This window comes from Mustelus asterias, chromosome 6, assembly GCF_964213995.1.
Source record: "Mustelus asterias chromosome 6, sMusAst1.hap1.1, whole genome shotgun sequence".
NCBI lineage: Eukaryota > Metazoa > Chordata > Chondrichthyes > Carcharhiniformes > Triakidae > Mustelus > Mustelus asterias.
Window position 1 is genome coordinate 68442877 of NC_135806.1, and position 288358 is coordinate 68731234.

At 42.0% G+C, this 288358-nt stretch overlaps 1 protein-coding gene across 7 annotated transcripts; it reads right to left on the bottom strand.

Annotated features, from left to right (window-relative positions):
* Positions 1–40084: 40084 nt before the first annotated feature.
* LOC144494916 (transducin-like enhancer protein 4) lies at positions 40085–209800 on the bottom strand. Of its 7 annotated transcripts, none has more exons than XM_078214508.1 (21): positions 209334–209800; positions 208984–209081; positions 207566–207629; positions 207370–207414; positions 151441–151503; positions 149526–149630; positions 121027–121062; positions 106899–107079; positions 102733–102749; positions 69321–69440; positions 68153–68206; positions 61480–61632; positions 60018–60150; positions 59532–59716; positions 57629–57702; positions 55848–56097; positions 51570–51817; positions 47323–47470; positions 45258–45408; positions 43352–43428; positions 40085–42093 (listed from the first exon to the last, which is right to left on the bottom strand). In XM_078214508.1, exons 1-21 carry the CDS (start codon positions 209355–209357, stop codon positions 41986–41988), a joined length of 2334 nt encoding a protein of 777 aa, XP_078070634.1. In that variant the 5' UTR covers positions 209358–209800; the 3' UTR covers positions 40085–41985. The 7 variants fall into 7 exon arrangements, with proteins under 7 accessions (XP_078070634.1, XP_078070633.1, XP_078070637.1 ...); XM_078214507.1 differs by having other exon boundaries at positions 106899–107082; XM_078214511.1 differs by lacking the exon at positions 121027–121062 and having other exon boundaries at positions 149556–149630.
* Between the last annotated feature and the right edge of the window lie 78558 nt (positions 209801–288358).

Here is a 288358-nt window from a genome sequence, read left to right on the forward strand (position 1 = left end):
CCATTCTTTTACTCTTTGCCACATCTGTAAAATAATGCATTTTTCCTATATTTATGCAATTTGCTTTTAAAACTGATTCAGAATTTTTGCTTCCACCATTATAACTGGCCAAGCGCTCATGTCCTCTGTGTAAAAAGGAATTCATTCTAATCTATTCTTTTGGTGATGAGTTAAAATGAACCCCATCCAGCTAATGATTCACTGACCACAGAAAATTCCCTACTCCCTATATACCAGGGAGAAAGGGCATATGGTGGGAGGACAGCTCAGAGAAACTAGATCTAAGAGGTGGAGAAGATATATGATAGGCATGTTCAAAATTTTAAGGTAGGTTTTAGACGGTAAGTAGGGAACTTCCTGCAGTCACAACACCCTCCACTGACCAAAGCATGCACAGAGCGACTGAGCAACAGTTGACCTGGTAGTAGAGGTCACAGGCTTGGAAGGTACTGTCAACAGAATGTTGGCAAGTTGATGAATTCAGTGCATCTTGTAGATGGTCCACACAGCAACTGTGGCAGTAAGATGGTGGATAGGATGATTTAACTAAAAAGTAAAAATGATTTAATTAATGAAATTATGTGAGTAGGATTGTGCAGTTTTGACAAGTGTAATGTTAATGAGTCATTAATATTAAGGATTAGACTTGTGCCATTTTCTGTTGCCCATTAAGTTCAACCCAAAATACAAGATTAGCCAAAGCTAAACAAGATGACCACTGACTCACTATCACCAAATTGTTTGCAAAAGGGGTCATTACACAAAGTACAGAAAAGGGCCCTATTCAATCTAATTAAAATTAAATCTCCAATCCAGTTGGGAATTTTACGCAGACATTTTTTTCTTTTCTTATAATTGAATATTTTGTGTAAATTTCAGATCAGAAAAGATTTGCACTTAACCAGCTTGGAAATCTCACACAGTTCAAACAAATACACATCATAACACCTGGACATCTAGCTTTGTGATGTATCGAAACTCATTCTGTATATGCTGAATCTTACTTCCAGCCTTCAACTGCACTTTGTTACTGCAGACACTAAAATAAACAGACATTCATTTTTCTAATGCATATGGAAACCATTTTGACAGTTGGTGTAAATGGGATTGGTAGAGAGTGAAATGTGGCAGCCCAGTCGGTAATCCAGCTTCACATTAAATGTTTGCATAATAGTTCCTGTGAAACTTTTGTTTGCTAGTCTAAATCCCTGTGTAAATCCAGCCAGTTGTAAAAGAACCTCAAATTACACCATAACAATAATGTCTTCAATTCATACACTGCTCTGGAGTAACTGTGAACAATGTCATGTAAGTGTTCATGTACGCTTCCCTTCTGACAGATGAAAGAAATAATAACATTTACATGTGTCTGCAGAAGAGATGTTAACATTTACATTCTTTAACAGAATCTGAATTTTAATGGAACTGAAATGTCATAAGATCAGTAGCTTCCCAAGATCCACAAAACTTGGTCTTGTACAAAAGGCCACCTCTGAAGGGTAAGTCATACCTTGCACCCTTGCTTGTTTAATGATTAGTGCTTTGCTCTTCAAATATTGCTGTATTTCAGCTCATTGTGCTTCAGATTTTTTAAAATTATAATTACCCAAGTGCATCACCAGTATTATTTACATACTCTGAAATAAGAAAGATATCAGTTAAATGACATATTTGAAATTGCTTGCACTGAACAATATTTATATTATATATTGGATGGAGTTTGTTCCTACATTTTGCTTTTGATCATTTTGAGTTGTGGTATCACTAAATTAATAGCCTTGGCGATATTATAAATGTGGCACTCCAAATGTTAATAAATAATGGCAAGTTGCAATTTTTCATTTTAAAACATTTCCAATCCCAAGACTCAAAGTCAAGACTGGATTACGCTTAATCAACTGTTCATTCAACATTTATTTTAGTCTCGGTCATCAATGGCCCGCCATTTATCAATCCTACTGACTCATTCCTTAGGTTATCTGATCCCACTGTTGTCAGCAGAAGCTGGATTCAACATTTGGATCATAACCACTGCTCACACTTTTTCAGAGAGCAGCTATTGGTAATGATTCTGCTGGTACCAATTTGCAGCTAGAGCCACCTTTTATTTTTGTACATTTCACATTACTATCCCTTTTTCATCTCATGCCTTCATCCATTCAGCTGTAGAACATAGGAATGGAAGCGGGAATAGACCACTCAGCCCTTTGGGCCTGCTCTACCATTCAAAAAGATCACTGACTGATCTGGTTGTGGACACAATTCCACATTCCTATCTGCTCCCTGTAACTGTTGACGTCCTTATCTATCAAAAATCTATTTAACTCTGCCTTGAAAAAATTCAATGATCCAGTCAACACTGCTTACGAGGCAAGAAAATTCCATATTCTATTGACCCTCTAAGAGAAAACAATTGTCTCATCTCATCTTATTCTTAAACTGTGTCCCTCATTCTAGTCTCTCCCACAAGTGAAAACATCCTTCCTGTATCCACCCTTTCAAGCTCCTCAGAATCATAAATGTTTCAGTAAGATTACCTCTTCTTCTAAACTCCAATGTGTAAAGACCCAACCTGTTCAAACTTTTTTCATAAGGTATAAGTTGAGTGAACCTTCTCCGCTGCAAATATATCCGTTTTTGAGTAAGGAGACCAAATTTACACAGTATTCTGGATGTGGTCTCGCCAAGGTCCTATGCAGCTGTAGTAAAACTTTGACTTTTACATTCCATTCCCCTTGCATAAAATGCCAACATGGCATTTTCCTTCAAAATCATAGGTGTATCTGCAAACAAACATTTTGGAGGGAATTTTCCTGTCCTGCCCGCCACAGAAATCGTAGCAGGCAGAGGGCGGCCGATGCAAAGATCCATTGACCTTAGGCGGGATTTTCCAGTTTTGGGGCGTGTGTGGCCAGAAAATCCCATCCTATGTGATGCATGTATCAGGACACCCAGATCCCTCTGTACCACAGAGTTCTGCAATCTGTCTCCATTTAAATAATATACTGCTTTTCTATTCTTCCTGTCACACTTTCCCACATTATTCTCTATCTGAAAACCCTGTGCCCACACAATACCTATCTACATAACTAGGCAGGCTCTTTTCCTCCTCTTGATGACTTACTTTCCTATCTATTTTGATGTCATCAGCAAATTTAGCCACTATCCATTCATTCCCTTCATTCAAGTCATTGATATAAATTGTAAATAGTGGAAGAACCGGCACTAATCTCTGTGGTACTCCACTTGTTAGTTTCCCAGTCCGAATCCCCAGCCTCTTCATCCTCTTATTTAACTGTAAGGGCATGATATTTCGTTACATAGAACATTACAGTGCAGTTCAGGCCCTTCAGCCCTCGATGTTGCGCCAACCAGTGAAACCAATCTAAAGCCCATCTAACCTACACTATTCCAATATCATCCATATGTTTATCCAATAACCATTTAAATGCCCTTAATGTTGGCGAGTCCACTACTGCTGCAGGCAGGACATTCCACGCCCTTACTACTCTCTGAGTGAAGAACCTACCTCTGACATCTGTCCTATATCTATCACCCCTCAATTTAAAGGTATGTCCCGTCGTGCTAGCTATCACCATCCGAGGAAAAAGGCTCTCACTATCCACCCTATCTAATCCTCTGATCATCTTGTATGCCTCTATTAAGTCACCTCTTAACCTTCTTCTCTCTAACGAAAACAACCTCAAGTCCCTCAGCCTTTCCTCATAAGACCTTCCCACCATACCAGGCAACATCCGAGTAAATCTCCTCTGCACCCTTTCCAATGCTTCCACATCCTTCCTATAATGCAGTTACCAGAACTGTACACAATACTCCAAGTGTGGCCGCACCAGAGTTTTGTACAGCTGCAACATGACCTCCTGGCTCCGAAACTCAATCTCTCTACCAGTAAAAGCTAACACTCCGTACACCTTCTTAACAACGCTATCAACCTGGGTGCCAACTTTCAGGGATCTATGCACATGGACACCGAGATCTCTCTGTTCATCCACACTACCAAGTATTTACCATTAGCCCAGTACTCTGTAATCCTGTTACTCCTTCCAAAGTGTATCACCTCACACTTTTCCGCATTGAACTCCATTTGCGAACTCTCAGCCCAGCTCTGCAGCTTATCTATGTCCCTCTGTAATTTGCAACAACCTTCCGCACTGTCCACAACTCCACCGACCTTAGTGTCATCCGCAAATTTACTAACCCATCCTTCTACGCCCTCATCCAGGTCATTTATAAAAATGACAAAGAGCAGTGGCCCCAAAACAGATCCTTGCGGTACACCACGAGTAACTGGACTCCAGGATGAATGTTTCCCATCAACCACCACCCTCTGTCTTCTTACAGCTAGCCAATTCCTGATCCAAACCGCTAAATCACCCTCAATCCCATGCCTCCGTATCTTCTGCAACAGCTTACCGTGGGGAACCTTATCAAACGCTTTACTAAAATCCATATACACCACATCAACTGCTTTACCCTCATCCACCTCTTTGGTCACCTTCTCAAAGAACTCAATAAGGTTTGTGAGGCATGACCTATCCTTCACAAAACCATGTTGACTATCCCTCATTATTCCTTTCTAGATGATTATAAATCCTATCTCTTATAATCCTTTTCAAAACTTTGCCCAGAACAGAAGTAACGCTCACTGGTCTATAATTACCAGGGTTGTCTCTACTCCCCTTCTTGAACAAGGGGACAACATTTGCTATCCTCCAGTCTTCTGGCACTATTCCTGTAGAAAATTGCAACATAAAGATCAAAGCCAAAGGCTCTGTAATCTCCTCCCTAGCCTCCCAGAGAATCCTGGGATAAATCGCATCCAGCCCAGGGGACTTATCTATTTTCACACTTTCCAGAATTGCTAACACCTCCTCCTTATTAACCTCAATCCCGTCTAGTGCAATAGCCTGTATCTCAGTATTCTCCTCAACAACATTGTCTTTTTCCTGCGTGAATACTGACGAAAAATATTCATTTAGCGCCTCGCCTATCTCTTCAGGCTCCACGCCCAACTTCCCACTACTGTCCTTGACTGGCCCTAATCTTACCCTAGTCATTCTTTTATTCCTGACATACCTATAGAAGGTTTTAGGGTTTTTCTTGATCCTACCTGCCAAAGACTTCTCATGTCCCCTCCTGGCTCTTCTTAATTCTCTCTTTAGGTCCTTCCTGGCTAACTTGTAAAAGTTAGCTGTGACCCCCAAACCATGTGCTCTTTTATTGTGTTGTAACTTTTGACATGACACTGTTTCAAGTACACCCACAGCCGCGATTCTCTGAGCCCACTAGCTCCAGGCGAGAACCACAATTACCCGGAGAATCGGATGTCAGCTGAAAAATAGGTTTTGCGCAGTCGCCAAACCCATTCTGATGCTCCTGGTCGGCCAGGCAGCCCTGATTGGATTTCTGGCCAGAGCATGTGGGAACCTGATAGATATTCAAATGCACTATTATGCATCTGATTAGCAGGCTTGAATTTCGATTTAATTCCTTCCCGCTATTCACCCGTCTCCCCAGCGGGATCTGCACCAAATGGGCTTTGGTGCAGGACCTCAAATCATCGACCTGTTGTGTTGGACCCATGAGGGTCCAAGGGAACACCACCAGCCCCTCAGCAAAGAGAGGCATTCTCCTCCCCAGTGCTCAAATAATGGGTAAACCCCCACTCACACCAAGTCAGTGTGTCCTGACTTCCCCCCTGACTTCCCCCCTCAGCTACCCTCCTCCTCAAACACCCAATCTGCCCCTCTCTCCCCTCAGACTCACACTCAGCCCCTCTCAGACACCCACTCAGAGTCCCCTTCAGGCCATGTGCCTTGCCAGTGCCAATGGTGCATTGCTCCCGGACACGCTGGCATTGATACCCTGGCCTGGCACCTTGAGCCCCAAGGGGTATCAGCCAGGCTGTAGATGGAGGATCCCCCAAGAGTCCCGGGGATTACCACATACTGTCCCCCCGGTTCAGCTGATGAATCAGTACTCTTTCATGTTGAACACCACTTGAAGGAAGCACTGAAGGTGGCAAGAGTGCAGAGGGGGGTGGCCGAGGTCGGCGGGGGGGGGGGGGTTCTGGGTAGCACCATTACTGACTGATCTGGCCAAGTCCAAAAGTCATGATATGGAGATGCCAGCGTTGGACTGGGGTGAACACAGCAAGAGTTTTAACAACACCGGGTTAAAGTCCAACAGGTTTATTTGGTATTTGTTAAAACTCTTACCAAGTCCAAAAGGACATAGCTGCTAAACTGCATCTGTGGCAGGTGGTGAGACAACCAATAAGAAACTGATAATGTTTCATATACTTGACCTCATCCTCACCAACCTGCCTATAGCAGATGCACAGATGCATCTGTCCATGATACCGCCAATTTGATTTACTCCGTGTGAAATCATGGAACAGCTGAAGGCACTGGATACTGCAAAGGCTGAGTCCAACAGTATTCCAGCAATAGTACTGAAGACTTGTGCTCCAGAACTTGCCCCCACCCAAGCTGTTCCCCACTGGCATCTATCCTGAAATATGGAACGTTACCCAGGTATGTCCTGTACACAAGAAACAGGACAAATTCAACTCAACTAATTACTGCCCCATCAGTCTACTCTCAATCATTAGTAAAATGATGGAAGGGGTCATCAACAGTGCTGTCAAGCGACACTTTCTCAGAAATAACCTGCTTCTGAACACTCAGTTTGAGTTCCACCAACTCCTGACCTCATTACAGCCTTGGTTCAAACATGGACAAAAGAGCTGAACTCCAGAGGTGAGGGGAGAGTGACTGCCTTTGACTTTGAGGCAGCATTTGACTGAGTGCGATATTAAGGAGCCCTATGAAACTGGGGTCAATGGGAATCAAGGGGAAAGCTCTCCACTGGCTGGAGTCATACCTGATGCAAAGGAAGATGACTGTCATTGTTGGAGGTCAATCAGCTCAATTCCAGGGCACCACTGCTGGAGTTCCTCAGGGTAGAGTCTTTGGCCCAACCTCTTAAATTCCTTCATCAATGACCTTCCTTTCACCATATGGTCAGAATTTACTGATGATTGCACAGTGTTTAGCAGCATTCACCATTCCTCAGATACTGAAGTAGTCCATTATGCAGCAAGACCTGGACAACAGACTGGCAAGTGACAAGTAACATTCGCACCACACAAGTGCCAGGCAATGATCATCTCCAACAAAAGAGAATCTAACCATCACCCCTTGACATTCAATTACGTTACCATTGCTTAATCTGCCATTATCAACATCCTGGGTGTTACCATTGACTAGAAACTGAACTGGACCAGCCCTATCAATACTCTGGCTACAAGAGCAGGTCAGAGTCTAAAAGTCCTGCAGCTCACTTCCTGATTCCCAAAGCCTGTTCACCATCTACAAGGCACAAGTCAGGAATGTGATGGAACACTGTCCACTTGCCCGGATGAGTGCAGCTCCAACAACACTCAAGAAGGCTAACACCATTGAGGACGAAACAGCCCAGCTGATTGGCACCCCATCCAGAAATATCCATTTCCTCCATTACCAATGCACAGTGGCTGCAGTATGCACCATCTACTAGATGCACTACATGAACTTACCAAGGCTCCTTTAGCAGCACCTTCCAAACTCAAATCCACTACCATCTATAAGGACAAAGGCAGCAGACATGTGAAAATAACACCACCTGGAAGTTCCCTTCCAAGTCACTTATCATCCTGACTTGGAAATATATCACCATTCTTTCACTGTCACAGGGTTAAGATTTTGGAACTCCCTTCCTAATGCACAGTGGGTGTATCCACACCACATGGACGGCAACGGTTCAAGAAGGCAACTCACCACCACCTCTTCAAGAGCAATTAGGGATGGGCAATAAATACTGGCCTTGCCAGTGATGCCCACATCCCGGTGAAGGTTTGGGCCTAAGACATTATCCTGAGGAACTCCTGCAGTTGTGATGATTGGCCTCTACCAATCACAGCCTTTGTGCTAGGTTTGACTCCAACCAGTAGACAATTACCCCTCGATTCCCATTGACTCCAGTTTTGTTCGGGCTCCTCGACACCACACTCAGTCAAATGCTCAAATTGTCAAGGTCAGGTACTCTCATCTCACCTCTGGAATTCAACCCGTTTGTCCATGTTTGGCGCAGGCTGAAACTGAATGTCTCTGGTGGAACACAAACTGAGCATCAGGGAGGTCATTGCTATGTCAATTCTGCTTCATAGCACTGTTGCTGACACCTTCCATCCATCCATCCATCACTTTGCTAATGATTGAGAGGAGACTGATGGGGTAGTAATTAGCCAGATTTCATTTGCCTTGTTTTTTGTGAACATATATACATCAGATTAGGATTCAATTTAATTTCATATCAAAGGTTTTAGTTTCTTTTACTTGTATCTAGTTTGCCAAATTGAACTATAATTGTAAATACCTAGAGAATGAGTTAAAAGTTGTTAATTCCCAGGATTCTTCCTGGTTTGATGGCATAACTATAGGGTTCATGGTGGGAGATATAGGAAGGATATCAGAGGTAGGTTCTTTACGCAGAGAGTGGTTGGGGTGTGGAATGGGCTGCCTGCAGTGATAGTGGAGTCAGACACTTTAGGAACATTAAAGCGGTTATTGGATAGGCACATGGAGCACACCAGGATGATAGGGAGTGGGATAGCTTGATCTTGGTTTCAGATAAAGCTCGGCACAACATCGTGAGCCGAAGGGCCTGTTCTGTGCTGTACTGTTCTATGTTCTATGATGAGTCAGGGTGCAGTTTTAGCTGACACTGAGGGTTCAAGTGTTGATTGAAGCACAGGATGTCAGATTAGCGTTTTGTGAAGCAGTTACCCAGGCAGTTTTGAGATAACGAATGAAACAAATGTTCAGCAGGATTAAAACAAGTAGCATCTGTTGATTTATTTTGTAGGAAATGCATCCTTTGTAAGAGGATTGATCACAATGCCATATTCAATTATCAATGAGTGTTTTGTAAGGAGCACACTATAAGATCTTAAGTTTCAGAGAAGATCAGATCTGGCAAGAATTAAAAGTTTCTACCCAGGAGAAAAAAGATCACGGTAGCATTTTTTTCTTTCTCTGTTTTCCTACTGTCTAAAGATAGTGTGTGCATTTTATTAAAATTAGTGGAGGATGTTGTAAGCTATAAGCTGCAGCCAGGAATATAAGCTGGTTAAAGTGGCAGGACTCTGATTGGCAAATGTCTCAGATGGGTTTCATTTAGGTAGGAAACCATATAAGAAACTGAATGCATCTGTTTCTCCAATAGTTTGAGCAACTGTGGGAACTATCAGGAAATCTCTTCAAAAGAAACCTATAGATACAACTGATAAAGGGGCTTTGGTCACCATAAAACAAGTGAACCATGTGCTACAGTGATGACCCACTTGGTGGGTAAGAAAAAGATTAAATTAAAAGTAACAGTGCATTTGTTCAGATTCACGGCTCACTTTTACACACCGAGACATGAAAATAGAGTAATTAATTTATTAAAAGGGAAGTACAGTGAGGCACCACATCAACAATGATTCGAGGATGTATTGGTTACACTGGCTCAGTTACAACTGATGGTTACCACTGCTATAGCCCAAGGGTGAGGCAATACAGGAACACGATATTTTACAGAGGCCATCCAAGTGAAACAGGGGATAAAAGAAGCTACAGGAACTTTGCATGTGTTTATGACCCAGCCAATGAAATTGGTGGATTGCATGCAATATGATTAAACAACTTAAGAACTACAGGGCATGCTCAATAGGTAGGAAGAGCTGGCCGCTAGTGAGCCTTGAGCGAGAAATGATAGATATGATAATAATTATGTCAATTGGGATCATTTGAACTGAAAAGCTACAAGCTGCCAAAATCCTAGGTGTGATGAGTTAGGGCTTGGGAAAACGCAACCAGTATCCTCTTTTGTTATCGCGACTCGTGAGCAGAGCAGTCACTATAATTACTCGGGTAATGAACTCTTGCGGGTGCAAGCCATTGATGCACTGGTACTTTGCTTATTATTCTCTCATGAAATATGTGCATCATTGGACAGGCCTACATACATTAATAGAATCGAACTGTATTGTCAACGTAAAGATGGAAATTTGTCTTTGGCTTCACCACCAATATAACATACAGTCATCAATTTAAAAAGTGAATATTTCATGTATACCTACATTGAAATATTTGTGCATATATAACATACATCCTAACCATACAAACATAATACATTGCACTCTGCCATTAAATCACTTACTGCAATTTAATAAATAAAATCAGCAGATTGTGTTTATTTTGTTATTTAATAAGTTTATGGCACTTGGAACAAAGGTCCTCTTGAACAGATTTTTCTTGGCAATAGAGATTCTAAAGCGTTGACCAAAAGGGAACCTTTCAAACTGATGATTATAAAGAGTGAGAGGGATCACCAATGATGGCCTGAACTTTCCTCTTAACTGCATTGTTAAATAGGTTATCAAGCTCTATCTGATTTTACCTGCAGTGTTGATAATTCTGGCCAGCTTACTTATGTATTTCATACTCGGGTTACTATGTCACTCTGTCATATTACATGTCAGAATGCTCTGTACCAGACCTCTGTATTCCCTTGCTAAAACATCTTTACTTCAAATCTTTTCAGTTATCTGATTAAAAACAGACACTGACTAGCCTTTTTAAAAATACAGTCTGTGTTCTCAGTGAAGCTTATCTTCTGGTCTCTATATGTTCCCAGATATTTGAAACACTCTACAACCTCTACCAGTTAGTCATTAATTACAGTATAGGTGTGCATATCATTGAACATGGCAGGACAGGTTGAGAGAGTGGTCAATTTCTTCCTTTAAGGCCCTCTTTAAATCCTAGCTCTTTGGCGAAGCTTTTCATCACCTGACTTTACACCTCCTTAAGAATCCCATTATCAAAACTTCCTTGATTACATATCTGTAAGCCCTTGAGATGTTTTATTACATGTATGTATTACATTTTGGAAAATTAAAACCAATGGATCAACCATCTCACAAGATATTTCTTTTAAAATCCTAGGATGAAGTCCATCACGACCCGAACTCTTATCATCCCACAGCTCCAACAATTTACTCAGTACCACTTCTCTGGTGACTGTAATTTTGCTGAGTTCCTCATACCCTTCCATTTCTTGTTTTATAGCTGCTTCTGGGATGTTACTTGTATCTTCTTTAGTAAAGACTAATGCAAAATACCTGTTCAATTCATCTGCCAGCTCTTTGTATTATATTTACATGTATTACCTTTTATTACAAAGATGCTATAGAAACACAATTTATTGTCGTTGTGCTGAATGACTATACATTCCACTCCATGTGTTACTACAGGTGTGTCACCTTACCAAGAAATGACTGGACAACTAATGCTTACTTCCTGAATATCCTTTGCTACCAGCAACAATGCCATTACTGCAGGGAGCAACTGGGACCACATGCTCAATATGGCCCTGTATGAGTCACTCATCTGTATGTAACCCAAAAGATTAGGAAATCAAAAAATCAGGTTAAGAAGTACTTCAATGGTAAATGTTTAACTTTTTGAATATAATGTCAGGGACACCATCATGACATCAGACTTTAGGAAAAGGGATAATGTGGTTTGCACCCAAATAGTGAGGTATTTCAATTTCTGGCTAAGGCAAGTCCAACTATGTAGCTCCCACTATAGTCCATGAAGAAAATGAAACTATAAAGTATCAGGTGGCATCACATTAATCAATTAAAGAATTGCATGATTTACAAATTTGAAGGTAACATGATTATAGCACTACAACTGCTAATTATACGTGCAACATTTGGACTGCATTGTGAAAATTATAATGATGACCAAATCTGAACAAGGTTGAAGGAGTTATTAACCAAACTGTGATTGTACAAGATGGCTCACCATTGTTTCTGGAATGTAGAGTACAACGGTCAGGCAACTTGACATTGATGGACTATGGTTAAACATAATGGCCACTTGCCATCGAAAGCTTCAATAAACACTATTACTTTAGGTATTAAGAAGGATGAAAAAATGATGTACAGGCATGCTCCCCATTATTATCAAGCCAGGTACCGTTGAACCACTGTGCCAATTACATTCTCCTTCTGTTCACAAGAGACATGAGGGCAAGTACAAGTGTTTCGCAGCAAAGTGTGGAATCAGACTATGTATACTCATGATGCTTGACACCCAAGCTGGGAAAGTGAGACAATATCTGTTCAGGTTTGACAAGCTTCTCAAATATAAGACACCTACTCCCAGGAAATAGCTGTGTTGGAGCCTACTTTACAGAGGAACCCAATTATGGACTTATGGCTCAGGTCACATATCAAGTGGTGTACTCAAATGTGCAATATGAGATTTTACTGGTTGTAATTGATTTAATAAGCATAATTTTACCTCAGGGACTCTGTAATAATCATTATGAAGATTGGGCTCAAGTAGTGCTTAAACAAGGATGTGATTAGTTTCATAAATGTACTGCTGCAAGAAATTGGGAGGCAGAGAGAACATGTTCTCAATATCCGGTATAAACTGGATGGCAGGCGGAGCTGCTGCTGAGGCTGGGTGGAACAGGCTAAATATAGAAAAAAAAATTATAATCAAAGCAAATTAATGGGTCCGTTGAAAGGATGACTCTTTGGACTAAACAATTAAAAAGAATGGGACTGTTGGATTGAAAGTGAGGAATCAGAACAATTTCTTCACCCTAAAGGTCAGCAGTACATGAAACTCTTGTTCTGTATGTATGCATAGATATGTGGATCGGGATTTTGTTTAATCTCATATGACTAACATCTTTGGTTTGTCTTACTTAAGGCTAATTTGTAGATTTGTGATGAAGGTAGAAATGCAGAATGACTTAATTAAACGTTGTTCATTGCCAGGATGCTTTCGGGTTTATGAGTCAGGGTACAATTTTAGCTGATACTTTGTGTTCAATTGTTTATTGAAACACTGGATCTAACTTTGTGTCTCTTGAAAAAGCTAGCTTCGGTTATTTTGATATTAAGAAATTAAACTTAATATTCAGGAGGATAAAACAAGTCGTATCTTTTTTTTGTCAGAAATACATTTCTTCTCGAAGCTTTGATCATAATACCATTATCAATTAGCAATGGCCGTGTTTCCTTTAACAGTTTGCTAGGGAGATTAGATTGGAAAAGAACAACAATTACAAAGAAATACCCAGGAAAAGAAAACATGGCTGTATTGGTTTATTTCTCAATATGTCTATTGACTGGAATCTTCCAGCTGTTCCAGCCAGTGGGATCTTCCAGTCCCACCGATAGTGAACCCCCGCCATGGGTTTCCCAGCAGGATAAGAAGATCCCAACAGCCAATAGTGGGTCGCCACTGCTGTCACAAAACATGCTGTAGGGCAGGGGTTGGGGGGCAGAAAATCCCAAAGTGTGTATTTGAATTTGGTCTCATTGTTGGCTGTCTCTCAATAGGGTCGTGACTTTCTGCCATGCGTCTTCATGTAACTGAACAGGCTGATTCGAGACCCATTAGTCTTCGGGCATATGGACCAGGATGTCCTAATAGGCAATAGGAGCTGGAGTAACGGGCAGCTTCCTTTCTTTTCTTTCGCTACCCATCACTCTGCTTCATCACTAAGATGTGGCACAAAGCATGATACAGCTTAATGGATAAATTGTCACCATTTTGAAGAATTGATAGCGAACTCCTCCCAGTCATTACTGACTGTGCTTCAAGAAGAGCTTCACAGTGTTTTTGAAGTATTTTCGTTGTCCTCTCCTGGAATGTTAGTTATTTGAGAGTTGAGAAAGCAGCACCTGGCAGAGGATATGCTTTTCAGCCATCCAGATATAATGCCAGGTTCCATTGTGGTTGCTTACTTTTGCAGGAGTTTTGCCTGAATGCTTCTGGAGTTGGCTTCAAGATGTAGATTAATATTTGCTCAAAGATCCTCCCAATGATTCTGGAAGATACAGCAGAGGCATTGCTAATGGGATTTCTCTAATACTCTTGTGTCATTTATACACAGTCACTGCAGTACAGGAGTATGACGACAACTGCTCTGTACACTTGGACTGTTAAATTGCACAGATTTTTTTTGTTAAACACTTGCTGCAGTGTTTTGTTGAAGGCTGAGCTGGTGCAACTGATCTGGTTTTAGATCTCCACACCAGTGGTGTCCTTTTCAGAGAGGTGACTGCCGAGGTATGGAAATACTTAACATATTCCAGAGTCCCTCCTTCAAAATACATGGGGGCGGGGTGGGGTGATGGGGGTGGTATAATATTTGATACATGAGATTAATTTTGGAAAATTCAAGGATAGACTGAGTTTCTTGTAAGCAGAATTGAAAAGATCGAGAGTGGCTTATAAATCGGGTGAAGAATGGGCAATGAACTGTTGATTATATATGTCTATGGTGGTCAGTTTAATTTTGGTAAGGAGACAACTGAGGTTAAAGAGCTTTCCATCTAGACAGTATTTAATACTAACACCAATGGGTTCATAATGATTAATAGAAAATGTAAATCATAATCTGATATCAGGGATTATATTTGTTACCCAGCCCCAATAGGCATTTTCACACTTTTCTCTTTAGGGAAGGAAATATTTCCCACTTGATTTCTTGTCCAGGATTTAATTTTCTGTTATATTAGGACTTGCCCCCCTACCGAAGGAAACTTTGGCGCAACATCTAGAAGATGCACTCGTATGTCCAGTACAAAATTACCAAATAATTCAAGATGAAGGCAGCATTTTGATTCAGTCCATCTTAATTCATCCATTATGAATTGCAACTCCAAATACTTCTCAAATGATTTCAACATTTTGATTCAACTACTCTATCCAAGAGCTCATCACAAGTATTACTGACAAATGTTTAAAAACTATGTTCCTCCAATTCTACCCTCTTGTGTATCCCCAATTTTCATCTCTTCACCTTTGGCAGTCATGCCTTCAGTTGCCCAGGTCCTCAAGTCAGGAATTTTGTTCCAAAATCTCTCCAACTCTACCTCTTTCTGGGGGTCCAGATCACTGTGAGAGTCCAGTGGCCAGTGCAGAGGCAGTTCTGAGCACAAGCTGGAAGCTAGATGATAAGACAAAACTTTATGTTATTAGTGGTGAGCACGATTGCATTGGTTTGGCTTTTCTGGATGAGTGCTTTACCATATCCTGCTGCTGGTGTATGGTATGTAGAAGGAGCAATTGCTTTTACACCTTGTTTACTTACTGCTCTGTGATTGCAGCAATACATACATAAGCAGACAGTGTCACCAATACACAGATAGATTCATACTGTTTTACATATATAATGCTTGTGGGAAGTTGCTGAGAAAACATTCAAATGGCTGAACAGGCTGTAGGGGTTGTATAGTCTTCTCCAGCTTCCATTTCTTATGTTCTTATGCTCCTCCTTTAAAAAAAGTCTCCTTAAAAACTACCTCTTTCATGATGTTTTTGGTCACCTGTCTTAATTTCTCCTTACATTGCCTCGTGCTAAATTTTGTTTGATAATTGCTCCTCCGACCTCCGGGATGTTTATCATGTTAAACTGACAATAGGTCAGGTCAAACCTCCACAGACCTTCCTCTTCCTGTCATAAATAGACAATTGAACAACGAACAGGAGAGGGACACTCCATGAATATTCCCATCCTCAATGATGGGGGAGCCTGGCATGTCAGTGCAAAGGATAAGGTTGTGTTTGTATTTGTATTTGTAATCAACTTCAGCCAGAAGTGCCGAGTGGGTGATCCATCTCAGTCTCCTCAAGAGGTCCCCAACATCAGAGTCAGTGACATCAAAAAATGGCTCAGTACACTGCCAATATCGAAGATCCCTGACAGCATCCTAACTGTAGTGTTGAAGACTTATGCTTTGAAACTACAGCTTGTTATATTCTTCTCCTGGACATAAATATACCAATCACACACAAGAATTGGTGAAACAATAATATGGGTTTTTTATTTGGAGATAAGACTGTTTTTTGAATGCCCTTCTGGGAGTGTCAACAAGTGATAATTGTGAAGGTTTTTCCACACTTGGCCGCTGAATAGTAATTCCTCACATTGGTTCTGCAGTATGAAGTTTGCAAGTTCTGAATGAGTATGTGTATTTAGATCAAGCAGTATCATATAACCTGTAGGCTGGTGATGTGCATTGCAGTTAGACGAAGTCCCACTGTAAGCATGATGTTTCTGATGGTACTTCTTGTGGTCTCTTAATCTCTGTCATGGCTTTGGTGACCAAGGGCAGGTCCCTGGACCGGTTTTGTCCATAATGTAATTATTTGGAGTGGCTTTTCTTAATTAACCATAGTTGCCCAAGTGACTGTTAATTTTGACATGAATTATCGTTTCTAGAAGCTTCCCACCACCAAAGTTAAATGGACTGCTGTGTAGTTGCTGAGTTTATCTTTACATCCACTTTTGAACAGGGATGTAACATTGAAATGAATAAAGGTCATACTTAAATGCAAGTTAAAAACATTAGCAGTAGGAGCCGGTTTAAAGCATTCGGCTTTTTGAGTCTGCTCCACCATTCAATAAATCATGTTTGAACTTGTATATCAACTCGAATTTTCTACCCTATCCCAACATGCCACCTGAGTACTTCCTTAGTAGGCTTCAATGGCTTCCAATCCCCCAGCGTGGCTATGGCACCTGGTCTCCGCTGGTGGAGACCAGTAGCAATTCTCACTGGTGTGACATCTCGCCGGCAAGGTGGGAAGCATCCAGGAGGTGGGGAAACAGCTGTGCAGAACATGATAATTACATGGAGATCCAGGCAATCTGATGGTAATAAACTTCACGCCCAGAAAGGGTGTTCTTATCAATGAAATGGGGCTGGGAAGATAACAATCAGATTCACGCCAGTGGTGAATCAGATTTTTGGCCTCTCACGCTATTTTCCCGGCTTACCACACTGATCGATGGACACAGCAAGCTGATAAGATCGTGCCTATAATCTAGTGGCACATTAATGCCCTGCTGAAGGAGGTATGCACAGTTGGACACGCCATATTTCAGAAGAGACTGTATCTGCCCTCTGAGTCAGATGTGTAAGATCCCACAGCAATTTTTATCCGTTAGTTATGCCAGTGCTCAGGCCCAGTTTTATCCCTCGAAGCCCCTAAAGCAGATAATCTGATCAATAATTTCATTGCTGTTTGCAGGATCTTGTTGTGTTGTACATTAGTGGCCATATTTCTTGCATTACGACAGCAATTACACCTCAGTAATTCTTATTAGCTGTACACCTCTTTGGAGCATCCTGAGTTTGTGAAAGTGAGATATATTTGATCTCTTTTTTTCTTTCCAAAGGAGCTAAACAGATGCATACATCATGTATAGCAAGTATAAAGGCTTTATATTACACACAACTGGAAATATAGCCCAGAAGCTATTTATATCCCAATAGCCTTGTCGTACTTGTCACCTTTTCACATCACCATGCAACCCATCTCCCACTTCCGTTTCAACACCATTAGTGGGTACTCCAGTATAATATTGTATGTCTGGAGTTTCACAGATCCAAATGTACAATATTGCACTTACACAGATTGAAAGATGTCTATCACAGATTGGATCATTCCTTTAACTTCTGATATGAAATTCAATATCAAAATTTTACAGCACTTGTGCTTGCACTTACTTTCTGAAAAAAACTATCTACTCAGTCAGAGTATATAGCACAAGATTTATAGCACAAAAGGGCATCATTCGGTCCATCAGTGCCAGCTGATGAAAATTATGCAGCCTGATCTCATCTTTTCATTGTTGGTCCATTGCCCTGCAGGTTACAGAGTCATAGAGGTTTACAGCATGGAAACAGGCCCTTCGGCCCAACTTGTCCATGCTGCCCTTTTTTTTTTAAACCTCTAAGCTAAATTACAGCACCTCAAATGTGTATCAAAATTTTTTAAAAATGCAATGAGGGTTTTTTGCCTCTAGCACCCTTTGAGACAGTGTGATCCAAACTCCCACCACCGTGTGAAAAATTGCCTCTCAATTCCCCTCTAATCCTCCTAGCAATTACTTCAAATCTATGTCCACTGGCTATACCCTTATCCAACATTTCCCCTTCCCATATCTAACAGAATTTTACATTTTGTCCACTTCCCTTTTCAGAATCACTAGAGATTATGGGCTGCATTTTAACAGGAAAAATAGAAAAATTTGGGATTAAAAAGTGTCAGAAATCTATTTCCAAACCCAAATCCACCCCCACCCATCCATTTCCAGCTTTAACTGAGGCAAGAAGGTGGGTGGGTCACCAACTTTGAATATGGGAATGACACTTTGACTGTAATTGTCATTCCACTTTCCAAATCTAACTGTCGCTGGCTGCTGTAGTGTAACGGGTTAATGTAATAGTTACATTGTGGTTTACATCACTCATTACTGTAAACAGTTACCCCAGCAGGCATGTGTAACGGGTTAATGTAATAGTTACAGTAATGAGTGATGTAAACCACAATGTAACAGTTACACCAGCAGGCATGTGTTAGAGACTCTGCACAGCAGATTTGCCTACTTAACACTTCATCATGTACATTGTGCAAATAAACAAATTTGAAGAAACTACCGGAGTCAGGCGACAGCCTCTCCAGATGAAATGCACCACTCCACCAGCAAATTAAATAACTGTGTTTACTGAGTGTTTAATAATTTGACAATTTCCACAAGGCAAGGAATTGGTGGATTCAGGCTGCAAGTGTCCGAGGATCCTCCATAGATGGGTTCTCCTCTCCCCCTCCCCCGCTCCCCCCATTGCATCAACCTTCGCCCCAAGTCCTCGATTTCCTCCCACCACCATCTCCAGACACTTATCTTTTTACCACCGCAATCAGTCCCCAATCTCCCCATGATCATGTATGAGTAAATGATCTTCTATTGTTCCCAAAGGCCTCTGATCTTCTCCCTCCTCCTGATCTACAGTCCCCTCAGTTCCCTACCTCCACACCAATCACCCCGTTGCTGGTGCAGACTTATTGCTGCTATCAGTGACCAGCTCACCACTGACTGGAGGCCTTGTTCTCAATCAAACTGGAACTCTGGGCAGGGAACAAATCACTGACATCACTAACATATTGTGGATTATCAGGGGAATCCAGAATAGTGGAGTTCACCAGATGTTCTGACCAACTCATTCAGGTCATTGTAGGTCATTGTACTAATTACACAGTGAGTAGTCAACAGGTACACAGAATCAAACACCGAACAATTAAGAAGAACAAAGAACAATACAGCACAGGAACAGGCCCTTCGGCCCTCCAAGCCCGTGCCGCTCCCTGGTCAAAACTAGACCATTCTTTTGTATCCCTCCATTCCCACTCCTTTCATATGGCTATCTGGACAAGTCTTAAACGCTCCCAGTGTGTCCGCCTCCACCACCTTGCCTGGCAGCGCATTCCAGGCACCCACCACCCTCTGTGTAAAATATGTCCTTCTGATATCTGTGTTAAACCTCCCCCCCTTCACCTTGAACCTATGACCCCTCATGAACGTCACCACCGACCTGGGGGAAAGCTTCCCACCGTTCACGCTATCTATGCCTTTCATAATTTTATACACCTCTATTAAGTCTCCCCTCATCCTCCATCTTTCCAGGGAGAACAACCCCAGTTTACCCAATCTCTCCTCATAACTAAGCCCCTCCATACCAGGCAACATCCTGGTAAACCTCCTCTGTACTCTCTCCAAAACCTCCACGTCCTTCTGGTAGTGTGGCGACCAGAACTGGATGCAGTATTCCAAATACGGCTGAACCAACGTTCTATAACATCTGCAACATCAGACCCCAACTTTTATACTCTATGCCCCATCCTATAAAGGCAAGCATGCCATATGCCTTCTTCGCCACCTTCTCCACCTGTGACGTCACCTTCAAGGATCTGTGGACTTGCACACCCAGGTCCCTCTGCATACCTACACCCAGATACCATATTAAACAATTGAACAGAACGAGGGCGATCTGACCAGCTTGTTCTGCTGGTCGACTGGTGTGGTGAGCTGGTAAGATTGCAGAAGAGGCGAAATACCAGCTTTGCATCCGATTTCTTGTCTCTTGCAATATTACTGTGAAGCTGGCGTGATAGGCGCAAGGCTGATTTAAGTATTAAAATTGGAATTTAAATATTAGTGAGCCCAGGATGGAGTCGTCTGGGCTCACTTGCCTTAATGGTGGAGATCTTTACTGACGTGGATCACGTATGGTCCCCCACCAACAGGGACCAGATGTGATGGCCTCAATGGTGGGATGGGAGGACACTGAGACCCCTCAAAGTGCTTAGGGGCATGGGAAGCAGTGCCCCTTGGGCCGTGCCAGCCTGGGATCCTGGCACTGCCCACCAGGCACCAGGCAGTACCAAGTGGTGATGCCGAAGGGGAGGGGTGGAGCCTGAAGTGGACGAAGCCGAAGGGGATGGGGCCCAAGGGTGGCTGTGCACCTTGCAATTGGAGATCGGCCGGTGCGGTGATCAGCCTGGAGGGTGGTATCTGGGCAGCATTGGCCGTAGGTTGGGGGTATTGGGTGGCAATCAGCAGGGGAGGTCAGCGATGATCCAGGGGAGTGGGGGAAGTGACAGATCTTGCTGTTCTGTGTACATAAAGCTCAGAGGTGAGTGCATGTACGATGGTGCACTCCAGCTGTCAGTCGCCAGCTTTCTAGCAAGAATAGACTCAGTCCACTCCCCCTACTGATGTGAATGACATTTTACCTTTTTTATTGCAGTAGGTGGCTTAAGGTCGTGTCTGAGAGCCCGTTTTTTAAAAAGGGTGCGTTCGCTTGGCACTTTGAATATTTTTGGCAAGATTGCACACCTCCCCCCCCCCCGCCGCATATGTTCCCTTGTGAAACTAAGGAGCCCATTTTAAATTAAACCATCCTAAACACAAACATACATAAACCAAGTCATCCCTTGAAGTTCAGTTTGTCCATTTTTTCTAACTTTAGAAATGTTCTTTGAGATATGAAGGTCAATAGAAAGTCAATCTCAGGTGCTGCGAATGTGCATTTGTTCATGTTAAGTGTAAATTATGTTGTGGGAGTCAAGTGAGAACCACTGGTAGTGTTCTGCTTCCATGGACTATGGCGAGAAGTCCGATTAAATGATCTTCTGAAATTCACAGTATCACAGATGAGAAGTGATAATAAGATGCCTACAATCTTGACTGAGAATTCCGTAAAATGATCTGGTGCTTTAGCATTCATAATGGGGTACACATACTGTACCTTAATCTCAGGAATAGATTCCTCCACACGTCTTATCTGATTACGTCTTTTTCTTCAACCCATATACCTTTGCAAAATGATCTCACTTTAAGAACGACTTACACTTTTTCTCTCAAGCTGGACAATGCTGTGCGTCAATGAGCATTAAGTTGGGCAGAGTTTTAAGGGTATATGACCATGAGCGATCATGCGTTGCTGTGACTGCTGAGGTCTCTTTTGTTTGTGACCCTTGCGCTTGAGCTGGCTGGGAAAGCTGCATCTGGAACCATGAGTCTGAGGGTGCATTGTTGCATAACCCCTTTGAATCTAATATGGCAGATTTGATTTGGACTCAAGATCATGGCGATTTCCAAGGTTCAATGATCATCCTTGATGAGGAGCCATTCCCTAAATCATGGAATTGGAGTCTTTTCAATTAATTGGTTACAAATTAATTCATTAGTTACTCTACCAAATTTACATGTAGAAACCATCTATTGTTTAATAGAGGCTCGCCATTGCCCTGGCATCTCTGGCAAAATGTACATAATTGGAATGTCACACATTTCTTTAGCCCAAAGTATTCTTCAAGGGTACTTGTTGTCTTATCAAATCACATGTTTTCTGTGAGCTGTTCAAATATTCACTGGCACTCTGGTCTGAGACAAAATGAGAATCATCTTGCGAATCACTACTACATCGACACTATCCATCTCTGTGATGAGCAAGTAGATCTTGAACCCATCAATCCCATGGCATGACTGGATGTCCCAGTGAAAAGAGGAAAGGTACAAATTTAAACTTTGCTTCATCCCATCCTCATCGCCAGTTGTTGTATTATACCTCGGAGATATACGCCAGCTTCTAACTGTGTAACAAGCGTTTTATTCAACGATTTTTAAAATATCTGTTCTCTCATGCAACTTTTGCCTCAATTTAGTTTATTTTTCTATGACAACACCCTGGCTTAACTAATCCTAGTAACAGTTTTAACAACACCAGGTTAAAGTCCAACAGGTTTATTTGGTAGCAAATACCATTAGCTTTCGGAGCGCTGCTCCTTCGTCAGATGGAGTGGAAATTTGCTCTCAAACAGGGCACAGAGACACAAAATCAAGTTACAGAATACTGATTAGAATGCAAATCTCTACAGCCAACCAGTTCTTAAAGATACAGACAATGTGAGTGGAGGAGGGAGCATTAAGCACAGGTTAAAGAGATGTGTATTGTCTCCAGACAGGACAGCCAGCAAGTCCAGGAGGCAAGCTGTGGGGGTTACTGGTAGTGTGACATAAAGCCAACTTTATGTCACATTATCAGTAACCCCCACAGCTTGCCTCCTGGACTTGTTGGCTGTCCTGTCTGGAGACAATACACATCTCTTTAACCTGTGCTTAATGCTCCCTCCTCCACTCACATTGTCTGTATCTTTAAGAACTGGTTGGCTGTAGAGATTTGCTTTCTAATCAGTATTCTGTAACTTGATTTTGTGTCTCTGTGCCCTGTTTGAGAGCAAATTTCCACTCCATCTGACGAAGGAGCAGCGCTCCGAAAGCTAATGGTATTTGCTACCAAATAAACCTGTTGGACTTTAACCTGGTGTTGTTAAAACTGTTACTGTGTTTACCCCAGTCCAAAGCCGGCATCTCCACATCTTAACTAATCCTACACAGTGAGCAATCAGCAGACGCACATAATCAAACGCTGAACAATTGATCCTTACAGTCAGTCTGTAAAAATTCTGTCATATGTTTCTGGTTGAAAGTTTGAATTTTAATTGCACTCTGAATTTTTTGTGGCCTTTCCCGTTGTTCTTCTGGTGCTTAAACATAAATTCATAGAGGAAGTTCCTCTTTTCTTTTACTGTGGAGCATTGTTCCAAATGAACAATTAAACCAGTATCATAGTTATATGTATATTTGGTTGATGAACAATGGTCTATACAAAGGAAACCTGCTTGCAGAGTTTTGAATCAGTCTGTTAACCTTGTGTACCTCCCGAATAGAAGGTCACCTTGCTTATAGATGTAACCTTTAGCTTTATATAGATCAAGTATATTTGGTAGTAGTGAAAACAATTACTGGCTTAGTTTTGTTGGACTTTTCTGCAAAGGGTTAGACAAATGCAAGCATTATTGATCTTAGATCAGCATATTGACTTCTGTTAGAACAGCTTGAGGTGTTTTAAAAGTCTATACATTAGATTTGTTCTAAACCAGGCAGAAAATCATTCACTACCTGAAGAAAATTTCATGGGGCTGGTATGAAAAGCTCGACCAAAGGACAAAATATACAGCTGCTGACACTGGAGGAAAAACAACATTTCAGAGATGTGTGCAGTACCCCACAGCTCAAAAAAATAGACATAGCAAGTGCATTATTCATTATGCAAAGGTAATTTATTAAGATCTTGTTTGCTATGGTTCATTTGTTGCTCTGTAAATTATATACAGAAATCTGTCTCCTTTGAACATACAACATTGTACATCACATCAGTTGCTAAAATTGCAGAATGCTTGATCTAGCCCAATACAACTAGTGCAATGAGTTATTTTTGTGGAAGACACAACTAAAGGTAGAACAGTTGAAAGTGTAGCTGTTAAAAGATCTGTTTGTCGGTCAGTCATGTACCTTCCATTGGTTGTTTATATTGTGGCCATTGCACTCGTCATTTGGCTTTGTCATCAGGTAATGTATTTTCTTCTGGCTTGTTGATCAATTTCACTTGGTACTTCAGTCATCGACCAATAATTTTGCACAAGTCCTTTCCCTCAATTTCATTTTGCTCGAATCACATTCTATCAAAAAGAATCAACTCATCTATTCCAATAAAAAGATCAGTTCCAAAACCATCACATGACATGCCCTCAAATAAGATTAACACAAAATAAATCTCAAACTTAGTTGAGATTTACCTCCAATTCTCCAAAAGTCACATAGGAGACCCACTTGTGGGCTGGAAATTTCCTATACCACCTGTTGCAGGAATCGTAACGGGCGAGACAGAATATTCAGCGGACCATTTAAAGCTCCGTGGAACTCAGGCAGGATATTCCGGTCTTAGCCGGGGGTGGGGTGCAATAATTATATTTATTCTCAGTTTTACCCATGACAATGATGTTATATAGAACTGTCCCGAAACATTTCTGGAAAAAGCTCATATTCCGGCTCCTCAATGTTTTGGCAGTATAAAAATATTGGTGATTAGATGGTAGTAGCAAAAATAGAAAACATTGGAACCCTGAAACTGAAAATGATTAAAATATTTCACACCAGTGGAGGTACAATTATAACACATGTGCAATAACACTTCACAGAATACAGTGTGCAAAGCAATCCAGGAAAACTATGCCAGTAGAATAATCACACTAGGCCACATGTGTAACAACTGTTTGGTATTTCAAGGACAACAACTACTTGTGAGGTATCGGCATTTCAGACCCTTGAAGGAATGTTTATGCCACTAAAAATTGTATTCAGTACGTAGAAACTCATGCTCTCATGGTGCCAAAGAAATGCTTTTAATTTTGAGACACACAACTGGAGTATGTTTGAAGTTCATGGTTGCCTGATTGTCTCTTAAATCCTGGTCTTACTAAAAGCAGCAGCTGCAGAAATAAAGCATAATAAAAAAAGTTTGAAGAGCATAGTTTGGGAGATGATACTTGGGCCACAAATACAATGCCAGTGCTGTACATCTTGGAAGAAAATTGACATGACACCTAATTCAATGTGGCAAATTTCAGCCAGTCATTATGATGTCTGAGGTATGATATTGAAGACTAATAAAGACCACGAGGTCAGTGATAGTAAACTAATGGAACGATTTATTACACCTATTCTCCTCGCACAATCAGCACAAGACTGTCCCTGCAAGCTCCATCCAAGGTTGGCTTGAGTCTCAGGTCACCTGACCCATTCTCTTAAAAGGGGCATGCCCCAACATATATCACACTCCTCCCCTCTTGCTTCAAAACCCCCTGTGACATGCATACATTTTTAACACACTTATTGCACAATTCAATTATATACAAAACATAACATGAACATGTTGGGCGGCATGGTAGCACAGTGGTTAGCACTACTGCTTCACAGCTCCAGGGACCTGGGTTCGATTCCTGGCTTGGGTCACTGTCTGTGTGGAGTTTGCACATTCTCCTTGTGTCTGTGTGGGTTTCCTCCGGGTGCTCCGGTTTCCTCCCACAGTCCAAAGATGTGTGTGTTAGGTTGATTGGCCATGCTAAAATTGCTCCTTAGTGTCCTGAGATGTGTAGGTTAGAGGGATTAGCGGGTAAAATATGTAGGGATATGGGGGTAGGGCCTGGGTGGGATTGTGGTCGGTGCAGATTCGATGGGCCAAATGGCCTCTTTCTGTACTGTAGGGTTTCTATGATTCTATGATCAAGTGTGAATGGCAATACCAACGTCCATTACAAGGTCTACATTGACATAATCAGTCTATCTGGAGGACAATGGTTGCTGGATGACAGTCTTGTTGCCTCGGAGGTCTTCTCAGGCGTTCTTCCCTGCATTTCTGGAAGCTCTGGAGCTTCCTCTCTTGCCTGGTTATTGTCATCAGTAGCTTCTGCTGATGCTTCCTCTCTGGTCAGAACTCCCTCAGTGTCAGGAACACAAGACTCAGTCGGTTATTCAGGCTCTACGAGAAACATCCCTGCTTTGATGTGGAGCAACCACCAGCTGGGTCTCCTCCAGACCCGTTCATCCTGGGTCTGAACAGTGTATGAAATTGACCCCGTCTGGGCCACCACTGTTGCAGGAACCCATTTTTCTCCTACCATGTAGTTCCTTGCAAACATGGTTTATCCCTTCCTAAACTTCTTTGTCTTTCCCTCTCCACAGGCCATCTGCCCTTCTTGGTTCTTTGTTACTGCTTCTTGTCTCTCCTCTAGTTGCATCAAATCAAAGATGGTCCTCAATCTGTGGCCAAACCTCAATGATGCCGGGGAATCTTGGATCGTTGTATGAGGTGCGCTGTGATATGTGCTTAAGAATCGATTCACTTGCCTTCCAAGAGACCCCTCCCTTTGGGAAACCGTAAGGGCCTGTTTTCAGGTCTGAACAAACCTTTTGGCCTGGCCATTTGTTGCAGGGTGGTATGGCGCTGACTTCACCTGCCGGACTCCTTGGTGTTGAGGTAATCCACAAATTCTCCACAAACTGTGGCCCGTTATCATATTTGATCATGGGTTCCAAATCGAGCAAACAACTCACTGAATTGCTCTATAGTCACCTCTGTGGACTTTCGACTTCATAATTGCCACTTCTGGCTATTTTGAGTGGATGTCGACCTTCACCAATAGCATCTTTCTCTCCACTGGACCTGTGAAGTCTACATGGATTCTTTGCCAAGGAGCTTCAAACCATTCCCATGGGTGGAGGAGTGGCAATAGTGGTGTTTTCCGCACTACAGCGCAAGATCTGCAAGCAGCTGCCTTCTGTTCGATCTGGAAGTCAATGCCTGGCCACCTCTTTCATCTGCATCCAAGTGCCCTTGGAGCACTTGATCTTTAAGATGCACATAAGGTCAGAAATTGGCCACCATAAGTATCAGGTGGACACTATGAAACATTTGAATATAAAACATCCACACAGAGACCTTCCTCTGGTCTTTCTCAGACAAAATTCAAAATAATTGCGCATTCACTGATAGACATTGATAATTTCAGAGCAGACATAACAAATGGAATATATGATATAGATGCACTGAAGACAGAGTTAAAAAGCAATCTATCCAAAACATGAGTGATGTACCTCTCACTATTAAAGGTCTGTTGTACAATAGTTAGATCATTATTGGGCATAGAAGCTCCCAAATCCTTAAAATATCACTGTCAAGGGCCATTCACCTTCTGACAATTCCTCTGATTATGACAATTATATGCAAAACATTCATTTTAAATGACATTCAGCCACAATAAGGATCATGAACTCCAGACAGCTGGGCACATTTTCCCTTTCTGCTACTCACAAACAAGTTGCTCTATATTCCAGTCTTGTTACGACACGATTAAAGACCCATCTTGAATTGGAATGTGAACCAATTTTCAGAATTTATGGGATGTCTCGTCATTCTATGCAGCTGCTCTGCATGGAGAAAAGCTAAGTTTATTTTCTCAATTCCAAACAAATGAAGAAGTCACCAATGCTTGGAAAATTGTCAGGAGGAAATTATTGTGCCATACATTCTACAGAGGTCCTCCCCTACCAAAAACCCTCAACCTAATTTTCCTTTCAAATATTTTATTATAGAAAGTCCTAAATTAAATTTTATATCTATTGATTTATTAATATACAAGTCAATTTTAATTTCCAAAAAATGATAACAGAGCAATAACAGCTTTCTAATGAGCAGTAAAATTGCCACACCATTGATGCAAACGCTATATTCACACTGCCATTTCTTTTTGAGGAGCCAATCACAAGGCAGCCACAAAGGGCCAGCTTGTTATGCAAATCGAGGTTCCTGATGCACATGAAGCCCTGATTGCCATTTAAGGCAGAACAGTGTGCCACACAAACCCTGGTCCGTTTCATCAAATCTAAGTTTTAAAGGGGTCAGAAAAAGTTGTCCTTTTATTTGAACTGTTGCTATCCAAGCTTCTCTTCCCCAACAATCATCGCCCCACCTGACATTTCATTGCTGCTTGTGTTGCCAGACATTGAGGTACCCTGAATCTGGTGAACTTCAGGACACCTATTTCAATGAGGCCCTTAGTCCTCTGACCTTTCTTGCAGTTGGCATGAATGGGCAGTTGCCCAGAAGATAAATTCAGCTCAGTGCCCGGAGTGACGTCAGGGAGTGCATCCATTTGCAGCAGGCCTACACTAGCCTCAATTTTTTCCGGCTCTCTAAAATGTGGCCAATTGGAAGTTATTGGTGATCAACAAATACGGAGAGATTGGGTGGGGGAGAGAATGAAATAAAAGAATGATATAAAATTCAATCAGCACATCAATCTTAGTCATCAGGTGGAGGAAGGGGTGTTAACTTAAACACATTGTCCAATTTATTATAGATCTCTTCACTGGTTAATACTGAAGTATTGTAAAGAATCTCATTGCCTAGAATTGTACATTTTACCTCTAAGTATGTGGTTGGCTGCTCAATCGTTCAACTTGAGATTCTGGGGCATGGATTGGCGTGTTTTTTTCTCTATAACTGGAAGCATCATAGAGGAAGAATAAAACAAAACATGGTTTGATTGCAATAAGGACATCAAAATAAAGAGACGGAGCAGATGATGTACTCGTTAATGGAAGTTCCCAGTAACCTACATATCAAAGTCACTGAAATTGAGGGAAAAATATCATTTTCAGCAATACAGAGGCTGTTTAGTAATAACGAGAGGTATAATTCAGATAGCTTAGAGATAGTCTCTGTTTATCTGAGTTCTCACACACACATAAGGTGATTTCTTGGAAAGTAAGTCCATTTTTTGACCTGTGATGCCCAGGAATGTTGAGCCTAACTTGCTCTGATTTACACAGAAGTGAATGGAAAGTTTATTTGCCTGAATTGCAATCTGTTCAAAGTGTCATGATATTGCTGGGTCAATCATAAGCAGCAGCAAGGTCTGCATTTTCTACAGACAAAATGTGAATCTTTCTCGACTCCCCTCCCATGTTTGTGTATGCAGCTTAACATTTATATTTTATAGTCAGTGCAGAACTTGAGTATTACTGAATAAAAGATACATTTTTTGCCAAAGCTTTTTGTCTTGCTCTCATCAGGACATTCACAAGAATAGAATGCAAGGGGAATCACCAAATTTGTACTGAATGAGAAGAGTGCGCTGATTGATTAGCAAGTGCACTCTGATTGGTAGAGTAACGCAATGGAGAATGCCAAGCACTGTTTGAAATTTAAACAAGGCAGCTTGACTCTGATTAGTCAAGGCATTGCCCTGAGGAATGAACCAGGAATCGGACCTCATCTATGGGGATGAGAAAAATATCAGCCATGATTGAATGGCGGAGCAGACGCGATGGGCCGAGTGGCCTAATTCTGCTCCTATGTCTTTTGGTTGTCATTTATTTTGTTTAGTTGAAACAGGCTTAATGTGTGTACATGTTTTTTTTCCTGTCTATAAAGAAACAGGACTCTGTGTATTAATATATTTAGCTTCCAGTACACATAAATGTGCCACAATGTGAGCCCAACTGGCCATTTTGATTTTCAATGTAAATTTTAGCACACGTGAGGATTATTTAGCAAATGTCCACTCATGGACTCACATCTAATGTTGGACACTGTATTTTGTACTTTGCAAGCACAGGCTGGTTGCATACGGTATGCACTTTGTCTATTGTGAACAGTGGAAGGGACATGCTGTTTGACGCGATCCGCCTGCCAGTCTTTGGGATGTACAGCCAAGCATCACTGGCACTGAAATTCATATGCCACATTACTCATGTGAGAGATAGGCAGGCCTTTTTGGCTGGACGATAGTATCCTGTTAATGGTGAATATCACTCATGTTGCTACTGCATAGTAGCAGCGTGAAACAGCTAGCTTCATCTATTGCTCATGTTTTTGAGATACTTTACCCTTCCACGGTTATCTGAGGTAGACTGTGTACTTTTCATGGCCGAAAGTGACAGCCTTAGGCCCATACAGGAATTTGCGTACAGTGTCAAATGATCTGATCGAGGTAGCCGTTATCCTGCAGGATGCCATTCATGTGTCCTATTTCAGCATCAAGCTTGCATGGTGAGCAAATGGTTGGGCCCTATTTACAACATTGCCGATAAGGTCAATCTTACAACTAATGGAACTGTAAGAATCCCAACTCATAAACTGATCAGTGAAGATAGGCTTCCGATAGACCATGGTAAAGAAACCCCTGGCATATTTCTCAATGAGTACATCACGGAAGGGGAGGTAATTTGACTGCTCCATTTCAAAGCTAATTTGAGCACAGTAAGGCATGTAAGGAAATTATTACATGCAGCTGCAGATTTAAATAAAACAAATGTATTATCCACATATCGGAAATTTAGATGCAATTCCATTGAAGATACGTTGCTCATGAACCCCAACAAAGACTTTTGCAAGAGCTGGGCTTAGGGTGGATCCCATGGCAACATCAATTATTTGGGTATACATGGTGTTGTTACAACTGAATTCAACTTTGCAAGTTTCCCAGTTCACAAGTTCAGTGAATATTGGTTCATGCAATGGCGGTGGATCTAGATCAACATGATATAGTGCTACAGTGCAAATATCTGTCACTTCCTTAAGTGGAATATTGATGAATAGGCTAGTAATGTCAAATGAGCACATGGGACACAGCATTGCTATTTATATACAAGCCCAGTATGGTCTTCACAAATACGAAGGAATCCTTCACTGTACATGCGGAAAACTTGCTCAAGAATGGTTGTAACAATTTGCCTAACCATTTGGCCAATCCATGTGTGCAAAACTGCTTATGGATGAGATAGGGCGTAAAGAGACATCATTTTTGTGTGTCTTGGGCACCCCATAGATATGTGGAAGCAGTGAGCTGAGAGGATGAACCAGTCATGTATATCACTCGGCAACTCATCGCTCTTACACAAGTCCAGCAAGCATTTTTTAGCTTACCTTCGAGCAAGGCAGTTCAGTCATGTTGAGCAGCAGGTTCAATGGTTATGAATTTGGACCTGGATTTATATCTTGGGTTCAATAGCAAATTGCATTCAGCAGTAATTTCGGTGGAGTTTAGATATTCTATCAAATTATACCTCCTAATTATACCCCTAACAGCCATTCTGGCAATAGTTACCAATGTTACAGTTACAATGCAATGCAATAATAACCACAGACCAAAACAGTGAAACAGCATGTTATATTAAAAGAATTATGTTACAGTACAGAGACCACTAGAGACAGACTAATTGAGGTTACATTTCCAGTGTTTAAGATCTTTGCTTTAATTAAAACAAAGATAACTATTTTCTCGTACACTTATGAATATCCAGTGCAGTCCTGCAGCATTTTACACTTCTGTCCTACTGTCACCTTTTGTAACAACTGTAGTCACATGTGACTAGTTCCTTTTAAATATCCAGTAAACATACAGGAACGGAAATGCATATTTGTCCATCCATTAGTTATAAAACATAACTACAGATTTTAAGAAACTTTTAAATATAACAATTTTTCTAATGAAGAAAAGGGGATTAAAAAGCTAACATGTTGACCACAGGGCACTTTCAGTAGTACATAATGCATGTGTACAAAGAAACTCATTCCTTAATTAGCCATTTTTTTCTTTTTGCTTGCTTGTGTTATAACAGCAATTTGGTAGCTCTATAAATCTTAGCATTATGGTTGAAAACTGGATAGTAAGGGTGAAAAGCTGTATGCCTCGGAACCACCCCATTAACAGGCACATATCATTTATCTTTTTTCTAAACAGTAGTATAAAGACTATAGGCAGATAAGAATTAATATAATAAATGTTTGCAATTATTCTAAGAGAGATTTAACTACAACATTAAAAACCATAATTGTCAATGTCATGGACAACTTCCTGGAAGTCAGTTGATCCACCATAAAGGCCAAGGAGCCCAACACCCAAATCGGATTCTCACATCTTCTGCATCTAATTGAGAAGCATGACTGGTTTCCTTTTGGGGTGGGTGGAGGTGGGCGGCGGGGCTGAGTGGGGGTGGGGGGGGGGGGGTGGTGAAGAGAGGGGAGGCCTTGACAAGTTTAAAATGGAAGAGAGGAAATGAGGAAGGAAAAAGAAAAAGATAGCCAACACTTAGCAGTCATTTAAGTGTACAACAATTTTAATTTCTCTTATAAACCTACTCAATCACCTTCCAGTGCTAGGTTTGTGTTACCTTATAGAACTAAGGCCATTATTTGTAGTCATTAGGACCACAGGTTTGTCTAATTGTGTGCATAAAAATATAGCAGTCACAGGACTATCACTCACAACATAAATGCACTTCACAGAATAGTTCTTAGTATCATTGCAATGAATACCTCAGGGCGGACAGCACATCCAATGTATAGGTTATAAAATGACCAACATTCTAGAGTGATGCTCAGCACTGCATCTTCCATCTTAACTATTAGTCCGCTTTTCACATAGCCTGTGTGTTTTTGTATTTCCCTTTTAAAATAAACAGCACTATTATGTCAAAGTTTGATAATCTTGCAAAAAAAAAGTAATGCTTTGAAGGGCACAAACATCATCACTACCACTGCACATTAACAAGTTAGGTTGTCATTCAATAATGCCCTTATCATTTTCCCATTGGCACGCTGCAGGCTGCAGAGCTTAAATATTTAACTGCTGGCCTCAAGCCAAGTAGTTATTAGTCTAGGATCTAAACTTATGTATCATACAATTATGGAAAACTGTTGATCACTGCAGTGTCCGTGACTCCATAACTATATACAGTGGTGGTTATTCTTTTTAATGCTTTGTTCAGACAGCATAACAAAACTAAAACAATGCTCAGCCATGGATTTAGATCCAGTGGTAGGCCATAGTATACATCGAGTACTAGTCTTAGCAAAGGCATAGTGCCTGGAATGGATTACAGGATTGACATCCTCCTTGTGTCAAACAAGTTGGGTACAATCTAATGTTAAGAATACAGGGATATAGAAAGTTTAATCTGTTCACTGTCTTCAAACACATGAGAGAAGAGCTCTCCCAATGTCATAACCAGCAGAGCTGATTTCCCCACTGGTCTTAGGGCGAATACAAATCCCACCGTAACTGACTTTAAAGTTTCACTGGAACAAAGTTTTATTTTGATAGCCAATCACAAGTTCATTTCTGTGTAAATTGGCATTTGCAACATCTAGACATTTAAAAATTTGACCTCCTGGTTCACTGCCTTCAACCCCAATGAAGGGGAAAAAATAGGAAATCCATTGATGATCTATTGGCAAGTTTTTCCTTCTGTACTAACGAGAAATATTGATAGCTACCCAGTCTAGTTGTAACTATGATTATATTGTTTACACGAGGGGTTATCTCAAAGTTATGAACAGTTAGGGCAGAATTTTGCCAGAGCCACCTCAGTGTCAAATACCAGCTGTTGGAACAGAGTGTAAAATCGGAGCAGAGAGGATTGCATGCAAATAATGGTGACATTCGGATTTTCCTGCCTTTTAACATAATGGAATAAGAATTGGTCAAGCGCTTCCTTTGCAGACTCCCAATTCTTCTAGTCTAATTTGCCTATTTGCACTGTCACCAAACAATCATGATGAAAATCTGTGCTGTTCTGTAGAATCCAACAAGAATGTCTATATTAGCAGAGGGGAAACGCATCCTGCATTGTTTTATCTTTCTACCCCTTTCCAAAGACATTTGGAACTTTGTATTTAATTGAACTGAATAATTAAATATTAAAAGTAAATGAACCTTTCCCAAAAATGGAACTGTATAAATATGCACATTGGCCAAAATACACAATGGCTCACATTTGAAAATTCTTCAGCTAAACATGACTGGGAGATCACTAAAATGTGGATTCTTCTCTTTGCTTCCACTCTCATGATCCCTTTCATGATCACCAGCAAGTTCCTATATGCTCATGACATCTTCTATATGAACAAGAAGTTTCAGTTTTCCAAGTATGATGATGCTGAACAAGGAATAGGAAGTGATCAAAACATCCCTAAAAAGCTTTTGTAGAAGTCTTTCAAGAAGTGTAGAGGTAGAATAGCAAAGAATTTTAAGGAGGGTTTTCCAGAGTTCAAGGATTTAACGGCTGAAAATTGTCATTAGTGGTAGAACAGAGGGAAGGGAGGTGTACAATCCTAGAACCCTTACAGAGCAGGAGGCTATTCAGCCTATTAAGCCTGCACCAACAACAATTCCACTCAGGCCCTATCCCCATAACCCCAGGTATTTATCTGCTAGTCTCCCTGACACTAAGGGACAATTTAGCATGGCAAATGGCTAATGCACATCTTTGGACTGTGGGAGGAAACTGGAGCACCCGGAGGAAACCCATGCAGACATGGGGAGAAAGCGCAAACACCACACAGGCAGTGACCCGAGTCTGGAATTGAACCTGGGTTCCTGGCGCTGTGAGGCAGCAGTGCTAACCACTGTGCCACAGAGTCTGAACAACAATTGTGCAAGCCTGGAAGTGGAACTGAAACAACCCTTCCATAGACAGAATGGAGCCACTGAATGATTTCAAAACCTTCACCCATTTGTTAAGACCAATGTGTTGGGACGGGTAGATGTGCAAGATTTTGGATATAAACCACTGAATTCTGCACAATTTGGAATTTGTATGGAGTGGCACTAGGAGAAATCAGGCCTTGGAATGATCTCTCACAGATGCCGTCAGAACCGCTGAGATTTTCCAGCATTTTCTATTTTTGTTTCAGATTCCAGCACAGTATTTTGCTTTTATCTTGAAATGAACAAGTGTTTCAATGATGGGAAGGGTCAGGCATGCACAGAGATAGGTGATAATCTGGAGATGGGTTAGATGTGAGCTCAGGTCAAGCAGGATACTAGGATTATGCACCATCATTTTCAATTGGATTGAATAACCGGAGAGGGAGGTACATGCAGTACCATAAAGGCCTGGGTTTGATCCCTGTGATGTTGAATTGAGAAAATCTCTGGCTCAACCAGGTAGATTTTGAGTTTAAAATGTCTGTATATATGCTCAAATTCATAGAATTACAATACTGAGCATAGGGTTTATGTGAATAGCAGCACTTGAACATGCATTTTATTTTTCAAATTCTCCATTGCTGAAGGATGTTGTACCTGAAAGTGTAAGGTGAATTCAAGACTTAAGTCCAATTTAGGGAATTCTTGATATGGAGAATTAAAGTACATTCTGCACAAGAGTTGAAAATGTGGGGTAGAATTTTCCAAAAAAATGGCAAGGCCAGCACCACAGAGATTGGGAAAGGACACCCCGATCTGCAAAAATAATCGGCTCCCTTCCACACCCCATGGCTGTGGAGGACCCCGCTGGTAAGTTTTGGGGGAACCCATTCACCACAGAAGTATTAGGGGCAGTCAGTCAGTCTCCCCCGCATAAGCTGCAATTTTTGGATTTTTCAGCAATTACAGGAATGGAGAGGTCAGAAAAGGCTGCTCCCTGGGCTCTCACTCTTACCTGGAGGTCCTGCTGCTGGTTCTGAGAGACTGAGGTGAGGTGAACTCTCCCGAGGACAAGAGAAAGTGGACAACCTCTCTGCTTCCTCTCCTTGCAGGAAAAGGGACACACAATCTTGGGGAGAGGCAGGGATTCAGGGTTGGGTAGGGGGTGGAGGTGGCTATTATCCAGTGACAGGTACTTTATCGACCACTGGTAAAGTGTGCTTTCCTGCTCCATGGGGAAGGAGATCTTATTCCAGAAGGCTGAAGATTAACAGCAGCAATCTGCAGTGAGAGTCTGAGCCTCCTGAGGTACTGGTGCCCAGACATGGCGGGAGAGTTGATCCTCTCCAATGCGGAGGGTCTCACACCTCCTCCCAGCTGAAACCTGGTTTCCATCAGCTCTGTTCTGTGGATGGGTATACAACATACGAGAATGTAGTTGGTGGTCCTGCTGCTACTGGTGTCATTGGTGGTGGTGCTGCATCTTTTCTTGTCAGACATGCAAGGTCCAGCTGTATAACATGCTCCCACACACTGGTGAAGGTTGATGGCAGGAAAATATGACTGACAGTGAGTGAAGTGCTAGACAGGTGAAGTAGCTTCCAAGAAGTTATCACCTGTTTAACAATTAAAGCATTCTCTGAGAAGAAGTGCTTTGAGCAGCAGCTTTTCACCTGCCCATGACTGAAGCTCTTCAGTTTCATTGAACAAAACTTTCCCAGCTCGTCACTTTCACTTAAGAAGCTCGTCCTGTTGTGTGTTCACCTCAGTGACTCTGACAAGTTAGTGACAGTTCGGAAAACAGACTCCCTGGCTGGAAAATCCAGAACTGAAGGTTAAAACATTATCTATTAACCTTTCAAATTACCTACACAACAGATTGAAAGTTTCTTGCCTTCATTTCTACTCGGGTGAAAATTGGAAAGGAGTCAGGCTGGTATCCCCAAACAAACATCACTTTTAGGAGGCAGAAGGATACAAAATTCTTCTCGCAGGAGTGATGAGGAGGTTAAATAGTTAGGAAAGATCAGAGCAGGAAGGGATTTAAAAATGAAGAGAATTTTAAACTAGAGGTATTAGGGGACCAAAGTGTATATTGTATAATACATTGTTCAGAATAGTATATGAGCAACAGAGAGAGAAAGCAGGGCTTGGAGGAAACACTGTTGATCCTACAATCCACAAACAGTGCCAGAAAGGCACTTACTTCTGCCACATAGGAGTCCTTGCCTCCTTTTCACTGCTGGGTTTTCCCGAGGCTCAGGAAACTCAGTTGGCCAGGGTTAAACCTGGAAGAGAGACAAAATGAGACACATTGCCTCATCAAAGCTGGAAGTGGATGGGTTTGAGGTGGACAGGATTCAGGTTTGAGAATTTTAATATATTTACATCTCACCTGACCAAAATCCACTCACTTTGGAGATTAAAATTCCTCTCAATAAAACAGATTTTTATCTCATACACGAGATGGGGTCAAGCAAGTTTGGACTGGAGCCTGATTTATATCCTGCCTGACTGAGCAGATAAAATGGGAATCTGATGCAAAACCATCCTGCTCCCTTCTGACAGGTTATGATAAAATCACCATTATTATTTTTCGATTGTTTGTTTGTATTAAGAAACAATCATCAAAACAATGGATCTAAAATTATAGAATGACTCGAAGACCAGGAGCAGTCTGGAGTACAGAATATTAAAAAAAAGAAAACTTTAAATTATGTTTTCATATCCTTGGATGTAGCAAACACTCCACAATCAGAAAATTACTTTTGAAATATATGCCAAAATCTTGCTGCCGTTCAGACTAGTGAGATTTTACGGGCCCGCCAACGGTGCACCCCCGCCCCAGGTTTCACGGCAGCGAGGGGTGCATTCAATGGGAAACCCCATTGACAACAGTGGGACCATAAAATCCAATGAGCAGTGCATCACCTCAAAACACACCGCGGAGATCAAGGAAAATTCCACCGACAGTTACTATTATGCATGCAAACGTAACAGCTAATTTGTATAGTCCCACAGTCAAATTAGAAAATTGATCAGTTCATCTGTTTTCTCCTCTTGGTTAAAGTACAAATATTGATCAAAATGATTGGAAAACTTTCCTGTTCTTTGAAAAGTTCAATGGGATTGCTTATAGCCACTTGACAAGGCAGAGATGGCCTTGGTTTCTGCATGACTGCACTCCAGCAATACAGCATCCACTCACGTCTACTAAGAGGGTACATTTAAACTTCGCATTGTGGACCAGGAATAGCAAGGGGTATATTTCTATAATAGGGTACTGTGACAAGGGTTCTCTGTGCAATAGCTGGATCTCACTATAACTTACCTAGATATTGGGTAAGGAAGGAACATTTGAGTTAACAGTGTATGCTACATTCACCACAGAAGTAATCACTGAAACTGAACCAAATTAAATCTGTAACGTAGGTCACAAATATGTGTTCCAATTTGGCGGCACTATGGAGGCCTAGAGACACTTATTTTGAGGTGGCTTACACTGTTGACAGTTTCCTGCGCACCCATTCTGTAAGAAAGGTGCACACAGGGGAGTGTGCATTGGAAGGCCTTGAATCAATGATATCACTGAGGGAACATAAATCACAAGCTGATGTGATGCCAAGATCTATAATTTGGACAATGCCTTTCCTTACAACAAATCCATAGATCATTCCACAAACTACAAGCATTCTGCTGAAAGATGTGTTCTAAAGAGCCAGGCACCCAAAATGCAGAGAAGGCATCTGGAAGTGTTCAAGTGTTTTTAGAGGTATTACGATAAATTCTTGGATTAACCAGAGTGTGTTTCTGCATTCTCTCAGGAGTCGGGGGAGTGGGAGTGTCGGAGGAGGGGGTGGAAAGGCAGAGGAATAGGTGACCTAGCCACACAAAGGCTACAACAGGTATTGGACAGCAATGGAAGTGGCTTTGGGTTTACAGTATGACAGGAAGTTAGAGTAGAGGCTGTGAAAACAAGGTGGGTGACATGCCCTTTGCCAATTAGGAGCCAGACTCCTCTGTGCTCCTTAACAGTTGAGCCAGCAAATTTACTGGCTACACCACCCGACTCGGGGAAAAATGTGAGTCAATACCAGATAAATGGTGGTTAGAGCAGTGGGGGCCACTTGATAACTGATGTCAGTGATATTGTCAATGAAAATAAGGAAATGCTGGAGAGGTTGAATAATTATTTTGCAGGAGTATTTATAGTAGAGGAAGAGGTCAATGTGCTAGAAGTCCCAAGAAAGCTAATATTGAATTGGGGAATGGATTAACCAAAATTGATGGTAGCAAAATAACAGTAATGAAGAAAATAATGCCGTTAAAGAGTGAAAATCCCATGACCAGATGGCTTCCATCTCAAGGCATTAAAAGCAGTAGGTGAGAACATTGTAAACTCCCTGGCCACCTGCTCTCATTCTCTCGAACTGGTTTTCCTCAAGAGCCTAGCAGTTTCTATGGAAACGTGGCATCCCCTCCTGTCCAGCTCCTCCATTCATGCTTCCAAACTGCATTTTTCATCCTGGAACTCCCTTTCTGTCTTGGTTTGCAATTTATCAGGAGTTAAATTGCAACAATCTTCTTCAGTGCAGTTTCTATTTATATGGGACAGCCTGCTTTTAAGAGGAGCATCCTGGCTACACCACATGGTTTGTGAGCAATCCATTTGGGCTCCCCAGCTTAATAGCACTGAAGACTGCAGTGTGGGATCTACTTGGTCAGGCACTGTTCAACATTTGGAGGAGGCGGGTGCACCAAATTTGCATGTTTCCCACCTTGACATGAATGGGCACAGACAATTTGCGAATGATCAACTCAGGCGCATGAAAATCGAGGCAATCCAATTTCTGGTCCATAAAACCCACAAAGGCAAAAGCACTTATTGCTCAAGTGGTGGTCTCCAAAAGTATTGACTGCGGGATGAGGGGCCAGCTTTTCCAATTTTAGATTAATTGCTGTACCCAGTTCATCTCTGGTCTCCACTCCCCAACTCTCCCCCCCTGATTTTTGGCCATTAGTCTTAGATCAGTACCTGGATGACCATCAAGACCACCAAGATTCACAGATCACAACTGGAACTAGGTTAATGGCTGCAGTCACAGCCTGGAAGAGGATTTCCATATCACAAATTAATAGAGAGACTCCCAGAGGTATAAGATTGAAATGGCTGCTGGAGTTGGTGCATTCATTGTGCTGTGGTAGTATCTGTTTATCATGAGTCAGTAACAACTATCTAACTTGATGAGGAACTGGAAGTCAAACCTAATGCTGCATCCTCAGTAGAGGATTACTTTCTGTTAGATTAATCCCTGGAATTCAGTTATCTCTTCCATTTGGCTTTGTGCTTCCAATTTGCAGGAGTTTGTTGAGTAAATCTTGCTACTAAAGTACTGTAGTCGGCATTTCTTTCCCATGCAAACATTGATGGATGAAAAAGTTCACAGCATCTCGTACAGAATTTTACAATAGAATTGGCATAAAAGAGGTCAGAAAATGTCACCTAAAGTTAGCTAGAAGAATTATACTGGAAACACAAACTTTCTTCAATGGAAATAAGGTCCATGTGGGTAGCAAAGAACAATAACAATGTTTAAAATAACAGAGATGGGAAGTCTATTGATGTCTGCTTGATTTTTTTGGATGCAATACTTAAATGAAGTGAAACAGGAATAACCAGAATACTAACGATAATCTGGGCCAAAGATAAATTTTCAGAGGCTATATAAGAAATGGAATAGTGAGAGGCATATTAGTGAATGAGCCATAAACAATGCATGCTCCACAGAGGTAATGATATATCCAAGTGTTATAGTGAGGAGGTACTGTAATTTAGAAGCAGCCATAAGTCCATTGGAAGCAGTACATTAATCTTAGGGTTCATACAGCAATGTCTGGACAGTTCATGACAGCCCTTGATTGTAACTCACTTTATTCTTCCATTATTGTGCATGTACATATGACGCACTATATTAGTGTTGGTGCACTGGATGTAAATCCAGTTGACATTCAAATCTACGTAAAGGCTGATCATGAACATCAGTCACAAACCCACACACAAAGCCTCCAGCTACCACAATAGATAAAGCATCTTCATTAGACTTATTAGACAATGAGTTACAGTTGACTTCCTTCCCCCCTTTATCCTTTACCCATCCTCAACTTGAAATAATGTTAGATTTTTATGTTAGCAAAACAATCTATTTTTCATAAGTCATTAGCTGGCCTCCCATAACAATGCTCACAGGACAGAATGTGGCAAGCAAAGTCAGGGAGGAAGAAACAATGAAGCTGAGAAGTGAAACTGGGACCAATAAGGTCAGAAAGTAAGAAGGGATTGCAGTTAGACCATGACTAACTTTCAGGGTGGAAGAGGGCTTAAGTAGATTGAGACAGTCATTCATCGATTAAGGAGAAGGAAGGCAAATTAGGGAGCATTTCAAGAGCACTTAAGAAATGATCGGAGAGTGCAAAGAATCTAGGGTAGGATTGAGAAGGCAAAACCATGGCCTGGAAAGCAGTATCAGAGATGCTGGTTGACAGCAGTTTGAGGGTGTATTTTAACTACCTGAAAGTTAAAGAGTGGGAGGGTAAAGGGCAGTAAGGCATGTGCAGAGACCCAAAGCATATCAATCCCAAAGACTAACTGATGGATCCAAACTATGGATAATGGACAGAAGGTAAACAAACACCCTGAAGGAGAGGATGCTCATGTGTGGGAAATAAAATATGGAATGGATAAGTTTAGTAAATATGTTCTGATTTCATTTTTGCATGTTCCATTACAAAATTAATTTTTAGGGATATATGGTGTGGTGAGTTGGCGAGCCAATTTAGCTGCTCAAGAGTTTTTGTTTCAAAAAGCACAGGAATTTGATTGGTCACTTTTGTAGTAGTTACTTTTCAGGGAATATAAAATCATTTTATGGAGCTTAATAATTTCTGATTGGTTGTTTTTCCAGTTTGTGAAACACCTGAGCCAGTCAGCATGTTTCATACCTGCCCTATTTTTCACAATACCTGGAGTATGTTGTGAAATGATATCATTTTTGTTATTTTCAAGCCTGTGGTCTTCTAATAAAACAATATGAATACATTTTAAACCAATAAATGATCATTCTAGGACCTATCAAATCTGAAGATTTCTGTTGCCTTAGCTTCATATTATCGGCAAGCTTTACTTTTGGCAATTGTGAAGAATATTATTCTTTAACTTGATAGTCCTATTAAAAATATCTCACCAATTTTGTAATACAGTGGAGAAATAATAAGACACATAATACTAATCAATACTGAAACGAAGTACCACCCTCCATCCCCTTTCCCAAAGAGCGTAACTAACCTTTATCACCAAGGCTGGGAGCGCTTCGGTGAAATTAATTATAAAAAGTCTTGAAAAACAAAATAAATAGTTGAAACCTTCTGGTCCTTCATTCAATTAATGGCAAAAGAAGCTTGTCCCATCCATTCAGTAGTTGGATTTAGTGGGTTTTGTATATTAGGTGGTCGTGTCCAGAAATTATGATCAAATACAGCACAGAGCTGAGAAATGATGACAGGGACGTTGAAGTCTTTGTTTTGCAAAGTCAGCCATAAAGATCAAATCTAACAAAAGTGCTATAGTGAAAGGTATCTTTGTGTTCAGGCTCCATTCCTAATAAATAACTTCATAGACTGTAGCCTTCTTGTCCCCAGAGCCAGTGACAATGTATTTATCATCCACTGAGATGTCGCAGCTCAGCACTGAAGAGGACTCCTTGGACTGTAAAGATTTGGAAAAAAAAGCACCAAATCAATGAAAGCGAAAGGAAATAAGTTTGTCCATATTATTATGGAGCACTTAGCGCCAATTAGCATTTTGTTACAGATTAGACAAGGACAGATTTCATCAGTACATAGAATTTAGCAATATCACATTTAACTTAATGTTCCATTGCTAGTAAAACCTCAATTTCAATGGCAGTGCTGTTTGGTCAATGAGGCAATGCTATTGGCCCCACCAAGTAGTTTGTGTTTCTTTCTCTTCCACTATTTCCATAGGCAATAGCACTGCCACTGTTTTCCTGGCTGGGTGGGCCATGTGTTCAGCTCACCTGTAAAATGTAGGTGCCCAATCAGAAATGAAGTCAAGAATCCCTACTTTCAACAAAATTGTTTGTTGCTGATTCCTAGCTTGCAGTATAGACATAGTGGACTTCACAGCACCATTCACTTTGCCTGTTGTACAAACACTGCTTCCGCAAAATTGTCCAACATAAACTATTAGTTGCGGTTCTTTAAAGTACCCCAGTGGAAATTGAAGTTCTGGAATCTAGAATCCAACAGACCTGATGCACAATAAAAACTGCAAGCTAATTAAGCAGTTTGAGTATATGGAGTTGGGCTGCTTGGAAGCAACAGGAAATGCAGGTGGGAATGCCTGCATGTTCGAAAAGGAACCTATCCAATTTTCTCGTCTGTTAATTTAAACTAACAAAACATTGTGCTGGCTTCCTTAGGGGTGTACAATATTCATGAGTCGAATACGTAAGGTGCTCGCATCTTTCCCCATACTTGGGATGATACTTGTTATGCTTCACTGTATCCTTTCAAATGCATAAATCTTCTTTTTTGTGGCATGGTGTGGTGGTCAACAATATAGTACGACCAATACACTGTAAAGCTTCATCAGAGCATCTGTTACGTGCTATGAACTAAGCCTCAATGGAAAAGGGATTAAGACTCCCTGAACTCATTTCTTAATCTTTGTAGTTGGCATATGGAGTCAACTTCCATCTCAATAGTCCGGGCTTGTTTGCAGTCCAGATTCAAGAAAGGACAGTGTTCTGATGTACCGGGACAGCCTCAGCTCAGTTTATATACGGATCTCTAGACAACCCTTCCTTAAAGGTCTAAATGCACTTTGATAGGCAGAGTAAAGTAGCATCTTCAGTGAAACAGATTAGCACAAATGAACAGGCGAGGAGGAGGGATCTCTGAAGCTCACTGCTTTCTAATAATTATAAATAATCTATCCTTACCTGAAATATGCTTGCTCCATAAGGTGTTCTCCAGGCATTCAGCAGATTATCCTTCCCAGTGCTTACAAACCACTTACCTAGAAATTAGTTTTGAACACAATAGTTTACAATTTTAAGAAACTGTTTTTTGGGTTATAATCACTAAACTTTTTTTTTTAAAGTAATGATTTACTTTACACCATCAATTACACCATTTCCTGCAAAAACTTGTATCTCTGGATTCAAATTTGTCAAAACAAACTTTTGTTTCCTTATGCATCTACTTCTTTATCAATTAAGCTTTGAACCTTCCTCTATCACATGTCTATGTGGCTCACTATTCCCAATAGATAGGTTATACTTAACTGAATTTTTAAGAAGTTATTTCTTAATTTTGAAAACTTAGTAGTACTGTAATGGAACCACGGCAATGTCTCTACAACTGAATTATTAGCATTTAAGTCCTCTATCTTTTGTAGATTCATTCCCAAATAATTCAGGTTGAACCTAAATTATGAAAATTGACCCTTTTCGCTGATAGATCAAACCGACCACATAAGATAATCAAAAGGGCATTTTTTCTTGGCTTAGACTCACTTTAAAGAAAAATAAAACCCAGAAAATATCAAAGTAAATTAAAAGGAAGTAATGAAGAGTTACCAGAGGGCTTTCATTATCAATTAGCACTTTTATAAGGTTGGGAGAGGGAGAAAGTAGATGGGGAATTGTGCCCATGATTATTATGCAAGCAGTCTGTTAAAATTGCCCTATTTATGTACATACAGACACACTTTGAATCGCATAGCTAGATTATTGATGATTGAGAGGAGTGCTTAATTCTGAAAAGAGAAATGTTGGCTTGAGGATGTTTAGAACCGTAATACCAATAGTTCAAATTGTGTTTAAAATTTGGCCTTTGGAAGCTGGCCTCAAAATTTCAGATGGGGCAGTTAAACCATTGCTTGAGGCCAGGTGCATTAAAAATACTGTTCTGAATCATTTCTCTTGTTTTCTGCCCCAAATATGATCCTATAGTCATCTTAAATATTTTTGCGAAGAGGAAAAAAGTACTGCCAACTGAATTTCTACAATACTCTGCACTGTAAAGATTAGCACTAGAATCCAGGGCAAGTGGGGGAGGAATAAAAGGTTAATTCCCCTTTGGCAGCAAACTGATGTAAGTAATCAAAGTTGGTTCCGCTTTTGACAGTTCTTTCCTTTTGACTATCCATACAGAACCAAATAGAGGACCTCTCTTCTCAGGGAGGAACAATTCTTGATAACGGCGATTATAATCCTGCCCAGTCAGTGCAATTGGACAAGCATTTAACATCTCTTGAGGGACTCATGTGCTGACATCCCACATTGATCACATAGGATTAATTTACTCATCTGAGCAGGTGAGAAGGATGCCTGCTGGAAACCAGCAGGATACTCGGACTCTGATGATGTTATCAGAGCCCAATTGCTATTTTAATTACGGGCTTGAGTGGTGAAGTGGTTGTGTCTTTCCCATCAGGACCAACTGGCGAGAAGGGGATTTGGGGGTCAGAAACTACTTCACCAAATGCCAGGGTTACTTCCTTCATTGTACTTCTTTTTGCCAGTCAGCTGCCACTGCCTGTAAGCTCTATGTGTAAACATAACTGGGGATAGCAGTTGAAGCCTGGGAGTTAAAATCTCCCTGACATCATGTTAACAGGAGGTCAAAATGGATTGTCACTGTTCTAGCCACCGCCCACCAAATTCAAATTTAAACTAATAATTCTTGTCCTTCCCCCTCCTCTGTGCTATAAGACAAGAGGGGAGGAGAAGTCCTTTAGATATCTAAAATCATGAGTTTTTTCCACTTTTAAGAGCAGTTGAATATGCAATATCATCAGCACAAATGATAGGACAATAAGCAGTATTATAAAGAAGAAATTACCACAATGAGCAAACTTAAGGGATAGCACACAGCTCTCATGGAGGTGCAATTGGTATTTGTCTGGTTTTGTCACATGCAGAACCTCTACATTGCTGTTTTCCATTCCAACTGCGAGCCACTCTCCAGTGGGACAATATCCCAATGAAAATATCTAGGGGTAGAAAAAAAAACTAAACAGATCATTTTGTAAATAAAGGACTAATTAAAAGTTCTGTGATTGTCCTAGAATAATTCTGCAAATAAGGTATTCTGAACTAATAACCTATTAATGGAATCCTGTCGTCATACCAAAAGGCAATGCAGCAAAGTTTAGCTCTTGCTTTCAGATAAAGCATTCCATTGTGATAAATAACAAATTCTAAAACATGAATTTTTAGTTGAATTAATTCCGAATACTATCCTTAAGATGTCAGTAAGTGTTGGAAACAGCTTCCAGTTGAACCTTCAGTCTCATAAGACGATAGCTTGTGCCATGGTGGTCCACTTGTATTCAGCATCACCTGGTGTGGCTCAGGAACCCCGCTTGAGCATAGTAGTCTTAGACCCATTTGCTGTAGAGGAAGATGGTGGGCTGAAAAGGTGCTGGATTCGCTGAGCTCTGTTTTCCCTGAATCCTCTTCTTAGCCAGCTGAGCTTTTTGTTTCTGTGCACCTCTTCCAAAACCTCTCCAGTCAGCCTCCAGGTGTCACCAGATGCCATCAGCATCTGTCTCCCAGTTGTTAGTGTTGATGTCTGCCACCTTCATATCTTGCTTGCAGGTCATGTTCTTGTAGCAGATATTTGGACACCCAGGAGATCATGACCCAATTGCCAATTCACTGTACAGAATGTCTTTGAGTATATGGCGGTCATCCATTTGAAGAACATGACAACACAGATGTCATTGGCTTAGCAATGAGTGCATACTGATGGAATTACCATGCTCCATCCAGGACCTCAGGCTTGTAACCTTGTCCCGCCAAGAGATGCCAAGGATACATCTGAGACAGTGAAGATGGAAGCTGTTCAGCATTTTCTCCTGCCTGGCATATGTTGCTCAGGTCTCACCACTGTAGAAGAGTGTGCTGAGTATTCAGGCTTGGTAGACTTGCAGTTTGGTGTTCTCAGTCAGGTTGCTGTTGCTCCACACTCTCTTACTCAGTTTGGATATTTTAGCTGTAGCTTTTGCAACCTGTGTGTTATGACAGCAGCAAATGACAGATTGCTGGTGACTGTAGAACCTAGATATGTGAAGCGATCAACAACCTACAGCGTCAAATCATCAGTGCTGATAGATAGCAGTATGGCAACATTCTGGACAGTTTCCACCAGTATAAAGTTTGTGCTTATGCCAAGAGTAACTGCAACACCTTAGTGCCATTGAACTAAATAAAAGACTGCAGAGCACACCTTTGAATCTTAACCAATATATCTGAAGCATATCCGATAGCCTTTTCGATCATAAAGCTTCTGTTTTATAGCTTTGTTGGCATCACATTGTTTTCCACTAACATTTATGTGGGTGGTGCTAGCTAAACCAGGCACGGCCTGCTAAGTTGGTGTTCCTAATGATGAAACTTTTTAAATGGAAATAACAAAGGTGAGCCTTGAAGATTTCAAGTGCTGGGGCTGTGATTATTTGGCAGCTTGTTCCATTGTGGGATTGCCCTTAGGAACAAAGATTGCTGATACATTGTCTTGGAAACAAATGGTCTTGGTAGTTGGTGTGGAGGTCTATCTCTTGTTCTATCATTACTGGAGAGCAGTAACTTGTTTCTGTCAATTTACACCTGTTCTTTCTATTTTATAGAACATGGCCAGTCTATTTCTCTCCTGCCTTTGCTGTAGTGATTCCCATTCCAAATCTTTGCGCAAGAATGTAACATTGGTATATTTCCTAGATTGATTCATGCAGAATCGATCAGCGCGTGTCTGGATCACTTCAATCTTATTTTGCTGCAATAGTTTCTGTTTATTTGACATTCAGGAACCACTTCAAGTTTGCATTCTTTGTTTAGCTATCTGAAGCTCTTATTTTACTGTCTTACAATTTATTTTCAAATTCTTCTACTCTCTGCATACACACCTGAGATGTGAAGTCATGCTGCTGTAGTTGCCTTCCTTCACGGAGATCCCAAGATCTCACCGTGTTGTCTAAACCTCCTGTCCAAAGTTTTGTGCCATCATTTGAAATGTCAATACAGCTGGCTCCATCGGTGTGACCTTGGAATTGCCTGTTCACATCAAGAAAACAATGGATTTGAGTACATTTCCTCATTGACTGACTTGCTGCATGATACACATGTCAATTTTATACATTAGAAGAAATAGCCACCCTTTAAAAGATTGGTAAGAAACATTATTCAAAGTTTTCCTGAAAGCCCAAGAATGTTACACGGAAACATTGTTGAACTTTCATCGTAGAGGTGGGAAATAGGGTCAGAAACTCATATCCAGAGGGAAACTGATTGAAGTTTAGATTTTTGGGTAGGGAGCAGTAAATTGGGATGGAGATGGGTTCCCTGTCCACCTACTGTCAGTGAAGGTAGGAACAGAGGTGGGTTTGATTAAACGTGGGACTCTTAAACACCCATGTCAGCCAATACTAAGGCCCTGTAGAAGAAATCTGTGGTTTGTGCTAAAACTTTCCACTGCATCAGAAGGATGAAAGATATCACAGGAGAGTCAGAGGCCTGGCACACGGGCTATGTTAGCCCAGCATTTCATTCTAGTGCTGCAGGTAGTGACAGAGAAAAGGAGGTCCTCTTCCTAGAGGATGACAGGAAGGGAGTCACCTCATTTGTAGCAGGGGCACCACTCCATTCAGTGTCATTTCCCTCTGTCTCCACTTTCACCTCCTGCTCGTTCCCCACTGAGCTGTCGTCTTCCAGGGCCTCATTGTCCTCAATGTCCACATCTCTCTGAAGGATCGTGTTATGGAGCACGAAGCAGACCACCACAATAACTGGGACCTTTCAACAACGGCATTGGAGGAAAGCACCCAACTGGTCCAGGCACCATAATTGCATCTTCAGAATCCCATTAGTTGTCAAAAGGAGCAAGTGGCTTTGGTCATATCACTTCTGTGCATCTGTCTGGACCTCCACAGGGGGGTGAGTAGCTCTCTTTTCAAGGAGTACCCCTTGTCTCTGAGGATCTATCCATCCATGTATGTTGGGATCAGGGTGAAGATCCGAGGCAGCCTGCTGGCAGAGGATGAAGGATTCATGGCAACTGCCAGGAAAGCGAACATACACATGGGACTGAATTTTGTGCTCCCTGGTCAGAAAGCTTGAAGGCAGGATTGGGTGGGGAAAGAAAGGTAAAATCCAGTAGGTAGCCTTCCCAATGCCTCTCTGACCGCCTTGACCTGTCTGAAATTTTACAGGGTGTGGGAAAAGCGTCAGGCAGCCCACCCACCATTGCACCTGTGGAGGTCATTAAATGGTCAATTAATATCACTTCAGGGCTTCATTCCTCCCCCGTTGGTATTTTACCTGTGGCAAGAGCAGGACCAGGCCAAGCCCAGCAGATTGAATTGTGCAGGCTGGTGTCAAGTATGGGGGGTGGGAGTCTATAGGGAGGATTGCCTTTGTGGGTCCCCTGGCCCCCATCAAGGGATTCTTCCCATTAACCCTGCTCCCAACTTCTTGAACTCGGCCTCCCACCCCCTTTCACTGAGACTTCTGATGCCAGACTTACCCTGGATTCCTCGGCGTGGTTGGTCTGCTTGTAATCTCAGTTGCCACAGCTGGATCCATAGAGATACCAGCCATCTAACTGGTCAGTAGATCTCTAATGCAAGACCTCTTCCTGTAAAAGTGGCATCTTGCCTTAAAGCAATCAATACTGTTCCCAATGTTAAATTGCTGCAGGGCCATCACTGAGATTGTGGACAGGTGCTGCATTGACTTATTAACTGGGGGTTATGGGCCACAGAGCCGGCAAAAACCAGGCCATGGAGGAAACTCTTGCTGTGGTCATAGAGCACTTGGATAATGATGGAATGGTCGCCCTTCCTGACGATGAATTTCACTGGCCAGTCATTGGGTGCCCAGTTGGCCACATGGGCGCATTATGATGTCTTGTATCGGGGGACATTCAGCAATGGAGGCAAAACTCAATGCCCCCGATCAAGACCATTAATAGCATATGGTGGAGAAATAATACAACAGCTTGTCTTTTACCTTCAGTAAGTTTATACCATACAACTCAGCAGAGTTACAAACTCCTTATGGTTCACCAAACCCCAATTGTTCTAGCTCTGTCCATTTATACTCTTCTGGTGGCTGAGCCAATGATACATCGCTTGTCTTTAACAATGCAATTAGCGTAATTGCGAAAGCAATTGCTGATACATTAATACCCCCTGTCCCTGTAAGTTTGTGCCTGTCGTTAAATGAAAGAGGACATCTGTGACCAATGGAATGCAGTGGTGTACAAATGGCACCAACGTCTGCTGCTGATCCTTGAAAGAAGCCAGAGGCAAAGAAATTCAAGTGCACTGTGACTTTGACAGTGATGGACAGGGCACAGCGACAAGGATATAGTGCTGCAGGGTCTTCAGTGACGAGGGCACAGATCTTGGTGACCATTTGCCTGAAGAGTCATAGCCCCTTAAGGCACTGGGTCTCAGTCACTGACCGGTAATTCAGTCTTCGGCAGTGGATCTTCCACTGAGGATTTGACTTCTGCACCGTCCTGCCCCTTTTTCAATTTTCATATCCTCCTAATGCCCAAGACTCTTCCTTTCCTGCAGACCATTCTGACATCTGTCAGTCATTTGTCCATTACCAGCAGAAGGTTTCCTTCTGAGCAGCTGGCTGCCCAATGAACTTGGCAACGTGTTCCTTGCTTGTCTTCCCACTTGTAGCCAGGTTGGGGGATGGCATTCTGATCGTTCAAATCTCAGGTACTGAGTGCCCATTCTCCCTGTCCCTGCATAGCACCAATAATGAGGCTTGGCTGAGGGCCGAGAGAGTCATTAGAATAATGGAACAACTGTTCCCCAGAAGAAACATTGTTTGATTTGACAACTCAGGCCCTCTGATCTCTGCTGTCAATTTCATGATTTCTTTTTATACAAGTTAAGTGGTTTCCAGGGTTTAGTGGTTTTTGAAACTTCAAAGGGCCTGGATAATTGACATTCACATTAGCTTGTACATCAGACATTTTTCAAACATGGGGAGGAGTTCTTAATGAATGACATTTTTTTCTCCCAAGGGCTTTATTCAATGTAATCCCACTTTACATTATAGGGTTCACTGATTCGACTATGTGTACAATGGATCGATGAGCATGAAGGTAGGGCCATAAGGAGCCCTTGGGGGTGGGTGGAAGGGCAGAGCTTGGCATGGGGGTGGCATTAGGGATATGAGGGTGGTTATAAGAGCAGAGCTAGAAAGAGGGATATCAGATCATGGGGGCATGCAAGCCCATGGGGGATGGGTGGTAGGACAGAGCTTGGCACAGGGGCATGAGGGACATGGAGTTTGGTGGAAGGGCAGAGCTTGGCTTAGGGAGCATGGGGGAGAATGGTGCAACTTGGGAAAGAGGGTATGAAGGGTTCTTCGAACTTACCTTTTAAATGGTCCCTTCATATAAACTAAGGTTTGTGACTCCTCTAAGAGCATGTGATTCCATGAAGATTGCGAGATACCTATAATGGAGCCAGTAACGTATTCAGTGCCCAACGTGAGCTTTTGACAGGAAGCAGCCCACATCCTTAAAAGGCACTACCAAAATCACACAGCCCAGGTACCCTGGAATCACACCTGCCATTTTTTTAAAGATCTCCCGAGTCAAACCGATTTGGTGAAAACCCAGGCCTATGTACCCTGTATTGGAGCTCGAATCCATAACCTACAAACTCAGAATGGTTATACTAACTGAGCCATACTTAAACTTTTAGCTATGGGTGGCACGGTGGTTAGCACTGCTGCCTAACAACGCCAGGGACCCGGGTTCGATTCCCAGCTTGGGGCACTGTCTGTGTGGAGCTTGCACGTTCTCCCAGTGTCTGCGTGGATTTCCTTCGGGTGCTCCTGTTTCCTCCCATAGTCTGAAAGACATGCTGGTTAGGTACATTGACTCGAACAGGCGCCGGAGTGTGGCGACTAGGGGAATTTCACAGTAACTTCATTGCAGCGTTAATGTAAGCCTTACTTGTGACTAATAAAGAAACTTTTAAAAAAGGTTAAAACTGCATTGTGCATCTGAAGTTTTTAATTTAAAAAAAAAACAATTAACCTCCTGCCTCTGACTCTTCAAACATGCACAACACAAATCACAAGCAGCAGCATTCAGATTTTCTGGAATATAACCAATTCCTACCTGACTAAAGTCTGATTGTGCAGATCCCAGACAGCGATATTACCATCACTACAGCAGGAGAAACAGACCTTGGAGTCAGGGCTGATAGCCAAAGCATAGCAGGCAGGAGCAGAGGAGGTCAACTCTGCCTTTATACGTGGAGTTGGAGCTGCCAGGTCCCAAATAGATAACGTGCTGGCTTCCCCACCAACAATCAGGGTGCGACCATCAGGAAGCAACTTGCATGATCGGATGTAATTGTCTCTGTTCTATTGAGATAGAAGTCATTAAGCAATTGCTTACATGAAAAAGGCAAATAAAATATGATCTCCAGAATAAATAAGCGATTTAATCTATGTTAACTATTTCTACTTAATACATTTAAAGATAAAGTAAAATAGATTGGGATTTTGTTATTAAATAATTCTGAAATTAAATTACACACCCAGTGTAATCAAACGTGTCATCAGAATTATCATCCGAAGTTAGGGGTTTCATATCATGAATGTTTATTCCATTTTTCCACGCATTCAGAAATTTTGAAAAATAGAGCATCTTTCATGATAGCTTCACTTAAAACAGATACAATGGATAAACATAGATACAGTTATATTAATGAGAACTACAATAACCAAATAAATAATCAGCAGATAACACTCAAGACTAGCATACATAACTGTAATCTATGTGCTATAATTTGAGGAAATGCATCAATCATTCAAAGTGAACAGCCAAATCCCAAGATTAAAATTAATCTTAAACCTGCTCCTGTTAAACATGGTTTAATATTTTCCAGCTGATAAATACACCAGCACCAAATTGTCATATTAGGGGAACCAACATTGCGGCCAAACTCCTTCCACTTCTTAATGCTGTCCCCTAATGGTTTTCTTGCTACTAAAGCTGTGGGCTGAATTGGCCGGCAGCTGTCTGAGGTGAGACTTCCTGTCCCCGAGGACAGTTGATGGATGATGATTCAAGATGATAGATTCCCCATTCCCTCGATTAAAATGCCAGGGAACACTGCACCAATGAGTCACTGAAGGACTGGAGACGGGATTTCTGTCCCTTAGGGACAGAGGGGGAAACCTCTCCCACCAGCAGTTAAATTCTGGTGGCATGGTGAGGTCTCTATGTGGGCATTAATGACTCACTTAAGGACATCAATTGGCCCACTGACAGCTAACACTACCCTACCACTGGTAAAACTACACTGTGGAGAGGAGCAGGCAGGTCAGCAAGCTGCCCCCACCTTCAAACCCATTGGTGGGGAGCATAAAATCCAGTATTATATCTAGTACTTTCTTATACAAAGCTCATGTAATAATGACAGCTGTTTCACCAAATAGCTGATGAGATTTCATAAGCAGATAAGAAGTCAAAGGAGAGGTGGGACCACATAAAGGCAATGGTGGCCCCCATCTTGAACGTGAGGTAATAGACGAGGTCATAAATTAATAATTTTCCTGATTTATTATTGAAGACATGAAAATGCAATTGTAGGGCTACCTAATGAGCATTTGGAAAAGCACGACAATGAAAATGTATTAGAAAACAAGTGGCACTAAGAAAGTTACCATGTCCAATAAATATAGAATCATAGAATGCCTACAGTGCAGAAGGAGGCCATTCGGCCCATCGAGTCCATCTCAGTACACTGATGGTGGTGGCTGGGGAGGAAATGCCCCTAACCAGAATTTCTCCAAAATGTTTGAAAACAGAATTGTACAAAAATTGAGTATTGAGAGTGGAAAAGAGTACTCTTACTTTTTGTTTAGCTGTTAATTATACTGTGATACACAAAAAATTAGAACATTTCAAATGGCTGACTTAGTATAGTGTTAACTGTTGATAATATGTTAGAACGATGATTACTGTTGTTAAAAGGAACAGTAACAAGTACTGAAATGAAAACTAAAGTTATAAAACATTTTGTCTTAATTGCTGCAAGAATTTGCAGTCTTAACATAACGAATCTGGCAGCATTATAAAAAAAGGGGAGAATGTAAAAGCATAACTTCCTCTCGGCAACCTGCTTTTAACCGTCTGTCAAAGTAGGCAAGGCACACTGTGAGACCAAACTTTGAAGCACAAATGCTTAGAGCTACTGTGTGTGAGGGACAGAGATTTGAATCCAAAACAGCTTAGTTAAAAGCAAAATACTGTGGATGCTGGAATCTGAAACAAAAACAAATTGCTGGAAAATCTCAGCAGATCTGACAGCATCTGTGGAGAGAGGATGGAGCCAACGTTCTGAGTCTGCTTGACCCCTCATTACAGCTTAGTTTCTGATCTCAGCAACTGCCAGTGAATGAGATCGCCAGCTCCAGGAAGGCACTGGCAGGCCATCTGGGAGCAAGTTAACCACCAATTCAGAAGCAGAGATAACTGGGCCAGGTGGGATATTTTGACAAAGGAAGAAAATAGCTTACTTTTATGCAGCATCTTGTAGTTATTATAGCATTATTAAGCACAGACAATTAAAATAATTTGAAATATAGTAAATTATAACCACGGTAGTACAGTGGTTAGCACTGCTGCTTCACAGCTCCAGGGTCCCGGATTGTGGGATTGTGGTCGGTGCAGACTCGATGGGCCGAATGGCCTCCTTCTGCACTGTAGGGTTTCTATGATTTCTATGATATAATGTGGAAATACACAATAGCCGATTTGACCACAAATATCAAGATAAATGAAAAGATAAATCAATTTTCTTCTGTTGTTGGCCAAGATTCCCGGCTCGGGTCACTGTCTGTGTGGAGTTTGCACATTCTCCTCGTGTCTGCGTGGGTTTCCTCCGGGTGCTCTGGTTTCCTCCCACAGTCCAAAGATGTGCGGGTTAGGTTGATTGGCCAGGTTAAAAATTGCCCCTTAGAGTCCTGAGATGCGTAGGTTAGAGGGATTAGCGGGTAAATATGTGGGGGTAGGGCATGGGTGGGATTGTGGTCGGTGCAGACTCGATGGGCCGAATGGCCTCCTTCTGCACTGTAGGGTTTCTATGATTTCTATGATATAATGTGGAAATACACAATAGCCGATTTGACCACAAATATCAAGATAAATGAAAAGATAAATCAATTTTCTTCTGTTGTTGGCCAAGATACAAATGTTGTGCAGGGAACCAGGGCAAGAGTCCTACTTGTCCTGAAAATGGCATGTGATTTCTTTTCTTTCCCCATCCATCCGAAGGCACATAAGGGGGAACCTCGATTTAACGACTCATCCAAGAAACTTCCAACACTGTAGAACTCCCACAGTACCGCACTGATATGTCAAACTAGATTAGGTGCTGAAATCTCTGGAGCGGATTTTGAATCCACAAACTTTCCAACTCTGATTCAAGGGTGCTCTGACTGGACCAAAGGTGGTAATAGATTTAAAAAATTCAATGTTGCCAAGTTGACTAAGTTTACTCTGAGAATTTAATTTGGAATAATAAAGTATACAAATTAGTAGAACGTGTTATTTATATTGGTCAGTTCTCATTATGCCAACAGGATCAGAAATGAAAAATATCCCACTTTAGTTTAATTAATAGCAGCTGTCTGAAGGAGGCAGGATCGATTTCTCTGGCAGGAGAGTTCTTGGCCAATGAGGCAGTCAGTTGAAATTTAGGAACATGGAATCAGAGTACCTTGGGTGCATTATGGCACTAAAAGGGCAAGCATATGGAGATCATCCACATGGAAAGAGTTGTTTAACTGAAGGCGGAGGGTTATTCCATTTTGGAATAACTTCCAGGTGCCACACACCAAACAAGTCATTTGTTGCAGCAACAATTGATAATCAAATACAAGCATTTTCATTGCCAAGGAGACTCTATGCAAATTGTGGTGTCGACATTGCAATTAAACCACGTGGAGCAAGTGGAAAAATCTGTGGTGATTGTCAGGGGATGTTTTGTCATGATAGACATGACTATCTTTTACACTGCTGATGACCACATCTAATTTAAGTTTTGCAAATCAATGTAAACAACAATGTTATTTTTCACTTTTGTTGACTTTTTTTATTCCTGTATTGGGATTTTATTCCACCCTAGTTTCCCTGGTCACCATTCATAATGGAAACACAATCAATTCAGTGCAACAAGAAATTTGAATAGTACTTGCATGCTATGCAATGTTTAAGGATTTTATATTCCATTTCAACATGCATCATGCAATGAAAGAAATGTCATTTTCACTGTGCAAAAAGCTTTCCTCTCCTGAATGACATATATATTTCTACATAAGTGAGGCACACATTCCAAAATTTCTTGCCCACCCAGCTATCTTATTTTACCATCAATCCTCTTACCAGGCAATCCAGTTGAGAGACTGGGCTTTTGTTCCCAGGGTGACTAATGTCCCAGACCTTCACACATCCCTTCCCACCAGTGTAGACATGTCTTGTAGGATTGCTGATGGTCACTGCACATACAACCTCACCATGGCTCAGAGAGTTCATCTGTCGAGCATGTCTTGGAATTCCAGGTCCAATCAGAGCATCGGGAGGAAAAGGCACAGGTTGCATCTGTCCATCAGCACTCACATGAAATGAATAAGCACTATGAACAAAGAAAGGAAGTGCCGATTAGGAAATTACCACATCAGTCAGCACATTATTTCCGCTGCTCTGTTTTATTGCAAAAATGTTCCAATAAAGCTAATATTCTGTAATACATTAGCATGGTCTGGATTTAAATTTTAATGATAACAATCTGTTCAAAATATTGAAGTTAGAATTGAAATATTTTAGATTTGTTTAGTTATATTTTTATTGGTCAGTAAGCTGTTTAATTGGCACAGAAGCCAATGCCTCATCCAAAAGTTTACAAGTCAAGCTCTCGAGAAAGTTACATTCATATCTAGAGTTTCTGTTTGCCAAACAGAATACATCCTCTTCTCTACAGAAACACGTTCCAATAACTGAAAGCCAAGGCTGAGGGGCCACTAAATGCGAACAGGGTATTGCTGGAGTTTAACTGGCCAACAGCACATTGTGAACTCCAAAATCTACTTTCTAATCATTGTTGTCAGGGATCATTCTACCCATTGAAGCATTGTCTTGTAAAGTTATCTGGTGCTGTGCATGAAAAATACTGGCCCCACAATGATAGGTTTGTTCCTACAATATGCATTGGTGAGCCAGGCAAACTGGGTGTGTCATTAATAGTATCCTGTAGTATTGCTTTTGTATAGATATTGAAGGTTCATTTTGGAACTACACTAACTCTACTTATACCTCTCTCACCTGTTGATAAGGAGGTCAGTCGCTAGTTGTCCATTTGACAAATGACAAATACAAGTTTACACCACCATCAGATAGGCACCAAGTACTAAGGGAACCTCATGAACAACGTGAAGAGGTATACAACTCACCACAAGGCATACACGTACAGTGCTACCACCCACCTGGCATGCATTCTCTACTGAAAATAATCCACCATTGAACCCGAGGCATGTTAGTGCATGTTCTCATACCCAACCTTCTGTTAATACTTTCAAGCAGCTGTATTCCCAAAGTCTCACTTATTGTACAACTAGCATTTGCTTTTAAGTGGAAGGACTGATGAAGGGCAGTTTGGATCATGCCGGCAAGCCAGATTTTTAAAAGGTCCACATGCCCTTAGCAATCTACTAACTATGTGCACAACATATAAAAATGTCAGTAGTACTTAGAACAGTCAAAATGGTAATTTCAAGTACACTGGATGACAACCACGCCAGATGCCTTGAATATATGTCATGCATAGAATTCTAAGTATCGATGATTCTTTATGTTTTGACTTTGGTAACACCTTCAATACTTCCCAAATTGGCAAAGTAACAGCAGCAAGATCCCAAACAAGTGACGGTTTCACTGCACTGCCAGGACAGTAGAATGGCATCAGTGTTGCTTTTTCTCATTTGAATTTCATAACATACTGCATTTAACAGATCAATATCACCACGTGACATGCAGAACTCTCAAGAGAAAAGCACAAAATTCATCCTTCTGTGGCTTTATGCTCTCCATTTACCTCTTTTCCACTAAAACATTATTTTTTTTTCCTCATGCTTCATTGTTGATAAGCAGAATGATCATTATAGACTTACGGCTTTCCACCGGGAATGCCACTTAGGTTTGGTGGAATCCCAGGTACGCGTATATGATGTGGATCAAACCCAACCTAAAAATCACCAGAATTAAATCAGAATTGAATTGGCACATTTTAACAAAAACAGTAAACCTAGCTTTATTTTTTAACAAAGTATTTCTGGGAGTCGGATTTAATTGGCCTGATGCGAGTCTCGTCCATTGGTCAGAGAACAACGGGGCATGTCCAAATGGTATTTGGACGTGCAAGTGGCCACCACTGGGCCTTTCAGTGCCCCCAACCCCTTCCCGATGCCCAGTCCCTTACCAGGTTTTCTGGGCAGCCTTTTGGAGGCACGGGAAATTCCAGAAAGCATTCAACAAGGTGCCGCACAAAAGGCTGCTGCATAAGATAAAGGTGCATGAAATTACAGGCAATGTATTAGCATGGACAGAGGATTGGTTAACTAACAGAAAGCAAAGAGTGGGGATAAATGGGTATTTTTCTGGTTGGTGATCAGTGACTAATCATGTGCCTCAGGGATCAGTGTTGGGACCGCAATTGTTTACAATTTACATAAATGATTTGGAGTTGGGGACCAAGTGTAGTGTGTCAAAGTTCGCAGCTTACACCAAGATGAGTGGTAGAGCAAAGTGTGCAGAGGACGCTGAAAGTCTGCAAAGAGATATAGATAGTCTAAGTGAGTGGACAAGGGTCTGGCAGATGGAGTACAATGTTGGTAAATGTGAGGTCATCCATTTTGGAAGGAATAACAGCAAAATGGACTGTTAGTTAAATGATTAAAAATTGCAGCATGCAGCTGTGCAGAGGGATCTTGTGCATGAATCACAAAAAGTTGGTTTTCAGGTGCAGCAGGTAATTAAGAAGGCAAATGGAATTTCATTGCTAGAGGGATGGAATTTAAAAACAGGGAGGTTATGTTGCAGCTGTATAAGGTGCTGGTGAGGCCACACCTGGAGTACTGTGTACAGTTTTGGTTTCCTTGCTTGAGAAAGGATATACTGGCACTGGAGGGGTTGAAGAGGAGATTCACTAGGTTGATTCCGGAGTTGAGAGGGTTGGCTTATGAGGAGAGACTGAGGCTATACTCATTGGAATTCAGAAGAATGAGGGGAAATCTTATAGAAACCTATAAGATTATGAAAGGAATAGATAAGATAGAAGCAGGGAAGTTGTTTCCACTGGCGGGTGAAACTAGAACTAGGGGGCATAGCCTCAAAATAAGGGGAAGCAGATTTAGGACTGAATTGAGGAGGAACTTCTTCACACAAAGAGTTGTGAATCTGTGGAATTCCCTGCCCAGTGAAGCAGTTGAGGCTACCTCATTGAATGTTTTGAAGGCAAAGATAGATACATTATTGAACAGTAAAGTAATTAAGGGTTATGGTGAGCGGGTGGGTATTGGAGCCGAGTCCACAAAGAGGTCAGCTATGATTTTATTGAATGGCGGAGCAGGCTCGAGGGGCCAGATGGCCTACTCTTAACTCATATGAAAGCTGTGCAGCTCCAATTTAATCCCTGAGCCACCACTAAATTGTGGTGGACTCAGGGATAATGAATTTTAATTAGACTCACTAATGAGCCCAACTGACATCACGCTAGCAGTGGTCAGGAATCCAGCGTCAGCCCCTTCTGCTCTCTGACCTATTCGAAGGAGGTTATGCCACAGTGGCACCTCACCCATGATTAAGCGGGCCTTGTTGCTATGGTTCCTGCCACGATGGGCTGCATTCATTCAAAATGGTTCAATAGCCAGATATTACCCTTTACGACAGTAGTATCTACAGGCACAGGTTGAACTGTTTTCCTGGCTTAAATTCATTCAAATAAGCAGTCTTCTTATTGACAAAACAAAAATAGCTTAGTCAATTCAAAGTTAAAAGCCTGCTCAATTCACTCACCACTGGAGATCGGCCGTAAGCAGCTGCTGCTGCTGCAGCAGCGGCTGCTGCACTCATCTGGGGGGAGATATTATGTAAACCTGCATACGCCCCCGGGCTTGTTAGGTCTCCATTCATGCCAGCATGGGGCACTATTCCAAACGGAGCAGGATAAGGGCACGGCACTGCCATAGGAGTCCTCAAGCCTGTAAATTACCAAATGTCTGTTGTTAGTGTCTGTAAGCTCCAAATACTTTTAGTTCATCTCAGCTATTGTTCAATCTGAGAGAGCAAGAGGAGGGGAACAAAAATCAAAGTGCTTACAATGTTACGCTTGCTTCCTGTAAGGACCTTTCCATGTAAAAATTGTAACAGGATTTTTGCCACTGTAAACATGTGAAATGGAAAATTGATTCTACAACATTGAAACAGCAACTTATGCCTAAGGCAAGGATAAGATTAGAAAGCTATACAAAGACAATTGTTTATAGGGAACTATTTATCTACCTAATGGATCAATTCCTGGTGGTTTACCAGGGACCGGCCTCAATCCAGGGGTGGAATTACTTCCTGGAGTTGGAGCATCTGATCGTGGAGTTGGAGTATTTGACTTTGACACTGGAGTAGTCGATTTCTCGTTCTGCAAACAAACAGAAAACTGCTTTGTCAATATGGCAACTCCAAAGTTGTACTGCAACGAATCATTTATTGTATATTAACATTGTGATGACATAGGCCAACAACCAATCTAAAATGTTAATAATAACACCAACAGCTGTAATTGAGAAAATGTCAAATTATTTTTGCCAAAAATCAATAGTATTTTTTTTAAAAAAGCTGAGTTCATGTGCTTTTCCATCAAAGCGAATCACAGATTTTACATACCATGCTATAAACAGATAAGATGCAAAGACCTGGGGCAGGATTTTGCCTGTGGGTGTCAGGACCCCGTGATCAGGCTTAAATGGGAGTCAGAAGCCTGCACTGTAGTCACTTATCTGTGATTTTCCCCAATATGGTCAATTAACAGGCAGAGAATGGGTTCACTGTCCAATTATGGAGGAAAAGTGGGCTCTGAAGCTCAAGAGCCAATACGAGTACGTACCGCTTAGAAGCAGCAGCAGGATGCCATGGACGTTAACAGAGGGAAAAGGCTTTCCAAAATGGAGGTGCCCGCTCTCCAAACTTTCTCAATTTGAAATTTTAAAATGGCATCATCAGCTGCCAGGTCCCCATTGTGGAGGGGAGGGTGGGGGGGGGAGGGAATCCTCTCCACAAGGCAACTGTGATTGAAACTTGGATGGTGAGGAAGGCCTCTAGACCTGGCTAAAGGGCAGGCCCTGTGGGAAGTTGTCTGTCGGCAGCTGCTTTGTTCCCCACAGTCTCTGGGGACCTGAAGGCTGCCTTGAAGATCCCAGTCAGCCTCTGAGAATAGGCCTTAATTGAACTTTAATTGGTTAAGCTGGTCACTTGTGGATTGCAGGTGGAAAGCCCTGCCCCTCCCAGCCCACCTCCAGGAAAATGGTCCGGGGGATATGGAGCTGGGAAACCAGCACATTGGCTGCAGGTATGTAATTCAGTGCCTACCACAACCGCTGGCTTTTAAATTGTGTGAGATTTTCTAATGGAAGCTTTACATCCAAAGCAGTTTTTTTATTTTCAAGGGTACTGAGTCACCTAGGAATCCAGCAGTTTTTTTTTCTCTCTGGTTCAAATTTGCAGTTTTTAAGCCAGAGATATCGATTTGATTTGCTCTTGAAGTTCACTTCTGCAGAAAACTTATGATCACCAAGTTTCAGCACTTGGTTCCATGTCATACAGCAGAAACAGGGAGCTCCATAGGACAGACGTTAGAGCAGCAATGGAGTGGAGTGAAAGATAATAATTTTACTGAATTAGAATGAGCCTCTGTTAACATTAATGATTTCTAATTGAAGAGTTCATATAGAAATGTAGACACGATGCTTACTAGACCCATTTCTTTGGACTTTGAGGAAGGGGTACTACTGGAGGAAGCAATGGAAGCTGGGCTTATAGGTGCATCCTTTTTTAACAGGCGAGATTTATCTAAGCCATTTTCCCTTGGTGAGTGGGGTGGGCTACCTCGTGGTGAGGTGGGATCCTGAAAAAGGAACACAAAATTTTTAAATGAACAGCATTCCAAAACAGAGGGAAAATAAAACAAAATCTATACTTACAATAATAAGTTATACTATAACCTGGTCATATTACATTCGAAAAATGCATTCTATTATTTCTCAATAAACATAAATTGATTCAATCAAATTGGTTAAGGTCTATGTATGGAAATCAAAAATCAATACTCTGCATTAATACAGAACTGGCCTTAATTGTCTGCACAGAAAGCTAATATCAGAAGAAAATAACATACATATCACCACAAAAATTACTGTATAAATTAAAACTAGGTATGGGCAATACTGGAAAGGCCACAAAAACTTGGTTTGATTTCTGGTCGAATCACTATATCTTTGTGATATTTTGTTCTTAGAATGGTGTTGGTTAAAGAATTCCAGGATATTAACCCAGCAATAACCCAGAACTGGCACGGTGGCACAGTGGTTAGAACTGCTGCCTCACAGCGCCAGGGACCTGGGTTCAGTTCTCGGTTTGGGCCACTGTCTGTGCAGAGTCTGCACATTCTCCCCGTTTGAGTGGGTTTCCTCCAGATGCTCCGGTTTCCCCCCACCGTCCGAAAGATGAGCCGGTTAGTTGCATTGGCCATGCCAAATTCTCCCTCAGTGTGCCTGATGGAACGTGGCGACTCGGGGATTTTCACAGTAACTTCATTGCAGTGTTAATGCAAGCCTACTTGTGACACTAATAAATAAACAAACCTTAAACTTTAAACAATGTAATAATTGTGGAGGACTTTAATCTTCATGTAGATTGGACAATTCAAATTGGCAAAGGTAGCCCAAAAGATGAGTTTTTAAGAACACTTTTGTGGGTGTTTCCTAGACCAACATGTTGTGGAACCTGTCACAATATTGTGCTGTTGCTGCCACAGTATGTTATATTATGGGTTCTTTAAATGTTTCAATGGGGAGATCTTGAGAGTTGTCTGTTTCAACATGAATCATTGATTCTTTAACTAGTCACAGATCCAAGGTATGGTCATGCATGGTACTTTTTTCATGCAGGTAGGATGCTTACTTAGAGTTCTGATTCTTGACTGTTCACTGAGAGTATTACCATATTACTCTATTCATCATACCATAGGCAATGCTATTCACCAGTCCTATGTTAATCCTTGCTCTGCTGAGCACCTTTACATTACAATGGCATGCAGGCAACATAACATTCCCCTTTCTTCTCTAAAGAAAAATTTCCTCCCTTCCAATGGAGAATTACAGTACAATTTTTACTTGCTATCCTTGCTCCCCATCTCAATCTCTAACTTTATGAATTGAGATGGTCTTGATGTGTGACAGTTCTTCCATAGCTCAGTTCTTCACGATTGCAGCAATGGTAATTGTACTGTTTCCAGCAACTGGTTCATCAGTTTGTTCAGAGTGATGTTAAAGTCATTTTGCTTTACTTTGTAATCTTCCAGAGGAATAAATCTTGACCTAAGGAAATTTTGTCGAGTGTTTGAAGGCCTGTCAACAGGTTTTTCTTCTCTTTGCAAAGCTCAATTGCTTTATCTTGAGCTTTCTTGTAATTTAATAGGATCATCTTGGGTGTCTTCTATTGCTTTAATTCTGCCATTTAAGACAGTCATCATTTCTTCATATTGTTGAATGGTTACACATTCCTTTTGCATTTGATCTTGCAGGACAATCAACTGTTCTTGCAACTGTTTATTTTCTTATTGCCCTGGTGTCTTTTGTCATTCTCTCTCTCTTTCTTTCTCTCCCCCCCCCCCCCCCCCCCCCTGGTGGAGTTGCGCTTTCTCTGGCATCTCCTGTTGTTCTCAGCGGAGTTGCCCTCGCTCTTTGGGGTCTGTTGTTGCCCCCTCTCTGGGATCGCTTCTAATTTTCTGTACATAGCAGTTTATTTTGTAGTTATCACTATAAATTTTGTATGGTGGTAAATAAAGAGTGAAAACATTTTAAGAAAGGTTTAAAGATGTTCACTGAAATACATTCCATTAAAAATCAAAAACGCAGTGAGAAAGAACAATCCATAGCTTCCGAGGGGAGTTAAGGAAAGTATTAAGGGCTTATAATTATAAGAGTACCAAATCAGAAACCCAAAGGTATATTATGATGTCAGACTAGACCCCAACAATTTGCTACATTGGCATAGTGAGGACAAGATGTTTCACTCCAAGTGCAATTCTACTGACAAAGAAGGGAGATTTTATCAAAACAAATTTTATTTAACAACAAATTTTATCTATAACAAACAAATTAGCTTAATCTTCAACAACTGAACAATACTTAAACATGACAAGATATAATTCTTAACTGTTAACCTATCACTATGAGTTCCAATGAAGCAAAAATTTCCCTTATAGACTTCAACTCCTTTTTATATTTAGTCAGCAAAACACAGGAGACTTTGGTTAACAGTATTAGAGCTTTCAGAATACCTCTGGAGAAAGAGAGAGAGAGAGAGACACACACACACAGAGAGACACTGCTTTCTTCTGGCAGCCCAGGCACCAACCTTTTTCTTTTAAAATGAATATGAAACTGGCTTTCCAGCAAGCTTAGCTCCTCCCATTAAGCACACGAGTCTGCCGCATCAACCAGACTAATCAATCAAAAACTGACATGACTCTACATACCTAGTCTAAAATCCCAGGAGAACCTAAATAAAGGTCCATTAACTCTACAAAGTAACACATTCCCAGCTAAAATCAGCCATTAACCTTAGCATCTGCTGCATGTTTACCAGACAAATCGACTCTTGTAAAACACTGCCTGTTAAAGCAACCCTACCTTAAATATAAAATATATCAAAATAGCAGTATCATTACACCATCCCCCTTAAAAAAATGAACCAATATGAAAAGATGGCTTCATTTTTCAAAACCTCTATTTTCCACACTATTAGTACTCTACAAAACATATACATGCATCTTATTACATCTAAGCATGCAAATATAACAGTAGTATATTCCAGTTCAGTCTTTCTCTTACTAGACTGGATGTTTCCATCCTTCTTTCATCAAAGTCGTGATAAAACATTTGCAATCACCTTCTCCCTTCCTGCCACATGTATAATTTTCAAATTAACGGTTGTAGTAATAAATTCCATCTGAACAGTCTTGCATTCTTATCTTGAAATTTCTCCAGAAACTTCAATGAATTATGGTCAGAGTAAATAATCGTCTCTGATGAATTGCTGGCAACATCAATGTTAAAATGCCAACACCAAAATTAATGTCTCCTTTTCAATAGCCAAACATTTTTGTCAATGACTATTTTGTTTTCTAGTAATGTAACCAAATGGTCTTTCTATCCTTTCATCATCTTCTTCTAACAGTACAGCACCAACACCCACATCAATGGCCACCTTGAATATTTTTGCATAATTCAGTGTTGTGAACACTGGTGGGGTGGTTAACAGTTCTTAAGGTTGTCAAATGCCTCCTGAGGCTCAGACATACGCTGAAACTTTCTGTACATTTTTAGCAGTTCAATCAGTGGAACAACCACACTGCTCAAATTTGGCACAAATTTCCTGGAGAAGCCACTCATGCCCAGGGATCTCAGTACTTCCCTATTCGTCTATGGTATCGGGAACTCTCTGATAACCTTTGTTTTCACAATCCGTGGGACCATCTGTCCACGTCCTAAGACCTTGGGTAAGTATGGCCTTAGAACTTGGGCTTTTGCGAATTCACATTTAGCCGCACGAAGCCCACTTCCTGAAGTCGAACAATTTCTTTAACTGCTCCAAATGCTCATTCCACATCTGATTGAAAGCCACCATATCATCTACGTACACTGCACAATTAGCCAGTCTGGAAATGATCTTATTGGTTAGTCTTCGGAACATTGCTGGTGCATTCTTCTTTCCAAACGGCATGACTTTAAACTGGTGCAGACCATTTGGTGTCACGAAAGCTGAAATCTCCTTTGTTCTTTTAGATAAAGGTATTTGTCAGTATCCTTTTTGCAAGTCAAGTTTAGAAATGAAATTTGCTTGTCCCACCTTCTCAATATGTTCTTCAATTGAGGAATAGAATATGAACCTGACCTTGTGACTGCATTGACTTTTCTATTGTCAATACACAATTGTTGTGTACCATCTGGTTTAGGTATCATCACTATGGGTGAGCTCCACTCGCTGCAACTCACTTAAATGACATCATTTTAAAACATGCTTCAATCTTCTTTTGAACCTTAGTCTGCCAACCTTAGTGAGTTAAGTCTATAGGATGTTATTTAATTGGAACAGCACTTCCTACATCTACACTCATCTGATGAAGGGGCAATGCTCCAAAAACTCGTGCTACCAAATAAACCTGTTGGGCTTTAACCTGGTGTTGCGAGACTACTTACTGTACATCTACATTGTGCACAATTATTTTATTTCTTCCTAGTTTGTTCCCATTTATCGCTCTATAGCTCTTGGTTAAAGGGGTAGGTTTTAAGGAGCATCTTAAATGAGAAAAAAAGTTAGAAAGCTGCGGACATTTAGGGAATGAATTCCAGAATTAGAGCCTAGGCAATTGAAAGCATAGCCAATGTGGTGGAGTGATTAAAATGTGAGCATAGCTTCATGAAAGGGAAATCATGCCTAACAAATTTATTAGAATTTGTTGAGGCACTAACAGGCAGGATAGATAAAGAGGGACCAGTAGATATAATATACTTGGATTTCCAAACAGCATTCGGTAAGGTGCCGCAACAAAGATTACTTAATTAGATAAGAGCCCATGGAATTGGGCATAGTATATTAGCACAGATAGAGGGTTGGCTAACGAATAAAATACAGAGTTGGGATAAGAGAGGTATTTTCAGGATGGCAACCTGTAACTAGTGGAGTGCCATAGTGCTGGAGCCACAATTATTTACAATATATTTTAATGATTTGGACAGGGAAACAAATCTACTATTGCCAAGTTGATGGAGGACACAAAAATTAGTAGCAAGGTAAGTCATGAGGATGACAGAGTCTACAGAGGGTAGAGACAGGTTGAGTGAGTGAGCAAAAATCTGGCATATGGAATATAATGTAGGAAAATGGGAAGTTATTCACTTTGCTACATAGAATAAAGGAGCTGAATATTATTTAAATGGAGTAAGACTGCAGAAAGCTGCAACACAGAGGGACTTGGGAGTTCTCATGTATAAATATATATATATAAATCACAAAAAGCCAGCATGCAGGTTCAGCAGGTATGGATGGAATGTTGGCCTTTATTTTAAAGGGAGTGGGATATAAAATGGGGAAGTTTTACTAAAACACAAGCACTAGTTAGACCACACCTAGAATACTGTGAACAGTTTTGGTCCCTTTATCTAAGGAAAGATATACTGGCATTGAAGACAGTCCTTAAAGGTTCACTAGGTTGATCCCGGGTATGGAGGGGTTTTCTTATGAGGAGAAGTTGAGCCTGTATTATTAGAGTTTAGAAGACTGAGAGGTGATCTTATTGATATGTACAGGATTCTCAGGATGCTTCAGAGGGTAGATGCTGAGAGATTATTTCCCCTTGCGGGTGAGTCGAGGGCCAGAGAGCATAATCTCAGAGCAAGGGTTCACCCATTTAAAACAGAGATGAGGAGAAATTTCTTCTCTCAGGGGGTAGTGAATCTGTGAAATTATTTACCACAGAAAACTGTATAGACTGGGTTGCTAAGTATCTTTGGGGCTGAGATGGACAGATTTTTAATCAGTAAGGGAATCAAGAATTACGGGGATAAGGCAGGAAAGTGGAGTTGAGAACTATCACATCAGATCAATCATGATCTCATTTAATGGTGGAGCAGATTCGATGGGCAGAGTGACCTACTTCTTCTCCTACATCTTATGGTCTTATTAAAAAACGCAGGCCGCAATTGGAAGAATGCAGAAATCTTGGCAAATCGTAGAGGCTGGAGGAGGTTACAGAGGTAGAGAAGGTCAAAGCCATTGAAAGTTATGAAAACAAGGATGAGTATTTTAAAATGAAGACATTGCCATTCAATGTAAATCAGTGAGCACAGGGGTGGTGGGTGAATGAGATTTGGTGCAAGCTAGGATAGAGGCGGCAGAGTTTTAAATGAGGTTACACAGGTGGAAGATGGAATATATGGCAACCTCAATCTCAACCTATATCCCATTGCATTCTGAACCATATATTTTATCTAGTTATTTTATGTCCGGCATATTATTGCCTTGTAATCAACCCCTGGTATGCAGTTTTTCTTTATATTTACAGATAAACACAAACAATACATAAATATTTTTTGGTTCAGCGTTTTCAAGCGTGCATTTAAATTTCCTAAAACATTTTAGATAATCATATTTTCATTTAGAGCCTTTTTCATGTCAGATTTTTACTTTGATAATCATTTAATTAAGTAAATTAGATTCTTGGAGTTTAAACCAATAGTTGATTGAAAAGACAATGAGCCAAGAAAAACCCTGTGGTACAATATTAATGGAAAGCCCATGCTAAATACCAACACCAAGAAAATCATTGCATTCAAACGTTCTTGAAACCAACCACTACAAACCTCATTGGAGACATCCACCACCAAGTTGTCATCACTCTTCTCTCCATCACTATCCTAAATATGTATATAAATAAATAATACATTTTATAAGATCTGATGAATGTACATTAACTTCAACTGAATTTAGACAGCTATTCAAATATATTATAGTGATTGAGTTATTTAAGAGTTGATTGCATAACAGATATATCGGAGCAGTTTAATTAGTGATGCAGCAGTCTCCATTATGCCCATACTTGACTGATATAATACAAAACAGAAAGTTTAGAGAGCAAGAAACCAAAAGCACAGGTTAAACACTAGTCTTTCACTTTGATAGGATTTTTACAAGCAGGGTCAAAATTACTCAGCCAGTCTCAAACCAATCCCAGGCTCTTGTGGTTCCACATGACGAAACAGCAAAATGGAAAAAAAAATGCTACACTATTTGTAGTTAGGAATGTTCCTCAGAGCTTCAAGTTGAGTCATGGTACATTGTTGGAGAAGGAGCTTCATTTTACATCTGACTAAACTGGGCCTACGATCCATGTATACAAAAAGTGCTTGAAATTGAATATATAAGATTGTACAGAAACCCAGCAAGAGGAGTCTTAAAGTTTAAAAGTGGACAGTGGTTAGCACAGCTGCCTCACAGCACCAGGGACCTGGGTTCCATTCCTGGTTTGGGTCACTGTCTGTGCTGAATCTGCATGTTTTCCCTGTGTCTGCGTGGGTTTCCTTCAGGAGCTCTGGTATCCTCACACAGTCCAAAAGACATGCTGGTTAGGTGCCTTGGCCATGCTAAATTCTCCCTCAGTGTACCTGATCAGGCACCAGGGCTTGGCGACTGGGGGATTTTCACAGTAACTTCATTGCAGTGTTAATGTAAGCCTATTAGTGACACTAATAAATAAACTCAAACTTTTAGAAAGGCACAATCTGCTACTAGAAAGACTACTGAAGCAACTCTATTACTAGAGCAAAATAACAGCCTTGTTTTGTCTTCTTCCCCACTTAAGCAAATGTTTTTAAAAAGCAGAAAAGTGCAGTTCATAAAAAATACTGGAGGAGGCGGGATTGGGGAGTGGTACAGAACATAATCCACAGACAAATAATTGAGAACTCAAGGTTGATCACAATTATATAAAAAATATATAAAGACATGCCCATCAATTTGATTGTTACTCACATAACGGTTTGCTAAATCCTTATCATCAGTCTTCTGCTTCTTGCTCTCTGTGGAGTAATCATTTGAGTTTCTGTGCTTCTCTGCAGCTCTGAAACTGGCTGATGGTGACACAGAGGAACTCTGAAATGACAAGCAACAGGCTGTACTATATTCACTTGGAGGTTTCAATAATAATGGATAAGATGTTAAAAGCCTGTTAGTGGAAATATCGTAGTGCAGGAAAAAGGGTTTTTAAATTATTATCCAAAAGGTATGTAATGATATAAATGTACAGTTGTTGCCTCTGCTGAACAATATCATGTCTACTAAGTGACGTAGATTTAATTCATTCATTAATAGCATATATGAAGACCTGCCTTCTCAACCTTGCCCCTCGCTGGAGGTGTGGTGATCATTAGGTTAAATCACCACCAGTCAGCTCTCCCCCTCAATGAGGAGAGCAACCTACAGTCATCTGGGTCTATGGTGACTTTACATTTATAGCATATTTGCATTAAGATATGTACTGGGATAGTGAAACTGACAAAAATCCAGTTAGTACTATTTCAAATTGACTAAGAACCTATCAAAGCAGTTATATTTTTACACTGTGAGATACATTAATGAAATGGTACAATTGAACCACCACGATTTGTGTAGATTCAGATTTGATATATAATTATGTCATAAGACATTAAGGGTCTTGTCACTTTATGCCCTATAAGATCATCAAAACCTTTTTTGTCTGCATCAAGCAAGCTCAGCTAACCCATTACTGTTAGTCTTTCTGATCTACATTGGCATCCAGACCCCCAACATCTCGCATTTAAAACTCTCATCCTTCTCTTTAAATCTTTCCATGGTCTTAGCAATCCCATTTCTGTAACACAAAGGGGGCAATTCTCCCGGCCTGCTGTGCAGTTGAGTAGCGCTGCAGGCCTGGAGACAACAGCGGGGGACCTGCAGTGGGAATTGCGACCCATGTCCAGTCGATCACAGGTCTCCCAGGCAATAATTTTCAGCGTAATCAGCATCATGCCAGAAATCGCTGCGAGGCTGATTACCACATTGAAAACATAATTTCAATATCATTAGTGAGCTTGGGACGATAGTCTCCGGGCTCACTAGTAGCCCCCCCCCCCCCCCCCCCCCCCCCGGCCCCCAACGCCCCACTGGGAGAGGTTCCCAGCAGCAGGGATTAAAGCTGGTCCACATCAAGGGGGATCAGATGTGATCATTGAGGATCCCCCGGGATGTCAGGGGCAGGGGGGTGCCAGCCCAGCACTGTGACCTGACACCCGGGCAGTGCCAAGGGGTGGGGCCAGAGCCTACTTGTGGGCAGGGCCAGTGGTGTGGGTAGGGGGCTTGGGAAAGAGAACCCACTGTGCACTCTGCAATGGGATTGGTGGGAGAGGGAGTGGGGAGGCAATCGGGGCTGCACATGGGGGGGTGGAGGGAATCAAGGCTGCAGATGGGGGGGGGGGGGAAAGAGGGGGGATTGGGATTGGGGCTGGCCTGAGGGATGGGGGGGGGGGGGTGTCGGGGAGGCCAGCGATCAGCAGGGGAGCCTGGAAAAGAAATCAGGAGGCTGATGATTGGGAGGCTGGCGATGGGGGGGGGGGGGTATTGGTGCATGTGCAGGGGCCTGCTCAGTGTGATGGCCTCTTCAGTGGGATGAGGCATCCCCGCCCCCACCCCTTCCTTTCTGGCATGAATCCCCCTGAGGCACTCTGGGTAGCACAGAGTGCTGGGGATTCATGAAACTGAGTATGCCAAAAAAAGGGTGGGAAAATCTTTCATTTTCCTGCCCGTTAGGCACTTCGTTTTTTTGCACAAAGGTGGTAGCTGGAGACTGAGTGCAGTGGCTAAATCCAAGAATGAGGTAAGTGAGAGATTTTAAAGGTCGATCGGTTTTTAAAACCCAGGTTAAGTTTGCCTTTAGAGTCAAAGGTATAGAGCACAGAAAAAGGCCCTGCAGCTGATTATGTCTGCGGCAGTCAAAGAAAACCACCCAACTATACTAATCCCATTTTTCAGAACTTGGCCCATGGCCTTGAATGCCTTGGCCATCACAATTGCACATCTAAATACTTCTTAAATGTTTGAGAGTCACTGCCTCCACCATCTTTTCAGGCACTGAGGTCCAGGCTCCCACCACCTTTTAGGTGAAAAAGATATTTCCTCACATCCCCTCTAAACCTCCTGCCCTTTCCTTAAGTCTATGCTCTCTAGTCATTTATCCCTCCATCAAGGGAAGAGGTTTCTTCCTGTCTACACTATTTATGTCCCTCAATTTTATACATCTCAATCAGGTGCCCCCTCGATCTCCTCTGCTACAAGGCAAACAACCCCAGGCTATCCAATCTCTCTTCATAACTAAAACTCTCCAGCTCAGGCAACATCCTGGTTAGTCTCCTTGCACCCTTTCCAGAGGTATCACATCCCTCCTATAATGCGCCAGAACTGCACATATAATCTTGCTGTGGCTTAAACCAAAGTTATAAATAGTTCCAGCACAACCTCCTTGCTCTTAAACTCTATGCCTTGGCTAATAAAGGCAAGTATACATCTGCCTTCGTTTTATTCCTGATGTGGAGATGCCGGCGTTGGACTGGGGTAAACACAGTAAAAAGTCTCACAACACCACGTTAAAGTCCAACAGGTTTATTTGGCAGCAAAAGCCACTAGCTTTCTCACCTGATGAAGAGGCAGCAAGCGCTCCGAAAGCGAGTGGCTTTTGCTACCAAATAAACCTGGTGGACTTTAACCTGGTGTTGTGAAACTTCTTACTTCATTTTATTCCAGCATTAGGCATTTATTGACTATGTTTCTCATTGTTCCCTCTCTCCTGCACTTCCTGCTCCTCTGAAGCAGATTGCTAAAATTCAGGAGTCCTGTTGTCATCATTTTCATTGACTTTATTCAGAATCCCTGCTTTCCACTTCAGGACAGTCAGCAGTGTCTGGGAGTTTTCGAAGCTCTTCATGTAAGCATCTTCACTCTCTGCAATATCTATCAAATTCATTTCCGGGTGCCATTTGGCATGCCAGACCCTCGTTGACCTTGTCAAGTTTCTCTGTTAAAATGCAGATATCGTTCTGAAGCTTGTTCTTCTCTTCCTCCTCTTGCAGGATTTGTTGATTCAGTTTTTTTTCGTACATAAATCTTCAATATATTTAACCAGTTCATTGTTGTAGCTCGGCAGTGCGGCTCCCTGCTGGGACATTGCGACTCCCCCGCTCTGGGTGCCCGCAGGACAGCCGCCACCCTACTCAATCTCGCTTTTCCCACCCCAGGCCCCATCTCCGGGCAACTAAGCAACCGCTCTCACACTCCCTACGTCACATGCCTTCTTAACTACTTTATCCACTTGTCTTGCTAAATTAACGATAACAGTAAATTGTAGATACTTTTCCGTCACGTTCAGTATTGAATAAGCTCATGGCTGGAGGCAGCTGCAGTTCAGCTACCTAGTTAGAATTGGTTCCCTAGCCACCAGTGGCTGATTCAGCTCTCTGGAATCTGAACTAGTTAGTACAAATACGGACACACAAAGTAAGTTGCACAAAGGTGATAACTGGAGACTGAGTACAATGAGACCAAGTGCTTGAACCTGGGGATTCAGTGTAGTGAGGGTGGAGGTGATGTCCGCCCTCTTACAGAAACGGAGACAGCGAGACCTGAGACCTGAAGCCTGGAGACATGAATTATAATGCTTGTCGGCGATTGGTGATATTTAAACTTTTTCACCCCCAGAACTGGGCAGTAGCTTATACTGATTCTGGGGAGATGTAAGTATTAGATTAATTTTATTGCATAATTAGTTAAAATCCATAATGTGATCAGAGATAATGGTTAAGTGATTTCCCAAACCTGAAACTTAATTAGTTAAATAAAAGCAAAATAAAGATGGCAGGCAGGTGATGTGTTGCGGATACAGCATATGGGAACTGGAGGATACCTGGGTGATCCATGGCAACAACATCCACAGTAAGAGCCCGATTTTTACCATCACGTTGCGTCTGTTTTCGGGCATGAGGCGAGTAGTGTGATCCGTGACTGCCTCTGCGACCGCTCCCCCTTTACCAATGGCTGAAAATGGCGGTGATCGGGACTGCGCCCAAAACGGGTGTGACAGCAATTTAAATGCACTTGAATGCATTTAAATTGAATTAATGGGCTGGACGCCCAACTTTACCAGCACTTCCCCTTTTACCACCATGTTCGCCTGTCCAGATTTGGCGCGAAACAGACATGGTCCGCAAAGGTCCAATTCGGGTGCTCGAGCTTCTGAGGAGGTACGTTCAGAGCTTCCAGCGGCTCTCTGACTCAGATCGGTGGTTGGGGTGAGAGGGGGGGGGGGGCGGGGCGGGGGAAGAGAGGGGGTCAGGTGATTCTCTGGTGATGGGGGGGGGCTGAGGGAGACAGGTCAGATCGCGCTCTGGTGTGGGGGGAGGGAGGTGGGTCAGATGGCTCGCTGGTGGGGGGGGGGGGGAGGGAGGGACGTGGGTTAGACGGCTCTCTGGTGGCGGGGGGGGGGGGGAAGGTGATGGGTCAGATCGCTCTCTGGTGGGGGGCTTGTGCAGCACAATTCAGAATCGCTGATATTTTGTCAGGCAGAGTACATATGGGGGCACCAGAGAATGGGTCTAGAAGTCGGATCTGATACATTCCCAGATTCAAGTCCACCCAGCACTTGGAATCAAAATGTTAAAATCGGGTTCTAAGTGTCTGCAGCTCAAGGAACTTTGGCTTCTTTATTGCCTGCTGTAGCTACGTGCTTACTTTCAGCAACTGATGCACAAGGACACCAAAGTCTGTATGTATGTGCATTTAGAACGAAACAATCTCATTAGTGACAGACAGCATGGTTTTGTAAGAGGGAGGTCGTGCCTTACAAATTTGGTGGAGTTTTTTGAGGAAGTGACAAAAACGGTTGATGAAGGAAGGGCCGTGGATGTCGTCTATATGGATTTCAGTAAGGCATTTGACAAAGTCCCACATGGCAGGTTGGTTAAGAAGGTTAAGGCTCATGGGATACAAGGAGAAGTGGCTAGATGGGTGGAGAACTGGCTTGGCCATAGGAGACAGAGGGTAGTGGTCGAAGGGTCTTTTTCCGGCTGGAGGTCTGTGACCAGTGGTGTTCCGCAGGGCTCTGTACTGGGACCTCTGCTATTTGTGATATATATAAATGATTTGGAAGAAGGTGTAACTGGTGTAATCAGCAAGTTTGCGGATGACACGAAGATGGCTGGAATTGCGGATAGCGAAGAGCATTGTCGGGCAATACAGCAGGATATAGATAGGCTGGGAAATTGGGCGGAGAGGTGGCAGATGGAGTTTAATCCGGATAAATGCGAAGTGATGCATTTTGGAAGAAATAATGTAGGGAGGAGTTATACAATAAATGGCAGAGTCATCAGGAGTATAGAAACACAGAGGGACCTAGGTGTGCAAGTCCACAAATCTTTGAAGGTGGCAACACAGGTGGAGAAGGTGGTGAAGAAGGCATATGGTATGCTTGCCTTTATAGGACGGGGTATAGAGTATAAAAGCTGGAGTCTGATGATGCAGCTGTATAGAACGCTGGTTAGGCCACATTTGGAGTACTGCGTCCAGTTCTGGTCGCCGCACTACCAGAAGGACGTGGAGGCATTGGAGAGAGTGCAGAGAAGGTTTACCAGGATGTTGCCTGGTATGGAGGGTCTTAGCTATGAGGAGAGATTGGGTAGACTGGGGTTGTTCTCCTTGGAAAGACGGAGAATGAGGGGAGATCTAATAGAGGTATACAAGATTATGAAGGGTATAGGTAGGGTGAACAGTGGGAAGCTTTTTCCCAGGTCGGAGGTGACGATCACGAGGGGTCACGGGCTCAAGCTGAGAGGGGCGAAGTATAACTCAGACATCAGAGGGACGTTTTTTACACAGAGGGTGGTGGGGGCCTGGAATGCGCTGCCAAGTAGGGTGGTGGAGGCAGGCACGCTGACATCGTTTAAGACTTACCTGGATAGTCACATGAGCAGCCTGGGAATGGAGGGATACAAACGATTGGTCTAGTTGGACCAAGGAGCGGCACAGGCTTGGAGGGCCGAAGGGCCTGTTTCCTGTGCTGTACTGTTCTTTGTTCTTGCTCGAGTATCCACCTCTCTCAACTTACACCCATTCAACTTATACCCAATAGTCTGCAGCGGTTCAAGGCAGCAGCTCAGCACCACCTTCTAAGGGGCATCAGGGATGGAGAATGGCCTGTGAAAGAATTTTTCAAAAAGCTTGGATAGTGTGTTGGCTGCAAGAATAGGAAACAGAGTAAAGATAAATGGGACATTTTCAGGTTGGCAAACTAAGTAGTGGAGTGCTACAGGAGTAGGTGCTCAGGCCTCCACTATTTACAATCGATATTAATGACCTTGAAGAAAGGACTGAATGTTCTGTAGTGAAATTTGTTAATTATATAAGGTAGGTAGGAGAGCAAGTTGTGAAGATGATACAATGAGTGTGCAAAGATATAGGTAGGTTCAGTGAATGGGCAAAAGTTTGGCAGGAGTATAATGTAGGAAATTGTGAGTACAGAGGGGTCTGGATGTTCTCATATATGATTCGCAAATGTTGACATGCAAGTACAGCAAGCAATTAGGAAAGTAGGTTGAATGTTGACCTTTATTGCTAGGATGATAAAAAAAATAAGAGAAAGAAAGTCTTGCAATACCGAGGAATTGGTGAGACCACACCTAGAAAACGGAGTAGAGTTTTGATCTCCTTATTTAAGGAGGGATACATCTGTATTGAAAAAAGTTCAGAGAAGATTCACTGGGCTGATTCCTGGGATGAAAGAGCTTTTCTTTTGAGGAAACATTGAGCATATTGGAGTTTAGAAAAATGAGAGGTGCTTTTATCAAAACGTGTAAGATTCTGAGGGGGTTTAACAAAGTAGACGCTGAGAGGATGTTTCCTGATGTAGGGAAATCTTGAACGAGTGGGAAGTTTAAAATAAGCTAAGGCAGAGAAGAGGCAGAATTTCTTCTCTCAGAGGATCATCCACAGAGAGCAATGGAGGCTATACCATTGAATATATGCAAGACTAAGTTAAGACAGATTTTCGATCAACAAGAGAGTCATGGGTTATGGGAAGACAAGCAAGTGGAGTTAAGGCCATAATTCGATCAGCCATGATCTTATTGCATGGCCTACTCTTGTTCCGATTTCTTATGATCTTACTAAGTTCCTCCAATTCTACAACCTTCATCCCCAAACTTCCTCTGACTCTGGTTTATTTTGTAAACCATCACCGATGTCCCATTACTGGCAGCCAAGTCTTCTGCTACAAAAAGTGCACACCCTAGAATTTAATCACAAAAACCCTTTCCATCCCTATCTTTTACTTTTGAGAATTGAATTGCAACCTGACTCTTTAACTGAGCTGTTTGTTGGTTGCCCCATGAACAGGCATTGCCTTTGGTTCTGGAGTTGTTTTCATTTTAAATTAATACTTCTGAAAATACTTTTTTAAAACAACATATCAAAGACGCTCTTTACATACAAGTTGCTATTATGTGAACAGCAGCAAAACGCAATGCAGATATACGCTGAAAAGCCATACCATTCGTTCTTCTCATTTTGTCATTCAGAACAGTTGATTTTACAGAGTTAATGCAGTTCCATTTCTAATTTGGAATTTTTTAAAATCAAATTAATTTCCAAGGGAAATGGGACCATGAATTTGGCACAGTTTTGAAGAATATTTTAATCCTGACAGTTGAAACTGAGGCAATCGGCAATAGTTGGGCATTAAGAAGTTATTCACAGCTATAAAATGAAGTTATTGTTTAGAATTTGCACGTTATATACCTGAATTATCCTCACTGCAGAAATTGTGAGAAGCCTGATATTAGAATCACTTTGGCTTTATTTTCACAGCAAAGAATAAGCATGCAAATCTCCAACTGTTTATTAACCTTCGACAGCTAATTATTTGCAATACACAGCCTTAGGGAAAGGAAATGATTGCTCGGCAATACATGCCACTAATCTGTGTTCAGACTAACTTTAGTTCTATCAGGGAACTTGAATTATGCCAATGTTTGTAACATTGTTCATTATAATTCACCAAAAACTCAATTTTATTTTTCTTCAGTCAATATTCAAATTCCTGAGTTAACTGCAGAGGGGTGAGAAATAAAATAATTGCTGGAGATGCTCAGGTTGCAAGCAGACTGGGAAGAGTAGGCTCATTTGGTCTATGTTGAGTCACTTTGTATCTGGAACAACTGTTTTCCACCTACACCTTAGCCGCAGCCTTTGCAGAGACAAAGCTAACCATTAAACATAAACACACCTTGAACAGCTCTATAGACATGCTTCATAGTTACGTGTTTATGCATTCTTGGTATTACATATAGTCGAGCTTATTTTATCTCAAGGTTCTCCCTGTTTTCCTAACCTTGTATTTGTTCTCATTTGTACCTCATAACAACTTCACAAAATAAGGTGGAGAACTGTCTTAAACACGGATTAATGTATAACACTGAATTCCCACAATTATCCGCCCAGCTGTCAATACATGTTCAGAACGTACTCGTTGGGAACAGTGTCAATAGAAAGCAGAAACCCAATAGCTAGGTAGATCAAAACTGTCAGCATAAACCCTTTTCAACAGGAAATGTTGCATTCTGTGTCGGTTGCTTCAATAAACATGCAGGACAATTTAGTCATAGAGTGTTTGTTTAGTGGTTTGCATTCTTTGAACCATGAAGCAATGCCTTCTTGAAATTTTTCCTGTGGGTTGACTGCTTAAACTGAATACTGATGGACCACACAGCATTGGTTTCTTGCTATAAACGAAGAGCGAGAGTCAGCACAAAAATCGGCCAATGTCACTGGAAAATGAAATTTATTTTACAATGGCCAATGAATAAAAAAATGCACAAGTATGTCATCGTTCTGAAATTAATTTTAAGCATAAATTTACATTAATAGGATTGTTATAAAATTATGTGATAATGAACTGAAGAATGGAACTCTTTTTAAGAGGCAAAAAAGTTAAAAGGAAAAATAATTCATATAAGTAACTGATACATATATATATACACATACTATTTAAAGTATTTTAGTGAGCTAGATTTTGTAGTTAGTGGCCAAGCAACAGCACTCACTGATGACCTCAAAGTTGTCCACAAAGATCTAGTGATCTGTGTGTTGTGGACTTCCCCTTTCTCGACAGAAGCTTAAATCTGGCGCCAGGTCAAGGGAATCTCTTGGCATGCCACAGCAGTGATGTTAGCGAGCAGGGCGAGTGTTCAATTATAATGAGTTACTCTCACAAACAGGAAACAAGGGAGTTAAAAGTCCTTCAGACTTCATTCCAAACATAAATTTTCAGATAGCAAAATAAATGAGTATGGATTTAGATAAAAGCTAAAATACCAATGTAAAAAAATTTCAGGGCCAGTGAAGGTGTTTAGTGGTAATTAGGAAATTATTACTATTTAGAAATCCAGTTATCTCACCTAACAAAGGTGTAACTTTTTCAAGGATTTTCATAGTGAAACTAATAATGTAAAGTTTTTGTCAATTTATTGATTGCTTAGAGATTGCATTCTTGAGGGAACATCAAAAGTGCACCCTCCAGAGGAGTGTAGAATCACCCTCAGCAATCTGTGGGACAGAATTTTACACAAAGGTCAGGCGCACACCCTCTGTTTACTCAGCACCCACCCTCCTCCTGCCCTCCCTGGTGCGTTCCATGCTGGATGGACGTTAATTGGCCAGCCAGCATTAAATTGTTCTCTGGGATGAGCACGTCTGGGAACACATTTCGCGCTCGCCTCCAGGACCAACGAGTATGCGTGCCCTACAGGTGGAAAATTCAGACCATGGATTTTTGTACAATTCTGTACTGGTACAGACTCCTGAAATTGCTGTCAGTTTCAATGGAACAATCACAGTGAACACATAGTTTTGCCGTAATTGCTTCCATAAAATTTGGACCTAACATTTGAACCTGAAAAATTCACAAGATAAAAGGAAGATTTAATAAAAAAAGGTAATAAGCCTTGCCAGGGCACACCTCAAAATTGGGAATTGGCCAGAAGGAAGCTTAGTGTGAAGTATTCAAGGAACAGGAAAGCTTTTCTAAGAGTGAGTAATTAATCATCTTAATCATTAAATAGTAGCACAATACACTAGATGTACAGCATCAGGCTAGGAAACGTGGAAACACTTTCTGTGAGCAAACAGACCCAAGGCAATAACATTTGGAAAAAACATGGAGATAACTTTGGGTAGTTGCCTTACAAGTAAATTATACATTGATTATACTGGCCACCTTGTGGGCTAACATAAAGGAACAGAGTTGATTTTTGTTTTGTTGTACATTTTGTTGTAAAGGGTTTCCAGGCATCCCAAACAAAAATCATCATCAGGTAACTGTGTCCACCAATGTCAGGATTTGCTTTGTTTATGGTGATTAACTCGTTTGCTCGAGAGGGAAGATGTTCGATAGCACTTCATGTAGAGATTTAGCTTTGAATGCAAGAACAACAATTCATGAGGCCTAAACAAATGCGATGTTATCATTGTCAGAGAAATATAAAGCACAGGAGGCCATTCAGCCTGGGAAATCCATGTCAGCTCTTTGTAGAAGAACGTATTTAGTTCCATTCCCCGGTTCTATCCCACTATCTTGCAATTTTATTTCCCTCTCGCGCCATCCAATTTCTTGTTCAAATGATTAACTGTCTCCTCTTCCACCATGCTTATAGGCAGTAAATTCCTGGTCATTAATACTTGCAGTGTAAAATAGTTCTTCCTTACATCACCCCATCATCTCTTGCTCAAAGTCTTAAATCTCTGTTCCCTTCAATTCCAGAGTTTGTTTTCAGAGTGAAGTGTTGCAACTAAACTGCACTTTACTAGTCGAATGATATGAGATTCACATCCACTCCCAAATGGAATCATGCTCTTGTGAAAGACAGGTCCTGCATACACTGCAGTTTTTTCTCAATTGGCACTGGAGTTAGGACATTGCTTGATATCCCACTGTCAATGACTCCAGCAATGATACCTAGGCCAGCCAGTCACCAAGATATACATGGAGCATTTAATGCTTCAAACTGATTGATATCATTGTGAGGTGCTTGGAGAAGAAAAGGTGGGTGGTGAAAATAGATGATGCACTGGTAATGTTCATCCACAGGTACTTTGTGGGATTCCCTGATGCGTGTATGAAACCACAATTTTCAAGCTGCCAGGCAGTCATCCTGACAAGCCATTAGGGGACATGAGGTGGAATGATTGTCTCATTTTCTTTCAGATGATAATGCTCCGAACTAGATTTTCCATCCACTCACTGTCAATGGGCAAAAACTATAGTCTTCAATGTGCCTGGATCCAGGGAAGGTACTAGTTTGCTGGAACAAAGGAAAAAAAGAACCGTGGATACAGCTGTAGTGAACCTACAGGCGGAATTTTCCCGTCCCACACGCCTCAGGAATCGTAATGGGCTGGACAGGACCATTGACATTGGGCAGGACTTTCCAGTCTTGGGGCGAGCGTAGCTGGAAGATCCTGCCCGATGTGTCCAATATTTATGGGGAAAAGGATAGGGTGCAGGGAAAACCAAGCACGGCCAGTGGTCCTAACTAAGTTATTTCTGTTTCCTGCCTAGCATCTAACCAAATTCACAGGCTGGCCACCTACATGATGGGAAAAGCAGTGACAGGAGATCATAGTCCTTCAGGATGGTCCTCTGAATTTGTGATGGAATTGCAGATTCAGCCTGGATAGTGAGGAAGAGGAGGGAATGAGGTGACAACGGTGAGGGTAGGGAGCTTGGCTCCTGATCAGGGTTTGGTCATAGGGACGAGGAAGAAAGTGGCAAATAGGATGGAGAGAGCTACAGATTGGAATTTGTGGTTGGGGGGGCGGGATGTGGGAATTAGTCAGAGATTACAGCATTGGGAAGGGAGACTGCAATCTATAGTCGGGAAGCACTCCAGCATCTCCAGGCCCACAATGAGTGCTGTAAAAAGCAATTTCTTTCTAAGGCTCATATCCATTTGCTGCCAGGTTTCCTTAGGTCTTGGGAAAACTGGCCTGCAATAGTTATATGTAAATTAAGGTTCTAGTTGTGGGGTGGAATTTAATCCATGGCCATACCATTCCCATGCTGTTCATTTGAGAATTTAAAGGGCTGGCGGCAGGTATGTGCAATTACATGGTGGGTTGGGTTTCCATTGGAGGGTCTTGCCATCAGATAACAGTTCAGCAGATCCGGGTGAGGTGTATAAGAGCTGCCTGGACAAGCAGGGAGGGCTCTGCGTCAAGGCCCAACTTTCCTGTCCACTTTTCTTTTTGTCAAAAGTCTGAGACATTTGTTCTGCGTACCCCATCATCCTTCTCAGGCCCACTCAAACTTCCCCCTTCCCATCGCTCCCCTGTTCTTCATTAATCGTTTCCATCCTGGGACCACCACCCTCATCATCCCAAGACACCCAAGCCCTTCCCCATGCCAGAGCCCTCAGATTCAGCGATGCCTCCCTGCAGATTCTCTGATAGGCCATCAGTGAACAGTGGGAGATGCTCCGCACCTGTCAAGGTATCGGATACACATTTTCAATATGCCAGTAGCCTGTTAGATGGCGGCTCTGGTGTAGGTGCGGGCTGTATTGTAGAACTCTTCCACTGCAGTCTGGAGATGCCTCATCAACCAGGTCCGGATGTACCGTCTTTGTGGCCCAGGATCCAGTTGTCAATTTGGGCAGGTTCCTCAAAAAATTCAGGAAGCTGCGAGTTCCACAAGGTATGAGTCATGAGATATCCCTGGAAAACAAGCACAGATCTTCATAATTCTCCACCTGTGGTCCCAGACCAGTTGGATGTTTAGAGATTGGAATCACTTGTAGTTATATACCACCGTACAGAGGGAGCTCTAACGACAACATGAACACAGTCAATTACCCCTTGTACTCTGTGGAAATGATCAAGAAGCCCATTGCCCTGGCCTTCATCACCTGTGATGAAGCTGATTAACTTACTGGCATGACGGAGTAGGGAATTGATCACCTCTTTGGTGTGCTTGTCAGTGAAATATCACACATGTTGCCAGTGGAGCTCAGAAAGCACCAAAATCACTTTATGGGTCACTGCTTTGGGGGTTGCCGCCAAATCCACATGGCTGCAGATCTTGCTGCACAATCCGGCAAATTTCAGTGACCACTTCCCAGGACAGTCTCAGATATCTCTGGCATTGCCTCTTGGACATCTGGTGGTTGTTTGTGTCCTGAAGATGTGCTGGTGCACCAGTGACCTTCTTCTTCTATCCTTTCCAGGATGATTATCTCTTGACCAGCTTTGCCCTCTGGTGCTGCCTGTTGCTGGCCTTGCGGCCTCAGTTGTTGATCAGTGAGAGCCCTTCTTGGTCAATCCTCTCCTCCTGCTCCTGGGATTGCAGGAATATTGGGTGTACGAAACCCATTTGTATTCTACCAAGTGAAAAAAGCAGACAATGACATGGGCACCTGTGTTCAGGGTTTTATCCATTAAACTGCTGACGCTTTTCTCTCCTTCCATTATCCACATCCAAAACTCCAGCCACCTTACATTGGCCTCCTCCTACTTGGATCTGCACCCTGGCAACTATATATTTTTGAGTCTGTCCACTAACACTGAGTGACCCTTGAATGGCAACCCAGGACTCTTCCTCTCCCTTCCACCTTTGACTATGTCCCCATCTTCCTTGATCCTCCCAAGCATCACTGCACGTCTTCCCTCTATAACCCTTGAACCTCCACACCTCCCCCCACCCCAACAAAGGTGGACATGTCGGGGGCGATTCTCCCTATCCGACCCACTAATTTTTTGGTGGGTTGGGCTGGGAGACGCGTGCATGCACCGACTCACGGGATTCGCACATTCATCGTCTCACTGCCAGAGAGCAGGCGCGGTCGGAACCACACAGGAAACCGGCGGGATAACCAGGTCAGTGATTTTAATCTATTTGTAAAGTAATTTAGATGTCATTATCAGGCCCGGGACTGAATTCTCTGGGCCCGATAGCATCTCCCACCCCGCCAGGAGTATTTCACTCCGGCAGGATTTAGAGTAGCTCCCCACTTTCGGGGAACTAGCGGGAGACCCCACTGGAGTAAAGTGGGGGCAATCGGGGGCCCGCCCAGGGGGCTGGGCAGCGTGGGGGGGTGGTGCCCCCTGGCAGTACTAGCCTGTGCCCTCTGGCACTGCCCAAGGGGCAAGTTTCCCATGCCCAGGGGGCACCTTGGCACTGCCCACTGGGCATTGGGCAGTGTCAAGGGGGTGGGTCCAATTGTGGGTGTGGCCTAGGGGCGATCTGTAGGGGTAGAGGGTCCCACTGCATGGGGATTGGTCAGGGCTGGAGGGAGGCCAGCGATCGGGGCGGACAGTGTCTGGAGATTGTGGTGCTCTGGGACAGGAGGTGGTCGGGGCTGACCCGGGAATGCTTCTGCATGCCGCGATTGGGCCGTGGCGAGGGGCTGGATGGACAGCACTGCGAGGGTCTCGGGCTGGCCAGCGATCAAGCTGGCCAGCAAAGTGCAGGCTGACAGATTGGGGTCACTGCACATGCGCAGAGTTCTGTAATTGTCAGACTCCAGCGTGAATAGGTCCCGCCCCCAAACTTTTAATGATATTCATGACTGTGACTGTGCACGGTGTGGGAGATTTGAGTGTGAACTCCCATTGAAAATACAATCGTGAATTGCACCATTTTCCCCACCAATTCAGCACTTAGAACATTTTTGGGAGAATCACCCCGTCATCTCTCCCCACTGAGCCTAAACCTGTTGAGATATCACCTCTGACTATAGACTCTTTCTGCATCATCCTTACAGTTGCCATTAGATCCTGTGACCCTGCCCTATGAGGCATTTTTATTAATTTTACCTCAGATTAGACCTGGTCCCTATACCGATCTCCCCCGTGACTGTAAATGTTCCCTCTGCCAGCCAGCATCCTATGTTTGGCATACAGACCCAACTTTGCACAGTATTAGCACTGCCCTTTCAGCCACTCATTTTGTTTACCCTCAGTATCTGGCTCTACTCACCCTGACCACACCCAAGACGCCAGGCCCTTCCCACTGCATACTTCTACCACAGCCCCACTGCGGTCTTCCCTCAAAGCCCTCTTCAGGTCCTCTATGCCCCACCTCCACCCCCACACCCCCCCCCCCCAACTAGAATCTCCCCAGCACCCCACCGCCCTCACCCTGACTCGTCCTTGCAAGTTCCAACCCTCCATCTAAGCTGCCATTCTCCTGCTTAACCCTCATGGCGCTGCAGCATTCGTCAAAGACAACAACAGTTCATCTCAGACTTAACTGCACACAACTGACTATTACATGCTGAAGTAGGTGCCATGAGTTTCCCATGTGCCGCTGACTTAACTTTGAAGGTTTCTTTCACTAAGTTTTAGGGTAATCCATGGGATGCAAATGTAACAGGAACCTAGCATAGAACAGTGTGATGCCCAACCCACCACTGCAATATCAATTGCTTCATTTTTGAGTCTGAACCTGCTGTCGTTATTTTGAAATTTCAGCTCACACATAATTAACATACCCTGCCTGTCACGTTTTCCACTCCCAGAGTCATAACTGAATTCATCTGTAATCTGGCAGGCTGATTTAAATATGTCAACAAAGTGTTACACTCCCCTAGGTCAGACATTTGTCTGGCATGCTACTTGCTGACATAAAAACAGCAACGGATGCCGATGGTGGCGAGTTGGGGACACATTTTCTATTTTCTACATTTTGCACCACCTCCAGCCTGTCATGGGGAGTGGGGAAGAGTAATAATCTAGGTCCGTGAATCTGCTGATTTGGTGCAAGAAAAGAAATTGCCTTCCTAGAAATGGGAAAATTTAAACAAACAGTGTCTCAGAACGAATCTGCTATTATGGTCTGAATTTTAACATGCTGGAGAATGTCAATTTGGGTGTAGGTGAGGGGAAATTAAAACAGGGGAAACTAGCAGCACACAGCTGCAACAGCCAGCATATTTTAAGTGCCTCACTATTATCTAATTAGCAATCTCAGTATTAGGATCGGTAAACTGTGCTAAACTATCAGAATAGGTTGCAGCAGAAGTATTCACTTTTATTCGCAACTGTTTTGGGGGAAAATTAAACGAACATTTTATACTGAAGTCCGAGACACATAATTTACCTCAGATAGCAACAATAGTTTAACAATTGTCAATTAAAAGAAAAGTTTAATTGAATAGCAATAATTTACTTGCAGAAGGCCAATAAACTGCAATTAGGACACTCTGTCTTACGCTTCTGACCTTATGCTTCATCTTAAATCAACCTACCAGATCTCCACTATATACCTCACTGTATGCTCGCTCAGAAAATTACCACTTAATTCAATCATGCATCATTTGAATACTGAATTTTGTACCACTGGAAAATATTCTCAGTTGTCAATTAACAACAGTTGGGGTTGATTGGAAATAGCTTGAGGAGGTCATAATGCTGCTGTGATATCACACAGTCCACTCCACTTCATCAACCATTGTTTAACCAATGACACAAATTTGGGACTTTCTCATGTTTTCTATTTTGTTTTGTGCCACTGATTTGCAATGTGTTTAAAAATGCAGGTTGGAGGATTATAAGGCAGTATGGGCAGTTGAATAAATGAAATTCACTTCTGAATTCTGAGTCATCCAATGAATTTACACTCTGATGGCCACAGCAACAGGCTAAGAAAGTATAATGATTGGTTATCTGCGTGCTTCACCATGCGTAACAGGCAAGCTTGTTACACGTTCTATTACAGTATCTGAATATTTCAGTGTAAATAATTGGCTTGCAGTATTGTATTCATATACGAGCATCAATTCTGAGACCGGACTACCTGTGAAAATGAATAGGAAATGACCAAACGAGAGAGTAGTAGAGCAAGTGCAAGTGATTTTAAAAATGTTAAATGTGCTTGAAACAATATAGGCAGTATAATAAGTACACAAAAAATTGTACACAATATGAATGAATTACAAAATTCAAGCTTTGGAGAATGACTTGTGCAAAGAAAATAATTTCACACACTTCAGTTTCAATTACAATCTTAATAAATCACATTTTTACCTGACATCAAATGATTGGAATCAAGAGGAACAGACTGCACCAAAAGCAATGGGGAGGGCAGGGGACAAGAGCTGTTAAACTGGATCAAACTTCTGATAAATCAGGCACAGTTTCTAAACCATGGAAGTGAAATACAAATCTGTAATGTATAACTGAATAATAGCAGTACGTATGTACTGTGACGAGAAACTTTTGTGAGAGGAATTATCTTTCCGTCCAATTTTTTCCCTTCTTTTGAAGGTATCAACTCTTCCTGGGTTCATGGTGGCGTGTCTAAGAGTAAATCACTAAAGTGTTCATTCTTTCGGTGGACAGTGATGACCAAAGGATTATTTGAGAGTGGAGGGTTAACAGAGACATTCCAACAGTGATCACTGGCAAGTATTCACAGACAGAAACCCTGCCTCATTGCCCCTCCCCAGTCTAAGCATGTTGAAATCAATTGTACATTACACACACGCCCGGACACACACAACACTGAGTGCTGCATTAAATTTGCAATTGAAAAAAAATTCAGATTATAAAAATAAATATCCTATAAAGCTTAAGCTATAGGAACAAAATAAAAATTTGGAAATAAACTAGAAAGCTGTGATTTACACTGTGACTACAATACATATATTTTCAAATTGGCTTATATCCTCATAACGAGGACAATTCAAAACAACTGTCAGAAGTAGTGACATTAAAGGCAACAGAACAATAGAAACGATTATACATGTATAAATGTTTAGAGATTACCATTGGTCAACTCAAGCACCAAAATGTTTAGTTTACCACCTCATTGTGTTTTTTTGAAAATGAGTATTGGGGTTCCATGGATATACAGGAACACAAGAGATAGAAGCAGGAATAGGCAACCAGGCCCTTCAAACCTGTCCCGTCATTCGATATGATCATGGCTCTCTATGCTGACCTCAACTCCTTTTCTGTGCCATCTCATTGAATTGAATTCCTACGGTGCAGAAGGAGACCGTTCGGCCCATCGAGCCTCTTATCCAGCACTATCCCTGTAATGCCACATATTTATCCTGCTAATCTCCCTAACCTATATATCTTGGGACACAAAGGGGCAATTTACCATGCCCAATCAACCTAGTTTCTATAGCCCTCTATTCCTCAATCTACCAAATATTTATCCACCTCTACTTTGAATACTTCTAATGATCAAGCTGCCGTCATCCTTTGGGGCAGAGAATTCCAAGGATTCACCACCCTCTGTGAGAAGAAACTTCCAAGCACCTCAGTTTTAAATGACCGGCCCTTTATCTTATAGTTATGTTCCCTTGTTCGAGATTCTCCCACCAGTGAAAACATCTGACCAAATTTGGACAAATCAAAACACCAAAGAATCCATTTGAAATTTACTGGCCAATTTTGCCTCATAATTATATTGTTTAAGTATCACATTGTTAGCCTGATTTTGGATGCAAAGTCTTCTTTCTTGCACATTTACAGTATTTTGTACAGCTTCGTTTCAACAGAAAATATTTTACTGTAAGAACTATCTAATTAAGGATGCTGTTTTAATAATACTCTAAACATACTTCCCAGACAGCCATTTATACTTTATTCATTTTAAACCATAGACACAATAGATATGAATTTCTTCCATAGCATTAGATAAATTTATTCAATATTGCAGTATCTGGACAGAATCCAGAGGGAATGCAGGTGGCACAAAGAAATTTATAATATAAAAACAGTGATTGCTTCAGTTCTCCTGCTTATATTTCTAGACAGACCAATAAACCCTACTAATGCCTAGATTTACTAGAAAATTTCTATTCATTTCCCTGCGTAGCAGAAACTAAGCTAATAAAGTCCCACCGAGAGCACCGTCAGGCTAAATCCCTCAACCACTGAAAATGCTGCCTGGCTAAATCTCACTTCACTTTTCCATTCTGCCAACCACTTAGGGCAGAGCCCAAGGGAACTCTGCAGCTTATCCCTCCTCACGCAATGTCACAGGCAGAAGTCTGAGTGGTCCAATCAGTGCCGAGAAAAGAATAAACTAAAAAGATTAAAACACAGATGTTCATGCATTTTACATACAGCATGCCCTGTGGTCCGTTACTAGGGCAACTGGAGACCACCAATGTGCATTTTATTGGCCATATAAAATGGATCACATGGTCGGAAAAGTATTGTATGATAATAGTGGAGCTTTTGTTGAATTTGTTTGCTCATCAATATTATAATAGCATTTTTTATTTCCAACCAATCAAAAAAAAGAATAATCAACACCCCAAATAAAAATTGTGCATCTTTGTTTTTCTTTATAATTCTATCATTGAAACATGTTGTATTAATTGTAGTCTGAATAGTAAATACTATTTATTTTGTTGAATGTGTGCCCACAATAGTAAACCTGCAAGTACAAATAAATTATTATTCCTGTTCTACTCAATACTTAGTGCCAAATGAAATATAGCACTAGGAAAGCTGGCTGCAGAACAGAATACAAACACACACATCCTCAACAATATCAATAAACCTTTAATCATCTGGGCAGATATAAAAGCTTCACCTTTCCCGCACCTACAACCTCGGCTTTCTCCTCTAATCCAAACAGGATCTGGCAGGCCCAGGCCAGTCAGGGGAAACATCACAAATCTCAAAGGACTACTGTGGTTCAAGTGTTGATTTACAGAGGGCAGGCAGAACAGATCAATAGGAGAACAGACTACATTCAAATTCACAGGAGAAAGCGAACATGCTGAGACAATAATTTCCTGGGAAAGCTAAAACCTAATGAGAATCAACTCTGTCCGTTTCATTCAGACAACCAACCCCTTTGTGGGCAACGGCTTCCTGACAGACAAGGCCTTTTAATAGGATTTCCATATGATTTCCAACACCTGCCTAAAAAGTTATTTGTTTATATTCAGAGAGAGAGCTTCTTGATTCAGACATCTGAGATATCTTAGGAAGCAATCTAGAAAGCAGTTTTGTTACCATAGTAACGTGGATTTTCATCCTTTAATGCATAGTAAAGTACAGCATTTCCACCCTTAGCTCTAAAAAGGCAAAATTATACTCATCTGGAGGATTTTTATCAATCTCTTTTTGTTTCCTCTACAAAATTTAATGTGCAAAACAAAACACTGGTTAATTGTTATTGTAATACTTAAAATTATATTATATTAGACTAATACATCTCTGTATGTTGTAACCTGACGCAAGTCAGTAATGTATTCGAATATTCTATCTAAAGACTTAGTCATTCAATTGTCCCATAAACAATTAAAGTGGCTGCAGGTTCTGTGGGATGTGCACAGCTAAAAGTAAAATAAATCTATGTGGCATTAGAAGATAATTTAAAATGAACAAAAAAAGTCATGTCACCGTCATATACTTCATTATGTCAATGAATCAAACATGCCAATACTGACTGGTTGAAGGGCCATTAAAACAACAAAAAAACATTTTTTTCTAGTGACCAATTCACTAAGGATGTAATTCAGGGAGTAACAGGGTAAAGACCACTAATTGCACAAACCTTAGGATAGAGACTGTGCATAATGTGTGAAAAGCCAGCAGGACACAACAGGTCAAACAGCCTCCTTTGCGCTGGAACCATTTTATGATTGTTTGCTGTTGTATAATTAAATAAGACGCTAGGTGCCCAACATATATAATAATCTAAAGAGACAATGTCCAAAACACTTATTAGCTGGCCTATCCATTTAAATTGCAGACTTAAAAGCTGCATCAGACAGCATAACACGACTGAGCGAAAAGCTATTTATAAAAAATACTGAAAGGACAGTTTTTGACGTTGTGGTTTTCGACATTGATGGGAACAAGAAGGGTCAACCTCAAGCTTCCAACATGTCTTTGCAAATATCAACACCAAAATGCCATACTAATTGTAAAGTGTCATAATCCTAATTAATTAATCCTAAATGTTCTTGTCTATCTCAGCAACCCGTTAACCTATTTAATTCCTCAGAGGTGCTGGCAAGCAATAACCCCTGCAAGCTGAACTCCCTCTCCCGAGAGCACTTCTCCATTCACAATGTCACTGGAGTAGCACCATTTAAATTCAGGATTACTCCTGAATTTTAAGACAATTATTGCCATCATTACAGCTTAGATTACCCTATTATGATAATTGCTCAGTTTGCTTCTTCAGCAGCAGGGTGAAAATATCTCTTTAAAAGGATTAAACAAGAGTGTGGGAGGGGTTAAATATATAAATCTTTAATTTTAAAGTAAAGGTGTATAGAAACTATTTTATGCTGAGCTTTTATGCATTTTTCCTTTTGTCTGATATATTGTGACATTTCTCTTATACACTAACCTTAAATATATATTTGTGATGATTATCTTTAATAAGTGCTGGCAAGGTGGCACAGTGGTTAGCACTGCTGCCTCACACCACCAGGGACCTGGGTTTGACTCCCGGCTTGGGTCACTGTCTGTGCGAACTCCGCACAATCTCGTCGTGTCTGCGTGGGTTTCTTCCGGGTGCTCCAGTTTCCTCCCACAATCCGAAAGACGTGCTGGTTAGGTGCATTGGCCATGCTAAATTCTCCCTCAGTGTACCCGTGCAGGTGCCGGAGTGTGGCGACTGGGGGATTTTCACAGTAACTTCATTACAGTGTTAATGTAAGCCTACTTGTGACACTAATAAATAAACTTCTAAAAAAAACTAATAGTTAGCACAGCCTACACTATGGCTAATGCAATGGTTTTATTTTTATTCATTCATTTATAAAGCATATGCGAATTCAAAGCCTGAAAACTGCGCGAGCCTTTTTAAGAATTAAATATCAACACTTTTTAGTTCCTGAAAATAAAAAAAATGGTGAAAGGACAATAGGCCAATGCTCTGAAAATATGAACTTTTGACTTTAGTAAAGAGTTTTTTGTGGGCACATTACAGCATTAAGTCACTGTATTGTGTGGGAGGAAGAGAAAAATAATTATGGTCAATCACCATTATATATTTTATCTAGGAATTTAATATCATTACATCAAATGTATAATTAGGAAAGATCCACTTTAAATCACATCTAAAGTCATGAGTAAAATAACCTAATAATTGGTCAACTTTAACTTTTTGTTTGGAATCCTCCTATCCTCTAGGTGTTGTTCTGATTTGTGTTGTAAAAAAAAACTTTTATTATGCAAGGATTTTTTTTTAAAACAGTTCATCAGAACATCAATGCAACAGAAAACTTTACTCATTCATATTATATCCTACCCTAATTGTTGCCAACATATCCTTTACTTTGCACATTAATGGTTTCAAAAGTGCTATAAAAATTTTCAGGCATCATTAATTTAAATTTGCACTGAAATTTCCCCTTGACAAAAAGCCAAAAATTGATGATTATTTAGAGCACGAGTAATGCCTGTTTGCACATTAGTAGAGGAGAAAAGGGAAAAATTAAATGCAAGAGGAAATTTATGTGATGTTTATTACCTGTTAAATGTTAAAGAGCATTATTCTCCACGAATAAATTATCTTATACAAGGATACAAAGTGCAGCTGTTGGGAATTGTCACATTCTGGCAGTTAGACATCAGTATTAGTCACATGGTGTAAAATCATAAAAAGCCTCTCCTACACAGAACCACTTAAGAGACGACAGATCAATAAAACAAGAGACTAACTGCTACTTTGTGCATTGCTGAAAACATTTAAGGAAATTAGCAAGCTATTGTATCTTGAAATGCTAGCAGTAAGCTTTTCATCCTTAAATAAATCATTCTGATGGGTCTCTAAAGTTCCGATATCAAAAATATTTTCTTTTTAAACCACAAAATGAGCTTCGTTTTCTACTTGGAGCTAAATTAATCTGAGTTTTTTGGGGTTTTTCCCCTCACGGAACTGTAACTGGTGTGATTCAGCTCTTCTGAGAGAGAAAGGAAAAATAAGGTGTAAAATTCAGAAGTGCAGCAACACTGGAGACAGCAATAAGGAATCCGGTCGCCATCCTGCGAGCTCGCATTGCACCATCAGTTGCTTTCAGTGCACCCTGCATTGCTTAACATGTTGAGAAGAGTACTTGTACAGGCCTCCCCTGTGAGCTCCAAAAGCAGCGGAAACGGTCTGATAACATCACACAGTCCCACCAGCTGATTTAAGACTGTTGCCCAATTTTGGACCACACAGGTCCATTCAACAAATTTGCTTGCCAATCAACAAAGATCAAGCGAGGCCCAGCACTACTGCTACTTAAAAGAATCAGGTTATTCTTCTTGTCAAAATGGACAATTTCACATTTTCCCATAGCATACTCTTTTACCACGTATTTTCCCACTTACTTAACCTATCCATATCCTTTTGTAGCCTCCTTATGCCCTCTTTCACAACCTATTTTCCTATCTATCTTTATATCATCAGCAAATTTAACAACCATACCTTTGGTCCTTTCATTTAAGCAATTTAAATAAATTGTAAAAAGTTGAGGCCCCAGCACTGACCTCTGTGGCACCACTCATTACATCTTGCCAACCAGAAAATGACCCATTTATGCCTACTCACGGTTTTCTGTTCGCTAGCCAAACTTCTATCCATGCCAATAAGTTGCTCTCTATGCCATGAGATTTATTTTCCGCAATAACCTTTAATGTGGCACCTTACCAAATGCCTTCTGAAAATCTAAATATATTACATTCATTGGTTCTCCTTTACCCACAGCACGTTATTTCTTCAAAGAACTCCAATAAATTGGTTAAACATGATTTCTCCTTTCAAAACCATGTTGATTCTGCCTGGTTATCTTGAATTTATCCAAGTGTCCTCATATAATTTCATAATAGCTGCTGACATTTTCCCTTTATGAATAAAAAGTGTTACGTTTGCTATTTTCCAATCTGTAGAATCATAGAATAGAATCCCTACAGTGCAGAAGGAGGCCATTCGGCCCATCGAGTCTGCACCGACCACAATCCCACCCAGGCCCTATCCCCATATATTTTACCCGCTAATCCCTCTAACCTACGCATCTCAGGACTCTAAGGGGCAATTTTTAACCTGGCCAATCAACCTAACCCGCACATCTTTGGACTGTGGGAGGAAACCGGAGCACCCGGAGGAAACCCACGCAGACACGAGGAGAATGTGCAAACTCCACACAGACAGTGACCCGAGCCGGGAATCGAACCCGGGACCCTGGAGCTGTGAAGCTGCAGTGCTAACCACTGTGCTACCGTGCCGCCCCTCTAGTGGAATCTAGTGGAATCTAGTGGAATCTTCCTCGAATCTCCGGAATTTTGGAAAATTAAAACCAATGCATCAACTATCTCATTAGCCACTTCTTCTAAGACTCTAGGATGAAGCCCATCAGGATCCAGAGACTGGTTAGCGCACAACCCCAACAATTTGCTAAGTACCAATTTCCTAGCGATTGAAATTTTCTTGAGTTCCTCTGTCCTTTCCACTGATAGTTATTTCTGGATCTGGGATGTAACTTCTATAGTGAAGACCGATGCAAAATATCTACTCAATTCATCTGCCATCTCCTTAATTCCCATTATTAATTCCACAGATTCAGTTTCTATAGTACCAATGCTCGCTCACTTTGTTATTTTTTCTGTTTTATATTACTAGCTAGTTTTCTTTTTTTCCTTCCATTTCAAGTCTTTTTTGTTGTTTTTCACATTCTGTCTAATCTTCTGACCTGCCACCCATATAAGCTTTGTCTTTATGTTTGATATTATATTTAACTTTTATAGTTAGCCACAGATGATGGGTCCTCCCCTTGTCATTTTTCTTTCTCATTTGAACATATCTGTTCTGTATATTCTGAAATACCCCCTTAAATGTCTGTTTTTTTTTCAGTGGGAGTTCAGAGAAGAATCTCCCACACTCTGTACACTGCAGAGGTCATTAGCGTGTATATCATATAAAACAGTGGGCAGGGCCTGCTCCTGCTGCAGAGGCCGACAGCATAGCGCTGAGCGGGCCACTGCGCATGCGCCGATCTGTCAGCGCCAAGATCGGCGCATGCGCTGTGGCCCATCTTCCAGCCTCCCGATTGCTGGCCCTCCGCCCTCCCAAGGCCCCCCTTTCACTTCAGTGGGGTCGGGCCACTGGTTCCCTGGGGAGCAATAGTAAACCCCGCTGAGTGAACCGCTCTGACAGGGGAAGGGAGGGGGGGGGGTGCGCTAGTAGGCCTGGAGAAGACCATTTAAATGGTTTTGACGCCTACCCGCCGATTTCCAGTGTGGAGCTGATGCCGCCAGAAATCCGATGCTGGGAGACACTATCGGCACAGGAATGCATGCGTGAACCCCATGAATCAGCCGATGCAAGAATCTCCCGGCCTGCTGCGCTAAAAAATTAGTCATGATGTGGAGATGCCGGCGTTGGACTGGGGTAAACACAGTAAGAAGTTTAACAACACCAGGTTAAAGTCCAACAGGTTTATTTGGTAGCAAAAGCCACACAAGCTTTCGGAGCTCTTAGCCCCTTCTTCAGGTGAGTGGGAATTCTGTTCACAAACAGAGCTTATAAAGACACAGACTCAATTTACATGAATAATGGTTGGAATGCGAATACTTACAACTAATCAAGTCTTTAAGAAACGAAACAATGTGAGTGGAGAGAGCATCAAGACAAGCTAAAAAGATGTGTATTGTCTCCAGACAAGACAGCCAGTGAAACTCTGCAGGTCCACGCAACTGTGGGAGTTACAAATAGTGTGACATGAACCCAATATCCCGGTTGAGGCCGTCCTCGTGTGTGCGGAACTTGGCTATCAGTTTCTGCTCAGCGACTCTGCGCTGTCGTGTGTCGCGAAGGCCGCCTTGGAGAACGCTTACCCGAATATCAGAGGCCGAATGCCCGTGACCGCTGAAGTGCTCCCTAACAGGAAGAGAACAGTCTTGCCTGGTGATTGTCGAGCGGTGTTCATTCATCCGTTGTCGCAGCGTCTGCATAGTTTTCCCAATGTACCATGCCTCGGGACATCCTTGCAGCGTATCAGGTAGACAACGGTGGCCGAATTGCAAGAGTATGTACCGTGTACCTGGTGGATGGTGTTCTCACGCGAGATGATGGCATCTGTGTTGATGATCCGGCACGTCTTGCAGAGGTTGCTGTGGCAGGGTTGTGTGGTGTCATGGTCACTGTTCTCCTGAAGGCTGGGTAGTCTGCTGCGGACAATGGTCTGTTTGAGGTTGTGCGGTTGTTTGAAGGCAAGAAGTGGGGGTGTGGGGATGGCCTTGGCGAGATGTTCGTCTTCATCAATGACATGTTGAAGGCTCCGGAGGAGATGCCGTAGCTTCTCCGCTCCGGGGAAGTACTGGACAACGAAGGGTACTCTGTCTACTGTGTCCCGTGTTTGTCTTCTGAGGAGGTCGGTGCGGTTTTTCGCTGTGGCGCGTTGGAACTGTTGATCAATGAGTCTAGCGCCATATCCTGTTCTTATGAGGGCATCTTTCAGCGTCTGGAGGTGTCTGTTGCGATCCTCCTCATCCGAGCAGATCCTGTGTATACGGAGGGCTTGTCCGTAGGGGATGGCTTCTTTAACGTGTTTAGGGTGGAAGCTGGAGAAGTGGAGCATCGTGAGGTTATCCGTGGGCTTGCGGTACAGTGAGGTGCTGAGGTGACCGTCCTTAATGGAGATGCGTGTGTCTAAGAATGCAACCGATTCCGGAGAGTAGTCTATGGTGAGCCTGATGGTGGGATGGAACTTGTTGATGTCATCATAGAGTTGTTTCAGTGATTGTTCACCATGAGTCCAAAGGAAGAAAATGTCATCGATGTATCTAGTGTATAGCATCGGTTGAAGGTCCCGTGCGGTGAAGAAGTCTTGTTCGAACCTGTGCATGAAGATGTTGGCATATTGAGGTGCGAATTTGGTCCCCATGGCTGTTCCGTGTGTCTGGATGAAGAACTGGTTGTTGAAGGTGAAAATATTGTGGTCCAGGATGAAGCGGACCTGCAGTTTCACTGGCTGTCTTGTCTGGAGACAATACACATCTTTTTAGCCTGTCTTGATGCTCTCTCCACTCACATTGTTTCGTTTCTTAAAGACTTGATTAGTTGTAAGTATTCGCATTCCAACCATTATTCATGTAAATTGAGTCTGTGTCTTTATAAGCTCTGTTGTGAACAGAATTCCCACTCACCTGAAGAAGGGGCTAAGAGCTCCGAAAGCTTGTGTGGCTTTTGCTACCAAATAAACCTGTCGGACTTTAACCTGGTGTTGTTAAACTTCTTACTAAAAAATTAGCACAGAGGGATTGGAGAATCACGGCCTTGCTCTTTGCTGCAGAGAATAGTGTCAATTGCACATGGTATTCGGTCTCCTACTACCACATATTCTTTTCTGCTCCTCCCACTTGAATGGCTTCCTGTACCATGGCCAAAGAGTTCATCCCTGCAGCGAACACTCTCATTCAAACAAACTTAAAGAACCTCAAACCTGTTGTAAAATTGCAAAAGCTGAGGCACCAGCACTCTAGGTCCCTTTACCTGCCTCACCTGCAGTCACACCCTTAGGTCCCGGATCACTGGCCAAATCAGAAGACCTTATTCTAAGTGGTGTGACTGCCTCCTAGAACATAGAACATTACAGCGCAGTACAGGCCCTTCGGCCCTCAATGTTGCGCCAACCTGTGAAACCAATCTAAAGCCCATCTAACCTACACTATTCCAATATCATCCATATGTTTATCCAATGACCCTTTAAATGCCCTTAAAGTTGACGAGCCCACTACTGTTGCAGGCAGGGCATTGCACACCCTTACTACTCTCTGAGTAAAGAACCTACCTCTGACATCTGTCCTATATCTACCACCCCTCAATTTCAAGCTATGTCCCCTCGTAGAAAACGTTTTTAAAAAAATGTTTTTTCCTGGTAGAAAACATCCAGGTAACTTTCACCCTTCCTGATGCACCACAGTATCTGCAGCTTGGCTTCCAAATCAATGATTCTGAACCAAGGCCCCTCGAGCAATTGCTGCAGGTGTGCTTGCCCTGGATTGCAATGGCATCCAGATGCTCCCATATATTGCAGCCTTGGCACATAACCCGTCAACCCATCCTTAATGCTTTTGAAGCACTTGGAGGTTCAGTGGTCATGAAAAGTGCTAGACAAATGCAAGTACCTACTTTCCTTGCAATTTACTATGACAGTGACAGGAGACTGTCTGGCAGACTAGCCTATAGGTCTACAGGCCCATCAGTATTTTCCTTTATTCAATCCCACTGAGGACTTATCCAAATCATCTGTAGCAGAATTTGTGTGCGACTATGCTGGCCAGAGAATTGACAAATGAGTTATCCTTTACCCCTGGCCTGGCTGCAGCTGACAAATCACGTGTTGATCCCAACTCTACACTAATCTCCACGGTACTTCAATGCCAGCATCTAAGTTGATAACTTTGACTATCAGATCAAGCGATGTGCTCATTCATCAGTCCTGTGTTTTTTTTCTCTCCTCTTCTTTCTGGGTGGCTGAGCACACAGCAGTTCTAGGGTGCCTGAATGCAGAAAGTCAAAAAGGAGAAGGTTGGGGTGGATATCAAAACGCCTATGGTCACATCACCTGCAGCTTGCTCACCATGCCAAATAACAGCTTGAGTGTGAGCTGGGAGTTCAGAAGAGGCATAAGGCAGTCACATGCCATCATCCCAATGCTACAGGTTGCCCATGAAGACCTATCTACTCCGTAGATTTCAGGAGATGAATAGATCCTTGACCTGCTCCCCCCAACCCACCCCACCCCAATCACCCATCCTCCCCTCTGCTTGTTCTGCTCTATAATCCTTCAATCATCTGCCACCTTGTCCTGAAAGAAAAAGGGGAAGAATGAAGATCGTGTCACACTGCATTCGAATGGTGTACCTCCCATTTCTGGAGGTATTCCCTAACAGTTCCCCAAAAATGGCAACACAGGTGGCCAAGGTGATTCAGAAGACATACGGCATGCTTGCCTTCATCAGCCAGGGTAGTGAGTACAGGAGTTGGGAAACCATGTTGTAGCTACATAAAACCTTGGTTAGGCCACATTTGGAGTATTGCACACAGTTCTGGTCACCACACTATCAGAAGGACGTGGAAGCTTTGGAGAGAGTGCAAATAAGGTTCACCGGGATGTTGCCTAGTCTCGAGGTTGTTGACTATGAGGAGAGGTTGAATAAACTAGGATTGTTTTCATTGGAAAGACGGAGGCCGAGGAGAAGCATGGACAGGGTGGATAGTCAGAGGCTTTTTCCAAGGATGGAAGTGTCAATTATAAGGGGGCACTGGTTTAAGGTGAGAGGGGGGAAAAGTTTAATGGAGATGTGCGGGGGAAGTTTTTCATGCAAAGAGTGGTGGGTACCTGGAACACGCTGCCAGAAAGTGGTGGCAGCAGAAACATTAGCAACATTTAAGAGGCATCTGGATGGGTACATGAATAGGAAGGAAATAGAGGGATATGGACCGAATAAGGGTAGAAGGCTTTTCTTTTAGTTAGGGCATCATGATCGGCACAGGCTTGGAGGGCCGAAGGGCCTGTTCCTGTGCTGTGCTTTTCCTTGTCCTCTGTGTATGAAGGCAACGAGGGGTAAGTGTGAATCTGGCAGGATTGGAAGGTGTGTGAGGGTGAAATATCTGAATATTAGGAGTGAGTCCCGAGTGCCAAGGTCTGAGTGAAAGGGAGGGGGGGGGGGGGGCTGGGGGGAGGTGGTATGGTGTATTGAGCAATGCGAGAAGATGGTAGACCATTGGGTAAGAGATGTCATGTGAAGATCTATTCACTCACCTTGACCATTCAGATGAGGTCATTAGACTTCTTCTGACATTGTTACCAGGAATTAACATCCATGGCCATCCGCCTCCAATCTTGTTTAAGGATGGTTCCTGGGGCCTCTTGGTGCTATTCCAACCTCTGCCCTCCCAGCTCATCCGTGGCTCTGGAAGCCTATCTCTCCTGGTATTCCATTTTGCTTGTTTACAATTGTAGCAATAATACTTAGCAGTGGCCTACTTTAATTGATGCAGCTTCCAATTAAGAGGAACAGACTACCTTTAAGAACAGAAGGCTGGATGCACAGGCTGCTATTAACTCATGCTGCTCAGCTCCTTGCTAAATACAAAAGCAGCCAGAAACATGAGGGAAGCACTTGTGTCTATGCTGTAAACAAATCAACGAGGTGGCTGCATGAAATTTGTGTGCTGCTTACATCCACCACAATGGCTGTGGGCAGGTTGTGGGTGTGGTGTGGATGAATTTTGAGCTCACTATATTTTGGATATGCGGAGAGTGGAAAGAAATGCCTCTACTTCTACATGAAACTTTTAAAATTTTCTTATTTCAATTATTTTTTAAAAGATAAAACTTTGTCTAAAGCTACATTTGCACAAAAGTATAATTAGAGGGGCGACACAGTGGCTAGCACTGCTGCCTCACTGCGCCAGGGACCCGGGTTCGATTCTCAGCTTGGGCACTGTCTGTGCGGAGTTTGCACATTCTCCCCGTGTCCGCGTGGGTTTCCTCCAGGTGCTCTGGTTTCCTCCCACAGTCCAAAGGTGCGCGAGTTAGGTGGATTGGTTGTGTTAAATTGCCCCTTAATGTTAGGGGAACTAGCTATGGTAAATGCATGGGGTTATGGGGATAGAGCCTGGATGGGATTGTGGTCGGTGCAGACCCAATAGGCCAAATGGCTTCCTTCTGCACTGTTGGAGCAAATGCTGGAGAGAAAGGAAATCTCTAAATTGAATAGGTGAAATCAAGCCACTAACTGTCAGATTGTTTCACTAAAAAATAAATGTATAAAGAAATTATTCGGGGTATAGAGGAGCACCTCTCAATATAATGCTTTGTACAGAATATGGAAGTTTATTTTTATTTCAACTTTTTCTGAAGATTTTGGCTGTACAAACAAACCCTTTACTTAAATAGAGATAAGGGAATCTGTTAATTATACTATATAATTGTATTGTAGATGAGCACTTAATTATGTTCAGTGGTGAGTATTAATAGGGGATTCACCTGGGCTCCTATATACAGGGATAGACTCAAATTGAGGCAATTGGGTTTGGAGGTGTATGTTTGTAATGAGTATTTCTGTAAATAAAAGCTTCCAAAGTGTGTAAAGATTGGGCTCCACCTCTATTCTTCACAGCTTAGTTTTTTTACATCAGAACAGTAGTCTTACAGTACCTGTCACCTCCTTTACTGACAGTCTTCCTATCGCTCATGCAAATTACTAACGAGATTACTTAAAAACTAAATGACACATGATCCAAGCATTTAAGAGATTTTGAGCTATCACAAAAACATGTTGTTCAAGTATTGGAGCTAATTTTAAATCATTTAAACCAAAGAAAATACATGCATCAATAACCTGCCACAGCTTAACTCTTATAAAACAATCACTAACTTTATGGTATCAATTATTTTAACCCTCCAATTGCACTAAAGTGACATTTTCAAAGCTGCATTTTAATCCACAAATATGGTTGCAATAGTTGGAGGTCAATCATCTCAGTTCCAGGACATTGCTGCAAGATTCTTCAGGGTAGTGTCCTACTCAACTACCTTCAGCTGTTTCACCAATGATCTTTCCTCAATCATAAGGTCAGAAGTCAGGATGTTCGCTTGTGATTGCATAGTATTCATTACCATTCATGATTCCTCAGATACTGAAGCAGTCCATATTCGTATGCAACAAGACCTGGACAACCTTCAGACTTGGGCTGATAAGTTGCAAGTAACATCCATACCACACAACTGCCAGGCAACAACCATCTCCAGCGAGAGAGAATATAACCATCTCCCTTTCATATTCAATTGCAGTACCATCATTGAATTCCCCACTATGAACATCCTGGGAGTTACCAGTGACCAGACACTGAACTGGACTAGCTATATAAATACTGTGGCTACCAGAACAGGTCAAAGGCTAGGAATTGTGTGGCAAGTAATTAATCTCCTGTCTGTCCAACATCTACAAGGCACAAGTTAGGAGTGTGACGGAATACTCTTCACTTGCCTGACTGGCATTCAAGAAGCTTGACATCATCTAGGACAAAGCAGCCTGCTTGATTGGCACCCCATTCACCAACTTAAACATCTACGCTATCTGCCAGCGACACACCACAGCAGCAGTGTGTGCAATATACATGATGCACATCAACAACTCACCAAGGCTGCTTTGAAAGCACCTTCCAAATCCATGACCTCTACCATCTAGAAGGACATGGGCAGTACATGTTTGGGACCACCACTACCTGCAAGTTCCTTTCCATCATCGTGAATTAGAACTATATCACTGTTCTTTCACTTGTCACTGCATCAAAATCCTGGAACTCCCTTCTTAACAATACTGTGGGTGCACATTATCAGATGTATGCAATGGTTGAAGAAGGTGGCACACCACCACTGTTAAATAAAATAATTAATTGGTTTTAAAGCACTTTGGGATGCCTCAAAGACAGCGATAGGTTGCTCTATTAATTCAAGTTCTTCCTTTAAATATATTCACACTTTCATTAAGTCACATCTTAATGAAGCAGTCACACTTAGCTACTTTTGATCAAATACCAGCACTTAGACCAATTTCTCCAGCCTCCCATCAATGAGTTCCCCGGCAGCAGGAGGCCATTCGCTAGCAACGGGATCTTCTCGGCCTGCCGCTGTGAATAGGATTTCACATTGTAGCCACCCCATGCCACTGAGAAACCCGTGGCAGGGGTGCATTGCCGGCGGATCCGCCACCAGCGAACAGCCAAGAATTCCAGCCTTAATCTTATGGCAAAATACTTTATTTAAGTACAATTTTAACTAATTGCTGTTTAGTTTGGACATGAATTTTGTCAATTAAAAAGCCAGTTTTTGCCAGTTAACCCACACCAGAAACAGAATAAAGCAGTTTTAGCTGTTTTTCTGTGCATCATTGGCAGCAGCTGCTCAATACACTCCCATCACTGGCACATTAAAATCTAAGAAAGGTTAAGTACACACCTTCCATAATGTCAAGCTTGCCCAGCTCCCAGGATCTAACCTCAAAGGCAAGAAGAACAAACATTTATTTCCTACTCACCCACCAACATGGGCCAACAGTGTGGTGGTACGCTAAAAAGGAAAGAGCTGGTTCTATGTGGTCATGGATTTCCCACTAAGGAACCATTGGTTTCTTGATATGTAGCCTCATATATAAAAATGTCTATAGGCACTGGTCTAAAGTTAATGTTTGCAATGCTGCTGACCAAAGCATTCTTGAGAGATATGATACTATGGCAATATCAGAAGATGTAGGAAGATATAACTGAAAAACCAAAATGCAAAAAGCAAAAAGTCATCAACAGATCTTATTTTTAATTCCTTTAGTAGAATAAAATACAGTTGAAACTTACCTTTACTGAGTCTCTGTCTGTTCCCATGGAAGCCACATCGTTAAAAAATGACACGGTTGCAAGAAGACACAAATTGAGGAAAAATCGTAGGTTGGGAGGGAGGGGGTGAGGTTGGAAGAAAAAACAAGCCACTGTTATCATCATCATCATTTTATGCCAACCACCAGTTATGCTGCTTCATTATATAAGATAATGACCAGTTTTCACCAATGTGAGCTCAAAACCAACTTCCAGACCGTGCAGTGTAAGTAAATATTTGGTCATTTTCTAGTGCTAAGTACCTCAGTTAACCCAACATAGTTCAACACAAAAATAGAGCTGGGGGTTGAGGAGGGATGATGAATCTGTAGTCTCTCCCATCCTCTCAGATACACAGGATAAGATTTCAACTCACTCAAAAACCACCAGCTTGTTAAAATTGGTCCCACAATATTTATTTGCAAATACCGTAAGAAGTATAAGTAGTGAAATGCTGTAAAACATGTGACAGGGTAGACAGGGCGACTGCAGTATGGTAGCCAGCACTGTTTCCTCTAGCTTCATGGATGTGCAATTATGCAGCAATCCTGTTCCAACAAAACAAGATACAAACAGGTCATGCATGACACTGGTCCCTTTAAGTTAGATGCATGATAAAGCATGACCTGGTAATCTTAAAGGGACCATGGAGTTCAACAAATGGATGTGCACAGCAAAGGGAAAGTAAAGGGAACGATAGTAAAGTTATTTTTTCCAACTGCACAAAGTGTCTTTTTTTTGCCTACGAATTTGCAAAACCTACAAGTGGATATGGTTTTGCTTTTTGTGATTCCACTATATTTGTGGTTTTGAAAGTCAAACAACATAGTAACCACATTTTAAAAAATCATTTGGATCCTACTTACAAGCTTGAACTGGGCATTACATTGCTGAGCATGTCGAAGCAAGGGAAGCACATATAGTGTAGTGATATGAACTTGTGGTTATTCATTTATCTTATGACTAATTCTCTCAACATAAACTAGTCACTTAAGTGAAATATACTGCCACTAGAATTACTTAGATGTCAATCTAAGTACAGTGGCAGTACATTTCACTTAAAGCGTTTATTTCTATGAATCAACAGAATAATTTGATATGCAAGAAATCATACCTTCAATTTAAAATATTAGACTGTCACTTTTTTTTCAATTTCGCTGAACATTTGTTACTTTTTAAAACCAGTCCTTGTATCTCTATCTATTGGTTAGCAAAGAAATCAGGTGGGTAACTCCACAACCTTACACTGCAAGGTTGTTTCCAATAAAATAATTTTTGGTGAGTGGATCAGTTTCCCTTGTTGGTGAATCATTCCCATTACTAATGAGCAGACATAACAATAATGAATCAAACTAAGCAGATCCTTCCAGCACCTCATACTGGCCAGTAATGGCAAATGTGAAAAGCTGCCATACAAGGGGTAATGTAAGGAGATGCAGCACATCTGTTGCCCACTATTGGTAGACTAGATGCAAGTGCCACTTTTGAAATATCACGTAGTTTCATCATTGGCAGCTCTGTCAAAGTCCCCTAAAAGTTCTCTCCCAAGGAGGAACTTGATGTCATCCGAGAGCACTAACACTAGGATATTTACACTATCCTCATCAGAGGCAACCATGTTAGGTAAAGAAGTTATGAAATTGCTTTAACATAGCAGATTTGATGCTTCATTGCTGTAATGGGCAACAAAAGTGCTCTGACTATGAAAAAAAAACTTATTTTGCACAATAATACAGAAATATAAATAAAATAGCAAGGTAAAGAGATTGATCAGAAAACTGTTTTCAGCATATGTCTCCAAATATTCATCAGAAAAGATAAACATGCCGTAGTTTAGTTAGAATCATAGAATACATACAGTGTAGAAGTAGCCTATTCAGACCATTGAGCCTGCACGGACAACAATCCCACCCAGGCCCGTAACCCCATGTATTTACCCTGCTAGTCCCCCTGACACGAAGGAGAAATTCAGCGTGGCCAATCAACCTAACCCACACACCTTTGGACCGTGGAAGGAAATAGAGGACCCGGAGAAAACACGCGCAGACATGGGGAGAATGTGCAAACTCCATACGGACAGTGATCCAAGCTGGAATTGAAACTGGGTGCCTGGCGCTGTGAGGCAGCAATGATAACCACTGTGCCACCGTGCCACCCATTTTATAGAATTCTCTCTCAATTTATCCAGAGGAATTGTAGATTGACTAATCTAATTAATTTGTAGTGTTTTCTTCATGACTAATCCAAACTGCATGAATATACACCAATCCTCCTCTTTGGCATCAAGTAGCTACTGCGTTCCCGCTCTTTGAGATAAGGCTAGCTATGATGTGTGACACTGAATGTAATGCAAATGCTCTCTAGTTGGAATAACAAGCAATACAGATACTAAAACTGCATGGCTGAAAATAAATTATCCAGTCTCCCCTAGTCTAAAAGCCCACAGTTTGTGTTTTTACCATAGAATTACACAAACAATAAAGCACAAAACGGGCCACTGAACCCAACTGGACCATGCCAACCTATATACTTCATTCAAGCTTCTTCCCATCCTATCTTACCTAACTATCAGCATAACCTTCCATTCTCTTCTCCCTGAAATGATTATCTAGCTTCCCCTTAAACGCACCTATACTATTCACTTTAAGTACTCCCTGTCGTAGAGTTTCATATTCTCATTACTGTCTGGGTGAAGAGGTTTCTTAGATTACTTGATGACTATTTTATATTGATAATCTCTAGTTTTGCTTTATTTCATAATTACTCAAATGCTTTTTCAAAGCAAACTTTCATAGGTTGGATGCCTTTAATAAAATAACACATTACAACTTCAGAAAGCTAGTTCTTAATCTGAAAAACTACATTGAAGAAATGAGGTGTTGCAAAAATTGGGTTCATAATTCATGTTTTGGGATATAATTTCAGTTTTAGAAATTAAAGTTCTAAATGTAAGGTAAGAAATGGGCAAACTGGTTTAGAAACTGACAAACAACCCTCATGCAAAGGCATATCAAAGGGTCAGAGTTAATAGTGAAAAAAAACAATGGGTGACCTCTGGATAGAACCTGGGTGTCTATCATTATCTCCATAAAAGAAGCTAAAAAGCAAGCAATTCTGGAAAAAGTGATTCATAAAACTCCATTCTAGATAAAAAATTATTCAGATGGATATTCAGATGAATCAAAGAATTGTGTTGAAAATAAAATAATTTGTTTAGATTTCAGTTGGAGACCATCCCAGAGCAAGCCACATTATCATAGATACGGGCTATGAGGGTACAAGATATTTTAAACAAAATAACCTGTGTGTGTTTTTTGACAAAAAACAAGGAGTTCAGTTTGGATTTTGTGAGGGAAGAGCAGCTGAAATATTTGCTCTTGCTCACAGCTAATGGAAGAAATCTATAATGATCCTCACAGAACCTTGTGGCAGAAAGCTGGGCATTTGCCGGCAACAAGGAGCTGAGGCACCCACAGTCATGAGGTCTATAAGGAAAAGGTGAAGGGGTCGTGCAGCCAAAAAGCTACAGGGAGGACCCCATAGAATCTTACCTTGAAGGACAGCTGGAACACTGAGAAAAGTTAAAGTGAACTCCAGAGGACTGTGGCACACGTTCTGGGTTAGTACCTAAGGAAGTGAATGAACTTGTTGCAATATATAAGGGATTACTTGGGGAAAGTAAGAAGTAGAACTGAGTTCATTGCATAAGTAATTATAAACTATCGTGTTAAGTTTAGTGTTTGCTTTGTCAAATTCTTATATACAATAAAGTTTGTTTTTGTTTTTTAAAATGCGTAATTTTGTGGTGTAGGTCTGTTGGTTGATTGTGGGGTGTTCAAATTTTTCTTTAAATGTTAACAGTCTCTAACAGGATTATAACAGAAGGGAAAGAATCACACTTTCAACTGAAATATTTTTTAACAAAGTTGATAGATTTTTGTTAGGCAAGGACACTAAGGGAACTAAGGCGAATAGACAGATTTACGATCCAGATTGGCCATGATCTAATTCAATGTCAGAGCAGGTCCGAGAGGCTGAATGGTCTACTCCTGTTCTTATATTCCTAAAAAGACAGAAGACATGAACAACCAAGTTCCCATTCCTAAATTACCAATTTTAAATCAATTGCAATTTCAAGCATTGGTTACCTCTTTGGTGGTCTGTGTCATGGTGTTTTTTCTCATCTTTCATAGCACTTGATAACGCCAATAGTCCTGCACTGCTTCCAACTGATGGGATTCCTGGGGGTTGGAGTCCAGACGGATGCGGTGTGAGAGGTACTGGAAGTGCATGACCATGGGAGAGATGTTGGGCTTGTAGCTGTTGCTGCTGCTGTGGACAAATGAACTTGTATGAACATAATGTATGAAGAAGTTAGGTCAAATACAAGAAATTAGAAAAAGCACATGAAATCACCTGCATAATTATTAAAAATGCATTTGTGCAATTAAAGTAGCAATATTTGTACTGCTGGCTTTTCCACTTTCTTACAGACTTCCGCCATGATACTTGTAGGGTAGATGTGAGGAAAACTTTGACAAGTTCATGGAACATGGAAGTTGTGCCAAATTTAACAGGACGACATTTCTTTTTCCCTTTTTCCATCCGGTTGCCAGCAAAATCAATAGACTGGTGGGCTACCATGCAGGAAAAGCAATAGCAAGAGACCTTAGCCAGGAACCCTTGGGAACGCTCCTCAGCAATTGGGAAGGCGAGAGCAGGGCTTAATTGGGGGCACACAGGGGACAGTGTGGGGTAGAGAGAGGAAATCAGTCAATTGGGAGTGAGACAGGGATGCAGCAGGAGTGGGGAGTAGGAGGAACAAGAGAGGACATTTGGATGGGAGCGAGAGGTTTTGTTGGAAAGCAGTACGGGAGGTGCTGATGGCAGTGGGGTTAGCGAGGATAGGGATAAGCCAAGATTAGCAAAGGTGAGGCCAAAGACTATCTTGATAAGCCAGGGAAGCTCTCCTGCTTCACATGATCCAAAAGGAGAGCTGTAAAAGACACTAAAACTCCTAAGCCGGCAGCTCCCATCTCTCTTTTACTGCCAAGTTTCCTGAGCCCTGGGAACCCACATTGCAACAATTAAATTTAAATCAGGTTGCCAATTGCACGTTGGAAGCTTTGATTTAAATATGTTAATTAAGTATTCCATAAAAATGACAAGGCGGGTTAGGAATTTTTTCCCAGATTTTAAAAAGTCGCCCACATCCTCTCTGCCTGTTATGGGGCAGTTTAATAATTAGACCCAAGTACCCATTTATAAATATTCATTGCATACAGATATTACATTTTGTTTATGGCAATATAAAAACCTTGTACAATGCATTTGCAATTTTGAATCACTATTTTTAAAAAGTAATATACAATGAAGCTATACTACTGTTTCCCTTTTGTAATCAACTGAAAATTGGGGTGTGATAAGTGTCTTTTTATTGGTCCAATACCCATATCCACCAATACATAGTCAACCAACAGATCCAACTGGGACAAATGCAGACGTTCAGTAAAGTAAATGGAATGCCAGTTTTGCAAAGAACCTGGGGCTATATTTGTAACTAGTTAAATAAACCTAAAACTTCAAATCGAACCGAGCATGGTGGCTCTGGATATTCTTTTGTCTCAGCCCTATAAACATTTATAATGATTTCAATTTCCATTTGCTTCAAACTCATGGCTAAGCTAGAAGAGACACACAGGTTGTGGGGGACTGATTTGGATTGTAATTCATGTAGCTAGTTTAAAATTGTAGGACAGTAAGAAACACTGCAGTTTTAAAAGGACCAAAAGACTCAGACTGAAAATGAAAAGACTTGGAACTCGATTTAAAAGATGCCAGTAGTTAGTCATGCAAAGAGTAGCAGATAAACTAAAAATAATGGAAGATTCCTGAATATTATTGAAATGCTATGAAATTCAAAGTACTCCAACTGAAGCAAAAATCACATTACTGGAGGAAGTCTCAAGATACTGACAAAAACAGGCCTCAATCCCCCATCTCCAAAAGCATATCTGTTAAAGAAGTGGGCAGTTATTACAAAAACCACCATCTCAGCATCCACTGCATAAGAGTTAACGTGTGAGAAAAGTGAATTAAATAACCCAGAAAGGAACCTGACTGCAGCTACTATTTAAAGCCCTCAGAGTGTCCTTAGCAGTACTTCAGCAAATTACTAAAGAAAATCTGATGTAGCAGAGGTTCAGGTCCTTAGGCTTGCTCAATAATGCTGAAATAATTGCGTACTCTGTGCACGTTTAGTGCTGCTCGAATAAAAGCTAGAGGCCTGCCCTTGTACTCTTTGCTACCCGGTGAGTCTATGTTGTGACAGGTTTATTTGAGTGGGACTATGATGCATGCACCAGTAACTGCACTGACAAGAGTTTAAAGTCTGTTTTACCAGTACACTGGCAACACACAGAAAAGCCCTCAAGAGGTTAGTATTTGAGCGCTTGACCTCAGCCAGAACAGCATCAAGCTCTGTGGTGTACTAACAATTGGTGGGTAGATAGTTGGCTGGTGAGGAGGAGGGGTAAATCAAATATAATAAAAATTAGTTTTTGCATTACAGGATATCTAGAAAGGCCTGAATATCAAATATATTAGGATTCCTTTAGTCAACACCAGGATTATAATACACTTGTGCATTTAAGTGAATCTGACTGCATATTAAAAATCAATCTTCAATATTAGCTTTACTACATTAGCTTCAATGAGCTGTAGCATAATTTAATTTAGTTGAAAATGCAACTATTTATTTCACTGGAACAAACAGCTATAATTATTTCTTTATCGAAATATACAAGTTACAAAGAATGTTTATATCTAGAAATATAATCGAAGGGAATATCGGTCCAGATTTTGGATCAATGATGAAGCAGTGAATTTTGCAGTACTTCAGCATTTGCTACTGATTTCAAAGAAAGCTGCCCCACAAAGACCCAGCGATCTCTGTGATGTAGACTTTCCCTTTCCCAATAGCAGCTTAAATCCGGCGCTAAGTCAAGAGGATCTCCAAGTGTGCAGTAACAGCAATATGGGTGAGCAGCAGAAGAAACCAATCATAATGAAATATTCTCACAGACAACATGGCATTGCCTAGGCGTTGGAGACATTATCTGCACACAAGGCTATTGGGTCACATCGGCCGTTAAATCATACTTTGGACAGATTGCTCTGAGTAACTGTGGCTTGTACAATAGAGATCCTTGTGCACAGGAATATTGAAGTGGATATACTTGATGCAGCACAAACGATTCCTGACCCAAAATGATCAACAGAATATTTTAACGTAAAATAATGATGAAAAGCTATGGCGATAAGATGAAAATTAGCTCTGTATTGGTCTTGAAAAGTAAGAGGAGAAACATGTGTCAAGCTGGCACAGCCATAGCAATTTCTCTGCAAATTAAGCCAAATTCAGCATCAGGTTTCACCCGAATGGAAAAAAGCTGTAAACACAAATGGACATTCCCATGGTAGGTAGGAGGAAATTTATCAGCACCGAATCAAGCTAGCAAGCAGGCAGATCCTAGGAGGGATGAGTAACAAAACCAAGGGTAGCAAGCAGACCACAGTTTTCTGTGGAGCCAGGAGGACCATTACTATTCACTCTAGCTCCACAAAAATATAACATTAAAACAGTTTTGTGGCTTTTTTTTAAACCCACTTTCTAGCTGTCCTTTTAAGACTAAAAGACCTGGCGCAACTAGGTGGGGTTTGTGCATTACAAACACCAGCCATTTGCTCCTGAATTTTGCAGCAGAGTCCTATAACCAGCCAGATTTGCATAATGAAGGTCTGTTAATTCAGTCACAGGGCAATTGCTTTCTCACTTGAATATATCAAGGCCCACCTTAATTGATATTTAAAGTTTAATTATTAGTGTCATAAGTAGGCTTACATTAACCCTGCAATGAAGTTACTGTGAAAATCCCCCAGCCGCCACACTCCTGCACCTCTTCTGGTATACTGAAGGAGAATTTAGCATGGCCAATGCATCCTCATAGAATCATAGAAACCCTACAGTGCAGAAGGAGGCCATTCGGCCCATCGAGTCTGCACCGACCACAATCCCACCCAGGCCCTACCCCCACATATTTACCCGCTAATCCCTCTAACTACACATCTCAGGGACAATTTTTAACCTGGCCAATCAACCTAACCCGCACATCTTTGGACTGTGGGAGGAAACCGGAGCACCCGGAGGAAACCCACGCAGACACGAGGAGAATGTGCAAACTCCACACAGACAGTGACCCGAGCCGGGAATCGAACCCGGGACCCTGGAGCTGTGAAGCAGCAGTGCTAACCACTGTGCTACCGTGCCGCCCAAAGCAGCACGTCTTTCAGACAGTGGGAGGAAACCGGAGCATCCGGAGGAAACCCACGCAGATCAAAGAACAAAGAAAATTACAGCACAGGAACAGGCCCTTCGGCCCTCCAAGCCTGCACTGACCACGCTGTCCGACTTAACTCCCTACCCTTCCGGGGACCATATCCCTCCATTCCCATCTTATTCATGTATTTGTCATGATGCCCCTTAAACGTCACTGTCGTATCCACTTCCACTACCTTCCCTGGTGGCGAGTTCCAGGCACCCACCACCCTCTGTGTAAAAAACCTGCCTCGTACATCTCCTTTAAACCTTGCCCCTCGCACCTTAAACCTATGCCCCCGAGTAATTGACTCTTCCACCCCTGAGAGAAAGCTTCTGTCCATGCCCCTCATAATCTTGTAGAATTCTGTCAGGTCGCCCCTCAACCTCCGTCGTTCCAGTGAGAACAAACTAAGTTTCTCCAACCTCCCCTCATAGCTAATGCCCTCCATACCAGGCAACATCCCGGTATATCTTTTCTGTACCCTCTCCAAAGCCTCCACATCCTTCTGGAAGTGTGGCGACCAGAACTGAACACTATATTCCAATTGCGGCCTAACTAAGGTTCTATAAAGCTGCAACATGACTTGCCAATTTTTAAACTCAATGCCCTGGCCAATGAAGGCAATCATGCTGTATGCCTTCTTGACTACTTTCTCCACCTGCATTGCCACTTTCAGTGACCTGTGTACCTGTACACCCAGATCCCTCTGCCTATCAATACTCTTAAGGGTTCTGCCATTTACTATATATTTCCTATCTGTATTAGACCTTCGAAATGCATTACCTCACATTTGTCCAGATTAAACTCCATTTGCCATCTCTCCGCCCAAGTTTCCAGCCGATCTATATCCTGCTGTCATCTAAAACACAACTCTCAAGATCCCATGTTGCCTCAGTGTTCTTTCATCTGTCTGTGACCTTTCAATGATTCAATTCCAAATGTTAGAGTGTCTCTCTCTGGGCTGTTCCACATTATCCTGGGATATGGTTACCCTCTTTAACTCTGGAAATCCACTGAATCCATTCAGGTCCTATAATTGTGACTCCAATTTCAGATTTAATCTGCAATGAATTCAAAAACGTGGACCACAACAACTAAATCTATCCCCTCCAGCTCCAAGTGCCTCTGCAGCCCAGATGAAATGTCCTGAACTGGGGCACCAGGCAGGCAACGTAGCCCTCGGGACTCTGAATCCTGGCCACAGAGAAAAGTGTCTATTCCCCTGAAGAAATATTCCCATTTACAACTAAATTTCCCTTTTCTCCCCCCTCTTGAATGGCTCCCTGAATCAAAGTGCTATGGTTAGGTTGCTCATCCTCCTTGCAACCCCCGCCCACGTCCGCACAGGGAGCAAGTGTCACAAACCTGTTTGTTTAATCATTCAAAGGACATGGGTGTCCCTGGCTGGCCAGCATTTATTGCCTGTCCCTAGTTGCCCTTTGAGTGCATTGAGAGTCACCAACATTGATGTGACTCTGGTGTCACATGCAGACCAGACCAGATAAGGACAGCAGGTCTCATTCCCAAAAGGACATTAGTGAACCAGACAGGTTTTGCAACTATGGCACTATCCTAACGTGTCAAATTCTATTCAACTTCATGTAATGCACGAGTTCCCGGCTGATGTTGGGTGGTCCATTTTCAGAAACCAACACCTGCGGGATTCACACGGTTAGGTATATTGCATGCTAAATTCTCCCTCAGTGTACCCGAACGGGTGCCAGACTGTGGCATCTAGGGGATTTTCACAGTAACTTCATTGCAGGGTTAATGTAAGCCTACTTATGACACTAATAATTAAACTTTAAATATCAATTAAGGTGGGTATTGATATATTCAAGTGAGAAAGCAATTGCCCTGTAACGGAATTAACAGACCTTCATTATGCAAATCTGGCTGGTTATAGGACTCTGCTGCAAAATTCACCTCACAGTGCCAGGGACGCGGGTACGATTCCCAGCTTGGGTCACTGTCTGTGTGGAGTCTGCACATTTTCCCCATGTAAGCGTGGGTTTCCTTCCACAGTCCAAAAAATGTGTTGGCTAGGTATATTGCGTGCTAAATTCTCCCTCAGTGTACCCAAACGGGTGCCAGAGTGTGGTATCTAGGGGATTTTCACAGTAACTTCATTGCAGTGTTAATGTAAGCCTACTTGTGACTCTAATAAATGAATTTTAAACTTAAAACAGACTCTGCACAGACAGTGACCCAAGCCAGGAATCGAACCCAGGTCCCTGGAGCTGTGCCACCGTGCTGTGCCGCCCCTTCCCCCTGTCCCCAATGAAAATTAGGACAAGTCACTCCAGGTTTGGTGCATTCGATATGAACAGGGAACCTTCCACTTCTAGCACAGTCAATCATCTCTCTCTCCCTATTTCTCTCCGTAGTTCTGATTAGTTCACATTTTTCGGCCAAAATAGACGACCTGATCTGAAGATCTTGCCTAATCATTTCTTCCCTGCCCCAGAGAGTGGTGAATGCTCAGTCTTTGAATATATTCAAGACAATACCCAAATATCCATCCAACTTTAAAGGAATTAAAAGATATGAGGATAGCGCAGAAAGGAGCAGTTGAGGTCGAACATCAGAATACTCCTGGATGAGTACATGGGACTTAATAGGATGGAGGGTTATAGGTAGGCCTAAAAGGTAGGGATATGTTCGGCACAACTTGTGGGGCCGAAGGGCTTATTTTGTGCTGTAGTTTTTCTATGTTTTCTATGTTTCTAGTTCAAGGGACCAAATTTCTGCTCTTATTTCTTATGTTCACTCAAACATTTTGGCATAGTGACATGAATACAACAGAAACAACAATTAATTAACCATTTAAAATTTGTTCATCTGAATTCAACAATGAATATATAGACAGTAACACTGCTAATTGATTGCTATTATAATACAATTCTGAAATAATATTTATTTACATATTTACATGGCAACTTCACAAAATGTGGTGGTGGGTTTTAGGAATCAGTGGTAAAGCCAGGGCCAGGCTGCATGTAGAGATACATTAAAAAGGTACTTTGTCAAGTTCAATCAGAATCAGCTGGCATACAGTTATCTACGTTCATAGATTTATTACTCCAATTATTAGATGGTCCATCAGTCAGCTCCCAGCTTAATCCTTTGAGAATCACAATACCATTTTTGCAAGACAGAGCATTATACACTCCTCCTATCCATTGATAAGTTAATTTTATGTATATATGCATTGTCTAAGTCTATTCATAAGATGTTACCACCTAAAAAATTAGAGTATTCAAAGAACATTGGAAGCTCAACCAATACAGCAGTGACTACATTCACCATGTCAACATACACATTCAAAGTGTATGATTAAAAAATCGTGTAGATACTTTTGAGAGGTCTAAAAGAAATTTATATGGCAAAGTCAAGGGGGAGTGTTAAAAAGCACTTCCCATTATTATCTGTCCCTCTGACCCCCTCCTTAAAACCTGCGAAGAAACACTCCCAACCTTAATATCAAGCACAGTCCATAATAAGTTAACTGCACAATAGCCATATATAGTATACAATTTTTTAGTTTATATATTAAATGTATACACCCTCACACATTATGTATACATGCATATACATTATATATGTGTAGATATAAGCTGCATACATGCAGAGGATGGGACAGAGTGGGAGGGTGATGCGCAGAGGAATAATCATTTGAATTTATTTAAAAAACTTTAACAAAGAAAAGTACCCTAAATGAAGAAAAAAGACATGAGTCAAATAATAGAAATAGTGGCAGGGTTGAATTCACACTCTTTGAAAAAGATGAGTTTTAAGCGAGGTGGTAAAAGGGGATAATAACATGGAAAGTCATGGAGGAGTTTAAATAGAAGGATGCGGATTTTAAATGTGATGTTTTTGTAGGACGGGGAAACCAATACAAAAAGCTGCCAGCTTTGTTTATAACAAATCGCCCTTCAAAATATGACACTCTTTCAAGGGGTGACACGACTATCCAGCTATCTAATGACTTCTCTAATTAGTGCTTAAAAAAATAATTGACGATTTTCTTTTCTGCAAATTGGGACTTGTTGCCTACTATCTGAATTCACATACGAAAAATCAGTCACTTGGTAGTACAGAACTTGAATATTGCTGAGAACAGAGATGTTGCCGAAGCTTTTCACCTTGCACGCATCAGGACAATTGCAAGAATGCCAAATTTCAAACAATCATAACAATCTATACTACTGGAGAAAAAGGCATTGATTGATTGGTAAGTCGACTCTGATTGGCTGAGATGTTGCCATGGAAAGAGCAATGGAGGAATTATAAGCTCCCAAGCTCCCATGTAAGATGAAAAGCTTCAGCAACACGTCTCTCATTTTAGCAATATTCAAGTGAGAAAACATTCTCTTGGCTGAAACCATGTAGCCATAGGGTAATTTAAGCTTTCAGAAATTGAAAAGAATTACAGGGTGCTGCCAAATGCTGCACAATACCATTTCCATTATAAATTTTGGATAATCCCCACAAGGCAGAATATCAAGTGTGTGTTCATATTAATTGGTGAGACATGGAGGACTTCTATTAATTGTCTCATTGACACCACCTTCAGCGAACACTACCTAAGTAGCACTGCAGAATACAGACTTGACATATCAACTACAATGAAACTAAACTACTATGCAATCACTAGAAGTATTCTTCGAGCCTAATTGGTTCTTTGGATATCAGTGTAGCTCTGATTCCTTTACTCTGACCTGCTCAAAATGGCTCTATCATCTGAAATACCCAGTCCCAATCTAAAGATGATTTTGAGATTCATTGTACCCTTCCCCCAGATTGCATTCAATGTTGCTGGAAGCAATTAATATTTAGACTATGAAATTAATGCACAAATACGCTGCTCTTTGGAAATATATGCTCACTGGCAAGACTGGCAGTCATTGACAATTTCCAGTGGAAGAGGTGGTACAGTTTGATGCAACTGAATGGCTTGTTTGACCGTTTCAGAGGGCAGTTAAGAATCAATCATGTTGATGGGGAATTGGTGTCACAGACCAGGTAAAAATTTAGGTTTCCTTTCCTAAAGAACATTTTTTATTCTTATTCCCTCACTGTATGCCAGCCTCCTTGGCAAGGCCAGCATTTAGTGTCCATCCTTAATTTCCCTGAAGAAGGTCGTGGCGTGCCACCTTCTTGAAACACTGTTTATGGATTGCATTTATGAGAATCGGACATCTGTGGAGTCACTCATAATGCTATCTTTTTATTTCCAGATTTAAAAAAGAACAGAATTCAAATTCTCAGACTGCCATGGTGAGATTTGAATTCATGTTGTCTGGTTATTAGTCCAAGATTCAGGATTACTGGCCCCGTAATGTAACTGTACCCATGTTACCCCCGTCTCGTGACTTTGTGATGTGATTCCACATTAGGTGTTGTGATCAGGAAATGAACATTCGCACGGAAGTGCAAGTATAGGCAGAAAGAGAAATGCATTGAGTTTGAGTATGTTGCCATGTACACCAGGGAGAGGCAGGCTTCCATGAGTCAAAATTGGTGTATTGCTTGTACTGAGGATAGATGATTTTCAGAATTTGTGCGATGCATCACACTAACTCAACTCCAAGAGAGATAACTCTAATATAAAGCCATATTTACAAAGGAGAGTTCTACAGCAACAAAGGAAAATTAATATTTAGACTATGAAATTAATGCACAAATACGCTGCTCTTTGGAAGTATATGCTCACTGAAATTGCTAAAAGTAATGGTTGCACAACCGATTCCTTTTGAAAACACATCCAATAGGTTTTGTCCCATAGACCAACCCTCTGTCATTATATTTTGTAGCCTTTCCATTACTTATTGTCACTCTCCAACAGGATCTAATGACTGTCCATGCTTAACTATTGCTGAAGAGAGAGATATGGGCTGGAATTTTCCAGCCTTTCATGCCCCACTGCTGCGTTCAGCCAAGTCTTCGTTCACTGCAGTGGGACCAGAAAACCCCACCGGTGCGAATGGCCGAAAAAATCCCCCCGTGCTGACTAATCTATTCATCTTGCATTCCTCATGACAGATCACATGAATACACATAGTAAAAGGAACAACAATTCATACTGCATGAGAAGGAAGTGCTGATTGGTTGAGGCATTGCCATGGAGAATGCTTGGAACAGTTAACTGCCAAGCTACTGTTCAAATTCAGATCAGGCAGGTCGACTCTGATTGGTTGTTAAGCAAGACTTGATCAATCAGCACTCCCCTCTCATACAGTGTAAATTGTTATTCCCTTTACTGTTGGTAATCTCACAATCTGGCCTGATGAGAGCAAGATGAAATGATTAGACAACATGGGTGGAATTTTATGAGACTTTTTCTAAGTGTCCAGCTAATCTGAAAATGGGAGTGTTCCAGATCCGTTTTTCGGGTGAGTTTTCACACCCAACCTTACATGCACTGTGTCTCTGAAAGGATGGGCTAGTCAGTTTGTAGCCAGAGAGGCTGTGGGCGGGGCTTAACTCACCGGACAGCCTGTAGAGGGAGATATTGTGCCTGTGCACACCTCTGATGCGGCACATGGGCATTAGCAATAGCAGGGGTCTAACAGATAGAGAGAGAGAGAGAGAGAGCTGCAGGCAGAGGGGCGGCACGGTAGCACAGTGGTTAGCACTGCTGCTTTACAGCTCCAGGGTCCCGGGTTCGATTCCCGGCTCGGGTCACTGTCTGTGTGGAGTTTGCACATTCTCCTCGTGTCTGCGTGGGTTTCCTCCGGGTGCTCCGGTTTCCTCCCACAGTCCAAAGATGTGCGGGTTAGGTTGATTGGCCAGGTTTAAAAAATTACCCCTTAGAGTCCTGGGATGCGTAGGTTAGAGGGATTAGTGGGTAAATATGTGGGGGTAGGGCCTGGGTGGGATTGTGGTCGGTGCAGACTCGATGGGCCGAATGGCCTCCTTCTGCACTGTAGGGTTTCTATGATTCTTCTATGAAAACGGGCACAAAGAGGTCGTAAAATTCCGCCCCATGTCTCTTTTTACAACAAAAAGCAAATTCTATGCAACCAAACAATTAACTGCCCATTCCGTAGGAAATCTGTCTGTCCTCTCACTCTGGATGCAGCTCCTTGGTTGCTTTGTGTCCTCCAGATGAAACTGCAGACACTGGGGCGGTTTTTTGGTCCCATTATGCTCAGCGCAAATCCCACGATGCCAGGAGAACCCGACGACAGGTTGGAAACGGGATTCGCATCGGGCACAGAACAGTTTGCGATCTTCCCGGGCCCTCCCAGTAGACACAATCAGTTTCACGCCCCACAAGGGTGTAAACTTGATTACCATGGATTCAAACATATTTAAATATGCAAAATCGGCTTAATACCGAATTTTATGAGAACGTCACATGCCCGTGGCATAAAGGTGGTAGGAATCACTACTGGTCGAGACCAGACGTGATAACCATGGCAGGAGGCTCAGAGCCCATTGCAGCCCCCGAGTGGTCGGGAACATGGCACTGCTGGTTGGCATTGCCAAGGGGTGGACCTCAATGCAGGCAATCTATGAAGGGGAGGGGGAGGTCATGCTGTTGATTTATGTCTGGGGGGGGAGGGGGGGGGGGGATGTTTGGGCACCCTTTAAAAATGGCGTCCCGATCTCAGTAAAGCAAGGCTTGTGGCATATTTAGGCCTCACTCACAATGATACCGCAAAACGCACCCTCCTTCAAAATAATGGCAGTGAGAGAAGATCTCATCGGAAAACCTGCCCAACACACCAGTTTTCTGACTGAACCTGACACTTTGCCATTTTTTAGGAAAATGCTGCCCACTATCTGTGCTGCTCATGCAGCTGCAAGTTTTTTTTTAAACCATGGCACTACCACTTTCTGTAGTCTTGGGCAGCTCCAGTACAACCTGACCCTCCTCCCTCTCCAATAACTACAGTGCCTTCATGGCTTGGTGGTCACACTCCCACCCCAGAGTTTGGAGCTTATGAGTTTGAATTCACTCCAGCACTTGCATACAGCTGAAAAATGTTTTGGAAAGTATAAGACATATCATCGGGGAGAATTTTACCAGGAAACAGGGTAACAATGGCAGCCAGTAGAGGTATAGGGAGATGCATCAGATCAGTCCCCTAATGTAGTCCTCCTGTCAGTCCTTCCTCGAAAGGAAGCAGACAACAAATTTAAATATTCAAAGGCTGTATTAGGGGCCATTTTACCAAGCTGTCCACATCTTGACAACAGTGGATCAACCCCCTTAGCAGCTGAAAGCAAACAGCCTCCCAGAAGTAGCTCAGGCTGGGGGAGTTTTTTTTTGTGTGGAGAGAAGGGACCGGGGGTAGACAGGACAACATCCGTGGCCCCAGTGAATTGGTTAGAGACTTGTTTCTTCTTTCAGGATGCTGTTAAAGAAATTTCTTCAACCTATCCTGTGTCAGCTCCAGGGTCCCTGTACATGTTAACAGTGGCCACCGCTCCCTGCGAATCTGCTGAGGTGCCAGCCATTCTGTACCAGATGGCAAAGCCAGCAGCAGCTCATTCAGTGCTGCCGTTGGTAAAATTGAGGGAGCAGTCCCACTGGCCGGCCATGCATGTTGCCAACACCTATTTCCGCTGCTGTCTGGACCAATTCAACGATAAAATTTTGCCCAGTCTCTATGTAAATATAACTCCTCCTTTTCTGAACCCCAACCCCCACCCCTCCTCCGAGATACCAAACCCCACACTTCCCTGGAGTCACCTCAAACTCCTTCTAATACTGCAGTGCCAGGAAACCTCTCTCTGGAGTTCTCTTAGACCCTAGCTTATCCAAAGTGTTCTGTACACTCTTGCTTCCTTCACAATGTTGCCAGGCTACATCACTTCACCTCCCTGCAATACTCCCAAGTTCCAGTTATAATGAGCATTCCCGAATCCCCAGTCTCCCAGATCCAATCTCTCATGAATGCACTTAAGCAGTAGGTGACTCCATTTTCCCAGGGCCAATCATGTCCTGCTTTCAAGCTCTCCAAATTTGTCACATTGGTGTGTGTTCCACTGCTGCTTTTACAACTTGTTCTCCCCTGATCAGCAGCATCACCAACCTATCATTTTGTGTTGTTCTGCTTCCAGCAAAAGGCAAGTGCGAAGTGAGAGAAATTAACTACAAGGTAAAGGATCATGTTCGTTTTAATATGGAATTGGGTATACACATAAAAAAGGAAAGATTTGCAGAACTGTGAGGAAGAACAGGGGAATGGAACTAATTAGACAGCTTTATCGAAGAGTTGGCATTTCTCTGAATTTCTACCCCTCATCTTTTTATCCTTCCTCACCCCAATATGGATCTGACACTTTTTTTGTGTGAAACTCTTCAGTGTATCTTCTGTCTATTAGGCATTTCCCCTGTACTGCTTTTTTTTTTTAAATGAGAAAGGAAAGAGAAGATTTCACCTCCTTTTCCTTCATTCAATGAAATCTTTATTGTTGACATAAGCCACAAATTTCTGAGAAGTCACTCCCACTCTACCATCATAACTTTGCCCAAAGCACTGAAAAACTCAATTTCTGACACAATTCCGACAAAGAAATGCAACTTTTCTGGGAAAATTACTGGCCATATAGCCTCTCTCAATCACTAACCCTGAAATAATAAAGATGCTTCTTTATTTAAAAAGAGAGATAAGAGTTCAAAAAGTTGGGTGGGGGGTGGCGGTAGGGGAAGAGAGAGAAAGATGGAGAGAGAGAGCGTGCATGCACAAGAGAAGGTGGGCAAAAGAGAGACAAAGCATGAAAAGAGAAATCAGGGGAAAGAAATAAAGAGAAAATGTTGACAGCATTGCTTACAGCAATTTTCTCTGCTCAAGCATAAATGATACACCACAGTATGCTAATTTGAAGAGATCATGGTCAGTTAGTAGATCTTCATGTGGACACTTCTCAGACTCACCAATAGCCAGCATTGAAACCTTCTCTTCTCTGTGTGCTATGGTAGAGATTAAAAAGTTAATGCCAAGCATGATAATATTTTCTTCATACTTGTCTTAAATGCTTGAAAACTATTTAAGAATAAATTTTGGTATATTTCAACATTTCCTGCACAACCCAAATAAGATGTGTCACTAGTGAGTCTCGATAACAACTTGCACTCAAATAGCACCTTTAACATAGTAAATCATCCCAAAGCACTTCACAGGAGTGAGAAAAATTGGATAAAACCTGACACTTAACCACATGAGGAGATATTAGGATATGTGACCAAACAAAGCCTTGGTCAAAGAGTTATAATCTTAACTAGGGAAACAGGAAGATTTAGGGAAAGAATGGCAGGGTTGAGAGCCTAAATAGCTGAAAGCATAGCCCCAAGGGTGAATCATGGAATCACAGAATCTCAGAACTGTTATGGCACAGGAGGCTGCTATTTGGCCCATCGTGTCTGTATCGGCTCTCCAAACGAGCATCATGACTTAGCTCCATTCCTCTGCCTTTTCCCCATACCCCTGCACATTGTTTCTATTCAAGTAATCACCTAATGACCTCTTGAAAGCTTCGATTGAACTTCTCTCCACCACACTTCCAAGTCAGTGCATTCCAGACCCAAGCCACAGATTGTGTTCAAGTTTTTTAATAACATCACATTTGCTTCTTCTGCAAATCACCTTAAATCTGTGCCCTCTCATTCTTGATTCTTTTACGATGGGTTAAAAGTTTCTCCCCATTTACTCTGTCCAGCCCCCCTCATGATTTTGAACTTCTCTATCAAGTCCTCTCTTAGCCTTTTTCTCTCCATGGAGTACTGTCCAAACCTCTCCAATCTATCCTCATAACTGAAGTTTCTCAGCCCTCGAACCATTCTTGAAAAGCTCTTCTGCAGTGAAGGAAGTATGGGAGTGCACAAGAGGCCTGAATTGGAGGAAAGCCAAGTTCTAAGAGGGTGGAGGGCTAATAAGATTCAAATACAGGGAAGCATGAGGCCAAGGAGGGATTTGAACAGGAGGATGAGAATTTTAACTTCAAGGTATTGCTGGACCAGGAGTCAATAGAACACAGGGATGTTGGATAAATGAGATTTGGTGCAAATTAAGATATAAAAATTTTGTATGAACTTAAGCTTATGCAGTGTGGAAGAGGGAAGACCAGTCAGGAAGGTATTGGAATAGCCTACTCTACAAAGACTAGGATGAGAATTTAACTTAAGGCAGAGTAGAGATGGATGATATTACAGAGAGGGAAGTAAATGATCTTGCTGATGAAAAGGAAGCTTTCCTCAGGGTGAAATAAATGCAAAGGTTATGTGAAGTCTGGTTCAGTCAGATATACTAAATAATTAGGCAGGAGACACCTGAGATCTTCCAGATCCTAAATGATTTCTAGTATTTCCAGAACAGAACCACGTGTGTTTGTCCTCTATTGGTTCCCTACTTCTTTGTTCTTTTCCCATAATCCTGCTTTTTTTCAGTTTTTAAGAATATATCCAATTCCCTTTTGAAAGTGGGTATTGAATCTGCTTCCACTAATCTTTCAGGCAGTGCCATCTTAACTCGATGCATGAAAGAAATTCTCCTCATCTTGCCCCCTGCTTCTTTTCGCCAATTAGCATGGAGATTTTATTGGTAAATTCAATTATTTTTATGTGCATAAAACTTTCTATGTTTTCTTGTTTAAATTCTTAAAATTCTAAGCTAAAGAAATTCAGATCATAAGTTTGCTGCACACTGCTGAACTAGTAATGTTTCAATCTCATGTAGTTGCCTCTCTAATGTTTTGTGACTATTCTGCAGTTTTTCAATAGATGGCTTGACCCTGATTATTAGCATCCAATCCTTCCATGCGTAATGTCAAGAACACTGCAAACTGAGATATTATAACAGCTCGAATTTCTTTCTTTCTATTGCCCATTTTTGTACAATTCTGCATAATTCTCTGGCCAATGATTGCAGTGTAACTGAGCTGCTTAACAACTGAATTCAGTCGCTGGTGGCAGAGATTTCTGTCCCCATACCAACAATTGACAATTGTTCTCATATTGGAGAATAAACATCACACAGATAATGTGCATTCACATCTATGTGTATTGATGACTGGATAGAAGTCAGACTGGTCTTATCTGGGCATACAAACCAATCTATGTAATTGATGAGAATCAATGGTAGAGCACTTGTTCTTTTTTTATTGTCTCCCTACTTGCTTCATATCTTGGAAAGTAAACACATTCTAATGTAGATATGAATCCTGCATTACAGCCTTTGATAGATAAAAATCCACATCACCTCTTTTCAAGTGTAATGGATATGAGAGACCTGAGGATCGATTTTGTTCTTGACCACAAATGAAAGTCAAAGCTTTAAGTATTGTGCATTAGACCAGCTCTAACCTATTGGAGCCTCTTTGAAAGTTTGGAAGATGTTGCAAAATGAAAAAAGTGATAATATGTGGAAAGGCGCCTGTAATGATCACCAGTTATGATGGAACATCTTTCCTAAGGTCAAAATAAATCTCACTACTAAAACAAAACTGAAGACTGGGGGTCAAAAATGGACATTGTGTTCCATCGGGAACAAGCTTTTCCTGCTTGTGGGTTCACAATAACATGTCTAGCAATAGCCAAAAAAATCCATATGGGGATTCTATATTAAATAACATGCTATAAACAACTCAGAAGCAAAAATAAGCACTCCCCTATATTTCCTCAACTGGACTGTCTCACAGCTATGGTTTATAGCCATAAAGAAAAAGAACTATAATTGCAAACCACAGTAAATACTTTTCAACTAGTTATTAACAGGAGTTGTCAATGAATCCAATTTGACCACCAAATTTAAATTTACCAATATGATGAAACAGTTACATTTTGTATATGTTAGTTTGATCATCATCTTGGCTCAGCTGATAAGGCTTTCACCACAGCATTGGAAAGCCATGGGTTTAAACCTCAGTAAGAGTTTTAACAACACCAGGTTAAAGTCCAACAGGTTTATTTGGTAGCAAATACCATTTTAACCTGAACTTTAACCTGGTGTTGTTAAAACTCTTACTGTATTTACCCCAGTCCAACGCCGGCATCTCCACATCATTTAAACCTCAGTCCAGGACTTGAATATAAAATCTAATATGACACAGCAATCTTGAGAATGTTGCATTGTCAGGTGTATAGATTATCTTTCAAATGAGACATTGGGTGGAATTTAATGCTTCCGCCTGGAGGCAGGCTGGAAGGTGGGGTTGATATGGTGAAGGATAATGGAGTTGGATGGAGGTCCTGTCACCCTCTCGCCTTCCCCCATTTGGAGGAAGGGCTGAGGTTGTCCTTCCTGCTCAGCGGCCAACTGAGGCCCATTAGTGGCATTTGCATTTTTATAGCACTTTTCATGACCACTGGATGGCTTAAAGGACTTTACAGTCAATGAAGGAATTTTTGAAATGTAGTTGTGGTGAACCACTGTTACTATGTGTATGTGCCTGGACACACCCATGCTGCACCTGGCCCAAGACTCCTCCCTTTCCATCTGAGACTACTTCCTTTCCACCCAGAGTGGGGTATAAAGGTGATGGTCCCTCCTCCTCGCCTCAGTCTAGACCAGGTCAGCTACAAGAGTGTGCTCTGTTCTCTGTGAATAAAAGCCTATTAGTTTCCCTCACTCACAGGAGTCTTCGTGTCATAATTGATAGTGCATCAGTAGTCACTGGTGTAATGCAGGAAAACAAAGTAAGAAGTCTCACAACACCAGGTTAAAGTCCAACAGGTTTATTTGGTAGCACAAGCCACTAGCTTTTGGAGCGCTGCCCCTTCATCAGGTGAGTGGGAGTTCTGTTGATGAAGGGGCAGCGCTCCGAAAGCTGGTGGCTTGTGCTACCAAATAAACCTGTTGGATTTTAACCTGGTGTTGAGAGACTTCTTACTGTGTTTACTCCAGTCCAACGCTGGCATCGCCACATAATGCAGGAAACGCAGCAGCATTGCAAATTCCCACAAAATACAACATGTTAATGGCCAGATAATCTGTTCTTTGTGATGTAGATTGAAGAATAAATATTGGCCAGGACACAGAAACTACTAAAGTAAAAGCAAAACACTGTGGATATTGGAAACCCGAAATAAAAACAGAACATGCTAGAGATATCAGCAGGTCTGGCAGCATCTAAGCTAACATTTTGAGACAACTATCACTCTTCCTCATTTCACTGGGATAACTCACCTGCGCTTCTTTGGAATAGTATTATGGGAGCTTTCACATTCCACCTGTGGAGGCAGATAGGGCTCTGAATTAATGTCTCATCCAAAAGATGAAAGCTCTGACAGTGCAGCACTCCCTCAGAACTGCACTGGAGTGTCAGTCTTGATTTTTGTACTCAGACCTTCGAGTAGGACTCAGAGGTAAGTGTGCTACGAACTAAACCTCAGTTGACACTGGCCAGTTAAGGGCCTCATATAATCACTGTAGAATTCCAACTGCAGCAGACAGGACTGTGCCATAGGGGGCAAACCAGCAGGTAAACACTAGTGTCTATGCTTGCAGCCTTGTGAAGGAGTCTATCTTTTTCGGGCATTATGTGCTTAACGGAGTGGCAAGGGAGGAATCTGGGGGAAGACAACCCCCTGGCCTTTGCAACGACCTTTCTCTGTCCCCTTGCCCGCACTTGCTGTGGCCTCATCACTGTCCCAGCGATCCTGTTCCACTAACCATCAATCCAGAAAGGTGTACTGCAGTACCAGGATGGCTACCACTCCCAATGGCACTGCCAGTACTGGAGAAAACAGGCCTTTGATTGGTCAGCAGCTCAAGGAGGTGGGACATCTGTAATGTGGCAGGGAATTGCCTCAGCAGAGCCAGTATAATAATTCAGCCAAACGCCAGTTTCCTGTCACCAAGCATCCTTTACTGTGTAGCAAGAAAGAGACCACTCCTGCGACTCATACCTACTTCTCGGGACCTACAACACTGGTCCAGGTGAAGTAACAGATTTAAAAGCCCTTGCTGAATGCTTCCAATTGGACAGGTCTCTGCCTGCTCAATAACGGAACTCGTACTCAACAAAGCCCATGGGCAGGTCTACCGATGATCCCACGTGGCCTTAGTGGCCATCATAATTTCCCTCCCCCAGTAGGTGGTAATCTCTTCCAGCACCCCCATCGCAAGGAAGTCCTTTACATCGTTTAGCGAGCGGATATCCCCCGAAGTCGGGACTGGGTCAGGTGGTGTAACCAACAGGGACCTTCACTTCTAGAAGGAGCGTGGAAGGGTCATCAAAGTGGGTTCCTCCCCAGCCTGGGGGCCTACTTCTTCAGCCTCCATCTCCAAGACTGTCACTTCACAACTCCAGCGACTAACAGAGTCAGCTTCGAGCTGAAGGATGGCACTGGCAGCAGCCATCTCCATAGCCAGTAGTGGAACCTGCTCAGACATGGACTCCCTGGCTCCAAGATGGTCCAAGTGCTTCCTCAAAGACTTTGCCTTTATACAATATTGGTCCTGTTTTGTCCACAATGATTCCAGAGACCCAACAGGGACCATCTCTGAAGTTTCTCACACGAACCAGATCACCCGTTCAGAAAGTTCTTTATGCTCTTACAGAAACATAATTCCATTTTGGTTTTCTTGTTGGGAATCCACCCTCCCCACCAGGTTTGGGAATAGCAGGCTTAATCTGGTATGAGGTCGCCGTTCCATTAACAGCTCCACTGGGGCAACACCTATTGTTGTGTGGGGTCTGATCCTGTAATCGAACAAAAGCCCTGCCAGTTCGGATTACATGGAAGCTGCCGGTTGCTTCTTCATGCTGTTTTTGAAGGTTTGTACTGCTCACTCCATTTGATGACAGATGATAAGGAACAGTTCGGATGTGTTGGATACTATTGGAGAGCACAAAGTTCTGTAAATCATTGCTAGTAAAGGCCGTGCCATTTTTCAAAACCAAGGCTTCCCAGTATCCCGTGTATACTGAAGCTTTGCTGCAAATTCTCGATTGTAGCCTGGGAAGTCATGGAGTCCATGCGCTGTACCTCCAACCACTTAGAGTGCGCATCCAGCGCAATTAAAAACATGGAATCCATAAAGTGCCCTGCAAGGTCCATGTGTACATGCACCCAAGGCCTTCCAGGCCACTTCTATGGGTGTAGAGAGGCTGAGGGCGGGGATTTTGATTCTCCTGGGATAGGTCACACTACCAAGACTCTACCAAGTCTGTGATGTCCAAGTCAAGACCAGGCCACCAGACATAACTCCAAACCAGCATCTTCATTTTTGATACTCCCGGATGGCCATTTTGTAGTCCTGTTAATATTAGACGTATCCTGGGAGCAGAACAATTACTTGGGACACCCAAAGAATGATCCCGTCTTCAATGCCAAGTTTGTCTTTCTTACTGGGGTAGGGTTTCATTTCTTTGGAGGGTTGTCTTTGGAATTCCCTGTGCAGGATCCTATGTCTTATTTTAGATAGGATTTGATCTTTTTGGGTCCAGGTTTTGATCTGCCGTGCTGACACTGGCAAAGTCTCCGAGAAATTCAGGGTCATCACGACCTCTTCCAATGCAGGTAAAGGAGCCAGGCTTGTGGGTAAAAGGTGATTCGGTGTATCAGCATTAGCTATCAAAGTTCCAGGGTGGTGTTCTAGAAGATATTCTTAGGCTACCAATAACAAGGCCCAGAACTGGATCTGAGTGGAGGTGATAGGAGGGATCACCTTGTCCACTTTGAAGAGACCTAACAAGGATTTGTGGTCAGTATTTTAAAACAAAGCATCTACTGTAGACGTATTGATGGAAATTTTTTAATACTAAATGCAACCGCCAGCCCTTCTTTTTCAATTTGAGAATACCGCTGTTCCGTTTCTGATAGGATCCTGGAGGCATACACAAAGGGCTTTTCTGTCCCGTCTTTCCAGCAGTGTGACAGCACTGCCCAACCCCATACGGGGAAGCATCGCAAATTATACAAGGTCTTTCTTAGGATCAAAATGGGTCAGTTGATAATAGCTAATGTTCAACTTCAGTTTAACGTCCAATTGCTTGCAAAGCTTCCCAGGTCCATCTCTGGTATTTTCACACTTGAGCATGCAAGGGGGCCAGAAAATACCAAGTTCGGAACAAACTTTCCATAATAGTTTACTAGTCACAAGGAGGATTTCAACTGTGATGTTTCTTATCCTTTCCTAGATGTTAACCCCTTGCCATCTACTCTGTAGCCTAAATATGTTACTTCAGCCGCTTGAAAAACACATTTCTCTCTTTGCAAGTGAACTCCTGCTCTGGAAAATCTCTGCAATATTTCTTCAAAATTGGCCAGGTGTTCCTGTTCTGAAGCCCTTGTAATCAAGACATCATCTAAGTGTACTTCAATCTTGGGTAGCCCTTGGAGTATGTTCTCCATAACTCTTTGGAAAATGGCACACCCTGACGAGACCCTAAAAGGCAAGTGGGTATATTCATCACATATTTCCAGAAGAACTCATCCAATTGAAGCAGAAGATAGGTGTGGCTCATGTCCAACTCAGATAATATCATGCTGTCTGCTAACTTAGTGTACAAATCTTCAATCCGGTGCATGGAGCACCTATCGAGTTTGGAGACCCGACAGACCATTAGTTTATAGTCCTCACAGAGACAAATTGATTTGCCTGACTTATGAGCAGGGAATACAGGGACAGCTCATTCCACAAATTGCAAGAGTTTTATTATATCCAGACTTTCAAGCCACCCTAGTTCAGTTTCCACCTTCTCCAGCATGGAGTAAGGGACTGGTCTTGCTCTGAAATACGTAGGAGTAGCGTCGGGGTCACTGTAGACCTTGGCCCCTTTTACTTTTCCAAAGCCGTCTTGGAAAACTTCAGTACATCTATTAATAACTTTGTATAGTTCCCCCCCCCATGCCTAGCTGAAGATCTCCAATCAGTTCAGCCAGAGCCAATCACTCCTCAAGGCTTGGCCCATAGACCTGTACAACGAGTGGCAGATGAGCTGATTGCTGATTATAAATCATTGGGAACATTGTGGTGTCTTTTATCTGTAACGGTTCTCCCATGTAGGTGGCTAGTCTGGCCTTCATATCTTCCAATCTCAGGCGCTGGATGCCAGATTGCAGGTGCTTACATATTTGTTCTCCGATAATGGAGACTGCAGTTCCTTTGTCCACGTCCATCTTCAAGTGATAGCCATTCACTAGTAATTCTATTATCGGGGCAACTTTTGTTGTAATGATACGATTCAGTTGTAGTGCCCCTGTCTCTGGAGGAGGGGTTATCTGCATGGTACGGGCAGGTACTGGCCTTGACATTTTCCCTACGCAGCATGTGCTTTGCCTATTTCTAAAACTTTGCCTCGGCTGTGTCCTTTGACAGTGCGTGCAATAGTCCATCATCTGGCAATTGCACCTTTCTGGAATATCATAGAAATAGAAAATCATAGAAACCCTACAGTGCAGAAGGAGGCCATTCGGCCCATCGAGTCTGCACCGACCACAATCCCACCCAGGCCCTACCTATCCCCACATATTTACCCGCTAATCCCTCCAACCTACGCATCCCAGGACTCCAAGGGGCAATTTTTAACCTGGCCAATCAACCTAACCGATATGTTCTCTAATATTCTTAGGATCATCACTGTCTTTCCTTGACTGACAGTTGGTGTTTATGGCTCCTATGTTGAGAAGGGCCCTTTAACATCTGGTTCACACAAGCACTCTCCACTGTTTCCCTCTAGTTAGAAGACCTGCTCCTTGTAGTCCCTGAGCCCCTTTTTCTGCATTCTCAAGTGTTAAGACTATTTTAATGGCTTTCTTTAAATCTAAATCAGGTTCTGCCAACAGCTTCTTTTGGGTGCTTAGGTCATTTATGCCAAATTCCAATCTGTCTCAAAACATTTCATTAAGAGGCGGTCCAAATTTGCAATATTCAGCCAATGTCCGCAACCTAGCTAAGAACTCAATGACAGGTTCCGCAGGAATTCTCCCAGCCAAGTTGAAGCAGTATCTCTGGAGGGTTGTAGTGGTTTGTTACCTGGGTTACCAGCTCATTAGACATTTTTGAGTCAAGGACATCCAGATAGGTCAGACTTTTTAATCACGCTGAAAGTCGGGGCCCCTGCATTCGTCAACAATATCACCTTTTGTTTATCAGCTCCTTCAATGTTGTTACTTGCCCACTGGTGTCACAGGGTTCAGGTTTCCTGAAAAGAGACACAGTGGCTTTTTCTTAATGGAGAAGATTCTTGACTTACAGAGATTGTCTGGAGAAGGAAGATGGGTGGAAAAAGATTTATCATCGCAAATGCAATTTTTCAGCCAAACATCAGTTTCCTGTCATGAAGCATACTTTATTGTATACCATGAAAGAGACCGCTCCCACGGATCACAGCTAGGTAGCGCAACACCTCAGGACCAACAACACTGGTCAGGGTGAAGTAATAGGTTTAAAAGCCCTCAGTGGATGCTTCCTATTGGGCAAGCCTCAGTTTGCTCAATAAGGGAGCTCATAATCCACAAAGCCAATGGAGAGATCTATCAACGATCTCCCATGGCCTTTGTGACCATTCTAACAGCCAGAAACCCCAATGGCAGCTAAGGGTTGCCTAATTGATACTTAATCCAAATAGAACTTCCAGAAATGATCACAATGGCCACTCTACCCCCACCCCAGCTGTCCAGTAAATGAACTGGCCCACCACCGTAAACATTAGATTCTGCCCATTAAATCTGGCTAGACATTGATAATACTGGGGTCCTTCTCAAAACCAAAGAAAATAAGTTAACTCGTCATTCATTTCACAACTGTCTGCGAGTCCGCACTACATGTAAAATGTTTACAGTGGAGACCAAAGTAGCAACAGTTTTTCAAGCGTATTCTTTGTATATGAAACAGGTTAAAAGATATGATAATGTGCTTTTCTTCCCTTTTTAAAGGCTTATAATTGGGGATGCTCAATTAAAGAAGATAGGAGTTACCCATCCTATGCTCACCAACCCATTACTTTGGGCCCCATTTAACTGAATGGGAATTTCAGGGAAAGCCTGCAGTCATTATTTAATCTATAGATCAGAATGTATTATGTACAGGTCACTGTGCATTTACAGATTATAATAGCCTTCTCATGCAGTCACCTAATCAATACACACAACTAATCAAATAGCCAAAGAGTCTGGTCACTGGGGAGATTAAAACAAGATCCTGTTGATAGAGATGATAGAATAATCAATTTGCGGCTATACTTTTCAGATTTGATTTAGTGGGGAGGGGGACAAGGGGTTGAATGCAAAGTAAATACAGCTTCTACTGGAAGATAGGTAAGGAAGCAACTCATTGATTTTCTAAGTAACACCAAAAGACAAATTGAAAAAAAAAATCACTGTAGATTCAGTGGACTCCAGCGTTGCAGTTGTAAGTGCAGCAACAAAATCTGCCCACAGACCCATTTTGAGATGGGACTTTGTCATTTCTAAATCATTTTTCGGATAACTCTGTCACCTTTCAGAATTTCTAACTACTTTGCCATGGAAGAATGTTGGAATAATTTATGTTAAAATTAGAACATTACTATATTTACCTCTCAGGAGGTTAGATTCTGTAAAAGGAAATGTTGAAGGGTGTGCAGCAAAAGCTAGATGAAATAATTTGTGGAATGGTGCTTCCTGTGTATCACTCCACCTGAAGACAGTGAAAGACATGCTGCTGTTCCTTTGGTACATCTGGACTCACCAGGCTGAATATTGACTTCTGAACTCACTCAGAACTAGGAGGTCGGCAACGAGTTGGGAACCCAATTTTGCCATGGAACTCACTCACGGCATCAGTATTCCTTCTATTGGGGGGGGGCGGGGGTGAAGAATCTTATACTCTCCTCCCTGGCGATTACGAAGGCAGGGTAGCATTCAATCAGACAGGAAGGCCCCAGCACCATCTTGCCTCTGCTCTGATTTAGTCCATGGCAAGAAGGCATGTGGTTCGCTTTCCTATGCTGCCATCAATAGAGGTTCTTATGGGCCTCACCCCACCACACTGGCAATGACACAGAGACAGGTGGGGGTTCGCCATGCAAGGTGCACACAAGCAAACCTTGATGTGGTGTTTTGTCAACTCCCAGAGAGAAGGGGGTAACTTGTTCAAAGCTACTCACTATATTATCGAGGGACATGGTATTCGAATCATAGAATCCCTACAATGCAGAAGGAGGCCATTCAACCCAGCAAGCCTGCATCGACAACAATTCTACCCAGGCCCTATCCACGTAACCCCACATACTTACCCTGCTAATCCCCCTGACACAATTTAGAATGGCCAGACCACCTAACCTGCACATCTTTGGACTGTGGAAAGAAACTGGAGCACGCAATGAAAAGCCGAAGCCGGAATTGTCCCTGGCGCTGCGAGGAAGTGGGGAAGTTGCTGAGACCCAGCTCCTGCCCTCGATACCAACCCAACCTCCCCTCTCCCCCACAAATCCCCTCCCATTGTCACTCACCTCTGGCCTGTGCCCTGGGACTTGGCTGGTTGCCATTCTGACAGGTGAACAGTGGGAAGCTTTTGCCCAGGTCGGTGGTGACGTTCACGAGGGGTCATAGGTTCAAGGGGGGGGGGGCCTGGAATGCGCTGCCGGGCAAGGTGGTGGAGGCGGACACACTGGGAACGTTTAAGACTTATCTAGATAGCCACATGAACGGAGTGGGAATGGAGGGATACAAAAGAATGGTTTAGTTCGGACCAGGGAGCGGCGCGGGCTTGGAGGGCCGAAGGGCCTGTTCCTGTGCTGGGTTGTTCTTTGTTCTAGCAGCCACCGTCTCCCAGATGGCGCTGCCATTCAAAAGAACTGTTGGCCTCTGATTGGCCGATAACTTTCAGTAGGCAGAACATCCATTCCCTGGGTCCTGATCCCGGGGGAAGGCCGCCACTGACCTGTCAACTGTCCAATCACCACATACTACTGGCCACTAGTCCCAGAAAGAATTAACAGAAGGGTTTCACAGCTTTCTAGCTAGCGTCAGAGACCCCCATTGCTAGCACAAGGTTCCACCCATGGTTTCCCAATCAAGCATATCTCGGTTGGGTCTTCAAGGTACATAACTATGTTGTCACATGTTGAGCTTCACATCACAAGTGAGCAAGAGAGGGTGCAAGAGACAGGGACAACAATGGAGAGTCCCTGTTACAGGGCGCAGGACAATCCAAGCTCTGGTCAGTTGGATACAGATGCAGAGTCTTGGAGGCCATCCACAGAGAGAACCATTATGGATTAGCAACAAAAAATGTATGAGATTATGTTGCATTTCCAGAGGCACTATGCGTGACTGGAGAGAGATTGGAGGAGTCATCGCTAACATGAGTACCATGATGTCTCAGGCCCTTGATGGGACCTCCAAAGGGTGGCTACCTGCATGGACCATCAGATATCGCAGGCAACGGAGTGCATTTTGGCTCTCAAGTGACATAACATTCAGCCTACCAGCTTAAATAGGATGGAGGAAATTGACACTTTGCTGCAATTCAATGAGGGACTGAATTGGCAAAATGTTCTCCAGCTCCTCGTTAGTAGGGAAGTTTGGGTCAGGCACAATAGGGAAGATGGAGAAGGAGATGCTGAAGTAAAGACTCTGCTTAATGTGATCCCATTTCTCACTCCTCGCCTGCCCCCACCACTACCACAATCAAAACCCCACATGTGCTGCCCCTTGTCCCACTGGCAGAGTTTGCCCCTGCAGGTGCAGGTGAAAGTCTTTGTTGTGGCTCTCACTGGCCCAAAACCCAGAGGGTGTCGACCACAATAATCTCTGCTATCAGCCTGCTTCTAGCTCTGCTGAAGTCGTGGAAATTGCACCAGATAAAGTAATAAGCATTTGCAGTTTCACAATGAATTCAGCATTCTTGTACTATATCATTGGGTTAGCTGAATCATGCCTGCATGAGTCAGTCATGGATACCTTTGGCAGTTGGCTGAGCACCTACAGGACCCTAACTATGTCAGCATCCTCCTCCCTAAGGATGCAGAGTTGTTATCACCTTCCTCTGCCTGCAGCTCCAGTCCTCTCTATAGCACTATGCTGTGTAAGACACAGCAGACCACTAACATTTTGGACACACTACCTACTGTATACAGGTGCCTCCATATCTGTCCAGACACCTGATCGCATAATCAGCAATCAATGGCTTGCTCAATAATTGCTTTAGTGCTCATGTGGTTTCAGTTTTACTTTTCCTGTTGTAGGGTTTTTCACAGATGTTAATTGCAGCCAGGTCTTTAGAGAGTAGCCTTATTTACAAGGAATCATCCATTAACTCTGTGGGAGCCATGACTGGTTCAGAATGAAGGTATCATGGCGGCTTCTAGATATTCTTCACATACATGCATAAATATTTTCTGTGGTTCATACCAGATGAACGTTAATGGAGTTGAATCCTTTTCCATTGAATTATACTTCCAGATGACCTGAGGGCACCCTGATTGTCATATGGGTACAATGTACAACTCCCTGGACCTATGGAAATCCATTGCAGCAAAGCAGAGAGCCATCCTATCCCAACTGGCCTTGTCAGCAGCACAATGAGTATAAATAGCAGCTCTGGTAAGCATGGCATCAGTTACTTGGGAGATGCACATCTGCACAGTAGATTGTGAAATCCTGTAGAAGGGGCTGAAGGCAAGTAAAACCGGAGCACCTGGAGGAAACCAGAGGCTGGAATTGAACCCAGGTCCTCGGCGCTGCGAGGAAGGGGGGAGGTTGCTGAGATTTTGACTGCCATTAGCAATTTGTGCTCACCTTTCCTGGTGGAAGGATATCTTGTTCCAACATGGGGCAGATATGACTGCTGAGATCGCCTGAATCTTTGCTTTTACTCAACCTTGGGATGCAAATATCACTGCTAGGCCAGTATTTACTCCCCTTCCCTTGAGAAGGTGATAGTGAATCACAGTATTTAGGGAAGGAGTTCCAGGATTTTGAACCAGCAACAGTGAAGGAACGGCGATATAACTCCAAGTGTTTGGCTTGGCAGCAACTTGCAAGTGGTGGTATTCACATCCATCAGCTGCCTTTGTTCTTTAGGGCAGTAGAGGTCATGGGTTTGGAAGATGCTGTCAAAAGAAACTTGGGGAGTTGCTGATGTACATCTTGCAGATGGCCCACAATGCTGCCACCATGCTGGCAGTGGAGAGAGTAAATGTTCAAGTTGGTAGGAACATCAATCAAACAGGCTGCTTTTGTCTTGGATAGTGGTGATTTTGAATGTTGTCAGAGTTGCACTCATCCAAACAAATAGAGAGTATTCCATAAAATTTTGACTTGTACCCTGTAGATGGTGGACAATCAGCGAGTTATTTGCTGCAAAATTCTCCGTCTCTGACCTCTCTTGTAATCACAGTGTTTATAGAATCATGGCATTTTACAGCATAAAAAGAGGCCCTTCGATCCATCCTATCTGCACCGGCCTTCAAGCACCTATCTATTCTAATCCCATTTTCCAGCATTTGGTCCATAGCCCTTACGTACTATGGCATTTCAAGTGCTAATCTAAATGCTTCTTAAATATTGTGAGGGTTCCTGCCTCTACCACCCTTTCAGGCAGCATATTCCAGATTCCTACCATTCCCTGGGAGAAAAATTATTTCCTTAAATTTATATGGCTCATCCTGCTAAGTTTCATGTCAATGATCATCCCAAGATGTTAATAATAGGAGACTCATTGAATGTCATGGGGCGATGGTTAGATTCTCTCTTGTTGAAGGTGGTCATTGCTTGGCACTTATGTGACACAACTGTTAATTGCCACTTATCAGCTCAAGAATAAATATCATTCAGGTCTTGCTGCAAGTTGGCATGGACTGCTTCAATATCTTAGAATTACAACTGGCACTGAACAATGTGTAATCATCAGTGAGCATCCCAACTTCTGACCTTATGTTGCAGCAAAGGTCATTGATGAAGCAGCTAAAGATGGTTGGACCTACAAAACTACCCTGAAGAATCCCTATAGCATTATCTTGATGCCGTGATGACGACCTTCAACAATCACAACCACCTTCCTTGTGCTAGGTATGACTCCAACCAGTCGAGAGTTTTACTCCTTATTCCCATAGAGTTCAAATTTGCTCGGGCTGCTTGATGCTATACTTGGTCAAATGCTGCCTTGATGTCAAGGGCAGTCACTCTCACCTCATCTCTGGAATTCAGCTCAAAAATCTACATTTGGGCCAGAGTTGTAATGAGGTCTGGAGCTGAATGGCTCTGGTGGAAACCAAACTGAATATCAGTGAGCAGGTTATTGCTGAGTAAATGCCACTACACAGCACTATCGACAATGTCTTCCATCACTTTGTTGGTGATAAAGAGTAAACCAATAGGGCTGTTATTAGCCAGATTGGATCTGGTTGTTTGTGGACAGGATGTACCTGGATAATTTTTCACATTATCAGTAGATACCAAGTGCTGTAGCTTCTTTGGAACAGCTTGGTTAAAGACACTGTTGCTCATTTGTGTAAAGAAAACTGATCTGCTTTATACCCTATGCTGGAGCTTTGTGATCATCCCCTCTGCCCTGCAGAGTGGCATGTGGCTAGGGAGAAGGCTGTTGCTCTTGTTACTGCTCTTTTAGTTCCTCATCACAGGTCCCAGAGAACTGCATAAGCTGTTTCCATGCTGAAGTGAAGACTGACACAGGGGAATGCAGATCAAAGTGAAAAAAAATCCAAGATAGCCGAAATGATCTTTTGAATGAATTTTGGAAAGTACCTCTAAAGCAGTGAAAGCACATCCTCAGAACAAGTCTTGGGAGCAAAAGCCTTTCACTTTGCAAGGAAGCAGCTATCCTGGTTCCATATTTAATGACTTGCCAGTCTGTCAACTTCACAACTTCATCAATCTAGCCTTGCTGATGGGTTTCTGTAAGCACAGGAAACCCATACACTGGCAGTTAAAGCCAGAATACAGGATTAAATCTTGTTTCAATTACCAGTTTCCATTTTTAAAAATTTCAGACCCAACATCCCGCCCTCGGGTAAAATCCAGAACTAAGTGGCATGATGTTGGCTTTCTGATACAACTGGCATTTTAATGATGTTTTATGCTCTGCTTGTTCTGGCACCTCCCCCCATCCCAGGTCCCCCAACCCCAACCCTCACTTTTGCAGGAAAGAACTCCCTCATCATCAGGAAAGTGATGTTCATTTGAGTAGGAAAGATGCTCCAGGGTCCTTCACCTAGTTAGGGAGTTAAGTCTCATTGTCAGTTTCATTGGCCAATCTCCATTAGAAAACCTGGGAAAGGGTTAGCCGCTGGCTTCTGGCCCAGCTATAAAACAAAGGCCACTAACACAAGAGCTACAGTTTAGCAGGATCTGTGAAGGAAAGCAAAACTAGTGAGATCAGGTTCTCTCATCTGACTTTATGAGTGGGAGCTAATAACTAATGATAAAAACGATGATTAGCCTGTTAAAAGGGACTGTGTGTGTTTTGCTGTTTTCTATATTACAAGAAAGCTAAATCAAGTTGAAGTGTTAGGTATGATGAAAAATAGGTGAGGTCCCATTCACGACAACTCTCAGATATGGAATATGTCCAAATAAACTAAATAGGAACATAAGAAATAGGAACAGAAGTAGGCCATATGGTTCACTAAACCTCCTTTACCATTCAAGAAGGTCACGGCTGATCAAATCTTGGACTTGAATCCACTTTCTTGCCTTTTCCTCATAACCCTCGACTCCTCTATAGTTCAAAATCTATCTCAGCCTCTAATATACTCAATGAAAGCTGCCATAGCTCAGCAAGGTACAAAATTCCAAAGAACTCTGGGACAAAATTGCTCCTCATCTCCATTTTAAATGGGTTAGCCCTTATTTTAAAATTGTCCTCCCTGATTTTAGATTGCCCCATCAGCAAGTACCCTGTCAACTCCCCCTCAGAATCTGGAAATTTCAATAAGGTCAGATCAATAAGATCACTTGATTTTATCCTGTTTGTGATGATAATACATTATAGCTATTGTGTTTGTCCAGAGGTATACCAATAGCTGATCTGATCCTGAAAAGAATTGAAGTACTCGTCACAAAGTTCAAATCATTTATCAAGCTAGTGAATATATTTTTCCCAGTAAAGCATCTCACCCTGTGGTGGAAGCATCCAGCAACATCATGAGAAATGAACACTGATAGGACCTCTAACACAAACCTGCAGGATACATGTCTCTGAAGACAAACAGGTCAAAGCAACCACCCTGAACAAAGCTGACAAATCACACACTTGTGAAAAAAAGTACTCTGATCATAAAGTGGATAATATTTCTGCTCTATAGTCATTGAAATTCTGGAGGCTAATATTAAGGTAGATGATTTCCAGCCGAATTGTATAAAAATTATGCATTAGAAAGGTAGCTTTGTTTTAGCTGGAATTTCTCTTCACTGATTAGAAACCGTAATCTCCCTGAACTCTTGACCTATTGACTACATCATGTTATGTAGTATTAAATTATAGAGATCAAGAAGGGTCCAGCTGATTCCTTGGGCAGAAATGGAGCACTAGACTTGACATCAAAATCCTTTGGCTGGGGGAGAGTTCTGTTCCAGATCTATAAATCATTGCCAGTTAGGCTTCAAGTGAAGTTAGAATTAGGCTCAGCTGTGATATTCTCCCCCTTGGAACAGCATGTTTTATGTAAAGAAACTCGGGTACGGCCTTATCTTAGAATTTTCCTTTTATTCAACACTTTCCCCACCTGTTTTTTTTAAGAAAATACTTAGATAAAAAATAAAACAAACCTACAAGGTGAACCACATGAAATATTAATAATTTAAGTCAAAAAAATGTACTCCAAATGTTAATGACTAAGTTACACAACCTTAATATGAAGCTATTTCAACATCCTTCCATGTAAAAATACCTCCTTTGCCAACCACAATACATGGGCACTAATCAAATTAAAGCTTAGCCTCAACCAAACCTCCAGAACCTAATGTGCAATGAATGCATCTTGGAATGCACGTTTCATCTCAGTAAATTCATTTTACAGCATTCTGGAAGCAAAAGCCTTGTGAATTCTGCAGCAGAAAACAGTTCATTACTCACAACAATGTTTACAGAATTAAATCACTTCACTGCATGCTACCTCTAATCAATAGACAGGGAGGTTCAAAGACATTCTAGTTTAATTTTGTACCTTACTTAAGCCACAGGAGAGACACGGTCCAATTGCACTGCTCCATCAGCACCATTGAAGCGTCAACATTTTAATCAGTTTCCTTCCTTAGCTTTCACTAACAGTTCAAGCTGTCAAATGTGTTTGACATTCCCAATCACAAAGCAATCAGACTCATTGCAGTTTCTCTAAAAACCACAATTACTTTCTGTGGGGAATAATTCTCTAAAATGGTGATCACTTAAATTAAAATTAAAATTTATGAAACTATCAACAAATTCAAAACAGATATTTAGCATTTTAAAATCTTCCTTTGGCAATCAGATCATGGCCAAACTAAAATACAGTTAAGCATACTGTTAAAAATGATACTATAAAATTGATTGCAAAACATATGTTAATAATGGCTACTAACAATGAAAAATCACAACTGGCTGCATAAAACGAGAGGAGAGGGATGGACGGTTCACCCCCACTGAAGCAAAGCCGACATGGAGACAACCCACTCCACAGCCATATTGCACTGCAGCCGGGCTTAACATGGGAAATGTGGGATTTTGGCCCCTCGCTAGGTCCAATTGGCCAGCAGCTCTATCATTCCTGGCAGAGCCAAGGATGCATTAGTGGCCACTGCTGGGACAGCAAGAAGAGTAACAAGGCCAGATCCCTGGAGCCAGTAAGTCTGGGACTTAGGCAGGGATGTGGTCAGAAGTTCGGGCGGCGGGAGAAGGGGGGGAGGGGGAGGGGGGAGAAAAGAGGTTCCATATTCGAGGGGCTGCCATCTGATTCATAAAGGGTAGTCCCTGAAGAACAAACTCTGCCTTGTGTCTTGTCCTTTGCAGGATGGAGTTTATAAAAACAAAATCGGGTTGTTCCCTTCCAACCAGCTATCCACGGCAAATGTTTTATGGCATGGACAGTATATTACTGGCAACAAGTCTAATTGATCCTTTATTTCTACTTAAATATGGCAGGTGGGCTACTGATTTTGGCACGCACCCAGCCCCCCCCCCCCCCCCCAATTTAATGGGAGTGAGCTCAGGGGTGGGTGGATACCCTCCCCAGTTTACATGTTCTCTCACCTCTGCCAGTAACAAGCCTTGGGGACACATAAAACAGTAAGAAGTTTAACAACACCAGGTTAAAGTCCAACAGGTTTATTTGGTAGCCAAAGCCACTAGCTTTCGGAGCCTTAAGCCCCTTCTTCAGGTGAGTGGGAAGTCTGTTCACAAACAGGGCATATAAAGACACAAACTCAATTTATAGAATAATGGTTGGAATGTGAATACTTACAGCTAATCAAGACTTTAAGATACAAACAATGCGAGTGGAGAGAGCATTAAGACAGGTTAAAGAGATGTATATTATCTCCAGACAGGACAGCCAGTGAAACTCTGCAGGTCCAGGCAAGCTGTGGGGATTACAGATAGTGTGACATGAACCCAATATCCCTGTTGAGGCCGTCCTCATGTGTGCGGAACTTGGTAATCAGTTTCTGCTCAGCGACTCTGCACCATCGTGTGTCGTGAAGGCCGCCTTGGAGAACGCTTACCCGAATATCAGAGGCCGAATGGGCATCACGGGCATTCGGCCTCTGATATTCGGGTAAGCGTTCTCCAAGGCGGCCTTCACGACACACGATGGCGCAGAGTCGCTGAGCAGAAACTGATTACCAAGTTCCGCACACATGAGGACGGCCTCAACCGGGATATTGGGTTCATGTCACACTATCTGTAATCTCCACAGCTTGCCTGGACCTGCAGAGTTTCACTGGCTGTCCTGTCTGGAGATAATATACATCTCTTTAACCTGTCTTAATGCTCTCTCCACTCGCATTGTTTGTATCTTGAAGACTTGATTAGCTGCAAGTATTCACACTCCAACCATTATTCTATAAATTGAGTTTGTGTCTTTATATGCCCTGTTTGGTGAACAGAATTCCCACTCACCTGAAGAAGGGGCTTAAGGCTCCGAAAGCTTGTGGCTTTTGCTACTAAATAAACCTGTTGGACTTTAACCCGGTGTTGTTAAACTTCTTACTGTGTTTACCCCAGTCCAACGCCGGCATCTCCACATCAGGACATATAAAATGCAGCCCATTATTTGGTCATTGTTTCAATGCTGTTCATGGAGGAAATGGTGTGCAAATTGCCTGCTGCATTTTCTATATTATAATGGTGACTTTGGGGTGGGATGCTCCGATTTCATTCACTCTGCCCCCATTGCAAGCAAGAATGGAGAATCTGGCTCTCAGCCAAAACTCTATTAACTGAATCAGCACCGGAGAATCCCAGCCATGGATGAGATCAGAAGATTCCAGCGTATATATTTTTTAAACTCTATGTCCAAATGTAGCAAGACCTGGACAGTATCCAGACTTGGGCTGAGAAGTGGCAAGTAACATTCATGCCACAAAGTATCAGGCAATGACCATTTCCAACAAGAGAAAACCTAAGCATCACTGCATGACATTCAATAGCATTACTATCGTTGAAACCCCCACTATCAGCATCCTGGGGGTTACCATTGACAGAAACTGAACTGGACCAGCCATATAAATACATAAGCCTCAAGAGCAGGTCAGAGACCCAGAATCCTGTAGATGTAACTCAGCTCCTGACTCAAAAGCCTGTCCTCAATCTACAATGCACAAGTCAGGAACATGATGGAATACTCTCTCCTTACCTGCTCCAACAACTCTCAAGAAGCTTGACACCATCCAGGACAAAGCAGCCCACTTGATTGACACCTCATCCACAAGCATTCATTCCCTCCGCCACCAACACATAGTAACAGCAGCGTGTATCATTACAAGATGCCCTCACCAAGCCTCCTGAGACAGCATCTTCCAAACCCACGACCACTACTATCTGGAAGTACAACTGCAGTGGATACATGGGAAAACCGCCACCTGGAAGCTCCACTCTAAGTAACTGATCACCCTGACTTGGAACTATATCACTCTTCCTTCACTGTCGCTGGGTCAAAATCTTGGAACTCCCTCCCTAACAGCAGCGTGTGTGTACCTACACCACATGGACTGCAGAGGTTCAAGAAGCTCACCACCACCTTCTCCAGAGCAATTAGGGATAAGCAATAAATGCTGAACTAGCCAGTGACGCCCTCATCTCATGAATTAATAAAAAAAGGTTTTGATTATATTGAATTTGTTATTGAATTTGTTGCCACAGTCGGGCAAGTTTTGTTTTGGTGGTGCTTGTATAGACAAGGTAGAATGTTGAATAGTGACCGCATTGGTTCGAGAAGACAACATTGGCTTTGACCTATTTATCAGTTGCATGGTGATTTTGTTTTCGTAATCAGTCATGGCAGCAACATAATCACTTAGATATACCCTGATAGTCGCTTTTCTGTTTGGAGAAATGTGAATCTTGCACTTAACTATGGGAAATTTAGCAATCATAATCGGAGTCACGTTGAATGTAGTGTGATATTTGATCTTTTCCACATGCAATGGCTATCTCACTCCTGGCTCTACTCGAAATCCTATATGTTCAGTAATTAGATACAAGTAACTTTTAAAAACTATAATAAGACAGAAACATGTAATGAATATTTGGAAAAAATCCTACAGACATTATAATGCAATGTAAAGAACAAACAGTAAGTTATTTGAGAAAAAAATGCAGGCATGAGTCATTGAGGTTCCTTGGGCACGAGGTCCTCAGTCTATGTCAACATGAAGACAGAAAAGAGGAAGTTGACCCAAAGATGCAGGGCCTGAGATACAAATCATGAATAAACAAGACAGGAACAAATCATGAATAAATAAGACAGGAGCAAATCAGTACTAGTCCAATGACTACAGCTTTGGAATTATAAAGACTCAACTTACAACTGAAAGGGAAAGAAAGACAAGAAAGGGCAAAAGGCCATTCAAACTGAATTGAAACTTGGGGTATCAAAGTCTGGGATAGGGGTAGGAGAACATCTCAAGGGACATTAAACCACCAAGCCCTGAAACCTGACCAAACCCACATTTAGAGTGTTCCTGCTTCTTCCATACCGCACCTGCCCCCAACGAACATACCCGCCCCCACCTCCAACCTCCTGCAGTCTCCCCTCAGTTTCCTACCAACTTGCAGCTATGTTTGGAAGACAATAAACAGCAGACAAGAACTGCAACACACTTTATTTTTTAGTGTCACAAGTAGTCTTACATTAACACTGCAATGAAGTTACTATGAAAATCCCTTAGTCGCCACACTTTGGCACCTGTTCGGGTACATTGAGGGAGAATTTAGCATGGCCAATGCGCCTAACCAGCCGTCTTTCGGACTGTGGGAGTAAACCAGAACACCCGGAGGAAACCCCACACAGACAGAGAGAATGTGTAGACTCCGCATAGACAGTCACACAAGCCAGGAATCGAACCTGGGTCCCTGGTGCTGTGAGGCAGCAGTGCTAACCATTGTGCCAGCTGCTGCCCAGATGACACAAAGAACATACACCAGGAAGGCACAGGGTATACAGATCTGATACTTCTACCTGACATCGATTGTGAAATTGTCTCTTTGAAATTTTACAAAGCAACAATCTCAAGAGCATTGCATTGAAAGACCTCCATGTCATTCCAGCACAATGTGCTGGATTGGGAGCTTTAACTAAGTTTGACTTGAGAAGAGGGAAATAAGTTAATTTGTTTTTTTCTCTGGTCTATCTCTCCCAAAACTCCTTGGCTAATACAACCTTGCCTGATGCCAAAGAATTGTGATGCAGTGATTCTGAACTAATTCAGTTGGATGGCTAGTATTGAAGCCTTGGAAGACTTCTATCAGGAACCTTAGAGCACGTAGGAAAATGTTGGCATCTGTTGTGATAAGCTCCAATACTATTATATTAGAGAATATGTCAACAAAATGAATGATTATGTGCTAGTCTCAACAGCACTTCCAGCACTTAGCAGGAATCTCATTATGTTAGCCATGGATGTGTGCTGTCATTGTATAGATTTGCTGCAGTATCTCTGATGGCCCCAAGCAATTATAGTTTGAAATTTTTGGCACCATTAAATACGTAGTGCCTGCACTTCAAGCTGAAGTTGTAAAATGAAAGCTGTCTCCTTCCACAGTTGTGAAGTTAAGATAAACTAGCTGGAACAATAGAAACATTGAAACTTAGCTTCTTAACATATGGAAAGTATAGTCTCACCCAACTACGTTGGTTATTGTAGGGCCTAAACGCTATTGCATGAATAGTAGGTGCCCTATGAATTGTAACTTTCAAGGTTACAAAGCATTGTGAGTAAGCGACTTTCTAAGAGGAAGGTGAGCCTAACAGTCCTTTTTGCAACTTTCACAGACTTCCTGTAAGATGAATAGAAGATTGGTTCAGAAGAGACAAGTTTGGTCATGAATGACTGTGACCTCTTCAACCATATATCAGAAATCTAGGTTAATTGTGACATTTGATTTAGTATCATTGATCTTTAGACTGTATCATCATGTGCAGTTTATGGAGAGGGTATGTATTATAAGTTCCTGATTTCAAGCAGAGGTGCATTACCCATGAATAGCCATAAGAACCAAAGTGCAAGTGTGCAAAAATACATTGGATAGAAGTATTCTACGATCCCCTAATATCTAAGACAACTCAACCTATTGAGAATCTTTGCAACACTGAGTAAGCACAATACTTGGATTAAATTCACAACATGTCTGATAATTAAGGAACTGTTCCTCTCTCAGATAAAATCCCAACTGACAGGGATGTACCAGTTTATGGATTGAGTTCTTCTGAGAAGTCTCTCATGATTGAGGCACAATGCTATTGGTGATCTTCCTAAATTCAAAGGAAGCTTATAAGCTCAAGTAACTGGGTTGATGATGATAAAGTCTCATCGAAGCTTATATAAAACATGTTTCAACTTGTGCCAATAAGTATAAATGTATTGGATAGGTAAATGAAGACAGGATTATATCACAAATGAGTCTTTAGAAATAGCACATGCTATCAGATGAACCATGTTGATTGGATGGGGCAACAACAGGGTATCATCATTTTAATTTTGGAAACTGGAGTTGAATATAATCTTTCTTTGCTGCTTGAAAGGTTCATACTTAACATATAGCTAGATAGATTTAACCAAAATCCAAATGAACAATGAAGCACAGATGTGTCCATAGACTGTCCCAAAATGGATGCAAAAATAATTGATTTGGAAAAATTCATAGCAAGGGGATGGAATTTGTTGATTGGGAGCTGAATTAAGGGAGTGTTACTCTGCATCTTGTTTGCATCATAACTTAAGGGAATGTTCAATCATGAAAACAACACCAAAAGATTTGAATAATCTTTTCTTAGGATTGTGTCAATTATTTTTGAACTGACTTTCTGGTCGCATTAAATAACTTGATGTGCTAATATATACCAGTAAGTACATTTTATATTATTACAACATCTAGGTTCTTATTCTTATTTCATACCTAAAAATAAATAAAAACTTGAGAATGTAAACATTTTTAGATATAAAATATTGCAGTTAAACACCAACCAGGATTCTCCGACCTCATTAGCGGCTGTGATTCTCTGGGCCCACAACTATGAATGGAGATTTGGCTGAGCACCAAATTCTCTCTTCTTGCTGGCAGGCGAGGCGTGTGCAAGACTACAGAATTCCGGCCATCATAACTGAGACTCATTGTAATAATTGGCTTACATTGAAGACAATGCATATCTCCTGATTTGCAAAGATCTTGCTTACAAAACAATACATTCTGTGGATAGAGTTCCATGTATATAGTGTGATTCACAGCCCTTGAGGTTCCAAGTGCTTTACAACCACTGAAAGTCTTTCAAAAGAAAATTCTATTTTTTTTAACATTCTTTCAAGAGATATATTTCCACATCAAGATGGTGTGTGGCTTGGAGGGGAACATCCAGCTGATGGGTGTTACCATGCATCTGCTGCCCTTGTACTTAGTTGTCATGGCTTTCGATGGTGCTGCCTAAGGAGCCTTGGTGTCTTCCTGCAGTGCATCTTGTAGATGGCAAACACTGCTGCCACTGCGCATTGCGGTGGAAGGAGTGATTGTTTGTGGAAAATGGGTTGCTTTGTCCTGGATGGTGTTTTCTATATTTCTATGTGTCAAGCTTGAGTGTTGTTGGAGCTGCATTCATTCGGGCAGGTGGAAAGTTCTCCATCACATTATTGACTTGTGCTTTGTAGATGGTGGACAGGGTTTGGGAAGGCTGGAGGTGAATTACTCGCTGCAGGATTCTGGGCCTCTGATCTGCTCTGGTAGCCACAGTATTTATATGGCTAGTCCAGCTCAGTTTTTGTCATAGTTAACCCCGTGATGTTGATAGCAGGGGATTCAGCGATGGTAATGCCAGTGAATTCATGGGACGATGGTTCAATTCTCTCTTAGTGGAGCTGGTCATGGCCTAGCACTTGTGTGGCATAAATATTACTTGCAACTTGACAGCCCACACCCAGATATTGTCCAGGTTTTTCTGCATTTGGACATGGATTGCTTCAGTATCTGAGGAGTTGTGAATGATCCTGAACATTGTGAAATCAGCAAATATTCCCACTTCCTTATGATGGAAGGAAGGACATTGATAAAGCAGCTGAAAATGGCTGGGCCTAGAACAGTACTCTGGGGAACTCCTTCAGTGATGTCCTGGAACTGAGATGTTTAACCTCCAACAACCACAACCATCTTCCTTTGTGTAAGGTATGACTCCAAACAGTGAAGAATTTTCCCCTTGATTCCAGTTTTGTTAGGGCTCCTTGACAGGGAAAATGGGGCTCTAACTGGGAATAAGTATTCAATTTCTAAGATCACCAGCAGTTGGATGTTTTGTGATAGCTACAATGTTCTCTATATTTAATATAAAGGCTGCTACAACATTACAAACTAAATTATAAAGCCTTATTTTGTTTTCCTGCAATGATTAATTTTGAATTTGCATGCACAAGTCCATAATGTTGACTTATAAAGTCATGTTTGCTATGTAAAATGCCCAATTTCTAAGGGATCATAAAACGTAACTGCACAGTTTATTAATCTCCAATGCTAAGAACTGAAGCGTGAAAGACATAGAGCAAACATAATTCACAATTCTTCATGATTGACTTAGATTCATCCCACATTGTGAAAGGCCATTAGCAGGAAATGAAGGTCACTCTTCTTTTTTATTTGATCTAGTTAACTGCCAATATCTTCCATGTGGTCATCCAAGTTCCAAATAGCGCTTAAAGTAGGCCATTAAAAACAACTAACAATCAAGCCACGTCTAAAGCCATTATCAACCCCAGAGGGTTCCAGTTTCCTGTTTTATAAAGGCAAAGAAAATGAAGTACTGTCTGCTCTTCAGATTGGTTATTCAGTGACCCTTACCTACATCTTCACTCAGCAATTTGAATTTCAATCAAACCAAATCAAATAATTAGCATTTCAAAGTGTTTTTGATATTCTCAAAAAACAGAAAAAACGAATTCACAGACAACACAAAAGAAAAAAAGAGAAAAATTGCTACATAGCAAGTTAATTCAAATCAAATTTTATAAAACATAATTGCTAGAACCAGCTGCACAGTTATATGTGAAGGAGATACTGTTGAGATAAAACTATCTCTCAATTTTAATTTTAGCATGAGCTGAATTGCTAGCTCTTTGACTGGCTTTAATCAATGAGAACACCATACATGTATGGATTAAGAGATGTAGGATTCACAGTACAGTTGTGTTGTAGTTGTAGCCATATAATGAATGGGTTTTAGGAGGGGGCAGAAGTAAGGAAGAAAAACAGGCTTATTCATTGCATATTCTAGCTTAAGTGAATCTATGCTTCAGTGGTTAAAACATAACCTGGTCCATGTATTATGTATATGTTTATATCAATATTTATCTTTTAAAAATCACTGATATCCCCTTTAAAATTATAATTTTTTAAGAGATTACCACTCAATAAATTTACTGTTGGACAAAAATTATAATACAATATCAAAAGAAGTGACTGTAACCAAAGGATCAAATCAAAATAAAGACACAGACTTCATCGTGTTCTTCCAATTGTGGGGCATAACTCTTTTGAGAGACAAGTAAAATCCCAAGTTAAATGGTGTAAAGAATTTCTTAAGTGATTCTGCTGGTCTCCTGTCAAATTGTAGTAGGAGACAGGGAATTTCAGGCCAAAATCCCTTACTTAAAATCCCAAAGGGTTTATTAAGCACGTGCTCAAAAGTGAATATGTAATCAAATGTCAGATTGTGTACACTGAGCTTTAGAACATCACTGAAAGATTAAAACTCAACATCAAAAGCTTCCACTGAATGGTAATCATTTCCTCTCTCCATGCATTATATCATGAAAAAAGAAAAGTTATTTATCAGTCACTTTAGGAACCTTTTCCAAGGAAACTCTAGATTCTAACATATTCTCATCAATCGCTTTAAGAAATCACTACTATCCCCGGACCATTTCAATTCCTCTGGAGATTGAAAAATCTTGTAATATTACTGTAAGATATGCAAGTCTGATATAATGACTATGCACTAAGCATTAAAAGGTTAAAAATGATAAGACATGAACATTTATAGAAATGATACATTTAAAATAGGTTATGCTTTACTGTCGAAAGCAATGGTAGACATTCAAGTGCACATTTTACCCGAGGAGAATGACTATTTATGTCACTTGTAGCAACAGGAATGTCTATCTGTATTCCAAAATGAAATTAAATGGTTATGTGAAATAGTTCAATATTTCCATATACAATTAACACTTGATGATTAGATGGATTAGATAGAATATATACATGCTGTACGCATATATGGCTATGATTAAAACCTTACCAGACTTGCACATGTTATACCAGCAGTAGCTGTAGATAAGCACTTAATATTCTGTACTTCTATTTTATTGTATTAATTATATTAAAAATTTATGCCAATCATAAGAATCCAAAGTATTATTTGGCTTTTCGGGAAAAACTAAACTGTCATGAAGCCTCTAACTCGCTTAATTGCTGAAGAATATCATGATGCTTCTAGAGTACCAAACATCTGCTACAACTAAAATAATGGCATTTTAAATATTCAAATGAATTACAACCAATTTGTTTTTAAAAATATAACTGCACATCTAATCATTCATATTTATTTATTTTTCTCCTCTTAACACGGGTTGGAACTTGAATTTATAACACAACTTTCAAAAATAGCTAGATTGAATTGAGCAATAATTTATGCCTGTACCTTTAAATTAAAATTAGAATTATAGATAACGGATCCCTTTATATGTGATCTCCCTCATCTTAAGTGTTAAACTGGCTCCAGCAGTGGTAAGGAGAGTAATAAAATGGGTATACACACTGTAAGGGGCAGACTTTGAAGACCACGTACCCCGATGATGGCGTTTAGCTCAGCCATGGTCACTTGCTTGGCCCGCTCCACTGCCTGCACCACTTGCTGTTGGTGCTGAAAGTGAATTTCAGAAAGCAAATAATGTCAGTTTCATTTGCATTCTGTAGAATTACGTCCTTCTTAAACCTAAGAGTGAAAAACCTCATTGGTCAGTGCGGTATGTAATGTTCACAGAGCATACTCAACTGCTCAATCCAATCCCTTCTCTAAGAGTTTTTTTTAATAACAATGTAAAGCCTTAATCAGTTAGACCTTTTCAACAATAAAGAGAAACTATAAATCAGTTAGTGACGTAATTACAAAATTGTAATTGTATGTTTAGGTAAAGAATGGACCCATTATTAAGAGAAAAAAAACTGTTTACAACTATCTATAAAACTCAGTGAACTAAGTAATGCAATGGAATTTTATGAAATGATGTTATAAGTAAATGTTTCTGTAATTTTGTAAATGTTGTCTCACACCTAACTACATCCTGGAGCCATCATTTTTGAATATAGTAATTATTTTTCACAGAATCTTAATGGATACCTTCTTAGTAATGTGTTTTTTGTAAAAGCCACAAAGACTTACACATGGAGGATCCACAAAGACTTACCCTCACAAAAGATTTTCACTAGTGTTTACAATTTTAAAAAGTTAACATAGTATAGCATATGCAGGTATATGAATGTGGAGCTTAAACATAAACTCCAAGATTTACATCAGTCCGGATGGCAGGTAACAGCACAGAAAGGTTTTAAAAAATGAATTCAAGAGATGTGGGCTTTGCTGGCTGGACCAGCATTTACTGTCCATCCCTAATTGCCCTTGAGAAGGTGATGGTGAGCTACCTTTTTGAACCGCTGCAGTCCAATGTGGTGTAGATACACCAAACTGCTGAGGCACCCACTGAATGTACCTCATCCTCTGCATGTTAATTAAGCTCTAACGGCATCATAAAGAGAAAGAATCAAACCATGAGATGGATGAAGAACCTTTCAAAATGAAAGGACACACTGTCATAATAAAACGATTTACGGTTCAGATTATATACTTAATTCATTTAGCAACCGATGACCCAATTTTAACTCTGTAACAAATGGGTTTTGAGCGAGTTAAAATTGAGCCCCATTTTTCATCATATTCGACATAATAAATCACAACATATAATGTTTTTGTAATTATGTATCTTTGATACCAGGTGGCCACTCATTAAGCATCTTCACCCATAGGCTTCCTCACCTAATTCAACAAGCTAACTCAACCCAATTCCTGTTGGAAATTTTTCTATGAATAAAGGCAAGCATTTTAATCTCCAAGAAGTATTTTATAAATGACCTCCCCATAAGTAGCAAGGGCAAGATGTGTTCAACTATAATACTATGCAAATAATCTACTGCACCTTTCTGTCTATGTTTACACAATACGGAAAGTTCTCAACATCCATTACAGCAAGAGTCACCATCTTCAGGAGAGGATGAAGAATAGTACATGCATGGTTATATATCTGCAAATTGTACATACTTGACACGTTTTATAATAAACAGATCAAACAGTCTCATTTTATTCATAAATTATAACAAAAACAACAAATGGTCTAAACCAAATTATATTTCATACCTATTTAGGTCTAAAAATGACTCAGCATGCATGCTTGAGTCTTGGGTCTGGAACATCCAAAGCAATAGTCTGATATTTTTAAGCTTTATGATGGAAGTAGAAGGAACTGACCTTCATTTGTAAGTCTGTTCCTTAAATTCTTTTCTGTGCCCCAGAGCTAAACAATGAAAATGCCTCAAGAAAACAAAATATTCGCAAAGAAAAAGCCAAGTACCATCCACACTACCAGGATCATTAACGTGCAATATTAAGGAGAGCTTACCTCCTGAGACAGGAAAGGAATGACTTGGGCACAAATAGCATTTAGTCTCTTGACAATTTCAGCCTGAAAGACAAAAGAATAACCAGGTCTTTGGTCATTAGTGCAATACTGCTGAAATACATAGTGGTAACTAGATTTTCTTTTTCCAGCAGACTAACCTACAGTAAAGGTAGCTGATTTAACGGCCTACATGACATGTCTGGCAACAATTAACAACGGAATAAAAGTTTTTCTGAATATAATACCTGGATTAACAAGAAATAAAGAATGGTGAACAGTGGGACCAATAAAAATATTTTCAGTGAGTTCATACCTCTTTACATGTAAAATACACAGACACACATGCATACGATATGCAGAAAATAAGAACTCTTTAATCCTGAACTTATAATTGCTATTAGTTGTTTGGACCTAGACTGCGCAACCTATGGGCAGATACAATAGGGGTTTTCAAGAAGTAACTGGATAAACACTGAAGGAAAAGAAAATGCAGGGGCTACAGGAAAGGCCAGTGGTGGTGGACTAGCTGAGTTGCTCTTGCAGAGAGTCAGCATGGATACAAAGGCCTCAAATGACCACCTCCTGCACTGCAACCATTCTATGATTCTATAAATAATTAAATAAATCACATGTTGGATACATATTAGTGAGTACATTTCACCTGCAAGAATCTGGAAAGATAGTTCAGATCTATTAACTGTGGTATATCATGACGTTTAGTTTGACTGTCAGAAGAAAAACAATGGGAGCGATTTTAAACCTCCCTTCCCAGCCAGGCAGGCAGCTAAAATCATGTGTAGGACTCACTTGTCAACAGTCCTAGTGATCCTTCAGACCATAATTTTAACTGTTCTTACAAGAAGGCACCTGCTGAAAACCATGGATGGATGGGCTTAGATATCAACAAAGAATAAAAGAACAAAGAAAATTATAGCGCAGGAACAAGCCCTTCTGCCGTCCAAGCCTGTGCTGATCATTGGAACTCTACTGTTACTTTAGCTACTTCAACTAGTTGCGGCTTTCTCATCATGTTAACCCTATGAAAAGAGTCAGGGCCAGAAGAGCCTGCTGGCTGCCTACCTCGCCCATGGATTAAAGTCTTGGTCATTTATTTTCTAAACTTGGTACCTCTGCACTTATGCAGAGTGAAACAGAAATTCAAAAGTTGCAGGGTACATCATTCCCATCACTGGATTAGTGAAGTGCAGGCAATTTTGATAATTTCGGGAGCATGCGATAAGATTTAGGGCGGGGGACGAGGGTAAAGTTACAAAAAAAGCAAAGGAACATTCTACTCATTTGGATGAGCCGAAAATAGTCCATCTAAATTTTGTTTTAAACTACAACAGATGAGAAACATCACCTGTCTAAGTATCAGAATGAACCCCGTTTCAAGTATCTGGAGAAAATATGTGGAGAAATCCACACTGATAACTGCAAGTGTTCACAGTATGACACCAACGCAACTATTAATTCTTCAAAAGGACACCTCAAAATAGCTCTAAAAAGTGATTAATTGTCAAAGACAAGTACAAAAGATAGCACAAATGGTACGGCTGAGTGGAAAAAAAATCAAGTTAACAAATCAGCGATTCAACATGGTATGGGTAAAGCGCAATAACATCACCTCAATTTTCAAATGTCCAACACAAACTAAGAGAGAGTGTACCCCTGTAAGGCTGTAAATTAATATTAGAGTTCAGGTGCTGTTGTTAACCTAACTCAGAAAGCAAAGTTCAAAGGCTATCATCAGAATCCCTTGATTATATCACTGCTTTGTAATCACCAAATCATAAATTACAACCTGTGCTGATTCTCCCACAGGAGCTATTTACTCTAATCACATTTTCTCAGCCTTTCCCTGTAATTTCTTTTTATATTCTGTCATTTCAAATAATTATCCAATTTCCTTTTAAATGACATAGTAACATTTGTCTCACATAGCTACTTGTGCTTAAAGTATCCCATGTACCAAAAACCTGTCAAATAAAAATATTCTTCTAACTTTGCCATTTCAAGTTAATGGGCTCCAGTTATTCATTTGTCAACACTATTTCACTCTTATCAAATCATTTAAATCTCTTGGATTCTTTAACCTTCCCTACTTTAGGGGTGGCACGGTGGCACAGTGGTTAGCACTGCTGCTTTGCAGTGGCAGGGAACCAGGTTCAATTCCAGCCTTGGGTCACTGTCTATGTGGAGTTTGCATGTTCTCCCCGTGTCTGCATGGGTTTCCTCTGGGTGCTCCGGTTTCCTCCCACAGTCCAAAGATGTGCGGGTTACGTTGATTGGCTATGCTAAATTGGCCCTAGCGTCAGGGGGAGTAGCAGGGTAAATATGTGGGGTTATGAGAATAGGGCCTGGGTGGGATTGTCGGCGGTGCAGACTCGATGGGCCGAATGGCCTCCTTTTGCACTGTAGGGATTCTATGGTTTTATTTTAAAAGCCTCAATTTTTCAAACTTTTCATAATCTCCATAATCCATAACTACTCTCCTGCAAAGAGCCAACATGCTCACAATGGTCAGAAAAGTAATAGAAGTCGTGGTGGACATTGCTGCCAAGTGGCACTTACCAATGTTCAGTTTGAATTCCCGCAGTGCTACGTAGCTCTAAACTTTATTACAACCTTGGATCAAATATGGACAAAAGAACCAAATTCCAAAGATGAGGTGAGGGTAATTGTCCTTGCATCAAGACAATATTTGACCAATATTTGGCATGAAGGAACCCTAGTAAATGTAGATCAATGGGAATTGAGGAAATTCTTTCCAAAACCTCAAATTATACCTAGCACAAAGAAAGATAGTTATGGTTCATTAGAGGCCAATCATCTCAGCCTCAGGTCATCACTTACAAGGGTTCCTCAGGGAATAGCCGAGACCCAATCATCTTCAGGTTCTTCATCAATGGCTATACCTCCATCACAAAGTCACAAATGGGAATAAATATTGATGATTGCAGAGTATACAGTGCCAATCACAGCTCCTAGGATAACAAAGCAGTCCATGTTCCCTGTCCATGTCCATGCATCATCCTGGACAACATTCAGGTATGAGCTGATATGTAGCACAAATATTACTTGTGACTTAATTGCCAGGCAATGACCATCTCCAACAAAGGATGGCTTAACTATCTCCTCTTGACATTCAGAGATATCACCATTGCTGAATTCCTCACCAAGTTCCTGGAGATCACTATTGAACAGAAAGTTAAATGGGTCTGGCACATAAATCCTGTGGCTACAACAGAACGTCACAGACTCCGCATTCTGTAGCAAGTAGCTCATGCCCTGACTTCCCAAAGACTCTCCACGATCTTTAGGCCACAAGTAATAGTGTAATTAATTCATAGTTTATCTAGTTAAACTTGTTCTTTCGTATGACTTTAGGGGTAGAAGCTGTCATCACTGATTCACTATCAAGTTCCATAGCCAGTCCAATGCCCTCCTGAAGAGGAAGTGTAACTCTAGGATGTCACCCTCAAACTTGAGTGGGAGGCAAAATGTTACTATGTGCTCCATGGTTTGGTCAGGGTTTCCGCAATCACAGCCAGGCAAGGTTTTGAAATACCATTTGTACATCAGATGGTCATGTCCAGTCTGTATTTTATTGAGAGTTGTCCACATGCTCTGGGGGAGACTGAAGCTTGGTTGTTAGGATGTTGGGTCAGAGACAATAGGTGGAATTCTGCACTCCAGCCAGCAGTGAGAATCTTGGTGGGTGGGAGCACTTAATTTAGTGGGTGACAAAAAAATCTGTTCCCTGACGGCAAGATAAACTGTTGGAATTGTTAAAGACAGGTTGAGCTTCATGACAAACAATGTCAAGAACGTCATTTGTATACATTAGCATCTAATACATTTTCATCAACAAGGCCACTTAGCCAGAATTAAGCTGCCCCTCCAAATTAAAGTGCCAACAGTGATAATTTAGGACATTCAGTTTTATGACTGTATATAAATGGTGCGCGCCTGGCAGGCTTAATTTTTTTCCACAGCTTCGAGGTCTGTAGATGTTGCTTTCTCTTTCTTGGGGACCCTGTATAACTTCACTTGTAGTGAGTGTTGTTAGTGAACACCACAACAAAGCTGGACACTAGAGGCAGGTGAAGGTTGGAAGGAAGGTTTGGGTGGAAGGGCAAAGTGAAGGTTGGGGAGGCAGACTTACGGGGAAAGGGTGGCGAGAGTGCCCCAGGGAGGGGCAATATCAGGAGAAGGTGTAATGGGGAGAATGTCTAGGCAAGGGGGTGGGGGAGGGTGAGAATATCTGGAAAGGGGGGGGGGGAGGGGTTCTTAGATAGCAGGTTGGGGGGGGTGGGTGGGTGGTGGAAGGTGAGAGTCTAGTAGGTGAAGGTCTCACGGGGTTGGTCACAGGGAGTCAAGACAGATGGCTAGGATAATGGGAGGGGCCAGGGTCAGGAGCATGCGGATGGTAATAAATGTCACCTTCAGAGGGGAGGAAAGGCATGCGGAGGTGGATTGTAATAGGGTACAGGGTAACGAGGGGGTTCAAGGGTGACAGACAAGAGAGGAATGTTAATATTTGGTGGATCTATGGTGATGTGGGGAAAATTGGTGGTTCTCAGAAGGAGTATAAAAGGTGGTGGAATGAGTTTGAATGGTAATGCACACTATTTTTCCCAAACTGACCATGACTGTGCAGATAGTCAGTCAGCAAGACCCCGGCAAGGTGTGGGGCTGCCACTCATCCTGTACCATTTGCCATCGGCTGCAGTCAGGGGCAGGGATGACGGGAGGGAGGGAGGTGAATGCCTTCAAGGGGCTCGACTGGTGGAGGGCAGCCAACTTGTGACTCGAAACCTCCATCCTTCCAGGCGAATGGTTATGGCTGATCATGTGGTTAGTCTTTCTATGCTACCAAGGCAATGGTCTCTCTAGAATTTCAAGGATTTTGAAAACAAGCAGAAAAGTGTCCAAAAGAGGCTTCTTGCACATAGCTCTCATTACCCTGGTCAAAGAGTGATCTCTCTACACATATTCATGTGTGAATGGGAGGAACACCCATCTCTAGTCCTCCAGGATGTCGTTTACCTGCAAGGGGGTGTAGATTTCATGTCCAGATGGAGGACAGGTGCTTCGCACTTGTCTGCTGGCTTTGGGGTGGGTGGATATATGCAAAGAGCATTCTCATTTAATGTATCACTTCAATTTGTTCACACATACACTGAAGCATTGATAATGTAGACTGCAGGCAACGCTGCTTGGTAATAGCTGTCATCCTGATGAAGAAAGGAGATTCCATATCAGGTTGGCAAAGGGCCAGGAGGAGCAAGGGCCTGAGCAGCAAGCAGCAGCAGGGCCTCTAGAAGGTCAAGAGGCTGGCAAACAGGGAACATTGCTACAGCAAGATTGGCCCAACCATGGGTATATATATATTAGTGCTCCTGTCTAGAGATGAGTGAAAGGCCATGCCAGAGGTGCCCTTGTATGTTCCAGGACGAGGTTGTTCACATCAGCCAGCTTCTCCAGTACAAGCTGTGGCGGCACAGACTCTGTCATAGTAGTGTGGAGCTCTTGGTCTATAATGAGTGAACGTCCATTTATTTAAATATGGCGCCAGGACCTTCAACCCCACGAGGTAAAGTGAGATAGCCAACTACCTGCCTGCCCTGCCATGAGATTCACCATGCTCCTCACTGATGCATGATTAATGAGCTGAAAAATGGAAGTTCACCTTTGTTCATCCACAACCACCTAGTGGAAATTATGCCAACTTTCCCTCCCACCACTCAACTTAGACAACAGAATGGAAAATCCAACCAATTTTTTTTTCTCTGGGTGTTTTCTACCCAAGCTTTCCTCCAGGTTTCATCAGTATTATGGAGTTGAAGATGTTCAATTTGTGTCCAGAGGGGTTTCGTAAAGGCATGTGGTGAGTAGGGGAGTTTTGAAGGTCTTTATGGATGGGGAGGTCCAAGTCGCTACGGATAGGAGTTATTTCTCTCTCTGCATGTTGCTGCATCCCATCAAATGGAGGAAGGGGCGATATTTGAGAGGACTGGTAACCACTGGCCTGGAGCTGATCTCAGAGTTCCAGAGATCATCGTCATTAATGAGTGAAGTTGCGTGTCAATGAGTTTGGTGTGACAACTTGAGGCCCATTCAGGTGCACAGTATGAGGTTGTCAAGGCCAGAGCTATGGCAGAAGCAAGAAGATCAATGATTCTTGCATCCTATGTAGTGCTGGTGAGCTCGTGGATGACATTCACTCATGTCTCAGTCTTTTTGGCGGTCTTTCAGAGGTGATAATGATAAGTCAGGGAGTGATCAAGAGTTGCTCCAACATCATGCCACACTTTTTCTCCATTGAGGGTGACATTTCGGGTGAAGTGTGCCTTGTAATTTTCAAGATGGAATGCAGAGACGATGAGCTGGTTTTAAATAAATCTTAACATGAATAAATAGTGAGGCTGGTTTTCATTGCAAGCTCAAGACAGGAGCAACTTTCATAAATCTTTCCTCAACCTACGATACTGTGTGGCAACATGTATCGATATTTAAACTGTCTCTGCTGCTGCCGCCATGTCGTACTGCTTCCAGTTGCTTTCTGACCAACAGGGGGTGAAAGTCTACCTACGTGACAAGGTCAACACTCCAACAATGGTCTTCCAAAGGACAGCATTCTGGCACTGACATTTTAAAATCTACATAACCTGGGCTCAATTCCAGCCTTGGGTGACTGCGTGTGTGGAGGTTGTATGTACTTCCTGTGTCTGCGTGGCTTTCCTCCGGGTGCTCCAGTTTCCTCCCACAGTCCAAAGATGTGCAGGTTAGGTGGATTGGCCATGCTAAATCGCCCCTTGAGTGTCCCAAGATGTGTGGTTTAGAGGGATTAGTAGGGTAAATACATGGGGTTATAGGAATAGGACCTGGTTAGGATGCTGCGGTTGAAGAGTTGGTGCAGACCCAATGGGCTGAATGGCCTCCTTCTGCACTATGGGAACTTTATAATAAGCGACATGCCCACTACATCTTCACAAAAATCTATTTACTCTAATGATATTCCCTTGACAAATGCTTCAAATACACAGATAAACATTTATATTGTTGCAATCCAGACATGCTAGGTGCTATTGTTCTTGGCTAGTCAAGTCTAGCTAAAAGATAACGAGTCACAGTTTGACAGCTTAGGTACAGCTTAGCCATTTGTCAGTAAAGCAAGTCCATTCAAGGTGCTTTTATAACCACAATGATAGTTCTTTAACTTTAGCTTCGGCTTCAATCACATTTAGTACATTTTTTTTTAAACTGCTCTCACTACCTCAATGGAGGCTCAATTAAACATTTTGTGCACAGCAAGTATAAAGAGCAAAACAAAACTGGAGCAGGCAAGATGTTGGAAAAACGTGGAAATGCAAGACTGCATCTATAAGTGAAGCAGATTTTCACCCTTGGGTCAGATGCGCAGAAATAAGGGAATTCTTGCCTCTGCAAACCTAACCTCTAAAAATGGCTGCTTGGACATTGAATGATCAATCTGGGTGGATTAGAAGTTCAGAAGAATTGAGGAGACTACCATGAAAAGACACAGGCAAGGCAGAAGGCCTGCCTCAGAAATCTGGTCCAAAGTTTAAAAATAAAGAATAAAACATGAAACTTTCCTCCAGCCCTCAGCCACCGTAACCTGCCACCCCACCCACCCTCCCACACGCCCCATCCATGCCACTCATCCCACCTCATGATCTCCACACACCCATGCCCCCAAGCCGATCTATACCATTTCATTTATCCCCCTCCCCTTTTAGCCCTTTATAGCCCCTATGCCAACTTAGTCAACTCATGCCAACACATGCCCCTAACCACAACCTTTGGCCCTTATACCTACAATGCCAACTCACCTGGTATCCAACATGGGAAGATCCAAGGACCCATGCAGAGATGAGATAAAGTTCTATAAAATAAAGTTTTACATGCCTATTGCAAGCTTCACTATATTGATAATGCACTCCCATTCATTAAAAAAATCTAGTTAGAGAATTGTAAATTAAGTCTAACAATAAACACAATCCCTCATAATAGCAAGCATTGGAATTCATAGTCCCTCAAAGTATCTATTACAATTTGTAGTTGTCAATCAAACTAGCTATTGTGAAATCAGTCATGCAGCAGTAATTTGATTTGATTTATTATTACATATTGGGATAAAGTGAAAAATATTGTTTCTTGCACGCTATATTGACAAAACATACCATTCATAGACTACATAGGGGAGAAGGAAATGAGAGGGTACAGAATACAATGTTACAGTCATAGTTAGGGTGTAAAGAAAGATCAGTTTAATATATGGTAGATCCATTCAAAAGTCTGATGGCAGCGGGGCAGAAGCTGTTCTTGAGTCAGTTAGAACATGGTCTCAGACATTTTTTTCTTTTTCCCGACGGAAGAAGATAGAAGAGAGCATGTGGGGTCCTTGATTAAGCTGGCTGCTTTTCTGAGGCAGTGAGAAGTGTAGATGGAGTCAATGAATGGGAGGCTGGTTTGCATGATGGACTGGGCTACATTCACAAGCCTTTGTAGTTTCTTGCTGTCTTGGTCAGAGCAGGATTCATACAAAGCTCTGCTTACCAAGGATGCTTTCTATGGTGCATCTGTAAAAATTGGTGGGAGTTGCGGCGGACATGCTGAATTTTCCTTAGCCTCCTGAGAAAATAGAGATTTTGGTGGACTTTCTTAATTATAGCTTCAGCATGGAGGGACCAGAATAGTTGATGGCGATCTGGACACCTAGAAACTTAAAACTCAATCCAATAATGGAAGTCTTCAGGCTCAAGTCAAAAGAGTGAAATAGCAAACAATCATTTCTTTTTAAACATTCAAGGCATTCATTTCAAAGATTTAAAGGGCAGGACTTTTAAATGCCTTGACAGCCCCCTTACGCAGGTGTCTTTGACAGGTTCTTTAACAAGTTGCTTTTGTCAATTCTGTTGACAGTTCCAAGGGCTTGACATTAATATGTTTAATATGTATCTATGCCTACTTTTAACAATTCCAAAGGGCACCTGAACTTCCCCAATGGGCATCTGATCTCCCTCAAGGGTGCCCTCAGTCCAGTGTACCCTAGCTACCCAAAAGAATCTACAAAATTCAGATCTGTTCTTACCAGGTCTAATCTGCACACGTCAGATTTCACACTCCAAGGCTACCAAAATTCCACTTCAGGAGGCAGCTGATGATTTAAAAGCCAGTTGCCTCTGTTAAATATGCACGCACAAAACATGCCCGGCTCCCTTCTCACACCTGTAAAAATGAGAAGTGCTGTGTTCAAGAGCAAGACTTGTGGTTTTCCAACAATCCAGCTATTTTAACCATGGCAGTGAAATTCTCGGCCTATATTGATTTGATTGTGCGTTTGTGGGGCAGGACAGCGAATAAAACTGCCAGGGCATTCAGGATCACAGGTCATTATTTCACTTAAAATGTAAAAAAAATTAAATTTACTCCCATTTTCACATCCATACATGGAAAACCTAAACAGAGGATGCCTGATATCTACTCTACTCAACACAGTCAAATTTCTTTGAGCAATCCTAAAACAAGTCCCTCAGGAGAATATCAATATGGAAAGAGTTGATCCATTGGTGGTTATTTTCCAAAATTCTTTGGACTTGACTGATTCCTACAGATTGGAGGGTAGCTAATGTGAGCCCACTATTCAAAAATGGAAGCAGAGAGAAAACAGGGAACTATGGGCCAGTGAAGCTAACATCGGAACTGAGGAAGTTGCTAGAGTACATTGTCAAGGATTTCAGAACTCTGCATTTGGAAAGAAGTGGTAAATCAGACAAAGTCAGCATGGATTTACAAAGGGGGAATCACGTTTGATGAATCTATTAGAATTCTTTGAGGATATAACTAGTAGAGTTGACTGAGGAAAACCAGTGGATGTGGTTTATTTAGACTTTCAGAAGGCAAATGGTATGTTGGCCTTTATAGCGAGAGGATTTGAGTATAGGAATAGGGATATTTTACTGTAATTGTGTAGGGAGTTGATGAGGCCACACCTGGTGTATTGTGTGCAGTTTTGGTGTCCTTTTCTGAGGAAGGATGCCACTGCTATAGAGGGAGTACAGTGAAGGTTTACCAGGCTTATTCCTGGGATGGCAGGTGTGTCATATGAGGAGAGACTAAATTGGTTAGGATTATATTCGCTGGAGTTTAGAAGAGTGAGAGGGAATCTCAGAAACTTCTAATAGGGTTAGACAGGGTAGATTCAAAAAGAATGTTCCCAATGGTGGGGGAATCCAGAACTAGGGGTCATAGTTTAAGGATAAGGGGTAAACCTTTTAGAACTGAGGTGAGGAGAAATTTCTTCACCCAGAGGGTGGTGAATGTGTGGAATTCATTTTCACAGAAAGTAGTTGACGCCAAATCATTGTCTGATTTGAAGAAATTAGATATAGCTCTTGAGGCTAAAGAGATCAAGGGATATGGCGGGAAGAGATTAGCCATGATCAAAATGAATGGCAGAGCAGGCTCGAAGAGCCGAATGGCCTACTGTTTCTAGTTTATATATAAAAAGGCCAAGCATTTATTTGAGGTAGCTGCTTCAGCCGCCTGAAAAAGACACCAACTCAATTTTGGGCAGCCATTTATTGAATTGTGTTTGGGGACGCAATACATTGGTCCTTGAATTCGGGCCTGCCATCCTCGATTATGATGACAGAGTAGACACAAAGGTTCAATTTCTGACAGTGTTTGAAAGATAAAAGTTGCTGCAATTGTAACCCTCAACACTTCCAATTTCAGATTTCCCAACCCCGAACGCTCCCAATCTCCAGCTCAGACCCAAACACTCCCAATTTCCGACTCACCCCAACATCCCTAATCCAACACAACACCCCCCAATCATTCCCAATCTGATTCCCCCCCTCAAAATCTCTAATCCAACACAACTCCCCAATTATTCCTAATCCAACACACTCCTCTGATCATTCCCAATCCCCGATTCCCCCCAAACATTCTGAATCCAACATAATCACCCCCAATCATTCCCAATCTGATTCCCCCCCTCAAAATCTCTAATCCAACACAACTCCCCAATTATTCCTAATCCAACACACTCCTCTGATCATTCCCAATCCCCGATTCCCCCCAAACATTCTGAATCCAACATAATCACCCCCAATCATTCCCAATCTGCGACTACCCCGATCATTTCCCATCTCCAACTCCACCCCCATCATACCCAAATTCCGACTCCACCCCCCAATCAAACTCAGTATCCAACTCCCCTGATCATTCCCTATTTCCAACTCCTCCCAAATCATTTACCATCTGACTTAGCCGATCATTCCCAATCTCTGCCTCTCCCTGTTCATTCCCCATCCCCCCACCCCCACGCCTGAGTATTCCAGACTTCCAACTCTCCATCCACCCCTGAATAATATCCCTGATATCCTACTTGCCCACACTTCTATGCAAACCCATGCTCCCACCCCGATAACCTCCTGACCCCACTCACCTCCAATAGATCCTCCTGCTCCCAGTTGCCCCCAATAGAACATCCTGTCCCTACGCGCCCCCTAATCTCCTCCTGCCTCCATTTTCCCCATCCCATCCTGCCCCCAATTGTTCGTCATTCCATCCTGCCCTACCCTCCCTGATCTCCTCCTGCCCCAACTCCATACCCTATCCTCCAACAGCCCTCAGCCTCTCGGTGTTCTTCTACAGCCCCACCCCATCCCTGATTCCCTACAAAGTTCCACTACTCCACCCCTGCCTCGATCTTCTACTTGCTTTGGATCAACTCCTCTGCTGCTTTCCCAGCTGACAAACGGCCAGTCTGCCAATCAGGGTGAGAAACCTGCTAAAAGAATTGAAACAGCAGACGTCTGGAACACCATAATTCTGGTCTCCAGTCTGGAAATTCTCTACCCTTCCCACAATCATCCACCACCTCCTGAACCTGTCTCTGCGGCCCCGAGTAAATATTTGTGCTCCCACTTCATTTTTAAGCTTTTCTAAATAAATTACTTTTAACTAACAAATCAGAAGTTCATACTTCGCAGAAGTAAGTCTCTTTAGTCCCACTCATTTGATTTCTTTTTGAACAGTTAAGTGCTGATGACAAATGGGGTAAAGCAGCTTAGAATTACTGAGCCTAACGGTGTGGGTGATCGGAATTAATGCACAATGTTAAAATTGCAAAATCATTGAACCAATCTATGTAAATTAACATACTTACTGATGTTAATTCAGCTCTCACAATCTTCTGCTCAGTAAGTCCTACCTTCACCCCAATGAGATGCACATTTTTGGTTCAGATTCTCTCAACCTGATATTTTTTGAACTGAAATTCAATGGTGTGACCTCCATTTTAATCAATGAATGATAACGTGAGATATACAACCTACAAAGCTAAAAGAGCTTTCATTTTCTGTTTTAATAATGTATAACGTACTGTTGCTGGATATTAAAACATAATAGGAAGAGGGCTGTTTCATGTCTTTTATGCTACAGTACACACCGTCTGTGCCTTACACAACCAACAGTAAGACGATCCAAGTTTTCTCAGGCGTCGTAGTGTCCTGTGGGAGCAATGCTATGGCAGCGCCAGTCATCTATATCTATACAACAAAACAGCCAGTGTTTCAACAGTAATGAGTATTTATCTGACTAATTAGCACAATGGAAATGGAAAACTGTGCCATCAAATCAATAGCCACAGCTGAATTCACAATATAGTCAGAGATATGATATACATATTCAAACAATAGTAAATGTCTCACTCAAAGCTGGGCATAGGAAAACCTTCCTGGTTGCTATCATGATAAACTACCAGCGATTTGATGATGAAAGTGTATATGCTACGAGGAAAGCCAATATTTGTGTATTTTGTGCTGTGCCTCTCAATTTTTCATGCTATTTGTGTTACAGCTCATTCTTGTGCTAATTTTACAAGTCTTTAATTGATGAGTTGGAACACATTATCCCCTGGTCAATCCATGTCTTTTGCAATTCATACTATACTATCAATCCTGTTTTAATTCTTTCATTTTGACACACCTGATCATAATACCTCACATTTTCCATTCACAAATACACTTGTGTAAACTCAAAGAAAAAGGGCAAATGAAGTGTTGTGATCCCACTTCAATTGGAAACACCTGACAGGTTAGACAACCATATGAATTAGGAGCAGGAGTAGGCCACTCAGCCCCGTGAGCCTGCTCCACCATTTAACAAGATCACAGCTCATTTAATTGTAACCTCAACACCACATTCCCACCTAACCCCAATAACCTTTCACCCCCTTGCTTATCAGTTAAAAATTTTCCTTACCTCGGTCTTAAATGTGTGACCCCTTATTTTTAAACAATGACCCCTAGTTCTAAATTCTCTCACAAGAGGAAACATCCTCTTCACAGTCACCCTGCCAAGATCCTTCAGAATCTTCTGTTTTAATCAAGTCGCTTCTTACATTTCTAAACTCCAGTGGATACAAGCTTAGCCTGTCCAACCTTTCCTCATAAGACAACCCTCCCTTTCCAGGTATCAGTCTTCTCTGAACTGCTTCCAATGAATTTACATCATTCCTTAATTAAGGAGACCAATGCTCTGTATAGAAATATAAGTATAGATTCAGTCTTCATAACTTAAAATCAGTCAAAATAAAAAATCCAATAATTCACTTGTTATCTGGAGTTAGAAGGATGAGAAAGATCCAAGTTTTGTACCCTACTTTCTACTGTATTTACTGAACTCAGTGGGCACACTAAAACTGGACTGTCTGTGCTATGAACAAAAATGAAAGAACACTGCTGTCCAATAAAAGCACATGTGATGATATCTGGGAAAAACAAATTGGGCTCTGCTGTACTATTCTCTGATTGCCCCAGGATGGTAAAATGGTCTACAGTCTGCTGGGGCTGGAGGGAAGTCTCCTGATCTTCCTGGCCTACAAGTAGCAGTGCTGTAAATGAACTTACCTCATGGATCTGGTTCTGCCTGTCTCCTTTTACCTACCGGGATTCCTGAGCCCCAGGAAACACGACCTCTATGATTTAAAAATTAAAATTCTGTTAACAAGGAGGCACAGAGCCTTAAAAGGTTTTACTGACCAATCCCACCCAGACAGCCAATTAATCATCCTTCCCCATTAAAGCTGGAAGAGGGTGAATTGGGGCTGGAAGGAAACTGGAGCACCCGGAGGAAACCACGCAGACATGAAGAGGACGTACAAATTCCACACAGTTACCCAAGGCAGGAATTGAACCTGGGTCCTTGGCGCTGAGAGGCAGCAGTGCCACTGTGCCGCCTGTCATTGGTGATTAAAATCCCCCCTCTATACTGTACAGTTTGCTGTCTTGTTTTAAACAAAGGGTGGTTCCTTGCTTGGCATTATCGCAAGATTGATCGTACTCATGAACCATATTCCCAACGAGAATCAGTACCTTCCGGAAAAGGTTGAAAATAAGACCAATACAAGTATAATTCAGGAGTGAGTGAAGGAAGTGCTGGAAAGGAGATGGTCTCTCATATGTGACCATTCCAGAAATTGAATCACTAGGAAGGTGGAAGCTTAACTTTCATTTTAAAAAGAGAGCAAAAATTAAGCTTTTATCACAGCACTAATTGTCAAAAGACAAAGACTAGAAAGTTAAGAAAATTAGACAACGCATTCCCTGTTTAAAGAGAAAGTTACCACAGCAACACCAGCACTTCCACGGTCACTGTATAATGTGCCCTCCTTTGTCCTCAGGGAATGGCAGATAGTGAAGCATCATTTATTTACAGACCCTTTCACAGAGCTTGGGTTATCAGACAATAATACTGTCAAATACACACTCCTAATGGTCTACTTTTGAAATGGAGTCTAACATAATGGCAGAGAGCCCAAAATCCTTTCCAACCCGGCTATTAAAGGATGTAGGTTATTGCTGTTGTCACCATTGATATTTGTCATTGTAATGTAATTAGAGGCCTAAAATGATGCATTACAGCCTGTGGCACGGCTTTTATTAAAACCTTTTCTTCTGTTCACTGAACTGCAACCTGGTGTCTGATGAGTAACAGACAGCTTAAGGGAGAACAGCAGATTCATCAAAGATTTATTTTTCACTTTGAAGTGTAGGCCACATAGGAAAAATGGGAAAGCAAGAGAAAATGCTCCACCACCTGAATTTCATTTGGTCACTTGAAATTCTGACTGCATCCGATGAATGTTGCTTTGGCAACAGATTCCAAGCCTGCAAATCACATGGTTAATCACAGCCCTTAATCTGCCATCCATCAGTGAATCCAACCATGTTACCAGAGCTGTAGCTTCCAATCAGATTTATAGGTCACGTGGGTCACACATCCCTGAACAACAACTACATTCATTGATAGCTTGGGTCATTTGAAAAGCACTGATTTCTTATATGCCGTCTATCATAGGCGGGGGTGGAGGGGGAAGAGAGAAGAGGAAACAAAGGTTATTGAATGCAATAAAGGCACTTGAACTCTTCCAAAAACGTTCCTCCCATGGATGCTTCTTTATCATCTATTCTGTTTCCAAGCAAAACAAAAAAGCCTCATTGACGCATTTTTTCAGCTGACAAAACACACTCCTTACATTTAAAAATGCATTTCCTGTATCTAATATTGAATTCTGAAGCTCTTTTTAATTTGTTGAAAGACTCAAGTGAAAGCTTTATTACATTCCAGAAGGATAAACATTGCGAGTTAAAAGTACATCGAAAGTTTAGAATCACATTCTTTAAACCAGCAGAAACCACACACATCAACATATCTGCTTCTTCATCCATTCAGTTTGCTCTGAGAAACTACATGCAGTTCTGTAGTCATATAAAAATCACTATAGTAACCCTTTCAATAAAAAAAACTTTATTGCCAATAAGATGGTGTGAACCTAGATTAGTGGGCATGTGCATGTTGGGAGGAAATGTTCATGCTGATTTGTTCTAGAAATTAAATCGGTATTAATAAAGCATAAATTCTGCTTTCTTAAGAGCTGGCAAGCAACTGTTTGCCAAGTTTAAATTAACATGAGAGAATATTGCACATTACAGATTGAAATGTATGAATCATATATATATAGTGTGACATTGAAAGCTATTGTATTTCATTAAGCAGCATTTTTAGGTCATGTCCTGGGCATTTTGATAAGTGAATGGCCTTAAACAAATGCTTGACTAGAACAGAAATTAAAATATTTCTACCACCAAACTGGCAAGAATTCAAATCGTATAAAGTGCAATCTTAGCAACACTCACAAAATAAAATTCTCTGCTGAGCGAACACTTCTGTTTAAACATCAAAAATGATTTGATCTATCCTTCCTTAGATTTGCCCACAAAAACAACAGTTTTTGGTGAACTGATTTACTGGTTTATTTGGCCGGATTGTGTGCAACATTCCAGCTCCACATAACAATAAGAAAACAAAACGAAAAAAAAAGAGTAAAGCAGAATACTCTGGATGTTGGAAAAATAGTAAATTCTAGAAATACTCAGCAGGTGGTCATATCAGCTCCAAGCCAGGTGATGAAGTATGAAACTAGACACTAATATTTTTCTTATAATGACTGTATTTACAGATTGTATCATTACACACACCTGCTTCCCATCTACCTATCTGAGGCCCAAATTTTCACCGAAACCGAACGGCTCCACATCTTAGTCGAGGTGGAATTGGAGCCCCGACTCCAGAAGTCCCATATCATTAGGTCCCCATTTACGTGGGGAATTATGGAGGTGGGACACAGGTGCGGTTCACAGAGTCAGTGGCACATTTTAAAATGCAGCTGCCGTCAGTCAGGAATAACTTCCCTCATGTGGGCTCGATGAATTTGAGGAAAAGGTCCAAACTTACCAGAGTTCTTTGGAGAGCTCAGCTACCCTTTTAGAAAGCTTTAAACATTTTCACAAAATGCAACAGAACTTCAACAAATTCAAATACAGGTGTGTGGGGCTGACACCCAGGAGAGTTGGAAGGTGGAGCTTGTGGCCTTGGAAGACCATATATTTTTGCCCCTTGTGACTTAGGCACCCAGGTGGGAGAAAGGACAGTGTGCCAGAGAAGGGGACGAATGTGCATCATGGCAAAGAATCTGCAAAATGGAGATGGCACCTTCGCATATTTGCACCACAAATGCATGAGAACAGGAGCAACATGTGACCAGAGGGAGGGGACAAGAGCTGGAGTTGGAGGCAGCACAGTGCTCACCAAGCAGATGTAGAACAATCAGGTTTTACCCTGAGGTAAGAGAGCCTACCAACTGCAAAGGTCATTCTGGATATTGCAGAGACCCAATGCAGAAGGCGGCTTAGGTTAACCTGGAAATTGGCCACTGAGTTGTGTGCCATGGTGCAACAAGATCTGGCACCACAGTCTGCAGATTTGCGTGCTCGGCCAGTAACACTTAAGGTCACAGCACAATTTTTATGCTGCTGGCTCTTTTCAGAGCTCAGCCACAGACCTCTGCAGTATCTCAGAATCAGCTGCACAAGGCAGTCACAGATGCCATCTTTGCCCAGCTGGGGGAGCACATACTTCCCGATGGATGTAGCATCGCAGAAACAGAAGGCCAGGGGTTTCCCGAATTAGCAGGCTTCCCGCAAATGCAGGGGACTGTTGTCTGCACCAACATCACAGCAAGGGCACCAAGTCATCAACCTGATACGTTCATGAACAGGAAATTCTTCTACTCCCTGTTTGTACAGATGGTGTGTTTCTGTAAGTGCGTAAATGGTACCGTGGAAGCTGCCACGACTCATTCATCCTGAGGAATTTACAACTCCTTCAATTTGTTCAGACACCAACACAGATCCATGGTTGGCTTCTGGGGACAAGGGATACCTCCTTAAGGAGCTAATTGATGACCCCGTTTTGGCAGCCACAACTTGAGCCCAAAAGCCATAATAACAGCAGCCATGTGCTGACCCGCAATACAATAAGCAGGCTAAAGGCATCTTGAAGATACACTTTAGGTTGTCTTGACCATTCTGGAGGAGCTCTACAGTATTTCCCTGCATGGATCGCCAGAAAGTCATTGCCTGTTGCATGTGACACAATATAGCACAGCAAAGGGGCCCACAGAGAGAGAGGGCAGAAGCTGGACCTACAGGTCTCACGTCTGAGTAGGAGGATGATGAGGAAGATGAGAACAAGAGGAGGAGACCCCTGTCCAGGCTCAAAGATCTGGCAGAGGTGGATGAAGGAGATGGCAATGGTGAGACCAGCTGAAGAGTAGGCCCATGTAGCCTTGGTTGATTCTTTACAGGAGCACCTCATTGCCAGAAACCTGCTAATCCAGAGTAGATTCTCCTAGACTGTTGAAAGATCACAAATTACATCAGCCAGTTCCTGATGCGCAGTTTCCACAGAATAAACCATTAACCTCCTCAGAGAAATACCCACTCCCAACAAGAGAGAAAACCAACAGTAAATACTGACAGTCAGGCCCAGCAACATGGCTGAAATCATAACCATCATAATAACGTCTGGCCTCAATATAATGCACAAATGCAACATGAGAAGTCCATCACAACTTGGACCATTCACATTTACTTTAGAGGCTGCCAATGGGCTAGTGAAAATACCATGTTGTGCTTAATCAAACCATGCCCACTATTGCCAAGAGTGCCAGTAAGAAGTAGGACTTTACACCCATGATCTTTAGATATGATTGTATGTGGTAATGGTACTGCAGCTACTGCACATTATGCAGGTTGCTACTACATGTGTGTTAGAACAACTCTTTCAGCTACCTTTCACATTATCCATCCACCACTGCTGCCCAGTGTCAGAAGTGTCCGACATCTGCAACGTGCAACGCTGCCAAACATCTGGGCTCCCAATTAAACCACAGTCTCTACCACCTAGAAGACACAGGCTTCAAATTTAGCGAAGAAACCACAAAAGTGATTATGTAACTGTGATAACCGCCATGAGGTCCATGGGGAATCACTGATTGATCTTCCTGTGGGGCTCATTGAGTATGAGTTCCCCTGGAAACAGGCAATGGCCTGCCCAGCTTGAATTCATTACTGGAGCCTTTTATAAGGCAGATCCAAGACTGGGCCTGCTGAACTGTAATCCCAGACAAGGACATGTGTGTGTACACCATGGTTGTGGCTTTACGTTCAGCAATAAATAATGTTCCTTTCTAGGCAGGTTTCCTGAATTATTACAGTAACATTCACGTATGGATGTGACTTTGACACAGTACTCATGCTTGAAGTGTACCTGGAACATTGGATTTGATCATTGAGTCTGATCATTGATCCCTCCCTTAAAGGCAATCACTGATGGACAAGAAATGCTGCAAGGAGCATCTCAAACCCCAATCTTTGGTGTACTATTACATTATCAGAAGGTCAAGAGAAGGAAACAGCCTTCCATTGATAGATATAGATGAGCATCCTCTTTCTCCTGATGGCGTCAATCAAAGAAGGACTTCAGCATGCAGTTTAATGCCAATGGGAAGAACAATCTTCATTCTGTAAACATTTGCAAAAGCAGAATAAAACATTTCTGGGTAATAGTGATTTGTATTTGCAATATGCTTAAATTGTGATGTATATATAAATGGAACAGGAAGTGATACCACGATGAACGATCAGTGATCAGGGTGATCTGGCACCCAGCACTCACCAATGCTCCTACAAACTGCCGCTGTTTTGCTTGGAGGGGATGGAGGCAGGGCTGCTCAACTCTCATTTTCTATGACACTGACTAGCATGATGGCCAGCCTCATCATACAGGGACCCGCTGGGGAACTACCTCAGACTGCGGCCTCTGCATTTCTGAAAGAGCAGCCATTGTAATTGGGAAAAGCAGAGCAAGTGAGGGCTCTGGCAGAAGGACCAGGGAGTTAGACATTGCCGAGATGCTTTCAGAACCTTCACCCTCCTCACTACCTTCCACAGCCCTGCATTGACGTTTAGATGGGTTAAGTATGCTGGCTATGAGGGCACAGCAACTGCTGTACTACCAGCGTGAACACCTATTAAAGGAATGCAGCTCTTCATGTATTCCATGGATGTCAGCGCTCACAATCTGAGCAGACTGCTCCAGTTTACTTAGTGAGTCTTGTACCCTTTGCACGGATCACACTGCTCTTGCATCCACTCAGTAACATTGCATGTATCTCTCCATGAGATTGTTAAAAGTCTATTTATTAGTGTTACAAGTAGGCTTACATTAACACTGCAATGAAGTTACTGTCAAAATCCCCTGGTTGTCACACTCCGGCATCTGTTCGGGTACACGGAGGGAGAATTTAGCATGGCCAATGCATCAATGCACGTCTTTCAGACTGTGGGAGGAAACTGGAGCACCCGGAGGAAACCAAAACAGACATGGGGAAAACGTGCAGGCTCCACACAGACAGTGACCTAGGCTGGGAATTGAACCCAGGTCCCTGGCGCTGTGAGGCAGCAGTGCGAACCACTATGCCGCTGGCCATTTTCTCATGGTTAGAACTCACTTAGGGAGCGGGCCAAGTCTCTGCATACTTCTGAATTAACCCGAAAGAGAGGTTAATGCAAGTCACAAACAAATGGTTTAGGAAAACAGGCTATTTCAAAAGTTCAAATGCCTCTGCTCACAGGCAGACGGAGAGAAAAATAAAGGAGCTCAGTTTGTCCCTCTCCGCTGCCCATAATACCAGTATCCCAGCAGCCTCTCTTTATAACATGTTTTGAGACAGAACAATAAATAAATAACAAATAAATAAGTTAAAATGACAGCCCCTTGAAGAGGCACTTTAACAAAATACAATAATATTAAAGGAAACTTTTAAATCAAATTAAAATGTCATTTGGAGAGTCTCTCTAAGTGTTCCAAGTGCTTAATTAAGCAATGCCCTTCACCTGTGTATCCTAATAATATAATTATAATACTATTAACAGAGGTCAGTTCTGACGAAGATTTGAAACATTGGGCTGGATTTTCGTGGAGGTGGAGAGATTCGGTGGAGGGGTGTAAATGGTGGCCGGGGCCTCAATTCCAAGATTCCCAACACCAGGTTTCTGATTTTCAGGTGTACTGTTTAAGGGCGCAGGCTAGATCAGGTCAGGGACTCATGCCCTGACATCAAGACTTGGTTAGCTGAATCATGGGTATAGACATGTCCTAGCCCACCATAATTTTCATGGAGCCAGGCCAGCTTTTCAAAGAATTGTAATCCACGGCACATCAGAGGTGTCGTAAACAATAGTCTGGATTAGGGAATCTTTTGACGTGCAATTTGAAAATATCCTACCCATGTTCCCCATGCTAAACTATGCCCACCCACTCCTGCATGGTTCCCCCATTCCCTCCATGCCAAGCCACAGCACTTCAATGCCCATTTGACATATGAAGATAGGAACAAGGAGTAGGAGTAGGCGATTCAGTCCCTCAAGCCTCTTCCATCATTTCGTAAGATCATGGCTGATCAGATAGTAACTTCTAATCTGCATTGCACCTACCCCCGATAACACACCATCCCCATGCTTACCAAGAATTCATCCACATCTGCCTTAAAAATATTCAAAACTCTACTTCCATTACCTTTTCAGGAAGAAAGTTCCAAAGACTCATGACCCACTGAGTGAAAGAAATTTCATCATCTCCATTTTAAATGGGCGGCTCCTTATTTTTAAAAGTTTTTTATTTATTCATTTACAGGATGAGTGCCACTAGGCATTTATTGCCCATTCCTAGTTGCCCTTGAAAAGGTAGTGCTGAGCTGCCTTCTTGAACCACTGCAATTTTTGAGGTGTAGGTATACCCATCACGCGGTTAGGGAGTGAATTCCAAGATTCTGATCCAGCAACAGTGAAGGAACGATGATATATGTCTGGAGGAGCCCTTCATAGATCATCCACTCAGCACTTCTAGCTGAAGACTATTGTGAATGCTTCAGCCTTATCTTTTGCACAGATGTGCTGGGCTCCTCCATCATTGAGGATGGGATATTTGAGGAGCCTCCTCCTCCACGGAGTTGTTTAGTTGTCCACCACCATTCACATCTGGATATGACAGTACTGCAGGGTTTAGATCTCATTTGTTTGCTGTGGAATTGCTTAACTCTCTTACTAGCTGCTTCGACTGTTTGACACTGTGTTGTCGCTTCACCAGGTTGAAGCCTCGTTTTTAGGTATGCCTGGTGTTACTCCTGGCATGCCCTCCTGCACTCTTCATTGAACCTGGATTGATCCCCTGGCTTGGAGGTAATGGAAGAGTGATGGATAAGCCAAGCCATGAGGTTAAAGATTGTTGTTGAGTACAATTCTGCTGTTAATGGCCCACAGCGCCTCATGGACGCCCAGCTTTGAGTCACTGGATCTGTTCAAAGTCTATCCAATTTAGCAAGGTGGTAGTGATGGAGGGTGTCCTCAATGTGAAGACGGGACTTCGTCTCCACAAGGACTGTGCAATGGTCACTGTCACTGATACTATCATGGACAATTGCATCTGTGGCAGGCAGGTTGGTGAGAAGGTCAAGCATGTTTTTCCCTCGCCACCTGCTGCAGTCCCACTCTAGAAACTATGTCCTTTAGTGCCCAGCCAGCTCGGCACGTGGTGGTGCTACGAGCCACACATTCATGTCCCTCATCCAGAGTATATTCTGCATCCTTGACGTCCTCAGAGCTTCCTCCAGGTGGTGTTCAACATGAATAAGTACTGATTCATCAGCGGAGGGGGGGGGGGGGGGGGGGGGTAATCAGCTGGATGTTTCCTTGCCCATGTGTTTTACCTGATGGCATGAGATTTCATGGAGTCCAGAATCAATGTTGATGAATCCTATGCAACTTCCTCCTGACCATGTATCGCTGACCCGTCCCTTCTGCTGGGTCTGTCATTGCTTTTACTACAGGCCAATAAAAGTGTCAATCATCCAATCCCTTTAAAGTGGCAATAGCTGGAATGGCAAGCACTTGAAACCTCTATCTTGTGTAAGTAAACAGTGTGAAATGGACAGAAGAGATGAGAGCTAGAGCTGGGAATCTAATAATGTTTTCCCACTGTTTCAGCACTCTAATGAATGTATGGGATCTCAGCCATGCCTTATTATGTATTTGGACTCCATTGCGTACGCTCCCAAAATGAAAATCCTACCTTTTCAGGCATTTTCATACGATCTAGACATACCAAGCCCAGGAAATTTCCTGACTCCTGCTACTTGCCTTGAAGATGAAAATGCAGCCTGTTAACTCTGTTTCCCTTTCCATAGATGCTGTCTGACCTGCTGAATATTTCCGTATTTTCTGCTTCTATTTTGGAAATAAAGTACATGTCTTGGTGCCACAAAGAATCAACTTGGTGAGAGTGCTATAGTTGAGCCAAGTCAGGAAGTTGTATATAGTCCCAAGTGCGAAGCTAAACTTCAGCACACAAAAATAATCGAGGCTATCATTTCTGAGTAGTATTCCATGAATGCTACCTCATTGCTGCGACACTTTTTTTGAATGATATCTGCCTGCCTGGGTGGACATAAAGAAATTTCATGGCACTATTTTACATAGAGTAGGTGAGTTGTCCCGTAACGTGACAAATATATACAATTCCACTAAAAGCTACGAAAAGCACAAGCCGACTGGTCATCTAGTTCACTGCCATTTATTACACCATGTTGTTTATATTATTTGTTGCCACTTTTGTCTGAGATTGTACTTCAAAATATTTAATTGATTAGACGGTAGATGAATGGAATATATGGATATATGAAGCACCCATCAATGAACAGGTCTGAATTTTAGTTCTGTCCACTTTTTAATTGCTTGCTAAATTGTACAAAAGGCCATTTGTTAGTTAGAAAGAAGTAGCATTTACATTGCATCTTCCATGACCTCAACATGTCCTAAAGTACTTCATAACCAATTAATTATGTTTTTGTTTGAAATATAATCATGGTTATAGAGAAACAAGGCAGACAATTTTCACACAAGATCCCACAAATACCAATGAGATAAATGAGCAAATAACATGGTTTTGATATTTTACAGAGAAATCTTTTCTTCAGGTCTTGCCTGGGGATATTTTACATTCACCTGAGAAAGGCAAATGGGACATCACTTTAAGCTCTCATTAAACGCAGCTCTTCTTCAGTACTGTACTGAAGAGTCAGCCAATTTGTTAAGAATAGCCTTATCCTTAAATAGTTTAACAATCCCAGTTTTTAAGGGATGTCTCCTCTAATCCGTCACCCTGACTACCACCACAGTATTCCAAAGACACAAGTGCATTCCTTCGCCAAAACTTGTGTTGCTACAAAGGTTTCGTTGTTATATTAAACTAGATTTTATTTTGATATACACTCAGATTCAGTGTTCAAAATTTAATTAGCTAGAGGGATAGTGTAGGTATTGCACAATTATCTTTCTCTCCAAGGAAAGCAGAGATAGAAAAAGGAAGTTTCACACTGAGTAACATTTATGTTACAGTACTGAATCCCAAAGCAGAGGTACTGTCCCATTGTAAATGGTTTGATGCTAGTGCCTGCAGAGCTATTAAAACACACCTCTTTGCAACATGCCTTTGGGTATAAAGCACCAATCACAAAAGCAACTCTTATCTGCACTGGTAGAAAATGCTTCTTCTTTTGCTTGGAACTTGGCCTGAGGGGCCTTAAAGCACAAGAACTTGATTAGAGTGGTGGGGTAGGATGTGGTTCGTTGTACTATAGGCATAATTTCCTTTCATGCGGTCATTGAATTCAAACTCAGGTCGGACAGACCCGGAAGCGGATGTAGGATCTGTTCATGGGAGAGATCACGTTTGTCGGGGGACAGCTGCAGACCAGGACCATGCTGAGTCTGAGGCAGATATTGAGCCTCTGGAGTCGTCCATTAGCTGGCAGACGCTGGATGTCCAGCTTGATACGTGGGATGATCTGACAAGAGATTCCTGAGGATTTGCATGCTATTGTCTCTATCATGGTGAAGTTGATGTAGAGCATAAGTACAGCATTGACCCTGAGCACCAAATGCATTGCCTCAAAGAGGCAGCTCCAGGAACAGATAGAGTTTTTGGGGTTGCACTTAGATCTGCTATCCCTCAAACAGGCCATGACCTCAGGAGATGGATGAGGCACCTGGTCTCCCTGCTAGGTGCCTGTCCATCAATGGGGAGGAGGGAGGTCCAGACCAACTTCATGCTGTTGGACAAGTCTCAGCAGGCTTGTCTCACGGCACTCTGGACAATGGCAACTGCTCTTCCACCCCTCTGCCAGTAACTGTGCCATCTGATGAGGACATGATGACTGAGTGCACAGCCACGACTTGACATACCCCCACAGGCGGTGGCTATGCAGGCTCCGTCGACCAGAGGAAGATCACCAAGGTCATCAGGGCTGACCATGACAGCCGAGTCAGCATCTGCCTTCAATGCCATTGGCGTGGGTGAGGTGGGGTGCAAGATGCAGGCATCGCCATGAGCACAAGAGAGATTTTTCACAGGTGATTTTCCATTCTGTCCATCCGGCAATAAACAAATGGATAAATTGTGCAGTAATTGAACAGTTTTTCCAATGTGGCCATACAAACTTAATAGCCATTCCCTTCTTCCTTTGAATTGTCTCGGGACGACTTCTTTTACTTTAATGACATTATTTAAAATAAAACTAGTAATAAATAATTATTTCAGTTAAAATGAAAAAACTAGGAACACAATATTTAATACAAAATACTTCTAAATGTCAAATTTCAAGAAATAAAGATATTGGCCTGGACAATGGCAGGGGAGGGGTTGATAAAGGTGATGAAGGGAGGATTTTCTGTCAGGGCAGGCTGATAGTTGGATGGACAGGTTGCATTGGGGAGGCAAGAGGCTGCAGAAGGACTTGGACAGGTAAGAGAGTGGGCAAAGAAGTGGCAGATGGGAAAGTGTGAGATTATGCACTTTGTCAGGAAGAATAGAGGTGCAAGCTATTTTCTAAATGTGGAGAGAATTTAGAAATTGGAAGCGCAAAGGGACTTGGGAGTCTTAGTTCAGGATTCTCTTGCAGGGCAAGTTGGTAGTTAGGAAGGCAAATGCATTTTGAGAGAACTAAAATACAAAAGCAGGGATGAACTGCTGAGGAGTTACAAGGCTCTGGTGAGACCACATTTGGAATATTGTGAGCAATTTGGGTCCCGTATTGAAGGAAGGATGTGCTGGCCTTGGAGAGAATCCAGAGGAGGTTCACGAGAATGAACCTGGGAATGAAAAGCTTGACGTACGAGCAACGTTTGAGGTCACTGGGTCTGTACTCAATAGTGTTTAGAAGTATGAGGGGAGGTCTCATTGAAACTTACAGAATACTGAAAGGCCTGGATAGAGTGGACGTGGGGAAGATGTTTCCGTCAGTCAGAGACATTAGGATCTGAGGGCACAGCCTCAGAGTAAAGGCATAACCCTTTAGAACCGAGATGAGGAGTAATTTCTTCAGCCAGTTGGTGGTGAATCTATGGAATTCAATGCCACAGATGGCTGTGGAGGCCAGGTCATTGAGCGTATATAAAACAGTGATAGATAGGTTCTTGATTAGCAAGGGGATCAAAGGTTACGGGGAAAAGGCGAGAGAATGGAGTTGAGAAACATATCAGCCATGATTGAATGGCGGAGCAGACTTGATGGGCTGAATGGCCTAAATCTGCTCCAACATCTTATGGTCTTCTGAAGTTTTAGCTCCAAAGCATGAATTTTTTTTTTTAAATGACAATATTTCTTGCAGTCAGACAGTAAGGACTCCAAAGCAGACAGCAATCACAGGTAAGGACCTGCAGCTGTTAGTGAGAGTAGGGAGTAAGGTCGTCTTTGGTTGCAGTTTGGAGAACTAGGTAAGGAGGTATGTTTAAGAGACCAAGAGGATTTCTGCTCTTCCTCAAGTAGTGCTGCAACATTTTCCCAAAGCTGTCCTAATCTTCCTTGAGCTGCTGGGTTTCCCCTAGGCCTGTGAAAACCAGCCAGCCAGGATTAAACCTGTAAAGTAGATTAAATGCCAGTCTCATTATAATATCTAAATAGTCAAATGGCTCCTGGAAGTGGATGCCTGCTTCTTGTCCCGCATTCATTAAACTCAGAAGAGGACCTGTTGGATGCAGGTTTGAGATTTTTAAAGTTTTAGAGAGTTAAAATTAGCCATTTTGTCCCCTTATCATTAGCATGTGTTTATAATCTGATGAAAGTATGAATGCTTCAATGGCAATTTAGATATCTGGTGCCTTTGAAAACTGCTCCAATGTCATTACTGGGATACCCATAGGTGACCACAAGCCAAAAAAAGGAAGTGCCTATGAAAGAGTAGCTTAATTGCTGAATTATGAAAAAAGAGATGGAGTAGGTCATTTTAAAATCACAAAGATTCTCCCAAGCTTTTCATTCTCCTTCCCCACCTCATTAAGAAAAACCCCACAAGATAGTTTTTCAACAAAGCTCACATTTATATGGTGTCTTTAGTTTAGTAAAATGTCCCAAGGCACTTTGCAACAGCACAGTTAGATTTTAAAAAACTGAAACCTAGCCAAAGGAGGAGATATTAGGCCAAGCTACTAAAAAACTTGGACAAAGAAGCAGGTTTAGTTCTCAGACGATTGTTGAAGGTTACAGAGATAAGTGAGGCAATGGAGAGATTTGAACAGGATAGTGCGAATTTTGAAATTGTGGTAAATGTAGATGAATGAGCACAGGAATGGTGATTGGATGGGTTGGAATGTGGCAGCAGAGTTTTGGATGAGCTCAAGTTTATGAAGGGTTGAAAATGAGAGGCTGATCATGGGAACATTGGAAAAGTATGGAAATAAGGAAATGTTTAACAGCACATGAACTGAAGAAAGAGTGAAGATGATGGTTATGAAGGCGGAAGTGTGCAGTCTTGGTGATGGGAGAAAACATGTGGTCCGAAACTCTGCTGGGATTGAAACAAGTTGCCGAGATTGTGAACAGTCTAATTCAGTCTTGGATAGCAGTCAGAAAGGGAAATGGAAATTGTGGCAAGGAAACAGATTGTGGCAGGGAACAAAATCTGTTCCCTTATGCCAAATTGGAGGAGGATAAGATCAAATGTCAGATCAAGCCCAAGATCAGGAGCAATGCCTTTTCTTGTCAGGTTGTATCTTGATTGTCTCTCTTGTAGGGACCATAACTCCAATTCAATTTGAATTGGCTTTTGGAGCAAACAAGGAGAGGGATTAAGGGCTCTCTTGGTCTGCACCATGCATAGGCTTTGTAACTTTAAGAAATGATGTGGAGATGCCGGTGTTGGACTGGGGTAGGCACAGTAAGTAGTTCACAACACCAGGTTAAAGTCCAACAGGTTTATTTGGTAGCATGAGCTTTCGGAGCTTATTTAGGTCACTCACCTGATGAAGGAGCAGCACTCTGAAAACTTGTGCTACCAAATAAACCTGTTGGACTTTAACCTGGTGTTGAGAGACTACTTACTATAACTCTAAGAATGGAGGAACCTGCAGTTCATCCAGGAATGATTGTCAAACTAGCCGCCCCACAACACAAAGCCAGTGAAAGTGTCGATACAGATATGGTGAGGCAGAACTTGGTGTTGTCAGCATGCAAGTGGAACATTAAAGCCAACAGTTAATATTACCAAGGGGCAGCACATCCAGAAATAATGGTATGGGAGTGGGGAACGGAAGCCATTACAGGAGATTCTCTATCTGCAACTGGATAAAGAATGGACCCAGGTGACGACAATCTAACTCCGCTGGACAATGGTGAAGAGGCATTGGATAAAGCTGGTGTGGTAAACCATGTCAAAGTTACAAATTATTTTTTCAATGAGACAAGTTTTTTTTAAAAAGTTAATTAACTTTCTTTTTTCTAAGACAATAGGCAGAATTTTACTGTCCCATCCACCACAGGAATTTTAGCAGGCGGGACACAGGCCATACAAAGGTCCGTTGATCTTGAGCAGGATTTTCCAGACTTTGGGGGGGGGGGGGGGGGGGGGGGGGGGGGCGAGCGCAACTAGAAAATCACTCCCAATGATTCTCAATTCAGAGTTGTTGACTTCACACAATCCTCTGATCTAGATGATCCACATCATCCTTAAATCGGAGAGGTTGAAGATCCCTGACTTTTTCCTTCTAATTTTCAAATAGGAAATTTGTATGTGTCCTCCCAGAAATCATAGAAACCCTACAGTGCAGAAGGAGGCCATTCGGCCCATCGAGTCTGCACCGACCACAATCCCACCCAGACCCTACCCCCACATATTTACCCGCTAATCCCGCTAACCTACGCATCTCAGGACTCTCAGGGGCAATTTTGAACCTGGCCAATCAACCTAACCCGCACATCTTTGGACTGTGGGAGGAAACCGGAGCACCCGGAGGAAACCCACGCAGACACAAGGAGAATGTGCAAACTCCACACAGACAGTGACCCGAGCCGGGAATCGAACCCGGGACCCTGGAGCTGTGAAGCAGCAGTGCTAACCACTGTGCTACCATGCAGGAGTAAATTGATATCTTTTATGCAAATCAAAAACACCAGCTCACACTTTGCACAATTCTATCAGTTAAATACTTTGGCTTTTCTGGAAAGAAAAAAACAAAAACATGCAATGAGCTCAATTCAGACACATGGGAATCACCGCAGAGTTTTTTTTCACATATCTACATCATTGTTTCCGTTTCCTCATGTGAAATGCCACTTTGTTCAGGCTGGAAAAGTATCCTTCATGCCCATGGGTCACATAAGAGATACAATAAGCAACAAACTTTTAAAGTTTCACACAATATGGACAATTGTGTCATATCTCCATATCTCCCAGAAAGCTAATAGTCTGTACCAGCAACTGCAAGAACAGTCTTTTTACTAAGAATCAGATACATAGTACAATTTTTATATTAAAAAAATGAAACTAAATTAAAATACGCAACACCGCACCAGGAACTGAGTAGTGGAATAGTGACAGAGTTCCTGTTCTCAACTATATCCAAAGAGGAGGCTGAACACTTCTCCATAAAGAGGCAGTTACCCTGAGCCATTCTCTCATTCCAAATAATTGGATCCACAGAACACATGACTGAGAACTGGGGGTTAATCATTTGCACAGCTTTCATATCAAGGCAGGTGCACAAGGCATAAGGGAATCCTATATTTCAAAGAGAATGTATATATGCAAAAACACAGCTATAAGACGTCTCAAGCAAAAAGATTTTCAGATGCACCTATTTTAGCTCTTTGAAAAAGAAAATCACAAATTGCTTTTATAAAATTCATTCACAAGATGTGGACGTCAATGGCTAGGCCAGCATTTATTGCCCATCCCCAATTGCCCTACAAAAGGTGGTGGTCAGCTGCCTTCTTGAACCACTACAGGCCATGTCAAGTAGGTATACCCGCAGTGCTGTTAGGACAGAAATTTCAGAATTTTGACCCAACAACAGTGAAGGAACGGTGATATAGTTCCAAGTGATGATGGAGAGAGACTTGGAGGGGAACAAGCAAGTTGTGGTGTTCCTTCTAGGTGGTAAAGATCAAAGATTTGGAGGATGCTGTCAAAAGGAACCTTGGCAACTTGCTGCAGTACATTCTGCAGATGGTACACGCAGCTGCCACTATTCATCAGTGGGGGAGGGAGTGATTGTTGAAGGTGGTGGATGAGGTGCCAATCAAGCAGCCTCCTGGATGGTGTTGAGCTTCTTGAATGTCAGTGGACCTGCACTCATCTAAGCAAATGGACAGTATTCCATCACCCTTCTTATTTGTGGTCTTTTGTAGATAGTGGACAGGCTTTGGGGAGTCAGGAGGCGAGTTATTCTTTGCAGAATTCCCAGCCTTTGACCTACCCTTGTTGCTACTGTTATTTATGTGGCTGGTCCAGTTCAGTTTCCGGTCAATGGAAAACCCCTAGGATACTGATTCAGCAATGGTAATGGTATTGAATGTCAAGCGGAAATGGTTAGATTCTCTCTGATTGGAGATTGTCCTTGCCTATCACTTGTGCGGTGTGAATATTGCTTGCCACTTATCAGCCTAAGCCTGAACATTGCCCAGGTTTTGCTATATATGGACATAGACTGCTTCAGTATCTGTGTAGCCGCAAATTGTGCAATCATCCACAAACATCCCCACTTTGGACCTTTTGACATTGGGAAGGTCATTGATGAAACAGCTGATGATAATCAAGCCTAGGACACAACCATGAGGAACTCCTGCAGTGATGGCCCAGGATTGAGATAATTGACTTCCAACAACCAAAACAATCTTCCATTTTGCTAGGTATGGCTCCAACCAGTGGAAAGTTTTCCTTCTGATTCCCATCAACTTCAATTTTGCCTGGGCTCCTTGATGACACATTTAATTAAATGCTGCCTTGAGGGCAGTCACTCTTACCTTGGATCTTGGAGTTCAACTCTTTTTGTTCATGTTTGGACCAAGGCTGTAATGAGGTCAGGAGTCGAGTGACAGAACACAAACTGAGCATTAGGGAGCTTGTTATTGTTAAGCAAGTCCCACTCGATAGCACTGTCACTTTACTGATGATCGAGAGTAAACCGATGGGGCACTAATTGGCCGGTTTGGATTTATCCTGCATACGGATATGCCTGGACATACCTGGGCAATTTTCCATATTGCTGGGTAGATGCCAGTATTTTAGATGTACTGGAACAGCTTGGCTAGGGACACAAGTAGTTCTGGAACATATGTCTTCAGTACTGTTGCCAAAATATTGTCAGGGCCCATAACCTTTGCAGTACCCAGTGTCTTCAGCCATTTCTTGATATCGTGTGGAATGAATCAAATTGGCTGAAGACCGGCATCTGTGATGCTGGGGACCTCAGGAGGAGATCAAGATGAATCATCCACCTGGCACTTCTGGCTGAAGATAGTTGCAAATGTTTCAGCCTTGTTTTTTTTGCACTGATTTTACTCTAACTTGAAATAAATTTTTAAAGTCCTGCCAAAATCTACCAGCTGAGAAGTCAAACCCAAATCATCTATTTCCAAAGAAAGGAAGGAAAAATACCAGTGAAAGTAATTGTTCTCTTACCTTAGATTGCTCCTTTAACCCACCATCCTTCCAACACTACTGCCCCAATGCCATACAAAGACATATCCACTTCCCTAGTGAAGGTAGGTCATAGCTCCAACTAGTCTCAGCTAACTATGTGTGTTGTGACAAAACTGAAAAATCAATACAACATCAACAGAAATACAACAAACTACGACAGCACTCTGGTACCTGTTGGTGTAAAATATTGTGTATGCAAAAACAAAAGTATGTAATGACATGAAAACTTGCTTTTTGTTAAGTCAAAAGTTTAAATCTCAACTCTGATATCAAAAACAAACTTGAAATAATTTTTGTAAACTACCATATCTCACCTCTCACCACGACAATGCAAACAATGAGTCAGAGAAATTGACTTTCAGCTCTCAGTACATACACAATCACCAAATGAAATGAGCAACCACAAATATCCATACATAAACCAGGGTATCCATATGCAATCCAATTCAGGCTGTGCGGTTCATGAAGGACCCAAGTTGTATTTGTGTTTGTATTTCTTACTATCTGCTTAAGCTTCGTGGATGTGGAGGTTTTCAAATTCTGCTCTGAGCCCTGTTACCCTATTGGTGAATGAGTCTTAAACAAAACACCAGGGCTATAAAATTGAATAACCACCAAATGTGTGTGGGGATAGCAATGTGCAATTAACCCGCATTCATTGTTTCTAATACAGGCAGCAGGCAAGCTTCATTCTGTTTATTTAAAGGATTGCTGCATACAGCCAGCTCCGAGTGTGCTGTTGCGTGCCTGCCCTCCTGAGCAGGGGGCGTAAAAACATGAGAAGGTAGCAAGAATGCATGCTACTATACACAAAAGCAGTCTGGTGGGAGCAGACGCTGGAAGTCATTCTAAAAATGATCTTGACATAGAGAACACTCACTAACAACACAAGATGGCAGATGGCAAGCTCCAAAATTTTCCAATGCTATACACGGAGGGTATTGGTGCAGGAGGTGGGCAGCATGAGAGATATCACCTATACACAGGGGGCAAGGAGACCCTTCAGACAATTCTAAAAAGCTGTGAAACCAGATAATCATGGCAGACAACAATGGAGTTAAGCTCCAACAATCTGAATGCAAAAAAGATCAGTGACCTCACACGAGTGGTCAAGGTCAGTGAATGCAACTTCAAATGTCATATCCCTCCAACTGCACCACTAACCTCACACACTGCTCAATGCGCATCAAGCCCCTACCACTCACTTACCAACAATCTCCATCAACAATGAATCAAACCTCTCAATTATAGCTTCACAGCACTCTCATTGCTGCATACACCCTCTCTGCTCACATACACATCTCACAGCTTGCACAGACTGCCAGCCATTTAACTACGACAGCCACCAAAATGCATTGCACTACACTCATTAACACACTTTCCTTTCAGGACCATGTAGCACAACTGCATGTCCTTACCACAGTGGAGTGGTTGGGGCTCGCCATCATTAGATTGGCCATGACAAGCAGTGAGGCCAAAACCATTGAAGAAGCCAAAATGTTTTGGCCTATTCCTCCTCTAGCTTTGCATCATCGTGCCATGACCACAACCCTTTCTCCTTTCAGGTGCCAAAGAACAGCAATTTTATGACTGTTTAATCTCCAAAAAGACAGTAAGTTTCAGCTTTTGTATTTTGGCAGATTTACAAGTTTAATATATACATTGTATTATGTGGAAGACTGATAAAGTGGACAGTGTTTTCAAGTTGCACAAGATGCAGTATGGAGAAAGATGCATCAAATGAAACATGAAGACAGTTTTCAGCTGAACATAAAATGTCCCATGGCAGTATTAAAAGAAATGCAGAGTTGCGCAAGAACATTTATTCCTCAACCAACACCACCAAAACAAACCCCGAAATCAATGGTTAATTGTCTTATTTGTAGGACTTTGCTATCCACAAACTGCCTGCCACTTTCACCTAAATTACAACAGTAACTTTGCTGTAAAAACTAATTAATTTGTTTGAACATGTCTTGGGACACAGGCTGAAGATATGATACAAAAGTCAAATATGTCTTGGCACGATAGTTAGATATACACATATTTATCTTATTTTCTGGAACTGTTTTTGTGGGAATGATATTTTCTGAACTGTTCTGAGGTACCGATGTGTTTCTATAGGTGATAATATTTAGAACATTATTTTAAAATGCATTTGTAAAAAGGTGAAATCATCAAGAGGATGGGTGAGGAGAAACCAAAACTTCAAATATTCAACTGCAGAAGACTCAAACAGAGAATGCAGAAGAGTCAAAGAGGACAATACAGAATCCATCAGTCACAGAGAAGATGGTCATGGGTGCAGCAAAATGCAAGACATAAAGCATTAAAAGGTATCATGCTGCTAAGGAAAGCAATGAAGAGGTATTGCCTAGGTTAGGTATCGTGTCAGTGAGTGATACAGAGCTAATAAGGTAGAGGGCAGGATATGGGAATGATGGCATGCACAAAGGAAACAATGAAGCACTGCATGCTGGGAAGGGGAGAGGACAGTGACAAGAGTAACATGTAGGGAATTCAATGAAATAAGGTAGTAACAGACAAGAACAAAGGTAATGGAACAGCATTTAGTGGAGGGAGCATGATGCAGGAACAGTGAAGTAACAGCTGAAAACTTAGGTTCTGGAACACAAGGTAAAGTTACAAGTGGTAGCCCACTATCTCTTGTTTGCACCATGGCAGTCAGCTCTATATTAATCATTGCCTTGTGTGGGTCAGGAGGCCCACTCTCGCATGGCAATATTTGCTGCAGACAAAGACAATGGGATGAGAAGATGCAGGATTCAGCGGCTTCTATTTTCTTCTCACCAGTTGAGGTTTCTGCTTCTCTTCATCTCTTCCATTACCCTTCCAAGCACTCAGCCTCCAGAAGTCATGGCTGTCAGAGACCCGGTTATCAATGTCAATATCCGCCATCTCCATAGTTCACTTGCAGGTGCCCTTGTAGCAGAGGTATGGATGCTCACGAGCCAGTGACTATATAGAAGATGTTTGTGTTGCCGGCCATCATCCATCCAGTGAATGTGGTCAAGCCAGCGCAGATGCCGTTTGCTTAGTGATGAATGTATGTTGATGGAATTAGACACTCCAATACCTCTGTGTTGGTGACCTTGTCCTTTCAAAAAATAGCAAGGATATACCTGAGGCAATGAAATTGAAAACTGCTCAGCCCCTTCCCCTGCCATGCATCTATTGCCCAAGTCTCACCAATGCAGGAGCGCGCTGAGGATGTAGGCTTAGTAGACTTGCATTTTTTAAATTCTGAGCTGGCCATTGCTACATGCCCTCTTAGACAATATTTGACACTACAGCATCAGCTTTTGCAACACGTGTTAATTTTAGCATCAAGTGACAGATTGCTGGTGACTGTAGAGCCTAGATGTGTGAAACTATCAACAATCTTCAGTGTCACACTGTCAATGCTGATAGATGGTGGTATGACAACATTGTGGATCGTGAATTTGCCTTCCTGATGCTTCTGGTCAAATCAAATTCTTTACAATCACGAGAGTCTGTCCATTTGCCACTGTACGTGTTCATCAGTATGGAATCTTAGTGCGGCATCATCGAAGTAGAACAACTTTCTGATGAATACTCGATGGACCTTTGCCTTGGATCTTAGGTGAGCAGGGCTGAACAGCTTTCCAACAGTTCTGTCATGTTAGTAGACCCCCTCTGTAGATCACCTGAAAGCACAGGACAGCAACAAAGAATAGAATATGCCAAAGAATGTCAGTGCAAGAGCACAAACTTGTTTGACCCCAATGACAATCTCAAAGGGTTATTATGCTGCCTTGTCCTTACCCATCCTGTTGTCAAGAAAAGAGGTCATGTTGGGCAGTTTCAGCAAGGAGGCAGCCAATTTTCTTCAGCAGCTTAAATAGAGCACTTCTGCTCACACGGTCTTAGTGAAATCAATTAGTGAGGGAATATATAGTGGTCACCTTTGTTCACAGCATTTCTCTTGCAGCTGCCAGATTGAGAAAATAATATCTTAAAAGGTGGTAGAAGCAGTCTTTGAATATTTTTAAGGCAAAGGTAGATAGATTCTTGATAAGCAAGGGGGTGAAAGGTTATCAGGGGTGGGCGGGAATGTGGAGTTGAGGTTACAACCCACATGCCAGGCTGCATGGTGGCACAGTGGGTAGCACTGCTGCCACACAGCGCCAGGGACCCGAGTTCGATTCCCGGCTTGGGTCACCGTATGTGGAGTCTGCACGTTTTCCCTGTGTCTGCGTGGGTTTCCTCTGGGTGCTCCAATTTCCTCCCACAGTCCGAAAGACATGCTGGGTAGGTGCATTGGCCATGCTGAATTCTCCTTCAGTGTACCCGAATAGGCGCCAGAGTATGTTAAAGGGAATTTTCACAGTAACATCATTGCAGTGTTAATGTAAGCCTACTTGTGACATGAATAAATAAACTTTAAACAATCAGATCAACCATGATCTTATTGAATGGAGCAGCAGGCTCGAGGGGCCAAGTGGCCTACTCCTGCCCCACTCCTGCCCCTAGTTTGTATGTTCATATGTCAATTGTAGCTATTCCAGCCCTGAAGCCACACAGAGTTGGGATAGATTTAGCAAGATCTGCAGTGTGACAAGGTCAACATGAGCAAGTACTTACTCCATGAAACTCGGGAGGGAGATGTCTCTATAGTTGTTGCAATTGATGTGGTCACTCTTATTCTTTCCTAGGACACTGTCCCCTCCCTTTGGCAAAGACAGAGAAGTTCATGAAAATACTACAAGAGTGCCGGTTTCCTATGCTAGCTGAAATCAGGTGATACAGTATCAGCACCAGGAGCTTTGCCCATGGCAAACATGTCAATAGCTCTGTTAAGCTCCTGGACTGGGGTTTGATATCCAGCACTACCATGACAGGCCAGCTTTCTATGTTGTCTAGTGGCTCCTCCCGGAGTGTTCTCCCTACAACTCAAAGTAGCGTTTTATGGTTTATTGCAATTGGTGATGACTTCCCCTGATTTTGTTTCAAATGAGGGAGCTGTGTTCTTTGCTGATGGATCTGTTGCCTGTTTGATCCCTTCATTCACGCTCCAACAATTTGTGCCGAAGGACATCTGGATATTCTGGCAAAGCTGCGACAAGTAATCATTGGCGCACTGCCTAGCAGTCTGTTGGACTTTACTTTAAACGGCTCTTTGTGTATTCAGAATATTCTCACTTGGATCTCTCTTGTAATCAATGAGAGCAGACCACTTGGTTTCAATGACAAGTTCTATTACAATGCTGTTAGCCTTGAGACAGTCAGCATTTTTCCGTGCCTGCTTCCCACGTTGAGTGCAGCGCTATAGATGGTGTCTCAAAGTATGTTCCATTTCACTTCTGCAGAGAGTGTGGGAATGCCTACTCAATCAAGTTATGGAACTGTTGCCTTTTATCTGGGTAGGAAGGCAAATTGATCCAGCGACTGTGAAGGAACGGTGATATAATTTCAAGTCAGGATGGTGTGTGACTTGGAGGAAAACTTGCACATGGTGGTGTTTCCATGCATCTGCTGTTCTTGTCCTTCTAGGTAGTAGAGTTCTTGTGTTTGGAAGGTCCTGTCATGGGATTCTTGATGAGTTAATGCAGTGTGTCTTGTGCATAGGTGGTAAAGGGAGTGAATGTTGAAGGTGTTTGATGGAGTGCCAGACAAGTGGGCTGCTTTATCTTGGATGATGTCTAGCTTCTGGAGTGTTATTAGAGCTGCACCCATCCAGGCAAATGGAGAGTATTCTATCACACTCGTGATAGGAAGAGTTGATGCAAGGAGGGGAATTCGGCTTTGAATGCAAAAGCTTTGAGGGTTGGATCCTCAACCTAGTACATATCAGGTGAAATGATGCGAGACATAAAAAAGTACAGCTCCAAACAGTCAATGGTATAAGTGGAGAAGCAGAAGGGTTTTGCAAGGAAATTCCAGAACCTTAGCCATTGAAAGCACAAGTGTCTAAGGGAAGCACAAAAGGCCAGAGTGATAGGAATGGAAACTTCAGGCAGGGGCGTAATTGTACAGCTGGAGATGGTTGCATAGTTAGGACAACATGAGCCACTGAGAAATTTAACCACAAGAATGAGAATATTAAATTACTGTTGGGGAATCGTAATCAATGCAGATCAGCAAGAGGAGGGCTAATGGTGAACCAGATTTGTTGTTGCATTGAGTAGAGAATTTTGATGTGCTAAAGTTTATAGAGGTTAGAAGGTGAGAGGACAAGAGGAAGAATATTGGAAGAGTGAAGTTTGGATCTGAAAAGTCCATAGATGGGCTGATGTAAAGGTGAAGGTGGAAAATACTAAGATGAAAAATATTGCGAAGATGGTGAGGTGAGAGTGACTGTCCTTAGCATCAAGTCAGCATTTGACTGAGTGTGACATCATCTAGCCTTCACAAAACTGAATTGTGGTGAAATTCTCCACTGGCACATCCAAAAATGGTTGTGGTTGTTGGAGGTCAATCATCTCAGTTCCGGGACATCACTGCAGGAGTTCCTCAAAATAGCATCCTAGACCCAAAGATCTTCAGCTGCTTCATCAATGACCTTTTCTGCATCATGAGGTCAGAAGTGGGGATGTTCGCAAATGATTGCAGTCCATAAGCAGATGTCCATATGCAGCAACACCTCAACAATGTTCAGGCTTGGGCTGATAAGCGGTAGGTAACATTGAAATCACATAAGGATGACCATCTCCAACATAAGAGATTCTAACCATTGCCTCTTTACCTGACCATCGATGAATCCCCCACTAACAACATTCTGGTGGTTACCATTGACCAGACATTTTGCTCACAAACCTCATTGAGTTCTTTGAGAAGGTGACCAAAGAGGTGGATGAGGGTAAAGCAGTTGATGTGATGTATATGGATTTCAGTAAAGTGTTTGATAAGGTTCCCCATGGTAAGCTATTGCAGAAGATACGGAGGCATGTGATTGAGGGTGATTTAGCGGTTTGGATCAGGAATTGGCTAGTTGTAAGAAGGCAGAGGGTGGTTGTTGATGGGAAATGTTCATCCTGGAGTTCAGTTACTAGTGGTGTGCCACAAGGATCTGTTTTGGGGCCACTGCTGTTTGTCATTTTTATAAATGACCTGGATGAGGGTGTAGAAGGATGGGTTAGTAAATGTGCGGATGACACTAAGGTCGGTGGAGTGCGGACAGTACGGAAGGTTGTTGCAGGTTATAGAGGGACATAGATAAGCTGCAGTGCTGGGCTGAGAAGTGGCAAATGGAGTTCAATACGGAAAAGTGTGAGGTGATTCACTTTGGAAGGAGTAACAGGATTACAGAGTACTGGGCTAATGGTAAGATACTTGGTAGTGTGGATGAACAGAGGGATCTGGGTGTCCATGTGCATAGATCCCTGAAAGTTGGCACCCAGGTGGATAGGGTTGTTAAGAAGGTGTACGGAGTGTTAACTTTTATTGGTAGAGGGATTGAGTTTCGGAGCCAGGAGGTCATGTTGCAGCTGTACAAAACTCTGGTGCGGCCGCACTTGGAGTATTGTGTACAGTTCTGGTCACGCATTATAGGAAGGATGTGGAAGCATTGGAAAGGGTGCAGAGGAGATTTACTAGGATGTTGCCTGGTATGGTGGGAAGGTCTTATGAGGAAAGGCTGAGCGACTTGAGGTTGTTTTCGTTCAAGAGAAGGTTAAGAGGTGACTTAATAGAGGCATACAAGATGACCAGAGGATTAGATAGGGTGGATAGTGAGAGCCTTTTTCCTCGGAAGGTGATAGCTAGCACGAGGGGACATAGCTTTAAATTGAGTGGTGATAGATATAGGACAGATGTCAGAGGTAGGTTTTTCACTCAGAGAGTAGTAAGGGTGTGGAATGCCCTGCCTGCAGCAGTAGTGGATTTGCCAACATTAAAGGGCATTTAAATGGTCATCGGATAAACATATGGATGATATTGGAATAGTGTAGGTTAGATGGGCTTTAGATTGGTTTCACTGGTCGGCGCAACATCGAGGGCTGTACTGCGCTGTAATGTTCTATGTTCTATGAACCAGCCATATAAATACTGTGGCTACAAGAGCAGGTCAGAGGCTAGGAAATCTGCAGAGAATAACTCGCTTCCTGACTCCACAAAGCCTGTTCACCATCTATGAGGCACAAGTCACGAGTATGATAGAATACTCTCCACTTGCCTGGATGGGTGCAGCTCTAATAGCACTCTAGAAGCTAGACATCATCCAAAATAAAGCAGCCCACTTGTCTAGCACTCCATCAACCACTTGTACACAAGACACACTGCATTAACTCACCAAGAATCCCATGACAGGACCTTCCAAACACAAGAACTCTACTACCTAGAAGGACAAGAACAGCAGATGCATGGAAACACCACCATGTGCAAGTTTTCCTCCAAGTCACTCACCATTCTGACTTGAAATTATATCACCGTTCCTTCACAGTCACTGGATCAAATTGCCTTCCTAATAGCACTGTGGGTGTTCCTACAAAACATCGATGGCAGTGGGTCAAAAAGGCAGCTCACCACCACATTCTCCAAAGCAATTAGGAATGAGCAATAAATGCTGACCTCGCCAATGGCACCAACATCCCATGCACAAACAATAAAAAAAAAAATCAGTGCCATTAGTTGAATGCAACTGTAAATAACCACAGTACCCAAACTTCTTTAATGTAACTAATACTAATCAGTAATCAACCATTCTCTTAAAATAAATATATATTCAGATGTTACAATTCAAAAGTTGGTAAGAAATAAGCCTAACATTAAATAAAAACACACAGATCCCTACTCCTCTGTGGGTTGCCATATATAATTTTATGCCCTAAAATTACAGATACATGATTAGTACATGATGTTTATGGAAATTAGAAGCCACAAGTTAGACTAGACTACCGCAGCATATAGGACTGAGTAGATTTATTTTCACAACATGTCATCATGGGTCTCAATTCACCCTGAAAAAATTACTACTAGCCCAACAAGTGCTTGTTTGTTTTTTTTAAAAAAATACACTCCCTCTCTCACTAGGCTTTATGGTTAGACAACATTCTTTTAGGCAGTTAAAGAAGTTATACCAATACGTCAAGCACCTGATTAGCACCTCCAGGCCCTTTCTGTTTAAACATCTAGTCACAGCTGTTCATCAACCATAAATCAGCCTTTTACGCAAACATTCCAGTCTAGTCCATTTTAATATGTTATCTCTGATATGCTTTCACGAGCCTTCCCTCACAGCAGACAAAGTCAGTAATGAAAATTTATTGGTCCTGACATGCCTTTAAAAAGTTTAGAGGTTTAGAAGTGCATTTGACACATACACTTACTGTACAGTAATGATGGACACATATCAGACCTTATTTTCCACTGTTATCTGGTTTTGGATGATATTTTTTACAACCCTGGAGTAGCAACTATTTTTTGAACTTGCATAATAATAAATTGCACCACAAATTATGTGAAATTATTCTCACTCAGGCAAATAGCTGTCATTAACTGTCTCAGGCTTGTGGCGCCCATGATTAATGAGTCCTTTGCATTTGTAAAAGAACTCCTTTAGAACATATTTCCCCATTCCCAAGCAACACAAAAGTCTTGCTTGCTGCTATCCAAAATGTAAAATGCATAAAACGCCATAATACTGAAAAACTCTCTGAAGTAATAAAGTGCTGAGCCAATAAATCTTAATTATAAAATTAAATTTGATACCATGAAATTAACAAATATTTGAAAGTCACACAAAAGGTTGACTGAAATAATGATAGAGGACACTGGGAAAAAAAGCATGAGTAAGTGAAAATGAGTCAGAAAGAAAAACAGTCAGTGCACCAAATACCGTCAATTCTAACAATCGAGCAAGACAGATAAACACAGTTTTGTTAGCACTGTTTAGCAAGATTGCTGTTTTGTCTTACTGGGGCAACAGTCAGTAGATTTTCAGAACCATAGGTTATCAAAAGAGAAAAGCAAAATACTTATTCTCTAGTCAGCATTTCTACCCATAGTCCTTCAAGCTGTTCCTATAGCCTAAAGGAAGTATTTAACTGACCTATCACTTAGGTACATGTTTCCAGGGGAGGTGTAATTGTTGTCATAATTAGTCAATGAACAATGTAAAATCCATAGCATGCATGTCTGCAGAAAATCAGGGCTGATGAATATCTCAAAATCATAACTAATTGGATTTATGGAAGCCAGATTACATCTAAGCAGATTCTTTACATCCCTACTGTAAAAGCTTCTCAGTTCATCCAAATGACTAAAACAAAAATAGAAGACACATGATTGGCAGGGTGTGGTTTGGAGGATTTATCCCTCATGTGACGTGACCTGACCCAATAATGCACCAGGATTTCTGGTATACTGCTCCATGTTGTAACAGACCATTATATTACAGAAATAAAAACAGAAAACGCGAGGGGAAAAAAGTATCAGGTTAGGCAGTATTTGTGTAAAGAGCAAAACAGATCTTTGACCTTTCATCAGTTTTCTTTTCCAGCATTTTCAGCTTTTTCTTCAGATTTCCAGCATCTGCAGCATTCTGCTTCTTTGGTGATTATATTACAGAACTTGGTTCCGCTGCAGTTATGCAGTATCAATAGTGAAGATTCATAACGTTGAAATTTGAAGAAATATTGTACTGGTGTGTTGAAAAATTAGATGACAGTACTTCACTACAATCCCCACAGTTAAAAGAGAAATCTCTGGTCATTTTACATTTGATTCAAGTGAGAATTTACAAAAGTAAAATGTATCAACTGCAGCTCACTTATTAGCAGTCTAGCCTCTGTGTCACAAGGTTGTGGGTTCAAGTCCCACAGACTTGAGTGCAGCAATCTAGGCTGACGGTCCAAATGCAGAATGGTGTGTTCGCTACTCTGTCAGAGGTGCCAGCTTTCAGGGAAGATATTAAACCAAGGCCCCGGGCCCGATTTTCCCTTCCTATTGTCGGGCCAAATGATGTTGGTTGGGCTTTAGAAATGATGGGAGAGACCCGGTTCCAGATTCCAGACACTGGGAAGTTTCATCATCATGGGAAAGGGGATGGGTTGCAAACCTGCACCCAGCTGTCCCAACATTGTCAGTTCCATTGCAGAAGAGGGCGTTTCAGACCAATTTTCAAGCCTGTTTTGGAAGTTAACCAGTGGGATTTACTGCCCAACCTGCCACAGAAGGCGGCCCATCATTGGCTGGTGATGGGATGTTCTAGAGTTTCCTGGTGAATGCACTTCTCACCGTCATAAAACCCACGGTGGGGGTACACCATCAGTGGGACCAGAAGGTCCTGCTAGCGTGAATGGCTGGAAAGTTCCGGCCAACATGCTTCACACCAACTCAGAGTTGTGAACCATGGGGCAATCACAGTTCAGAGTCGGGAATCGTCCCTCTTGTTTCCAGGTTTGCTGGAGGTTCAGCTCAGCAATCTATTTGGCTGTTTCAAATCTCAAATAAATGGCTGAGCTTCTGGCTATCTTTAACATATTTTGTTAGTGTAATTGCTAATGGAATCTCATTATGAATACTTGGCTGAGTTTCAAACCCACTAATGGGGTCAACTCGGCAGAAGTTGTTTATATAGTCAGTGAAATCTCATTGTGAATGCTTGGCTGATATCCAAACCTAATAATGAATTCTGCTCAACAGGGTTTGTTGACACAGCTATCAAGGGGAATGGGAGCTTAGTTATTTTCAGAGATTTAGGAGCTGTTAAGAGAATTAGGATTTTAATTGGATTTTCAAGTACTACTTCATCATACTCATAGATGTGCGAGTTTCTCAAAGCCTTCCCAATGCAATTACAAGCAAGGGCTCGTAAGTTATGTTTACAAAAAGTTACTGCTATAAAGTTTACTTAATAGTGTCACAAATAGGCTTACATTAACACTGCAATGAAGTTACCGTGAAAATACCCTAGTCACCACACTCCAGCGCCCGTTTGGGTACACTGAGGGAGAATTTAGCATGGCCGATGCACTTAACCAACAAATATTTCAGACCGGAGCACCCGGAGGAAACCCACACAGACACAGGGAGAACGTGCAGACCCCACACAGACAGTGACCCAAACTGGAAATCGAACCCAAGCCCCTGGCGCTGTGAGGCAGCAGTGCTAACCACTGTGCCACCATGCTGTCCTTGGATGAGTGGGTTGAGGAGAATGGGGAAGGTAGGGGGTTGTGTAAGACAGAAGTGTGAGGAGGATGTGGGGTTGAGATATCTCTGGGGAATAGGGAGTCAAGGATGGGGGACCTCACACATCTTCAGAACTGGGCCAATGACACTGCAAAAGGAGATGGGCCTTTCAGCCTGGCCGACTCATCATCTCTCTGACTCCATTTCCTCCTCAGGCCTGCTGCTAGAGGAGACAGGCCAAACTCCAGGCAGGCACTGCCTCCCTATGATGAAAGCAAGGGCAGGCACTGCCAGTCAAGAAGCAGAGTCACGACATTAGAAAAACTCTCAACGCCCAACTCCCGCTTCCAAAAGTGAAAATCCAGCCACCCATCTACTCTCTCAGGTGAACGTAAAATATCCCAGGATGCTATTTTAAAAGACCAGAGGAGGTATCCCAGTGTCCTGGACAATATTTTAACCACACAATCAACATTAGAAAAACAGATATTTGGTCATTAGCACATTGCTGTTTGTGGGACTTGCTGCACAGTCACTAATTCCAAAGAAGCTCATTGACTGTAAAAAACCCTGGGATGTCCGGTAGATGTGAAAGGATCTTTAGAAATGCAAGTCTTTATTTTTCTTTTCAAAGCCTGAATTTTACCTTCTTAGCCGATTAATTAACCTCACCCATTTATCTGCCGAAAAATATACTTCAGCTAGATTCATAACACAAGTGTAGCAGTTATTTTTATTTTTTCAAATGTCTATAATGTTAATTAATCAAAGAAACTGGAGCAAATACATTTTTACCAGGCCTTCTGTTTCAATTTTTTTAAAAGACAAATGATGGGAATGATCCATCATTATCTAAAATCTTTTAAAAATGTAACATCTCAGGTATAAATTCTGAATTCACTTTTTTGTGTTACTGCTCTAACCTCCCAATGTGCTTGTGTTTTACAGCTACTGATAACACCAAAGACAAACTTACCAGATTTGTTAAACCCAGGAACTAGAAAGAGTCCATTTTAAAAATCAGGAGGGTGATTCTCTCAGCCTGCTGCGCAGCGGGCCGGGAGACATCAGCAGCAGCTGTTTCATGGGATTCATGCAGGGCGCCAAGGCCTCTGCAGTCTCCCAAGGTATGTTTTTCAGCGTTATCAGCTCCGTGCCAGAAATCAGCACAGAGCTAATCATCATATGGAAATGTCATGAAATTTGACATATGATCAGCAGGCCGGGGACAGTATCCTCTGGGCCCGCTAGCATCTTTGTCACCCTAGCATTGCCCAAGGGACAAATTGGCACTGCCCACCAGGTAGTGCCAAGGGGTCAGGCGGGGAAAGAGTTAACATAGGGACTTGCCTGGGGAGGTCTGGGAGGCCAGCGAACAGAGGGTGTGGGGGCTGGCCAGCGATCGGGAAGTCGGCAATGGGGGTGGCCACTGCGTGTGCACCGACCTCCGCTCTGACAGATCAGCACATGCGCACTGACTCACTCATTATGCTGCCGGCCTCTCGGGCGGGAATAGGCCCTGCCCCACTTTCCAAAGTGAATCCCACTATGGCACTCTGCAGTCCTCAGAGTGTCGGAGATTCGTTCTGGTAATGACACTAAAACAAAACAATCGGCAGGAATTAATCCCATTTTCCTGCACATTGGGAACTTAGAATATTTTTCTCGGAGAGTCCTGGCCCAGGTGTTTCCAGCCATCAGCCTTAGAAAATCTGCAAAATGTATCTCACCACTGCCATCAGCTGCTGAAGAGCCACAGGTTTGACTGGCAACATTAACATGATATTGAATCAGAACTAGTCTACATGTGAAACATTACCCCATTCTTCCTTTACAAATGCTAAAAGACCTGCACTGTACTGCTAAACATTTTCTGGTTATATTTGTTTCATATTTTATCTCTCCATGATTCATACAAAATCACACATTCTACCCAGTATTTTTTAGTTAGATCACTTCTTCATAGAAACTCCCACTCAGAGTTTCAACATCCTAGAATTTCGCCTCATAGGAAATATTTACTTCCTCTGCAGCTGTGAATTCTCCATCATTCCATCATTACACTTCAGAGAGAATATGCCCCCTGCTAAGAACTGTGTAGTCAAATTCAGTTTACACTCTGGCAGAATAAATTCAAGGGGCTGAATGGCCTAATCCTGCTTCTCTTGTATTCTTGTGCTATATGCTGTTTGGGAGCGGACTTACTCATTAAACCAATGGTCAATTTTCCCTCGTCATTATTTGAGACAACCACAAAATGTATTTGATGCTAATTTTGTAGGCAAATCAACTTCCAAACATACACAAAGGTGGAAATCATACTCAGCTCATTGTTAGGTGAGCAGCTAAGTAGTGTACATGTATTCAATAGTTTCCTTTTATTTCACATTAAAAGGTTACTTTCAAATCAGAGTTCGAGAATAAGTTAAATGGAAGAAATAAATGCTGGTCAGTCATAAAAAGAAAGGCAAATGACCAATAATTTTGCTGACATATTTACTAACCCTTTTCCTGTTTGCCATTAAGACATTAAAATATGGAACTAATTTCAATTTCTGATCTTACAGTTTGGTTGGTATTTCCTGTTACAGCCACCAGAGTCGACCCATCCCCAGTGAAAAATATCCTGTTTTCCTCCTGCCTATCAAGATTGACTGGACAGGGACAGTGAACCACTCCACCAATAAGAAGTGCTGGAGGCCTGAAATTACTTTGGTATATTCCATCTGAAAAGGCATCTACAACCTCTACTGGGAAGATTGAAGCCATTTGTTTTGGTCCATTCCCTAGCTACAGATTCCAACCCTCTGGCAATAAACTAAGATCCAACCATGGTGTCACATTCCATCCCAAGTTAAGCTTCTGGCCATATATTCATGCCATCACTAAAACCACCTATTTATTCCTCCGTAACTCTGCCCAGCTTTGCTCCTGTCAGCTCATTGAAGATTTCTGCAGCCATTCATATATTGCTCTAACTCGATTATTCTAAAGCATTATCCTGGCTGCTCTCCCACAGTCTACCCTCTGTAAACTTGAAACCATTTGTAATTCTACTACCCATGTCTAAACTCATAGTAACCCCCATTTCTCATCAGCCCTGCATTCAATGATCTACAATGGCTCCCAAGCAAGAAACAGCTTGATTTTAACATTTTCATCCTGGGTTCAAAGTCCCTCCATAGCTTCTCCTTTTCTAAATCTGTAATATATTTTAATCCCACAAACCTTCAAGATATCTGCGCTTTCTCTACCTTTAATGACCACACCTTCAATTGCTTAGACCCTATGCTCTGGATTTCCCTCCCTGCACTGCGCTGCCTCTCTACCTCACTTTCTCCATTTAAGGCGCACTGAAAAACCAACCTCTTTGACCAAGATTTTAGTTATCCAACCTAATGTGGCTCAGTGTCAGACTGCGTTTTATAATGTCCCTGTAAAGCACAGAGATTTTATAAGGTTGAAGGTGCCATTATAAAAACAATTTGTTGTTGTCTTCTGTAAGTTTAACAACCAGAACAGTAATGAATGTCTAGAACTTCAATGCTTTAATTACTTCATTTAGTGTGGAGGGTAAAGATTAGTTCTAATATTTCATTTCAGTCCTATTCTCCTTCCTGGTGCACCCCAACCATCCCACATCAAATTACAGAACTCCGGTTAAATATTTCAGCTTCCAGATGACAGAGCACTACTGTAAATTTTGATCTTTGAAGGCAAAACAAAACCCTTTCACAGCGTCACTAAATGCACTGGGAGCTTGGGTGTCTTGCAATGTTTACAATACAGTAATCTCATCAAAGGCTTCAAATGACAGCAGTGTGCTTCATAATTATTATCATGCTTTAAAATAATACTTTACATGGTGGCACATATTAGCTTTTTTTAAAAACCAGAGACATGTTTAAAAGTAGGAACCAGAGGCCAATACGCTGAAATCTATGACAAAAACGTTACCTTTTACAAGAATTGTGTTTTGAAGTTGTTCAAACAATGGCACTCTATAGTAAGTCATCAAGAATACATTTTTAGAAGTTGAAAAATGGCTTGCTACTGTATCATGGACGTATGGACACATTGATTTTGCAGACAGAAAGGAAGACATTTAAGGACATCACACCCTGCCTGAGGCTCTCCTGGTTTGAGAGGAAAGAATAACAATGACTCATGTCCCTAAGATCAATTTGTATCAAATAAGGAAAGATTTGGGCCAGAATCTTACACTCCTCCCACCGATGGTAACCCGGAATTAGTTTCAGGGTGGGGTGAGCAGAGCCACAGACAGGAAGCCCACCCATGCCCCTATTAAAGCCCTTATGTGACCACTTAATGGCCCTTTTCCCACCCAGCCTCAATTTCTAGGCTGGCGGGCGCTGGTTGGATTAGGGTGTCAATCAGAAAAAGGTCTTCATCCTCGATCTCAGGCAGGAAGAGGGGAGGGTGCCTCAATCTGAATACTCCCTCAGATTTGGGGCACCCTCCCCTCTGGGACCTGGGAGCTCTGGACCTCTCCTCCTCCCTCCCCCCACCCACCAGCCTAGAGTTCACCCACCCTTCTCACATGCCACCTCCCACCTCATGCATCCCCTATCCTCCCACCCTCTTGGGACCCTGGTACTTAATGTGAAGTAGAGTCCAGAGACCTACAATCAGGCACGATGCTGTTGTACCTCTTCCATCCACTGCAGTGCTGTGCCTGGAGGGGTTAGAGAGCTATCAGCCAACCTGATTGCCCAACAGCTCTCCAAGGTGGGACTTCCATCCAAGGGCAGATGGAAATATCACCTGCTGCCAATCAACACTCAATTGAGCATACAGTGGCAGCAAGGCCAGTCAGTGCAACACCAGGTTGCGTTCACTACTCACCATTCCGAAAATTCAGGCCTTGCATTTATATCATGCCCTTCACAATCTCAGGACCTCCACAAATCCTTAGAACCAATGAATTATGTGCTGTCACTTTTATCAGGTAGAAACATCAAGGAGCCTTGAAGAAAATGCACTATGTCATACTCCTCTCCTTTCTGGTTAAATAGCCTACCAGTACATACTCAGCAGACTCAGGAAGTATCAAGAAGGATCCCAACCTCAGTCAGAATTTATAAATAGGTTGAGGGGACAGAGGTCGAAAACTTATAGATATAACTGAATTTCCTGATATTATTTAAAAATAAATGCAAAAGAACCCAATACAATATGATGGGGAAAATATAGTTATGATGATCCAGAATGTACTGCTAGAAAGAGTTGTGGAAGAAGATTTAATAATTTTAAACAGAAATTGGATGAATACCTGAAAATGAGAAAAACTGCTAGTCTCTGGAAAAAGACCAGGGGATGATGGGCCAGATGGCCTCTTGCTGGGTTGTATCATTCTATGACATTTTTCTACCTTCCCTGATGATGCTTAAATCCCACCATCCTAAATATAAAATCAGGAAAATTATATTACGTATTTAAATTTTAATATCCAACACTGACAGAATGGTTACCATGTCTATTTATCTGGAAACATGCTGGAATACGGGACTGAGAGCCGATTAAAACATTAGACACAGCCGAGTGCTTTAAATTAGCACAAGTCCCCTATTTGACTATAGAAAAGGCTTCAACATTCATTACAACCATTAGTAGACAGAACACAGTAGTGCAAAGGGTCATTAAAAAATCTCTAGCTAGTGCTCCTTTAGATTCAATAGGCTAATTTTAGGATGGTGTTTTTACCATCTAATATCCACTCTTTTAGACAACTGGTTTGTTTGATTCATATGAAATATATATATAGCAATACTACTGTATTGCCCATTTAGAATTATATCTACATGGTCAATCTCACAAAGTGCCATTTAATTGTTTAAAAAGCTAATCTAAAACAAATTGTTTATTTGCAAACCATTGTACATTTCAATGCCTGTCTACATTCTCTAAAGCAGATTTAAAGAAAATGTGGTGACAATTAGACTAAAATATAGACTCGCAAAACATTTTCACTCAATTCTGTATAGAATTGATCAGAAATAAAACTGAACCCACTTAGTACTTGGCGCAAGTCAATAAATGCCTTATTGAGTCCTTAAAAATACATTCCATTAAAAAGTTACTCACTTAAAAGGTGCTCTGAAGCCTTGAATTCACTTATTTGCACATTAACTTCATCCTCTATCCAGCAAATAGTCTATTCTTGCTGCCACATATAGCTTTTTATCTGCTCTGGACAGCATATTCTCGAATAGATGAAGTAGACGCCAATTGATTTGCTGTCGACCATGGCAAATTAATAGCAACAAATTGCTGAGGGCCCCTGTCTCGCTGCTCCACCATGCTTCAGCAGTTTTGCTTTATTTGCTTCATGATGGGCAGCAGTCAAGCCTCTTCAAGTCAATTTCTTCTTAACAACCTGCAATACTTCTCAGTAGTGAAAATAGAGCCGTCGCTTGTAAGCCAGAAATCAATACTCCTATTGCCCTTAGAAAATGCTAAACAAGCAGTATTGACAATCCACTTGGTACTGGAGGGTATCGGATATAATGCAAATCTATACTGCTCTCCTCCTTGTAGTCACTGTACTTCACTAAAAGGTTTCTAATGCTATTTATCATCATTTCCGATCGACTGCTGCAGTTATGATTTTGAGATTCAATCAATGGGCCAAGCCCTTAAATTTGTATTTAATTGTTTTGAACAACAATCACATTTTTATTGCACATTTCTCACACTGGAGATTTACTCTGGCAAAAATCCTTGCAACAGAAAGCTCCTGATTGATATCAAGTGGAAACAATAAAGTGCTACGAAGAAAACAAGCTGGCACCATCCACGCAATGAGTCTCCTCTATGTCCTCAGCTTTTTGAGAAGTAGTCCACATAAATAGACCCTTCCAAAAAATTGACCAGTTTATCCAGAAACCACATTCAAAACAGGGTAATCTTTAATCTCACAGAGTGAACATAATTATCCACAAACATGAAGTAGATGCTTGCATCAGCATTTACATTTGCTAGCGATGCAAATTTTCAACATAAATCAGTTGTTAGATACATTAAAAGAGCAATTGCAAGGTTGAAATCTAATATTGGGGCTCAGGTAACTGTTACAAACCACTTAATCAGCACTCTTGCTGCTTATGATGTCATCTGAACCCTTAGATTAGATTAACCTTAATCATTTTCAGTGTTATTCTCCATGTGCTCTCTCGTACATAAAATATCAAGATACAAACAGATTAAAAGCTCTAATCTTAACAAAAACTAAAGATTGTTAACATGCGCTTTATACAATTGATCGATAAGAGTCGTAATTCTAGATGATTTAAAGTGCAACTGTAAGCAATTCTATTTCAATTCCTGTTGTATAAAGACAAGTACAGAAATTTTCCAGAAAACCAGAGACTAACAAACTCAGACAGCTGACGGGTTCAGTGAAATAATTCTCTAGATCAGTTGCATTTTGAATTTTCAGCTCATGTGCCACAATACTTAACATTAATAATGAAGGTATAATTCATCACACGGCAACTGACGTGCAAAAACAAAATGTGTTGGAAGTACATCACCAATAAATGATTATTTAGAATATTGATGTTAACATATAACTTAAGCACAAGTAAATCTATATTGAAGTACTAATTCTCTCAATTACTGTTCGGTTTGAAATCCTAATAATAGCAACAGCTTGTCTGGATCACCTTTAAAAATATGAAGATGCACTTCTACTTAAACAATAAATTTAACATCTTGGTTATTTAGATTTTACACAAGTTTAGCATGTGCAAAAGGTTTAACACAACTTTGATCTCTCACCACTTTAAATGAGATATAATACAAGGTTTTTCTTTCATTTTAATGACCACAGCAATTTTTAAAAACTATTTTAACTATGATCTACCATTATCAAGAATACTGTTCTAGATTCTGACAATCAACTAAAATACTTAAATTAGGCTCCAGAATTAATGTTAATTTAATCAGTATATTATACCGTTGGCCTGGATATGTACAGGACTTTAGATCACCACCACAGTCCAACTTCTAGATACAATAGTACAATTGGTAGAGATATTGTGTTGTCAGTTTACAATAAATGTAATACTTTAAATACTTTGCTTTTAAAATAGCAAGTTTATGACAATGTGACTCCAGCTTCCAAATTTGACACGATGAATAAAAATTATTTAAAAACATTTTCAATGTGTTTCCCACAAAGCATTCATTAAATGAACTGCAAAAGCAAATCCTTGAAAAATGTATGTTAACAACAGGGCAAAATTCAAGTAATATCGCACTACTTGCCAAAGGAATAACAAGTTCTTTTAAATATCTCCCTTCAGTTGTTTCTACAGTAATTGATGTAATAAGAATGAGAAACAGAATACAAAATAAAATTTAAGAATAAAATCAGCATTCGAGTATGACTGGTGCTATGGTACTACCCTTCTGGTATTTGCTAATTCAGTCACAACACCACCATGCTCGGTACCAATAAAATAATTCTTTACAATTCAGTTCTGACTATCAACAGCCATGAGAAACTGAACCTTTAAAAGAGGATGGTGGGAACAATAGGAGTCTGGAGTCACCCTGGAATTCCAGAGATACAAATCTAATAAGTGAATTAGTACTATACTGATTGCATGAACTAGACACAATAGCACCACAGATCAATGCCGCTGAATAATTGCTCATTTCCCAATTCAGAAGAAGTCATTGAAAATACCTCAAAGATAATACATAATAGTGAGCTGCAAGGCCAAAGCAAAATCAGAAGGGAAGCAATGGATCATAGGATCTCCACTGTATGTATATGTACAGAAACAATTTTCTGACAGGCTGCTTGTTATGAATGAATACATCTGGTTGGAAGAACCTTTTTAAAAGTGTGCTTTGCTCCATTCCCAAAGATCAGTCATGAAAAATGACAGATTTTAAAATAATCAAAGTTGCAGTATATTGAGGGACTGAAAGCCACCTGTGTTTCTGATCATTATACAATGCATAAATAAAGGACAGTTAAGTATAAATAAATATAAATGAAATATTAACATATTTAGAACTGAATTACAGAACCCACAAATCATTTTTTTTTATAAAGACAAATGCTTTGGAATAGTAAACGTGTGACAGTCATGCCCTAACCTGTTACTGCATATTTCAGTTAGTTCCCATAATCTGCGATGGACAAGATCACATGAACCACTGAAGGCATTTATTTTAACTTACATAAATGGATGATACTACACTAATTCAGTGTCATCATTGTTGTTCAACTGCCTGCAATTCATGTTCAAAGCTATGGCTGTTTGGAAGTAGAATGGACACTTTCTAAATTATGTTGCTGTGCAAATATATCTAGCTAATCTGCAAAATCTGGTTCTGTGAATTTGCAAGCTTTGTTATAATCTTACCATGCACATTTTTTTTTTAAACTGCAATTGGTTCTTCTTCAATGACTGTTAAAATCCTATCTCAATTAAAACAAAACTGTACTTCCAGTACTTAAGACCCGAAAGCTCGGTATTATTCCTCCTTCCCCACCCCCAACTGAAAGGGTACACAATGAAATAAAGATTAAGCCTATATATTTGACTCAGACGTATAACAAAAACAGTAAAAATTTGTTTTCTAAAATAACTATTTTGAATTATTTCTAAAATTAAAATGTGTGCTCATCTCCAAACATGTTTCACTCGTCACCATTTTTCTGATATACTGAGTTTATCTATATTTTGCGGAAAAATGAAAAAGCATGTAATCTAATGCATCAGCGTCACAACATTTAAATTGGACAGGGAACTGCATGCCCTTGCCACTGTGCATCGCAACTATACTTCAACCCAACCTCAAGAACAATTGTAAAACAAGGTCGCTACATTCTAATTTAATCATGTACATATGAATAGCAAAACTGGTTTCAAATGTAAATTTCAAAGTTGAAAGTGTTTAAAAATGTGTTTCTGAAAATCAATACATAACATTTTTTAAAGATACCGCTTAGTTCACAACCCCCTCATCCCCACTATGCTTCCATATGAATAAAAGCCCTCTCACCCTCTCCTCCAAGCAATCAAAGCAGATGTTATTTCAGAAATTATACTCCCGGGACTGCAAGGTGGACTTCCCAAAACTCATTTACTTCCCCACATGGGGATTCATAAGCTGTAAACTGCTCAATTTCACCCAAGCTAAAAAGGTGTCTTTTAACCTGAACTAATGACCAGTATGCAAGAAGCACCAATTTGATCCTCATTACTGTCCCTTATCAAGGCTCATTTGCTGTGTGATTTTCAAAACTAAGCGCCAGTGTTTCCTGATTAGACCATATCCAAGTGGTGTCAAGGGACCAGTAGAGGGGGTCTTATTCTAATGATGGCTTCTTCTCGTTGACAGTGCATTCCGAAAAGCTATCAAATTACACTGCTCCTTCGTTGATCTATATTTTCCATTTCCTGCTCACGGTATCTAAAAGAATAAATGCGTGGCCACTCACTAATCTTTTATTTTAAATGAAGTGTTAGTTATTGGTTTATGTGATCATCCTCCGTAAACTGTGTTTAAAAATCGCAAATAGCACGTGCCACACGATATTCTAAATTCATTAGCACCCAGTTTTGCATGAAATTATGCTGAAAATTCTGCAAACACTTCTCAGAAACATTTATTATTCAGTAAGTTTTGAAGAGAACAAAAAAAACAGCTACTGCAACCATGGAATAGCACATTATTATCCATTTCACTAATGACAAATCAAGGAAAGCAACAATCCTGCAAAACGGATACCATCGTCTTATCACAGAACATATGCATCATTCGAGGAATTTTTAGGCCTTCCCAAAGAGCACAAGATAACATTTGGTTTCATTTGTAAATGTTTGGCAAGGATGTAGTCACAGAAAAGCATATCGACACCAAGCATTCTACTTTAAACAATAATCCACAATAGCGCTCACTGATGATGGGGAATCATTTTACAAATGGTAAAGATCTGCATATCGCAAGGAGCATATCTCGTTAATGTACGAAAACATCTCTAATGGAGTCACTCAACAGGAGCATCATTGCAGCCATACCTTTCTATTTTGCTTGATTTACACACCTGTTCCTGTGACTCAGTGCGAAATTATCAATCATGGTGACAAAGGCAGTACATCAGGACACTGTCATCATCTTCCACAAGAGTGAAAGATTTACTGCTCAAAATACAGGCAGACAATCAATGAGAGTTTTTAAAATCATGTCAAAGGACATGATCCAGTGACCACCACTTAGATTTTTGTGAGGGGGGGGGGGGGGGTGGAGTCAACTTCATCTAAAACATTCTATGGCATGGCTGTTCTACTTTGAATCTTGGATAGTAAATTATCATTGTTGAAATATAGGGAAAATATCAGTGTTGACAGATTCCATCTATCATGAACAAGAAAGTTTTGATACCATCACAATAACAGAAATTTCTGCTACAATATTTGTATTTTAAATCCTTTGAATCTCAATGGGCAGAGAGGAAATGTTAGTTTATTAATTTCTTAACGTTCGAAGTTATCTTCATGTTAAAGACATGTTTCAAAAGTAATTTTAGCAGCTATTTCAAGCATTCGCATACAATATGTGATAAACTTTTGTTACAAGATCTGTCCGGGCATCTCAATTTTGTTTCAACACTACATGGCTCTATATAATCTGCATCATCCTTAAGGAGTTCAGTAACCCTATAAAATGTCTGCTAGTGTCAGCACAGAATTCCTCCTGTTCGAGATCTCATCATAAAATTCACGTAAATCTACTTCACTGATACATTTTCAAGTAACATTTCTATTAAACATTTATTGAAAATGTAAGAATCTTACCTGTTTGTGCATTTCTATATTCAGACCATAAGACATTTCATAATACTGTGAAGGTAAAGTGATAGAAGGGATTTAATTACTGGTAAATCTTGTTTTTATTTTAGTATTCAAAACAATCACAGAAACCGATAAAAGATGCAGTGAATTGTCAATATCAGCCATTATAACAAAAACAGTCATTTGAAATAAAACTTACCATGACATAATGGCGTTGCATTTCTGTCTTTTCACTGGCTAATTTTTCACATTCCAATTTCAAACTGTTTAAAGAAAGAAACATTGTTGAAGGCGCTATGTGGACCTTATAAGTGCGCGCTGCAGGCAATGCTTTCCTCTGCGTAAATGATCTTACCCGGATCATTACAAGTGTTGTCTTACCAAGGCTAGGTGCACTTAATTAGTACAATACCGCATTTTGTTCTTCTAGAAATGATTTATGACGCCAACTCTGTGTATATGCCAAAATATGACAGTACGTATTCAAAGATTGATTTTAATAAGTACAAGTAGAATACCAAATCTGACACATGCGAACCTGACAAGTGCGTCAACGCTATTTCTTTCAATAGATTGCATTCATTAGAACAGAAAAGGAAACCATTATTTAGTGATTAAAAATGCTAACTCAACTGGCACAAATCTAGACAAAAATACAGGACTCTGGAGAGAGATGGTCTTGTTCCATGATGCCAATTTATGTATTTTTAAAAGTTTACACTTTTTGTGAATACAGAACCGAACAGGACCACTATCTTTAAATATTAAAAAAAAGGAGAAATTACACTATCGCAAAAAGGATGGAAAGCAAATATACCCATTTCGTCAATCTCGACATGCCATTATATAAAGTGGTTTAATTTTTTTTTAATGAATCGAAGTTGTTGATCTCCTAAACCGTACATTCCAGTGTATTTTAATCCAGTTTTGTGTGGCTTTACCGTAACAAAAGGCATGATTGTTTCACACACTTTGTAGCCCGCGATATGTCAGCCGAATGAAGGGCAGGCTCGCAGAGGATATTGCTCCTTCATCGTCACATCACATGAAAGGAGAAATGTGAACGCCAAATAAAAGGAAACAGCGGAAAACGGAGTGCTAAAAATATCAAAGATTGGAGCTTTGAGCGCGTTAAGAGGACATGGATTACCCCACGACTGGACTCGCTCAGAACTGCTAGAATCACTTTTTAAACCCGGGTAGAAACATAGAAAGAAATTCAACATAGAATTGAACAGCTAGCGTTTTTTAAAAAAATCACCTCCATAAGGCCAAGGCACTGATGTTAAAAAACCTGTCTTCAGTACATCTCCAACACTACAAAGAGTGCGAGCTTTGCACTCGGACACCATCTTCCAGCAAACTGGAGTAACGGAGCGATCATTTTCCATCAGACAATTAAAAGGGAGGAGATGGGAAGAGGAAAGAGAAGCCCACACGCGATACACCAAGCGTGGACAGCACAGACTATAATAACCCTGTCCCTGCAGAGGGAAGGCGAGGAGAAATAAAGATGCTTTAAATACCACTCCCCATCCGGACAGCTGGACTTGGTTTGTACTTCCAGATACATTCACGGTGCGAGCTTTTGTTTGTATGAGAAGCTAATCTGTCTACCTGTGATACTGCGCCTGCAAAAACTGAAATTCTTCCTTGATGCGATCACACGATTCAGAGATGGTGAATTTAAAGGGCTGTGCGGGTTGGTGAGGCGCCTAGAAATACAAAAAACAAACCAGCATCAGTACCGAGACAACCCGTCCGCCAATCTCCCCAAATTCTTCACGTTATTGACAAAGCGAAGGGAAACACTGCACCTTGCACGCCTACAAATATTTACTGAAAGACTGTATTTAAAGGCGTGTTGAGAGAAAGCTAAAGCTGGCATGCAATTGTCCGTGTGTGTGATGTTTAAGAGGGAGGGAGAGAGAAAAATACACACACACAAAACACACAAACACACTTACGGGATGTCTGGCTTGAGGATACATCTCGCTGGGATTTCTGTTTACAAAAACAAAAAGCCTCCTCGATCGCCTAGCTGAGTATCAGTGTCATTTAAGTTCCTCAATTTAAAAAGTCACCAAGTTGTAGGCGATCCGGAGGAAAGCGGCGAGTCTCTCTCTCTCTCCGACCTTCCAGGAAGCGAATGGTAAAAGAAGCCAAGTGGAGGAGCATTGGGGACGAGGATGGCAGATTCTCCGGGAGATTTTCCTCCGATCCGGGATCCCTGCTGTGGCCGGGCAGCGGGCTCGGGGAGCGACCTCACAGCATCACTGAGTCCGGGAGAGGAGGAGCTGGGCTGCAGTCAGAGTGCCGCCGCCGCCGCAGCTTCTTCCCTGCCCTTCGTCCGACAACACACCAAAGTAATGACTTGTGTTGACCAAATTTAGAAGCGCCGTGTCATTAACATTCTTACATATTCACACCCCGGTCAACTTCACTTGAGCGAGGGAAAGAGGAGGTGCGGTGGGGGGGGGGGGGGATGCGATACTTCACCCTAGCGGAGGCAGAGAGGGAGGGCAGCGGCCTCCCCCTCGGCCCGGGGCCTCCTGGCTCTTGTAGTCCGCTCGCCTCCCCTTCCCTCTCCGACCCGCCGCCTCTCCGCCCGGCTCCCGACTACAACCCCCACAGTGCCGCGCGGCACAAAGCCCGGCCGGCCGCCGCCGTTGATTGGCAGGGCCCTTCGACCAATGGTGAGCGGCGCCTCTCCTTGGCCGACGCTCCACACATAGGGCGTCCCCCCCCGCCCCCCCCCCCCGCATTCGATGCGTCGACCAATCGCCGCGCGGCAAGGGCCGGGCTCCGGCGCGAGTCGCCGCCCACTCTGCCCGATCAGCCAATGGCCAGCGGCCCGCGGCCGGCGATCCCACGTGGGGCGGTGACGCTGCGCGGGCGAAGGGACCAATCAGCGTGGCTAAAGAGTGGCAAGCTGACGCCTCGCGGCGCTGGGGGCTGCAGGTTTTTTTTTCCTCCTCCAGCAGCACAAGCGAAAAGTTGGGAAAAAAAAGGAGAGGAAACATTTGTTCATCTGTCAATCAAAGTAACGTGGGGCTCTGCCGGCGTTTGGTGAAATGAGAATGTTTTCATCCCATGCTCTATATTCCATGCGAACGCTGTCTGCAATGTTGGCTAATTAGGGTCGAATGTCTCTTTGCAAAATACTCGAGCAATCTGTCATTACAGAGAGGGTTGGGGACCCACAGAACTCCAGAAAGGTGAGCAAGGGCTGGATAGTGGGGGGGGGGGGGGGGGAACACTCTGATTGCAACTTCCAGTATTTGACATGTTTTAACTTTAGGCAACAGAACCTAATTCCAAAACAAGCACATCGTACATTATATTTAATCACATTAACACTTCCACTCCTCCCTTCTTACAGTAGTGCCTTCTTTATTGATTTTTATTTTACTCCAGAGTGAATCTAGAAAGAAAATGATTGTCTTTAAACAGATTATTTCAGAGATCTTTCGTTAGCTGATTTCTGTCCAGAACTGCCGCGCGACTGGCAATGCAAAGTGGAGGGGAAAACGGAGCCTTTATTTCTACCGATTCGATCTATCACTGCAGCCCAGAAGTCAAAACACACTTAATGAGAACAAATAAGGAATGTTTGACCCATATAACACGACGCCGGCCAAATCGTTGCCCGGTATCTAAGTTTTAACTAGAAAGGCGAAAAGATACCGTCAGCGAAACAATATCCTTTAACAGATATTTGAGACTTCCTGCAGTTAGGACTCTGTGGCACGTCCAAAAATTAATTTTGGTCGGAAGATAGGGAATTGGGGAGTGGGGTCGGTCAGATACTATCTTATTGTATTAATGTTCTCGTCATTTGCACAATTTTTATTTTAATGCTTTATGTTTTCCTTTCGGCAGAAGATTCCGAAACATGATTGTCTTCCCTTGACAACAAAGTGCTCCTGTATTATGTTGTAAGATATTGCTTCTTTTGTTCTTGCCGGTTTCTGTTTACATTCTTATCATCCGTCTTTTGATTGAATGTTTCTGGGAGGAAGCTGAGTTTTAAAACAAAGTGCCATTGTTGGTGTCAATTTTCACTTATTTGATTTACACGTTTTCTTGACTTCCTGCCAACATCATAGATGAAATAAATGTCCCCTGTTGCCCGCAAAACATATCTTGCCCATGTTCCATACAAGAAACATGACATACATGGTTGAAGGTCTCTTCTGAATGAATGACATAGAAGATATACCATCAACAGTTGGCAATTACATTGGTAGCAATAGATACTTAGAACTGACCAAAGCACAATTATCACATCACATTCAAGATTTTCACTGACTGGACTGCTTTGGATCTTAAGTCAGCTAGCCAGAATATTCTAAAAGACGTGAAAATAAATACTTAGTACTATAATTTTATCTGTCAAAAAAATTGAGTTTTTCAGTCCCGTGTTTCACTATGTAACTACCAAGGCATTAATGATGAAAGATATTAAGGTTTATAATAAGTTTCATGATAGTAAAATAAATCGTAACTGAAATCCCAATGTCTTCCCTGCCCTTGTCTAATTTTATAATTGCCAAAAGGTGCATATCTCAACAGCAACTTCTATCTATCTCATCTAAACTTGTAATTCCTCATCATAAACTGTGACAAGACTGAAGAGATTTATCACCATCATCTGAAACCCTACTTAAAAATATAGCTTTAAAATCGCTCCAGGCGTTATGCATAATGTGTTCAGAGTTATGTACTGGGGTCTTTTTTTCGGAATGTACATCTCTTAATTCTAAACACAAACATCTGAGTTCGTTAGAAATCCGTCGTTGGTGTCCGTTTTCCGGGCGGAAAATGGGTCAAAAGTGAGCATTTTGCCAGGACAGTGTCCACTGCTTAAGGGCGGTCGAGTACCTCCTCGGATGCGATTGACTAAAACAGGCGTGAAGATCCTTGCATACTAGAAGGCAGGTGCCTGTTTTAATTGACCTCCGACATACTAGACTACCCTGAGACATCGGTAATGCTATGTTCAGATTTTCCAGGCGCGGTTGAGGCAGCGGACCCGGCCGCGACCAAGAGGTAAGGTCTTGGTCTTTTAATTCACGTGGAGCCAGAAGGGGCAGGACTGGCCCTTGTTGTGGTGCGTGCTGCCTGTGCAGGATCGGCAATTCTGGAGTAGAAAACGGGCCCAGGCATATTTCTACCCAATTGAATATCCTCACTGCATAGCCAAGAACAATTTAGATTGTAAGGTATGGTTCAATTGTGCAGTAAAGCCTGGCAAATAAAGATACACTTATCCTTGATATTATGGTATGAGCTAGTTTACAGCACACTCTAATTCTGAATAGCAAGATTGGGAGTAAATACATTTTAAATTCTTCAAGTTGGGATAACTGCGGAAGATTGGAGGGGTGAAATTAGTCAATACCAGAAGCGCAAAATGGATTTGTGGTGAATTCGCAGCCAGTTTGACACCTTGAAATCAATGAGAAACAGAGTCAGCCATAGGGTGAAAAGGGCAGCCCATTCGTTATCGGACCATTCCGTGCTGCTGTCTCTATAAACAACCGCCTCTTTAATGTCTTGCTTCTGGCATGTGAAATCATTATATGGTATAGGTGGTGAAGCATCTCAACCAGCAACACAACCAATACCATCGCAAAAAAAGAGCCGACCAGTAATACATTTCATCCACAATATCACAAAGGCTCAGATAATCAACCTGCCAGATTCACTTTTTAACTCACTCAGCATGTAGTCTCCATCACGGAGCAGATCACTTACAGCAGTGATATTTCTCGAGATGTATTATAGTGTAGCCGCAAACCTCGCCTCTTTAATACTTCCTGAGACCAGCAAAATCCAGCATTTCGCACAAGGTACAATAATTAACCAACTTTCGCACATTCCTCAAAAGAATGTTACTGGGGTCTGCTTCTCATGAAGTATCTGGATTTGAATATAGCCTGGAGAGGGAGGGAGGACATTTCTTTGCTGGTTTTAAGGGTCCTAAAATAAATGTCTTCAGTTTTAACCCTGAACGCCGACGCAATGAAGAGTGCAGGCGAGCATGAAGGATACCGAAAACCGAGGTGTCGACCCTGCTGAAGCTACAACACAGTTCTACTTGTGTGCCAAAAAAGTATAAGCAGCATGTAATAAAGCTGAGTGATCCCACAATCAACCGACCAGATCTACGTTCTAGAGTCCTGCCACATCCAGACTTGAATGGTGGTGGACAATCAAACAAACTGGAGGAAGAGGCTCCATAAATCCCCAATCTGCAAAGATTGCTGAGGAGCACATCAGTGCAAAAGACAAAGCTGAAGCATTTGTAACCATCTTCAACCAGAAGTGCTGGATGATATACCTCGGTCTCCTCCTGCAGTCCCCAACATCACAGGTGCCAGTTTTCAGCCAATTTGATCACTCCATGCGATGTCAAGAAATGATTGAAGGCACTGGATACTGCAAAGCGTATGGGCCCTGACAATATTCCGGCAATAGTACTGAAGACTTGTGCTCCAGAACTACCCATGTCCTGAGCAAAGCTGTTCCAATACAACTATAATAGCGATATCTATCTGGCAATATGAAAAGTTGCCCAGGAATGTCCTATCCACAAGAAGCAGGACAAATCTAATCCTACCAATTGCCACCCTGTCAGTCTACTCTCGATCATCAGCAAAGTAATAGAAGGTTTCATCAACAGTGCTATCAAGTGGCACTGACTCAGCACTAACCTACTCACTGAATCTCAGTTTGGGTTCCGCCAAGACTCAAGGTGAAAGTGACTGCCCTTTACATCAAGGGAGCATTTGACTGAGTGCGGCATCACAGAGCCCTAGCAAAACGAGTCAATGGGAATCAGCAGGAAAATTCTCCACTGGTTAGAATCATACCTAGCGCAAAGGATGATGGTTGTGATTGTTGGAGGTCAATCATCTCAGTTCTAGGACATCACTGCAGGAGTTCCTCAGAGTAGTGTCCTGATCTAACCATCTTCAGCTGCATCATCAATTCCCTTCCTTCCATCCTAAGCTCAGAAATAGGGATATTTGCTGATGTTTGCACAATGTTCAGCACCATGCATGACTCCTCAGATGCTGCAGCAGGCCCTGTCCATATGCAGTAAGATCTGGACAATATTTAGGCTTGAGCTGATAAATTGCAATTGCTCTTTGCACCACACAAGTGCCAGGAAATGACCATCTTCAACAAACAAAGATCTAAACATGTCCCCATGACATTGAATGGCATTACCACTACTGAAACCCCAATCAACATTCTTGAGAGGGGGGGGGGGGGGGGAGCGGTCGGTGCAGGCATGCCATTGATCAGAAACTTAACTGGGCAAGCCATTTAAAAACATTGGTGACAAGAGTAAGTCTGAAGCTGTGAATTCGAGTACTTCACCTCCTGACTCCCCAAACCTGTTCAGCATCTGCAAGGCAACACTCAGGAGAACGATGGAATACTCTTCATTTGCCTGAATGAGTGCAGCTCCAACAACACTCAAGAAGACTGACATAATCCAGGATAAAGCTTTTTTTTTGATTGACACTCCATCCACCACTTTCAAGATTTACTCCCCCCACCATTAATCTGCAGTGACAGTGGTGTTTACTATCTTTAAGATGCACTGCGACAACTCACCAAGGTTCCTTAGACAGCATCGTCCAAATCCTCTACTACGTGGAAGGATAAAGATAGCAGGTGCATGGGAACATCACAACCTGAAGGATCCCCTCCAAACCACACACCATCTTCACTTTGAATTATATCGCATATCCTTTGCTGGCTTAATTTCCCTTCTATAAAACACTGTGAATGTACTTACACCAGATGACCTGCAGCTGTTCATCACCACCTTCTCAGGGGCAATTAAGGATGGGCAAGAAATGCTGAGCTCACCAGCAATGGCATATCTCATGGATGAATGAATAAATTAAACCCTTCATCTCTGTCCTGCAAACCAAAATGTGGAGATGCTGGCGTTGGACTGGGGTAAGCACAGTAAGAAGTCTCACAGCACCAGGACTTTAACCTGGTGTTGTGAGACTTCTTACTCTGCAAACCAAAACCAAAGCAAAATAATTATCATATATTGCCATATTGTAACCTTTGATTCAAATCTTGGAACTGGGTTACCAAAACATTGAGTTTAGTATTCCTTGTTATTATTGCTGACTAACTGATGAATAATCTTTCAGAGAATGATAACAGCAGAACAAGAACCTTGGCTTGCCCATCAACATTGCATAGCCAAGACGATGTTCTATCAGGAAATTTGTCAACATAAACATTTTTCTTCTTGTGCTAATAAATAAACTTAGTTGAACAGCACAATAACAAAACATTGACAGTAATATTAGAGCTATCAGAAATAACCTATTGCTTGAGTGTGCAATAATGTAATCAGCCTTCAATTCTGGCTATTGTAAAGCAATCTCAGTTACTTTGGCAACCCTCAACCTATTAGTTTTCTAATTATAGATTATACATGTCTCAGATTTGATTAATACTTCAATAAAAGGTTTGTTTTGTACCTATCCATCCACCAATTGTTTATCCAAACAGATACTTGGAATTAATTCTAAATATCATAAAAACCTTACTAAAATGAGACATCCCATTGACATCATTGTACTTGTTAACAATGCAGAACACCTAGAAAGAACTTTCCACCAAGAACAATGTTGTGTGAATAATCCTGTGTTAATAAAAGAATACCATACAGAAGCATTGTTTTTTTTATTAATATCCCAGATCATTGTATAAGAATCATATATAAGACTCTCTTGTGACATAACCTAAAGGGCAAAGACACTGCCTGATGCAGTACTGAGAAATAAAGATCAGAAAATCCCAGGTTGATTTCCTATTTTGTGAAGAGCTAGTCAGTCTTAGCAGGTAACAAGGCACAGTTGGGGCAGTATAATTGAAGTCAGTATATCTGTCACAGTTGCAGAAGGCGACACCACCACCTTCTTAAAGGGGATTAGGGATGGACAATAAATGCTGGTTTCGGCACTGAAGCCCAGCGACATCCCATGGGTGAATTTTTTTAAAACTTTTAGGAGATGAGGAGAAACTTGGTCTACAGCAACATCCTACATACCACAAAACCAAAACCTATTCAATCCAAAATTGGGGATGAAAGCACCTGCTATTTTCATTCGATACACAGCACAGAAGCAGGTCATTCAGCCCAACAAGTCTATGTTGGCATTTATGCTCCATTCAAAATTGGAATAATTGGCAATCTAGTTGTGCTGTAAGCCTACTTGTGACACTAATAAAATAAGCTTAAACTTAAATAAGGCCTCTTGGAGATGAAAAACCATAACATATAGAATTCTTCATCAAGATGGAGTGATGTGGTTGATCCTGAGACTAGGGGCAGAATTTTATGAGACTTTTTCTAAGTGTCCAGCTAGTCTGAAAATGGGAGAGTACCAGATCTGTTTTTTGGGCGAGCTTTCACGCCCAATCTTATGCACTCTGTCTCTAAAAGATGGGCTAGTCAGTTTCTAGCCAGAGAGGCTGCGGGCAAGGCGTAACTTACCAGACAGCCTGCAGAGGGAGGCATTGTGCATGTGCAGACCTCTGATGCTGCACACATGCATTAACAGTAGCAGGGGTCTGACAAACAGAGAGAGAGCTGTCAGACCCCTGCTACTGCAGGCAGCCTCAAAGAGCAACCACCTCTCCTGAAATAGTGGGGGCCTGCAGCCTGAGATGCAGGCCCCATCGCCCCCCACCCCCTCCCCCGCTGCTCAGACTGATCACAGCCCTGCCGCCCAGACCGATCGTGGACCCCCTCCCTCCCCCACTGATTGCGGACCTCCTCCCTCCTCTACCGATCGCAGCTCTGTCGCCCTACCCCACCGATCGCATGCAAAGTGGCAGCAGGCCCCCTCTCCCCCACAGGCCCCTCCCCCATTGGTTCCACTCCCTGGCACTGCCAGTCTGGCACTGCCCAAGGGGCAACCCTGCCTTGCACTCGGCCTTCCCAGGGGGGCCTTAGTGGCCTCAAGTTCCACTGGCAAGGCCAACACGATTGTTCCCTGTTCATGGGGAGCAAGTGTTTTCCTCGCCTGAGAGAACCTCTCCCAGTGAGGCCATAAAGGCAAGCAAGCCCAGACGATTAAGCACCGAGCTCACGGAACACATGCAAAACACGATTTTAATAAATTTAAATACATTAATCAGCCCCTTGCCTATTTCTGGGGAGTGGCTGACCGCGTCAGAATTCCGGGTGTCGTAAAATCACACCAGTCGCGAAAACTGGCGCCAATCGCGCTAGTCACTTTACGCCCAATTTTATGACATTTTCCTGCTGCAAAACGGGCGTAAAAAGCAGCTGTAAAACTCCGCCCATGGTTCCTGAACCTTTATAAAGGAAACTATGATGGTATGAGGCATGAGTTGGCTATCATAGATTGGGGAAACTTATGGAAGAGGATGATGATGGATTGGCAATGACAAACATTCAAAGAGTGTATGGGTGAATTGCAACAATTGTTTATTTCTGTCCGGCACAAAAACAAAATGGGAAATTCACGGCTCTCAAAGGAAATGAGAGAAAGTATTAGATCCAAGGAAGAGGCATACAAATTGGCCAGAAAAAAATAACATTCCTGAGAATTTGGAGTAGCTTAGAATTCGGCAAAGGAGGACAAAGGAGTTGAATAAGAAGAGGGAAATAAAGTACAAGAATAACCTTGCAGGAAACATAACAATTGACTGTTAAAGCTTCTGTCTGAATGTGAAAGATGTGAAGAGAAAAAGTTTGGTGAAGACAGATGTCAGTCCTTTACAGTCAGAAACAGGGGAATTTATAATGGGGAACAAAAACATGGCTGGCCAACTAAATACACACTTAAGTTCTGTCTTCACAAAGGAGGATACAAATAATATACCAGGAATGCTGGGGAACAAAGGGTTTAATGAGAGGGAGGAAATGAAGGAAATCAGTATTAGTAGGGAAATGGGATTGGGAAATTGATGGGATTGAAGACCGATAAATCCCCAGGGCCTGATAATCTACATCCCAGAGTACTTAACTAAGTGGCCCTAGAAATAGTGGATGATTGGTGGTCATCTTCCAAGATTCTATAGACTTTGGAATAGTTCCTATGAATTTGAGGGTAGCTAATGTAACCCTACTATTTAAAAAGGGAGGATGAGAGAAAACAGGGAATTATAGACTCGTGAGGCTGTGTCAGTGGTGGGGAAAATGCTAGGGTTCATTATAAAAGATTTCATAACAGTGTACTTGGAAAATGGTGACCGGATAGGACAGAGTCAGCATGAATTTATGAAAGGGAAATCATGCTTGAAAAATCTACTGGAATTCTTTGTTGATGTAACTAATTGAGTTGATAAGGAGAAGCCTGTGGATGTGGTTTATTTGGACTTTCAGAAGGCTTTCAACAAAGTCCCACATAAGAGACTAATGTGTAAAATTAAAGCACGTGGGATTGGGGGTAGTGTATCGAAATGGATAGAAAACTGGTTGGCAGACACAGGAAACAAAGAGTGGAAATAAGTAGGTCTTTTTCCAAGTGGCAGGCAGGGATTAGTGGGATACCACAGAGGATCCCAGTTTTTTGAAATGTATATTAATGATTTAGATGAGAGCACTACATTTAATATCTCCAAATTTGCAGATGACACAAAGCTGGGTGGGAGGGTGAGCTGTGAGGAGAATGCAGAGATGCTTCAGTGTGATTTGGACAAATGCATAGCAGACGCAGTATAATGTGGATAAATATGAGATTATCCACTTCTGTCACAAAAACAGGAAGGCAGATTATTATCTGAATGGCTATAGATTGAGAGAGCGGAATGTTCACTGAGACCTGGGTGTCCTTGTACACCAGTCGCTGAAAGTTAGCATGCAGGTGCAACAGACAATGAAGAAGGCAAATTATATGTTGGCCTACATAATGAGAGGATTTGAGTACAGGAGCAGGGGTTTTTTTTTGCTGTTATATTGGGCCTCGGTGAGACCACACCTGAAATATTGTGTTCAGTTTTGATTTCCTTATCTGAGGAAGGATGTTCTTGCTATGGAGGGAGTACAGCAAAGGTTTACCAAACTGATTCCTGGGATGGCAGGACTGACGTGTGAGGAGAGATTGAATTAGTTTGAATTATATTCATTGGTGTCTAGAAGAACGAGGTGGATCTCATAGAAACTTATAAAATTCTAAAAGGACTAGACAGGATAGATGCAGGAAGGATGTTCCTGATGAGGGGGGGTCCAGGACCAGGGGTCACAGTCTAAGGATATGGGATAAACCATTTAGGACTGAGATGAGGAGAAATTTCTTCATCCACAGAGTGGTGAGCCTGTGGAATTCTCTACCACAGAAAACATTGTGGGGCGATTTTATGGCCTTGGTCGTCCCAAAACCTCTGAGGCTGTATAAGGCTCTGGTCAGACCCCATTTGGAGTATTGTGAGAAGTTTTATGAGAAGAGCTTGTTGTATGAAGAATGGTTGAGGACTCTGGGTCTGTACTCATTGGAGGTTAGAAGGATGAGGGGGGATCTAATTGAAATTTACAGGATACTGCGAGGCCTGAATAGAGTGGACATGGAGAGAATGTTTCCACTAGCAGGAAAAACTAGAACCAGAGGGCACAACCTCAGGCTAAAGGGATGATCCTTTAAAACAGAGATGAGAAGGAATTTCTTCAGCCAGAGAGTGGTGAATCAGTGGAATTCTTTTTCGCAGAAGGCTGTGGAGGCCAGGTTATTGAGTGTCTTTAAGACAGAGATAGATAGGTTCTTGATTAATAAGGGGATCAGGGGTTATGGGGAAAAGGCAGGAGAATTGGGATGAGAAAAATATCAGCCAGGATTGAATGACGGAGCAGACGTGATGGGCCCGAGTGGCCTAATTCTGCTCCTATGTCTTCTGGTCTTATGGTCTAAAACCGTAAAATCCCGCCCGAGGTCAACAGACCTTTCCATTGTCCACCCCTTGCCCGCTCTGATTCCTCTGGCGGGCGGAGTGGTAAAATTCCAGCCTGTATGTTTTAAAGAAGCTCTTGGGGCTAAAGGGATTAAAGGAATATGGGGAGAAGGCGGGAGTAGGTTACTGAATTGGATGATTAACCATGCTGATAATAAATGGCAGAGCAGCCCCAAAGGGCTGAATTGTCTACTCCTGCTCCTCATTCCAATGTTTCTATTAAACCCTTCCCATCTTTTCTCTTCTGAATCTACCATTCTATCTACTCCCTCTTACCTCATAAGCTTGTTTAGCTTCCCCTTAAACGTATCTATACTATTCACGTCAGCCACTCCCTGGGGTAGCCAGTTTCACAATCTTACCACTTTTTGGGTAAAGAAGTTTTGTCTGAATTCCCTATTGGATTTCTTGATGGCTATCCTATATTGATGTCCCCTGGTTATACGTCTCTGGATGCACTCTATCAAGACCTTTCAGAATGTTAAAGACCTCTACTGTCTTAGAAGGAACCCAGTTTGTTAATCCTTTCCTTATATGTACCGTCCTGGTACATTTCTGGTGGCATCCTTGTAAATCTTCTCTGCACCTTTTCTAATGCCTCTACATCCTTTTATATTGCGGCAACTGGATCTGCATGCACCACTCTAAACGTGATCTAATCAATGTTCAATAGCATAATTTTGCTACTTTTCAATTCTACCCCTCGAGAAATAAATCTTGTTTTGCTTTTTTATGGTGTTACTAACCTGTGGTACAACATTTGGTAATTGATGTATTTATACTCTGGGTTCCCTTCATTCCTCGACCCCAGCTGGATTAGCATGTTCCATGTAACAGGTGACCTCTCTACCTATAAAAATGTACTAACTCACATTTATTTGTGCTGAACTTCATCGGCCAGTTATTGGCCCATTTTGCAAGTTCATTAATGCCCTCCTGTAATTTGTTGTAATCCTCCTCAATATTCACTACTCCCCAGTTTGGTGGCATCCGCAAATTTAAAAATTGATGTAGTTTTGATTCCAAAGTCCAAATTGTCAATGTGATTTGTGAACAGTAGTCATTCTGGCACTGATCCTTGTGGAACACCACTTCCCACCATCTGCCACTCCAATTAATTACCTTTTATTCCCACTCTCTGTTTTTTGTCTTGAAGCTAAGTAGCAATCCATTCTGCCACTTATCCCTGAATCCACATTCTATGATCTTATTCATCAATCTATTGTGGGGCATCTTTTTTTGAAAACTGTTTCAAAATTCAAATAAATTATATTTCCTGCATTAGTATTGTCTACTCTTTGTTACCTCCTCAAAAAAATCACTAATGTTGGCCAAGAAACATTTTCCCTTTTGAAATCCATGCTCAATTTTCATTATTATATTTCGCATTTCTGGATGTAGATTCTGTCCTTTTCAGTAAAGGTTCCATTATTTTCCTATTGCTGATGTTAATCTTCCAAGTCTATAATTCCCTGGACATATTCTGTTCCCTTTTTCAATATTGGAATTATATTAGCCACCTGTCAGTCCTCTGGTGCTCAACCTTTTTTTAAGAGTTATTAAGTATCAGCAGTAATGCATCTGTTATCTCTTTCTTAGATTCTTTTAAAATACCTGGACACAATCCATCTGGATCAGTGGTTTTATCCTCTTTGAGTTGGTTTAGTTTATTCAATATCCTTTCTTTATTTTGAAAGCACTTGTCTCTTTATTCATAGCATCATTTAGTGACATCGGTTGGATTTTCTGTGCAACCTGCCATGTGTTTCACGACAGTGGAGTCAGTCCGCTATTGGCCGGCAACAGGATCTTCTGGCCTTGCCATTGTCAATTGGGTTTCCCATTGAATGCACCCCTTACTGTCAGGGGTGCCGCCAGTGTGAATGGCTGGAAAATTCTGGCCCATATCTACCTGTTCCTAGTAAATACCAATGTCACAGACTGTTTAATATTTCTGCCATCTCTCTATCGTTACCTGTGATAATATCCTGTTTATCTTCTAATGGTCCTCTTCCCAGCAGTCTTCAATGTTTCATTGATCTGTTTCTAAAATATTTTACAATTTTGTTTTATGTTCCTTGTACAATGAATTTTATAATTCCTCTTTGCCTTCTTGATTGTTTTTTTGACTTCATTCCTAACCTCTTCATACTTTTTCTTGTCATTCCTCTGCACTCAATGTACTTAATGTATACCTCTTTCCGAGCGCTGAATACACACACACACACACACACACACACTTTTGGTGCAAGTTGTGCAGATGATACGTTTATGAGAGTGTTAGCATATGTGTAGTGAATGTCCACCGGAAGTATACAGAGGAGGCAAAGCATGACATCATAGAACATAGAACAGTACAGCACAGAACAGGCCCTTCGGCCCACAATGTTGTGCCGAACCTTTTCCGAAACCAAGATCAAGCTATCCTACTCCCTATCATTCTAGTGTGCTCCATGTGCCTATCCAATAACTGCTTGAAAGTTCCTAAAGTGTCCGACTCCACTATCACAGCAGGCAGTCCATTCCACACCCCAACCGCTCTCTGAGTAAAGAACCTACCTCGTACATCCCTCCTATATCTCCCACCACGAACCTTATAGTTATGCCCCCTAGTAACAGCTACATCCACCCCTGGAAATAGTCTCTGAACGTCCACTCTATCTATCCCCCTCATTATCTTATAAACCTCTATTAAGTCGCCTCTCAACTTCCTCCGCTCTAAAGAGAAAAGCCCGAGCTCCCTCAACCTTTCCTCATAAGACCTACCCTCCAAACCAGGCAGCATCCTGGTAAATCTCCTTTGCACTCTTTCCAGTGCTTCCACATCCTTCTTATAGTGAGGTGACCAGAACTGCACACAATATTCCAAATGTGGTCTCACCAAGGTCCTGTACAGTTGCAGCATAACCCCACGGCTCTTAAACTCAAACCCCCTGTTAATAAACGCTAACACACTATAGGCCTTCTTCACGGCTCTATCCACTTGAGTGGCAACCTTCAGAGATCTGTGGATATGAACCCCAAGATTTCTCTGTTCCTCCACATTCCTCAGAACCCTACCTTTGACCCTGTAATCCGCATTCAAATTTGTCCTACCAAAATGAATCACCTCGCACTTATCAGGGTTAAACTCCATCTGCCATTTTTCGGCCCAGCTCTGCATCCTATCAATGTCTCTTTGCAGCCTACAACAGCCCTCCACCTCATCCACTACTCCACCAATCTTGGTGTCATCCGCAAATTTACTGATCCACCCTTCAGCCCCCTCCTCCAAGTCATTTATAAAAATCACAAATAGCAGAGGACCCAGCACTGATCCTTGTGGTACACCGCTGGTAACTGGTCTCCAGTCTGAAAATTTTCCATCCACCACCACCCTCTGTCAATTAGTGTGAAACGTTGATCCAACACCAGTGTTGCCATGTTGGAGTCTAACGCTTCGCTTAATATACTCTCTTAACCTCACACAGCCCTACATGTGTTAAACACCAGGAATCACTTGTCTCCACCACTGCTAATAAAATGGATCATCAAATACTTAAATGTTAGTTGCTAGCTAATTTCTGTTGGCTGTTGTTTGAACTCTACTAGTGTTTCATGCTCTGTACAGTTGTTTAAAGTTGTCAAGGTCTGAAGGGAGTGGTGAAGCAGGTGCTGAAGGAGGTTTTTGCTGACTTCAGTCTGAGCTTGCATTGCAGCAAGCTGACTTTGCATGACTTCAATCTAAGATTCCACTGCAGCAGTCAGACTTTTGGTGAAAGCTGTTCATGCTGAAATGGAAGCTGAGACATCTGCGATCAGATGCTGCAGCATGGTTTGGTCCACAACTGCGCTGGTGGAGTTGGCTACCACTTATTGGAAAGCTTTGCTGCAAGCTCTGCATGAAGCCTTTGCCAAGTTGGCATTAGACTCCTCCATGTTTCTTGATATAGGCCATAGACTTACTGGCAGCAGTGCATTATGCATACTCAACGGTCTTCTTCTATAGACTGCCCTATTGAAGCACTCCTATGAGTCCTCTGCAGTTGAGCTCATGCACATCTTAATCCATTGGCAGGCTATCATTGTCCCCTTTCCTGGCTGCGGCCTGCTCATGCCCAGCATCTCACCACACACAGATACTGTGCTCTAAATTAAGCACAGCAGCAATTTCTGAGCTGCTGGCTGCATGAGTAAAACTAAATGAGAGTGCATCTTCATTGTCACCGTCATCTTGCTGTTCCTCCAAAACCTGGAGATGTTGCACCTTTTGAGCATCTGAAAGAAGAAATGCACAAGGGTAAATTTATCATGTGGGAAGATGATAAAGAAAGGCTATGTGCTTGCACAATCTTCAGAAAGTATGAGATGAAGGACAGATGAGATGTAAGAAGGATTAGGAATGAGCATACCATCAAGTTGGATGGTTTCAGGCCACAACCTCAGCAATGGATGTTCCAGTAATGGCTGGCATCATCTCCTTGTGTCATGACATGCAGTTGTGCCTCTTCCCCTCCAGTTAACTCCTGCTGCCTTCAGTTGTGTGGCGCTTTGTCCAATATTGTGTGTCAATGGATGTTGTACATTTTTTTTGATGATATGACTATAGTTGGCAGTGTGTCCAAGATGGTAACTGCAGGTCTGAGCCTTGTAGCAGTGCTTAGTATGTCGGGGTGCAGTGGAGAATATGAATGTCAGGTATGAAACCAGATAGAAAGAAACTATTGGTAGTTGGGTGGATTGAACAATATATGAGGCTAGTGGTACAGTTGGAGGGATATGGCATTTGAAGATGCCACATTCACTGACTTTAACAATATGTGAGCTTCTTGCAGCATTGCATCTGGGTCCTAGTGCTTGACCTCTGACATTGACTTCCATGGCTATCTGCTTCCACTGCCTTCTGTGTCTCTGTCTGGAGGATCTCCCAACCTACTGTAAATACAGGACACCTCTCCTCTTTCCCAGCTTTTCTACCAAGACCTCCAGTACAGCTTCCATAGACCTTGGAACTCAATCTTTCCTATCTTGTGCCATTCGTCAATGTTTCTATGGTCACTTCTTGCATGTGGAGATGCCGGTGTTGGACTGGGGTAAACACAGTAAGAGTTTTAACAACACCAGGTTAAAGTCTAACAAGTTTATTTGGTAGCAAATACCATTAGCTTTTGGAGCGCTGCTCCTTCGTCAGAGCCAGCATTTGCTGCAGCCACAACACACCTCTCGTTTAAAAGGTGTAGGCAAGCTTTAATTGGTGCTAGCCAATTCACAGTCTTGGTTCCCTACACAAGCACTCAGATAGTGAGTAGCACACTTAGCATGCTGAAATTATTTAAAACAGCAGGTAGCAGAAAGTTGCCTATTATATAGTGAACAGGTATGGCTTAATTGTGAATCACAATCTCAGCATCCATTTCCAGGACTGTTGAAGTAGCCCCAATTACCTCCCTATGTAATACATATATTCTATTTGGCAACTTTGGTAATAGTGAAATATTTGAAAAATCCATTGTAATATCAATTTTTACCTCACTTGTGATTTCAGATGTCTGATGACTGTCACAAATTGTTGGTAGGGCAAGGGAAGGATGTTGTGGCCCGCCTGAAAATATCAACCTTTCCTCAATGGCTTCTTTACCAATGTGGCTCTCATAAAGAAAAGTTTAGAATTAATTGATTGCCTGTTCATGATTCTAAATCTGCCACCCTATCCCCTGCCCCAGTGTGGTTCACACTCCTGCAACCAGTGAAACTGAAACACTGTTTTCATCTCATTATGTCAGCCAACAATCTGCCAGGTCACATATCCCAAATTAAGGATGAGGGATCTCTCACCTTTGAGAATTCCTAAACGTGCCCTCACCCCATTCGCATCAATGGCAACAATTGAATAATTGAACAGCTGAAAACAAATGCTTTTGTTGCCTCTGGTGAGATCAATTAGAACCTTAATTCCAAAATCCTCTGCCTCCCTCATGTCACCTTTGTGTTGCTAGATGCCACATTTTATATATTTCCACAATAACAAACATTTTACTGTTTAAAATCCAGAAACATTGATCATACACTACAAAACCCTAGAAGCCCCTGCAACCGTGCTGCTAAAGCCAACACCCATTACGTACCTCTGTTTTTATTGCTGAACTCCACGGCCCACCTCAATGTTTCATAAGCTTAGGACACCAACCACTGTTTTATTAAACAAGACCACCTACCATGTGTCACTGTGGACCAGGACCCTCCATGCTATGCTTTTAAATACAAGGAACCTAACTGCAACCTGGTACTTCTTGCCTACGATTTGCTGTGTATTCCCATCATTTACAAATTGGTAAGAATTGGCCAGAATTCTCCGACCTCGCCCGCAGCTGGGATTCTCCGGTCCCACTGCAGTGAACAGAGATTTGGCTGAGCACCAAATTCTCTATTCACGCTGGCAATGATAGCGGGACATGCAAGACCGGAGAATTCCAGCCATAGTGTTTCCAAAGTAACAAATAGTAACCAAGGTAATTTTCACCTTTAGCACTGAGGCAGTGAACTGGCAGAATCGATCATCAACCTGTGATAGAACCTGCCTGATTTGCATTTCACTTAATTATAGCACATCTTCCAAATGTACATGCTGAAGGTAACCCCTTTCCCAATGGGAGCACAAATTTGGAAATTGTAAGCATCTCCCATCACAGAAAGCATGCTGTGATTTCCCTATTTAATGAGGCTGCATCGGTGGGCATTAAATATTTCAGCTGGCATTACTGTCTCCTGATATCCTGACTAATATTCTTCCCACAAAAGCAGCAAAAACAGATGAACTGATCATTCTGTTTGTAGGATCTTGAGGTGTGTAAATTGGCTGCTATATTTACCCAATAAAACAACAAAGACTGCACTTCAAACTAATTAATTGCGTGTGAAGTACTTCCTGATTTTTCTGAAACTCATGATTAGGCATTTAAAATATGCTGATTCTCGTGTTATGTGGCCACTCACTCAGTTTTGACATACTGGGAACTAAATTTATACAGTGACTTTAGCATCATGAAAACTTCAAAGGTGCTTCACAAGAATATGATAAACCAAAATGTAACCCCGAGTCACACAATGACATTAGGTCAAATTACTAAAAACTTGATCATAGAGGTAGATTTTAAGGTGTGCAGTAAAAGAGGAATGCAAGGTAGAGAGACACAGAGGTGGAGGAAGTGAATTTAAAAGCATATGGATATACACAACTGAAAACCTTACTACTGGTGGTGGAACAATTTAAATTAGGGATGCAAAAGAGGCCAGAATTAGGTGAGCACAGATATTTCAAAGAATTGTGGGGGCTGAGGAAGATTACAAAGATAAGGAGGAGTCAGGCGATTGAGAGATTGAAAATTTTAAAATCAAGGCCTTGCTCAAGTAGGAGCTATTATTGACCAGTGAGTGTAGGGGTGGTGCAAATTAAGACACAGGTAGCAAAGTTTTGGATGATCTTAAGTTTGTGGAGAATAGAATGTAGGAGACGAGCCAGGAGTGTGTTGGAATAGCAGTCAAGTCCAGAGGTAACAAAGATATGAATGATAGTTGAATATGGCACCAAGTTCAGTTGCAGATGTTTCAGCCTTTAGCAATCTGTCCTCCAAAGGATTACTAAAATTGTTGTGGTGACACCCGTGGGAGTAGCAGTGGCTTCATGGAACACAAACCTGCTAAGCTGTCACCGTTGATGGGGTTATTTGATGACCTCTTTCAAAAGCATGGGTGAGCAGTACCTTTGCGTTGCTGAATGTGTATTCAGCTATGTAAAGTTAAAAAAAGTACCTAGGCTGGAGCGTTGAACTCCAAAATGGTAGGAAATCAACTTTGCATGCTAACTGACATTATAATCTGCCTATTCTTTATACTTCTCTTGGCTGCTTAGTGCACACACATTAACATCCTCACCAAACTAAAAAGCAGAACCAATAAGGTAAATCTCTGGATTACTACCTGAGCCACAAGCGAATTGGCACAGGGTCAATAAGATTAAGGAGGTAAATGCGTGGCTCGAAGATTGGTGTGGGAGGAATGGGTTTGAATTCATGGGACATTGGCACCAGTATTGGGGAAGATGGGACCTGTTCAGATGGGATGGTCTTCATCTGAATTGTGCTGGGACCAGAATCCTGGCAAATCATATAACCAGGGCTGTAAATAGGGCTTTAAACTAAATAGTGGGGGGGAGGGTTCAGGGGTATGGGGAATTACAAAATCAAATGTAAAGGAGAGGGTACGAGTGCAGGTTAATGATGAGGACATCCATCTAGTTAAAGGAGTCAAGGGCTCAGGCAGAGTAAAAAAGGTGACAAACACAAGAAGGGAGGTGGTCAACGCAGTGCAAGGAGATGGTCTGGAGAAGGATAACCAGTTTGCGACAGGCAGGGCGTGCAATCAAAAGAATGCACTAACATATCGGGTCCATATAAAGGCTAGCATAAAGACACTTTACCTGAATGCACGTAGCATTCGAAACAAAGTGAATGAGTTGATGGCACAAATCAGTACAAATGGGTATGATCTAGTGGCCATTACAGAAACGTGGTTGCAGGGTGACCAGGACTGGTAACTGAATATCCAGGGGTATCAGACATTTCGGAAGGATAGACAGGAAGGAAAATGAGGTGGGGTAGCTCTGTTAATTAAAGGTAACATCAGGGCGGTAGTGAGAGACGATATAGGCTCTAAGGAGCAGAATGTGGAATCGTTGTGGGTGGAGATAAGGAATAGTAGGGGGAGAAAGTCACTGGTGGGCGAAGTCTATAGGCCCCCAAATAATAACTTTGAGGTGGGTCGGGTTATAAACAAGCAAATAATGGATGCGTGCAAAAATAGAACAGCAATAATCATGGGGGATTTTAACCTGCATATTGATTGGTTGACTCAAGTCGGACGCGGTGGACTTGAGGACGAGTTCTTAGGATGCTGTCGGGATAGTTTCCTCGAACAGTATGTTACAGAACCTACGAGGGAGCAAGCTATCTTGGATCTGGTCATGTGTAATGAGACAGGTTAAATTAATGATCTTCTTGTGAGGGATCCTCTTGGAATGAGTGATCACAATATGGTTGAATTTCTAATACAAATGGAGGGTGAAAAAGTAGGGTCCCAAACCAGTGTCCTCTGCTTGAACAGAGGGGAGTACAATAAGATGAGGGCAGAATTGGCTAATGTAGACTGGGAGCGCAGACTAGTTGGTAGGACAGCTGAGCAACAGTGGCAGATTTTTAAGGAGATTTTTCTCAGTACTCAGCAAAAATATATTCCTGTGATAAAGAAGGAATGTAAGAAAAGGGATAACCAGCTGTGGATAACTAAGGAAATAAAGGAGAGTATTAAATTAAAAACCGATTTATACAGAGTGGCCAAAAATTGTGGGGAATTAGAAGATTGGGAAAGCTTTAAAAAACAACAAAGAACTACTAAGAAAGCGATAAAGAAAGGAAAGATAGATTATGAAACTAAACTAGCACAAAATATAAAAACTGATAGTAAAAGTTTTTACAAATATATAAAAAGGAAAAGAGTAGCTAAAGTAATGTTAGAAGACATTTCTTAGAAGACGAGAAGGGGATTTAATAATGGGAAACGAGGAAATGGCCGAGGCCTTAAACAAGTTTTTTGTGTCGGTCTTCACGATAGAGGACACAAATAGCTTACCGAAAAACGACAGTCGTGGGACTGTAGGGGGTGAGGTCCTTAAAACGATTACTATTACTAAAGAGGTGGTGCTTGGTAGGCTAATGGGACTAAAGGTAGACAAGTCCCCGGGCCCGGATGGAATGCATCCCAGGGTACTGAAAGAAATGGCAGAAGTAATAGCAGATGCGTTGGTTGTAATTTATCAAAATTCATTGGACTCTGGGGAAGTGCCGGCTGATTGGAAAACAGCTAATGTGACGCCACTGTTTAAAAAAGGAGGTAGACAAAAGGCGGGTAACTACAGGCCGGTTAGCTTCACATCCTTAGTTGGGAAATTGCTGGAATCCATCATTAAAGAAGAAATAGCAGGACACCTGGAAAAAAATGGTTCGATCAAGCAGACGCAGCATGGATTCATGAAGGGAAAGTCGTGTTTGACGAATTTACTGGATTTTTATGAAGATGTAATGAGTGCAGTTGACAGAGGGGAACCGGTGGATGTGGTGTTTTTGGATTTCCAGAAGGCGTTCGACAAGGTGCCTCACAAAAGGTTGCTGCAGAAGATTAAGGTGCACAGAGTTGGGGGTAAAGTGTGAGCGTGGATTGAGGATTGGCTACCTAACAGGAAGAAGTTTAACAACACCAGGTTAAAATCCAACAGGTTTGGAAACAACAGGTGAAAACCTGTTGGACTTTAACCTGGTGTTGTTAAACTTCTTACTGTGTTTACCCCAGTCCAACGCTGGCATCTCCACATCATATCTAACAGGAAGCAGAGAGTTGGAATAAATGGGTGCTTTTCTGGTTGGCAGTTGGTGACTAGTAGCGTGCCGCAGGGATCGGTGCTGGGGCCTCAACTGTTTACCATATACATAGACGATCTGGAGGAGGGGACCGAGTGTAGGGTAACAAAGTCTGCGGATGCCACAAAGATGAGTGGGAAAGTGATTTGCGTGGAGGATGCGGAAAGTCTGCAGAGAGATTTGGATAGGCTAAGTGAGTGGGCGAGGATCTGGCAGATGGAGTATAACGTTGACAAATGTGAGGTTATCCACTTTGGAAGGAATAATAGTAAAATGGACTATTATTTAAATGGTGAAAAATTACAACATGCTACTGTGCAGAGGGACCTGGGGGTCCTTGTGCATGAATCGCAAAAACTCAGTTTGCAGGTGCAGCAGGTAATCAAGAAGGGAAATGGAATGTTGGCCTTTATCGTGAGGGGGATAGAGTATAAAAGCAGGGAGGTCTTGCTGCAATTGTACAAAGTACTGATGAGGCCGCAACTAGAGTACTGTGTGCAATTTTGGTCCCCTTATTTGCGGAAGAATATATTGGCCTTGGAGGGAGTACAGAGAAGGTTCACCAGGTTGATACTGGAGATGAGGGGGTTAGCTTATGAGGAGAGATTGAGTAGATTGGGACTGTACTCACTGGAGTTTAGAAGGCTGAGGGAAGATCTTATAGAGACATATAAAATAATGAAGGGGCTAGACAGGGTAGAGGCAGAGAGATTCTTTCCACTTAGAAAGGAAACAAGAACTAAAGGACACAGCCTCAAAATAAGGGGGAGTCAGTTTAGAACAGAGTTGAGGAGGAACTTCTTCTCTCAGAGGGTAGTGAATCTCTGGAATTCTCTGCCCATTGAAGCAGTGGAGGCTACCTCTTTAAATATGTTTAAGTCACAGGTAGATAGATTTCTGATCAATAAGGGAATTAAGGGTTATGGGGAGCGGGCGGGTAAGTGGAACTAAACCACTATCAGATCAGCCATTATCTTATTGAATGGCGGGACAGGCTCGAGGGGCTAGATGGCCTACTCCTGCTCCTATTTCTTATGTTCTTATATTCTTAATATGTCATGCATCATCCACAACAGATGCTATTTTCGGGCTCTAAAGGCATTGGTAGCATTCAAAAAATGGATACAAACAATCCCAATGCCTCACTCTTTCCTATTTGCATAGAAATGTGTAACCTCCAGTCTACTGTGAGCCACAAAACAGAAGATCCACTACTATTTCATATATATCTCAACTGAATTAAATAGTTAATTTAAAAATATTTTTTATTATTGCAACATTTTTCTTATCAATGAGAAAGTGTCATATATGTCTAATATGGGTTGCTTCATGTCATGTTTTGTCAATCAGCGCAGGAGGCTTTATGCATTAGTTACTGGTATATTGGCACCCTTGAAGGGTGTTTCAAAGGGAGCTGGAAATAAATAAAGTTCCATCTGACAGTTTCTCATTTATGGGAAAGGAATCAAAGCTGTTTGAAACTTCATTTTCAGTCTCATACCCTGAAGATTGTGGTGTGATAATTCTGGATGGAACAGCTTATCTGAGAGGATTAGGTAAAACACGCTCTTTCTATTACTCATGGCTTCAGCTTGTTCAACTGGGTAGACTGTGTCGCACAGTATCTCTGCCCCTACATATGTCACTAATCTTATCTGTATCATTTCTGCCGCTTCTCTCAGAGCTCCAGCGTCTGCATCTTCACCTTTAATTTTGTGATGATACCTAGTATCCTCCTTCAAGGCATTTGTGTAATGTGCTATTAAATATACCAATGTTATTCCTTATATTTTAAATTTTGATGGAATATCAATGTAAAACCAAAAAAAGTTCTATAGATTTCCATCCTCTCACATTGATTGTGATTGAATAATTTATTATGGGCCAAGTAGTAGTTATACCATAGGAAAAAATGCTCAAAATCCGTACTGAAAAGAATTTAATTGAACAATCAGAAATTTCACAACAGAATCAATCCTGGTATTAAATGGAAGTATTAGAAAGCAGAAAGAAATTAGAAACAATCTGTTTTGTCAATCTCCACAATTTGCATTTTAAAATTGTCATCAAGAGATGATCTTCCTCAGACATTTCTCAAACATCAATATATCATATTAAGCAAAAGGAAGGTTAATGGAGTGATCCAACTGCAATGCTTTAAGTTACTTGCTTTACTTTGTTGCAAAGAACAAAGAAAATTACAGCACAGGAACAGGCCCTTCGGCCCTCCAAGCCTGCATCGACCATGCTACCCGACTGAACTAAACCCCCCTACCCTTCCAGGGACCATATCCCTCTGTTCTCATCCTATTCATGTATTTAATATTCATTCATAATTCATTGAGGCAATTCCAGGTGAAGAGTAGAAGATTGTGTTTCTGCTGTAAGCTCCCGTAATTTTAGCAACTCCATATGACTGGTCATAGAGTCATAGAATACAGTACAGAAGAGGGCCTTAGGTCCGATGACTCTGCGCTGACAAAATTACAATAAACCTACATCAATCCCACTTTCAAGCACTTGGCCCATAGCCTTGAATGCTATGACATTTCAAGTACTCATCCACATACTTTTTAAAGGTTGTGAGGTTTTCCGCCTCTACTACTCTCCCCGGCAGTAAATCCCAGACTCCCACAACCCTCTGGATGAAAATATTTTCCCCAAGTTCCCTCTAAACCTCCTGCCCCTCACCTTAAATTATGCCCTTCTTATTGATCCTTCAGCTAAAGGGCACAGCTGTTTCCTATTCACTTTGTCCACACCCTTCATAATCTTATAGACCTCAATCAGGTCCCCCGTCAGCCTTCTCTACTCTAAAGAAACCAATCTGAGCCTATGCAAACTCTCTTCATAGCTCAAATCCTCCATCCCTCGCAACAGCCTGGGGAATTTCCTTTGCATCCTCTCCAATGCAATAACATGCTTCTTATAGTGAGAATTGCACACAGCTGTGGCCTAACCAAAGTTTTGTACAGCTCCGGCAAACTTGGGATTCAACATGGCTGAACACCTTCTGTCTTTGTTCCTCTACTATAGTATGCTGTGTCCCTTTTGTATGAATGCTCCATTTCCTCTCCCCTTGCTGAACCACTTTAAACCCCTTCCAAAGCATTACCAAACCCACCTGGAAGGATGTTGGTTCTGTTCTGGTTCAGGTGCAGACCGTCCCACTTGTGCATATCCCACCTTCCCCAGAAACAGTCCCAGTGATCCAGAAATCTAAAAGCCTTCCTCCTGCACCAACTCCTGAGCCACACATTAATCTGTCCTATTCTTCTATTTCTGTATTTGCTAGCATGTGGCACCGGAGGTAATCATGATGTGGAGATGCCGGCGTTGGACTGGGGTAAACACAGTAAGAAGTTTAACAACACCAGGTTAAAGTCCAACAGATTTATTTGGTAGCAAAAGCCTCAAGCTTTCGGAGCCTTAAGCTCCTTCTTCAACAGCAGAAACTCACCTGAAGTCCGGTTTTTAAATCTGCTGCCTATCTCCCTGAGTTATTGATGCAAGACTTCATCCCCCATTCTACCTATATCATTGGTACCAACATGTACCACGACTTCTGACTTATCGCCCTCCTCCTCTAGGATGTCCTACAACCATTTAGCGACATCCTTGTCCCTGGCCACATGGAGGCAACACACCATCTTGGAGTCATGTCTGCAGCTGCTGAAATGCCTGTCTGTTCCCTAACTAGTTGAATCCCCTATCACTCTCCCTTCCTTCCTCCTGCCGTCCTGTACAATGAGGCCACTTGTGGTGCCAGAAGCTTGGCTCTGACTGCACTCCCTTGAGGAAACATCAGCTTCCAAAATGGAAAATCAATTTGAGAGAGTGGCCCCAAGGGACTCCTGTACTACCTTCCTGCTTCTCCTGGACTGCCAGGTGGTCACCCTTCTTTCCTCTAATCCCTTGAGCTGTGTTGTGACCACCTCTTTAAATGTGCTATCCATACATCTCTCAGCCTTGCCGATGCGCCTGTGTTTCCAGCCGCAGCTCGAGCTCCTGAACTCAGAGCTCAAGTTTCTTTCAAAAAATGTTAAAAAATAGTAGTTTACTGTTCTTTTGAGCCGGCATTTAATACCTCAGTTAAATCGGAGGTGAAAATCATAGAATCACACGGATTTCAGAAATCATTAAATCAGAACAATTGTGCCTGTGGCAGTATTAGCTCTACATCAGAGAAACCTGTTTCCCTGCTCTTCCACTAAACCCTTTAATATTTTTGTTTTCACACATTTACTTAATTCTCTGTCATATGTCATGATGAAATTGACTCAGTAGCTATTCCAGGTTATATAATGCAATTTTCTAATTTCTTTTTGAAAAAAAAAGAGTTACTAGAAGCTCCCATTTTATTCTTTTAAAGTGGTAATCTTCTATTTTCTAGAGCCTCATTGCACAGGAAAAATTATGTACAGCGCACATCTGAATTTTTGACATACATTTCGAAGAGATGAGATCCCCACTGGAGACACAGTTAGAAAATCACCTTTTTAGTGCTAATGCTAAGTTTAAATAGCCCCTGGTGTGATCATAGCTTGATCCCTTGCATAGCCGATGCTTGCTTCAATACATGACATGATGTGGAATAATGCTTCAGGGTATTGTGCTCCTTAAGGTAGTGTTGGGAGAAGAAGATCATTCAGTGAGATAGAATACAGGAATTACAGTAGTGTGGTGGATTACTGCACTGTTCTTTTTCATCTAAGATCCAGACTTAAATCCAACCCAGAAGATTCTCTATGTTCATTAAAGTGGAGGAACATTGTGGCTGCTGAAAATCTGACCATGGAAACGGTGATGAATGGCATAAAAGCAGGGACAGCACTTTTTCAGAAGCTGCACTGGACATTTTAGTGGAAGAGGTGGAAAGAAGAAAAGATGTCCTTATCTGCTAGACGGAAGGTGGCCCTTAAGATGAAACAAGTGGGAGCAGATAGCCATGGAGTTCAATCCCAGGAGGCAAGCCATCATTTCAGCAGCCTCGCAATCTGCCCTCCAACAGATTACTAGGATTACTGAGGCGCCACTCAGGGGGAGAATCACTAACGTGCTATTCTTTCTCAGGAAAACTGCATTTCTCTTCCCACAACTGAATGTCTACCAGTGCCCTCATTATTGCCTGTCAGCCAGACAACCCAGTCTGCTGCTGCCTATGCTGAGATGGTACAGTCCATAGCCGGGCCTTCTCCATAGCCGGGCGGCATGGTGACACAGTGATTACCACTGCTGCCTCACAGTACCAGGGATCCAGGTTCAATTCCGGCCTCGGGTCACTGTCTGTGTGGAATTTGCACATTCTTCCCATGTCTGCATGGGTTTCTTCCAGGTGCTTGGGTTCTACCCACACTCCAAAGATGTGCAGGTTAGGGGGATTGGCCATGGTAAATTGACCCTTAGTGTCAGGGGGATTAGCGGGGTAAATATGTGGGGTTACAGGAATAAGGCCTGGGTGGGATTGTGGTCGGTACAGACTCGGTGGACCGAATGACCTCCTCCTGTACTGTAGGGATTCTATGATTTTATGATTCTCAGCCAGGAGTTATTTGAGCTTACCCTACAAGGCCATCTATACTTTCCTTCACTGGAAGTCAGCAGCCTTCCAACAACTATGCAGCCTCTGGGATAAGACTGTGCAGGAGCACGAGGTCAGGCAAAGGCACATAGAAGAGATGAACTAAGGGAAAGCCCAGGAGAGATTAGTTGATGTTTGCATGGAATATGGTTTGATTTAATCGATGAATTCAGTTTGAAATGTTAATTTTGTGTTGGTTTTTATTTAACATCGTGGCCTAGTGGACAATTCCCTAGATTCTGGATTCAGAATCAATTCCCTAGATTCTGATTTCAATCCCATCAGATTGAAAAATAGAAAATATGACTTCCATATTCAATAAGTAAGGGAGACAGAAAGCAGAAAACGACAGACCCCAGTTAGCATAACATTCGTCATCAGAAAATTGCTTGAATCTACTATTAAGGCAATTGTAGAAGGGGAACTTAGAAAATCTCAATGCAATCAGGCACAGTCAACATGATTTTGTGAAAGGGAAATCAGCTTTGACTCATTTATTGGAGTTCTTTGAGGAAGTAATAAGCAACATGGATAAAGGGTTGAATGTGTTGTACTTAGATTTCCAGAAGGCATTTGACAAAGTGCCGCATGAAAGGTTACTACTGTTCTGCTGCCATGGAACAGAAACCCAATACTGTGGGTGGAATGTTCCATACCACCCCGCCTCCCCCTCCGCACCCCCCCCCCCCCCCACCCGCTCCACCCGAGGCATGTTTTGTGGCGGCGTTGGTGACCCACCATCGGCCAGCACCGGGATCGTCTGGTCCCACCGCTGTCAACGGAATTTCCTGTTGTATGCTCCCCCTGCACCTGGGAAACCTATGGCAGGGGTTCGCCGTCAATAGGACCAGAAGATCCCGTTGGTGGGAATGGTCAGAAAATTCCAGCCTATGTATTTAAAAACATTACATTTGTTGTTATTTCTTATTTTTAAACTGGACGTTTATTCTGGACAAAGACATTGAAAATGGTTGACCTTCTGCCTGTGAGTTATCGTCAGCAGTCTCCAGTACAAAACAATTCTCTCAGTATCAGGAATTTCAAACCTCGTTATACCTCAAGGATTACTGGCATATAACCTGGTACTGGTCAAACATAGTTCAAAGGGAGCTACAGAACTCAAGTATAGAACTCATATGGAGATAAGAGCTCCCTGGAAAAGCGCAAGAAGTGAGCATCGACCAACATTATTCTTCTCCTGTGACGCCCACCAGTTCATGGCTGGCTGTTCCCAGTGAACCTTTATGTTCACATGAAAGCAGTCGATGATACTTTGCACTCACCTGGTGATGGCATAGAACCTGACTGACCTTGCCACCTGGCTGACTTCATCAATGATGAAGTGATTAAATGCAAACTAGGCTAGATTTCAGAAAAAGATTAACCCTTAAATTTAACCATTAACATTCCCTTACTCACAAATTCCCAATTTCACACTCTTGGCAAGCTGCCCTCAGTGATGAGCTGCTATCTTCATATTGGCTAACTTGAGGGCCGCTGGCATGGGGTTTCCACCAAATCCACTTGGCTACATGTCTTAACCATCAATCCAAAATATCTCAGTGACGAGTCTGTGGGACATCCGTTGGTGTCTCTGGCATTGCCTTACTGACATCTGGAGGTAGTAGGTTCCTGTGCTCTGAATTCATTGACACACCAGTGTCCACCTTCATCGATGCCAACCTTGGATGTGTGCATCAGGACTGGCCTTCTGCTCTGGTGCTGCCTAATTTTGGCCTTGAAATCACTGGTGTTGGACAGCAAGAGAACTCCGTCTTCCGAGGTTGCAGGAAAATTGGAAAATGAATCCCCTGCTCATTGCAGTGATTGCACTTTATGAAAAGGGCAGACTTTCATGTGAGAGCATGTTTGTCCATGGTTCTCATCCATTCAACTGATTGTTCGGGAGTCAGTTTAATTGGTCAGTTGAGTGTATTATGAATTCTTTCTATCCAAAATGATCCTCCTTTAATTCAATCGAGATTCCCATTCAGAGAAGCTGTGTTTCACACAAGACCATCAATTGATGGTACATGTGATTTTTGAGACCTGTTCGTGTATCTTCTATCCTCTTTCTGCCACTCTCACGCATGCGCATTATCCTTGACCCACTCAACATAATATTTCCTCTCCCCTCAGTTACCCTTGAACCTCCCCCACGGTTACTTCGAACCCAATAGCATTACCGTGGATATTCCATTTTGTTTTCCCCTGGGCTTACCCCCTATGCCAACTCTGTTGTCTTTTGTCCACTCCAATGCACCACCCACTTGAGTCCTTTCAAAGCCCAACTCTGACGCTGGACCTGCCCCCCCGTCCCCAACCAAATACAACTTCCTTCCAACACACCCCCTTGCACATGTGCACCACCCTCTGTCTGCCCTGCATTCCCTCCACCGCATCTCCCTGAACTTGAACACTAGCCTTTCACAACTCACCATCTTGTGCCACAGAATTCAACATGGAAACCTATATTTATTTTTCATTCATTATATGGGATGTGGGCGTCGGTGGCTAGTCCAACATCCTTACTGTCCATCCCTAGTTTCCCTTGGGAAGGTGGTGGTGAACTGCCTTCTTGAACTTTTGACATTATCTTAGTCACAACAGTGCAAAGCCATCTGGTGCATGCCATCTTTAAATGACTGTGAAATGGGTACCACAAGATCCATGTGTGCTGCTAACTTCATCCTGAGGGTAGGATTTTTTGAAAACTGTTTCACATTACTGAGTATTCATGGCATGCAAATATATTACAAGTATGAACCCACCACAGGCCGGCGGAATGATTGGCATGCTGCAAATACGTTGCTGATTTTATCTCTGCATGTAGATCCACCATCGGGAAATTTAGATTTTGTATCCCACTTAATTAGGTGACACTGCTAACCATGTTTCCCACTCTTGTGGGCTTCAGAAAATCCCCCATGGAGATCCAGAGTGAGAGGCAGAGAAACAGCTTAGCATCAACCTGGAATGAATCCAGAGTGAGCACCAAAAGCCAGGAACTAACACCCAGATGGATCCAGGATCCCTGAAGCATGTTGCAGGCTTTCAGTATTGATTACCACTCTGCTTCCCGCTGCATGGGAATCCACATTGTTAATCACCATTAATATGGTGCAATTCACCCATAATTGAGAATGCACACCACTGACACCATTTTGGAGCTCTGAGGACAATCTTTACACCCAAAAAACAGGCACCAACAAACCCAACTTCTCATCCTTTAATCAGTCCAGGCAGTTTCAATTTAGTCCCTAATTAGAATGGGGGCACAACGTACAATTTTCCAATTAGACAATAATTGATTGATACTAAATTATCTTTCCATAATTTTCTTTTCCCTTCCTCCAGTAAAGCTCCTAAAATTGATTTTCCCAACTTAATGCCTATATTCACCAGTTTCCAACATATTAGACAAAGGAAATGTCAGATGTTGCTTGTCATGGATTAACTACATGTGTTGAGATCAATGACGGACAAGAGAAAAGGGAATTGGGAGTTTGAAACTGAATTCAGAATGAGGGAGAGCTTTTTCCACAGCCAGTGATAATATAAATAGTGGGGTTAGTGGAAGGTAAAGGATGTAGGCAATGAAGGAAACAAGGCATTGGTCACATGTAAACATCTTGGAAGTGGAGAGACCATGAGAGATGGTAAGATATGGGTGGCACGGTAGCACAGTGGTTAGCACTGCTGCTTCACAGCTCCAGGGACCTGGGTTCGATTCCTGGCTTGGGTCACTGTCTGTGTGGAGTTTGCACGTTCTCCTTGTGTCTGCGTGGGTTTCCTCCAGGTGCTCCGGTTTCCTCCCACAGTCCAAAGATGTGCGGGTTAGGTTGATTGGCCATGCTAAAATTGCCCTCAGTGTCCTGAGATGTGTAGGTTACAGGGATTAGTGAGTAAATAGGTAGGGATATGGGGTAGGGCCTGGGTGAGATTGTGGTCGGTGCCGACTCAATGGGCCAAATGGCCTCTTTCTGTACTGTAGGGATTCTATGAGTGGTTTGTGTGTATGAGTGGGTGGGACTGGGTCTAGGTGTGGAATTGACACACAAACTGAAATTGAGTGATGATAAGAAGTCAAATGAGAGGCTGCTGAGGAAGTTTAGATGAATATTGAAATCACCGAGGATGAATTTGGAGAAGAAAGGAAAAGTATTTTGGTTATTGAAGTTAACATGGAGTTGAAAGGGTGATTCATGACAAGAATTTTAATTATTATTTATTTGCTCATGTGATGTGAGCATGACAAGCTTGGCCAGCATTTACTGCCTGTACCTAATTGCCCTTGAGAAGTTGGTGGTGGGCCGTCTTCTTGAACTGCTGCAATACATCTGGTGCAGGTACTATCATAATATGGGTTATTTATGCTGCGATGGTTGTGTCTCATTGATGAGAGCTTGAGGCTTGTGTGTTTACACATAAACACCTTTATTGGTAGTCTTTTAACTATTTACAGTTCCAAGTATAGTCTTGGATGGTGTTGCTCCCACTATGCAGGCTAACTGTTTACGCAGTGTTCTTCTAGACTGTTCTCCACATACATCACATTGTGGGTGGTGCCATTCTCCAGTTATACGTTAACCCTTGTTCTGCTGAGCATCTTATATTACAGGGCATGCAGCTATATATCATCTCATCCCCCTTTCTTTCTCAAAAACTTTCCTCCCTTCTAACGGAGAATACAACACAATGTTTACTTCCTATCAAAATACAACACGGTCTTATGTCTTGACAGTTCTTTCACATCTTGGTCTGCCATGTGTGAAGGAATGGTAGTAGTACTTAGTGTTTCTGGTACTTAGATTGTGTGATAAAGTTTCTTTCTCTGAACAGGATATTTTAATCTGCAGTTTCTTCTTTAACTCATCTTTTAAAGATTTGACTGTATCCTTCATTCCTTTAGTTTGGTAGCAGCCCTTTCTTTTCTTTAGTTAATTTCTTAAGTTCTTGTTTTATAACTGAAATCTCATCCCTGACAGACAATAGTTCAATTTCCAAAAGGCTTTTTTAGATAAGTTGATATTTGGTTCTTTTCCTTTCTGGCATTTCAATTCAACATCTTTTTCATCATATTGCTGCTTGTGCTTTTCCATTAGTGTGACCGTTTCAGCAATCTTGTTCTGGCATATTATCTGTTTCTTTCTGTGTCTGAATTTCTGTCAATTTCAATATTTTTACCTCTTCAGTTAACTTTTCATTGTCAGCCTTCCTTCTGAAGGCTCTGAATAGTTTCTTAAGATTCCTCGTTGAGAGTTGACTGTTCCAAATTCAATTGTTCTAATCTCAGTTTTATAAGAACTGCACTGCTTAGTTTCTCCTATAAACTGCTTCTTCAAGCTCTTATTCTCTTAATTCAATTTTTCACTGGACTTGTCTTATTTTCTAGTTGCTTTTTCATGGAGTTCAGTTTATTTCTCTATTGTCTCATTAATTTCTCAACTTAATTTTGTAAACTTCTGCAACTTCCTTCTTTTTTCTGCAAGTTTGCTGTCAGCTATTCCATCTTTTTGTTGTAAGGTCTTCTCGAGAGCTTTAATTCTTTTTGCTGATTCCTCTTAATGTTCAATAATTTGTAGTTTCGTTTGGAAGTCTTTTGATGCCCTCCCTCTAGGGTCTTTAGTTGCCCTTTGGCGTTAATTGCCCTCCTCCTGGGGTCTTTCATTGCCTTCTCATTTTAGGGTAATTTGTTTTCCTCCTTTTGTGGTCTTTTTCATTACTCTCCTTCTGGTGTCTTTCATTGCCTCCTATCTGAGCTATGTCATTGCCCTCCCTCTGGGATCTCTCATCGCCATTCTCTTAAAGTCTTCATTGCCTCCAGTTTGAGATCTTTGTTGCCTATGGACCATTTTTGGGAGTTGCCCTCTATCTCTAATATTCCTGTCCATAGTTATTTGTTTCTTCTTGTTATTGCCATTTTAAGTGTGTTGCCAGTTTAAAGGTATTATTGCTTTAAGGGTATTTCCACTTAATGTTAAAGTTTATTTATTAGTTACAAGTAGGCTTACATTCACACTGTAATGAAGTTGCTGTGAAAATCCCCTTTAAAACTTTAAAACGGTCATTTTTTTCAGGTGACCTGACGGGCGCTGTTATTTTGAAAGCCACAAGGCTTCAATTCTGCAGGTTGTTCCCTTCTTTCTTTGGCCTTTTTTAGCAATAGCCTCACTGTCTGCATTTTGAACTTCGCAGCATTTTAAAAACTTATGATCATTTTATTTAAAGTCAAACGTATAGCACTTCATGCTGTTAGCTCCGCTGTAAGTTAAATTTCAGCGCCTGACTGACAGCCAATTTTACGTTTTATTTTCCTTCTGTCCCAGCTTTTTTAAAAGAAGTTTTCTGCTACTGTCTTTCAATTTCTTCAATCTACTGAGCCTCTTAGAATCACCACCTATTCTAAAATGTAAAGATGGCTACTTTTCTGTATTTTGCTCACCCCTTTTGTGGATTCTGACCCAGGGGTCTTGCAATGTTCTTTATGTTGCTCACCCGTCTTACCCATGTTCTCTGACCCTACATTACTCAGGGTCTGGCAATATCTCTTCTTAGGCTTCAGTGTTCCATATCTTGGGATACTGTTCTGCATGCCTGCATTTAGTTGCCACCTTTCATATTGTCTTTGATCACCACCATCGATCAGCATGGTACTATCACCAAATCCTGTTCCGACACCATGTCATAATATGGGTTTGTTAATGCTGCTTTGGTGGTGTCTCATTGATGAGATAACTTCCATGATTGTCCACCCTAATATTTTAGGGTGTTTATGATGAATTTTCTGCTCTCTGAAATGTTATGATATGAAAAAACAAGTGAACTCCAAAAACTAATAAAACATTCAAAAACTAAAGAATAAAAAATCCATCAAACAAAATGCGAAGGCAAAGGCCAAAACATAACAATGTAATTTTCGGATAAACAATCTGGAAACCAGCATAATCCAGCTTAAACAAAGAGAATGCCAAAAGTCAGGATGAGCCTTACACCACAGTATCCTCATAGCTACCAGGGCATTAATTCCCAGACAAGTCTCAGGATACCCTGGTGCATCATTTGGAGACTTAAGCTATGGCATTAAAAAAACAGGCTGTGAACCCACCCGCCCCAGGAAATTTACAGTTCTCTTAGTGGCTATTCTGACTCAGATTTTCAACTTGTATTGGATTGCAGACATATCTCATAAACTCATATTCATGGGGACTGAATCCAGATCAACCTCACGCATTTCTTATATAACTGTTGTAGTTGTTAGAGAGAAATAAATAATCTTATCAGCCAAGGATAGATTTGAGCCTGTCACCAAGATAACCAAACAAGATTCAAATGCAGCATGCCATCCTACCATTTCTCCACTTTTGGCAACATGGCTGTATTTCTCCATCAATTACTTGACCACGGATTCAGTTTCCTCTGTCTTTTTCAGATATTGGGTTTTGACGGACACTTTGATTAACCTTTGCAAAGGTTAAGATATACATTAACACATGGGCGTGATCTTACAAAAAAAATTCTAAGTGCCAAACAAGCGAGCAAACGGGCGAGAATCGCAATGGTTTTTTCGACGAGTAGCGAGTCGCAACCTTATGACACTTAGTGCAAAAGTAGCCTGGATATGATTCTCACCAGTAGTGTGGGAGGTCCACAGCCTAAGCTCTGGTGTAGCCAGCTGCAGAGCGCTTCGTGTGCCATTGCTCAGGCACCCCGATCTCACAGTGCAGTGGGAGATCTCCTGCCAACCTCCCCATGAACATCGGGATGCTCCCCCCCCCCAACCCCCGCCACCCCACGGACATCAGGATAGCCCCACCAATCGTTCTCTGGCTGCAGAGTTCCCCCCCCCCCCCCAATCCTGATCACTGCCCCTGCAGAGTCCCCTCCTTCCACACTGATAGCTAACTCTCCTTGCAGAGTTCCTCTCCCCACCGATAACCACCCCTGTGCAGCTCCCCACTTGCCTTCCGCTCATAGACCCACCCCCACTCAGGCTCCGCCCCCATGGGCCCCTCCCCCTTGGCACTGTCTCTGACACAGGTATGGTGCCCAGTGGGTAATGCCAGTGTTCCTGATGGGCACTGCCCAGGTGCCAGGTGGGCATGCCAGGCTGGTACTGCTCCATTGGCACTGCCCATCCCTATGCCTGACCACCCGGGATCCTTCAATGGCTCTGATTGCCCTGGCAAGGCGAAACGTCTGGTCTCTGCTGGTGGAGACCAGCTGTGATTCTCATCGATGGAAAGCTCGACCAGCGAGGTGATTAACACAATAGGAGTACAGGACTCACTAATGGGACTGGTAACTTCGGAGGAGGCGAGAACTCAATTTTTCGCCTCTCTCCCAATCTTACCTCCGCACCCCACTGAACAACAGGAAGGACGAGGTTGGAAGGCCAAGCCCACAGTCTTTCTAATTGTTCCCGATGTTTTATCTCCAGGTTTGGGAATTTACTTCTAAGTAGTCACATTCCTTTAAGAATGTAGCCGTCAATCCTTGTAAGTAGTTTTTAAAAAATTTCTGCAATTTTCTACTCCCCACCTCACCCCAAGCAACCCATACCAACCTCACCCCAATCAACTTATACCAACCTCACCCCAATCAACTTATACCAACCTCACCCCAAGCAACCCATACCAACCTCACCCCAAGCAACCCATACCAACCTCACCCCAAACAACCCATACCAACCTCACCCCAAACAACCTATACCAACCTCACCCCAATCAACTCAGACCAACCTCACCCCAAACAACCCATACCAACCTCACCCCAATCAACTCAGACCAACCTCACCCCAAACAACCCATACCAACCTCACCCTAAACAACCCATACCAACCTCACCCCAAACAACCCATACCAACCTCACCCTAAACAACCCATACCAACCTCACCCTAAACAACCCATACCAACCTCACCCCAAACAACCCATACCGACCTCACCCCAAACAACCCATACCAACCTCACCCTAAACAACCCATACCAACCTCACCCTAAACAACCCATACCAACCTCACCCCAAACAACCCAGACCAACCTCACCCCAAGCAACCCATACCAACCTCCACCAGCGAGCTACTAATATAGGAATCAATATTAGGTATTTGACACAGAATTTAAATGAAACTGCAAGTCACACAGCATTGAGACCCTGCCCTAAATATTTCCCAATCATAATTAGATTGGAAAATTTACATATGCAATGTTTGGATGAAGTTTTAAGTCATTCAAAACCCATCCACTCGTACAAAGTCAAAATCTCCCCACAAAATTGTTCCTCCCCTTAAAAAGCATTCCCCCCACATCCCCCCACAACCTCCCCACCATTAAAAGGCAACTGACAGTGCAAAACCACCTATAGCCAACTTTTGCAGGTCAGTACCTATCATTGTTATTGAAATGGATCTGAAGGCTCACTAATAGCTTAGTGGGTAAATACACCAGTTGCTTTAGAACTGGTCAAAGTGATGAGCTAGATAACTTCAGCTGCAGCAAAGCTGAAATATCCCAGACTATGGAGAAAATGGAAATAAAATTATCATGGAGTCTTGTTCTTTAGTGTTCTCCAAGGACTCTTACTAAAAGGTGCACACATGTGGACATCAGATAAAGACAGGTTTGGGTTTGGTGATACTCTCTGCAATAAAATAGGCTGCCAACATTCACCATCTGGATTCACAAATTACAACACCGGGATACAGCGCCAGAGGGCAAATTACAAATGGCACCAGTATCATAAATTCTTCACAATAGGAGAAAATTGGGAAAAAATGATGGATTTATTTTAGAATATTAGATCTAAACTAAAAAAAATGATTTCGGATTAACCTATTTTTAAACATTTACTGAGTATTATATGATGCTCTGTATGTCCTTAATAAGGCACCAGGATCAGATGAACATCCAAGGATACAGAGGGAAGTGAGAGTGGAAATTGTGGAGGCGCTGAACATACTTTTCCAGTCTTTCTTAGATTTTTGGATGGTGCCAGAGGACTGGAGAGTTGCTAAACTTACACCCTTGTTCCAAAAAACAGTATAGCAATAAACCCAGCAACTATAACTACAGATGAATCTTCTAGAAACAATAATTTGGGACAAAATGAAGAGTCACATGGACAAATGTGGGTTAATTAAGGAACTCCAGCACAGATTTGTTAAGGGAAAATCATGTTTAACTAACTTGCTCGAATTTTTTGAACAGGTAACAGGGTTGATGAGGGCAATGTTGTTAATGTGGTGTACATGGATATCAAAAAGGCATTTTATACATGCTGCACAACAGATGTGTGAGCAAAGTTATAGCTCATGGAATAAAAGGGGCAGTAACAACATAGATGCAAAATTGGCTGAGTGATAGGAAAGAGAGAGCAATAGTTAATGAATGTTTTTCAGACAGAGGAAGGTCAATAGTGGAGCTCCAAATGGGTTGCTGCTGGGACCTTACTCTTCCTGATGTGATTAACGAACTGTGAGGATATTGTAGAACTTCAAAAGCACACTGACAAGTTGGTGGAATGGATGGAAAATGACATACGAAGTTCAATTTGGTGAAGTGTGAAGTTATTCATTTTCAGGAAGAACATGGCAAAACAATATAAACTGAAGGGTACAACTCTAAAAGAGTACAACCCTAAAGGGGATGTAGGAGCAGAGGGATCTGGTTGCATATGTACATAAGTTATTGAAGGACAGATTGAGAGAGCGGTTAATGAAACATTCGGTATCCTAGGTTTTACTAATGGGAGCATAGAGTACAAAAGCCTGAGGTTATGTTGAACTTGTATAAGACAATCGTTTGACCTCAGCTGGAGTATTGTGTCCAGTTCTGGGGCTCGCATTTTAGGAAAGATGTGAAGGCATTGGAGAGAATGCAGAAAAGATTCACGGGTATGGCTCCAAGGACGAGGAACTTCAGTTACAAAGATGAATTGGAAAAGTTGGGACAGTTTTTCCTGGAGAAAAGAAGACCTAGAGAGGATTTGATTGAGGTGTTCAAAATCATGAGAGGTCTGCACAGAGTAGATAGGGAGAAACTGTTCCCACTTACTAAAGGATCGAGAATGAAAAGGCACAGATTTTAAGTAATTGGCAAAAGTAACAAAGGCATAATGAGAAAAAACGTTTTCATCTAGCGAGTGGTTAAAGTCCAAACGGCACTACATGAGAGTGTGGTGAAGGCAGGTTCAACTGAGGAAAGCAAAGAAACAATGGGCCCTATTTTGCTATTTTGATTCTAAGTGCTGGGCGGACTTGAAACTGGGGGTGTTTCAGATCCGTCTTTTAGGCCTGTTCTCCGGTGCACCCGTACGCACTCTGCCTGCAAAAATATCAGTGATTCCGAATCGGGCTTAACGTGCTCGAAATCCTGCAGCTCCAATCAGTGCTTCCAACTGAAGAAAAATTGATAACATGCTGCTCCCCTGCCACATAGCTCCCAGGCCAGATAATGCCTCCCCCTGGCCCCCACAGACATTGCCCCACCCCACAACATTACTGACCCCCCTTATCACCCCACCCCCTCACCACCCAGACTGATTGCGAGCTCATCCCTCCTCTTCACCCCCATCGATCACAGGCAGAGTGGCAGCGGACCCCCCCATTTACTCGCACTGATCACAGGCAGAGTGGCAGCAGACCCCCCCCTTCCCCCTCACTGATCACAGGCAGAGTGGCAGCGGACCCCCCCTTTCCCCCTCACTGATCACAGGCAGAGTGGCAATGGACCCTCCCTTCCCCCCTCACTGATCACAGGCAGAGTAGCAGCGGTCCTCCCTCCCCACCTCTTCCCCCCCCCACCGATCTCAAGAAGGGAGCCGTCGGACCCACCTTCCCCCTCCACACTGATCTCTAGCAGAGAGCCATTGGATGCTCGCCACTTAGCTCCTCACTAATTGGAGCGCCCGAATCGGACTTTTGTAGAGCGTGTCTGTTTCACATCGAATCTGGATGGGCGAACGCAGTGGTAAAGGGGGAAGTGCCAGTAAGGTTGGGCTTGCAGCCCATTAAGTCAATTTAAATGCATGCAAATGCATTTAAATGGTCGTCGCACCTGTTTCCCGCATGGTCCCGATCATGGCCATTTTCAGGCCTTGGTAAAGGGGGAACTGGCACGGAGGCAGGCACAGATCATGCTACTCACCTCACGCCCGACTTTACCAAGTTTTCGCGCCCGAAAACGGGTGCACCTTGATGGTAAAATTGAGCTCAATGTGCAGGGATATGGGGAGAAGACAGGGGAATGGCACGAGGTGCATTACTCATTCAGAGAACCAGCATGGACATGGTGGGCCAAATGGTCTCCTTTTGCACTGTAACAATTCTGTGATTGTGATTATGGAGTTTAACAGTTGCGCTATAAATTTAATATAACACTAGTATCTCGCTAGAGCTGATTTAATCCACTGCCTCATTTTAGTGGAGAAGAAAGAAAAATCTGACCAATCACTTAACAAACACTTACTATGGTTCTAGGCTTCAGCTCTTGGGTCTTGCAGGCTTCAGCCTCCTCTCTTGGACCACTTCTTTTTGTGAAAGCCAGAATGACTCCTCCTTCACTGCAACAAATTCCCTCACGCATCTAATTCCTGGATGCTGGCACTTGGTCTCACTGCACTCAATCTCCACTCCCAACTTCCTGCAAATTCAGTGATCCTTTCCAGGACTGGAAGATCCTACTGGCATTAAGGACTGGGAAATTCCTTCATTGGCTTTACAAATGAAGAAAAAGATCCGAATCGCAGCTGTTTACAGATAATAATGCCATGAGACAAGACCTTCCTTTCGGGAGCTTACATATATTTAGTGAGAATTATTTTGAACTTAATGAAAGTTTGAAGTAAGAAACATGTAAGAGTATTGCATCTCCTTAAGGCATAATGCGAGCAAACTGGCACCACGGCAATAAAAATTATGCTTTATTATAATTCATAATGCCTAAGGCAATGGGCATTCACACACAATTAAAACAATTCCTCAAACACAAGCAGAAATACAGATGAACGAACACAAAAAGTACACTTCTGGTTTTTTCTGATTAATTTCTGGATTGAGCGATGCAAACTGGCTTTGCTTTAAGCAAATATAAGGAATGTTTTTTGACACCGAAGGGATATATTTGAATACTTTTGCCAACAGCTATTTATGTTGCCTGACCATCTACTTTAGTTAAGACCCATTATTCAATAATATAGCTGAACACTTATTAGAACTAAAGGTATTTCCTTCTTTCTATCTTCATTAAAGCGAGACAAAAATATTTGCTGAGCAGAATTATGGTATTGTTACTCTTCATTATATTTACATTATAAATAGACTAGGATCAAAGAGTCCCGACAGTACAGAGAAGGTCATTTGGCCCATCAAACCTGCACTGACAACAATCCCACCCAGGCCCTATCCCCGTAACCCCACGTGTTTACACTGCTAATCCCCCGACATGAAGGAACAATTTATCATGGCCAATCCACCTAACCTCCACATCTTTGGACTGTAGGTAGAAACTGGAGCACCCAGAGGAAACCGATGCAGACATGAGGAGAACATGCAAACTCCACACAGATGGTCACCCGAGGCCAGAATTGAACCCGGGTCCCTGGCACAATGAAGCAGCAGTGCTCACCACTGTGCCACCATGCCACCCATGATCTCAGGATGTGGACATCACGGGCAAGGCTGATAGTTATTGCCCAACCCTCATTGCCCTAATGATGCTGGTAATTTTCTTCTTCACCCTTTATAATAAAGACATAATACAGCTTAATTACTTACTAAAGGGGAGTTACAAAGCAACCAGGAGTCAGATTGAAATCACACATAAGCAGAACAAGTGAAGATGGTGGGTTTCCGTCCCTAAAATGGATCATTTATATTAAGAATAAAGACTTGTTTTAATATAACCTCATTCACAACCAGCAGACATTTCAAAGCATTTTAAAGGAGTCTCCAGGTGACACAAATCATAATATGATTGAATTTCATGTTTAGTTTGAAGATGAGAAGTGTGGGTCTAAGACTAGTGTTTTAAGCATAAATGAAAGTAATTATTAGGATATGATGGCAGAGTTGCCTAAACTGAACTGGGACGTTAGGTTAAAATATACGTCAGGCGAGACACAGTGAGAGACTTTTAAGGAGATATTTAGTAACTCCCAGCAAAGATTTATCCCAGTGAGAAAAAGAGACTCTTTGAGAAGAATGTATCATAAATGGTTAAATAAGGAAGATAATGATAGTATCAAAGTAAAAGGACTATTGCACAAAACCATGAAGATTAGTCATAGATCAGAAGATCAAACTTATTTTAAGAACCATAAAAAATGATTAAAAAGAGACAAATTGAAGTATGAGAGAAAGATAGTTAGAAATATAAAAGCAGAAGAGTTTCCACAGATATTTATAGGGGAAAATACTAACTAAAATAAATGCTGGTATGATATGACCCTGATCATTGAGAGCAAGTGAACTACCATCAGCCAGACAGAAGTCAGATATTCACAGATGCACTGTGCTGATCTATGGAGTGTCCCCTTGCCTGTCATCATCATCCTCCATGAATCTAGCAGCTACGATCAGGTCCCGAGCATGCCTGCTGCATCTCGACATCACTCTGGCCTCATGTCCACCATGCGTGCCTTTGGGGGACCTCCTCACCTTTACCCTAGTGATGTCCTCCTCATCGGAGGAGACATGCAGCTCCTTCATCTCCTTCTCCTGCACTGCATTATGGTTGGCCAAAACTGCCCTCACACCACATGACATGTAGCTTTGGCTACACAACTGAATCCTGAGCTCTCATCTCAGGCACAGACATTGTCCTAACCTGCACTCCAAGTCCTTGTGCTGTGCTTGGACCATAAGAGGCACTTGACAATGTGAACTTTAACATAAAACAAGGGATATGGGGCTAGCCCCTCAGTCAGTGTTCCATGGCCACCTTTCTCAGGGGATCCTCAAGCTCGCCTAATCACCCACTGATTCTGCTGTATCATAGCACTCACTGGATTTGGAGGTCTACATGGGAGGGGCTAAATGGCACGCTCAGACATTAATGCTGCTTGAGTGAGCACAATTACTTGGCAAGCCTGACTCCAAGCATGTCAATTCAGCTCAAGCTAAATGATCTCAGCTACAATAGAGTGCCCATCTTTGACACGCTTTTGGCATTTTGGTCTTCACCTCCCCCTCATTATGCCACCTTCATGTGCTTGCATGCAACCTTCAGTCAGTGCTGCCTTGACCCCATCTCCCTCCACTGTTCCTTGTGCCCTGAGGTTCCCTTGCCTCTCATCTCTCCTGCAGAGCTCCCCAGGCCATGACACCAGAAGGCAGCTATGAAGAAGCTGCTGTAGAGGTTTGCCTGTGACCTCCTGAATATGCAGAGCCGCTTCCTCGAATTGGGTTGTGTGCACTCACCTCCAGCTTCCCCTCAGAATTCAGCTCATCACGTGCGCACCTTTTGAAGCCAGTCATACATCATGCCATTCTGAGATCACACTGATGTGATCATCGAGGGGTTTGTGGCCTCTATCATTAGATGCAGATTTACTACAATGATGTCCCTGATGTTTGATGACGGAAGCATGACCCAACATTGACAGAGGGAGGGGATGATGGCATACTGCATTTACGCTGCTGGAAAATGCATCTGGGGCCTTCTGGCAATATTTTCCAGTTGCACTACTGAACATGCCCACCCTGATTAGGCACAGAAAATCCCAGCCTTGGAAAAACATAAATGTGAAAGGGAAATCATGTTTAACTAATTCATTACAGTTCTTTGAGGAAATAAGCAGCAAGGTGAATAAAGGGGAACCTGTAAATGTGGTGTACTTAGGTTTCCAAAAGGCATTTGATATGATGCCACATCAAAAGTTACAACAGGAAATAAGAACACATGGTGTAAGGGTAACATTTTAGCATGGATAGAGGATTGGTTAGCTAACCCGAAGCAAAAGGTCAGGATAAATGGAACTTTTTCATTTGGCCATCTGGAATGTCAAAGAAAGCAGTTCTGGGGCCTCAACTATTCACAATCTGTATCAATTGCTTAGATGAAGAAACTGAATGTATGGCAGCTAAATTTGCTGATGACAACAAAATAGGAAATAAGTTATCAAGAGGAGGTTAAAAAGTCTGCAATGGGATACAGGTAGTTTAAGTGTGTGGACAAAAATTTGGCAAATAGAGTATACTGTGGGAAAATATGAGCATGTCCACTTTGGCATGAAGAATAGGAAAGCAGAATATTATTTAAACATAGAGAGATTGCAGTAGCACAGAGGGATCTGTGTTCTGGTACATAAATCAAACAACCAGGTACAGACAGTGAACTTATGACACATGCACAGTTCCTGGAAACTACATTCTAAGTTGTAAGTTGGAACTGATTTTCCCATGGGAACTATGGTATAAGCAGGAGAATGGTTCCTGAACCAAGGTCAGAAATTACTCATGGGGCACATGGCAATGTTAAATGCTCTCAACTCTTGCCCTGTCAAATTCCTATGGCAACTGTTGATGTCCACACATCTTAGCACAAGTTCTTCAGTTAGTGCAGAGGGATATAATGAAGCCATTGTTCACTGTCAATTACCTGTTTAATTTTGAACTTCGAGCTAAAATACAATGTAAGCATATAAATGCATTGCAATTGCAACAGTTGTGCCCAAAAACATTTTATGGAAAAAACACTCACTTCCAACCTATTGAAGATGATTTGACTTATGCTGTCATAAAGATGAGCGGTGTAGAATATCAATGCATACGTATGGACTTGCTGGCGTGGTCTCATAAAGTCGAAACCAATGTTGTAAAGTCGAAATGGGGCATCAATTTATAAACGTCATAAGTGCCATTCATCACAACTCCAACATTGTAAAGTTGAGAACTGCCTGTACAGCAGGTGGATTAGGATGGGAAATGGAATGTTGGCTTTTATTTCAAGGGGAATGGAGTGGAAAAGTAGCAAATTTTACTTCAGCTATACATGGCCTTGGTGGGACCACATCCAGAGCACTGTGTACAGTTTTGATCTCCTTATTTGAGAAAGGGTATAATTGTGTTGGAAGCAGTTCAGTGAAGCCTCTCTCAACTCATTCCCAGAATGAAGGGCTTATCTTCGGAAGGAAGGTTGAACAGGTTGGACGTTCACTAATTTGGAGTTTGGAAGAATGACAGCTGGTCTTATTGAAACACATATGATCCTGAAGCGACTTGACAGGATGGATACTGGGTAAATGTTTTCCCCTATGAGAGAATCCTGAACTAGGGGATACAGATTAAAAATAAGAGACCTTCCTTTTGAGATAGAAATGAGGAGAATTGTTTTTCTCTTAGAGAGTCATTAGTCTGTGAAATTCTCTGTTTCAGAGAGTGCCTTGATTTAACATCTCTTTGAAAAGATGAAACCTCCAACAGTACAGCACTCTCTCAGTACTTTCCCTTGTGGGAAGGTCTAGAATCAGAGGGTAAGGGGTCTCCCATTTAAGACAGAAGATGAGGAAGAATTTCTTCTCTCAGAGGGCAGTGTATCTGTAGAATTTTTCCTAGCAGAGGGCTGTAGAGGCTGGGTCGTTAAGTATGTTCAAGGCTGAGATAAACAGATTTTTAATCAGTAAGGGAATCAATGATTATGGGGATAAGGCAGGAAAGTAGAACTGAAGATTATCATATCAGATCAGTCATGATCTCATTGAGTGGCACAGCAGATTCGATGGGCCAGATGGCCTACTTCTGCTCCAACATCTCATCATCTTATGGTGCTGCACAGGACTGTCAGCTTTGATTTTTTTTATTCTCAAGCCCTGAAGTGAGATTTGAACTCAACCTTGTCATCCTATGCCAAGATTGCTACCCAACTGAGCTAAAGCTGACACAATTACTGGATGTTACTTATGCTGATGCCATCCTTTTGTTTCAAATTTTTTAAAACTGTGTTCAAATTCTTAAATGATCGTGGTAGATTTTGAACTCATGTCCTAACTAATTTAATAGTGTAGGTCTTTGAATTACTTGTCCAATTGTACAATCTCTACTTCCAATAAGTACCAGTTGCTGCTTCCATTCTGTCAGTGTTAGGTGTAAAAAATTAGAAAAAATAAATTAATCTTCCCAGGAAATTTAAGAGTATACTCCACATTTTCTTAGTTCAGTCGATTTGAGCATTTTTGAAAAACAGACTTAAATCAGAGATCAGAAGCAGAGGAGGTTTGCGCTAACAAAAATATATTCCACATCAAGGGGAGTAATTTGGATTGTGCATTATTTTGAATAAATTGTCTTCATTTTATGGAAACATTTATTTATAAGTACAATTTTCCAAGAGTGTCAGCAGTTCATAGGCTTGCAGTTATGTAACCAATCTGCATTTGATGCTGAATTCATGACACTTTTTGTGCAACACACTATTAAACCACATCCACTAAAACGTAAGATGAAATTGCTGGGGTTTGATCCATGTATGATCTCTATTAGTTATTAACAAGAACAAATATCATTCCAGTTTCTTTATCCAATTTCAAACTATGATCTCCATAGGTGAAGCGCGTTAATTGAGATTTAATCAGCTGAATCTTTCCTTTGCGTTAGTCCCATTATGTAGGGTTCACCACAGCTGCACTATGACTTAACAAGTCCTACAATTTTATATAGAGGATTCCAAACAGAAATATTACTGCTATTGGATTATCACTTCCTTGCATAATTGCAGTGGAATTTTAAGCAGTGTTCCAAAATATTCAAAAATGATTAGAAATATAAGTGAAGAAATGACTGCAATATTAGTACTCACATAATACATTCATGGGCGGCACAATGGCACAGTGGTTAGCACTGCTGCCTCACAACACCAGGGATCCAGGTTCAATTCCCAGCTTGGGTCACTGTCTGTGTGGAGTTTGCACATTCTCCCCATGTCTGCGTGGGTTTCCTCCGGGTGCTCCGGTTTCCTCCCACAGTCTGAAAGATGTGCTGGTTAGGTGCATTGACCCGAACAGGCGCCGCAGTGTGGCGACTAGGGGAATTTCACAGTAACTTCATTGCAGTGTTAATGTAAGCTTTACTTGTGACTAATAAACTTTAAACTTTATTTATGTTAGTTTGTCCACTTATTAATGATAGATATCTTAATATTTAAAATGTCAACCAACAAGGTCATCCAAATGCAATAAACATTCATATGTGAATACCGTGCATAATTTCTAGGCTAGCTTGCAGTTGGCTGCTAAGGACAAGTAAGGTTCGACCAAATTTATAGGACATGTCTTGAAAGCTAAAAAAAATGATCATATGACGTGGTCCAGTTCTCACAAATGTGCTGCAGAAAATGTTTGCATGGTTACAATTACAAAGAAAGCTAACATACAAATAGTTAATGCATGCAGATTATTTCAATGCAAATGCATTAATGCAGAAAATACAGAATGAATCATAGCTTGAAGGATGGACAACCACTGATTAACTACACCAGGGTAATAAAGCCCAATGGAGCAATGACTGAAACATTCAGATCAAAATGTAAATCTTATTACATTGCAAACTATTTGCATGAAGGTATATTATAACATCAGTGGCAGTGTATAAAATTGTAATAATTCATATGAGAAAAGTGGAGCGAGTGATGAATTTTACTGTAGCACAGGCAATTAAAAGGTCTAATTCCTTGTTTTGGCAAAAATAAATAATTTTAAATGAGGCTATGAGTAGACAGTTTCATTTAAACATGGAAATGAGATTTATTGCTATAAATAAAGCTGCTTCTTTGCGCACGGCATTATCTAAAAAGGTACAAGGGCAAACTGAAATTTATTATTCTTATTCCAATGAATATGTGTAACAGCAAAATTAAAATGCCCTTGTGTTAGTCTAAGGTTTATAGTAACATTTTGAGAGTACTGACAGAAGTATCTATCAAGTTTATAACATTTCAGTCGTGTTGGAAAGTACAGTATTTTGTTTGACTGAACGTAATTTAGTATTATTGTGACTGGCTTCCTAGGCCAGTCTAGGTCAACTTGTTGGTAAACACCAGCTCTCTTCAATCAGGACTCTGTTGCAATGGTATGAGTACCTTTGAGATCTCAACATATGCAGAAATAAATAGTGTTGCAATTGGGGATGTTCACCAGTGCATATTGTTACAGCAAGGTCTAAAGGGGTGAATAAATGTCTCTCTTTTCCACTCCTGAGGTTGGTTATTACAGAGTTTAAATTTTAGAAAAGTTATAATTTTTCAATTCAGTATGTACTTGACCATATGTAAAGCTAGAAGATCTAGCCAGATCTCTTGAGTTAACAAGTAAGGAGTTAGTTTTACACACACACACACATCTCTTGAGTTAAGAAGTAAGGAACTGGTTACACACTCACACGTATCTCTTGGGTTGACATGTCTAGTTACATACAAGTACACACACACATACCTCTGGAGTGAAGAGGTAAGGAGTTATTTACACACACACACACACACACATCACTTGAGTTAACAAGTAAGGAGTTAGTTACACACACACACATACACACAATAGAATGCAAAGCAGAACAAACACAAGTTACAGAATAAAGTAGAATTGATCAAATTAAAGTTCGCAAGAAAAAAAGAGAAATATACATTCTGACATTCCTCTGATGGTCTTGAAATTCCAGTGGAGTTACAACAGATATAAGATGATTATTTTTCTGGAGCCAACATGGTGCTACTGCGCTTTTAAGAAATGTAGTTTAATCGTGTTTTTCTGAAGTTTTTTCAAACAGCCCTGGCATTTTTGTTTTTGATGCTGGGTTGTCTGTACCTGTATATTTAATTGTTGCTGAAGCAGGATAATTGAATCAATGTTTATTTTTAATCTGGGCCTAATGCAGTGTCCTGGAGTTTTATGGCCCTTTTGGGTGGAGTCTGATTGACAGGTCAGGTGGTACCTTGGGACAGTTTTCTTTCACAGGAAAAATCCAAAGATTTTGGTTTCATTTTGAACTGCAGACCAAAAACAGTGTTCTCTGTCTCTCTCTGGAGGGAAAATTCTGCCATCTCTGTTTGCTAGCTAGAAGCTAGAGGCAAACAGTGTCTCTCTCTCTCTCTCTCGAGGTCTGCTGAAAGTTCCAGGTCTGGGAAGTCTCAATACTAATCCAACATTTCAAAGGACTAATTCACAGCAGGTGTTGCAAAGCTGCAAAATGCAGCATCATGTGTGCATACTTGCTTTCTGTGCGAAGCCTAGAATGGGGTGTATGTTTGATTTGGAACAGTATAGTTAAGTGTAAAGGTTTATACTATATCATGGGTGTTTTTTATTGTAATTGGTAAAAGTTATGCTGATTTTTTTCTTTTATATGTTAACTATGTTCTTAAATAAACTTGAATCATACCTGGAGTGAAACATCTTATGCTTACCCGTGTCACCTTCAAATTACAAAACTTATGGTTTAGGTTGACTTTGTAAAACACCTTGGAGTTTTTGACCTGGATTATAATAACAGTCTCTTTAAATTGCAACCCACCTTTTCCCATAGTGATATTATGATACCTGAAGTTCCTTTTGATTTGAATTCTCTATTTGTAAATGTAACAGAGATAGGGTCCAGAACTTGAGAATAGCAGCGAGAGAGAGAGAGAGATGATGTTGCTTTCTGCAGACTATTCTTTTGTTGTCACAAACAGGCATGACCTTTCACATGTGAGGTTCTGACCATGTGACAGCTGCGAGCAGCACATCATGGAGGCCGATCCATATTAACAAAAGAGCTTCAATCTCTCATTGTCAAAGTTATCACGGTGCAAACAAAACTGGTAGGATGACTTTAGAACCCTCCCTGCATGATGAGACTCATGAGTCCTTCTTTGTTCCTAATAGTTTCTGGGGTCAAAATGTCTGGTGGCCTGTTGTCCTTATGTTTTGATAGATATGAAGTCCATCAGAGAACATGTCCATCTAGACATGTCCCCAGATAATCCACATTCAGAGGCTTCTAGAAACTTGGCCAATTTTTAGATCAGGTGACTTCTGCAGCCATCTTAAAACACAGTAGCCTACACCTTCCAGTTCTGCGCACCACAGGACCATCTTGGGTGGGACGGAGAATTCAATGGACAAGCAAAAGGGCCATTGACCTCAGGCAGGAATTTCCAGTCCTTAGTTAGGACTGGATAATCCCACTCAGTGAGCGGGATTTTACGGTCTCGCTTGACCCAAGACCGGAAAGTCCCATCTGAGGTCAACGGACATTTCCATTGTCCATCCCTCGCCCGCTCCGATTCTGTGGCGGGCAGGGTGGTAGAATTTCAGCAAGCGTCTTTGCAGTTCTATTTCTTTTCTTTTTATGCACAATCCAAGGCTCAACACCAACCAATGAAACTAATAATTAATAGTCCACATTGCACACGACACATTGTTGTGACAATATACAAGTTATCATAGATTTCATGTATTAAAGCGATCATTTCAATCTACTCTAATAGTTTGCAAACGGAGATATGAAATCACAGCCATCTACTTCTACTGGATTCTTTATTTTGTTGTACATTGAAAGAAATCTCACAATGGAAATATGAAAACCATATTCTAAAAGTATACAGTGCAGCTAATAAAACACCTACTATAACAAAACTACTATAACGTGGGGCGGCACGGTAGCACAGTGGTTAGCACTGCTGCTTCACAGCTCCAGGGTCCCGAGTTCGATTCCCGGCTTGGGTCACTGTCTGTGTGGAGTTTGCACATTCTCCTCGTGTTTGCGTGGGTTTCCTCCGGGTGCTCCGGTTTCCTCCCACAGTCCAAAGATGTGCGGGTTAGGTTGATTGGCCAGGTTTAAATTGCCCCTGAGATGCATAGGTTCGAGGGATTAGCGGGTAAATATGTGGGGGTAGGGCCTGGGTGGGATTGTGGTCGGTGCAGACTCGATGGGCCGAATGGCCTCCTTCTGCACTGTAGGGGTTCTATGATTTCTATGAAAACCTTTCCCTGGAAACCAGCAGAATGGTATGTTTAAAGTAGACTATTCCTTGCTGCTCTAGGAACTGCGTTTGTCCCAGCATGTCCTAATGTGACAGGAGTACCTGAGGTTAGGGTGCTGCATAATGCCATCACTGCGTAGGCTCCACTGGGTTTATTTTTATTTTTCAGTGGCATTTATTTCCTCCCTCTATCCCATTTCACAGCATTTGCAAAACCTGAGAAATATTTCCAATCCATTTTGACCAGGATAATGGCTGAAACAATATTGATTTTGTATGCCGTCACTTAACTTTAAATGGAAACATCCCTTTAATTTAATTTGCAGGTCAGATTGTCCATCTACTTCATGAGAACAGCTGCTGGCCAAAGTTGTGTTGTGAGCATCTGCTAATTAATCAAATTATGTAACCCGACAAATTTGTGTTCAGGCAGCTCAATGTGGGTTAACGTTATCCCAACAGATAGCCATTCTTGACTTAGCTGTTGCTGGGAGCACAGAATTGGGTCTATAATTCAGTCAACAAGGACTGTCTTTGACAATGTTTTGTTACTTTCATCCAATTGGCAGTTTTTCATTCTCTGATAGTTCTGTTGATGTCAGTGAAATAAACTGAACCAAACATGGAATGTTTTCATATGTCACCTTATTAAATTTAGTAGTACATTTTTCTTCTATTCTATTTTTCAGTACTCGCATGTTTATTCAGCATCATGAGCAAATTTTACTTCTGCATTTTCAAAGGAACCATCTATCCTTTCAGCAGCCAGGGCTGTGCCAATATAATGTGTATGAAGTTATTAGATTCTCTAAAAAGAAAGTTGACCTTTTTGACCCTGCTTTTCTTCAATTCATTTGTGGATCTCAGTTAAAATTGTTCCTATCATGACCAATATTAAGTTATGCCCCCATCATGTCTGTTGGCTGTTCCACACTGGACTCCATTATGCACTCTGGCCCGAATTGTATGCCTCCCAACACTCTCAAACTATGTGCCTTCAAACAAACTTGCCTTTCGGCATCTTTTCCTACTCGCTCACTCCATGTTTGTCTTCCCTCTTGCATATTTGCTGATTCCTAGCAAATATCTAATTCCTAGGAACAATTATGCCGCTTGCACCTCAAACAACCATCCAATTTGGTGCTTTTCCTTCCCTCTCAGTAAAAATAAAATGGAATTAGAAAGTATAACAAACATTTCTTCTCAAATGAGGTTTCACTTTCAGAAGCAAAAGCATTTTGGCATGTTGTTGCTTTCTTTTCATTCTAAAGCCTCCTCAATGCATAGAGAGAGAGCTTTGCTGATATTTTAGTGACTTCATCCATCAAAGAAATTCAATCAGGGTCAAGAGAAGCACAGAGGCCAAGGTGTTACAGTGTGCTAATTTTCCATAATGGTGCAGAGAATTTATTACAGTCCTTAAAGAGTTAATTAACATCTACATTTTAACATTTTCTTATATTTCTGTTTTGAATTGTACTTTACCACTTCTAGCCACTATTGGCAAATATCTGTTCTGATGCGTCCATTATAATTTCCATTAACACAAACTCTCAATGCAAACACATCTAATATTGCATGAAATATTTGTTATATCACTAGTACATTGTTAAATTTAAGTTGTTACGATAATAGTATTCTTTCAATAAGCTGCCAGTTACACTTTCAAAGAGTTATGAATTCAGTGAATTTCTGCATATTTTGGCTGAAGGTGACCCATAACTTGATTTGTTCCTCCTGCCATTAGTGCATGATTGCCACAAACTGCATCCCGTTGTACTCTGTTGTGCGACAGTGTGGGACTGAATTTAATGCCCGCTGCAGTGACCCCATCCACTGCCTGTAAGGCCAAGGACTACTCTTCCTCAGCCATTTTCAGACACTTCCAACCCAATTTTCATGCCATAAGTTGGCATTAGGGCTTCCATCCCTTCAAGGTTGGATATATCCTCTCCAGGAGCTCTCAGCCACTCAGAGGGTTGGCAGTTCTTCAATCCCTGTAGTGCCACTGGGAACGGTAGCCACCGTTGATACTGAAGCTGCCCTGGAACAGAATGGGTGAAGGAGGCCCTGGAATGTCAGTAGGTTTGTGTGTATCACCAGGGTCAGTCAGGCAGGCCTGGGTGAGGATGGCATTTTGTCGTGGATGTTTTTCCAAGGAGGCAGTCTATGCCAGTGGGGGACCCTCCATGAACCATGATGCCTAATTATGAGAGCCCCCCAACATATCCCACAACTCCACAAGGAGGCCCCTAGGTTTTATTGGGTGGCCTCCTCAGGTAGCATCGAGATCCTTCCATCCTGCCACTAGTAGAATAGCAGCAGAGTGATATGAGGTCCTTAGATGGCCATTAATTAACCACTTTTGGGCATAAATGGCCTTCAGTTGTGAAGGCTCTCCTCGACCTTTCTCACCCTTGACTGAAATGGCGTGAGTCAAGAAGGCGACAGGCATTCTACATCCTACCTTCCCTCTTGATTCTGCTGCCTCCCCTCACCTCCCAGCCCGCTCGCAATTAAATTCTGCTCCTGGCATGCAACATTTTTGGTGTCAACTGGTGCTATTGGCACTACAACGAAGGATAAATACACAGAGTGAGGTCTGTTTGTTCCTGCAACTTGTCAGCAGATGGTGGTACAACAGGATAAATAAACTGTGTATGCAAATTTTGTGGTAATAAATGAAGTCATTATAATCGATGACATACCTATCACTGAAAAACAAAAAGTAAAACACCGTGGATGCTGGAAATCTGAAATAAAAAGACGAAACGCTGGAAGTACACAGCAGGCCTGTGCCTGCGCAGAGAACAGCTAGGTTTTTCTTTCAGGTGTAATTTAATTGAAAGTTTCAGGACTAAGGTCAATAGATTTTCTTAAGGAATGTTATCAAGGGATATGGATCAAAGACGGGTAAATGGAATTGAAGTAAACATCAGCAATGATCTGATTTAGCGGCAGAACAGCTCGAGGGGTTGAATGGCCTACTCCTGCTCCCATTTCTGTCATTCTTTCAAAGCACTGCACTGTTACATAATCGTCTATAGAGATCTGATATCCATCAATAAGAAATTTTAAGCAATAACCACATACATTTCACAAAACATGTGCTTAGATTATGACAAAAAGAAAAGAACTACAAAGGCTGGAATAAAACCAAAAATGATGTAAATATTGGTAAAACTGTTTGAATTTGAAAAAGTGAGATACCCTTTTTCCAGGTAGAGAATCCTGACTTGATTCAGAAGACTTGTTATGCATTTCTGACATTTTCTGTTTTTATTATAGGTTAGTGTCAATTTGACAGATCCAATTATGGTACAGCATCCTGAAAATCAAAGCTTTTTGTATTGTTATATTTTAGAAAAATACTGCGATCCTAGAAACTAACACTTGGGCTCTACAAGATTAAATTGGGCACAGGACTGTAAATCTGTCACAGGGTCTTAACGTGGTAAGTGAGCAATAAAACCATGAGCACTTTGTAATATTAAAAAATAGTTGCTTCACAAGGAAGATTAAATTTGCACTGGATTTTTATTAACCTATGTAGCTGACTGGAAATAATTCATAGTTTGGCAAAATTTTACATTTTATATGTATAGAGATAGCATTTAAATTTACCACACCAAGGACACAACCTTGATAAGGGGAACTAACCATATTGCAAATTTAAAAGTCATTCAGCTTAAAAGAAACTTTATAAAAGTAAGGTTAGTAAACAATAAGAACTATTAAGACACTATTGTTAAATAATCAGCAATAATTTTTTTTGGTCAGTATTAACCACTTAATGAATTTGTGCTATTGCCCTTTTATAAACACACACAGCACTGAGTAAAAGTGGAAAAACAAAAACCTATCACTAAATAGGTTTTAGCGCTGAAAAGGTTAATTTTGTTTTCATGACAGATTTCAGCATTTTCAACTTTTTGTTCTTCAGTGAGCATAAATTCCAAGCTAGTTCCACACAATACACAGGTTTTCCCAGCATTGCATTAATTGTGCAGAAGGTGTGAAAAACAGCCTTTTTCCCACTGGCCGTTATGGCAGGTTTTTGCGCCGTATCATCTACAAAGTACCTCATTAATTGTGCTCGTACTGTAAGCATGTTGGGTCATGGGCGGGCAGGTGGCCTCAAATTCACCCAACACACCATGACCTTAGCGCTTTCTCAGTCTGGGCACCATATTTAAACTGCAATCACGCACACCCATCTCAATTAATGCAGCCCAGAACTGCTGCAGAACACACAGAAGGCTCCCAAAGCCAGGAAACACAGCCGCTCCCAAGTTCAATGACTCCTTCTTTGAATGCATGCTGGACATCATGGAGGTGCTCTGCACCACAGCATCATTGCTTCACTTTCCTGATTCCCTGCAGTGTCATTGAAAGGTTCTGAACATGCCTCTCACCTGATTTTGGAATACATAGTTCAGTTGCATGTCCCTTTAATCGGAACTCCTCAGTGCATGCAGCTGCCATTCAATCTGCCCACATAGCCCTCACCATCAGAGCTTCTCATTTTAATGTCGTATTGTGCCATCGCTGCAGGTTGGAAGATGGTGATGCTGAGCTCTCGCTGTAAGACCAACATGGACCCTCTCTGTGTGAGAATGGAAACACCTCCCACCACCCCAGAGGAGAATCAGAGAGATTTTCCCTCTCTCACAGACCCGTCATTCCTCCCCCTATACCTATTGATCCCATCGTGCTTGTGATACATATGTATTTGTTAATCCCTTAATATTTTGATGTGCATGTGCCTGTGCCCTGTTTGGACCTCTCCCCCCACCCACCTTGAGGCCACTTACGCAGTTAAACATATAGCCCCACCACCACATCCTTAGATACTCCTACAATGCCTTTTTCATATCTTTAGGCGGCCAATGCCTTCCCTGACTTAGTATGCCCGCTATGGCCCATTATGATGCTGGAAACCTCGTAAACCGAGCTGCATGATGTTACGAGCATAGCCTGCACACAACATGCTGGGCACAGCTGAGACTGGCCTGACATGCCATCCCACTCCCTGAGCTGGGACAAGGACAGTCTTTGCAAGATCAACAAAGTAAACTGAAAGACTTCTTCCTAGCACTTCTCCCATTCTGGTGCCAAGAGGCTTAGGTCAATTTGTAACATTCTCTCTCCTCATCCTGGCACTGCGGATGCTAACTCCCACAATCTCCCAGAAATCATGTGTCTGAGTGCAAACTTCTGTAACTCGTACCCCACAGTATAGTCCTACTCCTCCAGCCCCTTCCTCTGCCTGAGGCCAGTTGGGCCCCTTGTCCTGTAGGCTCTTCCTTTGCCTGAGGCCAGGCTTACCCCTTCCCCAGCGCAACCCTTACCCCTTCCCCAGTGCAACCCTAACCCTTCAGCACTTGCTGCCTGCAAAGCCTGGCATTGATTCCTGTGAGTGCTGTGTGATGCAAGGTAGGCGAACGAACCTCGACATCACAAGTGAAGTATGAGTCATCAGGTACACATTGTTTATGAAGCATTGTGAAGCACGTTGTTTTAGTTGTACAACAACATGACCTGATGATGGGGGATGATTCTGATGAGCAGGATATGATACAAATGTATTAAAATGATGTTTCCAATGTGTCCAGTCCACCATTGATGGGTGGAGCAGACAATTGCAAACTGGTTTTATGATGACGTAAACCTGATTTTTGACCTTGTCCGTCTATTTTCTGCTCCAGCCCACCATTACACCCGCCATTAATGGGGGCAGATAATCTCAGCCAATGTTATCGTGAAAGCTCTGTACTGAGCTAAGTGATTGCTGCCTGGACATAGGAGCACTGCAAATGGCTTTGGCCCCCCACGTATAAAAGATAATAGCTAGCCAGTGAGCTCTGTTGATCTATGTGTATGTAAGCTGTGAGAAAGGTAATGACAATGGAGAAAAACGTTGCAGTATATACAAGAGCTTGGCTGATTTGGACACTGAAATTAGAATTAGGAGTCAGGGTAAAACATGGGCAGACAGGTTGGCAATGGACAGCGTTTGGAGAAAAATACAAAATTGCTGTAATTCCACCATGTGCAAAATACACAGTACATTCCAGTGTTGGGAGTGGAAAAGGGTGAGCATTTTTGTCTGCTCACTGTTGCATTCAAGGAGCATGTTTGAGGAAATTCTTGGATGACCAGGGATTATATCCTTCTATCGTCTCAACAGTATGCTCAGCAGCTCAGTGCTATTGAGGTCCTTGATAAGGACCCAGAGGCGATCAATTATCTTTATTAAATTACCTCATGGCTCCCTTTGGAGCTGAAGATATGTTGACAACAGATTGTGTCAGCCCAGTTTGGGCCTTTGGGAGCTCTACTGGAACATTTGTGAGCTGTTCTTATTATCAATCTATTAGTGGACCTTTGAAACACTCATGCATCACAAACAAATCACCCCCGCCTCATGCCCAGGATTTGGAATGGAGTCTATGGCATTCATGTTGGAGGGGCGATTTTCCCAAAAAACGTCTAATTGTCGAATTTGCGTAAAAACTGGAGTAAATCCTGCTGGTTTTTTCAGTGGGAGTTTCAAAATGAAGCTCCCACACTCTGTGCACTGCTGAGTGTACTAAGGTAAATCAGTCCAAAAACCAGTGGGCGGAGCCTATTCCCACTGGAGAGATCGGCAGCATAGCACTGAGCAGGTCACTGAGCGAGCGCCAATCTGTCAGAGCGGAGATCAGTGCATGTGCGGTGGCCCCACACTGCCAGCCTCCCGATCGCTGGCCAGCTCAATCACTGGCCAGTCCCATGACCCCCACATCACCAGCCATGCAACCCACCCCCATGGCCCGATCACTGGCCCCCCAAACATGCCTGGGCCAGCCTCAACCCCCCTACCCCCAGTCCGCCTTGATGTCCCCCCCAAGCCTGATGGCCAGGCCCAGTTGCTGGCCTCCCTCCCTCTGTCACTCTGCCCAAATGCAGAGTGGCAGCGGGACCCCCCCAACCCCACTGATCATGCCCAGAGGCACTGCCCTCGCAATCAGGCCCTGCCCCCTTGGCACTGCCTTATGCCCAGTGGACAGTGCCAAGGTACCCCCAGGCACTGGCACGTTTTCCCTTGGTCAGTGCCAGGGGGCCCAGGCTGCCAGGTCCCTGCAAGTGGGGAGCTATTCTAAACCCCGCTGGAGTGAACTACACCTGGCGGGGGGCAGACGCTAGCGGGCCCAGAGATTTCAGTCCCGGGCCTGCTAATGGGATTTAAATTGTACTTAAATTAAAAGTACATGTGGCACTTGTGGATGTGGCACCCAGAGGATGCCACTGGGGATGTGGCACCCAGCGGGAATCCTGCAAAATGACCTCTGCTTGAGTTTCCCGGCCTGCTGCATTATTACAACGGCAGCGCAGCATGATGGGAGAATCACCCACTAAGTGTTGGAAGCTCTACTCCCTCTAACTGCCTGAGTGGAGTAGGCCTATTAGAATTTCAGACCGTTATGTTTCATTCTGAAATCAATCAACCAAAGAAATATTTAAAATAATCCTTACTAATGAGCCATCAGCCTCACACATTCTCCAATCACCACACCTAATTCAGTCACCTACCAACAGTCTGCATCAAGAACAACTCTGATTCACATTTATTGCCTCACCTCATCCTCACATACTTAGCTGCACACTCACATCTTGCACAAAATGACAGCCATTCAACTGTGCATAGACGATGACTGTATCTTCCTATCTAATCCCCATCTTCTCACATCATACTGATCCTCACCTCACAAACTCCTGCAATTTTGAAGGTGCCTATGGTTTAGACACAGCATTCTTACTCATCCCCAATTCCCAAACCTCAATCCTACCCTTCATCCTATCAGATACCCAAGAACTGTCATATGGTCAACAATTGTTGTGGGAGACTAAAATGTAGATGACGGTGAAACACTGTCACTCAATGATTCGGTTGTAGTCACCAGCTCAGATACTGGCACTGTATGGATAGGATTGAGAGGGGTTAAACATATGGAGAATTATTGAGTGCAGTGTGGCCTGTGACCAGGGTAAGAAGAAGGGCACAGCTGCCAGCTCTCAGGAGTGCGGTTGCACATGAATTCCACTGCAGAGACTCAGATGAGGACTTTGATGGGCGAAGTACAGAAGAAATGATGAGAGTATGCACACAGAAATGTTTGGTGCATTGGCCAGCCTACCAGAAAGCCCGATGTCACTGTCAAGGAAGATTCTGACTCCAACCTGGCACAGGGCTTTGAGCAGAGTTTGGAGGTTATCGTTTCCAGTGTGTAAATGGTGGCCAAGTCCATGAGAACACTTGCAGACCCAGGTATGATCCAGCATCTGGTGGTCGATGTCTTAGTTTCCATTGCAACACAAACAGAAGGCATCTAATCTCTAAGAACCACAATAGATCTTTCATTAGCATCATGCAGCCACTGGAGTAGTGCTGCATAGGAGCACTAAGTAAGGCAGAGGAACCAGCGAGCAAGGCACAAAGGGAATAAACAAGGGTTAACAGCTGTTGTTCTGGGGACCCAGGTTCAAATCCCACCATGGAAGATGGTAGAATTTGAATTCAATAAAAAATATCTGGAATTAAGAATCTATTGATGACCATGAAACTATTTTCGATTGTCCAAAAAACCCATCTGGTTCACTAATGTCCTTGAAGGAAGGAAATCTGCTATCTTTACCTGGCCTGGCCTACATGTGACTCTCAATTGCCCTTGGGCAGTTAGGGTTGGTCAATAAATGCTGGCCAGCCAGCGATGTCCATGTCCCATGAATTAATTTTTTAAAAGTCCTGAGAGATGATATTAACTGTCACATAGAAAGGAATGGTCAGCATGGATTTGTTAAAGGAAAGTCTTACCTCACAAATTTGATGGAATTCTTTGAGGAAGTGACAAGAAGGGTTGATGAAGGCAGTACAGTGGATGTTGTGAGCATGGATTTTAGTAAGGCCCCACATGGCAGATTGGTTAAAAAAGCCCATGGGATACAGGGTCATGTGGCAAACTAGATCAAAAGTTGCCTTTGTAACAGGAAACAAAAGGTCAATCGATGCCCTTGTGAATGGAAAGTTGTTTCAAGTGGTTCCACAGGGCTGGTGTTGGGACCCTTACTGTTCGTGTTATATATTAACAATTTGGACATGAATGTGGGGAGCACAATTGGGAAATGTGCAGACAACAAAGATTGGCCGAGTAGTGGATATTGTTGAGAATAGCCATAATCTCCAAAATGATGTAGATGGGTTGGTGGAGTGGGCAGTAAAGTGGCAGATGGATTTTAAATGTGAAGTCATGCACTTGGGGTGGGGAGGGTGGGGGGGGGGAGAGGTGGGGGGCGTTAAACAGATATAGAGAATACACAATAAATGGAATATACTAAGAGGGGTAGATGAAGTGAGAGATTTTGGTGTACAAGCACACTGGTCCCTAAAGGCAGCAGTTCAAGTATACAATGTTGTAGGGAATTCTCTCCCTCAGTAGCAGAGGCATGGAATATAAAAGTAAGGATATAATGTTGGAATTATATAAAACACTGGTCAGGCCACAACTCGAGTATTATGTGCAGGTCTGATAATCACATTACAGGAAGGACATAATTGCTCTGGAGAGAGTGCATAGGAGGTTTACAAGAATATTGTCAGTGCTAGAAAAGTGTGGTTATAGGAAGAGATTGGGTGGGTCAAGGTTATGTTTCCCTTGGAACAAAGGAGGCTGAGGGGTGACCAGATTGAGGTGTACAAAATTATGAGGGGAAGAGATAGAGTGGACAGGATAAAATTGTTTCCCTTGGCTGAGAATTCCAGAAAGAGGGGACATAGATTCAAGATAAATGGTAAAAGGTATAGAGGGGACATGAGGAAGAACTTTATTATGCAGAGGGTAGTGGGTGTCTGGAATTCGCTGTCCAAGTTGGATGTGCACCTTAAGTCTTGCAAGCTACTGGGCTATGGGTCAGGTGCCCGAAGCTGGGATTGGAAAGGGCAGCTAGGTGTCCTCGGGCTGGCATTGACAAGATGAGTGGAATGGCCTCCTGCTGTGCTGCAATGTTTCTGTAGACTCCCAAATCCTTCTGTGTTGCAACTTTCTGCAGTCTTTCTCCATTTATATAGTATTCAGCTCCATTATTCGTCCTAGCAAAGCACACAACTTCACATTTTCTTACATTATATTCCATCTGCCAAGTTTTTGCCCAACTACTTAACCTGTCGGTGTCCCGCTGTAGACTCTCATCCTCACCATTTTTGTGTCATCCACAAGCTTGGCAATAGTACATTCACTTCCCTCATTCAAGTTATTAATATATATTGTAAATAATTGTGGCTCTAGTACTAATCTCTTTGGCACTCCAGTAGTTACTGATTGCCTTCCTGAAAATGCCCCTCTTAACCCAATTCTCTGTCTTCTATCAGTTAGCCAATCCTCTATCCATCCGAATATAACACCAAGGGTTCTTATCTTATTATGTAGCCTTTTGTGCCTTATCGAACAGCTTTTGGAAATCCAAGTATATTGCATCTACTGGTTCCCTTTATCTATCCTGCTCATTACCACTTCAAAGAATTTGAATAAATTTGTCAGGCATGATTTCCCCTTCATGAAACCATGCAGACTCTGCGTGATTATATTATGTATTTCTAAATGTTCTGCTTTCATACATCCTTTATAATGGACTCTAAAATTTTCCCAATGACAGACGTTAAGCTAACTGGTCAATAGTTACCTGTTTTCTGTCTCCCTCCTTTTTTAACATTGGCTTTTCCAGAATTTAAGGATTCTTGGAAGATTACTACCAGTGCATCCATTGGGTGGAATTTTACAAGAAAAATTCTAAGGGTGGGATTTTGCCACCACTTTATGCCCATTTCGCAGCAGGAAAATGCTGTAAAATCGGGTGTAAAGTGGCTAGCGCGAATAGCGCCGGTTTTCGCGGCTGGCGGGATTGTGCGGCAGCCAGATTTCTGGCGCAGTCAGCCTCTTGCTGGAAATGAGCGAGAGTCTGGTTAATTTAATTCCATTGATTAAAATAGGGTTTTAAATGTATTTAGCGAGCCCGGCGCACAATCGTCTGGGCTCACTTGCCTTTATGGCCTCACTGGGAGAGGTTCTCTCTGGTGAGGAAAACACCAGCTCCCCATGAATGGGGAACAGTCATGTTGGCCTCGCCGCTGGAACCGGAGGCCATTGAGGCCCCCCGAGGCGACTAAAAGCAAGGCAGGAGTGCCCCTGGGGCAGTGTCAGATGGGCAGTGTCACCCTGGCACCTTGGCAATGCCAGCCTGGTACCTGGGCAATGTCCACCGGCTCATGCCAGGGGCAGGGCCAGTGGGGGCAGGGCCATGGATGGGGTAAATGAGGGTAGGCCTGTAGGAGGAAATGCCAGGGGGCAGTGCCTTTGGGTAGGGGCGCCCGCTGCCATACCACATGCGATCGATGGGGGAGGGAGGGGGCCGTGATCGGTGGCGAGTGGAGAGGGGTCCGCTGCCACACCGCACGTGATCAGTAGGGGAGGGAGATGTTCGCAATCAGTTGGGGCAGCGGGGGAGGGGTCGCGCTTGATCTGGGCAGTGGGGGGGTCGCGCTCGGTCTGGGCAGTGCGGCGTTGTGATCGGTCTGGGCAGCAGGGGGTCGCGATCGACCTGGGCGGCGGGGGGGGGGTGGTCACGATCGGCCTGGGCGGCGGGGGGGGGGGGTGGTCACGATCGGCCTGGGCAGCGGGGGGATCGCGATCGGTCTGGGCGGCTGGGGGGTCACGATCGGTCAGGGCAGTGGGGGGTTGTGATCGGTCTGGGCAGCAGGGGGGGTCACGATCAGTCTGGCTGGTGGGGGGTCGCGATCAACCTTGGCGGTGGGGGGTGGCAGGGGCTACATCTTGGGCCACAGGCCCCCACAATTGCCGGGGGAGTGGAGCTGCCTGAGGCTGCCTGCAGTAGTAAGGGCATGACAGCTCTCTCTCTGTCAGACCCCTGCTAATGCGCATGTGCAGCATCAGAGGTCTGCACATGTTCACTACCTCCCTCTGCAGGCTGTTGGGTGCGTTAGGCCCAGCCAACAGCCCCTCTGGCCAGAAACAGACTCATCCAAAATTTTAAAGGCAGAGTGCATAAGAATGGGCCTGAAAACGCGCCCAAAAATGGATCTGGAACTTTCCCACTTTCACACCTACCCGACACTTAGAAACAATGTCCTAAAATTCCACCATAAGTGTCCAGCTAGCGTAAAAATGGGAGAGTTGCAGATCTATTTTTTGGGTGATCTTGTGCACATAGTGCATGAAAAAATGTGCTGGACCGTTTCTAGCTACTGTAGGCTGTGGGCGGGGCTTAATTCTCCAGCCAGCAGCAGAGGGAGCTATTCAACAGCGGAGGCCTGACAGAGAGAGGGGGAGATCTGTCAGGCCTCTGCTGTTGTAGCCAGCCTCAACACAGTCCTCCCTGCAATTGCGAGGGCCAGCGGTCGATCGCAAGCTCCACACTACCTCATTATCTCCTGAATTATTCTCCATCCTATAAAGGTAACTACTGTTAGGGGGCCTTTAGACTCCTCCACCAGTGTCTTCTTCCCTTGTTATTTCTTCCCTCTGCCTATATGGATTCGATTTCTTCCAATCCAAGATCATTTCTTGCTATCGTACTAATTCCATCTCGCACTAACAAAGCTAGCCCAACTCCCCTCCATTCCTGCCTTTCCTTATTAAAAGTCACATACCCCTGAATATTTAGTTTCCATGTAACTATATCTCTGTTGGGAAGTGTGGCCTTTACCCTGTAAACTGCATCTTCTTACTTCCACACTGACATCTCCACCTTTGGCATCCTAAGCTGATCCAATTGAGTTTAACACAGATTTCAGGTACAGCGTTGTGATACATCTCTTGGGTGTTCTTCAGCCCTCTGGTCTGTACATTTACTTTAGTAATTTCAGACTTTAGCAAAACCCTCTATTTCTTTATAGTGAGCGTAACCCATCTGGGTAGAGTGAATTAATCTGTTACCGTCTCGGGAGAGGGAGTGGGTTAACTTTCCAGATATGGACCTTGGCTGATGTTGCTTTATATATTTATTGTAGAATCAATGTATCAACCATGTGGAGGTGAAATTCCATGGAGCTGAAATTCTATGGCGTTTTCCCTGCTTACCTAATATAACTTTGGTGGAGGAGCCATAGAAATCCTGGAAAAATGCCTTACATAGTACTCCCACCATTCATTGGTGACCCCCTTTCCCTCTATATGTTTTCTCCTGGAACATAGCAGAGTGCTGCTGCTCACTTCACTCTATTCATTTTCCTCACAGTGCAGTTGGCCCATGGAAGTGCAGCAGGTGCTGGTAACTCATCCAGAAGAGGTAAATGAAATTGTCACCTAATTTTCGGAAGGTTTCAGGCGTCCATGTTCAGTTGCGCACTGTTTACATGAAGAAATGGGCCTGGACTAATTTCCACCTGAAGCATCTGTCTTTCTCTCCACAGATGCTGACTGCTTGCTGTGCATTTCCAGCATTTAACACCCCTCAGGGTATAACATCAATGGCATAGCTTTCCCTTTTCAATGTCCACTCCTCTGTCGTGTTCATTTTCTCTTTGACTGGATTAAAATTTTAAAAACTGGAGAAATGGGATGGGAATAGACCAAGAGATAAACAAACAAAGGTAATCTACGTAATGGCTTTCTGTATTAACCATGAAAGAAGATCCTGGTATAAGTGAAAAGAAAGGCAACGAATCATTAAAAAATATACTATCAAGATAGTAGACCGAGATCAGTGGTCAAGATCTGTAAATTATACGGACAGCACTTTAAAAACCCATTCACCTGGAAGCCAAAGATCACATGTATAATATAAACCCACTTAACAAGAACAATTTGTAATAGATATATTTTTGTATTTTAAATCCCATTTCTATTCTCCCTAAAACACAAATCTCTTTATCGTGCTGGTTTCTTTTCTTTTGTTGTAAGTATCTTCTCTTCAAATGAATGTTATGGGAATGGATAATAAGCATCCCTGCAAGCTCAATTTCTAATCTCTATGAATATTAATCCCCTCGTATGAAAGAATGAAAAAATGATGACACCCTGCAGACTGGCAGACTGCCTACCATCAGAAAAAAAAAACGGGTCATTAATTTTTAAAAAGGAAACATTCATTATAATGCTTTCTTAGACAAGACTTTGATTTTTTTTAAAATTATGACCTTAATTTACCTTCTGATAATGAACATTGGTAATACTAAACAGTCTCATGCATATACTATTAGCAGCTTGAGAGGTGCAGGTCTAAGTACAGAATTATGTCTGATCAGTGGCTATTTAATGTCTGCTTTGCATGTCTTTAAAGGACAAGGGCCAATAACGGACTGTTTAACATTCCAGTCACATGACACCTGAGGAGAATAAATCAGTTGCACAGCTAGACACCGCACAACTAATTTTCATGTAAAAGGGTGATTGCCTTTTTGCCGTTGTGATGTTTTTCAAAGCTGTTTAAGCACAAACATCCTCATCTATTGGATATGAATTATTAATAATAAAAAAGAGAGGCAAGCTTTCTTTTACTAAATACCATCCACAGGCTGAAGTGCTTAAAGGGATTCCTGATTTACATAGTCCCAGTTGGAGTTTAATGAACACTGCCGGGCCACCCTTCAACATGGAAATGAGCCTTCATGTTTTTAAGCAGGGAATAAGTGCTTTTTTGCTGGAAATTTATTCACCTAAGATCTAAAGTTTTTGACACAATGTGCATCAGATAAACTGTCGTCTAAATTGCAAACTAATTAGTGATTCAAACATCTTCAAGCTGATTGATGACAGAATAATTTACACTTGTTTCTCAGCTTCCAGCTGGCACAGTCTGGTGACTTGAGCCCTAATTAACGCTAGTACATCATTCATGTTCTGTCATACCAGTACATACAATTAAAAGGTAGTTTAAATGAAATCTCAAATAAAAAGGGCTGGCGAGTGCAAACATGTAGAGAGGAGTGCTGTTTATGCTGAGGATGATTTGGAAGGCCTCATTCTAAGATGCAAAATTCATTTCTGACTTATGGTATGTTGGAGTATTCTTATCATCAGCTGGTAATTGCATTGTTGTTAATGCATGTGTATAATATATTAATGTATCATAATGTAAATAGGCCTACATTTATTTTGATTGGCTGCCCTTTTATTTTAGCTTATTATTTCTTAAATTATTATTCGAGTATTCTGCGGGGGTTTTTTTCCCTCCTTTGGTGCAATGGAGTCAATTTTCAGATTAAAATTGTTCAAAATAGATGATAAAGGTCTACACCTATCTAATGCATTTAAATATTAATCAATAGTATCTCACTGGCAAAGGTAAGTTATGGCTGATCTTACATGTATGTGAAAGACCCATAACTAACAAGTGCTGCAAGCTTCAGTGAGTTGTGATGGTTTATCACTGAGTGAAAGAATGCCTTGAGTATATTTCTGTCAGTAAGATGTCCTGTTTATTCCATGAACATGTATTTTCTCTTCCCAAACCAGCTGTTGAGTCCTTAAATGCAATCCTGTTGACCAAGGAGTGTGATAGCATATCAGTGAATTAATACTCTATGTTAAATATTGATCCTGTGGGCAGTGAAATGAAATACTATCGCACCAACACAATAAAATATTGTAATGTGCAATTGCAGATTTACATTTTTATACTGTAATAATCATTGATCACATTTGATTTTCTTCCTCCATTTGTTCAGTGTCAAATTCTGATTGAGAACATAATTTGATTGATTGCGGAAATGACTTGGGATCTCTTATGACATGAAAGGTTTGATATCAGTGGAATATGTTGTTGTACCTTCATACCTATATTTGTCGACATAATTCAGAGCAAACAGCAGCAATGCATATTTCATTCAGCCCCACCTCCTGAATTAATCCCTGTTTAATTATGCAGACTGAAATAGTGCCGTTTAGTCGAGTTGAACTTGTATTGATTTATAAATGTTTTGCACCAACCTCGCTGATGAACTTTATTTGGATCAGTCATTTTGCCTGCCACTTACTATGCGGTGCAGCGGAAAGCTAATCTTGCAAAGAAAATTGTGTTTTAGAAAGAAAGAACTATTACTTTAATAAATGCTGCTTTTTCTTTCTACATATTCATTCCGGTAACTTATCCCTTAAAAGTTTGCAGATTGACAAACATGAAAGAGCCATTAGCAGTTAAATGGTAAAGCTGTTGATTCTCTCAGCCTATCTCTGCTGGTGAATTAAACAATCTTGAATGTAAAGGAGGAAGGAGCTTTGAAAAGAACTAACATTGTTTCTGGTGCATTTTTTAACTGATTTTTCCAAACCTTAGTGACCAAAGACAAGACTTGTCAAATATTGTTGCATCAATGTGAGCACCACAAGCAGGAGTGTAAAGAATTGATTTGAAATTGCGCTGTGTAATATTGCAATTTTCAATCGAGCTGCCATATTATTTTGCAGGAATCGCTCTCTGTGCACGTCTACCTCTGACTATTCAAAAGAAACATGAGAAACTAGATAGAACTTAATTCTAATTCATGGCATTCCCAGAATGTATATTAAATTATAATCCTAAATCAATATTTCAGTGTTGAAATCTTCTTTTAACGGGCAAAGAATTAGTAATGAGTTCACCATCCTAACGCTGCCAAAGTTTCTTTGGTGTGAAGTACAGAACTAATATGACAGAGCCAATTGTTTCTCAAATTCTTTTGCAGATTATCCAAATATCTCAACATCCTCTATCAAATAGAGAAGTGAGAACAGGGATTAGAACAGATTAGAACAAAAATGACAAAAATGTTGACTTGAAGCACACATCTATTAATCAGGTATAAACATAAATATGCATGACATGCCAACCTTGATTAAGACTTTTCTCCAGTCCTGAGTGAGGTGGGGTGGATGCAGGGTGCAGTTGATAGGCAGTTTAAATTTACATTTTGGTAACAAAACAGTTATGCAAATGTACATTAAATAATTAAATAGCAGAAGTTATAAAAAGAAGCAAAACAACATTTCTACAAAACTACATCATTTAACCGTCATAAGGGATTACACCATTACAGTGTTGCAAACTTCCCAGAGGTTAACGGATGATATCACTGATCTAAACATGCGACTGATACAGTGCAGTATAACATTACTGTGCAGAAAAGGACTGAAATTACATATAGTTGAAAAATGAATAATATATTATTATGAATAAATAATGACAAAATTGTTGCAGTCAATGCAACAATCTACTGAACAGATACAGTTGCACTACATTATTACCCAATTTAAGATTTATACTTTATTGCTCAGGAAAAGGAAGTAACCTTATTAAATGTTGGCTCTTATAATGGTAGTTCATGAATAACGCTTTTCTCCCAATATACATTCCTACATTTTCCTTTTTGCATCCACACTCCCGCAAAGATAAAACTTATCACATCTTTCCTTAACTTTTTTATCAGCTGTAAGCAATTTTTAATTTTTTTTGTCATTTCCCAATTTTCTCTTCATGATATTGGCTCCTGCTGGGGAACTATTTTTCAGGCAGAGCAACCTTTAGCATCTAATCCAACTAACTATACTTTGTGTGACAGTCTTAACAAGGCTATTTGACCTTGAGTTGAACTCATTCCTATCCTTATTCAACAGCACCACATATGCAGTCTCAAGCAGGAATCATTGTTCCTGCCCCTCTTCCACCTCCTTAAGAACATAAGAACATAAGAAATAGGAGCAGGAGTCGGCCATCTAGCCCCTCGAGCCTACCCCGCCATTCAATAAGATCATGGCTGATCTGAAGTGGATCAGTTCCACTTACCCGCCTGATCCCTATAATCCCTAATTCCCTTACCGATCAGGAATCCATCTATCCGTGATTTAAACATATTCAACGAGGTAGCCTCCATCACTTCAGTGGGCAGAGAATTCCAGAGATTCACCACCCTCCGAGAGAAGAAGTTCCTCCTCAACTCTGTCCTAAAGTGACCCCCCTTTATTCTGAGGCTGTGCCCTCTAGTTCTAGTTTCCTTTCTAAGTGGAAAGAATCTCTCCACCTCTACCCTATCCAGCCTCTTCATTATCTTATAGGTCTCTATAAGATCCACCCTCAGCCTTTTAAATTTCAACGAGTACAAACCCAATCTGCTCAGTCTCTCCTCATAATCAGCACCCCTCATCTCTGGTATCAACCTGGTGAACCTTCTCTGCACTCCCTCCAAGGCCAATATATCCTTCCGCAAATAAGGGGACCAATACTGCACACAGTATTCCAGCTGCGGCCTCACCAATGCCCTGTACAGTTGCAGCAAGACATCTCTGCTTTTATATTCTATCCTCCTAGCAATATAGGCCAACATCCCATTTGCCTTCTTGATCACCTGTTGCACCTGCAGACTGGGTTTTTGCATCTCATGCACAAGGACCCCCAGGTCCCTTTGCACAGTAGCATGTTGTAATTTTTTTCCATTTAGATAATAATCCAATTTGCTATTATTTCCTCCAAAGTGAATAACCTCGCATTTGTCAATGTTATACTCCATCTGCCAGATCCTCGCCCACTCACTCAGCCTGTCCAAATCTCTCTGCAGACCTTCTACACCCTCCATACGATTCACTTTTCCACTTATCTTTGTCGTCTGCAAACTTTGTTACCCTACACTCAGTCCCCTCCTCCAGATCGTCTATATAAATGGTAAATAGTTGAGGCCCCAGTACCGATCCCTGCGGCACGCCACTAGTTACCATCTGCCAACCAGAAAAGCACCCATTTATTCCGACTCTCTGCTTCTCTGCTTAAGCAAAGGGCACTGAACTACCCTAACTCAGACTACCCACCACACCATCATCTTCTCAAGGGCAATTAGAGCTGGGCAACAGCCAGCAATACATCATTCCATGAAAAGATAATGCCCCCCCCCCCCCCCCCCGCCCACACCCTCCCTGCGCGCCACTGCCCATAAACTGGGGATGAAGCTAATACCTTGCCTATCTCATATCATTCAATCCAGTTGCTTTACCTCTGAACCATTAGGGAGCAGTTCTTCCGTTTTAAGTAGCATACAAGGTCAAACTTTGAGGAACCATAACATCTTCCATTTTATTTCTCTTCCCTCGCCACAAGCTCAGCTCCCTCACCAGTGATTCCATCTCTCTCCTGAGCAACCCTTTGAGCTGTAACCAGAATGCTTGCAATGTTGATTTCGTATCTGACCCTCATTCAACCACATTTGCACCATCACTAAGCCTGCTTAGTTCCACCTCTGTAAAATCGCACATGTCCACCACTACCTTAGCTCTTCTGCTGCTGAAACTCTCATCCGTCCTTTTGTTTCCTCTAAACCTGATTATTCTTTTGGAGTCCTGGCTGGTCTCCCACATCTGTAAACTTGAGATCAGCTGAAATTCTGCTGCCCCGTGTCCTAACTCTCACCAAATGCCATTCATCCGAAAGCTCTGTGGTCACTGACCCACAGTGGCTATTGATTGAACAACATCTCAATTTTCAAATTCTCAACCTTGTTTTAAAATCACTCCATCACCTGGCTTCCCTGGCGCTGTAATCTTCTGCAGTCCTACGACCCTCCAAGGTATCTGTGCTACTCTAATTCCAGCCCCTTGAGCATCCCCTGTTTTAATTACTCCACCATTGCAGGCTGTCCCTTAAGCTGCCTTAAGCTTAAGCTTTGGAATACCCTTCCAACACCTCTCCTCTTCTATCAATTACTTTTCTTTTTTAAACCTACCTCCATGAAAAGCTTTTGATCATCTGCCCTAATACCGCCACATGACTTAGTGTCACGTTTTGTTTTATAATGCCACTGTGAAACACTTTGGAATGTTTTATTACATTAAAGGCACTGTCTAAATACACGTTGTTGCTGTCATATATAGTGGACTGCAAATGTTTTCAGAATTTGCTTTAGAAAATAACGATAAAAATGCAGAAATACTAATAATAATCTATGAGTTCCTCATTCATCAAGTTCACAATCTGTCAGATCCTTTATGACACTGCACCAGTTTTCCCTTCAAAGTAAAAGACACCTAAAACATCGAAGAAAATGGTCACTGATCGGCAAAATCGAACTAAAACTATTTGCGTGAGAAAGATTACCAAAGGGTAAATTTTGCCAATTGCATTTTGAGTGCATTTGGACACTGGGCTAGAAATCTCTGGCCTCGCCCGTGGTTCTGATTGTCCGGTCCGGCTGCTGTGGGTGGAGATTTAACTGAGCGCCAAATTCTCCATTCTTGCTGGCAACAGTAGCAGGCCACGAGAAGCCAGAGAATGCTGGCCTGGGGTTGGTAAACAATTGATGGAAAAGTCAACTGAAAAGTCTCTGATCTCTTGTGCCATAATTTCTGCATGTTCATTTAACTCAACTCCACAACAGGTGCGCTTATTTGTTAAATATAACTATCCATCTATTGCTGTCTGACTTTTAGATGAGTGTTTTGAAACCAGTCTTCTATAGTTCAGGTGTCATAATTTTCCACACAGTGGAAGAAAAACTAATTTCCTATTGATTTCAAAAGAAATTTCCCAGAATATAAGCTTTGCCAAAAACAAATGTGCCTCCAATTGGTCTCAGCTCTGATGAACAGCCACCCAGACTTAAAACGTTAGCTCTGTTCCCGCTCCACAGATGCTGTCAGACCTGCTGAGATTTCCCAGCATTTTCTGTTTTGATCTCAGCGCATGCTTACCTCGAACAATAAAGCCTTGTGATCTTAAAGGGATAGACCATTTTATACACAAAATCCACTTAGCAATATAACAATACATCACACACACAATTATATAATTGTGCTTATAATCTGAGTATCATACATGAACATTAGACACTAATCAAAATGAAGTGTTCAAATGATGATCAAAGATCAGTCCGAGAGTATTATATCATCCGAATCACTTTATTGCATTTGTCTGGTAGTTCACAGAAAGATATCCTATATTTTCCATTTATCAATATCTCTTTTCTTTTTGCTTATTCGCTGTTTCCCCTCCACAAAATGTCCTTGGCAGTACACCGACAGTATTACTGCTGAGTTATATGTGTTGCACACTTGTGACATATTTACAGTATATGGAGTTAAAATTCTTCTGGTCTAGTCTGATAACCTCTTTTTATTTTCATTTCAAAATGTTTTTCCCCAAGAGGACTCTGCACAATAAAAGTTTCCATTAAAGCTATAGAATCTCTTCAATTTAGAAGGCATGTGCACATGAAATGTTATTGAGTTTATTATCAATTTTGTAAGTGTCCAACTTTAAACATATAAAAAGCAGCCACAATGAAAACTTTGCTCACATTTACTGAAATATTAGTTATTAAAAAAAATCAAGGATTTGATTTTAGATTATTAGTTCAGAGCCAAGAAGAATGGAAAATAACATTGGGGTATTAAAAATTGAACAGCCTGGCCTGAATTTTAAATTAACTCTTTGAGTGCTCACGGCCCTTTATAATAGTCGAAAAGTACATCAATGTTTCTGTCGCAAAAGAGCTGTAGGAATGTCGTTCGCGCTGAATATCGTAAAGTAGAATTACAGAGATAAATGTTCCAACATTTACAAACACTTTGTAATAGAACCTCATTTAATTTTTAACCTTGTTTCTTTAAATGCTGTTTCTTAAGTATTTTCAACAACTCACGGTCATGATACCTTCCCGAACTCAAAACTGAAAGAAACTGGTTATTTATGCCTAAAAAGATTGGCATTGCTTTCTCAAAAATAGGTCTCAGTTTTGCCCTTTGCATGTTGAAAGACATATGCATTATTTTAATAACACCACCACACTAAGATTCCTGCACAATGAGGCATGAAGGGCTATTTCAACTTAATTTTTATTATGGAATTAGAACCACATAATCACAATAGCATTTGCAAAATAACTGATAATGTTTTCCAATTTTAAAAAGCAGAAACACATGGTGAGCAAGGGAATATTCCCAATTTTTGTATGGAATTGTAAAATGGACTGAAAAATGTGAACAAGCTTTCCTTTCCGTGAGAGTATAGTATTACCTGTGGCATTTTCTCTGATGCCTCTCTCTCCCTTTGTTTAAATGTCAGACATGAAGTAAAAGCAAGGCTGATTATTAGTAACATCATAGACCACAAAAAGCAAAGAAAAGCAAATGCTGTTACAATTATCTGGCTTTGATTAAAAAAAAACATGTCATCAAATGTCCTTCAGCTCTGCAGACCCAAGTTCAAAGCCAGCCAAAGGATAAGTTGTAAATGTCAGCATTCATCACTTGCAGGTCATGATTAAAATAAGTTTTGGCAGTTTCAGTTCTGAGTGCAACATAGGGAGTGGTGTACCAATCAGCTGTATCACACAATGGTAGAACTGAGGCTCACAACCAGAATTTTCATCGCTGTAACTTTCCAATTCCAGGTAACAGGGGAAGGTGCCAAGTGGACTTAAGGTGAAATAGCTTCAATGGTTACCATGAGGTGTGTTGAGTGGGACTGCGGAGGAGTTATGGTTGGGAAAGAATATTTGTTTCCCTGGATGGCATGGAATTTTAACTCAAGGAGGTATTTTAATTTCTTCTTCCAGGATTCCTGCTCATGCCCGACCCAGAAAGAGAAAAACAGTAAAATGGGGAAATAAGAATGCTGATCAAAAATATATTTTCCTTTTGGGGATTAACAGGCTGTCTGTCTGTTGGGCAGGAAATCCTGTGGCTCGGAGCAGGTAAGTGTGGCGGTGGTGAGGGCAGTGGGATTGCAGGGGGTGGGGGGGAGCGGAGAGATTGCGGTGTGGAAGAGACACCACTGTGGAGAGATCATGAATGAGTCAGTAACTTGTGGGTGGCAGCTGGATTAATAAGGTAGTTTGTTAGGCCTGGAGGAAAGCTAGCTGTTAGCAGTTAAAAATAAAACCTTATTAAAATGGAGGCAGGCTCCTTAAACGTTTGCGCCAGCCAATCCACTTCCTGAGAGCAGATTGGTTACCTTACTCCAACTTGCATCTTATGAATGTGGGAAGTGGGTGGATTCAAGGTATCTTGTGTTCAGATTTGACATTTTTGACAGCTTAACTTTGTACACATTGGGGTGGAGGGGGAGAGTGAGGGGGGTTAAAATTCTGTGCAATGAGTCCGGTGTCTTCTGTTACTGAACAGCTTTGGCAGTGGCCAGAGAATAGGTCACCCCTCTCTCTACTCTCTCAGGTGCAGATTATTGTACAGTCCTGATCTCTTAAGCAGAAGAGAAACAATTTTATCAAATTGAGAGATGGGGTTGGCGGCAGGGATGGAGAAAAACAACTGTTAATTTCTAAATTGCTCCTAATTCCTAAATTTAGACACTGATACACAAACCTAGATTGTAAAGAATTGAAGCATGTTCTATTAAATAGTGTTCTGCTGTAGTTTCTGGTTTATGATAGCAATATCTACCATTCTGCTTAGTCCACTAAACTTCATACAGCAATACGTACTACTGCGCTGTCTTTAATCAAGGTAAAGGAAAAGATAGAAGTTTATTTGCAATTTTTTGGCTAATTTCAGCTTCAGTTATCTTCTCCCTGAATTCTATTATGAGTTAAAGGTTTTGTCTCACTGCTTTGAACTGTCTTTTAAATGACATTTTCAGTAAACCCCCTGCAGAGATGAGATTGTGTCTGAAAGTCAATGCACAAATTGTCAGTCTTTATCTTTGAGGGCAGAACAGCATTGTTGAAGATGCATTAAAAGAAATCATAAAAATGTCTTCCGGTTCATGAACATCATCTGCGTCAGAGACGTCATGGGCAAGGTGTGGGTATCGAAGAGGGGAAAAGGGTGGAAATAAACACACAATTTGATAAGAATATAAGTAAATTCTCCAAACAGCTTTTATGCTGAGGTAGTGCTGTTGTTTCTCCAACAACTTCCAGGAATTAAACTTGGGAGGAGAAAGTTTCTTTTCTGCTTACTACTGGAAATTCCACGAAAGCATTATTTTAGTACTGCAATAAATATTGTGGATGTTTTTCTTCCATGGTGGCATGAAAACAAATGACAGTTGTGGCTGTGCAGGGTTTACATCTGCCAAGAAAAGAAAGTAGGTTGGTGTTTCTGTAAATATAATTTTTTTTTACATTTCTTCTTTGTAGTCAGAATAGCTTTCTAGAGCACGGCTGAATACTGATCGTGGAGTACCTTTAATCACCTGATAACTATTTTGTCATTTTTTTTAGAAAGTTTTTCATATCTCAATTTCTTCACCTCTCTTGAAGGTGCTGAGTGTTGTTGGGGTGCAATCCATAGCACTAGTCTAAGGCTAGTGCTTTGTCAACCAAACCATTGTCAACCAAACAATGATTTTTCCAAGTTAAGCCTATACTTGTCATAGAATCCCTACAGTGCAGAAGGAGTCCAGTCGGCCCATCGAGTCTGCACTGACTCTCCAAAAAGCATGTTACCCAGGCACTATCCAAGTATTTACCCCACTAATCCCCCTAATCCATTCTTGGAACACTAAGGGGCAATTTAGCATGGTCAAGCCACTTAAGCTGCACATCTTTGGACTGAGAGGAAACCAGAGCACCCGGAGGAAACCCACACAGACACGGGGAATATGTGCAAACTCCACGCAGACAGCCACCCAAGGCCGGAATTGAACCCAGGTCACTGGCGCTGTGAGGCAGCAGTGCTAACCACTGTGCCACCGTGCTGCAATGTGTAACCAGAGGCTATTCAACCATGGAAGGCATCAAAGCAGAATCTATTTGCATCCTCATTAGTTGTTTAGATCAGTGCATGTTTGATTTAGGCACAATGGATGCAATCATAACTGAATATTGCCCTTTTGAGGCCCAGTGTGTTGAGAGCAATTGCACTGCTCCTACTACTAGCCTGCTAAAATCAGCTAATCCAGCACAGACTGGGAATCAAACCTGATGTGTTATCTTTCTCATTAATTCAATTGTGTATGAAAGCTGCTGTAAAGTTACAGATCTGTTAATATACGCAAAATAAATTTTTAAAATTAGCAATAAGCACAGTGGAACATATATCTGTCCAACATATTCCAAAACTGCATTTTTAATGTTTTAAGATCTGAACTGCAATTCATTTTGAAAGAAGTATGCCTTTAAGAAAAATCTCAGCATTTCACTAAAATCTTTGGGCAGCTACTGTCATGTGGCATTCACATGTGAACAATCAAATCAAATCTGATTTGAGCATTGTCAGTTGGATCAAGGTTTATCTAGCACATTATTGCATGGAACTAGCAGGCTGAACAGATGAATGAGAGCACTGATCACTGAATTGACAAGGCTTGAAGATGGGTAACATCCTTTCCCCCTCCCTTCCCCACCTCTCCTCCCATTCCTGCTCTGCAACATCAGCCATTTCTTTCAGATCAGCCTCCAAACCGTGGCAGCTCTTTGATTTTTGCACATTTCTCCTGCTGGGCAATCAGAGCTTCCCACCCCCTCCCAAAGTTGTCACCAGCTACCGTTTCATTTTATTCTTTAGCCTTTGGGGTAGCATAAGAAAATTGAAGAGATTAGGAGCCCATCTCTTTCCTGTTCACTGCGTTTCTGTTTCAGTAAATTGCTACCAACCTTCAATCTCCTGGTCAAGGCTCTCCAAGCACTTTCCACTGATATGACAGCCCAGTCAGCTTGATAAATGGTGCACACCCCCTCAGGCACAATGTAAGAGATTTGCAATATGAGTCCACCATCGCACCTTGTGCACATAAAGGAGAAAATTATCTTCACAGTTACCATTCCAATAAGGCACAGTTCATTACACAATCATTGCTCCCTGGCTTTTTATCCAGTGAAATATAAGGGCATTTTTTAAAAAAATCTTTTAAATCCCTGCATGTAATCATACTATAACTTATTAGAAATTCTTGAAATGCACATCCACAAATGCAATGTTTTAAAAAAAATCTTCAATAAATTATGACCCAAACCGATCGTTTTCAATTACGTGCTACAAATGTCAAATGCATGTTTTTCTCAAACCGAACTGCAAATGTAATGTCACTTGAACATTTATAATCACAGCTTGGCCCGTCATTCCTAGGCTTAATGTTATTTGGACCACATAGTTTGCAGATCACTGCCCTGATAAAATCACTCACAATAGCAAGGTTAGGGCAGAATGTGGGGTGCTTCTTTTATACCTCTGTTGCTTGAGAACTAGTTTCTGCTTAAGCCTGCAAGCATCCTCAGGCTAAGTCAAATTCATCTGCCACAGACGTAATGAAATAACTTCACTTGCTTGCACTACATTCTTAGTATAACCCGGCGATGAAGCGTTATCTAAATTGTATATTATTTATTAGGTAGGCAACAAATAAGTAATCCTGAAAGACAAATCTCTTTAGTTATGCATGCAGCAGTTGTAAGTCGACAAAGGTACAATAACTGAAAGGTCTAGTGAGGAGGACAGTATCTATTTAACATAAGCGTCGTCCCTGAGCACACAAACCATTGGGATACACAGCCATGGGAATGCTTGCAAGACCCACTGATGCTCACAATAGCTTCAAGTTCACCTTGTGCTAGAAGAGGTGCCTGACGGCCCCAGAGAAAGCGAAATCCAAATGTCGATTTGTAGATGGAGTGAGGAGAGCCTGCTGGCTGACAGGCTGATTTATTGGATTCTTCCAATTAATCACCACCAGCCTGTGGCCAAACTGATTTCCAGCAAAGCTGAAAGGCAGCCGAGGGAAACAGGCTTATAAGCATAAAGCCGCATAATGGTGTTCAATGAAGTGTGAGACTTTTAGTTCAGTTTCACTGAGTTTACCACACCACCGGAATGTCAAAGAGGATTGTGGGTGGAAAAATTATGGATTTAAACTGCTCGCTGTAAATGAGGTCAATATGTCTGGTTCATAAACAGTCCAAACCATTCCTTGAATTCAGTGAGGAAGAAAATTAGCGTGCAGCCAAAGCTGTAGACAAACCTCATTGAGACATAATTGCAGCTATAAATACAGGTGGAAAGCTGGAGCCCTACTAACGCATAACACATTTCTTTTGGTATCTTCACATTTCAATATTTGTGTCACTACCATGTATTCATGGATCAGCTAGTGTTCAAGTTAATTGATGGGTCTATTATATCCTGCCATATTTTGTTCAGGCAATATTGAAAATCAAAGGAGCACATCAGAAGGATTTTTCCTGTTTTTTTTCATTTAAATTATGTTGAAATGTGTAAAGAGATATGCATCTTTGAAAAGCAGATAGCTTTTAAAACAATACATCTGTTAGATCCTTTCGAATCTCAATTTAATGAGGTTACATCAAACACAAGTACAATACAGTATGATTTTTTAACCACCTTCTTTGCTTAAACGAAACACAGAGGCCTAAATTTAACATTGTTTCACTCATTTTATGATTGCAAGATGGATGTGGAGATTACAAATTTAGCAATGAGAAGTAGTTTTCCCTCTAATTCCCTTCGTTGTGTGAGACCTATTTGTTGTACTGTACGGTCCCTTTAAGATGCGGCCGTGCCTGTGTAATTCTTAAAGGGACTGTTGCTTGCGTGCATCTTGAGTGTCCCCTGTGTGGCACATTCCTGAAAGTTGGACTGCCACAAAGCTTAGAGGAATGTTGGGAGGATGCCGGCAAATTAATGGCTGATGATGGGACGTCTTGCAGCCGGAAGGAGGTTCCAGCAATGCTTTAAAAGAATGGTCAGTGTTGTAGTCGACACACTGAGGGTCAGCATCTGGTGTGTGGCTGCTTATCAGCTCAGAGGGTAGACAGCTCAGTAGGGAGAGCGAGGGGAGGGGGAGCCTGAATAACTTGGCAGCACATCCGGCCTCGGTCTGTTAACTCCTGTCTCAGCTGTCATTTCTACCACCACAGCAAGCCATCACATTGGCATTGAGCTCATGTCAATGTGCAAGAGGGATGAGGCACCTGGATTCTCCACCAGGACCCTGTCCTTCTCAGGTAAGTGGGGAGGTAAAAGTGTTCCTCACAATGGCAGCTGTCTGCACCTGGGGGCTCCTCTCAGGGCACCCTGATGGTGTCTGCAGCTCCTCTGTCCCTCTGCCTGTGGCAACAGCACCTCAGAGGAGGCTCATGCCATTATGCAAGAGTCCCTCACAACACAGGGGCCCTTTGGCCTCGGGCGATAAGAGGATGCCCAGCAAGGTCATCTGTGGCAAAGCATCTTGAAGGTCAGCAGCCTGCTCCAATGCAACTGGCAGCATGGGAGGTGTGTGGGGGGGAGAGGGGAGGGAGGTGGAGGCACCATGGCAGAGCACATGTAGAAGAATCAAGGAATGGCAGTAGACACACACGCCGGAATTTTACTGCCCCCGCCCACCATGGGAATCAGAGTGGGTGAGGGATGGACAATGGGAAGGTTTGTTAACCTCGGGTGGGATTTTACAGTTTCAGGAAGAGCGAGGCCATAAAACCCCACCCCTAGGTCATTATGGGTGTTCACTGCGGTTTTTTTGCATGAACGTTTGTCTTCAGGATCTTTATTGAATGCATGTGACTAAATATGAATAATTTGATGTTATGACTAATCTCAATGATGGTATAAAAGATAACTGGCCTGAGGATGTTTGGTGATGACCGAGGTGGCACCAGTCTGCAGAAGCTCCTTCGCTGATGCACTGTGCAGTGTTGGCCTTGATGCTGGTGACTTGGCCTGGACAGGGTGCAGAGTGGAAGATTGCAAATCACTGCTGCTAGTGTTCAAAGGTTTCCGCATCATCAAGAAAAGAACTCAGTAAGAGAGACTCCCAGATCTCCCCAGCACCCAGTCCCTGCTGGCCCTCAGGTGGGACAGACACTCTGGATCCTCCTGATCCTTTTCTGATTCCTCATCTATTTCTTTATCTGAATATGTAGAACGATCAGTGAGGTCTTCTTCTGCCAGCGCATCCTCTCTCTCTAACACTCACTGCCTCTGGAGTGCAGCAGATAACCACAATCAGGGAGACTCGAGCAGGAATGTTCCACTAGCTCAGGCCAAACATCAGAATCTCATTCTGAGTGGAGTGATGATCCTGGTAGATAAATGACTCACATTGTAATGGTGCTCAGCCTCTGAA

Excerpts from the sequence above, each read along its gene's own strand:
- LOC144494916 (XM_078214507.1), bottom strand. The coding sequence starts at position 209,357 with ATGTATCCTCAAGCCAGACATCCC. Across the intron at positions 51,818-55,847 it reads TCTCTCAACTGGATTGCCTG|AACAGAGACAATTACATCCG; the intron begins GTAAGAGGATTG and ends CTATCTCAATAG. Across the intron at positions 47,471-51,569 it reads CACAATCAGACTTTAGTCAG|GCAATTCCAAGGTCACACCG; the intron begins GTAGGAATTGGT and ends TGATGTGAACAG.